The 267500-nt window shown below is 43.6% G+C and overlaps 6 protein-coding genes across 12 annotated transcripts; 4 read left to right on the top strand and 2 right to left on the bottom strand.

Annotated features, from left to right (window-relative positions):
- Positions 1-26091: 26091 nt before the first annotated feature.
- On the bottom strand, positions 26092-57113 carry aspg (asparaginase homolog; the record flags this gene model as incomplete). 4 transcript variants are annotated; one of them, XM_084310031.1, is made up of 18 exons in its annotated part: positions 26092-27997; positions 30132-30179; positions 30358-30423; positions 31263-31362; positions 32534-32620; positions 38147-38310; positions 42515-42610; positions 43232-43351; positions 43804-43917; positions 44223-44408; positions 48384-48496; positions 48650-48776; positions 49718-49801; positions 49916-50041; positions 50171-50282; positions 53445-53480; positions 54706-54835; positions 56810-57113. In XM_084310031.1, the coding sequence occupies 18 exons, from the start codon at positions 57111-57113 to the stop codon at positions 27947-27949; spliced, it is 2064 nt and encodes a 687-aa protein (XP_084166157.1). In that variant the 3' UTR covers positions 26092-27946. The 4 variants fall into 4 exon arrangements, with proteins under 4 accessions (XP_084166157.1, XP_084166159.1, XP_084166158.1 ...); XM_084310033.1 differs by lacking the exon at positions 30132-30179; XM_084310032.1 differs by lacking the exon at positions 53445-53480.
- A 39041-nt stretch (positions 57114-96154) lies between these two features.
- arf6b (ADP-ribosylation factor 6b) lies at positions 96155-98823 on the top strand. The gene is made up of 2 exons (XM_084311612.1): positions 96155-96281; positions 96534-98823. The coding sequence occupies exon 2, from the start codon at positions 97189-97191 to the stop codon at positions 97714-97716; it is 528 nt and encodes a 175-aa protein (XP_084167738.1). The 5' UTR covers positions 96155-96281; positions 96534-97188; the 3' UTR covers positions 97717-98823.
- Positions 98824-109457: 10634 nt separating this feature from the next.
- Positions 109458-117661, bottom strand: vcpkmt (valosin containing protein lysine (K) methyltransferase; the record flags this gene model as incomplete). 2 transcript variants are annotated; one of them, XM_084310166.1, is made up of 5 exons in its annotated part: positions 109458-111538; positions 114679-114798; positions 115801-115873; positions 116373-116486; positions 117402-117661. In XM_084310166.1, 5 exons carry the CDS (start codon positions 117659-117661, stop codon positions 111434-111436), a joined length of 672 nt encoding a protein of 223 aa, XP_084166292.1. In that variant the 3' UTR covers positions 109458-111433. The 2 variants fall into 2 exon arrangements, with proteins under 2 accessions (XP_084166292.1, XP_084166293.1); XM_084310167.1 differs by lacking the exon at positions 114679-114798.
- Positions 117662-119070: 1409 nt separating this feature from the next.
- On the top strand, positions 119071-143352 carry msh4 (mutS homolog 4). Its single transcript, XM_084310430.1, has 20 exons — positions 119071-119166; positions 119987-120166; positions 123030-123205; positions 123327-123440; positions 124678-124793; positions 126363-126536; positions 132534-132706; positions 132820-132887; positions 133308-133382; positions 133901-133965; positions 138269-138438; positions 138566-138702; positions 138922-139025; positions 139903-140027; positions 140966-141166; positions 142055-142173; positions 142266-142394; positions 142589-142763; positions 142846-142934; positions 143053-143352. The coding sequence occupies exons 1-20, from the start codon at positions 119157-119159 to the stop codon at positions 143239-143241; spliced, it is 2589 nt and encodes an 862-aa protein (XP_084166556.1). The 5' UTR covers positions 119071-119156; the 3' UTR covers positions 143242-143352.
- Positions 143353-143693: 341 nt separating this feature from the next.
- ktn1 (kinectin 1) lies at positions 143694-207911 on the top strand. 3 transcript variants are annotated; one of them, XM_084309984.1, is made up of 35 exons: positions 143694-143826; positions 165673-166304; positions 166670-166828; positions 166938-167054; positions 167548-167678; positions 167886-167990; positions 168093-168233; positions 169657-169763; positions 170507-170651; positions 175718-175814; positions 176585-176769; positions 176965-177075; positions 177172-177209; positions 177327-177417; positions 177773-177841; positions 177949-177986; positions 180216-180306; positions 182160-182228; positions 182338-182375; positions 182475-182532; positions 182724-182854; positions 185393-185465; positions 185577-185617; positions 185755-185845; positions 191049-191138; positions 191281-191373; positions 191826-191915; positions 192004-192096; positions 194698-194766; positions 196590-196673; positions 197551-197634; positions 199371-199454; positions 199589-199681; positions 206048-206158; positions 206810-207911. In XM_084309984.1, the coding sequence occupies exons 2-35, from the start codon at positions 165674-165676 to the stop codon at positions 206837-206839; spliced, it is 3678 nt and encodes a 1225-aa protein (XP_084166110.1). In that variant the 5' UTR covers positions 143694-143826; position 165673; the 3' UTR covers positions 206840-207911. The 3 variants fall into 3 exon arrangements, with proteins under 3 accessions (XP_084166110.1, XP_084166109.1, XP_084166111.1); XM_084309983.1 differs by having other exon boundaries at positions 182475-182565; XM_084309985.1 differs by lacking the exon at positions 197551-197634 and having other exon boundaries at positions 182475-182565.
- Positions 207912-212236: 4325 nt separating this feature from the next.
- Positions 212237-257222, top strand: peli2 (pellino E3 ubiquitin protein ligase family member 2). Its single transcript, XM_084310972.1, has 6 exons — positions 212237-212548; positions 230547-230676; positions 239148-239249; positions 246780-246977; positions 252772-252960; positions 253684-257222. The coding sequence occupies exons 1-6, from the start codon at positions 212469-212471 to the stop codon at positions 254260-254262; spliced, it is 1278 nt and encodes a 425-aa protein (XP_084167098.1). The 5' UTR covers positions 212237-212468; the 3' UTR covers positions 254263-257222.
- The last annotated feature ends 10278 nt before the right edge of the window (positions 257223-267500 follow it).

Genomic DNA, 267500 nt, shown 5'->3' with positions numbered 1-267500 from the left:
CCGGAGTATTTATAAGCTCTGACGTCCTCGGTACTGCTATCGATACTCTAGAGAAATTATTATTATTATTATTATTATTATTATTATTATTATTTAAAAGTTGCGAACGATCCTCTCTGTCTCTGCACGAGAAGCGAGCCGCAGCCAGCGAGTCAATTATTACACACACTCCTCGCGAGTCGCTCGCTAGTGCTACACATAGACATCCGGGTACTACATACGGGTACTCCTTAATGAAAGTCCCCGACGCCCCGTGCTATACCGCTCTGCACACAGACAGCAGCTCTGCATGCACTGAGTCGTGATCATAGCGGATAGAGCGAAGCGTTCTAAAGTATGGATATACTTTACAAGGGTCAATGCCGACAATGCACGTTGCCACAAGTGCAACAAAACATTTGCCAGTAAGGGTGGCAATACGAGCAAATCAATTTATCAAAACATCTGTTGGCAAAACATGATATTAGTGTGCAGAAATGCGCGTATTCGACTGCCTTGCGCGCAGTGTTCCATCTGCATCCACTGCAGCCGTAACCGTAAGCCAAGATACGGAGTTGCCTAGGCTAATAACGAATTATTACAAATAGGCTAATAAACAAAACAATTGTTTAGCTACAAATACTACAATCTAAACTTTTTATAGATCGTCAAGCTGAGGCGTCAGCCACTATGTCCCAGGCCAGTGAGCCCAGGGCCACCACACATCCTTCCCTCTACCTCCCTCCACCACCCAAAGTCCTTTATCCCTAGCAGCTAGAGGAAGGATGACAGAGGATAGGGTGAACCAGTGTCACAGTTCTGTTAGCCTTTTGCATTTGTTGTTTATTATAAAAAGTCTATAATTCAGAGTCAGACACATTTAAAACATTGTTGCTGCTGTTGCTGAAGAAATTATATTAATTTATTATATTTATTTATAAAGTTATATAAAAGAACATTGCTGCTGCTGTTGCTGAAGAAATTATATTTATTTATAATACTTATTTATCAAGTTGTATTTATAAATAATAAAGCAATGTTGATTCTGTTCTTAATTAATTGTCTTTTTTTCTTGCAAAAAAAGAACCAAAAAGAACCGATAAGAGTATCGATAAAGTACCGAACCGTTAAGCAGTATCGATAAGAGTAGTAGTATCGATAAAATCCTAACGATACCCATCCCTAATTGTCAGTGAGTTTCTTCCGGTCAACATGCAAAAAACAGATAATTTTTTCATACATATATTTTTCTCAAGAAACTCCAGCAAACCGCGCTTCAATGCATTTCCTTAGAAATCGTGCCATTTCTCGCTTGATTTATGAATCATTCTGAAATAAACGCTAGATTATCGGTATTATGTTTCATCATGCATGCACGAAAGGGTGGGGGGGGGGGGGTATATGGGATAGAACAAAGGCTGACCACATTAAAAGAATATGCAATTAAAAAGCTCATGGTACGGGGTGTCCTGGTGACTCACCACGATGGGACACCTACCACATGATCGCAGTGTCCCCATGGGTTCAAATTAGGGATGTCCGATATTACCGGCCTACCGATATTATCGGCCGATATTGGCATTAAAATGTGATATCGTAAAATATCGATATCGGTTTAAAAAAAATAATAATAATAATCACACACCAACACAGAGCAGTGACTGACAGGTAACTCACACACCAGCCTCGAGACAAAACATCACTGCATCATCTACTTTGGGATGAAGCCATTTTTGGACACATGGGAATATATGTGACATACTGTAACATGCAATGAATGAATGTTAAGATGGTGCCTACCTACGACCAGTGGCCTACACATATTCAAGGGTAGGGGTAATTATTCATATCTTAACACTTGTCGCCATCAGAACTGGATTGCAGATCTTTGGAGATAATCCACCTTTTCAACTGACTCCCTGCTAAACCAGAAAATGTCACCTCTAATTGCGCACGTACCAAACGCCTAGAGAAAGCGCGTCTTAATTCATCATCATGAGTTATTATTATGAGTCAAATTCATTATATTTCCCTCAGCTCTTGCCCCTGTACCGTACCTGTGCAGTCCGCCAAATGAGAAGCACTCTGGATAGTTTATGTTATCTTCATGTGAGCATTCCCTCCACTCGCTCCAACCACATTCATTGTATTTAATTTTATTTACACAAAGGGGGAGTTTGGATAAGCCTACAATGTATGAAGCAGTACAAGCAGTGTTTCTTGGGGAGAGAGGAACAATGTTAGAACGTTTACAATCAGACGTCTAGGGATTGTTTCGCAAGTTGCATCCGGTCTCGGGTGGTATTTTGGCGGCTTTTGTTTGGTTCAGTGTAAAAAGCAAAGCCAGCATATTGAGCGGTCTTTTTATGGCAATGTTGCAGGATCTCTGTTTAAAGGGGGCTTTTGAGTGAGTGAGAAAAGTATGTGAAAGGACAGAGAAAGAGAGATTGGGAGAAAGGAGAGAGAGAGAGAGAGAGAGAGAGAGAGAGAGAGAGAGAGAGAGAGAGAGAGAGAGAGAGAGAGAGAGAGAGAGAGAGAGAGAAAGCCTGTGAGAAATAGATGCCTATAAGTGTGAAAGAGACAGAAACACATGTTGACAGATCATCAGGTAGTCCACACAGTTCAAATCCAGTTCAAATGTGGTCTCCAGTCTGCGGTGACCTGAGCTCTTTTATTGGGAGTTCAAGTGTGCCCCAGTCTGACCCCCCACCATGGGACGCTGGGGCCAAAACAGCCTCTCTGGAACAAAGACATGAAGGGGGGGGGGGGGGGGGGGGGGCATGGGGGCCCAGTGTGGTACAAAAGGGAGATGGGGGTGGGGGTTGAGTGGAGGTCAGCGGACGGACAGAGAAGTGGACTAAAGCACCTCAACTTCAGGATGTTGTAATATCTGAGTGGCTGCGTTGAATTGATGGTAGTAAAGTAATTCCAGACTAGGAAGGTTAGGAGGAGTAAATATATTTATGGGGCCCAGTGGAGAGGACATGGAGGACAGGTCAGGAGCAGGACATGGAAAGGTAACAGAGAAAACGTAGTAGTCAGTACGGAGAAACTTAGCCTATGAATTTAAAACCTTAAATGAATCGTGTGATTGAAGAAACAACCGTTATTGTAAATCATTTCACCTGAGAGGCTTTTGAACTCGAGCCAAAAGTTCAGCATTGCCAAGTATGACTAAGGCCTTCCTAGGAAACCAGAGTGCGGTGCTTGAATGTCAAACCTAAAAGCTCACTCACAACCAGTAAAACACTGCGCGCGTAAATAAAACCACACATTTAAGTTTGAGCACATAGTCGTTTTATGGCCCCGCTGGCTGTCTGGACTTGCAGTGGACATTAGCCCCGTGGTTTTGTATGGACTGACTCCTATTAGTTCTAGAGAGCTCCATGTCCCCAGGACAGAGAGGGGAGGGGGGGGGGGGGGGGTGATAGGGACAGGACCCAGGGGTCAGGGTCTACGGCCAGGCAGGACTGGAGCTGTGCGAGACCTTACCACCATGTCCTCCTGACTCCCGACAGTAAAGTTATGCAGGAATTCGCCAAGGCCACAGGCGCAGGTGTGCTCACTATGAGCCTTCCTCCTTCTCATCGGGCATCTGACGAGAGGCAAAGGATTTCCGCGTTGCACAGACACGTTCAAAGGCATTCCAGCTAAGTTTTGTTTGTCGCATAAATTTTGAGGCGGTAAACAATAGGGGTGGGTCATAAAAACGGAATAACCTTTTCTAACGTGGTTGTTTATTTTTTTTTAAATGTATGCTATTTTTACTGCCTCCAATAAGGTCCCAAACCGTGTTGACTGAAAAGCTATTTTAAATTTCAGCCACTAGGATGGAGTGTTCCTGCCTGACCTCTGGCCTGCATGCGCTTTTGTTATTATTCCTTGGCTCAGCAGCTGCCTGCAACGTAGCGTTGGAAAAACGTCAAAAGAATTGAATGAAACTCTTGTCTAATGTGAGATATGTGGACCAGAGTTGTTCTACCATGGCACCATGTCCACAAAAGCATCTGTTTATACAACAAGGAAAGACGATGGACCTAGCTAGTCCAATTAGCCTAGTATGATGAGCGTAAGTTCCATGGAAGAGTGCCAGATCCCTCTGTGAGTATTATATCATTTGACCTGTTATCAGTCTATTCTAGCCTTTGTGAATGTGGGGGCACACGCCAACTATTCGGTTATACGTTCAGACCACCCACCAACTAACCGACCGCGAAAACGGAAAGTTGTGCACATCCCTAGTAAACAACATCGTTATCTATTGGAGTGATTTGGGGAGCATTAGAAGAAGAAGAAAAAGGGGGGGGGGGACTACTTTCAAAACAGCCCATGGCAAAGAAACTTCAGTAGCAGCAATCTAGTAATTAAAACATGACGTGTTAATGATGGGATAATTCTAGAAAGTAGTAACAAAACGCCTACTGGTGCCAGCTCCAAAGTAAACACCGATAACAATCTCCAGGCCTATTAATGATATCCCATTAGGCCAGAGAGCAGTACAGTAATTAGGGGGGGGGGGGGGCAGCAGTGGAGGGATAAGTGTAGTGAGTAACCAGAGAGTGATGATGGTGATGATGAAGTCCATCAACACCCACGAGAACCAGAACGTCATCACACATACGTACTAGGAATTAGCAAAGTACAACAGAGTAAAGCCAAGAGCACACTTTGAAAACACACACACACACACACACTTACTCACATGCACTAACTGGCATGGGTGTGTGTCAGCACTTAGCTGGAGGTCTGAAGACGTGGCCTCAGAGTCAGTCTGCATGAGAACTAACTGACTGACTGACTGGCGAGCGGTGGCTTTTATAGTGGCTGCTCAATTGATACTGAGCAACAAACACTGCGGACAGAGACTGGCAGATTGGGACTCATAAACAGAGAGGTGTGAGTTTAAGTGCCCAACACACACACACACACACATACATACACATACACACACACACACACACACACACACACACACACACATACATAACACACACACACACACACACACACACACACACACACACACACACACACAGAGAGAGGATAAAATGGAGCAGCGCAGGGCTCTTCAGCTGGAGAGTGACATCATAAAACAGGGCCACAGTAACAGAAGGATACATAAAGGACCCCTCTATTAAGCGTGAATACCAAACCCAGCCGCATTTCTCGGAGACGCTCTCTGATTGGCCGACGCCTGTTTCTACACTGGTTAAGCTTAGGCACTCTTCGAAGTTGGTTAAGGTTAGAGTTTGTCTTAGAGCGTGACGGCAAGTTCTTTCGCCGGTTAAGCTTAGGCACTCTTTCGAAGTTGGTTAAGGTTAGAGTTTGTCTTAGAGCATGGCGATAGAACGCCAGGTAGTTTGCAGGCTGTTTGACGTGGAAATGGGCAAAGACACAGCTCGTCACGGATTGGGCAAACGCGTCAGTGGCCAATCAGAGAGCGTCAGTCAGTGCCAATCAGAGAGCGTCTCCGAGAAATGCGGCTGGGTTTGGTATACACGCCTCTATTAAAGGGAATCCGTTGACTGGAGGCGGTTTAATCTGCGGGCCGCCCCTGGCAGTGGGGACCCGCCGGCTGGGTCCTAACATTAGCGGGCAATCCTCGAGACGATCCCATCACCCGTCCGTGAATTGAAACCAATTCTAAATGTCCACAACGTGTCTGGACTATTTGCTGGAGGATCCCAAATGTGGACAAACACACGCTACTAATCCTTATCCTCTAATCTCTTCTTCCCACTCTCTGCTAGGCTATGATAGCCCCCCCCCCCTTCAGTACCAGGCTCCACAGCAGCCAGACCATGAGTTCATCCGAGGACTCGAGCGCGGCACAAAGACGAGAGGAGCCGGTGCAAAGAGAAGACAACCAGCTGATAAAGACAGATAGGAGAATTCACATTGACCACAGTTCGAGACACATCGAGACACCTTTATCAACCGTAAGAGGTCATTAGTAGCCTAATGATTGTACGATAGCTTGTTATTCATTAACAGTAATGATTAAAAGTATATTAACTTGAGCGAGCGGTTGATCGTCAAGTGATTTTGTTTGTAGTGGAAGATGTTTGATGATTTTGTTTGAAGGTGTACTTGGTTGTGGATATCAGGACCAACGACGCAGTGGTTGATATTATCGAAAGATGAAAGACCGAAAAAATATTTAGTTGTGGGTAAATGGCTGCATTTGTATATTGTATATAATGTATATATTGTAATAAGGGGTGGGACCCGATATGCATCTTGCTTCTTCCTATTCCTTTTCGGACAAGAGACCAAAATCATGAGATGACATAGAATCAGTACTTCAAAGAACGCTTCAGTTGCTAAGGAGGCAATCAAACTTTTTATCCCAGTCATAATCCATTGTTTATGTGAGCAATGAAATACACACTGTGGGCTCTCTCAGTTTGACTGTGATAAGGCCGACCTAGATTGTTTTGGAAGCGGTCCAAACACGCACTAGGGCAATGTTCGAGTCTGAGAGAGAAGGCTCATCAGCCTTCCAATCAGAGAGATATACAGGACAGCTAATGTGCAATAGACTGTTTCTGAAGACATCGCTTAACATTACAGTCAAGGCTGACCATCTTCTCTCCATTGCAGAAATCAGCTACAGATTTTCCATGGGAATAGGCAACCTTGCTGTCATTGTGTGGAGTGCAATGCTATGCTAATTCAGTTTAAATGTCTGCAGGCAAATTGAAATATCTAGTCACTCACACACATTACAGATACAGAACAGGTTGTACAGGCTGTGGTAGGGAGTTTCTTGGAAATGATTTGACACATGGGACACTATTTGACCTGAGTGTGTTACCTGACTGGTAATTTAGTTTGGCAATGTGAGCTGTGGTGTGTTAGAAGGAATGGCTAACCAAGCTAGACCCATGGACCCACAATCCTTATCCTACTCCCAAAACGCAGCAGAAGACACATTGTATTCTAATCACATCCATTACACAGCCTTGTCCTGCTAGTGTTGAAGTAAGGGAATTGGACTGTCACCTTCTATGTCACCTTCACCGTTAGGAAAACCATATTAGAAGTCTATTGATGTGTTGCAACTCGAGCTGGGCTATATGGAAGGAATAAATATCATGATAATTGTACGTTTAGCTCTGGTGGAACCACGCCTGAGACGGAACCACCACACTCCCTCTGCCCAGTCTTCCGAACATTGATTGATTGATTGATCGATTGATTGAATTGATTGATTGATTGATTGATTGATTGATTGATTGATTGAAAACTTTATTAACAGATTGCAGAATGGGTACAATACAGTACAGCTCAATACACACAATTGTTAAGGGGATGCAGACCAGAGAAAGACTTTCATCTTGTTTACATCAGGGTCCCCCATTTTCAATTAATCAGGACATATATGACATACATGACATACAGATAGACAGTACTGCTACATCTATACATTCATGACATACCAGATTTGCATCTTCTCAGACCAGCCTAATCAATGACCCCCCCCTTTTACATTCATCCATCCATCCTCAACATCCAATACCTCCTGATTTTCCATTCCTTTCCATTCCATTCCACCGTTAAATGACATGCTGTTGAGGAGTGATCCTTGTAGGGCTGACCCCTATTAGTCGAATAGTCGACTAATCGATCAAAAGGAGCCGTAGTCGACTGCCAACCTCTTAGTCGAATGCAAAAAAATAAATATATATATATATTTAGAATGATATATAAGAATATAAGAATATAATATAATATATATAATATAATATAAGAATATAAGAATGATATATAAAAAAATATATAATAATTATTATAATATATATATATATTATAATAATTATTATATATTTTTTTATATATCATTCTTTCCAAAAGAAAAGAGGCCTAGAAGCGTGGCTAACGCTAATGGCACGCATACCAGAGGCTAACTGCCTAAGAAAACAGGCACAGAGGCACTGAAAGAGGATTTCACCCATCTAATGAACACACTAGACTAGACAAATATCAAGATGTAATAATAATAATAATAATGACTTGGATTTATATAGCGCTCTTCATGAGACCCAGAGCGCTTCACAGAGTCCATTATTCGTTCATACCGGTGTATCCATCAGTGGACCAATTGCATGCTTTTGCAGAGGACAAGAAGCCTTCCGTCAACTCCTTCAGACATTAAGCACCCCCCACAGCCCAAATGGAATGATTTAAATGAATTATATAAAAAAAAAAAATCCATAGTCGACTATCGGCTAATTTCGGCCAATCAAAGTCAACTATCCAAATCCTTAGTCGGGGACAGCCCTAGATCCTTGCTAGTGAATCACATGTTAAATAATCCACTTGATTCTCATCGGGATGGAGGGTCTTTGGCACATCTTCATCTCTGCTTCATCTCCCTCTTTCTCTTCTGGAACACGGCGCACGATGTCACATGTTTACACCACATCAGCACTCAGACTCGTCCTCCTCGCGGAGCGGGAGACTCAACCGTGACTTGAACCACGAGGTGAACGTTAACTGGCATTTTCACAAAGTCAGCATTTATGGGGCTCAGTACGTCAGAATGAACTCTGCAACAATACAAAATAAGCCTGGTGCATGCCAAAGATACACTATGAGACATGCATTGCCAACCCATCCCACCTGAGCACGGGCTGAAATACAGTACACAACACATACAAGCACACACTGGTACCAAAACACAACTACACACACAAACACCTATCCATACATCTACACACAAACACCCATCTACACATCTACACACAAACACCCATCTATACATCTACACACAAACACCCATCTATACATCTACACACAAACACCCAGCTATACATCTACACACAAACACCCATCTGCACATCTACACACAAACACCCATCCACACATCAACACATAAACACCCATCCACACATCAACACACAAACTTCATACATCTATGCACACACACACACACACACACACACACACACACACACACACACACACACACACACACACACACACACACACACACACATACAGTACCTACATGTGTGCATGTGCGCACATACACACACACACACACAACTACACACACTCACAAACACGTATCCACACACTTCAGACACAGACAAACACACACTAGCAGACGCACTCCCAGGGGGTAACCGTTGCCAAACAGACCAAACATGGCCAACCATGTGAATTGGCAGGTGAGCCAATGACACAAAGAGAGGCTCCATAAACAGCTGCCTGATGGAGCAGGGGGGAGGGGGGGGGGGGGGCAAACAAGCCAATGTCAAGTCCAGCTTAGCCATCGTCCTCCACAGCTCCACTGTTTGCTCTGGGGAGAGGAGCCGCGCCCAGAGAGGAGATCCATCTTGGCCAGGATACACAGCGCTGCCGTCCTCTTTCAGCGCATCGCTATGAGGCGGGTGATTTGTCTGCTACCACAAGGCCTGTTGTCAATTGACTGCATTTTATGGAGCCAGCAGGGTGATTACCTTCAACTCAGTCCTGTTCTCTCAGCGTGTGAGTATGCGCCTCGGAAATGTATCTCAACAACTATGTTTTTTCCAATAATCTGAATCTGCCCTCAATGATGGGCAGCAGGTTTTTTTTTTATTTCTCAGTTCATCTTGAGAACGCCCGACCACCCAAACACACACACACACACACACACACACACACACACACACACACACACACACACACACACACACACACACACACACACGCGCAAACACAGACACAGACACACACGGGCAACTCCCTCTAAATTAACAAGTCAAACTGATAAATTTTCAGAGCGGTTACACATTCAACTTCTTTGCTCACTGACATTTCTCCTCTTGTTCCTTCGCTCTGCCTGTCGGCCTGCACCACACAGATGGATTCCTTCTCTTCAGTCTGGCTCATTGTTACGCTTGATCCTTCACCAAACAGGAGCAAACACATTCAGACAAGTACTATTATATATGATGTTGGCCATTCAAACAGAGCAACACTAAGGAACAACAAAAGAACATAGGTGTTGCCCCGGGTTCCTGGTATTATGTCTCCCTTCAGAGACGTTCTGTCAAAACAACCTTCGTCCTGATCAGCTGATGAGTCGTCAGGCAGTAACCTTGTATGTTGACATGGTTCTCTAAGTGGTGACCAATTGACCAATTGGCTGCCGTGTGAATATGGCCAGTGGCCCAAGGAGCCCACTGAAAGATAGGGATGCACTGGTACCAATAGGTCTGGTGTGGGATATTGGTCCGATACCCGGTTAGAATAGGGTGCCAGTATCTGATACCAAGAAAACTGATTCAAAGCAAAGTGATTTGATTTGCTGAATGTTTGACACACAGAAGCAAACTAATTGTCTTAAATCCATACGTGTCAGTAAAAGCAACAAATCGGATCCATACTCGGTATTGGTCGATACTGGGAGAGTTTAGGACTATGAATTGGTATCGACAGAGAAATGTGGCATCGCTGCGGAAAACCAAATGTAGAAATTCAAAATACATGGCTATCAATGTTGAAATTACGTTGTTTTTCTTAATTCCATGAAAAGTTGACTCTTGGAGATATGAGGTTTTCTCCCAACCGCAGTGACAAGGAAATTGTGTTGTGTTGTGTGTGCATACATTTATTTATATGTGTATGTGTCTCTGCTGTGTGTTTGCTCTGTGCTATGGGTGTGTGTGTGTGTGTGTTTGTTTGTGTACACGTGCATGTGTGTATTTTTCTCTGTGTGTGTATGCATGTGTGTTTGAAAGAGTTCAATAGGAGTGTGTGTGTGTGTGTGTGTGTGTGTGTGTGTGTGTGTGTGTGTGTGTGTGTGTGTGTGTGTGTGTGTGTGTGTGTGTGTGTGTGTGTGTGTGTGTGTGTCTATGTCTATGTGCAAGACTGCAAGGGAGCTCCAATCAGCCTCCTCCTGTTTCATCTTGCAGTGCAGGGTCTGCTCCAGAGCAGCGAGGAGCTCAGCACAGGGGGGAAAGGAATGGCAGCTATTCCAGGTGGAGCCTTCCTCCGCCTCCTCAGAGAGACTCCCCCCCTCCACCCCCCTCCATCCCTCTTGATGACAGGTGATGAGCATCGTCCTCCATGCAGGCACCCCCCCACCCCCAGCCTCCTCCCCAAAGCCTGTTTCCTGTGCCCCGCCTTACAGCAGAGACAATCCAGAGGGTTGTGTGTGTGTGTGTGTGTGTGTGTGTGCGTGCGTGCGTGCGTGCGTGCGTGCGTGCGTGCGTGTGTGTGTGTGTGTGGGGCGGGGTTCTACACCGTGTCCACTGTACTGTGTATGACGAAGAATTAGCGAGCATAACGAATAATGACAACACCAAACACACACACAACCCACATGATGACGCAACTCAAACGCTGCAGAACAATGTATGAGCGAATGGATGGACGAGCGTATATGGACGTATGAGGCAGGGTGTGACTGCGCGGCTCTACAGTGCTGAGGGACACAATAGAGTAGAGGAGGGCTGTGATTGATGCCTGTGGCCTTGCTCTCCACCGCTTGACATCAGATTATTGCTCTCCGGTTATTGCGACACACATGTCATAAAGCACCGTGACCAGACCCGCGGCATGCAGGGACACGGTGAAGGAGACGGCACAGCGCAGGATCTGCTCTCCTCTCTGTCCCCTATCTGTTCGGTAGAGCTCCCAGAGCATGTACGCACACACATGCGCAGCTGCCGCACACGCAACACCCAAACAACACGACAGACAGCGGACCTCGGGGGTTCAGATGCTGAATGGAATGATGTGGTCACGCTCTGTTTTAACTCCATACCCGAATCCAGTTTCATGACCGGAGGAGACTTTCACAGAGTCTCCCTCCGTCTCTCATTCTCCCCAGTCATCCGACCGCCAGCCACTCCATCCTCTGTACTCCCCCCCCCCCCATAGTGAGCCTGGCAGGGGACACCTGTTCCAGCCCAGGTCAGCCCCCCTGAAACCCAAACCCACCATAAAGGCAGGGAGAGCTTGACAGCAAGGTCAGGAGCCAGTCAACAAAGGTAGAGGTGACACCCCACTCCGTCTACCCCCCCCCCCCCTCCTCCCCTCCTACCCCCACACCTGAGAAACAGTAGCTAACCAGGTAGATCTGTATCCTCCTCCATACCTCTTTCTTCCACCTCTCTCTCTCCTTCTTTCCCTCTCTCTCCCACTCACTTGTAAATGCACACTATATCTACACAGGTTTCTTATTTACCAGCCAGGGGCAATGAAACAGTTTTTTATAAATAATATTTATATTTATAATGTACTATATATACTAACAGCATAGTATATAATATACTATATATACTAACATCATATACTAACAATGTGTTTGTGATTCTTGTTAGTATATGATATTTATATCCTTGTGAAAGGTTTTTCAAAGGTTTTGACCTATACTAATGTCCACCATAGCTCTCTGTCCCCGGATTGTGCACACACCTCCGCCATGACATTGCGGAGAAACCCGTCTATATACCAATGGCCCTGCGGAGCCGTCGTCATGGCAACTAAGAACTCTGACCTCGCCACCTCTGTGGAGCAGCTATATAAATCTATAGGTGGACAGAGAATAGTAGACCTGCACAAGGCCAAGGATATGGATTGAAAGCAAGCAGCAAAAAGGCCAGTGCATAGATTGGAAGACTACAGTGAAAGAGACTCATGGTTATTACATATTATAGTTTTGTATTTTAAATTGGTTTTTTTATGTTTATTTCGTTTTTTTAATTGTTTGTTTTCAATTCAGTTTAGTTTCAATTACTTTCTAGAGTGGGTTTGTTAGTTCCAGGTTAGTTTATATTGTTTAAAATGGTTTAGTTTTTATTAGTTTCAGTGTTAGTGTTAGTTTTGTTTTGTTTATTACACTGGGTATTGTCATGGCTTCAAGATTTGAGAAGTTTGAAGACATTACTTTGTGAAGACAACTGACTCACAGTCCCAGTCTCCTCATGCTCGCTGTATTGATAGATTTGACCAAATTGACAAAAACAAAAACTAGACATCTTTTTTATATTCTTATTTTATTTTAGTTTAGTTTGTTTTGTAACACGATACAGTTTCAGTTTTTTTCCTAAAGTCTAGTTTTTATTTTTTTTATAACCTTGCTACTTGCACACACACATACACACACACACACACACGTGCATACACACACATGCATGCACACACACACACACACACACGCATGCACGCGCACACACACACACACGTGCATACACACACATGCACACACACACACACGCATGCACGCACGCACACACACACACACACACACACACACACACACACACACACACACACACACACACGCACATCCAAACCTGCTGTAGTACAAGTAAACAAAGACATACATTCAAAGAGATAAACAAATACAAGGACCAATACAAACACATCCTGTTCTGGCCAGGAAACATTAGTTGAATGATGCAGGGTTAAGTAATTTCCTCTCTCCATAACCTCAGGAAACAAGAGACATTTCTAACACTTAGATGGGTTCAAAATAGAATCCAAACGATCCAACAAAAGCAACTTCACGTAACATTCCAAATGGTAACTGAAATTCCTGCAAGCACATTTCCCAGCAACACATAACACACATAACTATCACTGTAATCCATTATCAGCTGGCAGGCCTGCTGCTTAGTCACTAAGCCCCAATAAAACACCTCCTCCACCTTCAACAATGTGCCGTTCTACCTCGCTCTCCACAGTGACTCGCTCAGCCTGCGGCCCTACCCAGGTCTCCCTGTGGCACGAGAGGGCAGAGGGTAAAGGTCATCAGAAAGGTGAGGTCTAGCTGCGGCTGACCTCTACCTCCCACGGCTAAACTTAATCCAAATCTCCAAGCCCACAAAGCCCTGTAGGACATTCTCTGTTAATCATTCAGTGTGCCACTCTGCTTCCTAAGAAGGACACGTACTGTTGTATTATCTATACGGCCTTAGTATGTATGGAGGGGTTTAGCTATGCTGGTCATATCACTGACGTGTGCTTTCTGCTACAATTCCAACACGCGGGACATCAGACCAGAATCAGGACTTGCAGCTTATATATCTCTAAACCCCATGAACACTGGCTGCCTATACCCTACTACACCAATAATAATACAAATTGAGCGCAATCGCAGGCGTTCCAAGGCCAGGCACATGAATTAATCGGCGAGAACACATATTGACTTGGTGGAAAGCGAGCACAGAGTATTCTCATGGGCGGTCTTTGTCCGTGATGTATTTTTTCAAATTGTTGTCAGAGTGATGCAGCTTCAGGGATGCATGGAAAGCGAGGAAACATGCAAACCCCCCCCCCCTTGCATATTTCATCAACAAAAGCCTATATTTCTAGCTCCTTTTTTCACGACATGGTTGATAGAGAGAGAAAGAGAGAGAATGTTAGTTGTTTCAAAGGAGATATCAGGTGACGGTGCCCCTGTCCAAACTGTGACTGAGGGCTTCAGATGCTTGAGCCTGGCCATGGGTGAGGAATTATAGTCCTCACAGGTCACAATAACTCCAGGCTGGAGGGCCTCTATACAGATCTAATAGCCTATTGTTGTCACTGACAGTCTCTTAACTATTTCATGAGATGGCCAACGGTGCTGACAAAGGGGAAAAAACTAAAAAAAGGAAAAAAAGAACTTGACCGAAATATTAAGTAACCCCTTCAGGTTAAGAGGCCTGTAAAAGTGAAGGAGAGAGGTATCATTTATGAGCTGAGGCTGGATCTAAGCCAGGTGTATGTAAGGTCTTATCGCTCTGTGGCGGCTGACTGTTGACAGACCCTCTGATTACGGTACAGGGGGGGTAATTGGTTGCTTTGAAGCTGAGGTTAGACTTTAAGCGATCATCTTTCCTCATATCATAACTAAGCCAGCCTTCATGTCCAGCCACATAAAGCACACGGTGTAATTGTTGAATCCAGACTGTCTGCCATTCCACTATTGAAGTCACTTGATACTGTAGGTTTTAATTATGGGAGTAAAATGCATTAACTGGGCGAGTGCCTTTGATTAGGGGATGAGAATCAAGTCTGGAGATTGTTAGTGTCTCCACTGCTACTGTCTGCCCTTTGACCCAGGGGAAATTTCCCAGGGCTCCTTATGAATGTCTGCCATCTGAACACCATTAATATTGCCATCTGAACACCATTAATATATGTCAATCTGACTGAAGGATAGCTCAAGAACATAACACAGTCACAGACAAAAGTGACCTTACTTTGTGGTAATCTCAAAAGTTTGGGGCCTGCGATATATTTGTCGACTATAATATTTACGATAAGCGATGTGCTTTGTCGATTGCAGTAAACATACTGCATTGAGAGCAGTAAGGTATCAGTGATGATGTCACACATAGCACATAAATATTAATATGAATAAATATAATAATATAAAGATAAATATTCAAACTAAAGACAAGGACACGGAGGAGCGGCTCTTCTGAAAATGAGTTGAGCACTTGAGGGCGGCGAGTGTGGAAAGAAAAGACTAATTGCTGTTCTGGAAGCAGCCGACCATAAAGAAATCATCTGTCATCTTCATTGCTCTAGTGCTGACCCAGCGGTTCCCCTCTTGACAAAAGTCACTGAAATCCTGTCCACCGACTGTCCCCTAAAGTAGCTATACTGTCCTCTTAACCACTGTCTGTCACGGCTTTGCACTGGCTCAGCGTGGAACAATGAAATGTAATTACATGGTAATGTGGTATTCTAGTGTGTGAGCCATACTAGTGTGTGAGCCATACTAGTATATTCTAGTCAATCTAGTGTGTGAGCCGTACTAGTATATTCTAGTGTGTGAGCCGTACTAGTTTAATCTAGTGTGTGAGCCGTACTAGTATATTCTAGTGTGTGAGCCGTACTAGTATATTCTAGTGTGTGAGCCGTACTAGTATATTCTAGTGTGTGAGCCGTACTAGTATATTCTAGTGTGATCCGTACTAGTATATTCTAGTGTGTGAGCCATACTAGTATATTCTAGTGTGTGAGCCGTACTAGTATATTCTAGTGTGATCCGTACTAGTATATTCTAGTGTGTGAGCCATACTAGTATATTCTAGTGTGTGAGCCGTGCTAGTTTAATCTAGTATGTGAGCCGTGCTAGTTTATTCTAGTATGTGAGCCGTGCTAGTTTAATCTAGTATGTGAGCCGTGCTAGTTTAATCTAGTGTGTGAGCCGTGCTAGTATATTCTAGTGCAGGGGTGGCCAACCTTTTTTGAACCAAGATCTACTTTTTTATTTACCACCTAGCCCGAGAGCTACCAGCCAAAATTGTATATTGTAAGCCGTCATTTGAGGCTTTATAAAAGCAGCATAATGAACACAAATCTGTCAGTGCCGAGTCCGACCTCATCTTAAATAACAAACAGCATTGCTTGTTGTAGTTAACAAGGAGAGGAAGAGTTGATTTAACAAAAAAAAAATTATAATCAAATTTTATTAATCAAGATCTACTTGAAATAAGCCCGCGATCTACCTGTCGATCGCGATCGACTGGTTGGGCACCACTGTTCTAGTGTGTGAGCCATGCTAGTTTAATCTAGTATGTGAGCCGTGCTAGTTTATTCTAGTATGTGAGCCGTGCTAGTTTATTCTAGTATGTGAGCCGTGCTAGTTTAATCTAGTATATTCTAGTGTGTGAGCCGTGCTGGTATATTCTAGTATGTACTATGTGAGCCATGCTAGTATATTCTAGTGTGTGAGCCGTGCTCGTTTAATCTAGTATGTGAGCCGTGCTAGTTTATTCTAGTGTGTACTATGTGAGCCGTGCTAGTTTATTCTAGTATACTATGTGAGCCGTGCTAGTATATTCTAGTATGTACTATGTGAGCCGTGCTAGTATATTCTAGTATGTACTATGTGAGCCGTGCTAGTTTAATCTAGTGTGTGAGCCGTGCTAGTTTAATCTAGTATGTACTATGTGAGCCGTGCTAGTTTAATCTAGTATGTACTATGTGAGCCGTGCTAGTATATTCTAGTATGTACTATGTGAGCCGTGCTAGTATATTCTAGTGTGTGAGCTGTGCTAGTTTAATCTAGTATGTGAGCCGTGCTAGTTTATTCTAGTATACTATGTGAGCCGTGCTAGTATATTCTAGTGTGTGAGCCGTGCTAGTTTAATCTAGTATGTACTATGTGAGCCGTGCTAGTTTAATCTAGTATGTACTATGTGAGCCGTGCTAGTTTAATCTAGTATGTACTATGTGAGCCGTGCTAGTATATTCTAGTGTGTGAGCCGTGCCACCGCACTGGTCTCCTTTACTTTCCTTCCTTTTCTTCAGGGAACTCTGGGACCTTTTAAACAGGTTCTTTAGGGACAAACAGGAAAACACCAGCAGCCGTGTGGGAGGCTTCGCTCTGTCTGTACTTCCCCCGTCAACTTTCCCTCCCATGGGCTTCGTGCAGAAAAGCACACGCTCTCGACCCCCAAACACTCTTCCTTCAATGTATCTGCTAGCTACTACTGTATTCAAACAATACGTCTACTGGCAGCGTGAAGGGGGAGATGTCTGGGGACCGAGCTGACTTCCTCTTCGCAAAAAAATAAAAAATAAAATAAAGAAACGCAGGCGGATGGGGGGGGGGGGGGTGGTGCTCACATAAACAGTCTCCGCTCTCGCTTTCCCAGGACAATTGTAGACGCAACACTGACCAGAAGCTCCGTCCACCACGCCAACAGGTACTGTGGAGCTCCGACGCCCTGAGGCCAGATGGACCAGCAGGCTGAATTAGTCAACCTACTGACCCCTTTTTCTCCCTATGGAGAAACGCTGGAGGAAGCGCTGTGGAAGCAATCATCCATGACCACATCCAGCCGGGGCCCTACAGGTGAGCAGCGCCGCACGCGCACGGACCCCGAGAAGACAATGAGCTCTTTCTTCTACAGCTGGAGAAATCCATAATATGACCCTGGTACAATAACAGCACCCTGCCATCACTGTTTACCACCCCAAAATTAGGGCCCAATTTAGCCATCAACAAGTGCATAATAGGAAAAAGGGGGCAGCTCTCATCCCTCCCCTCCATACTTCCACACCTGGGGGGACCACACAGAGCACCTGGTGAGGGGCTGAGCTACCGCTGGGGGGCCCAAGAAGGGGGAGGTCAGTTCCCATGGTCAGATAATGGTAGAGGAAGTGTATCTGGGAAGGTGCACTTACCTGATACCTTCATATAGATCTGATATGGCCTCCTAGCATCTCCCACACAGATTAGACCACACATACAGAAACCACAGAACCACAGGTGGTGCAGAGATGGCTCCTTGTCCACTGTCCTATACCTGTTCCTATTATGAACATAAGGTGCTGTGGGATTTAGGGAAGAGGCTGGAGGGGGCTGTAATCCAACCTGGCTGAGTCTATGAGACCTTTCCTCAAACAGGACAACAAAGGAGGGCAGGCCCTGGGGCAAGCTCTGCCCGGCACAACAACAGAGGTCTGAGAGGGGGACTATATTTAACAGCGGTGGGAATTGTGGGACCAGCCGATACAGGAACACTTTCAATGCACGGCGAAGGTCAACTGGGACTTAACTTCCTCCTCAGACTCCGCAGCAACTCACTTATTCTCCCTCTTCAGCCCTCTCACCACCCCCCCCCCCCCCCCCCCCCCCCGCCCCCAACAGCAAAATAAAGAGATAAGCATTGTTTTGCTAAACAATGGCCCACTTCCAAAGTCTAAAAAACCTTCCAATTTCACATCCAAGAACAGTATATTTTGAAGTCAAGCACAGAAATGAAGGTTTGTTAGGGGAAATGTATGGGCTTTGAAATGAAAACAATTAACCTTTCATTTGGTCCTAATTTCGCAGTACAATGTTAAGGTAACGTGTGCATTAGGTCATCATGTGCGCCCAAAAGACAACTGCAGCTCTATATAAGATGAGGTGGTATCACTGCCACTGGTATGTGTTGTCAGAGCAGCTCAGACTGAATGGCTGCACGCCAAGCTAAGACCACAGACCCTATTCCATTCTCACAGGGATGTGCATGTTTCATTCTACTATGGCAAGGCAAATGGGTCAAACTATGGATGCACTACTATCAAACGTGCACTCTATAGACCGATTTATAGTGATGGATACCATGCATGATGGCACAACTTTGAAATCCTGACTGCTGGTTGGCATTATTGGTACATATAAGAATTTATATGAATAAAAGAAGAGAGCAGATTGGAGCAATGCTATTTCCATATACAAAACAAATATCCAACTGAATTCTGAAGTTCTATATGTGCCACACAAACCTTGAGGGAACTTGGATCTGCCAAAACGTGTGCTTGCTTCTTCAGTTCTGAAACCTTCATCTGACAATGTTGGCAAAGACTTCCTTTCCCGTCCCTTCTCTCCGACTCCGACATGGTGACAGACCCTGCGCCCTCGGGAGCGGGCCGGCTGCTGCATCGTGCGTCGTCCGCCGAGTGAAGTCTTTTCCTGGGGTTTAGATCTAGAGCAAACGGCGACTCGCCACTTGGACATCCCTCCACCTTAAGCATGAAAGAAACCACGTTAGCTACAATTGTTCAAGATAAGAATAACTGCAAGGCGACATCCAGGTCAGTTTGGCAATAGAGTTGTAATAGAGTTGTTTCTCAGTACGTGCCTTGACAACCTGTTTGAATACAAGAGAGCAGGTACCTGTCCACTCCAAATGCGCACCACAAAAAGTAGTGTACAGTATGTGAAATATGACATGTATGTAAATCTTCATATAGGCCCAGAGAAAACAACGTTATTATATCTAAACACTTACAGTAAGCCTGCGGTTGTCAAAGTCCTTTCCATCATGAGTTGAATTGTCCCAAAATGTGTTCATTCTCTCAGGTCTAGGTATCCTTCCTGGAGAACCTCAGCATGGACTAAACTCAAAAGTTTCGCCGTTGTAAATTGCAAGGTAAAGCCATAGGCTACGCGATTGTTGTCACTTTGCACGCTAAGCTTAAATGTACCAGTCATCTGTCAGTTTGTACTTGACCAGTAAGCTGCTCATGGTGTGGAACTGGATCAGTCCCATGACTTTACAAGCCGCAGAGAAGTTTTGCTCCAACGAGGTGCACATTGGAGTTGTACGGGGGGCGGTCATGCTCGTGAAATGGGAGGGGTTCGGAAAGTTTCTGGCGTAGGGTAGGGAGGGGAACTACACAAGCTTTTTTTTAAAGACACATTTAGTGTTTATTGACAGGAATAACCATCAACAATCAAAGCATCAAGTTCAATTCAAATATTATTCCAGTTGAATAGATAATATAATAGATTGACAATTAATCGAATTTAGGTGACTCATTATTTGCTGCGAATTCTTCGTTTGAGGTTGTAAGTATGTATGTACCTTGCACTGTTCACTCTGTTGAGTTCATACTGTATCACAACTGTTTCCGAGCTTTGCAGGCGCTGTTGAACGCTTTGTGCCTTTCTTATTACTTTGGCGCCATCCTCTGGCAAATACAGAGAACACACTTCCCCTAAATTTGGAGGGGTGGACTTAAATATTTAATTGGTCAACTTTAAATATTTCATGTGGATGATGTAAGCGACGGTGGCCACAGCTTTGACTTATTCGCCATCTAAAACGTTTTCCATTTTTCCTTCCCTCACATGACCCATGGAGCCTTTTGTCTGTTGTATTAGACCGGCTTCACGCTTGGCAGCGCAACTGGTAGCAAATTATGAGCGGCCTGACGGGGTTAATATATCAACAGAATGAGGCAAAAAAGTATTTAGCAAATCTATCAAAATGTTGGTTTTCGAGTTAAATTACAAACTCATTTAGGCGTAAATTGAATTGTCCCAATAATTAGCTAAACATAAATAAATATGTAAAAAGATAACTGTGATTATTACTATAATTATGATTTGCCCATAAATCATTGCATATTGGAGTAAATTCATAAATGATCAATTTTATCAATCTGGGATACTGTTTTGTATTGTTTATTTTTTGGGATACATTGAGCATGGCTTTGTTTCCCTTTATGGCTCAAACTTTCCTAAATGATCATGACTCCGCATAATTAGCTCACATAGTTTCTGGGGAATAAATAAATACAAATAAATATATATATATAAGATATATAAGACAGTTGGTGAAAGGAAAAATAAGGCTGTCACTGTGGTCACTATAACCTGTCCTTCCAGTCTGCATTTTGACCAATCAGCACTCCGTGGAGCCATCATCACACTACTTGATAATATCGAGTGACAGGGCTTTAAGCTAATATATTCTCCTAAATTACTATGAATATTTGAATATGACAAATTCGTTATATACCAGAAATCCATCTGTGAAGTTGGCACCAATGAGGCGCGTGCCAGCGGGAACGCACTGAGGTGCGCTGTTCGTGGTCCTGAAAAGCGGACCGCTATAGGCACGGTGCGGGGCAAAACGCTTGTCTTTATATCGTCAGTAGGTCCTATTTGAACTATGCAGGTGGCTGTAAGGCATCATATCATTTTTTGTGTGTGTGTTTCAAATATAGCACTTGGGTAGGATCTTACCTTTGCTTTTCGTCTTAGCAAGTGGCTTGTAAATCCAAATATCATATCTGAGTCAACGAAGAATGTTCCCAGATCTATAAGACTGGGGTTGGGCTTGCCAGCTCCAGGAGAGCCCGATGAGTTTGGTAAAGCCATGTGGGCAATCTATAGCCGAATATTCCACGCCTTGGAAACCTATTTGATTTGTGGGGCCATTTAATTTAATGTTTCATACCCCCCCAAACATCCAAAAGGTAATCCGGACATCCAGTGACTCAGAGAGAGCTGACAGTTACTCCACGCATAGACTCCGCGCGATGCCCAACATTTGTAGTCCGTGCGTAAAATAATCTCTCCGATTTCCAGTGAGCCAATGAAACAATAAATTGATACAATCCATCCGGAATCCAAGCGATTTAAATCCACTGAAGTACTTTTTTACCCATCTTCATTCACGCCTGGTCTTTTACGTTGCAGGTCTCGTAACGGAATCACACGCGCAAAAGGAGGACCACCTTTCGCCGTTGGTCCCCCCCTTTCCTCCCCTCCCTCTATCTCGCTCGCTCATTCACTCACTCACTCACTCCCTAGTCCAACCTCTCAATTCCCCCGTCAATCAGTCGTTGGCTGCATGCGCTCTCCCCCTCTCATAGCCTGCAGCCCCCAACATCTTCAGCCGATGTAATATTCACGACTTATCATCATCACTGAGGTCCTGGCCAACAATAACCTTAAGAAACTTGAGTCCTTAGTCTAACTTCAGTTAGTTAGCCATATGTCAAAACTATATGTTTATGACGTGAAAATATTGTATTCGATTTACACTTATATTTGCCTATCAATAATGATATGATTATAGAATGGCGTTAACACCGTATAGGTCGTATACCTGTATAGCCCTGCTTTGAAACAAGAGCACATACTTGTTTGATGAAGAAAAAGAAGCTGCAGCCATTACTGACGTATAAAACTAGTTAATGATAATACATGATAAACTGCCACCTGTCAACCACGTTTGCTGTTACTCTGGACTTTTTGTATCCATTTTATTACTTATAGTCTCTTTTTATATTGCACCTTGCTCTTGTTTCTTAGTGTACTATACTTATTTACTGTAATTTAGTGTATTTTATTTGTTACTGTACGTGTTTTTTATTGTGTTCTATACCTGTAAAGCACTTTGGGTGACTTTTAGTCATTGTAAACGTGCTATATAAATAAAGCTGACTTGACTTGATAACAAGCCTATAGCTATAAGATGTGTCTCATACACTGTAAAAACTGAGCGTCATCTGGTCACTTTTAAACTATCAGCACATTTTATTCAACCAAAACTGTGTAAAATGCAATTCATAAATGGTTCAAATTCATTGAATTCAGCTCAATTCGATCTCAAATGGCACATAGTATTTTTTTTATTATGTATAGGTTACTAATTATTTAATAAACATGAATTAACCCCAATCCCAGTTTTTACAGTGTACGTGGTGAATTTGATAATTCACGAATACATCAATGCAAATAGGATACGCCTATAGTTGTCCAATATAGGTTGACTTGGTCAGTGGGTGGTGAAGGTATAGCCTATACACTGTGACCTCACGATCTATATGTGGTAATTAGGCTGATTGGACGCTACTCCACTATGTCCAGAGCAAGATTTGCGTCTACTTTGCAAAGAACACTTTCAGCTAGAATTGCCTGCTATAGGATAACCATTAAAGACTCACCTGTCGACAGAGATGCTTTGACAACTAAATGGGTGTTGTGAGTTGTGAATAATCAAATGATGAATAAAACATGATTCCCCCTACAAACCATCTCTGTCTCTCTCTCTCTCTCTCTCTCTCTCTCTCTCTATCTCTCCCTCTCTCTCTCTCTCTCTCTCTCTCTCTCTCTCTCTCTCTCTCTCTCTCTCTCTCTCTCTCTCTCTCTCTCTCTCTCTCTCTCTCTCACACACATCTTACACACACACTTACTTTTTAGGGTGGGAACGGGGGTGTCAGTGGGCCGATAATTACAATCAGTAGTGAGGATGATTTACCACGACCGCCACCCGGTTCTCCCACCCACCACACGAGCTTGGGTCATCCCCCCCCACCCACCACCACCCGACCCGATTCGACCGTTGATGAAATTCCAAGGATCTGATCCCATGGGATAAAGCTACATCTGCTGCCCTTGCGCACGTGGGGGGGTCGCTCTGGGCGTGTCATTAATGCAGCCTCGCTATCTCATCCTCGCCCGTAACCTCTGCAGCTTCTCCGCGTCACGCAAGTCGCTTTGTGAGAAACGTTTTGGATATATTGATAATGTTCTTGCCCCCCCCCCCCCCCCCCCCGCTGAGATCAAAGGAATGAAAGGGGCATATTGGATGGAAATAATAATCGGTGCATAGTGCCTCCGCCATGAATGATTTATGCACCATACAACAAAGCAATGCAATTTCCTGGAGAGCATTTGGATTATCAACCCAAGTGATGGTGTCAGATTTTAATTCTTTAGGCGAAAGCTTCTCGATCAGACAAATCCTCTTGACTGTCTAGGAAATCAACTCAAACGTTATTATTTTAATCATCTTCACATCTAGACAGACTTCAGCACCTTGGACAGCAACAGTGCCACAGCAGGCTTGCGGCGGTGCACTATGAACCGAGGCGATTCTTTATTGACTTATTTTAATTACTGGTGAAGATAATGAACAGTCTCAACGATAAAACAGTGATAACAACAGTGTCTATATAACAGCACAGTAGTCAACATTTGTATGTCTGCCAACAAAATTATATGACTGCTGGAATTTGGAAACATGACTGCAAGCCCGATCTCCAGGACTTGCAAGTGGCATTTTAACACAAGGGGGCACATTGAGCGCGCGCGCGAGAGAGAGAGAGAGAGAGAGAGAGAGAGAGAGAGAGAGAGAGAGAGAGAGAGAGAGAGAGAGAGAGAGAGAGAGAGAGAGAGAGAGAGAGAGAGAGAGAGAAACGTTCAAAAACATGTTGTCCTCTTGGTCTTTGGATACGTCAGTCCAAATCCACATCCTCGGCATATTCCCAAATTGGCAGCATTTGTCCACCTGGTCAAGTGGTCCTAAACATTTCACAATTTTGGCAAAGAACTGTTGAACTGTTAAGAACCACTTCATCAGAGAGACCACGTTTCTTCCTCGCGCGTCGTCGTCCACATTGTTGCTTGAACTATTAAAGGAAAAACAGTTAATTCAGAGAATCGTTGTAGTGTTTTAGTAAATAGTAGCCTATACACAAACCACCCGTAGGCCTATAGACACGTGGCCGATGAGGCCTATTTGCAGAAAAAGGTGAACAACCTTACAACCGAACCAAAAAGAGGCCATGCCCTTTATAGGCTATAAAATACTACGCTAAAAGTGCCTACCTTATGAGGTTGATGTTTCCTCGTGGCGTCCGTTTTCTACGCTGACTAAACGAGGAGTGCTACACAGCTCTTTATAGTGTTTTGGGGGTAGGTTCATACAAGCCTCTCATTCAGTGAGGAATGAGGACCATGCTGGTCTGACCGGCTGAGCTGGGTTCCACCTGCAACGAGCTCTGCTGCCCGCCAGCCGCCTTGACAAGCAGGATGGAAATACCTGTACTGGGTTGCACCAGCTAAATCCACTCCTAAATTGAAGTGTATAAAGTCGACACTAGAGGCGTAGAAACTACTAGTTAGTTTGTAACTAAACCAGCTACTAAAATGGGCTGCACCATGATTATTTAGGACATATATTAACTAGTTTTAACTAAGTCATAACTAATGCAAGTGGCCAATCAAAGATCGAGTTCCATCGTCATGGTTACAGTGTGCATTAGCCACTTGGTGTCTTCTTAGCACAATTGTAGTAAGTAAGCTTGATCAACGATATTGTAATATCATATCAATAATAATAATACATTTTATTTGGTGGCGCCTTTCACGACACGTCGACACCCAAGGTCGCCTTATACCATTAGTGAGTATAAGTATGTGACATTGTATGATGTACACCGATCCTGGAGCATGTGTAACTATTTAGTTGTTACTTAAGAGTTATACTTTGCAACTTATCTATGTGGTGCACCCGCTATTATTTTAGTAATATGCATGGTGTAAATCACAACTTATTAGGAATTTGTGTTAGAACTAAGCTAAGTTTGAATTTACACAGAGCTAGTATGCACTCTCCTACCTACTATAATATGCACTCAAGTCTGTAGCATTCAAGTTTGAGTTTGACGAACAATGTGACTAACAGTATCCTTTAGCCGTCTGGTAGGCTGAGCACATTCACATAGGCCTCTATGTAATGTAAAACTATTAGGCTACTTACATTTATGTATCCAAATTCTTAAGTTAGCAGAGTTTGAGGTGGTGTAACACTGGCAGGCAGGCACATACACCCATCCAGGGTAATAGTATTATAATTGACTGGTTGTCTTCATAAAGGGACATGCATCATTTTCCACTCTGACCATATTTCTTTAGGGAATATAGCAATGGATCTTGGCACACTATTGAATATAACCTTCCAACAATCAGAGATAAGTGCTCTAATTCATATGGAAGGCAATACATAGTCCTGCTTCATGTTCTTTTCAGGCTCATATTGCAAGACACAAGTTGTATTAACCATGCATATCGATTACAGGAGACAGATCGTTGAAACAAGTGATTTATTGAAATGACTTTTTGCAATAGTGCATTGATTAAGTGCTTCTCTCGCCATCAACAATACAGCAGTGCGGTTATAGGCTAGACACAGCAGGACATCAAAGAAATAAATGTATCTCAGTGTAAAATGAATAAAACACACAAAACAAACACACCATATACTTTGATAGAGCAGAAATACACTACCAGTACAGCATTGGAAAAAACAGGAAATATGATTTACTGTACAACTGAGATGACCAAATATATATCTGATCTTTACAGTCATATGTAATCGCAGAATTAACTATGTTTTGATAATAGTAGGCCTATCATATCAGTAATAACAAAAATTGATGAACGACCTGGATTGGTTACACCATTACATTAAAACAAACATCACCTACAGTGTAGTGACTGACAGAGATGCAGCGTTCACCAGAACAATACAACATCAATCCAGCAACAACATGCAATTTGTTTTGCAGCCATGGCGCTCGAAATGGAGGCAGGTTCCAAACATACTCCAGCTGATAGGAGGTAGAAACCATGGCTGTCTTTCAAGCCTCACACATACATGAATGACCCGAGTAAAGTATGCTGGTTTTCAAGCTAGGAGTATTGTAGAAAAGAGGCTAGATGAGTGGTGCTGGGGAGGGGAAGACTACTGTTAAGTGTTTGAACAGGGAACTACTAAAGCATGTAAGAGTAGGGCTTCTTAAAGGGGCAGTACACAACATAAACAATGCAGATTTATTTTGCATAGCCTCACACGTCCAAAAACTCGGAACAACTTTGCACACTTTAATTTAGTTTGACAGTTATCAAGAGTAAAGACATTTGAATATGGCCACCAGTGATATCATCAAAGACATTGGATCCTTGTGTTGCATTAGTTACAGCTCAATGAAATTATGTAGATGAAATACTTATCTTAAAGGAACTGTTATACCTTATTTAACTGAGCAAAAGTAAATCAGCATTGTTTTTTGGTGAAGTGCCCCTTTAAAGTTCGGGACTCAAAATGGATGGTTGTCATATTGTCTCTAATGGGTCCCCATTTAATAACAGTACCAGTATGTTTTAATGTATGTCCCTGAGTGAGATAAATTATTCATACTGGGACCTATGGAAAGCTTTGAGAACCCCTGCCATAGGGACATGTACATCTGGACACTTGTGGACAAATGCTAGACGGTTAGATGTAGGCTGCATTAATTCAAGGATCACCACACTATCGACCCCATAAATATCACTTTAAAATAGTGAACACAAGATGGTAATCAACCCTGTAACTTTAGTTATCATGGATATATTGCTATAAACAAACAAAGTTATCAGACACAATAAAATATTTGAGTTGAAACACCTCTACAATACCCTGTAGGTCACAATTACTGAGTCGTATCTTTTCATACGTCTTTCATACTGTCCAATAATAATAGCATGAAATATTTATATAAAAACATTCAGCAGCAGGACAACATGTTTTCAGTATACAGTGGTAAAATCATAACATAAACATACGCAATATAACTAGTGCTGCCTATTCTAGGCCCTGTGCATCCAACATCACTGTAGTGGCCGCTTGTCCCACATCACTGTGCATCCAACATCACTGTGCATCCAACATCACTGGACATTCAACATTGTGCTTGTGGTTCGGAGGGACGGTTTTCAGTACAGTTCTAAAACAGTGACCGGCAAAACAGACACATAAACTTTATATGGCTTTAACTCTATGTGCAACGTGGAATTCAGTCATTGGAAGTTCAACGAACTTGAGTTACATTTATGAAACAATGTGTGTGATGGGGGCACGTTTTGGGAGGGTGAACTGGGGACGGATAAAAAAATATTGCTTGACCAGCATCAGTTCAGGTTCCTGGTGGGGGCGGCGGTGAACTCAATCACTCCACCATTCTGAAACACACAGAGAAAGAGACCAGGTTTGTCTAGAGCAATGGTGACTGAGGGATGCTTTCACCCGTCTTCCCTACCAGCAGACTTGACACACACACACACACACCACACACACACACACACACCACACACACACACGGTTTTCAGGGTCAGCTGGTTGCACAGGTTAGGTTAGGATTCACAGCCATTACAATGGAAGCATCACAAAGAGGTAGAATTCAATCTGAACTTTCAAAGCATTTTCAAATAAAAGTAGAGCACTGAAGGTTTTGGAGCATGGTTAGGTCCAATCCAGGAAGGGGGTTAAAGCCTCAATCTGTAATTAATTTGAAACAAATCAATGTGAGGTATATATTCACATATATTATTAGATCTGTAGATGGAGAATCCGCCATTTGTGACTTTTTTTAAGCCATTGTAAATCAGAACAGAGGTCTGTTTGATTCCAGTATTTACAAACATCACTTGCATAAACAAACGTGTCAACAGACACAAAGTACAGCAAATACAATTTAAAACTCATATTTAGTCGTTGTCTATCGTTAGTTCTTGTTTTAAGAGCTCAGTCAATCGAATAGAGAAGGAAAACGTGACTCCATTCTTTACTTCTTGTTTTTGTTTTGATCACTGATTGGGCTTTAAAAAAAGGGGGACTTAACTGTATTTCAGTTCCTGAAATGACACAAAGTCGTGCACCACTCTAAGAGGAAGCAAGGCGAGTAAAGCAAATTCATCTACTTCTTCCCTGCTGGTGTTAAGCCAAGAATAGTGTCCAAAAATGTCACAAAAACAGTTTGTGACCTTGTTTGTGACCTTGTTTGTGACCTTTCGGGGTACTATTCTTGGCATGACACAGGCAAGAAAACAGATAATAAAGGGGAAAATATTATAAACACAATGCGATACAAATTAGAACCCGACCGATATAGCGGTTGAGCGATATCATCGGCCGATATTGGCTTTACCAGCAATGTGTCTGCGGACGGAGACATCTCTATAACGAGGAGACGGGAGCACTGTGGCGGTTTTTAAATGGGGAAAATCAGTAACACTAAAGATGGCGGCATTATCAAAACTATTTGCTACAGAACAAACATCAAAATCAGAGATAATAATTCAATTTGATGTGATTTTATGTTCGACTGCATTTTGAGGTGAAATGTGAGTTTAAAAAGAGGTTTTGAATGAATCAGGAATTGCGCAGTGAGTGCTTGGCGCTTGCCATGGCAACTAAGGACTCTGGCCAAAACCACTGGATGGTGCATGTGTAGAAGAATTAAAACAGCATTTTTATATAAATCTTTATACAATTTCAGGCATATTCCTTTTTGACTAAATTAACCATTCTGTGTTAATTTGAAATATAAACAATGATATTTATGACCGATTCAAAGAGATAGGGGTCAGGTTAGTCCCTGTTATCAAGACGGTGACAGAAAGTGGACAGACTTCTCTTTAGACAGACTTTGATATTGGTATTGGCGTGTATGTTACCGAATTTGACTGATATTGTTAGCGGTAGATTAGCTGTCCTTTACGGACTCGAGTGGGCTCATCTTTTAAGCTAGTGTGAAAATAGTGGTATCATATGAAACATTACATTTAGTCATTTAGCTGACACTTTTATCCAAAGTGAAGTTGTGTACAAGTCAACAGGAAGGGTACAACTCTGGCAGCTAAGGGTAAGTCACATTGTTCGTCAAACAGTGTCGAACTTGAATGCTACAGACTAGAGTGCATATAGCATAGTAGGTAAGAGTGCATACTAGTGAAAGAAAGAAAGTATTTATTTCTAGTATTATCTTGAGATATCCATAGATGCCATGTCATGCTAGCGCACTGGTAAGGGGGGTCGATATTGTTCCAAGCTCAATTTTGATAGGGGGAAATGGGAAGTCTCCTCTTTACAGCCCAATTGTTTTACTGCCACATGTCAGTATCGGCCCCAAGGATCCAGTATCGGTCAGGCTCCATGTGGGGGAGTCAAAGCAGTATGTAGTCGCCATGCCCAGAGGATCTCATTCTCCATGTGGGGGAGTCAAAGCAGTATGCAGTCGCCATGCCCAGAGGATCTCATTCTCAATATGGGACAAAAAACAACCCAAAAAAAAACGAACTGTATATCGGAATTTACCTCCTCATCATCATCATCATCATACTCATCAATTCCACCATATAAACTCTGGAATCAAACATAACACAGTTGTGTAAATTATGACAGTGAAAATTACACCGAAAAAATGACACCAATTTCAGTGATTGATTTGGCGAGCAGCATGCTTCAGTGTGAGGGCTGAGGGGGTGGGGGGTTTAGAGTCAAACTTGTCAAGGATGCTTCTGGACTGGAAGTGTGTAGTTACCTGGGTCTTGGTGTTTAAAAGGTGGCGTATACCTGCCACCACGTCCTTGTTACCAACAGCCTGGGCCTGACAGAGCAAGAACAGGAGAGTGTAGCAGAGAGCACAAGCGAAACAAACAAACAAACAAACGGGTCCAATTAACCTCATGACATTCGTTTTGGTGGCATTGATGCAGAGAGGCAACACCTTAATGAGTTTCATAGTACATACCGACACATATGGTACGAGGACAATAGGACCATACAGGACCGTTCAAGGCATATAGTAGACCTTAGACTAGACATACTGTATCACTATATTTCAACATTATGACTTCAAGCCCAACCGGTTGGTATCAGCATTTATGTTACCAATGTCCTGCCTTTTGATTAGCTGTATTTAAAAGGGCTCTAGCTCATTTCTTTAAGCTAGTGCGAAGATAACGGTATCATATGAAACCAGAGATCTCGAAGAATCCAAAAAGGTACCAGCCCTGTCATGCTAGCTCACTGGCAAAATTGATAGATTTTGATCCAAACTTAAGCTCCCTTGACTTCTCACCTCAAGATATCTGAATAAAATAAAACCACACAAGACCCCTCTTTACAGCCAGGGTAATTTATGCCCAGAGGATCTCATTGTGGGGCAGTCAAAGCAGTATGCAGTAGCCATGCCAAGAGGATCTCATTCTCAATATGGGACAAAAAACAACCCAAAAACAAACTGTAATTTATCATTTATGCTAGTCACATGCAGAATTAGGCCCAAACCAGGCAGACATCTGTACATCTCTTTTTTCTCTCTTTCTTTAGATAGTATCAACCTCAAAAATCCAGTACCAGTCGGGCTCTACTATTTTAGAAGCTATTTACATTAAGAGTCTAGTACTACATTACTATTACAAAGGTGTTTTCCACACAACTCACCACTCCTAGGGCTGTCTGTCCATCATATCCTGGTTTATTCAGGTCCGCTCCAGCCAGACTCCAGATCTCAAGACCCTCCAGGTCACTGTTGGCTGCCAGGCTATAACACAGCAAACCACGACACAGATGGTTACATGTTACGGCACGTGTTGATCCATTAGAGAACCGTGGTTACATCCATAAGCCTTGCTCTGTTCCCTGTGAAACTGCGACCACACAGTATATAGTAAGAGCACGGAACCCTTGCGATTTGGGTGCCGCACATGATTTAGTCCAGGTAGTACTGCCAGTGCCCCGTGACCATGTTGGAAGCACTGCCACTCAGTACCCAACCCTAAATGTCACCCTAGTTCCATTACAAGCAAAAGGACAATGTTCCTTTACATTTAAAATTTAGGCACTTATTCAGACTTACAAGAATTTCAATTTCAACACGGCGAGTAACCACATTGAGGACCGAGGGCAGATCAACAAGGCCAGGTTAGTGGCCAGAGAATATGTTTTTTACTTATTTTTTTCTAACAATCAAAAGGTGACGACAAAGGAGATGTTAATGCTACCGGTAAGCTGAATCTGGCAAAGTAAAAGTACGGTCAAGACGGCTGTGACTCCAAAGAGGGGCCGGTGTAATTCACAAGGTTTTTAATGCAAGAGACACAGAAATACAGGTAGAGAAAAATAAACAAAAAGAACACACACCCAAAAAGGAGGTGCAGGTCATCGGTTTGTAAGAACAGAATAAAAAGATACAAAGACCACTCTCTTACAGTTAGAAATGATTTATTGGGACTATATTGACATTGACAACCGACATGTTTCAGCCGTTGCCTTCATCAGGGTGTGTTGACAGACAAACACAAGCCAAGCCTATGGTGCCTATTCATGATCAACTATCTCAGGCAGACATAGTAGGCTGCAGAGATGCTATGCTATGCCGTCAGGGAGCATTCCTCCTCTGTACTGAGGACTGGGCCAACTGGTAGTACCTGAGACAACTATGTAGGATGGGTCACTGGGGAAGGCAGGGACAATTTGTGTGTGTGTGTGTGTGTGTGTGTGTGTGTGTGTGTGTGTGTGTGTGTGTGTGTGTGTGTGTGTGTGTGTGTGTGTGTGTGTGTGTGTGTGTGTGTGTGTGTGTGTGTGTGTGTGTGTGTGTGTGTGTGTGTGTGTGTAGGTGTGTGTGTGTGTGTGTGTGTGTGTGTGTGTGTGTGTGTGTGTGTGTGTGTGTGTGTGTGTGTGTGTGTGTGTGTGTGTGTGTGAGAGAGAGTCACCTGCACAGATCTACGCCTGCCTCCTCTATCTCTTCCCTGGAGAAGTGGGCTCCTGTCTGTCTCAGCAGCCTCACTACTTCCTTGTGTCTAGTGGTGGAACAGAGACAAAAGACAAACACTGTCTAGGTATAATCTATAATGTGTGTGCGATAACTAAATCAACCACATCTCTCACCGAAATGGGTACAACACGTAGCACATTCTCAATCTCTCAGACATTACCCCCCCCCCCTGATTTAAAGGGCAAGTTCTGAATTCTTTACCACTGGCCCCATTTCCAACATATCAATGATGTTGTCGATCAGAGGAGTCCTTTCTCAGCACAATACATGCTGTTCTTCATACTGGATACCTGCTAGTTAGCCACAAAACTAATGTAGTTAATGGGGCCACGCTCCAGTCTGTACAAGCCCTGGAATAAGCGCTGAACGCTTCTTTGGGTGCTCGGTGGAGTAGGTTTCAGCGCTCATCTCAGGCCTTGTAGAGACCCACATCTGATTTATCATGTCATCGTTGAGACTGCATTTTAGGGCTGTCCCAATTACCATTATTTGGGCTTCAAAGCTTCAGTAGTAATCACCAGCAAATAACCAAGGATTCATTGTTCTCGCGTGGCAACTTTCAATGTGACAGGTAGGGGGCTATTCTTTGTGCTGATGTAGGACACATTTTTGGAATGGTGAAAAAGAAGAAATCAACAACCAAAAGTAAAGAAAATTAAGCATTCGCATTGATTCGCCAAACTAGAGGTTGTGGCAGTGTGACTTGTTGCCAGACAAGTAAGGACAAGTTCCCTTCGCCCACAGTCAATCACCCACACGTCACTATCCACAGGGATTTAGCTCCGGGGTGCAAACAGTGAAAGGAGAGGGCAAAGTTCAAGGCAGGTAGAGCACTCAGCGCTGAATGGCTTGATTTATGAGTATAAATCAGTGCTGAGAAATATGAGGGCGGCCGGGTAGCGCAGCGGACTAAGCATCTGCCTACCACCGCAAGAGACACTGGTATCGAATCCGGCTGTCAGCGGTACCTCCGGCTTGGCCGGTCGTCCATACTGATACAATTGGCAGTGTCAGTGGGTGAGAAGCCGGTGGGGTGTATCCTGATCGTTGTAAACAGCGACTCCTACAGGTCGGTCAGGGCAGCTGCACAGTGAGGGAGGGAACTGGGGGAGGTAGTGTGATCCTCCCACGCATTACACTCCCCCAGTGAGAGTCCTCTCTGTCAGGTGAAAAAAGAAGCGGCTGGCTGACTCCACATGTATCGGAGGAAGCATGTGATAGTCTTCAGGGCTCCCTAGACCGGCAGGTGGGGGGCAAATACGCGCAACGACCAGGAAGGGGAGGGGGGAATTGGCATAACGACTAAATTGGGATGGGAGAAAAATACAGAAAAAAGGAGAAAAGGTAGATAAAAAAAAGATACAAATATGAGGTGGATATGGTAAGGTGAGGATATGGAACCTACCATATACCTATACCTTCTACCTCCTTTTTGTATTTCTTTTTTTGCATTTTGTACATTTTAGCTTTGTATGTTGTATATTTTGTATAGTGTTTGGTAGGGGTGTAACGGTACACAGAAGCCACGGTTCAGTACGTACCTCGGTATCGGTACAACAGGAAAAAAATATTTATAATTATTATATATTTATAATAATTATTGTTATTAAATAGAATAATTTTCTATAGGCTTGCCGTGGTAGTCAGTGATACTGGTGTCATTCTGTGTTCAGGCATCGACTGAGTAAATTAATTGCCTACTGCCCCCTTAACTAATTCCGTGCCAACCACGAGTATAGTCGGGTTTTAATCGTTATTTCTTTTATTAGCGATATCCATTCATTTTTCATCCATCCAGCCTGACGTTATCATTGGGAATGGGTCTGAGCTCGCAAAGGGCAAATACCGCCGCCTATCGTCTCTCGGATGGTATTGCACATCATTGGATTGGATTGGATGGGACTGTGCATCAGAGAAAAAACTCCGGTCCGGGGTTTCCCTTCTCGGGCAAGAAGTATCGTGTTACCACATTCACTGGGGAGGATAGGAGCAGCGTCGATTATGTGTTTTGGACTATAACGTTGGATCAATAAACGCGATCAATATTTGGAATGGCGATCAGGAATTGGATTAATCTTTTTGCAGAACATCTGATGTGAGGTAAGGACTCTATTTTACCAGTCTTGGGTTAATCAGATGTTCCTTTCTCCGCCATCGGAGCGCGTGTGTGTGTGTGTGTGTGCGTGCCGTTAGCACCGACCAAGGCACGGATAATAAATTTTTCAGCCCACTTCTCTAGCGTGCATAATGATACATATACTATCGTTAATCTAGCGTTTATTTGAAAACTATTCATAAATCAGCCGTGTTTTGTGTATTCCACTAAAGGGCTATTATCACGGATTTCTCTGGAATTACTAGAAATCTCCAAAACTATACTCAGATTCAAAACGGTATAAAATGGAAATATACAGATGAAAAAACAATCCGTTTTGTACATATTGACTGCAAGCAAGTCATTGATAAGCGACGGGTGTATTAGACCCATAGCCATAATTTAAGTTATAGTTTAAGCGTTCGCAAATATCCCTGTCCTCCCATTGACTTCAGTGCTGGCACGCTAGACCTAATTTGGTCATATGGGCGTGGCTCTGAATGAGTTAACAACTTAATGCTTGTTAAGTTTCACTTGTAGAGAGGATTTAACTTCACATGAAGCCGAGACTGAAGACTAGAGAACAGATGATATGTTACACAACAATGGCAGAGGATCTATCAATATTTTTTATTTAAACACCGTAGCAGCTCAACTGGAGAGGAGCTCAGATGATCAGTCTGGAAAAGTAGTGCTTCCTTTTTCCCCCTCCGATCAGCTGTGAGAGAAAGTCAGCGGGAGAAAGTTGACGTGTGTTGGTGTGTGTGTGTCTTTCCATAGGTTAAAGGTCCCCTATCTTATAAATCGCCTTTTCAAGTGGTTTGCATTGTTTTCTAGCAACGTGGGGTTGTACCAACACTGACTAGATGTAAAATCTCTACCCAGTCCCGTTTGACCTCTTAAGCTGCAACGTCCCTCATATGGGACGTTTTTTGGATTTTTTGCAGCCGGCACTTTGGCGACCCCTAGTGGCTCGGGTGTGCATATTTTGTAATACAATATATATATCGAATTGAAGGCTTATTTGTTGCCTGTCGATAGTGACAAAATCCATTCAGCGGTTCTCGAGTTACATGCCGGTATTTGAGGCTTGTGCAAAGTACACGGTATTGCGCAAAATACCACTCCCGACTCAGGCTGCAGTAGTTCCGTCAATCTAGATCCGATCTCGAAAATGATTGTGGATCGCCGTAGCCAATGAGTGTGGCTTTCCAATGATACCCCACATGGGGATCTAAATATAAAAAAAAAACACACGAAAGAACACGAAAACAGGAAGAGCAAAACAGCCGAATTAATTGAAGTCTATGAGAAAACTGAGTTTTTCTTTGTACACGGTTTACCAAAATCACTCATAATCACTCATTTCTGAATGGATCTTTATGAAATTTGGATTTGTACTACATAAGGCTTCAGGCTATGGCTCTGTCTGGATTTGTAAGCCATACCACCTTCTGGGGAAATACTACCTCTGGACTACTAACTACTACAGAAAAACTTGAGTAACAAGTTTTTTTACAACTCAAGTTCAGACCTATGTTACTCTATTACGTTAGCACTAAAAGTGATTTTTTTTTCTGGAATCAGAAACTTCAGAATGTCATCTTTCAAAAGAGACCAGGCTCATGCAACAACACGGCGCGGCCGACGTTTAACTTTTAGCTCCGCAGGATGACTTAAATGAGGCATAATGATTTTACTGCAACTAATGTTATAATAAAACAAAGCCTTTCTATACATGTGTCTGATTGAAAACGTTATTAACAGATTGCAGAATGGGTAAAACTCAGGGCTCTGTGAGCAACGGAAGGAACTGAGCTAGTATGAACGCTTGCTACGTTCGGGTAAATAATATGCTGATGTTATTGAACGTGTAACACTAACTATATAACGTTAATGCCACAAAACGAATGCCTTGTTAATCATAAGTAGTAACTTTGATGCAGTAGCTTGTGTGTGTGTGTGTGTGTGGGGGGGGGGACTGGGGACGGCGTTGTGCAGGTCGCGAGTGAACTTTTTTTTGTCTTGACGCTACACAAATTGATGGATATTTATCGGCTACTGCCATCGGCACATTTGAGCTTATCGGCCGATAGGCCGATTGCAGTCAACAAGGCACTTATCGGCCGATACCGATACCCGACCGATACATTGGTGCACCCCTAGTAAAGATATTGAGTATAGATTTGTAAAATGTGCTGCACGTACCGCACCGTGACACCCGTACCGTAGATTCGCGGGACGAATACACGTACCGTTACACCCCTAGTGTTTGGTCTTTATTATTTTACCTTTTTACTGTATGAAGCACAATCTCAGGAGGGTCATACAGAACCATGCACCTTATATGTGACAAATAAAACAAAACTTGAACTTGAAACAGATGAGCTGGTTAGGGGTAAGATATGTGGTCCTGTGTAGACCATGGTGCCTAGTGAAAAGGATACATATTCCCAGCCCGGGTCACCCATATACTTTGTATTTGTATTTCATAGTACTTTGGATAAAAGTGTCAAACAAATGGGCACAGGGTTAGCTTGATGATCCACTTCCTGCAGAGTTTCAGCCAAGCCAGTATCTCTCATCTGTGAAACAGGGAGCTGGCTGGTAAGACTGGTTCAGAGAACACGCCCCTTCTTTGTCCTCTATCTGCTCCTAGTCGCTGCACCCTGCCTATCCTTATATGGGCAGCAGGATAAAGTGCCCTGCCAAACACGGAAGACACTGATAGGACAAGAAATGTTGTCATTCTGAAGGAAGGGGAAAAAACATTTAAAATTCCAGCTTTGAAAATGTTTTTCATCTAAATGTTTTTAGAAAAGACATGGAAAGCCATGGTGTGTCAGACAGGCAGTGAGACTGCAGGGGAAGTGCTACTGTGCTTCTCTCAAAAGACAACAAGACTACACATGCTGTGCCAACCATGACAACAGTCACTTCGTTGCCACAGCTCTGCCAGCTCTTCTCCCTGAGGCTTCATAACAGAACACAAAAAAAATAATACTTGAGGGTGATGTCATTTACAGCAATGTCGTTGAATAATAATAACAACTTAGATAAAAATAAAACACAGCCTAAAACTGTCAGATGACAATTAGCCTAATTAGCTCATAATTATAGCTTGGCCTCTAAACTCCATTAAGAGTTAGTTTCAACCCCCATCTGACAGTCAGTGCTTCATAAAGATGATTGTCACTTAGCAGAGCCAGATCCCCTAGCAGGCCAGTTGATTAATGACCCCCCCCCTCTATGGAGGCTATTAGCAACATATATCCACTGAAGACTGGGAGAAAAATAAAAGGTGGAAAAGCTGTTGTGTGAACGGCCAAACGGGGATTCTAAATGCCCCACTTAAAGTCTTCACAAATTACATCATTAATGCAGTGCACACACACACACACACACACAGAGAGACAAATCACCCTCTTTGTTTTAAACCGAGTTGACTCTTTTTACCTAAACTTTACAGCGTTGCGTAGGGGCGTGTCCCTATAGCGGTCTTTGGCGTAGACGGTGGCCCCGTGACTCAGCAGGTACTGCGCCACCTTCAGGTGGCCCTCGCAGGCGGCTATGTGCAGGGGCGTGCGGCCGTCATAGTCGCCCAGACTGAGGTTACTGCCCTGGTCGACGGGGGAGAAGACATGACAACCTTGACATTGTACCACGTGACTTTACAGTTTCAGAGAACAAGTGGGGGTTGTCTGATGATCTTGTATCCTTTCTCTAACCATTGGAATCCCTCCTCTGGTGTTACTCTATTCAGTTCAACTGAAGCACTGTGTGAAATCAGGTCGTTTCTGATTATTTAAGTGGATTATGGAGAGAAGCAAATTGACTGGAAAGGCTAGTAGGTGTATTCTTCAGGTCACCGGTTGAGCACAAAGGAGGGGTAAATCGTGTGATAACAACCTACACATCCAGAACAATAGGATTGTGAGCCTGCTCAATGGCCCTATCTCAAGCCCCGCCCTCTTTTCTTGATCCTCCAATCCCAACTAGGGGTGGGAATCATCAGTTTCATCACGATACGATACGATATCGATTCTTTGGACAACGATACGATATTTGCCGATATCACAAAGTCTGCCACGATACGATACGATACGATTCAATTCAGGTGCCTGCGATCGATATGAGGCGATATTATGTGCCCATTTAACACAATCAGTCACATTTAGATCAACTAAAAAAAGGCTACGGAAATATCAATTGATGTATTTATTTTTGAGCTCTTCCAGACATTTAAATGAAAAACAATCTATTGTTTTTAATACAAATAGACCTCCTGTTCACTTTTGTTTTTATATATTGAGCTTTAACACACACACAGACACACACAGACACAGACACACACACACACACACACACACAGTCCCCCACAGCCCCCACCCCTCCTCCTTCCAAGTCCCCTCTTCACTCTCCTGTTCTCTCTCACGGTTAGCTGCTTAGCTTTTAAGCAGCCAAATGCATATAACATTTAGATATTTAACGCGACGTTGGCATAAAGGAATGGCGACGATGCAACGCCTGTTATATGCATTTGACCCGTTGCGGGGAAAAAACTGCACAGACTTATATCGGCTCGCAAAATAGACGCTCTGTAGTGCTTTACAGCAGACGCAAACACTGCTGTAATGTCTACACGGAGTTTCACAATACTGGGCGCCGGCGGATATGACTCGCGGGGATTTTCAAAATAAGAGTATCGCAATATGAATCGATCTTTTTACGTTGCGTCGATCCTATTTGATTATTGATAATAGATCGATATATCGATCTGGATCGATGTATTGTCCCACCCCTAATCCCAACTGTTGCTTCCCCGATTCAAAAGTATGCCCACAGGAAGGAAGCAACAGTTCAGAATTAGAATCAGAAAGGTCTTTATTGCCAAGTAGTTTACACATACAAGGAATTTGATTTGGTGATTTTTGGTGCGACATTAACGGACAGACAATTACGGAAGAATAGAATAAAGGCCAGGGCTGTACAATTGTGCACAATGTGGTCAGTATATACACTAATTAGAATAAAAATGTAAATACAGTGGGATGGAATATTTTGCAGGGCTGTGCAAAAAGTATGAACAGTGAAGTATGAACAATTGGAGGATGAGATTGGAAGTTGCGATTGGAGGATCAAGATAAGAGGGCAGGGGCGGTCAGGTGGCGTAACGGAGATTGCGTTCGTCACCAACCCCGGAGCGGCTGGATTCGCCTGTTCGAATCCAGCTCACAGCTCCGGGGTTGTCACCAGCTTGGCTGGCCGTTCACACTAATACAATTGGCAGTATTAGAGGGTGGGAGAAGCTGGCGGGGTGGGTCCGGGTCGTTGTAAACAGCGACTCCTACAGTTCGGTCGGGGCGCCTGCTAAGCGCGGATAGGATCTAAGTGGGATAGTGTGATCCTTCCACACGCTACGCCCTCTCAGTGAGAATCCGTGCTGCCAGGTGAAAAGAAGCGGTTGATTGGCTGGACGTGTGTCGGAGGAAGCACGTGGTAGCCTCCACTCTCCCAGACCGACTGTGGGGGGTAAGTGCGCAGCGACCAGGAAGGGGATTGGGAATTGGCATAGCGACTAACATTGGGATGGGAGAAAATCGGAGGAAAAAGGAGGGGGAAAAAGATTAAAAATAAAAAATCTCCTTATGTACAAATGGGGACGAGGGGACATTTATGCACATGTACTGGGACTGCCCACCAGTTAAGATATTCTGGAAAGAAGTGACCCAGCAATTATCAAATCTCTTAACTCTGAATATACCTGTACACCCCTCTGTATTACTGCTGAATGATGTTTTTGAGTGTGCAGTACACCCACAGCTAAAGAGATTGGTTTTATCGGGTATCACAGTGGCTAAAAAGCTGATAGCATCACGATGGTTTCAACCGAAAAAAAATTGCCGGAAGGTCTGGATTATTACATATCTCGATGTGATTTATCAAGAAATATCTACAGCAAGAATTTTGGGTCTCAATGAATCCAAAATGACAATGTGGTTAGAAGTGGTGGAGAGAATAAAAGCTAGCATATAATGGTAGTGTCTGGTTAGGAGCGAGGGATAATGGATGGATTATCCAATGGGGGGTCCGGGAGGGGGGGGTACGAGCTAGAGCATATGTGTGTAGGGTATTAGATAGCAGGTTTTAGGGGTATATCCTGTATAAGACATTTAACTAATAGTGATTTCATTGGATGTGCACTGTTAATTAATGCTTGTATATCTTATTGTGTGTTGTCATGTTTGTTTATATGTTTGTTTAAAAAATAATAATAAAAAAAAAATACAAAAAAAAAAAGATAAGAGGGCAGGGCTTGAGGTAGGTACGCCCAGTAGTTTAGCAGGGATCGATGGTACGTGCTGCGTGGACCGGTTCAGCCAGCAACGCTGGAATGTCAAGAATGTGACGCAATCACAGCTGCTTTTATTTGAACTCTCATGGAGGGTAAAATGTGACTGAAAACATTGTCCTCCTCTTGCCAGATGGGCCAGGTGAACAACATCTAGCGTAACTAAATCAGGTCAGATTGATCAGATTGTTCATACCTTTGAGACTATAAAAGGCATCGAATGTGCAATCAGCCAACGGACTGTGGAAAAGGCACAAACCCACGTGTGACATTCCTGAGGCAAAGGCTGCATCTTACATCATCAGTCTGGACTCGCATATGCGAACACAATGTGGTCTGTATGAACTCTGTCCTGCATACAGTGAACATAGCTGCGCTCAGGGTTTCCGTTAGAAAAAATTGTTGCCGGTCTCCGTGACCTGCAAGATTTCAATCTACCGGACAAATGAGATTAATTCCGGTCATAGTTTATTGAGCTTTAAAACAATTTATAGGCAGACTATATAAAGAATGTCATCCTCAAGGCATGTAGATTTATAATATTATTATTTAAAACTAGGCTACTTTTGCGTATACAGTCATTAATATATTCCAAATAAAATAAGTCCCTCGATACTCCGTGCTGCTGCTGACTTGAAATAAAATAGACCGCGTATGTGGGCAGTCGGTCCGACACTAAACAGCAGTCTGTTATAATCACATTTTTATGAGCTAACGAATTCCGTTATATTGGACATTTGTATTAATTATATCAAGCGAAGAACTGAGAAATTTTGCAGAGAGAGACGGCAACGTTATCGTGGCCGGGTTTGCGTGATGTATTTCTCCACCTCCCAACGACTTGGTGCTGGTCATAATGTCCGGTGAAAACAACTCCCTCCAAGCACAACTTGATCACCCGAACCGTACCAAAACAGGCCAAAATTAAATAGCCCATGCGACGAACGATTCATTACATTCGTTTCATCGTTGCTCCACCAAGCAGCCGGTCCAACAATGAAAGCTGTTATCAGCGCGAGCCGGCAGCAGTTAGTTTGCAAGAAGCATCCAGCTGCAGACCCGCAGAGCAGCTTTCCAGGTCTGGGGACCGCACTGTGCCAGCAAAGCTGGTGGGTTATGTGGGTCTGCAGCTGCATGCCTTCCGCAAATCCAGCAGCAAGCTCTCGCTGAGCGAAGCAACGACAACAAACGCAATGATTGTTTCGTTCACCCAACTCCAGCCCATCCAAATACAATTCAAATAATCAAACTGTGCCCAGAGGGAACTATTTTCACCGGACACTATGACCGGAGAGATTAAATATGTCGGACTTCAACAGATTTTGCCGGCCAAATACCGGTAATTACCGGCTAACGGAAACGCTGGCTGCGCTATCAGTGCAACAAGCATGTCGTCTTTGGTCGTTGGCTTTTCCATGCATTTACTAAGCAACGACCATCTGTGCACCACGACGGATTTCACCGTTCCTCACCATTTCCCTGATGGCCTCCAAGGCTTCCACATCTCCGATCTTAGCGGCGGCACACGCCAAGGGAGGCGTGAGGGCGTCGCGGATGGCTTCCAGCTCCTGTGGGCATACTTTTTAATCAATGTGTGTGTACTGAGAAAGCAGCACTGGGATATGAACTGGATGAGGTGCATGTTAAACACGTTTCTGATGTGTACATTTGATGCTCTCTCATTGACACCTGGCAGCAAGCCTGTGGTCACAGCAATAACTTGTTCAGCCATCTACATTCATTGCACACACATCCACACACTCACTTTAAACAAACACTTAGCTTTAACATTCACTTTAGACACTACACCATATTTTATCTATTTATTACAAAAGATTTGCACTACATCCACACCTCATTTTTGCGGTTTGCATTTTGTACATTAGGTTTATTCTTTTAACTTGTTTTACTGTATGAAGCACATTCTCAGGGGGCTCATACAGAACCAACCATCTCACTGTAATGTACATGTACTTTATTTGTGACAAATAAAACAAAACTTGAATTTCCTAAACTATTTTACACTACTGTATTTTCACTACTGTGGTAGCCGGGTGTCATGCCAGATAAGGCAGAACCTGACGGAAACCTGTTTGTCAGGAAAAACCCCGGTGGCTGGGCGAGGGTGACAGAAGGCCTTGCGTGTGTATGTGTGTACGTGCGTGCTTATTGGCGGCTGGTGAGCTCACTTCCTTGCAGCTGATGCTGAGGGACTTGGCGATGACCTGGATGAAGCGGCTGTCGCTCAGGGAGAGCTTGGCTCCCTCCAGGTCAGTGATCATCTCTCCTCGTAGGCTCTGGCCCATCATCTGCACATCATACACACACACATACAGGATTACACTTTTCACCACTTTTCTAGCATGTTTCTTTACTCAGGCTAACGTTGTAGTAACAGTACTCAGTAGGGCAGTAGGGCTGAACGATTAATCGATTTTTAAATCGAAATTTGAAATTATGCAATTAGCAAATCGCAAAAAAAAAAAAATACCAGGAACTCCCATTGAGATACAAGATCTCCTTTGCAAGTTGTTGTTATTGTTGTAGGAACGGTTTGGGAGAGGGAGGTAAGGGGTTTTAGATTGTGTGTTGTGAAGTTTAGACTTCAGAGAGGGAGAGTAAAGTACAGAAAAAAAGGTACCGTTGGGTACCGGTATCGATTCCCAGGTAAAAAGAAACATTTTCAGGCTCGGTGTCCCGAACAGACCCACCGCGTAGGCCAGATTAGAGGTCACAGCCGAATGTGAACGTGAAGTCCCACCTTCTTTTTGGCCTGCAGGTTGAGTTCCGTCCTGGCCAGCACATAGGACAGCTTGGACAAGGCAGACTCTGGGGTCATGTCACCGCCCGCTATGAGCCCCGCCACCATCAGGACCTGGGGACCAATTGGAGTCATAGTTTAAACGATTCCTTGTAGCATCTCTAATCATAACTTAGAAGTAACTACTAAGTTTAATTACCTCAGCTACGCTGGATTGGGCAAAACTGGACTGACTACAAGTCTTTGTACCATGTATGTCAGTATGTTACGTTTTGACAATACTGTACGTCTCTGCACCAATACCACCGACACCAATTCATATACATTTTATAAATTGATTCTGATTCCAAGTCAACGACAAAAACCCCAAGTAACGTAGGAATCTTTACTTTGACTACAGACTGAGTGCTGCAGTCTACCTTTCCGGTGGCGTAGGACATGGACACCGTTCCCCTCAGACACTGCGTACAGTTGACGATAATGACTCCGCGGTCAGTGGCCTTCTTCAGCTCCTCCAGCAGGTCGGCGCGGTTATCGGGGGCGTTGCCGCTGCCGTACGTCTCCAGGACCACGCCCTCCATGGGCGGTTGCAGGAAAGCTCTCACCTTCATGCAAAACGACAACACGCACGCTTTCAGGCCACAAACATATTCTGAAGAGAAGGGCCTTCCTGAACACCTACTCTCCTCCCCACACACACCCTTCCCCCAACCTGCCCTCTAAAGCCCCATCTGGCGCCATCTATTCAACCAGGTTCTCAGCCACTGGCTGAGTGGCACTGGGAGACGCTACGCCGCACCACTAGGCCTGGCATCTGGAGAGGAGGCCGTCGAAATGGCAGGAAGGAAGAAAACCCATTAACTTTAAACTGTCAGGAGGAACAATATCACCAGGCAAGACGTGGGAGAGAACGGGCGTCGCCACGCATGCCAGGCTCGCACAATATTTGGTATTGGACGCAATAAAAGTCACAGGATTTTGGACCAAGCCTTAGGTTGGCTGGAGACATTATTTTCCCTCCTAGGCCTGTTCCGGTCGTCTCCATCAGAGATGGTAGGCGCACGACAGCCGGGTGTCTCGTCAAAACTATGGCCCTGGGCTGTAAAAAGCGGTTAGGAATGTGTGATGGCCGACCTGGGCGGTGGGAGCAGATTGAGACAGTAAAAGCCTCTGTGGGGGAGCAGCAGGTAAGCGTGTGGTGCCAGGCCCACATCTTTAGTGGGCGATTGGTCACGGCCCATAACCCAGTCTAATTTTTCAGTGGGCTAAGCACTGCTGACAACTTGGAACCCAAAGTGGGGGAATGCACCATAGTTACTGAGAACATACAGTATCCACGTCCCGATCCCTCTTATCTTTGCTCCCATGCAATACATACTCAGTCCAGAATGTCTTTAAGCTTTCCTCAGACATTCACTCCTATTCCCCACTCTAAGGACTTTCATCTTCCATATTGTCTGACTTCCCTTAAGCAATACACATTCAAATACAGAGGACCATCTCTTTGGACCAATCTACTTCCATCACTACAGACAACATCTACTTAGCATCAATCATATATAGTCATTATTCAAAAAACATATAAAAATGACCTTAATTAGCAAATATCCACAACACTTTATGAATAAATTGTAATGCATCTTATTTTCCAACCAATGTCCATGCAAACTGTAGTGTGTTTTCCTTTGTTTGGATTTGAAGCATTGACAAGGTCATCATCATTGTTCTTATTTGTCCTGTATGAATATTGATATTAAGGGGCGGTATCTTCATAAGACATTTCTGGCTTCTAACCTCTCCTGCACAATGTTTTAACTTATTTTTATTGTATTCTTATTCATACAGTATGTGCAAATAAACTTAAACTAAACACAACTCATAAGCAGCCATGCATAAGTGCACAGCACAGTATTGGCCTGTCAAATTTAATTAACCAAGGGGTCGAAATGAAAAATACTGATTATTTTGCTGGCCGGACACATAATAATACAAAGGTGGATTGTCCTGAGGTTAATATCTCAATTGGTCATTTTGTTTATCCATTTAATTTGTGCATACCAGCTCAATATGTTATTGTAAATGCACATGAATGCTGTTCATTATCTGGTGCCTCGATGAATACAAGGAAGGCTATATGTTGAAAAGATGGGTATGATTGGGTTATCATATACAGTATATATTTATTTATTTTTACAGATTTAAATGACATATTGGAGAACAAAATAGAATACACATGCAGGCACACATCTCTCACCTCTTTCACTGGTCTCACGCAAAACCAATTATTTCCACGGCTTTGATTTCAGAGTAGGTATGTGAAATTAATTAAAATAATGATGAATTTGTAAGAGTTTGTAAGATTTGCAATTCTATGTTAATCGGGTCCTGGACTCTGAAGACACACACACAGACAATACACACACAAAAAATATCTCTCACCTCGGTCTCTCTTTCTACCGCCAGCTTTCACTTATCATGCGCAAAACCAATTATTTAAACGGTTTTGATTTCAGAGTAGGTTTGCTGAATTAGCAAGAAGTGAAACAGTGGTGACTGGCAGTGATGGGAATAACGGCACTATAAGTAACTTCGTTACTAACGGCGTTCGTTTTTTCAGTAACGAGTAATCTAACGGATTACTCTTCCAATCTTAATAACGTCGTTACCGTTACTACAAAAAAATGCGGCGCGTTACTATGAATGAACCTGTTTCTTTCATCAGACATATCTCTGCGCCGAGAGGCAATAATAATGTTCTTCCTTGTTTAGTGGACAGTGCGCGAGCCAAGCATACATGCTGACGATTGGCTGAGGTTGAATACAATGTCATGGTAAGCCAATCAGAGGTGGAGGTGGGCGGGTGTCTAAAGCATCCAGAGTCTGACACACAGCGCGACAAGACAAGCGATCAGTGATCAGTCAGCATGAGAGCGCGGTCCGTGTAGTGTACGTTTTGAGCTCAAAAACGAATCCAACGAACAACACAAGCGACTCAGTCAACATGAGACCGCGGGTCCATGAGTGTTTTGTGTTCACTCTTTGCAGCGCAGGGCACTGAGTGGCCCTACTGCAGTGCTGACAGCCTTATCAACAGTGCTGCACTTCCTGGTTTAATAGGCTTCAGGTGCTCAGCGATATAATATATCTGTATGTCATGCATGTCTTAAATGTAATGATTAGATTAGTTTAGATGATTCGATTAGATTCTTATATCTGTATGTTGTGTATGTCATTGATTGATTGATTGAAAAGTTTATTAACAGATTGCAGAATGGGTACAGTACAGTACAGCTCAATACATACAATTGTTAAGGGGATGCAGACCAGAGAAAGACTTTCGTCATAAATGTCATGAATTGAAAATGGGGGACCCTGATGTAAACAAGACGAAACTCTTTCTCTGGTCTGCATCCCCTTAACAATTGTGTGTATTGAGCCGTACTGTATTGTACCCATTCTGAAATCTGTTAATTAAAATGTTCAATCAATCAGTATATATTTGTTATTTATTTTTGGTATAGTGCTTAACAAGCATAATTTAATGTTGCCCAGTTGTGGCCTGTTGAGGGGCAATACATATCAAAAGTTCCAAAACATCTATTCTGTTTGTATTTGTATGATCCACTATATAAACATAGTAATTATAATATCTACATAGCCTACATGGCATTTGATTGGAGGCTAGTCTCACTTTGTCCCACAGCAACATTAAAATAGTTTAGATTTGTGTATGTTGTTTATGTAAAAAAAATCTTGAAAGTAACGCAATAGTTATAATTTGTAACTGAGTAAGTAATTTAGTTACTTTTTGGAAGAAGTAACTAGTAACTGTAACTAGTTACTTTTTTAAAGTAACTTGCCCAACACTGGTGACTGGTGAGCTTTTAAAAGTGAAAGTAAATAAACAAGGTACAACTGAAGGCTAAATACTGGGTCCTCTTCCAATGGCCCAATAAGGCAGTGTCAGGCTATTGACTAAAAAGTTAAAAACACAATGCAGGTGCTCTGTGCGTTCGCTTGAAAAGTCAAGACATTGGGCGGTCAGGTGGCGTAGCGGAGATTGCGTTCGTCACCAACGCCGGAGACGCTGGATTCGCCTGTTCGAATCCAGCTCCCGGCGTTGTCACCAGCTTGGCTGGCCGTTCACACTAATACAATTGGCAGTATTAGAGGGTGGGAAAGCTGGCGGGGTGGGTCTGGGTCGTTGTAAACAGCGACTCCTACAGTTCGGTCGGGGCGCCTGCTCAGCGCGGATAGGATCTAAGGGGGGTAGTGTGATCCTTCCACACGTTACACCCTCTCAGTGAGAGTCCGCGCTGCCAGGTGAAAAGAAGCAGTTGATTGGCTAGACGTGTGTCGGAGGAAGCACGTGATAGCCTCCACTCTCCCAGGCCATCCCACTATACCACCCCTCTGTACCATCCCACTATACCATCCCACCGTACCATCCCACCCCTCTGTACCATCCCACCGTACCATCCCACTATAGTATACCACTGCACCATCTCACTATAGTATACCACTGTACCATCTCACAGTACCATCCCACTGTACCATCCCCAGAAATGTGAGAGACTTACGGTAGCAGCAGTGATGCCGGGGAACAATCGAAGCAGACCCACGTTCCGGTTCAACTCGGTGCTCACGTGAAACTTAGCGGTGGTGTTGGCTCTCCACACTGTGTCCCAGTTGACTGTGGGGTGGGGTGGGGTGGGGGGGGGGAAGAGGACACATCAACAAAAAGGTTCCTCCCACCTAGTGGACAGCTAAAAAAGACTGACCAAAAATTATTTGCATTTGGCACCTAAACGGCAAGACAAACCCGTCCATCACACCCCTCGATTACTTGTAATATCCACTTCGGCGTTGGCCAGGGGAGCCAGGTTAGGAGAGCAGAAGGCATTGAAACTTCCAGCATCCACCTTGGTCACACGATTCCCCCTGTAGAGTTTGTTGTGGAAATACAGGCACACCTGAGGAGAGAGAGAGAGAGCACATTTTACTGAGCATTCAGAACCTCGCTGGAGAGTAGGGCAGACAAAAACAATGCTGATTTATTTTGCACATAATCTCACACACATCCACGGTTATTGAGAATAAATTTGGTTTAATATGGCCACCAGTGAGGTCATCTGGGACATTGAATCATTGTGTTAATTACAGCTCAAAGAAATTATAAGGTAGCGGTTCCTATAAAACAAGGTATTGTAGATAATGCTCGTCTGCTGTAATTGACACAAGACAAGGATTCAATATCTCCGGTGACATCACTGGCCATATTCAAGCACATTTACTCTCAATAACTGTCAAGATTATGCTAATTAAATCAGCATTGTTCTTTGGTGAAGACACTACGTGAAAGCTTGGAAATCTTCAACAAATTAATATATACATGTTTTAAACATTTATCAGGCACTTACTGTCAGTGTTGTGAAACTGATCTCGCGGCCGTTTACTAAACATTCTCATTGGACAAGTAGTTTAAGACGGCCTTTTGTACTCAAACAATCACACAAACCTAAATCAAGATTCTCTACAATTTTAGTAAATGTATCAATATTTAGAATAACATTGCAGCTCCATCATCTGCAAACCTTAAAAAGATATAGATTTTTATTCATTTGTCACATTTTCTCTTCCTGTCCACAATTTCACACATGGTGTGGTTTTGTTTTTTCACCTACAGAACTTAAATGGTTGTTTTCGATTCATTCAAATTGGCAGAATGCATTGTCATGGGCGTCCATACTTCCATACACCCAAATATCCATACCATATGCAACCCCCCCCCCCCCCCCCCCATTACAGATCATAGCCTTGAGGATGAGCTGAGAATTCCCCTTCCTTTTGAGATCAACCCAGCACAATGCAATCCAACAAAGCAGCATTCCAAGTCCCATCCCTGCTCACTCACCTCAGGAATGACAAACTGACCGGCAATCAACAGCGCCCCCAGCAGGTTGTCTCGCCCATCGTTCCTCATCTCATAAATTGGCACCTACAAGGAGCTTTATCTTATCAGGGGGCTTTTATCTTTATACGTATATATGAGTGCAGTAAATAGTTATAGAGCCAGTGCAGTGTTTGTTATACTCTTCCAAGCAGCTCGTACCTGTGACCCGGTCAGGATGACCGGCTTACCCAGGTGCTCGCACATGAAGGACAGCGCCGATGCAGTGTAGGCCATGGTGTCCGTGCCGTGGAGGATCACAAAGCCATCGTAGTTCTCGTAGTTTTTCTGCCAAATCAAATGAAAGACAGCGTTGTGTAATATATTTTAAAAGCCAAATAGAGCACAATCAAGAACCTCAGACAGTGAGGCTTGCATAGTTTGTGTTTTTGCATATCAAAAGACAAGAACAAGTACCTCAATGTCCTTCCCAATTGTACCCCAGTCGTCCGTAGTCATATTACAAGAGTCCAACAAAGGACAGTACTCTAGAATAGTGTAGACTATCCTCTTGTTGTCTTTGTGGAGCCTGGAAACAAGAAACAAGTTCACTATGAGTTTCACTTCACGTCGTATACAAAAAGAAAACTCAACAAGCAGCACAAATAGCTGAAAATCATTTGATGTACTCATAATGCAGTTATTATGAAGTTCAGACACTTCACTCCAAGGCACATAAACAACACAGGGTTAAGCAAATCACAGAGAGGAAAAAATAAATAAATAAAAGGAAAGAAAAATCACTTTTAAGATATTCCTTTACTGATCCCCTTGGGGAAATTCAGGCATCATAGCAGCATGGCGGAGGGGGTGATGGGAGGTACCGGCATGGTAATAGTAGAAGACACAATATAGGCAATACAATTATATTAGGTGTTTATTGTGTTCTTCTGTGTGGGTTGTTTTCTACTTCAAGAGACTTGGATCAGGTTATGTTTAAACAAAGAGGAATACACAGAGAGCCTAACGAAGGAGAAGGGAAGGGGTAAGCTAAACGCTGAGCTGACTTTATGAAGCGAGACGTATTTAGCTGAGCCTTGTTTTAGCAGCAGGGTGCCGGAACCTGTTTCACAAGCATACAATGAGAATTATGAAGGTGTGATGAGGGACAGGGACGGGGTTATGCTTAGCTCAAATTAAGGAGTTAGAGAAGTGCTTTGAAGTTCAGTATTTATCTTTTCCTCACTGTATACTGTAGAAGCATAGCTGTGGGACTGAGAGGGTGGTTTGTTTCATCCTTGAGGACCGGCTAGGGGCTGTTTGACCTATACAGTAGACCTCTATGTCCCAATAAAACAGGGGTAAGTCAGGTTAAGGCAAGAACCCATGTCCCTGATCCATTCCAATTATGTGGGTGAAACCCCCTGCTAGCATCACATGTATACATATTTATGCCCCTCCCAAGTGGAGTTTAAGGTACGCGCATCCCATCCCGCCTGTGACAGTCCTAATAAGGAAGTGTGGCCGGCTAAGCAGCTGTGAAAAGATTTTCCCTGTTAATCTCTCTTTTTAAAAAGGGCATGGGCTGTGACCCCCACCCCCCATATTACCATAGGGGTAGCCTCCAAACACGGAGAAGGGCGCTGAATGGAACAGCAGGGGGAATAGCTGACAAGCCCCAGTCCACCTAACCACTCGTCTAATTAGCCCTCTACTCCACACACAACCCTACAACATATGTTGTTGATAATCTTAAACCCAAAAGTGCCACAAGAAACAATATTCAAATAACCAATTAGTCATCTATCTGCCGGGTGTAGCCTACGGTATTGCAAGGCAGAAGAACATTAGCATATCACTGCTAAGATGTCTCATAAGCCTGCTGGGCATGAAAGGATGACTGGTGAAGTGGTGGGGGGGTGGACTGGGAGAAATGGGGAATGAAGGATGGAGGGTGGGGAAGGATGGAGGGTGGTGAAGGATGGAGTGGGGGCAAACAGCCTTGCTGCCTAAACATGAATAAGGCTTTTCAATAAATCAATAAACTATTTCCCTCCTCAGTCAGAAGAAGTATTCTCAACAAAGGCAGTTTTGCCTAATAATATCAACAGTAGACCTATTAGACTTGCAAATTAGCCTATTTGAGTCGATGATAATAACACTGACTGTATCAACAAAATGCTGAGCAAATATTAAATAGGCAAATCATGCTGAACACACATTATCAGAAATCAAACACGGCGGCGCATGTTAATAAAAAAGAAAATGCATGCGTACACTCTGAAAATAAAGTAGCATTAGTGACGTTAGCAATATCAGGCTTGAGCTTAGGACAGATTGCCCAAAAATGTATGCAGGAGATTTAGCTTGAAGCCAAACATTAAAGGATGGGTTCACTTTTCTTTTTTTAAACCCAGGCCCCATCTAAACATTGTCTGGCATGATGTTGACTTGTACAGGCCCTAATTTCACTGATCGTTTTAGAGAACCATAGCACTGTGCTGCATCTTCTCACCAGGCCCCAATGCAATCCAGTTGGGTAATGATACATGCCCTTGTCCTTGATGTGTCTTCATATGTTCTACTGAGGAAGACATCAACCATTATGAGTTTCATAGACACTGTGCTACAGTATCCAAGTTGCCCGGTCAAATGAAACTCACTATAACCTTTGATATGATGTACAGCTTGCAACCATTTCCTCGGTGGAAGAGGTTCTCACTCTGTGTCTAAATTCTAAAGCGATGGGTGAAATCATGGCCTGTGCCCTGTACGCCAGACATCGTTTACATAGGGCCTGGGGTAAAGTGACCCCCTTTTAACAAGCGCAGAAATCAACACAAAAGCGGGTTATCTTGGGATAAGCTGGGAGAGTAGACATCCTGAAGCTGTAACGAAGGGTGAAGCTGGTAACATATGGCAGTCCTCCAAAAGAAGCTCCATTATGAGCCAAGCGAGAACTGTACCCCCAGGCCCCCCTACTCACATAATCACCCATGGTCTTGTTTAAACTAGACTAGCTGTGTGTTATGGAGACCTTATCTGTACCCCATAACCCATCTCCCAAGGCTTTCACAGTGAGTGTGTATCAAGGTTGAGGGGCTGGGGGGGGCCGGGCTCTGTAGTTCTATGGAGATTAGGCTCCAGGAAAGCACCGTCACCGACACCAAAGGCCTAGGCTGGAGACTGCGGAGAGGAGATTTGACCTGGGTAGTCTTGGCCTGGCCCCTCCATCTCCATCTGGAGTGGCGATAGCAGCCACATCTTGAGCCTGACTGGTCAGGATTCCCATTCAAAAGAGGGGCCCCCTCACTGCTCCTGAAAACATGCACCTGGCCTCACACTACAGGGATCAAACAAGTCAAAGATGGGTCAGCCTCGCTCTGTCAGCGGGACACCAGACAAGAGGCAACACCAAGCAACATCTAACAAACCAAACATCTGCGGAACAAAGGACACTGATGCATTTGAAACATTATCTACTAGGACTGGTTCCTTATGTGATAAGCTACTCGCCCTGAGGCCCCAGAGGAGAGGCGTCTACCAAAACAGAGCAGGGGGCACATTAAGCACAAAACCATTCTGGACATCCAGCAGCTGTGCGCTCCTCAGACTCCCTCCCTGGCACTTTTTCACCTGGACGAAGGCCACAGTAGCCAAGCACTTCTTCACGTTAGGTGGGACAGAGACACTGAACATCAAAACCACTCAAGCAGTGCAGGCACACAGTATGCTACCAGTACTACAGGACCCGTGAAATAGCCTGTCAGCGTGGAGAGTTGGCATCCTGTTGAAGCAACAGAGATTTTAGGGTCATAAGTACTACAGTAAGGCACAGAGAAAATGCATAGCATTTGATACAATTGCTGATGCATTTGATACAAGTGTGGCTTCTGTTGTGTGTCATAAACAACCATCATATTAATTGTGTCATAATGACCATAATATAGATTTCACTGTAAGCTAACATTTGTGAAAATTAGACTCATAACTGAAAGAAGAAAAGAAAATAGCCTACACATCATATTTTTCTCACACGCAAATTTGTCTGTTTTTGTCTGTTATTCTGATATAGAATGCATGGTACTCTCCCATATAATAATATAACACACTATAGTAATGTGTACCAATATGAATATGATGTAGAGCTATTGAATCCATCCAAACACTGAACCACCCACCTGTAAAACGTGGCATAGCATCAATTATAAAGTGTTGGACACACAGAAGGAGTAGTAAATCTGGTGGAATGTAATATTACATCCATAATGAAAACAAATGAATCTCCGAAATCCAGTTTTGGCAGATTATTTCAATTTGAAGCAATATTTCACTTTCGCATAGAATTAATACAAATAAAATAGTTTTCAGTACTGTGAGAACTTGGGTGTCCTTTTACATGTTCCTGAGTGGTTGAACGCTGGAGGTGATTACAGGCTCCTATTATGTGTATTGAAGGCATACTATGTGTACTTAAGGTAAACTATGTGTATTGAAGGTATACTATGTGTACTGAAGGTGCATTGAAGGTATACTATGTATATTGAAGGTGTACCGTGTGTACTATATGTACTGAAGGTGTACCATGTGTACTGAACGTGTACTATGTGTACTAGAGGTGTACTATGTGTACTGAAAAATGGAAATTGGGTAAAAGTGGAATATTGCTTTAAAAGTAAAAAGATTACAATACAATTTTTTTTAATCTTTTTATAATAGAATTATAATAATAAAACATTTCAAACATGCTGATAAAATGTCATGACCTTAAAGGCTCATGACTCTCATTCAAAACAAGTTGTATAATTCTTCCATGGCATGTCTTCCATGGCATGTGTCAGTCTGGAATTCAAATGATTCGTCTTAATTACTGTACATATAACTTTTTTGGGGGGGATATGAATCCATATGATGGCTTTAAAACTCAGAAAAGAGATCAAATGTGATATAAGACAGATATGACAGCACTAAATAAAAGAGCTGGATGAAAGTGGATGAACACAGTAACGTACGGCAGCACCAGGGTGTTTCCAGTTGGGTCGTAGTAGTCGTAGAGGCAGGTCTGCTGGGCATACTGCTCATCGTGTAGGATGGGCAATTTACGAAGGTTATTCACAAAAGCGTTGGGTTCTGGCGCCAAGACTGTTGGGGGGGGGGGGGTGACAGAAAAAGTTATTTCAGCCCCTTTCCTTATACAGAAGATACAGAATTGAGACCATTATACAATTACCCCATACCCCAGTGTCACACTGAGCCCTAGTGGTGAACCTAAGGATGGCACTGTGGCTGGCTACTTGGGAAATGGGAACCCCATTCAAGTTGGTATTATTCCGTCAGGCCCCATCTTCATTCCTCTTTTTCAGCATTGGTTTTACAAAACTAGCCTCTGGATGCCCAGGTCCACACGGAAAATACTACCCCCCACTACTGGACGACATGACCACAATAGTTTGTTTTCAACAGTAAATGGAGCAGCGCATGTGACTCTGGCACATTTGAATGGGATCCACACAGGAGAGTTCCTCATGACTCTACACTGTAGTTTGAACGAGATGAGACGTGGCAGCTGAGAGAAATACGAGCGCTGCGGTCATGGAAGAGAAAATATCGAATGGTCTAAATTTAGGACTGTTGGTGTTGGAGGACCGAGAGGCCGTGTAGTAAATAGAAAAAGGAAAACAATGACCCTTCAAACTGAACCTTACCAGCACAGCCCAAGTCTAGCAAGTATGGAGTGAATAGTTATAATGAATAGGCCTACATTGATAGCCTGATTGTGATATCGTGTGACATTGACTCGTGACATCTCCAAGTGAAATGTCTTGGAAAGAGTTTTATTCCCTTTACTGCACGGCAACAACAATAATCCCACCTCACCACTATTTTCAACTTCCATGCCCGTCAAAACAGGTGCTATTACAATATTTGGTATTCATCATATTCCTTGTTTTTGCAATTGATGCAAATATGTATGTGTCCCGAGTTGTTTTTGATGAGAGCTTGGGAATATAATGGTGATACTGACTTCCGGAAACGTGACAGATGATAAATATAGGAAAATTATATTAAAGAGATATTTCACTTTAGTAGAACTTACCAAGTATGACATTTAGACTAGGTCCCCAAAATTAAGTGACTTTTAAGTGACTGACACCTGGGAGGAATGGTGGTGTTGACAGTGGACGACAGGGACAGTAGTGGTTACTAGCTTATGTATATGACTTTAAACTTGAAGTCCTACTAAAGTGAAATATGCCTTTAAGTCCACACAACAGTTTAGACTAGGTCCAGTGTTAACCCTTTAAAAACAAGAGTGCATGGTGTGTTAAATTTTTTTAATTATGTGTCTGCACTGCAGGTAACAGTTTTAGGCCTAGTATCCAGTTCTAATAGACAAAAAAAGTAAAAATACGTTATATACGTTTATAACCCAAGGTATCAGTGCAGATGTCAAAGATGGACCTTCCTGGATGACCTTGGGGGAACTGTTGTTTATTATGTATATCTAGTGACCTGAAACTGTAAAGACCATTGGATGTTATTGTTGCACAAGCTCTCACGTCATCACCTGCTAGTAATTCATTGATAGTGAAATGGACACACACTTCTTGTGTTGTTATAGCAAGGCTGTTTTGTTATGCAAACAGTACTATGATGACAACCGACGACATCGAATCCAGCACTATACTAGGCTGCCTGCCATCCTTGATTGTCGAAAGTGTGTGTTACTCACCTTCCTCCCAAATTATTTTGTAATTCAGTGAAGTTTATAGAATGGTCTGGAGTAATCAGATCCTATTGTAACTAACGTTAGCCATGTAATGTGTCTGTAGCTAATATATTTAGCGCCTTTTCGTAGCTAAAACGTTAGGTTAACCTAGAGTTATGATGACAAGTTGTTATTTTTACAATACTGTGTGCACACAGACAACACGCCCCATCTTCCCATGCGACTCATATCTCTATGATGAAAACCGTGCGCCCGTCCATCACTCACATCACATAACCCGACAGTTAGCGTAGCTGATGCTAGGCTAATAGGCATGATTAATCCCCCACTTTCTGCTCAACGGGACATGGAGAATAAATAAATTAAAGGCAGTTTGCAATAGTTACCGTTATCCTGCAGTGTCATTCCGATAGTTCCCCCTGTGTTGATGACCAGGACTCGTGCCTCGGCACATGGAGAAATGATGGTATCTACGGATTCAGACACAGCAGCGTTACAGTTCGATAACTTTCTTCTCCGGCCAACAAGTGTCACATTTCCACGGAGGAGGTTCGTTTGTGAATGAAAAACATCCGACTGATCAAAATTGCTCAACTTTGGTTGCGACAAAGCTCGGGCGAGGGATGTCATATTTGTATCTGATGCCGAGGACGAGGAGGGACTCGAGACAGACCTCTTCCATTCCGCCATGATGTAGTAGTGCGTGCGTGCAGGCTCGAGATTTGGAAAGCGTTCAAAACAAGGCACTGTTAAAGGGGCAGTAGTGTAGTTTTCACAACATGTATGATACAATTTTGTTTTGTTGTCAAGCCAAAAAATAACATGGTACGTTGTTTCAAGGGATTCTATCAAAGGCATTGAAGCTACAATTTACAAACACTTCTAAAAATCCTTATCTTGAGTAGGTTACACTGATAAAGGTTTAATAAACACCCAATCCGTGATCCAAACGGAAACAAATGAGTAGCCCAGCCCCACCACCAAAAATAAAAAGTAGGAATTGGAGACATATGTTTATTCTAGTTGATTTCATTCTACTGAACTCTTGATACAGGGAACAGATACAAATTTGTGTTTATATTTGACAACAAACTGAACGGGTCAAAACATGCAGAAGCACAAGAAGGGCCAGAGCCGACTCTACTTCCTCAGAAGGCTGAGATCCTTCAATGTCTGTACAAGGATGTTGAGGATGTTCTATGAGTCGGTGGTGGCGGGCGCCTTCTTGTACGCTGTGACCTGCTGGGGCAGCGGACTGAGAGCAGTGGACACAACCAGGCTGGATAAGCTGGTCAGGAAGGCCAGCAGCGTGGTTGGGGTGGAGCTGGACTCTCTAGCGAGGGTGGCGGAGAGGAGGAGCCTCGCTAAGCTCCAGGCCATTAGGGAAAACCCCACCCACCCACTATACACAGACTTGGCTGACAGGAGGAGCATGTTCAGTGCTAGGCTCACACTACCCAAATGCAGCACTGAACGGCACAGGAAGTCCTTCATTCCAACAGCCATCAGACTATATAATGCATCACTGTGCCTCACTGCATCACTGAGCACAGAGCGGCAGCTCAATAGTGGCAGGAGGCAGGCTCCACAACAGGGGGCAGCGACGGCTGCCAGACATTGATCTAGGACTTATAGGAACCCAAGGAGGACAATACACTACCTGAAGCATACTGCACCTTGTGACACTGTGAATACTGGAATATATATTTCATATTTCATTTAGTTAGATTTAAATTATAATTATATTGACCAAATTGTTTACCCCATGCTCAGTATGCTCAGTATATTCTTACTGTATTTATTTCTGTATATTTTATTTCATTTCATTTTATCCTATTTTACTCTACTCTTATCCTAGGCAACTTGATTTGATTTGTGTTATTATTCTAATTTGTGACCTGTCCTGTCTAAATGTTTAAATGTTGAGCGATTTGCAGTGTCAAATTTCCCACGGGATAATAAAAGTATTTCTATTCTATTCTATGTAGACATAGTACTTTGGGACTGTTGTTGGGGACAGGGGTGATGATGCTGTCTCTGGCGACATGATTGGTTCCCAAGAGTTAATGTCTGTACACACTAGACTAAAACAGACCTATTCTGATTTATGGTTGGTGGTTAAGAAGGTTCCACAATGCATCCTCTGATCATTATGCTGTTTTATTACATGGCGTTTTCACATTCGCCGAAATGCTTGCTTGTGATTGGTCAATAGCCCCCGACAGCGGTGAATTATTTTTCGTTATTACATGGCGTTTTCACATTCGCCGAAATGCTTGCTTGTGATTGGTCAATAGCCCGCGTCAGAGGTCCGTTATCACACATTATTACATGGCGTTTTCACATTCGCCGAAATGCTTGCTTGTGATTGGTCAATAGCCCCCCGACAGCGGTCATTATTTTTCAATAATGACCGCTGTTTTTTCAATAATGACCGCAGTGCGCAGCTGTTGGCAATCAAGCCCACATCAGTGCAGCAAATCAGACACACCTGCCGCGCTGCACTGACAGCGGAGTGTCAGCGGAGCCAGAACAGCCCGCGATAATAATAATCACTTTATTTGGGCTGACAGAGCCACAGAACAACTGCGATTTTGTCAAATGAATTAGGTATATTGTTAGTAAGTTAGCCATGTAATAAGCGGGATAATGTATAGCCTACTCGGTCATTGTCGCAAAATAATTGACCTTCACTGACGTTTAAAACACCTCGGCGCGGCGCCTCTGTATTTTAAACTACGTGTCGGTCAATTATTTTGCGACAATGACCTCGTAGCCATACATTATCCCTTACATAATGACCGCTGTGGGACAATAATGACCGCTGTGCGCAGCTGTTCGCAATCAAGCCCACTACAACACTGTATCAGTGCAGCTCAGCATATGCACAGCTGCACTCAGTCATGCAATCAGACCACAGACCTGCCGACTGCCGATAATAATAATCACTTTATTTGGGCTGACAGAGCCACAGAACAACTGCGTCTTCATTTGATCTAGTCTTGTCGATGAATTAGGTATATTGTTAGTAAGTTAGCCATGTAATAAGCGGGATAATGTATAGCTATACTCGATCATTGTCGCAAAATAATTGACCTTCACTGACGTTTAAAACACCTCGGCGCTGCGCCTCGGTATATTAACTCCGTGTCGGTCAATTATTTTGCGACAATGACCTTGTAGCTATACATTATCCCTTACATGTTCACCTCCTCTCTCTCTCTCCCTCCAGCCAGACCCCCCTTCACAAGTAAGTGAATAGGAAGTGAACAGGGATTCGTTTTGGAGTCTTGCAGATAGACGTTAAGGTAGGCATGGAAATCCTACACTTGACTAGTGGTGATGATGGATTTTTCAAGGAAGAATCGGTTACTATACTGCTCAGTCTGGTTGATCCGTCTTTTATTGGAAATGGAGCAGACACTGATGTCAGCACAGTCTAATATGCACTGTGCTGCTTCCTATGGAGCAGACACTGCTGTGATGTCAGCACAGTCTCATCTGTACTGTGCTGCTTCCTATGGAGCAGACACTGCTATGATGTCAGCACAGTCTCATCTGTACTGTGCTGCTTCCTATGGAGCAGACACTGCTATGTGATGTCAGCACAGTCTCCTCTGTACTGTGCTGCTTCCTATGGAGCAGACACTGCTATGTGATGTCAGCACAGTCTCATCTGTACTGTGCTGCTTCCTATGGAGCTGATAGTTTTTTAGTTCATTGATGTCGAATATCTTAAGTTGATAGGTTTATCAGTTCATAATGTCTGGTAATATCTTATATATATCTAAAGGCCATAATGTATAATATGCCTAATGGGGCCTGGCGTCTGTGTGTCTGCCTTCTCCCTCCCTGCATGTGGCGTGACCTGCTGACCTCGTGGCTCCTTCCACACACACACCCATTAACGCACACACAGGGCCCCCTGTACATCCTGACTGGGTTATCGTCTGTGGCTCCCTCCTCACACACACACGCCTAACACACACACACCCTCCTCTTCCGACGCGCACACGCACACACACTCACGTACACACACATCGCTCACCCACACTTACAAACACATACACACAGTTACACACCAACTGTTATGAGAACTGTCATGAATATCACGAACCATTAGATGGATGTTAACCAGATGGCCCCCTTAGAAAACATCCATTAACTTTTGCACTTAGACACACACACCACACAGACTAGCACACACACACCACACACACACACATACATACACACACAGATACATACACACACACCCCTCCCCTTCTCTCTCTGTGCAAGAGGGTATAAAATGTCATGTAATGTGATGTATTCTATCTTCTACTGGTGTGCGAGAGGATGAGCCCATGGGCTGCAGGAGGAGGGTGGCTGTTCTCTTCCCTGTGAAATAAAGACTCAGTTTGGAAACAACTTGGTCGTTCTGTGAATCTTTGGTCGACTGGTCCATAACCATATCAATTCAAGAACTCACGAGGGACAGGTTATCCCTTTCAAATGGAGGTTCCAAAGTGAGAATTGATGTGGGCCAGCCGCAACCAAGGACGGAACGAGGAATGAAGACACGGAGGAGAAGACGGTGCGGGAGATCCAGACACTCACACCAGCTGTCTGCAGCGTGTCTGAACCAGGGGTGAGAGCAGCAGCCCCTCAGACGTCCGTGACGAGACCACCAGACGACCAGGTGACAGGCAGGAGGAGACGAAGGACAGACGGGCCAGGATGAAGAGAGGCAGACTGGAGGAGATGGCAGCTGAGCAGCAGAGGCCGGAGATGAACACCGCAGCCAGGCACCGCAAATCATCGACAGCAGCCAGGCACCGCAAATCATCGACAGCAGCCAGGCACCGCAGATCATCGACGACAGGCAGATCATCCACGACGAGAACGGGGGAAGCGGCAGCAGGAGAGACACTGAGCTGAGCTGGAGATACGGTGGGCTAGCTGGCGAGAGGTGGAGGGGACAGTCCAGAGACACTGAGGAGGCAGCAGACCAGAGGAGACACTTTTGTCTAGGGGGCCGCACCCTGGAACGGGGACCAGCTCAGGAAGAGGCCCTTGCCCTCTAGAAGACGGGGCCGACCCAAGGTGGGCGGTGTACTGTAACAGAGGGAAGGTAGCGCCCTGATGGACGTTGCGTGTGCCTGAGTAAGGGGGGTCCCACAGGGGTTACGTGTATCGTCTGAAAAAGTTGCAAAATCTGTGTTTCTCTCTTTCTTCTCTCTCTCTCTCCCGCTCCCCCCCCTCCCTCTATCTCTCTCTCTCCTCTCCTGGTGTTGTTATCCCATCTGGTATTAGATGTGATGCATGTAATGGTTGACAATCGACGGGTACAGATCCATCAATGAACTGTTGTGTTTGACATATTGATTTAATGTCAAAAAGGGGGATTGATAGTTTTTTAGTTCATTGATGTCGAATATCTTAAGTTGATAGGTTTATCAGTTCATAATGTCTGGTAATATCTTATATATATCTAAAGGCCATAATGTATAATATGCCTAATGGGGCCTGGCGTCTGTGTGTCTGCCTTCTCCCTCCCTGCATGTGGCGTGACCTGCTGACCTCGTGGCTTCTTCCACACACACACCCATTAACGCACACACAGGGCCCCCTGTACATCCTGACTGGGTTATCGTCTGTGGCTCCCTCCTCACACACACACGCGCGCCTCACACATACACATCCTCCTCTTCCGACGCGCACACGCACACACACTCACGTACACACATCGCTCACCCACACTTACAAACACATACACACAGTTACACACCAACTGTTATGAGAACTGTCATGAATATCACGAACCATTAGATGGATGTTAACCAGATGGCCCCCTTAGAAAACATCCATTAACTTTTGCACTTAGACACACACACCACACAGACTAGCACACACACACCACACACACACACATACATACACACACAGATACATACACACACACACCCCTCCCCTTCTCTCTCTGTGCAAGAGGGTATAAAATGTCATGTAATGTGATATATTCTCTCTTCTACTGGTGTGCGAGAGGATGAGCCCATGGGCTGCAGGAGGAGGGTGGCTGTTCTCTTCTCTGTGAAATAAAGACTCCGTTTGGAAACAACTTGGTCGTTCTGTGAATCTTTGGTCGACTGGTCCATAACCATATCAATTCAAGAACTCACGAGGGAACTGTACTGTGCTGCTTCCTATGGAGCAGACACTGCTATGTGATGTCAGCACAGTCTAATATGCACTGTGCTGCTTCCTATGGAGCAGACACTGCTATGCTATGTGATGTCAGCACAGTCTCCTCTGTACTCATGCTGCTTCCTATGCATTGTGTTTGAAAATGCCACTGTTACCATGTTGGCAGGTTCCTTTCATCTATTGTTTTATTATTTATGTTCTCTAAATTAATTTGGATATAGTCTTTATGTGAATTGATGCAAAGTTGCAAAGGAGAGTAAAGGAGAGAGAGGATGATTAAGAGGTAAAGTGCCGGTGACAGCACAGGAAAACACACCCAAAGATTGTGCATGTGCGCTGTGCCCGTGGATATGATAGCACCCCCTGATTGTGCCCTTTCAGAATTTTTGAGGTATAATAATAATAATAATAATAATAATAATAATAATAATAATAATAATAATAATAATAATAATAATAATAATAATAATAATAATAATAATAATAATAATAATAATAATAATAATAATAATAATAATAATAATAATAATAATAATAATAATAATAATAATAATAATAATAATAATAATAATAATAATAATAATAATAATAATAATAATAATAATAATATAATAATAATAATAATAAACTTTATTTGTATAGCAAATAAAGTTATCGTCCACCCAACCAAAACCATTTCTATGAGCTACTAGAAGATATATTGTGAGGGCTGGAGGAATCCTGCATGCAGCCCAACGAGGGGGCGTGCCGTTTTTCTCCTTCACGCACCTGATGGGAGATTGCGATCAGCTCGGGAGAGTACTAGTATTGCAGACTCCCCTCCACTCCTTGTCGGGTCGTTCTTGTTACCACCATCTACTGCCGCATCTCCGGTGTGAGACGTCGAGCCACCCATCACCACCTGTCGCCGTTTTCCCGGAGTGGGACACCGTCTTCGCTCTCTATTACTCCACGGGAGGATCCCAGTGTTCCCACTCCAGACGTCGTGCCGGCTACTTCCCTACTCCCTCTTCATGGTCCTCGTTCCTGGGGTGAGGCTCGCCATCGCTCTCTATTACTCCATGGGAGGATGCCCGTGTTCTCACCCCGTTCCCCTCGGACCCCCTGTGTGCTGCGTTGCCCGTCTGCAGCGTCTGGTCGGGAGGAAGAAGATTCCTTGGCAGAGCTGCAGAGCCGCAGAGCCCTACTCGGTGTAGGGATGAAGAAGATTCCTGTTACTTTTTTCCCAGCCTGTTCGCCCGTTAAAGGCACAGTGCCGTAGGGCAGGCTGGCATTGACCTGTGGTTCGCAGCAGCTGAGAAGGTAAAGACCGCCGTGTGCGGCTGAGCGGGGTTGGGGCGCTTGATCGGGGGGGTCCGGCGGTCTCTGGGGAGGGGGAGGAGGAAATGTCTTGTCTGTCTTGGTTTTTGTCTTGTCCTTCTTAACTTTGACTGGGGGGATTTTAGGGGGGGTAGGTATTTAGCTATTCTGCGCTATATGTCAATTCACATGCCATCTCCCCAAGGGACTAATATTGGCAGACTGATTGACCTGTTAACCAACTTGGAGGAAGAATTTCTTTCTTCTTACACTTTACCTTCTGCGAGTTTGGCAGTCTTGAACATGTGTAAGGGACCTAGGCTATCTACAATAAATCTGCGGCAACACTCTCATAAACAATCTTTTAAGTCACTCCACTTTGTAAAGGTGGGGAAAGGTTGGCATGTTTGAAGACATTTTTGTTATTGAAATTGCCATCTGTAATTGATAGGTTGGACGCTGTTCTTTTTCTTTTGTCTTTATAATTTATTATTCTGTATTATTATTGTTTGTTATTCTCCTGTGAAGTTATGTTTTTTGTTACTGTGGTTATTGTGTTGTCCTGTTTCGTGTAATTAATAATAAAAAATTTGATCAAAAAAAAAAAAAAGGCACAGTGCCGCCTTTTTTGTGTTCATGGACGTTGATGTTTTTACCCCCTTAAAGGCTGAGTGCCGCTTTTTTTGTATATAATAAATCATGCCTTTGCTTTGGCTAACTCTGATTACCTGTCTGTGTCGTGCAATTGGGGTCGCTATACAAACCATAACAGTACGACCCGACCAGTCGACGACCCCAGCCGGCACAGACAGTGTATGTGAGACCGCCCCTGCAAGCTAACCCCATGTGTAGCCTCCCCACAGCTAGGACTGTCTTTTCAGCTAGCTTGTTAGATTTTTTCCCCCTGCATTCCCGCCCCTGCGGGCCTGGCTGGTCGCCGGGTGGCTCCCGTGGAGGGGGGGGTACTGTGAGGGCTGGAGGAATCCTGCATGCAGCCCAACGAGGGGGCGTGCCGTTTTTCTCCTTCACACACCTGATGGGAGTTTGCGATCAGCTCGGGAGAGTACTAGTATTGCAGACTCCCCTCCACTCCTTGTCGGGTCGTTCTTGTTACCACCATCTACTGCCGCATCTCCGGCGTGAGACGTCGAGCAACCTGTCGCCGTTTTCCTGGAGTGGGACACTGTCTTCGCTCTCTATTACTCCACGGGAGGATCCCAGTGTTCCCACTCCAGACGTCGTGCCGGCTACTTCCCTACTCCCTCTTCATGGTCCTCGTTCCTGGGATGAGGCTCGCCATCGCTCTCTATTACTCCACGGGAGGATGCCAGTGTTCTCACCCCGTTCCCCTCGGACCCCCTGTGTGCTGCGTTGCCCGTCGGCAGCGTCTGGTCGGGAGGAAGGAGATTCCTTGGCAGAGCTGCAGAGCCGCAGAGCCCAACTCGGTGTAGGGACGAAGAAGATTCCTGTTACTTTTTTCCCAGCCTGTTCGCCCGTTAAAGGCACAGTGCCGCCTTTTTTTGTGTTCATGGACGTTGATGTTTTTACCCCCTTAAAGGCTGAGTGCCGCTTTTTTTGTATATAATAAATCATGCCCTTGCTTTGGCTAACTCTGATTACCTGTCTGTGTCGTGCAATTGGGGTCGCTATACAAACCATAACATATATGTTCAAACGGTGAAGGTTTTGCTAAGGCAGAAGTTATCATTCTAGGATATCTGAACACTGACATTATCAAGAAAGACACTGCAATCTTTAAAGCCTTTGTTCATTTCTGCAGAATGTTTGATCTTCTTCAGATAATAAGTGATCCCACGAGAGTCACAACCACAACCCAAACTATTATAGACCTTATTCTGGTGTCCGACAGGAGTAGGATTATCAACGGTGGTTGATTATAGCCTCAGTGACCACTCTATGATTTTCGCCACCAGAACGATCCAGAAAAATTGGTCTAATGTTCTGAATTGTGTTGTCAACAAGGCATGGGTCAACTTCAAATCAGCATTATTTTTTTTAAATAGTAGATAGTTTGGCCCCATTTAAGAGTTTGAATCAAACAACGTACAGAGCCTTGGGTAACTGATGAGATTTTAAAGTTGATTAAGTTAAGGAATTTAAGTTTTCATTTTAAGAACTAGGGATGAGACAACTTTTAATGAGTTTTAAAAAATTGAAATTAAGTGAACAGGACAAAAAAACTGGCTAAGAAATCCTTTGTGTGAAAAGCTAGTAGAACATAAAAATTATTCACGCAAGCTGTGGAAATCCCTTAAAGAGTTGGGTTACAGCAAAATAATTCAAACAAAACCCAGCAGCTTTAGTCTGGATATAAAAGGTTCTACTATATCTGATAAGGTGGAAGTGGCAGAATGCTTAAATGACTATTTTACTTCTGTGGCAAGTGTAGTAAAATCCCACAGACTTTCTACAATAATTTGAGGTTATTGTAGTACAATACAATGAGATTGATTATCTGGACGGAGGAGGAAAGATTCATACTTGATAGAATGGTTGGTCTCCACATCTGGCTTAATGCAGATGAAGAATAAAACGTGTACGCCAGACAAACCAGAATTGTAGTTCAACTCAGCTGATTTATTTGATCAGAGCCAGGGGTGAATAAAAGGTTGACTTCTACATACAAAAGATGATCAGAGAATATCAACAGCTGTCTGCTGTACAGAAATATCACAATCAGGTTTGCATCTCAAACCTAAATACTGCACATCAAACAGTCACTTGGTTAACATAATCTGAACATACATGGTTTACTGTACACATTATACATGAGTAAATCTGGTCTACAGATCAGGGATCTGTACATTACTCTAATCTATAAACAATCATTGGTGTTTCCCATGATTTTACTCACGTAAAATGCAATCAGCTCACAGTTGTTTCTGGGTGGTTTCGAAGCGGTGGGGGAGCCCCCAGACCCCCTTTGGTTCCGGCCTGAGAGCTCCCGAATTATCATTTAGGGCCCTCCTATATACTATAATTTCTAGCCAATAATAGATATGGCTGGTCCAATCCAGCGTCTTCTTGTGGGGGTTGATCTCTTGTGGGGGGTGTCCTTGTGGGCGCTGGCAGCCCCCCCCTTGGGGTTGTGGCGACGTTGATGGGACAGAGACAGAAGGGGCCCATCGGTGGCCCACGTCCGTGTGATCTTTTGCTGAGATGAAGGGACCTGGCTTGTCTCACGAGGGGGGGTGTGACATGATCGCTTTAACCCTTTGGTATGGCTATAGATGTCTAATATCATCCAAGTACAGTCAGTGCTTTCCAAGACTGATACCAGACATCATATGAGACCTTTTGATACTAAACAGTTGATTAATCGATTACTTTGTTTGTGAGTTAGTGTCCATGCTTCAACAAGTCTAAACTGGTCTGCCCTGTGGTCAACCCAGCTGTCTCTGATCAGCATTTACATACAGTCAGTTCGAGAAGGTGTCGTTTGTTCTCTAATTTAGTCATTGCTTGAGTGGGGGTTGAAATAACTGTTGCAGCTGTTATCTGATGCAGCTGTCTCAACTGACAGTTGAGACTGTTTAGCCACTGAGTCCACTCTGCTATTGAAAGGTACATCTGGCTTTACATTTATGGTTCTCTAATTTATTCACACATATTAATTATGAAATTCAACGTCAATATTTACCACATTTCCCCACTTTGACAATTCTCATTGTCACATACTGTATATTGACTTGATTTTCTATACATACCAACCATACAATATAATAATAAAAATCATTCTTTTTCAAATTTCTCAATTTTTTCTTTTTTCTCACATTTCTTTTTCCATTATTCTTTGGTACATATCATCAATGAGTTTTTTCTTGTCTTCTTCTTTTCTCCCCCACATTCCCCTGACTATGGCCCCCTCCCGGGGAATCCTGGTGACCCATTCATCCAGCTCCCCAATTAACCTATTCTGCCTTAATGAAACAGTGTTTACCACCTACTATCATCAGGCTTTGTTCCTCTGGGCTCACAGCCAGAGGCTTATTTGTTGAAAACAATTAAAACAATGTAATCTAAACATTACACATTAAAGTAAAACACAATTTTTTTTTAAATTATGGTATCCGTTGACATGATCTGTGGAGACACAGAGATTATTCTTCATTCTTTCATACATTTTGCTTCTCCTCTCCTGTTAATTCTTTTTCCAAGTCAGCCCAATCACATCTTGCACAATCAACTCAGTTGGTCTTCTCACCTCTCCCCCCTTTTATGAACATCCCTATGGACATAAACCTTACCACCTCTGCGCACAGACGGACAGGGAGGGCGGAGCACCACGCAAGGGGAAAAAAAAATTGTCACCATGTCGGCCATAACCTACACCTTACTTTTTACTCTACCTATGTGTATGTGTTTAGTTTAGTACTCTTGCGTTGTGTCATAATCTATACCAGTTGTTACCGTTCAGTCACTTTCCGTCCAACACACCAATCAATCACACAGAGGCCCTTGTTCAACGCTTTGGTTGCACAGTCCCCGACCGTTTTCGCCCCCCCCCCCCCCCTCCACCCCATGTCGGCCAGCCTCAGCTGAAGCCACTGTTTTTAGGCCTGGACCTCGTCATATTCTGTCCCATGACTGTATTTCCATGGATCTACAGACGAACGACTCCGTCAGTCTGGAGGTATGTCTCAACCTCCGGCCTTTGTATTTGGGGCTATATTGAAGGAGGGGTAGAGTCCCAAGCGACCTCTCTTCATAATCCAACAATCTCCCACAGGAACTGACTGAACGGGTCACACCATCGTGTCATAATCTAATGAAATGTATTCCTACACATTTTCCCCATGATCCCCCCACTTGTGATGGTCCATCCTCCCTCTCCGACTGAACTGCAAGGGAACAAAAACACAGAACAAATTTTCCTTATACAATATGTCAAATATTTCTCAAGAGACGCCAAATGGTTAATCATTATGCAAAACGTAACGGGACCACTTAACTGCCATTGATCTGATCCAATGTATCTCACGCTCCAACCGTCCTCTCCCCAGATCATGACAGAGAAACAACAAACAAAAGGCAAATAATCAAAAAAACATTCCAACAGATCTCACATGTAGACCACCTCAATGGTTATTAAAAAAGAAAAGAAAAGAAATCTAAAACCCTACATCCAAACCTCATCACATCTGTCATTGTGATTTTGACACCTTTCAAGCCAGCACAGTCACCCTCTACAGGCTCCATTCACACCCATTCAGGCCACACAATCATAGATAAAAATAGAAAAGAAATCTAAAAATTTAAATTCAATACCTCATCCCTACAAAACATTCAACAGAAATCAAATCAAATGCAGTAAAACAAATGATATGAAACAAATGATAATGGTATAACCCAAGTGGTTCGATACACTCCTTACCTAAACACATTTTGTTATTTTTAAGACTAGTCTCACCTTAAGTGAAAGCTAAGTTGCGTGTGTGCATGCATGTGTGACCAAATTGTGTGAATGTGTGTCTGTGTGTGTCTGTGTGTGTGTGTGTGTGTCTGTGTGTGTGTGTGTGTGTGTGCGTGTCTGTGTGTGTGTGTGTGTGTGTGTGTGTGAATGTGAATGGGTGTGTGTGTGTGTGCCTGTGTGTGAATGGGTAGACAAAGCCTCCTTGCCCCCATCCCCCGCTCAATCATTCACTAAAGGACATCTCAATCTCACACATACATACAAAAATTAAATTTAAATAAAAAATACCATCTGTACCAGCTCAACCAAAATTACGAGCTCCAGTAATCATTCATATTATAAACATATATCTCTCTCATACACTCGTTAATCAACCACAGACCGACAATGGGTTAGTTCCCCTGCGCTCATCTCTTCTACTCTCTCATCCGGCTACACTCATCCCTGGCTAATACAATTCACACTTAATTTCTACACTCCTACCTACTGCCAGAGAGAGTCTAGGAACTCTCCCTCAACGACAGAACCTCAAAGCAGTCCTAGTACCCTGAGAGTCTACCGCTATTCCCCCTAACCAAAAAGCTAGCCCTCCAAAAGTCATAATCCCATTGAACGACTACCTCCCTGATTGTCTCACTCACTCACCCAGCTGTGTTCTGTATTAGCACGCTTCCTGTCTCAACATTTCCCCCGTCATAAAAATAACTGCCAACTGTTCTCTCACTCTACAACTGTCTCCTGCATCTTCCGCTTTGACCCTTTTAACCTCCTTCCAGTTAAGAGTACCCTCCTCCCGTTCGGATGCACTCCTTGCCCTACTTAGATGCACCTCTCCCCTCCAGGATCAGGAGATACCACGTGTGGGGAAACCGGCTTTTTCAGGGCCGCATTGCCGCCTACACTGGACCCCCTCTCACCCAACCAAGGATACAGGCCTCCACTTCCAGGCTAAGGTCTCCTCACATGAACAGAAGAAGTCCCCTTATTTTACCTTCAGGTGCAGTTTAAGGCTGGGTCCCTTTCCAATCTTAGGAGAGACAATTCAGATTCCTCTGAATTGACACCCCTCATCCCTCTGCTTCCCAGCATTTTCTTTTCAAAAACACTGATCACAGAAGCACAGCTCGCCTACTAACCCTGTATCGGCTAGTAAAGTTACCGTGGCCTGACTGTACATTGAGCCAAGTGCATTTATGCCCATACTGTCCAGTCACTCACGGTCCCCGTCCCGCTATCTGTGACTATAAGCAGGGGTCATAACGCTCTCCTGACCGGCTGGCGACCCAGTCGATAGCGACCTCATAGTCCGTCATCAAGTCAGGACCCCAAGCAGCTGACTGTCCGTAGTACCTATCAGCCACTCAGTTTAGAAACCGACGGTCTTGTCCCCACCCCGCTTGCTCTGGGCATGGAAATATTGACCGTTTTCGCCAGCCTTGCCTGTTCATGGCAGGAGCTGTGCCCCCTACGGTGCACCGCCCTGCTCCTAGGTGTGGACTGTCGCCCACGTACCACCCAGTGCCCACACCAACTTATGTGCGACGTTTCCTGGGCCGACTAGGCGGTGCCACAGTGGTATGTTATTTCATACCTCGTTACGCACGAGGGCCTTCAGTTTCTCCCCAGCACTATAGAATGTGTTTAACGTGCGCCCAGACTCTTGCGAGCCCACTGCCGCCTGTTGAAGGCTAGAGGTTTGGGGTGCCTAATCCCCTCCCTAACCTCTCTCATCCTGTTGCATCTAATCTCTCCCATCCTGTCATAAAAGAACAAACAGCCATTGTAAACAACCGCTGTATGCACGACCCCCCTTGGGCCCTCCTGTAAACACCAAAAAGGGTAACACTCACACATTTCATTCCCCAGGGGCAGCTGTCCCCTGGTTTTTGAATTAATCACAGATTCCCAGGGAGAAGTCCAACCCCCTCCCCAGCGTATAAAATTATTAAGGATTAATAAAAACAATCATGTCAAAATGTGTCATCTTCAGCAAGCCTTCATCAATAAATTATCCTACAAGTCGGAGGCTTGTGCCAACATTTCAACAGTGTATTAAAGATTTAATAATCTAAAACAAGCATCAACACATGTCTCAACCATATTAACAGTGTATTAAAAAATTTAACAACCTAAAACAAGCATAAATTATCCTGCTTCACAACCGGGCTTGTATCAAATTTCACTATAAAACATTTAGCAACTAATATAAACATTATCCTATTTAAATCAATGGTGTCATTAAAACTATATCAAGTATCAACATCTGACATTTCAACATCACTGCATTCTATACAAGCATCTTAATTCAAGCTACATAAAACACAACATTATTATTCCAAGCTTACAATTGTACACATTACACAAATTAAAAAACTGGAAATGTCCATCAACTCTAATTATTATACATGTAGGCATCCTCCATCTCAGCATAACTTTTGTAGTGGTTAGTCCTAAATGCTCCTTTCTTCATACACATGTGATAAATTGATTTTACTGCAAGCATTGTGTAACTCTAGTGTAGAGCCATTTTCCAAATTCAGCCCATAGCCACTCTCAATTTTAACACGGGTGACTGAATTTGCAAATCTGGTATGTAGTTGTAGCAGTACTGACTGACTATCTGATGAATTGAAACTGGGGGACCCTGATGTAAACAAGACAAAAGTCTTCCTCTGGTCTGCATCCCCTCAACATTTGTGTGTATTGAGCTGTACATATTTCTAATCAATCCCTATACATGTTACCGCTTCCCCTGCTTACACAAAAATACAATGCACAATATACAAACACCGCCATATTACATAATGCAGAACATCCTCTTACCCGTCTCTATCCCCTGAGCGAACTACTTCGAATAGACCCAATCCACGTTGTACCGCGCATGCGCAGTGGCAACCGATGCGGCTGTTATAACGTTGCTATGACAACCAAGGTCTGCCACGACATTCATAATAACATGCCCCGATATTCATAAACTGTCACGACATTTATCACGTTTCTTTACCCCTTCCCCAACATCTTTCTCAAAACTCGAAACGTAACATATGCCGCGCCCCAAACGCCACAAAACAACGGCATGCAAGCTAACTAGCTTTAGCCAGCTCTAATGCGACGTTCAAGGCCCTCACGGGAGCCGTGCCTTTCAAGATCCGTTCACCCACGCAATTCGCTCAGTACCATCCAAAGCATAAACAATTCACACAAGCTTCAAATAACCAACCACTCTAACAGAAAATAATTTTTAACACACTCACACCAACCAACGCCGCACATATAGTTCAACACGAATCCTTTCTCCTACCTTCCCCGCCTCACTTCATAGCACCGCGAACGTTACATACTCTCCACAACACCATGACGTCACCAAGCAGCGAATCCTTAATATCATTTACCACGTTACCGCATTAATAATACGCTTTGACCCTTTTAACCTCCTTCCAGTTAAGAGTACCCTCCTCCCGTTCGGATGCACTCCTTGCCCTACTTAGATGCACCTCTCCCCTCCAGGATCAGGAGATACCACGTGTGGGGAAACCGGCTTTTTCAGGGCCGCATTGCCGCCTACACTGGACCCCCTCTCACCCAACCAAGGATACAGGCCTCCACTTCCAGGCTAAGGTCTCCTCACATGAACAGAAGAAGTCCCCTTATTTTACCTTCAGGTGCAGTTTAAGGCTGGGTCCCTTTCCAATCTTAGGAGAGACAATTCAGATTCCTCTGAATTGACACCCCTCATCCCTCTGCTTCCCAGCATTTTCTTTTCAAAAACACTGATCACAGAAGCACAGCTCGCCTACTAACCCTGTATCGGCTAGTAAGGTTACCGTGGCCTGACTGTACATTGAGCCAAGTGCATTTATGCCCATACTGTCCAGTCACTCACGGTCCCCGTCCCGCTATCTGTGACTATAAGCAGGGGTCATAACGCTCTCCTGACCGGCTGGCGACCCAGTCGATAGCGACCTCATAGTCCGTCATCAAGTCAGGACCCCAAGCAGCTGACTGTCCGTAGTACCTATCAGCCACTCAGTTTAGAAACCGACGGTCTTGTCCCCACCCCGCTTGCTCTGGGCATGGAAATATTGACCGTTTTCGCCAGCCTTGCCTGTTCATGGCAGGAGCTGTGCCCCCTACGGTGCACCGCCCTGCTCCTAGGTGTGGACTGTCGCCCACGTACCACCCAGTGCCCACACCAACTTACGTGCGACGTTTCCTGGGCCGACTAGGCGGTGCCACAGTGGTATGTTATTTCATACCTCGTTACGCACGAGGGCCTTCAGTTTCTCCCCAGCACTATAGATTTGTGTTTAACGTGCGCCCAGACTCTTGCGAGCCCACTGCCGCCTGTTGAAGGCTAGAGGTTCGGGGTGCCTAATCCCCTCCCTAACCCTCAAAACGGCCACAATTTTGCCACCCTGCGTCTCAACCGCCTCTTACTTGTAATCGCCGCCACAGTGTTTAATCAATCCTCTCATAACGCCATCGTAACGTCCCCAGCTTCACAGCGGACTTTTCCACAGAGCTAGCCAGCTAGCCCCAACCAACAGCAGGGACTCGCCTCAAACATAATATGTCCGTTGGTCATTAAAATATCATAACAAAACCATTAAGTACTTATCAGTCAGTTCGACCGAATCGTTTTTGTATCACAGCGAACGTAATTAATCAACAGGCCGGTTTCGCTCAAGCTTAAAAAGGATACTATGCCTAAGGACGGCAAATATATCTACATTTAATTTGTGCTATAATCCTACCATAGAACGTACAACGCACCCTGAACACGCCGGCACCCTACACTTCCATTAATTACTACGTTTTAATCCTGCAATCGCACAGACCCCTGCGCTGATCATGCCAGGGCCTAACAATCTTTCACCATACTTGACTTTACATGTTCTAAAATAGTAACAGAACCCTTAGCCCGATGCATTTATGCCCATACTGACCCACTCACGGTCCCCGTCCCGCCTATTCTGTGGCTACAAGCAGGGACACAATGCACCTTGGACCCAGCTCCCCTTCCATTTCAGAACAGTCAAATCTCCTCGTCTTACCTGCGCCCTCTTCCTGAGAATAATTTTAGGGCAATTACATACTCAGAACGCGCTCCTGTCGTATACAACAGAATAACCGTGCTTCCTAGCAAGAAAAGCCTTTTACCTGCCGTCATGCGACGCTATCTTCCTTTACAACATGACCAGATAGTCTGTGCGCCACCACCCTTCTTGGTGCAACTCCCCCGTATAGTTCATAAAGTATATTCCATACGAGTTAACTAACCCCCGTGGCCCGCTGGGCCGAGACCGGCCTCCTGTGTCTGAATGAACATACAAACATAAAAAGCCTACGTCTGCATGTTCACTGCACAACAAGCGCGATCGTCATACCTCCGGACACACAAGCTAAGACACCGCAACCCCCAACCCTGCATGCAGACGCCATATTCACCGCGGGCCCCAAACAGTGGCGTACACAACCAACCTCCATCCTGCTCCTCTCCCTCCTCCATTCAGACAACAAGCCCATCGTTAATCACTTCAAACGCAGCAACACCCCAGCTCTTCGCCCCGTGTCCCCAACACACAGCAAGATCCAGATATGATACATATTACAAGACCCTACCGCACCTTTCCAGGGGGAGACACAAAGGGTAGGGCAGCACGGCACCATTTCTGTAGTAAAATCCCACAGACTTTCTACAATAATTTGAGGTTATTGTAGTACAATACAATGAGATTGATTATCTGGACGGAGGAGGAAAGATTCATACTTGATAGAATGGTTGGTCTCCACATCTGGCTTAATGCAGATGAAGAATAAAACGTGTACGCCAGACAAACCAGAATTGTAGTTCAACTCAGCTGATTTATTTGATCAGAGCCAGGGGTGAATAAAAGGTTGACTTCTACATACAAAAGATGATCAGAGAATATCAACAGCTGTCTGCTGTACAGAAATATCACAATCAGGTTTGCATCTCAAACCTAAATACTGCACATCAAACAGTCACTTGGTTAACATAATCTGAACATACATGGTTTACTGTACACATTATACATGAGTAAATCTGGTCTACAGATCAGGGATCTGTACATTACTCTAATCTATAAACAATCATTGGTGTTTCCCATGATTTTACTCACGTAAAATGCAATCAGCTCACAGTTGTTTCTGGGTGGTTTCGAAGCGGTGGGGGAGCCCCCAGACCCCCTTTGGTTCCGGCCTGAGAGCTCCCGAATTATCATTTAGGGCCCTCCTATATACTATAATTTCTAGCCAATAATAGATATGGCTGGTCCAATCCAGCGTCTTCTTGTGGGGGTTGATCTCTTGTGGGGGGTGTCCTTGTGGGCGCTGGCAGCCCCCCCCTTGGGGTTGTGGCGACGTTGATGGGACAGAGACAGAAGGGGCCCATCGGTGGCCCACGTCCGTGTGATCTTTTGCTGAGATGAAGGGACCTGGCTTGTCTCACGAGGGGGGGTGTGACATGATCGCTTTAACCCTTTGGTATGGCTATAGATGTCTAATATCATCCAAGTACAGTCAGTGCTTTCCAAGACTGATACCAGACATCATATGAGACCTTTTGATACTAAACAGTTGATTAATCGATTACTTTGTTTGTGAGTTAGTGTCCATGCTTCAACAAGTCTAAACTGGTCTGCCCTGTGGTCAACCCAGCTGTCTCTGATCAGCATTTACATACAGTCAGTTCGAGAAGGTGTCGTTTGTTCTCTAATTTAGTCATTGCTTGAGTGGGGGTTGAAATAACTGTTGCAGCTGTTATCTGATGCAGCTGTCTCAACTGACAGTTGAGACTGTTTAGCCACTGAGTCCACTCTGCTATTGAAAGGTACATCTGGCTTTACATTTATGGTTCTCTAATTTATTCACACATATTAATTATGAAATTCAACGTCAATATTTACCACACAAGCAACCTGGTTAAGGATCTCCCGTGCCACTCTGGCACATATGGTGCATCACATGTTCAGAGTTTTTATCGTCAACAAGGGCTTCAAGCCAACTCCTTTCATTTTAGCAGGGTAATGGAGAGTACTGTTCTCAAGAGGCTAAATGAACTAAAAGACAACAAAGCCACAGGTCTCGATAATATACCGGCCAGGTTCTTAAGGGATGCAGCTGAGTGCATTTCACCTGCGGTAACTCATAATCATTAATCTTTCCATAGAACAGGGCAAGGTACCATCTGATTTTAAAAGTGCTAGTCATATCCCTCCATAAGAAGGGAAAAACATCTGAAAAGGGTAACTACATACCAATTTCAGTTTTAAGTGTTCTATCCAAGGTCTAGAGACCTCAAAACCTACTCTAGCGAGGCCTTCAACCTTGAACTGGAGAGTCTGGACTGGTCAGATGAACTCAATGGTACACTGGTTGACGAAACATGGCTAGGTTTCAAAACCAAATTCTCAGCAATACTAAACAACATGGCCCCCCTAAGAACCACCAGGGTAAAAAATCGCGCTGAGCCGTGGATGCACTCCGAAATACTGGCCGCTATGAAAACCAGAGACAAAAAATACTCTGAGTTTCGTAAAAGTCAGTCAAAGCTTACTAAAAGCACGAGCAGTGAACTCCAAGCCCACGTGACTGAACTCAAACTAGAAAGAAACAGACTAAGAAACGACGTAAACTCCATGATCAAAACTGCAAAAAAGAATTTCATCAATGACAAAACTGAGGAAAACAAAAACAAACCACGTGAACTTTGGAAATTACTCAATAATCAACTAGGATGCAGTAAAAAACTTAAAACCAGATTCTCAAACATAAACATAAAAACGGACAACACGCTCATCACAGACAAGCTGGATGTAGCCAATTACTTAAACATTTTCTTCACAAACATAGCCACAACACTGGTAAACAAACTACCCTCCCACTCAGGGCTTTATGGGGTAGAACACATAGTAGCTTACTACAAAAACCTAGGGGTCCGCAAGGACGACTTCAAGCTGGAAATGGTAACAACAGATGAGGTACTCAATAAACTGAGCGCCCTCCAACCTAACAAGGCCACTGGCCATGACAACATCCCCTCCAAATTCCTCAGAGACTCAGCAGCCGCCATCACACCAATCATCACACACATAATAAACCTCTCCATAAAACAGGGACACGTCCCCAAGGACTTCAAAATTGCGAGGGTGACCCCTCTGCACAAAAAGGGCAGCAAATTAGACCCAGGCAACTACCGCCCTGTTTCTATTCTCACCTCCATCTCGAAAGTCATGGAAAAAATAGTCTACGAACAGGTCGAAAAGTACCTAGCGGAAAAAAATCTAATCTACGAATTCCAATCTGGCTTCAGAACATCCCACTCCACTGACACATGCCTTCTCTATTTGAATGACCACATCAAACAAGAGGTGGACGCAGGCAAATACTGCGGCATGGTCATGCTGGACCTACAAAAGGCCTTTGACACGGTCAATCACTCCATTCTGATTGACAAGCTAAAAGCAATTGGTTTTGATAGTCTATCAGTGAGCTGGATGCAATCCTACCTTGAGGGGAGGGAACAGATGGTGGAGGTAAACGGTACTCTATCCCCCCCCCCTCACAGTGAGCTGTGGTGTTCCACAAAGAAGCATACTAGGACCGCTACTGTTCCTAATTTATGCAAATGACATGTCGTCAGCTTGTGACTGCAACTTGTTCCTGTTTGCGGACGACTCAGCCCTGCTGGTCTCTGACAAGAACAAGTTACAGGTTGAAAAAACCCTCAGCTCGGAACTAGGCAGAATCTGCATATGGCTCGCTGATAACAAACTATCATTACACATGGGCAAAACAGAGTCCATTCTCTTCGGTTCAAATAACAAACTCAGCAAGACCGACGGCTTCTCAGTTACAGTGGGTGACAATATTGTCACAAGGAAAGATGAAATTACCTACCTGGGTTCCATCCTAGAGGCTAATCTCTCCTGTGACAAAATGGCATCCAATGTAATAAAAAAAGTCAACCAACGAACTCGATTCTTGTACCGGATCTCCTCTCTGGTAAACAAGAACACCCTGAAGACTCTGGCAGGAGCACTCATTCAGGGGTACTACGACTATGCCTGCACCTCATGGTACCAAAGCACCTCAAAGGCGCTAAAAATAAAATTACAAACATCTCAAAACAAACTGGTCAGACTACTGCTTGACCTTACTCCTAGAACCCACCTCACCCCTGCCCACTTTGACAACCTAGGATGGCTTAGAGTAGACGACAGAGTACAACAACTTGCAATGGGCCTGGTCTACAAGATACACTACACGACCAAGGTACCCATGTACATGTCAAAATACTTCCCAAAGGTCAGTGAATACCACGATCACAACACCAGAGGGAGCTCCACAAATCATGTTAAACCCAGATTCGGCTCAAATAAGGGACTAAACACGTTTCGCAATTATGCCACATCAATGTGGAACGCCCTACCCAAAGCTGTAAAGGAATGTGGATCACTACCCACTTTCAAAACCTCTCTCAAGGGACACCTACGGGAGACTGCAATTCAACACTGGCCCCTGTAAATATCCTAACCCAACCCCCTCCAATGTACAGTCATTTACCTAGTATGGTTTTGTCAATAGTTCAATGTACAATTGTGTTTGTTTGTACAGTGTCTCCCCCCCCCCCCCTCAATGTACAGTGTTACTTGTTTATACAGTGTGCCCCCCGCCCCCCCCCCCCCCCCCAACCACCTCTAATGTAAATTACCCAGTATGGTTGTCAATATCCCAATGTACCCAACCCCCCCCCACCCAACCTCCTCCAATGTACAGTTTCTACGTCAAATGTATATACTCCCTTTTCTTGACTCCTTCTGTATCACAAAAAGTACTGTATTTGCAAATCTGGTATGTCATAAATGTATAGATGTAGCAGTACTGACTATCTGTATGTCATGTATGTCATATATGTCTATATGAATTGAAAATGGGGGACCCTGATGGAAACAAGACAAACGTCTTTCTCAGGTCTGCATCCCCTTAACAATTGTATGTATTGAGCCGTACTGTATTGTACCCATTCTGCAATCTGTTAAATAAAGTTTTCATTCATTCATTCATTCATTCATGGAAAAGATTATTCACGAGCAGATTAATGCATTTTTTACGGGTCACAATATTTTATTCGAACTTCAGTCAGTTTTTAGACAATCCCACTTTACGGAAACATGCCTCCTTTATTTAACGGACTGCATCAGAAAAGAGGTTGACACAGGCCACTTTTGTGTTATGGCCTTGCTCGACCTCCAAAAGGCCTTTGATACGGTCAACCATGGCATCCTGCTAATGAAATTAAAGGCCATAGGCTTCAGTAGGTTGTCAATTGAATGGGTAAACTCCTACCTTTCTATATAGGGAAAAACTAAAGTAGGGGAAATAACTTACTGGTACAAGACTTACTAGATGGGGTGAACAAACATGGCATGGCAGGCGGAGTGAATGAACAAGGCATAGCAGGAACAACGACCAGGATACAGCAAACAGGAGACATAGAACAGGTACCGAAGAGTAAACAGAAGAGTATGAACGCGCACGGAAGACAGGGGCAGACTGACATATACACACTAGGGCTGTCCCCGACTAAGGATTTGTATAGTCGATTTGTAGTCGCCAAAATTAGCCGATAGTTGACTATTAGTCGACTATGCATTTTTCTTTTTAAAGTATAATATTTTTTTTGTTTTTATTATTCTTTTTTTTGTATCATTCCATTTGGGCTGTGGGGGTGCTTAATGTCTGAAGGAGTCGACGGAAGGCTTCTTTTCCTCTGCAAAAGCATGCAATTGGTCCACTGATGGATACATCTTGATATTTGTCTCTAGTGTGTTCATTAGATGGGTGAAATCCTCTTTCAGTGCCTCTGTGCCTGTTTTCTGTTCTTCTTCTTCTTCTTCTTCTTCTTCTTCTTCTTCTTCTTCTTCTTCTTCTTCTTCTTCTTCTTCTTCTTCTTCTTCTTTATTTTTTCCGGCAGTGTAAACGCAACATGGCGTATTACTGCCCTCCTCAGCAGCATCACACCTGGACAGGAGGCAGGGGAACTATGTGAGAATGCTGTTCATCGACTACAGCTCAGCATTCAATACCATAGTCCACTCCAAACTCATAGCCAAGCTCAGGGACCTGGGCTTGAACTATGACCTCTGCCAGTGGGTCTTGGACTTCCTGACGGGCAGACCCCAGGTGGTAAGAGCAGGCAACTGCACCTCCTCATCCATCACGCTCAACATAGGGGCCCCCCAGGGCTGTGTTCTGAGCCCCCTCCTCTACTCCCTGTACACACATGACTGCGTGGCACAGCGGAACAACAACACAATCATCAAATTTGCTGATGACACAGTAGTGGTGGGCCTGATCTCTGCCAACGATGAGAGGGCCTACCTGGAAGAGGTAGAGAATCTGTCACAGTGGTGTCAGGAGAACTGCCTCTCCCTGAACGTCAGCAAAACAAAAGAGATGATTGTGGACTTCAGGAGGTCGGGGGTCAAGGACTACAGCCCCCTCAGCATCGACGGGGCACCGGTTGAGAGAGTGAACAGTTTCAAGTACCTCGGAGCACACATATCCGAGGACTTGACATGGACCACACACATTGACAGTGTTGTGAAGAAGGCACGACAACGCCTCTACTTCCTCAGGCGCCTAAGGAAGTTCCAAGTCAGTCAGAAGATCCTTAGGAACTTCTACTCATGTACAATAGAGAGCATCCTGACTGGCAACATCACCTCCTGGTTTGGGAATAGCACTGCACAAGACCGTAGCAGACTACAAAGAGTGACACGTTCAGCCGAACGCACAATTGGAGGGGGGCTTCCCACCCTCCAGAACATTTACAACAAGCGGTGCAGGGGGAAGGCTAAGAGAATCATCAAGGACTCCAGCCACCCGAACAACTGCCTCTTTGAACTGCTGCGGTCAGGCAAGCGATACCGGAGTCTTAAGGCGAGCACAGAAAGACTCAGAAGAAGCTTCTATCCCCAGGCCATCAGGCTGCTAAACGAACAATAAACACTATGCAACAACCATCAAATGCACACAGCACACACACCCACACGCACACACTCACTTAAACAAACAACACACTGCAGCACCCACTCTCCACACTTTAGATCACACAAACACACTTTATATTTATTGATAAAGGATTTGCACTACAACTCGTACACCTACTGTAAATTGTACCTAAATTGCACCTCATCCCATTTCTGCCTTGCACTATATAGTATTGTATATTAGTACACTGCATAGTATTGTATATTATATGGTAACTCAGTTACGTCTATTCTGCATCGAACATTGTACATATGTCTATACTGAACACTGTGACCTCATTTTTTTACTTCTAATTTACATGCCATACTATGTTATTTTATTCATACTTATCTTGTCTTGCACAGTCTCTGGAGTGTAACAGTAAGAAGCAATTTGTATAAAAGTATTCTGTACTTCTGTATGACAACTATTAAAGAAACTTGAAACTTGAACTTGAGTTCTATCCTATGCCCACAATTGAGAAAAACTTAAATACGCATAGGCCTACACATTTTTTTTTAAATAATAATAATAATAAATAAAATAACATTATATCCTCTGGTACAACTAACTCTGCCTCGTGCAGAAATGTCAGCACTGCCTCTGTGATCAGCTGGTGGTTCTCATTATTCAGGCCAAAGAAAGATTTTAGAGAGAAAGAAGAAACTCCCAATTCTGATAACCTTTTAAAAGATCGCTATCGCTCCTAGACCCATATCCAGCCACGTTGATTTTGACCCGAGGCTGCAGAGAGAAATAGTTCCCACTCAGCCTGCCACTCAGCCTCAACTCCTTTCTTAATATTCTCTCTGAGTTCAACGCTTCCCATTGAAATTCTTATCTCTTCTTCCCTTCCCAGGCTCTGTTTGGCAAGGGAATCAGCTGTCTCATTTCCCTCAATCCCAGCATGCCCCGGAACCCAGCAAAACTCCACTGAACAGCCTGCCTTCTCAATCCTATATAAAACTAATATTATTTCCTGAATGAGATCAGGGCGAGCTTTAGACTTACCTGCACGCACAGCCATCAGTGCAGCAGCCGAGCCAGAACATATAATCACCTGACCTTTCTGTTTTTTTACCATACATATTATTTATATTATTCAAATAGAACATGTTCCGTTGTGATGTCACAGTATGATGTCATAATATAACATTCTAGAACAGTGGTTCTCAAACTTTTTACACCAACTACCACCTGAGAACGTAGCTGGCTCTCCAAGTACCACCATATGACCGACGTTAAAATACAGTCTATTCAGCTATGCACAGTTCACGCAGGAGGCAAATGTATTCCTAATACCATTATTTATTGTTAACTTTTGTCAGACACAGCCACAATGTACAAAGGGGTAGCACTAGAACTAGCAAACTCTTCCACACAACTCATACAATGCAAGGGGCATTGAGAACATAATAACTAACATTCTCAGAAAATTAAGAACAACTGTATTTCAGCAAATGTACTTAATTCTCTCTCACACACACACAGCAAGCAATTTTCCTTCATTCTCTCTCACACTCACACACACACACACACCATGTTGTTGTCCATTGACAACTCACATAAGCAGGGCCGGACTGGGGAAATAATTCAGGCTGGGAAATATAGTGTGAAATATAGCCCCAGTCAGGCCACTTTCTAAGTGGGGGTCCCCCACCAGGAATTATTTTGTTACAAAGACTTAATTTCCTGCATTCTGGTGCAGGAATTTTTTTAAATGTACCCTTTAAATGCCAGTGTTTGTGATGGGCATCATACATTATTGTAAAAAAGAAAAGAAAACACATATTCAATACATTTTCGAATTGTAACCCTTTAAATGCCAGTTTGTGTGATGGCATCACAAATTATTGTTAAAAAACACAAGTAAAATGTTTTCAATATATCAAATGCAAAGTAAATTTGTCTGGGGGGGGGTTGTTACTGGCTAGGCATGTGTCAATGATTAGCAACAACACAGATTTGGATTGATTTTTAGTTTTTTGTAATGTCAGATGTAACAACAACTCTTCAGAAAAGTGGGTGTATTTCATTTTTTTCTGACATTACAAAAAAATCTAAAAATTAAAATGGTTATGATCAGGGCTGAAGTTGAATAAAAGATTTATGACTGTTTAGACTGTATTACTCTGTCACAGTGATCTCCTGGTTGTTCCCCACTTAGGTTATCTAACTATCTGCAACTAGAAACACTGGCCTGGCCTGCTTCTAAGTTCAGTGGCCTGACTGCACACAAAAAAAGAATACAAAAAAAATATATATATATTTCTTTTTTTTTCAAGTACCACTAGTGGTACGCGTACCACAGTTTGAGAACCAGTTCTAGAACATTTGTGATGTCACAGTATGATGTCATAAAAATCAGGGATGCGTTCTTCATGGGACGAGGCTGCACTCTGTGCAGCCAAAGATTTTAGCAGAAGCACGTGCACGCACATGCGCGTGCACACAGGAATGCGCTGCACTCGCCAACTCGCTATAAGTACCCACCTGGGCTACTTTGCGTATCAATAGCGCCGGTCGTCAGGTGTGTTAAATACGTTCTCAGAAACATTCACACCTAACTTGTGAATGATATGTGTTCCATTCGTAGAGGCAATTAGGCACTGTCTTTAGTCTGTGCTCAAGCAAGGGGACATTTATGCGCATGCGCGTGCACGTGGAGTCATTAGCGTGCGTGCAATCAGAGTTGATATCAGGAACGCACCGCTGGTCATAATAGCACATTCTAGAACATTTGTGTCACAGTATGATGTCATAATAGAATAGGCAGTTAGCCTCTGGTATGCGTGCCATTAGCGTTAGCCACGCTTCTAGGCCTATTTTCTTTTGGAAAGAATGATAAAATAAAAAATAAAGATTTATAATATCTTTTTTTTGTTTTGTTGTTTTTGCATTCGACTAAGGTTGGCAGTTGACTATGGCTCCTTTCGATCGATTAGTCGACTATTCGACTAATAGGGGTCAGCCCTAACATACTAATTGGTACCTCTGGTTTCAGAATCACCCGTGGATTGATTGATTGATTGATTGAAAACTTTATTAACAGATTGCAGAATGGGTACAATACAGTACAGCTCAATACACACAATTGTTAAGGGGATGCAGACCAGAGAAAGACTTTCGTCTTGTTTACATCAGGGTCCCCCATTTTCAATTCATCAGGACATGGACCTGGAAAGGGAGTGGAACTGCTGGCTCCTGCGTAGGGAGGAGGATCTCCTGAAGCTAGACGAGTCTGTGGTCTCCTTCAGGTCCCTATTATAAAAACACAAAATACATGCTCTATGCAACTGGTAAACAACATTGTGTACAGCTGTGGAGGAATCCCTTTGTTTGTCCTAACAATAGCTTGAATCTCACACCTAGAGAACCAATGTCCCCAAACCCCCACCCTATTCTATCCATAAGAGAGCTGGATCCCCTTCTCCACCTCAGTGTTCTCCCAGGTGGCCAGTGGAAGCACTCCTCTAACTGTTGAGCCTTCCCGAGGTGTCATGGGCCTAACTTAACGAAACACCAGTGAGTGAAGGGAGGTGCCCACTTGATAACCCTGGTGATATGCTGGCTCTCGCTATCTATCTATATCTATCTATACGTTGGGTTGTGGTGGTCATTGGGGGCCATGTGGTAGGGTATGTAGAATCGGCATTGACACACACGCACACACACAATACACTATATTTCTCTCTCTTTCTCGCTCTCACTCACACACACACACACACATTATCTATATTTCTCTCTTTCATACAAGACCCACATGCATGCGCAGTACACACAGGATGAGGGCTGATTGCAAATGAGACATACCTGGAGGGGGAACAGACAGACATACTGTGACACTAAATACAAGACAGACTGACAAATACACTGACTAACACACTAGAGACATAACACTAAACAAGACAAGACAACAAGACCAGACAAGGAAACACAAATGAACATGGAAGACTAGACAAGATTACAATACATAAATTAATCAGGATTCCAGGATGTAATAAAGGAGATTGTCCAGCAGGTGGAGGCAGAGGGAAGTGTCCATGAGTGAATGGAAGATGATGAGAGGGGAACTGGTCCATAAGAAGGCGGAGGGAAGTGAGCAAAGTCAGGCGGAATGTGACATGTACAAAGGGAAAACACAGGTCATAGCCCTGGGAGATAAGTTCGGAAAACAAAGTAAAAGTATTTTTTTGCATCAACAGAGTGGAGGATATCTGTCCATGGATACTCACCGACCACTAGTCCAAACCTGGTCAAATTAGCTTCATTAAAGTTTCTCCTATATTTAAGATAGAGTATAGATGGAGACTTCTCATGTTGCCTATATAATATGAGAAAGATTGGACAATGATCAGCAATATCCATACACAGAACTCTTGATTTCATGCTCTTATCCAAGTAGAAAAAGGGGGTAACCACTGCGCTCAGACAGGTGCGTAGTCCAACATCAATTAAGTTGCAAAAAAAGGAGGTAGGGACCGCACTCGGAATATCGTTGTTTTTATTTTCAAGTTGTTAAAGGGCACACAAATTTTTCAGCCATCCGGCCTTCATCAGTGTGCAAATGACAAATGTGACAAACACAACTTAAATAGGCTGTACTTGACAACAGGTGGGAACAATCGGCAATCAGTTAACAGGCTAGGTTGACGTCATGATTAGTAGCAGGGCTAGATTGACAAGTAGATATCACAATATCACAATATCACATAAATGTGTATGATGGCAATGTATGAAAACAACAAATTGATACATATTACAATATTTTCAGACCTGTATGGAATAAAAAAGACAGTACATTGGGGTGCATCAGGTTGTTAAACCGTTCATTAAACAGTGTACTCGTTTTTTTCTCTCATACAGTAGATAACTTTGGATAGTACCTAAATAAATGGAGCTCATATAGTAGATAACTTAGGATAGCATCTACAGGAATGGAGCCAAACTGGACTCTTCATTCATCCCAGATGGAATACATCGATTTGAGCCGATGTCAATACAATATACAATATATAATTTACAACTCTGTATGGAAGAAAAACACAGTACATTGGGGGTATCAGGTTGTAAGACCGTTCATTAATCAGTGTACTAGTTTTTGTTTATACAGTAGATAACTTATGATAGCTAAAGGAATGGAGTCAAATTGAACTCTTCATTCGTCCCAACTGGATACATAGATTTGAGCCGATGAATCCATACACATTCCCGTTGCAAAAGCAGTTGTTCATGGTTGCCACCCCTTCTATTAAGAAAAACCATCTCTAGACCTATGCACTTGAGGTCATTAATTTTATGATCCATTTCGTTAAAATGTCGTGCCACAGGGGAATTAATGTCAGTCCGCTTTATATTGCTTCTGTGTTCGTTCAATCTGATTTTTAATTTGCGGGATGTCTGTCCAATATAGTATTTTTTACATGGGCAGAATAATAGATAAATTATGTGTGTGGAATTGCATGTTATTAGCGATCTGATCTTGTAATTCTTCCCGGTGTGGGAGTCGTGAACTGTGTTTGTTTTGATCATGTGGCTGCAAGATGTGCATGATCTACATGGGAAGCTTCCTGTTCAGGTTCTGGCTTTGAATACGAGTCCGCTCTGACAAGGCGGTCCTTCAGGTTTGTAGCCCTTTTATGTGTAAAGCGTGGAGGGTGTTGGAAGCGATCATTTAAAGTTCTATCCGATGATAGAATGTGCCAGTGTTTCATGACTGTGGACTTGATAACGTAACTAAATGGATCATAAGTAAGGACATAATTAATGGTGCCTGGTGTTCTGTTTCTTTCTTTCTTCCGGAATAGTTATTTTCTTTCAATTTGGTTTACAGTGGCCATGGCAGAGTTAAGACACTGCTTTGGGAGAGGTTAGGGATACACCACCTGTCAGACCAAGGAAAGTTTGATTGATTGTAGCCACGCCCCTTTTGAGATATCCGGGACATCCGGTTTCGAGGGGAGGGACATCCGGTTTAGGAGGGGAGGGACATCTGGTTACGGAAGGGGAGGAGTTTTCAGATTTTTTTTCAAAATAAAAGTTCTTCAAAATAAAATATTCAAAAATACGTTTTTTTTATTGTCAGAAATAAAAGATTCAAACGGTTTTTTTTTTCAGATTGTATGTATTCCAAGGTTTTCAGATTAAACATTTCACAATATGTATTTGTGTATCTTCACAATATGTATTTGTGTATTCCAAGGTCTTAAGAAAAATACAATATCTTCACAATTTGTATTTGTGTGGACATAAACATTTCAAGTGTGTATATCTTCAGAATAAATGTGTGTGTGTATGTGTGTGAGTGTGTTCAGACACTTGTGTGTGAGAATTAAGAATAATACAATGTGTCTGTTTAAGTAGAGAATGCTTTCTTCCAAATGGTATGGTTTGAGCAGAAAGCATTCTCCCCTCTGTTTCTGTATACCTCTCAGTAGACTGAATATCTCTCCCTCTCAGTAGACGGTCTCCACTCCGTAGGCTGAAATTACATACAGAAACACTAGAGTGGTTCTGACACTCCTCCAACGCTATGACATCCCCCTGCGTTGTCGTGAAGGAGGGGTGTATGGATAGCGAATGGGATGGCTCAAAAGTGCCGTATGCAGCTTCTGTCATTTCAAAAGATTTACGACATGTCTTACTTCTCCTTTCTGCAGAAAAAAACGTGCGGCCCCCAAGGTGTCTGTGTATGTGTGCATTTATGACTCTCTTACTTCTCCTTTCTGCAAAAAAAACTCGCTGCCCCCAAGGTGTCTGTGTATGTGTGCGTGTATGTGTCTGTTTTCATGGATAAAGCCCAATGCATGTTAGGTTTTTTTTTTTTTTAAGACAATTTAAAAAATGTCACAATCTTTTAGACATTTGGGTTCAGAAAATTACAAATGTAGTGTGCCTATATTTTTTTGTTTCATATGGAAGAGTGTGTTTAAGCAAATGTGTAAATAAAAGAAAATACAATGTAAATGAATAATAGGCTGATGTTGTTTGAAAAGGAGTGATAACTTGTAACCAGACTATGTATGTATGTATGTATGTATGTATGTATGTATGTATGTATGTATGTATGTATGTATGTATGTATGTATGTATGTATGTATGTATGTATGTATGTATGTATGTATGTATGTATGTATGTATGTATGTATGTATGTATGTATGTATGGATGGATGTATGTATGGATGTATGTATGGATGTATGTATGTCAGCGGTGCTGACCAGGGGGTTAGTCATTGAGGGCAAGGGTAATGTTTAAGTTATATGCATGGAGGCTAAGTTATGTTCTGCTAGATGGGTGCATCTCAGGGGATGGGGTGAGGGGCTGATTACAACCACCCCTCTAGGTGTCATAGTAATTAGGTTTCGGTGAAACGTTTTACTTAAAATAGATTCTTTAAAAAAAAAGTTGCATTACCGTGTTATGTATTATTGCAGGGGTTCCCAAACTTTTCAGGCCGGGGCCCAGAAAATAAGGCGTCAGAGAGCCGCGGCCCAATGCACATCGTCGCACTTTTTTTTTTTTGCCATGCGACCGATTTTTTAAGCCAAATATCACTTCAATCCTATTAAGTTAGTTCAAGTTAGTTATTCATTTATATGTGCTATTTATGAGAGGGCTAACTTGTTGCAAAATAATAATGATAATAATAATAGCCTCATTAAAATACTATTGTTGCTTCGGTTGTTTTCAGCGTTTTATGTGCATAATCTGTTATTTAGTTTGAAATGTTCGTTGAAATAAGTAGATTTTTCGTTTTTGTTTATTTATTAAGTTAATATAAAACCATATAGTCACATTTTAGAATACAATAGAATAGAATTTTAGAATACAACTAGAAACACTGTCCTGGCCTGCTTCTAAGTTCAGTGGCCTGACAAAAAAAATTAAAATAAAAAAAATAAAAAATAAAAAAAATATATTTTTTTAATTTTTTTTTAATCATCTCGCGGCCCACCCGTGGCTGCTCGCGGCCCACCTTTGGGTCGCGACCCCGACTTTGGGAACCACTGTATTATTGTATACATTAATTATTACAGTTAAAGATAAAAATAGATATAAAAAGTTATACGTGATAGTGTCCTGAAAATATAATGTTCAGAAAATATCTGTCTGTGAGGATCTCAGTGTGTGTAAGGGGTGTGAACAGGGGCCCTGGTAGGTGTCAAAACACTGCATGGGGCGTGAAGTTTAGGGGACAGGCATGCACACGGCCCTGTAGAGTTACAGCAGAAATCTGACATATTTTACAGGCATTGTTCAAATACATATGGTTTATATTTTTTGTAACATGTACATGTACAAGTATTGTATTGTAGAACCATATACTCATAGCATATTTTTAGTTCACACAATGGAAGGGGTCGCTGTAACATAATCTGACCATTGCCTAACTAACCTTACAGTTCAAGTTCAAGTTCAAGTTCAAGTTCTTTAATAGTTGTCATACAGAAGTACAGAATACTTTCATACAAAATGCTTCTTACTGTTACGCTCCAGAGACTGTGCTAGACAAGATAGTATCAAATAACATAATAACATAATATAGCATGAATTTAGAAGAAGAAAATGAGGTCACAGTGTTCGGTATAGACATATGTACAATGTTCTGAGTTACCATATAATATACAATACACAATACTATGCAGTGTACTAATGTACAGTACTATCTAGTGCAAAGCAGAAATGGGATGAGGTACAATTTTAGGTACAATTTACAGTAAGGTGTACGAGTTGTAGTGCAATCCTTCATCCATAAATATAAAGTGTGGGGAGTGGGTGCTACAGTGTGTTTGTTTAAAGTGGGTGTGTGCTATAAGTGTGTGGAGTGGGTGCTACAGTGTGTTTGTTTAAAGTGAGTGTGTGCGTGTGGATGTGTGTGCTATGTGCGTTTGGTGGTTGTTGTTGTGTAGTGTTCATTCATTGTTCGTTTAGCAGCCTGATGGCCTGGGGATAGAAGCTTCTTCTGAGTCTTTCTGTGCTCGCCTTGAGACTCCTGTATCGCTTGCCTGACCGCAGCAGTTCAAAGAGGCAGTTGTTCGGGTGACTGGAGTCTTTAATGATTCTCTTAGCCTTGCCCTTGCAACGCTTGTAGTAAATGTTCTGGAGGGTGGGGAGCCCCCCTCCAATTGTGCGTTCGGCTGAACGTGTCACTCTTTGTAGTCTGCTTTGGTCTTGTGCAGTGCTATTCCCAAACCAGGAGGTGATGTTGCCGGTCAAGATGCTCTCTATTGTACATGAGTAGAAGTTCTTAAGGATCTTCTGGCTGACTTGGAACTTCCTTAGGCGCCTGAGGAAGTAGAGGCGTTGTCGTGCCTTCTTCACAACACTGTTAATGTGTGTGGTCCATGTCAAGTCCTCGGATATGTAGGCTCCGAGGTACTTAAAGCTGTTGACTCTCTCAACCGGTGCCCCGTCGATGCTGAGGGGGCTGTAGTCCTTGACCCCCGACCTCCTGAAGTCCACAATCATCTCCTTTGTTTTGCTGACGTTCAGGGAGAGGCTGTTTTCCTGGCACCATCCCGCCAGGACCTTGACCTCTTCCAGGTAGGCCCTCTCGTCGTTGGCAGAGATCAGGCCCACCACCACTGTGTCGTCAGCAAATTTGACGATTGTATTGCTACTCCGCTGAGCCACACAGTCGTGTGTGTACAGGGAGTAGAGGAGGGGACTCAGAACACAGCCCTGGGGGGCCCCTATGTTGAGGGTGATGGATGAGGAGGTGCAGTTGCCTGCTCTCACCACCTGGGGTCTGCCAGTCAGGAAGTCCAAGACCCACTGGCAGAGGTCATAGCCCAAGCCCAGGTCCCTGAGCTTGGCTATGAGTATGGAGGGGACTATGGTATTGAATGCCGAGCTGTAGTCGATGAATAGCATTCTCACATAGTTCCCCTGCCTCTTGTCCAGGTGTGATGCTGCTGTGTGCAGCACATGGGATATGGCGTCCTCCGTGGACCTGTTGGGGCGGTATGCAAATTGCAGGGGGTCCATGTTGATGGAGAGGGAGGAGCAGTCATGCATTTGTCCTAATAAACTAACCTACACTATAACAGGCAACACTTTGATGAATATTGTTACACAGGTGACAGAGTTGTATTCCCCCTGAACACCTGTCGTACAGAACTTGTAAGTAGTTTTGGATAAAAACGTCAGCTAAACAACTAAATGTAAATGTAAATGTTGTAATACCAACTATTTGACAGTTTGGGACACGGTGCATACAGAGAAGTTGTAGTTATTATTTCTTATTTCGTAAAACTAAGACTAAAACTAAAATTAAGAGGTAACAGATCAGAGAAAGACTCTAGTCTTGTTTACATCAGAGTCCTCCATTTTCAATACATCAGGGCCTATATGACATACAGACATTTTAGGACATAGCAGATTACAAATACAGCACTGTTTGTGAAAACAGTCCTGAAAATATGTGTCTGTCCAAGCTGTTTCAATAGGGTATTTCATCTGTCTTTAATTAAGACTTATTTTATGGATATAGATCACCTCAAGGCCTGAATGGCCATCTACTGTATCAATGCTAAGCCTACATTTTTAGGTCAACTTCCCCTTTTTAGCACGATTGAAACCTTACCAACATAACATCAAACCTATTTTTATGTCACAGTACCACTGAAAATAGCACAGAGTATGGGGAAAAGGCCTTCATGTGATAGCTAGACCTTCTATGTTAGCTATGTCTGTAAAGGACTTTCAAAAACTTTGAAACTGTAGGCCATCAATACCTTCCATCTTTTTTACCCCCGAAAAACCCATTCAATATAGTTTGCTCCACCTCAAATGTAATGTTCAGAAAATGTGTATTTTAAGGTGATTGTTGTTGCTGTCAATTGGGACCAGGTCTAGCTAAAAGAGGGGTAGATGATCTCAAATGACTACTTGGTAAAAAAGGTTTAGCATCTTTCATGCATGAATTTCAACTCTAACGTGTTACACACTAGTAATTCAGCCATAATATTTGCAAATAGTATTGTTCTAAACAGTGTATTACAAATACAGTGTATTTGTATTTATATCATTGTCACCTGAATACATATTGCAGGATATTTAGCAGAAACTATGGTAAATGTACTTTGATGCATGTAAAAACGTCATACTTAACTTCATACAGAAGTACAGAATACTTTTATACAAAATGCTTCTATCTGCTACGCTTTCTGTTATTTTATGAAATAAAATAGTATACCATGTAAAATAGAAGTAAAAATAGAGCTCACAGTGTTCAGTATAGACATATGTACAATGTTTGATGCAGAATAGAAGTAACTGAGTTACCATACAATATACTATGTGCAATGTACTAATATACAATACTATATAGTGCAAAGCAGAAATGGGATGAGGTACAATTTAGGTACAATTTACAGTAAGGTCTACAAAGGTATGGGGTGCATTGCAAATCCAATACCAATAAATATAAAGTGTCTTTAGGTGTTCTAAAATGTGGAGAATGGGTGCTGCAATGTGTTGTTTGTTTAAAGTGAATGTGTGCGTTTGGATGTGTGTGTTGTGAGTGCATTTGATGTTTGTTGTATAGTGTTATTGCTCGTAAACACTCTTACTTACCCTTTGGAAATTACTCAATAATCAACTAGGCTGCAGTAAAAAACTTAAAACCAGATTCTCAAACATAAACATAAAGACGGACAACACGCTCATCACAGACAAGCTGGATGTAGCCCATTACTTAAACATTTTCTTCACAAACATAGCCACAACACTGGTAAACAAACTACCCTCCCACTCAGGGCATTATGGGGTAGAACACATAGTAGCTTACTACAAAGACCTAGGGGTCCGCAAAGACGACTTCAAGCTGGAAATGGTAACAACAGATGAGGTACTCAAAAAACTGAGCGCCCTCCAACCTAACAAGGCCACTGGCCATGACAACATCCCCTCCAAATTCCTCAGAGACTCAGCAGCCGCCATCACCCCAGTCATCACACACATAATAAACCTCTCCATAAAACAGGGACACGTCCCCAAGGACTTCAAAATTGCAAGGGTGACCCCTCTGCACAAAAAGGGCAGCAAATTAGACCCAGGCAACTACCGCCCTGTTTATATTCTTACCTCCATCTCGAAAGTCATGGAAATAAAATTCTACGAACAGGTCGAAAAGTACCTTGCGGGAAAAAATCGAATCTACGAATTCCAATCTGGCTTCAGAACATCCCACTCCACTGACACATGCCTTCTCTATTTGAACGACCACATCAAACAAGAGGTGGATGCGCGCAAATACTGCGGCATGGTCATGCTGGAACTACAAAAGGCCTTCGACACTGTCAATCACTCCATTCTGATTGACAAGCTAAAAGCAATTGGTTTTGATAGTCTATCAGTGAGCTGGATGCAATCCTACCTTGATGGGAGGGAACAGATGGTGGAGGTAAACGGTACCCTATCCCCCCCCCCCTCCCAGTGAGCTGTGGTGTTCCACAAGGAAGCATACTAGGACCGCTACTGTTCCTAATTTATGCAAATGACATGTCGTCAGCTTGTGACTGCAACTTGTTTCTGTTTGCGGACGACTCAGCCCTGCTGGTCTCTGACAAGAACAAGTTACAGGTTGAAAAAAACCTCAGCTCGGAACTAGGCAAAATCTGCATATGGCTCGCTGATAACAAACTATCATTACACATGGGCAAAACAGAGTCCATTCTCTTCGGTTCAAATAACAAACTCAACAAGACCGATGGCTTCTCAGTTACAGTGGGTGACAATATTGTCACAAGGAAAGATGAAATTACCTACCTGGGTTAACTTCCATCCTAGAGGCTAATCTTTCCTGTGACAAAATGGCATCCAATGTAATAAAAAAAAATCAACCAACGAACTCGATTCTTGTACCGGATCTCCTCTCTGGTAAACAAGAATACCCTGAAGACTCTGGCAGGAGCACTCATTCAAGGGTACTACGACTATGCTTGCACCTCATGGTACCAAAGCACCTCAAAGGCGCTAAAAACAAAATTACAAACATCTCAAAACAAACTGGTCAGACTACTGCTTGACCTTACTCCTAGAACCCACCTCACCCCTGCCCACTTTGACAACCTAGGATGGCTTAGAGTAGATGACAGAGTACAGCAACTTGCAATGGGCCTGGTCTACAAGATACACTACACGACCAAGGTACCCATGTACATGTCAAAATACTTCCCAAAGGTCAGTGAATACCACGATCACAACACCAGAGGGAGCTCCACAAATTATGTTAAACCCAGATTTGTCTCAAACAAGGGACTAAACAAGTTTCGCAATTATGCCACATCAATGTGGAACGCCCTACCCAAAGCTGTAAAGGAATGTGAATCACTACCCACTTTCAAAACCACTCTCAAAGAACACCTACGGGAGACTGCAATTCGAAACTGGCCCCTGTAAATGTCCTAACCCAACCCCCTCCAATGTACAGTAAATTACCAAGTATGGTTTTGTCAATATTCCAATGTACAGTTTTGCTTGTACAGTTGTACAGTGTTCCCCACCCAGCAGTGTACATAAAGACCCAGTGCCTCATCCGTAGCTAATAGTGTATTGCACTATCACAGGACCTAGCATGTCCTACCATGCTCTGTAAAAACTCATGTACATATACCGATATGCCCTACTTTGATTACTTGTATTATTGCACAATGTCGTTCTATTGGATTCTTATTATATTATTATTATTGTATTATGCACAATCGTTGCGGGCAAGACCCCCCGCATTTCATTGTATACTTGTATGCCGTGACAAATAAAACTCTTGACTTGACTGTACAGCCCCCCCCCCCCCCCCCCCTCCTCCAATGTACAGTTTTTTTTACGTCAAATGTATATAGGCCTACTCTCTTTTCTGGACTCGTTTAGTATCACAAGCAGCACTGTATTTGCAAATCTGGTATGTCATAAATGTATAGATGTAGCAGTACTGTCTATCTGTATGTCATGTATGTCATATATGTCCTGATGAATTGAAAATGGGGGACTCTGATGTAAACAAGACGAAAGTCTTTCTCTGGTCTGCATCCCCTTAACAATTGTGTGTATTGAGCTGTACTGTATTGTACCCATTCTGCAATATGTTAATAAAGTTTTCAATCAATCAATCAAACCCTTAGCACCCAGAGTTGTACTTGTACCCTTCCTGTTGACTTGTTCTACAATATAACTTGTAACTATATTTGGATACAAGCGTCCGCAAAATGGCTAAATGTAATAGATTGACAAAACAGACATACATAAAAGAGGTTGACATTACAGTGGAGAGGAAATAGGTACTAGGCCTAAAGTCAAGGACAATAGCACCACCTTGTGGTTTTATGTATTACACGAGTTTCTTTAGCCTAAATAAACTTGTGTAATACATAAAACCACAAGGTGGTGCTATTGTCCTTTACATATGATACCATCAGCGTTGGAATGAGCCATCACCATGCATCAACATAATAGCTACTACACTGTGATTATTTTAGGAAATCGCTACGTTTGGAATTTGTAACGTTGTTTTTGATAACTCAGTTATCTAGCTACAATCAAACAAGAAGAATGCACTAAATAACAGCGTCACGAATAATTACTGCATTTTGAAACAGTTCACTTCTTTGCCAAACAATACAGAGATACTTGAAGTAACACCGTTTTTATTTCATGACATATTATTTTATTTGGACTCATTTCCACTTCCAGTCCCTCGTGGATGCTCCAGAGAGTCCTGTGAACGCTGCGCGCGCAGCAGCAGCTGGATGAAGGAGACAGGAAGTGGTGGTGATGCAGCTCCACACCTTTCCGGTGGAGCAGCTCTGCGACCAACTCGGATGAAAGGAGAAAGACGAAAACTGAGTGGAATTACCGAGCGAGGAGGGGGGGAAATTGAAGGTAAATGACTTGTATTTCAGTTCGGAGATTGCCCGTGTCAGTGTGGAGACACATGTTCTTACTTACGAACGTTTTAATTTCACCAGTATCAACATATTTGAGTTTGTAATAGCTAGCTAGCTAACGTTAGCTACGTAGCTAATGCTGGCTCGCTAGCTAGCAGCCTGGCTAATGTTAGCTAGCTTCTTAGCAACCGTTAGCGTTAGCCAAATTGAGATGCCCCTGACACTCCTCCCAAATCTCTCTTTTCAGGGGGATAAGAAGTGGCCTTTCGTGGGTGAATAAATGTGTTGCTGAGTCACTGAGGGTTTTCCCCCCGAAGAGCCCCCACCCAGAACGACTGAGTTGCCCGGCGCGACGTTTGATGGAATAGCTTCAGAAAATTGCTTTTCTCCGCCGGTGGTGCTGAAAGGAACAAGGGCGCTCCCGGTGAAGAGGACCGCGAGACACAACTACCCAGAGGAATCCACGAGTACCGCAGGCTTCTGTAGGGCCTACTGTGGTCTCTGGCCAGACACGCCGCTTCCCTACTCCAATTGTAATCACGTCAACAGCTCTCCTGTATGCAAATACCTATTGAATTGGACACCAGTATGGACTTTCTGCAACAGCCTTTGCGAAGTTCATAGTTTATTCGTGCCATGTTCTATCTAGGTACGTTTAACATGTATGGTATTCTCCTGACCTTTAATGCTCCTGCATAGTACACAATTTAAGTATTGATAGTGCCACATCACAGTGCAAGTTACACCAAACATTAATGTGCATTTTTACCATTTTCATAATCTAGCCAGTGAAACATGCTTTCACGGCTAAGCTTATAATCAAACCGAAACAACCTTCAAGAGAAGAAAGGCATCCGACATTTTTCTCATTTGGAACAGATTATTTATGCACAGAGTCCAAGATGGGGAAAATGCTCTCAAAAATCTTTGGCAACAAGGAGATGAGAATATTGATGCTTGGACTTGATGCTGCTGGCAAGACTACAATCCTGTACAAACTGAAACTTGGACAGTCTGTCACCACAATTCCCACCGTTGGTTTCAACGTCGAGACTGTCACCTACAAAAATGTCAAATTCAACGTCTGGGATGTCGGAGGCCAAGACAAGATACGTCCTTTGTGGCGACACTACTACACGGGCACCCAAGGGTTAATTTTCGTTGTGGATTGCGCGGACAGAGATCGCATCGATGAGGCGAGGCAGGAACTTCACCGCATCATCAATGACCGAGAAATGAGGGATGCCATCATCTTGATCTTCGCCAATAAGCAAGACCTTCCGGATGCCATGAAGCCACACGAGATCCAAGAGAAACTCGGGCTGACCCGCATCAGAGATAGGAATTGGTATGTTCAACCCTCCTGTGCCACCACTGGCGACGGACTCTACGAGGGGTTGACATGGCTAACCTCAAATTACAAATCTTAATGATTGAGTGATGGCTGTTTTAGGTCAAAACTATAATAAAGTTAAGTTGTTGCAAGTAACAAATAACTTCTCAAATGAGTATGGTAAAAGAAAAGGTTGATTATCTTCCATTTATTTTTAATACTATGTTTACCCCATAACTAATTTATCTTAAACTGGGTTTGCTGGCTTAAAAGTTTGCTTGTACTCCTTAGCAGGCCTATATCACTCATTAGTTTTGGGGCTCGCTTGTCATGAAAATCAAATTAATCTGTCCTAATGCTAAAGCCACAGAGATCACCGCCTTTGCCTCTTTCTTTATCCTGTTTTATATATTTTTTTTCTAATGAAGCTAGAGTTTTTCCTCTTTTTTTCATTTGGGACTAAAGCTTGTTTCATGGTTCTAAGATGGTTTGGATTTGCAATTGAACAAGGGTCTGTTTTGGTTTTCTTTTTGTTTTAATGTCACATAGACTGACATTAACTGAGGGACTACAAAACCTGTTTCAAATACAGAACTGTGATGCAAAAGTATTCCTCCTTGATGGTATTTACAACTGAAAGAAAATGAGTCGTCTTCACCATTGCTTACATTTCATTACATTCTGGACATTTGAGGGGAAGACTTCAGACATATTTTGTCACCCACCCCCATGGGTCTCCTAAGCAAAGGTGACCCCTCACATCTGGGGCTATATAGTTAAATCCATTGACCTTTCTGCACCATGTCTTGATGCAGATACCTTAATTGTGCTCAAGTATTCAACAAAATAGGCGTCCAGTATCTTCCCATGCTTGTCGGGATGCAACTTTAATTAGGGGTAACATCAGTAGTCCTATAGTCAATTGGCTCCATCTCTCAAAAGGAATGTCATTCAGCTCTGAGCTCTCAACCTGCTACCACAATTGATGCGTCTCAGAATTGGGACATTATATGATAGCCTATATCTGTAGCATGAGTACAGAAGTACAGTAACCCAGAGTTGACCCGTCACGTAGTCGGAGGGAGCCACTCACTGGTGAAATGTTGAAGACACCTTTTGGTGCAGCTCTTACTCCTATTTTGACTGGGGGGAACCATGTACAGGACAATGTCATTGTAATGTCTTATTAAAAAAAAAAAGTGATTTTAAATCTGTCAATTTTTTCCTTTCCCCGAAGTATCAAAGTAATGATTCATGGTTGAATAGGCCTCTGTCTATGTAGTCTATTTAAATCGGGACAAATTGGGTTGGAGAGAGATTTCTTTTTATGTGTGTTGAGAGGCTATAACCTCCATGAACAATACAATTTTATAGTCATTCTGGAAGGAATGTGTTAACGGAATGCCCAAAGAGCCAAGAGAAAGTTGTGTTGGTTTATTCCCAACGTTTGAATCCTAGCTTTATGGTTCTATTATGCTGACTTGATGAAAAGCAAGGTGGTATGTCAATCCTCAAACATAGTCTCTGGCCTCACTGGCACTCTGCTGTCATTTAACAGGGAAAATGTCCAAAACAGGAAGCCAAACGGGTCCATCTGGAACAACGGCATAGCCACATGATTTGTCGGGGGGGTGGGGGGGCACGGCACAAATGCCGAGATATACAGTACAGCTGTTAACTGAAGTTTTTATTTGCTTGGTTGAGAGCCATGTTTTAGTTGATGCTGAGCCGTCAACTGGCGCTTCCTGCCTTTGCTTTTGAATGAGAGGCAGTACAAGCGCCACAAGTCCGTTCACATAATCTGAATTATTGGTTGAAGACCAAATGATGATTCAGCACATTATTGTCTTCTACAAGGAAACCAGATTCAGAGACAAGTTTATTGGTAGGAGGATAGTGTTTGCACCCTCTCAGCCATGTGTGTGTGTATAACACACGTCTGTAGTGAGTCAGTGTGATCATCTACTGTATGGTGAAGGACGGATGACTTTAACACCCCATACTGTCAATACTTGGCAGCAGCACAAGATGGGGGGGGGGGGGGGGGGGCTTCATCCCTTGGGGATCTCTATTGATTTGTATTCTAAACTGCTGTGGAGAGGAGAGTTGTGCAGAGCACATGCAGTAGAATTGAATGGGAATGCTACCCAATTCACTTAAGCTCTTCCTCTGCCCTCGGACAGTTCAGTCAGTATTTGTGAACATGCACTACTCTCCTAAAGATAGAAAACCCTCCAATCGGTGATGTCACTGCGGTGTAGAATCTGGGGCTGCACCATAGACAATGAATGGGACTCTGACTATGAGGCCATAACATGTTTGTGTGAGCTCGTACACCCAAATTAGATTTTGATAGAGCTCATACAAACATTGTATGGCCTCTTACAAACATTGTATGGCCTCTTAAAGTCAGCCCAATTCAACATCTATGGAGCAGGCCCAGATTTTACATCCCAGTGACATCACCAATTAGAGACTTCTCTTTTTCTGATTTCTAGCTTTAGGAGAGAGTGGTGCATGTTCACAAATTAATGTTCACTGTACTGTCCTGTGGCACAAGAAGAACATATGTGAATTCTTAAAATGGGTGGCAATCCCTTTTAACCAAGTGAACATGCTTGTTACAGGCTGAAAGACAAGTAGAACATTATGTGCACCTTGACCCTGAATCTCAAACTACTATGTTGAAGCCACTTAACACAGTATTCTTCAAAATCAGCACGACTGACTGCGTCACATTTTCATTGCAGTAGCCAAGTCAAAAGGTTCACACTAGTAACAGGCATTGAAATTTGTTTGTGTACGTGTGAAATATTAACTTTCAAAACGCTAACACCACTATTCACCTGTAATAAGTCTCCATTAGAGATGGACACAAATGAGGCACAGTGGAGGAAAGCCTTAGTTCCCACTAAAGCTGATGGAACAATAGAGAGCATTTACAGTCCTGACAAAGACAGGTTTGATGCCGATAGATGTGGGCAGACCCTGGTGTTTTGGGCAACAGAAGATTGGTTTTATACAACAGATATAGTATCTGATGGTATTTCCTCCTGTCCTTACTGGAAGATGCTGTGTCCTTTGTACCATATTTGATACATTGCATATCAAAACTGGCAATTTGTAAGCCGTAAGAAAATTTGAAATTTATGGTGCACTGCCTTTGCATGATTCCAGCACGCACACACACACCCTCTCTCTGTGTCCTACGTCAGACAGACAAGTAGAGATGTGTCGTATCCGAAGCCAAATAGACTGTTATCCCGAGAGCACGTGTCCACATCCACGCAGGCATTTGTCCACATAACCGAGGAGCCATTCACCCTGTGGAATAGCTGGTGCTCCTGCTGCCGAGGCCTCAGGATGTTTGCTTTAGCACTACACAGGTTTCCACCACACAGGTCCGGTGACACAGACACAAATATGATACAGAGGCTTGAGACACAAACCACATACAGCACTGATTTGAAGCCTTGACACAAGGGGTAAGACTTGTTAGTATTTTTTTTATTTTCTATAAGTGGTCTACATGTTAAAATAATAGCTCTACACTCCCGACAGCCATCACTGATATGGAGTGTTTGGTCAGTAACGTGGGTCTCCCAGTCCCTCCATTCTGCAGTAAACACAAAATACATGTTCTGGTATGTGTCCTTGGAACAAGTCAAATAATCTACCAGTGCAGTAAGCAAATTTGGCTTGGCAAGATTCCTTGAAATAAGTAAATACAAATATAATATATATATCTAGGGTTCTCTCTCCTGATTGGATAAAGAGGGAAGGGATACCAGGAAATGTATTTTCTGTTTACTCTAGAGCAGAGGGACGGAGAGACCCATGTTACTGACCAAACACTCCATATCAGTGATGGCTGTTGGAATGTAGAGCTATTTCACACTAATTTTAACAAAGAAATACCACTTAATTTAATTATTTGATCAACCTACAGACACACAAAAACAAACAAACATGCATTCTTGCACTTCTTATTGGACAAGCTAGTATCTGAGCTTGAGATGGTGTCTGTGAGTGTGAACACGTGCTTTCAGAGGAGGCTTGGTCAAGAGCCTCCATTAGACACAGGCCCTGTCCACACGAGCGCTGGATTTAATGTAACCGAAGTTTGAAAAAAAGAGATTGCAGTTGAATTGGACTGTAACACTGTGGTTGCCCTCACTTCATCACAACCAGATGATCCTCGCAGCCTTGATGGGAGACACACGTTGCCCCCAGGGTGAGGACAGAGACTGTAAGCTACGTTTTATGACCTACCCTGCCTCTGTCCACTCCCCCTGTGGCTTGGCTGGAATTCCTCAGACTTCCTGAGAGGAAAGGTTAGGAATGAATGGATTTCATGTTGTGGAAGGGAGAATGGCATTTGATCTTTAGCTAAACTCCACTGATATTTCAACAAAGTCACATTTTTCTCGCTTATGGGAGTGTCCTGACAGGTTTACCTGCACATTTGACTGCTATTGCGAAGGGAGGCATAACATCATTGTTCACCCAGGCTCAGTCCTGGTATACAACTACTTGGATCTCAGCCACTGCCCTATCTCATGAAACCAGCAGAGAGAGCACTTGACTCTGGGCATTATAATTCGTAAAGTGGGACAATAATGACTTTATGCATAATAAGGCACAGCACATCCTTTCACCGGTCTGCCGAAGAATGTCTTAAGACAGATTCATCTCAAGCTCCCTGTTTGTTGGGACAGTTCCTATGGCAACGGCCTAATGGGGCCTATGCCAGAATGGCGTGGTGGTTTCGGTATCACTGAGGTAGCTCAGTCATTGCCTCACTTTCCAGAAGCAGAGTTTCCCTAGTACATGAAAAGAGGAAGAAAACGAAAAAGACTACACATCTGTGAGCAACTGGCACTGCATGGTTGAGCTCTTCACCTGTTTCTCTGCCAAGAAGGCACCCTTGCCCTCTGTTTGCCGATGTTTAAGAAAGTTAAAAACCAGCCCAGTATGATGAGTGGTATAGCAGCTGTATCCCTGACAAGCATACAAACCTCGCCTAAATTATGTCTGCGTGGTTTACAGAGCTGAGGTTTGGAGTGGTGCTCGTGCGAAGTTCCTCCTCTCCCAACTGCAGAATTGAGAGGGTAACACTTCACATGCAACTGTGACTGTAATGGGTGAATAATAGTCAAGGAGATGGCCCAGTGTTGCCCTGCTACAGCGACCACACCCAGGGGGATAATCAGTGTGTGTGTGGTTTATGATACATGTACAGACAGACAGACACACTTACAAACACACTGTTATTAAGTGAGATCATTTTACATCTGCCAAATGGTAGGCGGGGATACCCACTCTAAACCACATTTCACAAAGCTCTGTTCAGTAGCTGCTTATCCTCAAGGACAGTAAAACATCTATTACCCCCCCTTGGGTGAGTGAAGCACTCTCCTCTGGAAATCCCTGCTCTGTTAGTACCTGCTGGTACACTCGCTATCAATAACGAACACACGCAGAGCCGAGTTTAAAGCACGGTCAGGAAGTGGTTGAAAGTTAGTTTTTAGGTTTCCTGCCGAGCCTGAGACCTTTTTTATTTTATTTTTTACTGTAGTTGTATGAGCAACCCCTTGGCTGCCTTGTAAACATGCACAGGCCTCGTCTACACAGACCTGGCCCTCTTTGCTGTTTGAGTTTAGAGTTTTAAGATTTAGGGTTGACTCATCTACAAAAAATAAATAGTCTGAAGGGTTTTGTAGTGGCCTAAGTAAGACTGGACTGTAGACCAGCTGAATACGTTTGAGGCTCAAAAGTCCTAGGTGCTCTCCGGGCGCTGGTCCACATTCCATTCCATTCATATCTGCAGCCCAAGGTTATGTTCTACGAAGGCAAGAGCAGGAATGCAGAGGATGTCATTATATTTAAATGATTAGAGAGTTGGAAGTTCACTTGAAACACGCTATTTTGCCCATTAGTGGACTGACAGACATTGACGGGTAGAAACCGCAACGTGAAATGTGCCATTAACTGCAGTCTTGTTGGTCGCTGTGGAATTACTGGGCATTGGCCCCACAGTTGTCATTTTTCCATTCGAACAGTCATCCGGTTCTGAGACTCTTCTCCACGGAACCCTGGGGCTTCTATTTATATCCCATTATGTGAACGTCTGAAGTTTGTCCTCGCGGCTCCTCTGGAGTATTGCAGTATGTCTATCACAGCTGTGTGAAAGTGTGAAACAAAAAGAAAAAAGCTGATTTTCTATTTGTCCCTGCCTGGGCCTCATATGCAGTGTTTGACCAGCTGCAGACAACAGGGGAGTGGAGCGGATCATCGCTGAGACTCTCCCATCGTGCCTCGAGACGTGGGCTATTGTTACAGTCTTGGACCCGGCACTGAAGATGATGCTGGCTGCTTGTGAACTCTAGGAGAGTCTGTTGGCTCTAGACTAGAGGGAACGGTGGTATTATGGGATACATTTGCTGACGCAAAATGGAACTCGTGTGGAGGGTTTATGATTGCTGCACTTCCACTTTCGGTGCTATGAATTAGTCAGGGGGCCTTTTATTTGCTCTATATATTTGTCAAGGGTTCGGTCAGACAAAGAGCAACCTCTCCAAACTGCACTCTTTTGGTTTTGTCTATTGTTCCATACACACCTCACCATAACCTAATTTTAATATTCCTTCTATAGCTCTCCTCCCCTATTTTTGCATGTTCGGCAAATACACAAGTCTAATTTCTGCTTTCTCTAGTGTTCTGTCCTCTATAAAAAGTAAGCTAAAACATAATCAGTGTAGCGGTCAGGTGGCGTAGCGGAGATTGCGCTCGTCACCAATGCAAGAGACTGCAATCTCGACTCCCGGAGTCAGCATTGCCTTGGCTTGGGCTGATCGCTATACTAACTCGTTTGGCTGGGTTAGGGGGAGGGAAGCCATGGGTGGGAATCTGGCGTTGTGGACAGCGACGCCTACAGGTCGGGTCTGGGCGCCCAGTGCTCAGCGGAGGCAGGACTTGAGGAAGGCAGCGTTACACTTCACACAGGCAGCGTTACACTTCACACAGGCAGCGTTACACTTCACACAGGCAGCGTTACACTTCACCAATGAGAGCCCTCGCTGCCAGGTGAGAAGAGAGCCACTGGCTGTCGCCGCACGTGTCGGAGGAAGAGAGATACAAAAAAAAGAAAAAAAAAACATAATCAGTGTTTCTGTGTGGAGGTTGCATGTTCTCCCCGTGCTCGCAAGGGTTTCCCACTCCCCCCCCCCCCCCCCAAAAGAGATAAACCGGAAAAACATGCAGAACAGATCGCTAACACTGTCATGTCCCTGACGAAGACGGACAGGAGCACTTGGATTGGTCCCGATTTCTTTACCTTTTAAATGATTTTATTGAAAAAATAAGAATCGTGAGAGAATCGTGATCTCAATTCTTAGAGAGAAAAATCGTGATTCACATTTTAGCAAGAATCGCCCAGCCCTACAGTACGTGTGTGTTCCTGTGTCGCCCATCTCGCATGTGTGTGTTCACTGCATGACAATGTAGCAATGTATGAGAGAGGGAGAGAGAGAGAGAGACTTCTTCAAGTCAAGTACAGTTTCTTTTTTTTTTACTTAAATTTTTATTAACATTTATAGACAAACAATACTTACAATGACATCCATAACATAACAATGCACTAACATGGGCCCCTTGAATATGGCTGCCTTCAGCCTCCCAGACCCCCATAAGAGGGACCCCCCCCTCCCACCATCCACCCCCAGAAATAGGGCTCCCCCACATCCCAGGTCCGTCCCACGCGGGGGCGAGCACTCAGCGACACAGGTCCCCTGAATTTAATTGGGCCAGGCTCAGTAGAGGAGAGAGGGAAGGTACTCCCTCCCCCACCGAGCCAAGCCCGCTACCTCCCATGTCACCAACGACCCCACAACATACAAGACCCCACTCTCCCGGGCCAAACCGCAGAAACGATGACTCCCCCCCCCCCCCCCTCCCGAGTTAAGCCCGTAGAACTCCCCTATATCCCAGGCCGATGCGTGCGGAGCCGGGCCCCCAGCGGCACGGGTCCCTTGAATTAATTGGGCCAGGCCCAGTAGAGGGGAGGGACCGAGACTCCCCCCCACCGAGCCAAGCCCGCTACCTCCCATGTCACAGAGAGCCCCACTCCACGCACACCGACCCCGCAACACACAAGACCCCACCGGGCAAAGCTCAGCCGCTCTGACCCCCATAAGAGAGACCCCTCCCTCCCGCCCTCCTCCCCGAGAAACAGAGCACCCCCATATTCTGGTCCACCATGCGCGGAGCCGAGCACCCAGAGCCCCTACCCGACCCCCAGGTCCCCGCCCCACGAGAACCCCAAGCCCAGGCCAGCAGAAGGCCAAAGCCCCACGCCTCAATGGCCCCGCGACCCCCCGCGACCCCAAGCCCGGTGTCCCCCCGGCCCGGCGACAGACCGCCCAGGCCACGGCGGCCGAGGGCCCCAGGAAACCCCACCCTACCCATGTCAAGTACAGTTTCATAATAATAATAATGGGAAAAGTTTAATTCAATCACAGTACCAATAATGGTAGATGGGAATACTAAAATAAAATACAAATTTATAACAAGAATAAAAACAGAGGACATAAACATGGACGTTATGAAAACAGGACACTTTGTCAGTATCAGTTTTTGCAATGGCAGCATTGAAAGGTGATTTTACATATCAAGGTGTATTGTAGTGCAAACAGATACTACTGGCTTACTGGTTTCCACCTGCCAGCGACATTTCACCCCCCCCCCCCCCCCCCCTCTCTCTCTCTCTCTTGGCCAAAGACATTTTCACTTATTGGCATCCATCAGTGACAGGATGATGGATATCCAGCAAGGCCAACTCAAAGGCTTCCTTCAGCAGAGCAGCTCCCCACCACACTGTCGCACACCATGACTGACTGCGTCTGTGGGTGTCTGACAAGATCCGTATAATTACAGCGGAGGCACTGTTTGGAGTGACATCCACATCAGACAACAGGCCGTGCCTGGAGGAACCTCAGATCCGTACCAAGTCAGTCAGGCGCTGTTGCTGCTTACACACACACACAACCCAGTCTCCAACTACCGAGAGATAATGACTCAACACAATACAACACACTCACACTTCAGTCCCTCCCATTCCCATGTCTTCCATGGGTGTAGGCAGACGCATGCCTTATTGATGACAAATACACCAGCACTTCACTAGAGCGCCAGAACACCAGTCAGAGGCATCCAGCATGTCCACACCCTTTGGCACTTCACGTATTTAATCTATAAAAGACGTCTTCATTTTAATAGCTCCGATGTTTGAATCAATAGTATTCTGTATGTATATATCCACGTTATGAGACGCAGTGTTTCATGATGACCTCGCCAACACAACGGATGTAGACACGCCAGGGAACTCAATAGTATTGGTAGCAATGCATTAAAGGGGAACAAATGAACGAGGCAAGTGTACACAATATTCTCATGGTACTGGATTCATGTCCTCGCTCAGCTGCACCACAGCTGTCCTAACAGCACCCTGTCACCCCCCTCCTGTTTCCCTGCAGCGGGGAGGGGGGGTCAACGTTGTGGCTGTTGTGGTTTGCTCCACTGGCACTGTACCACTCATTCTGCAGAGTTGGATGATATTCCAATTGCGTTCCACTACAGGCTGCAACGTACACACGTAGAGACAGGAGTGTAAATTGTACCACTTCTGCTCTCAACGCCGTGGAAAATAGTGCTGCAAATCCTCAACATCGTTTTATCTCATTATTGGAAGACGGGGACCAGAACGCTGAGTAACATCACTTTTAGTCACATGCTCTATTTAGAACACAGGGTCTGATGTCACACCTTTCTTTTGGTAGGCCAGTTTACCAGTCGCACTTTGTTGTGTGAATGAGTGCAGGCGGCACTTTTACAAGATCAGAAGAGTGACACCTTTACACTACCTTGTCTATTTTTAATCACCCCAGTTTGATGTCTATTCTTGAGCTTCTGCCTAATAGTTGAGGCGTGAAAATGGGTCTTCTTTTCTGGAGCAGTGTCTCCTGTCTCCTGGCAGCGTGATGGTGGTGATGATGTCACAAAGGCTCCTCTGTGTCACTTGGCCGTGATGCGGCAGAGTAGAGGCACAGCACACAGGCTCTCTCTCTCTCCATCACCCATCTGGCTTGGGTGGTGCTGTGCCACTCTTCCACGTTAGTGTTACCACATTATTTTGGAGGGACTAAGGAAAGGAATGCGGACATGTGTCATTCATGCAGGTGTTCGATGCTTTGCTTCGATGCATAGGTCGAATGATCCTGTACACCTACTGAGCACTGGACAAAGACTAGCTGTGGGTGAATAGATAAGATGCCAATAACTAGGCCCACTCACACAAAAGAGGACAATCACAATCGCCAATGTCCACGTAATTGTTATTACAAAGATGTTAGGCTATGCTGCCGTTTATAAGAATTTAAATAAATAACTTTAATAACCATTTATTTGTACATTATTGCAGCCTTATCACACAGGTGAGAGCGTTGTTTCCACTAATAGCACCATCTGTTGGCAGAAAATAGCCCCATTATGTCTTAATGCATGCAGCATACTCCATATGTTCAGTAATGAATGTTTATGCTCATCAGATCTGACAAGACACGGGCCTATACAGAATAATGTGCACATGATCACAAGCCAGAGACACCAGAGCTTCATCACGCGCTGTCCTCATTTACTGCGAGACTTCCTCTATTCCCCAGTAGTGTTAGCCTAATTAACCAACTATAACAAGATACGGTAACCACACCATAGCTCACCTGCGGGGGGGGGGGGGGGGGGGGATAGATCTCTGAACTAAGACCAACTGTAAGTGGGGATCAACAGAGAAACAGTGAAATGCCGATGCTTTGTAGAGGAGCTGCCGTACCTGTGGTCCCGTTTCAACCACTCAGGGGGGCAGGGACACAAAACCAGCTCTGTGTCAAAGTCATTAGGCTAAAGATATCCTGGCCAGGGAGAACGGAATAAGGCGTGAGTCCCGTTGCACTATAGTGATAGTGAGAGGACAAAAGAGGGCTTCTGGGAGTAATTATCTCAAATGATGTTGCGGTTATTTATAGCGTCTGCAAACAAAATGGCAATTCATCTCACTGAGGAGTATTTACATCCCTCCCCACCACCTTTTCCTGTTGCGATAGGGACTTCCAGGTCATATCGTGAGCCAAAGCCTTGGGGGATTCGGGGGGTGGGACCACAACTCAACTTAAATACATCCCTCTTTCACACACATACATTTAATTACATTGCTCTCCCTTTTAGAATAAACATACAGTACTCTGGAGTTTTCCCCCCAACATGTAAGAGCATCCGAGTAGTTAACATACTCAACACACAAAAAGCTCAAGGGTCATACTAGTATTTACAAGAAACCTAATAAGACATGTAGTGTTTAATGATATCATATCTTTCACCAACAAATGGCCAAACTCAGGAATGCTAATGAGTCGGAGGCATTATGTCATCACAGATGGTCCTTTTAAGCAGATCCAAGCAGGTAATTAGCTCCAGCCCTCTTTAGAATCCCTGTCAAGTGCTATGCTTGCCTAAACATTTAGTGAAAACCTACTCAGCATCAGCGTTATTACATAATTAATCAAATCAGATTGCTATTGTACTCGTCTACAAAGTGATCTATTGGAGTGTTCAACTCATACCTCCAATGTTAATAAACACCCCCCCCCCCCCCCCCCGTCAACCTCAGCATGATCATTTTCATTTGCCCCCCCCCTGCCATTAAAGAGAAAGCGTTGGGAGGCTGCCCTGCTCACGGCACTACAGCCCGCTATGTAAACAGAGAGCAGCATGAAAGGCTGCGAGGGGGCCCACTGCATGCCTGTGGGAGTAAGGGGCGTGCTTCATGGTTTATGCTTGAAAAAGGGCCATAATCTTCCAACTAATCTGGGGCTTGGGGTGGAATTCCCCTTGCATGGAGGGCAGCACCGTTCAGAAGAGCTGGCATGTGCTACATCGGCTACAGTGTTGAAAACCATAAACAAAAATAATCATGGTATGGCTGGCATGGTGATATTTGGTGACACTTTATTTTAGATAGCGCTTAACATTTCTGGCCTTTCCTCGCAATCAGTAATTGCTGTAGTTACAGGTGTATCCAGAAATTACAATAATATTGCATTACATTCTGACATAAGTAGGCACTCTCATTACTAGGGGCTCATTACAGTATCATTACATGGTTCTACAGATATGAGCTCTTGTTGCAACTCACTCTGCTTTTTGGGACACTGAACGTCTGTTGCCCTCTAGTGCCGAAAAACGAAATGGCTGTATTTATTTCCATGCAAGTAAAAAAAACGGGAGAACAGAGGATCCGTGTCAGTGTCACTGTGTGTGCGTGTGTGTGTGTGAACCCATCTGGTAGTGACATATGCCAGGTACTGGGTGCTAATCCTGGAAGCAGATCACAGGAGATGACATGGTTTGAACAATTCCCTTCTACCAGGTAACAATATCAGCCTGAGCTACTAATCTCCTGTATATCTAATCACGCACAACTGAGCGAGCGGTGCAGTGCACAGGAGCCGAGAAGCAGTTAGTTCCATGCTCATCGCGCCATGCAGTTAATTTACATGTACTGGGACTCTCACACGTGCTTAATGAACTGCTCAGTGCTTTGCATGGAGAGGAAAACGATAGGGAAGCCTTGGCTGTGCATCAGGCCGTGTTGTTTAATCGATCCATCTTCTTTACAATAATTCTGCTTCAATAAAGGCAAAAAAGACACCACCAGCTTAAAGGAGCACTTCACCCAAACACTATAATTTGTATATCAATTAGTCACCCCATGATGCCTTGAATTCATGAAGATTTATTTGTCTTCTCGCATGTCTTCATGTTGAATGTAGAATAAAAAATTTAAAAAAGCAGAAATACTTGATGAATTGAAGTTAATGGAGATTTGGTTTAACAACAGAACAACTATATCAAAACATCAGTTTACAAACTCTCAGTATAATCCAAGTCTCATTTATCCAGTCGTATGCTCAGTACTTCACAAACGTGCATTTTCTCTAAAACTTTGCTAACAAAAACCTTTCCGGTTAAGTGCTGCCTTCAAATGGAACTCGTGTTTTCCGTGTTCTCGAGAAGACTCCATATGAACGACTCACTGTTGTGGTATTCACAACATTGTATGTGGAAAGTTGTGAGCCTCAGTGGCTTCAAGATGCATTGCCCATTGTCACTACTTCAATCAACCTCCCGAGTTTCATTTGAAGGCAGCATTGAATCGGAAATGTTTTCGTTAGCAATGTTTTAATGAAAATGCATGCGTTTGTGAAGTACTGAGCATACGACTGGATAAACGAGACTTGGATTATACTGCACACGTTTTGCTGTTAAAACAATCTCCATTAATTTAAATGTATTAAGTATTTTTACCATTCTTTTCTACGTTCACCGTGGAGACAACCAAGAAGAAAAAATCATCATGAATTCAAGGTACCACAGGGTGAGTAATTGATATGCAATTTTAATTTTTTAGGTGAAGTGCTCCTTTAATATTCTTAGCAATGATCATGAGACAACTGAAAATAATTGTCAGTGATTTCTTATGATATAAAATATGTATTCGGTTCAAGGATGTGCATGATTTCTGGTCATCTGTATTTTTTTATAAAATGTAATACACATTATTAATAGACAGTCCGTCACAGGCTCATAGAACTGCGTTTTCATAGAATCTTGTTCTCATGTGGTGAATGAGGTGAACACAAGATAAATCTGATCCCTCCCTTGAGTGCGCATGCACATACACACAAATACACACACACACACACTCAGACTTTTCGTCGCATATGAAGGATGCGAATATCTGGACTGCTGAACTCCGGGTCTTGTTTGTCCAAAGGAACCGCCTCACATTTGAAGTGTTGTTGCAACAACTGAAGAAAGAAAGAACACACAGAAGAGTAATTCACTGAAGACTTGGAGGCACCTTTCCACTGATCCAGAAGGGATTCACACTTGTCTTTTTGACATGATGTAGGTTCCAAGTCATTCTTGCCTTTGATACAAAAGTCAAGGCGCCCTTCTTTTTTCATAATGTTTAATACATTACTGAAGAAATGTTGACGTTTATTTTCTGCCGATTCACCACTGCCATACATAGGCTTCCATTGTATCTGAAAATGTGTCTTAAACGCCACATAAACCCATGAAGGTCATCATATCTGGCTAAAATGCTGTGCCAATGGCTGAGGTGCATTTATTTTCCTGAAAAGTTGCTCTTCATACGGTGTCTAATAAGAAAAAGGAGGAATTCTTCCCATACCGTATTCTATCACAATGGCAAAACTTGTTAACGTGGAATTTTTGTCAAATGGTGACTTTTTCCAGTTCCCACAGACATTGCAAAATGAAATTCAAGGACTGTTAAATACTTTTCCAAGCACTATTTTTTATTTTCAAGGATGCCACTCGAAGGATACAATTCACTTTTAAATGCTGTCTTTTAAGCATCTTCTTGGCCTGCTTGCCAGCTAGAGCAAGCTAAAGCACCACACATGAAGAAATGAGGAAAAGCAGTTGTAGTGCGCAAGACGGCGACTTGTCAGATTTTTTTTTTATCAACTTTTTCTCCCATTTTCTATTTTTCTCCCATCCCAATTTTTTTTCTCGTATCGTCCAATTCTACCCTCCCCTGTCTCGAACGCTGTTAGGCCATGCCTCCCACAAGCCGGCTGCAATGTGGACTAAGCCTTACATCACGTGTCCCCTCCGGTACTCGAGGAAGCAGCAGTCGTATCTTTTCACCTGCACAGCGCGATCTCTTAGCGTCGGGGGTCTGCGTTTGGAGGGCACGCCGCCCCCGTCGCTTCCTGATTCTGCTGCACAGGCGCACCAACCGACCTGTAGGAGTCGCTGTCCACAACGTCCGATCCCCACCCATCAGCTTCCCACCCCCTAATACTGCCAATTGTATTAGTATGAACGACCAGCCAAGCTGATAGCAATGCGGAGAGATGGGCTTGAACCCAGCGTCTCCTGCATTGGTGGTGAGTGCCTTGCCCACTGCACCACCTAGCCGCCCTACTTGTCAGATTTATTAAAACAGAACAAAAAAATTTGATTTCTTATTTTCTTGATTCAGAAACATTTTGTCATAATGTGATCATGGATGAACAAAACATTCAATGCGAAGGTTGATTTTAATTTCAAGGACTTTTTAAGCACCTTGTTAAAAAATTGGCTGTTTTCAAGGAATTCCAGGCTTTGACTTTTTTTTGTAAAAAGAATCAAGCACTTTAACACTATGATCGCCGGGGACGAGTTAAGACGTCATTCCTAGCCATGCTCATTCTGCCGAAGACGCCGTAACTTGTCTTTGATGTCAATATTTAAAAAATCTGTCATCGAAATCATATTTCCTTTCCGGAGCCCTGAGATGTACTGGTGAGCTCCACTCAACTGTCTAACGGTTCGAGAGCGCCATCTGGTGGCCGATCGGCAGATCGGCCAAGAGGGAGGGGCGCGCCAAACAGGAAGTGCTCATCCATATGTGCTCCGGGCACTCGCGATCGGTAGCCGGACTCCATCTCAACACACTGGATGATCAATCGCTCGCCCTAACTCAATAAACAACGTTATTTGGACGTATATAGTATTATACAACCTGGAAATGGTTCATCAGGATCAACATCCCATAATCGAAAACGGTCTACTCCACGCTGATCGTCCAACGGCGCGAGGAACATACGGTAAGATTCAGCGTTATTTTCTAACGTATTCCATATAAACTGCTATGATGAACATATGACCCATTCTGGATGAATCATCTAACGCTGCCCACGGAATTATAAACGATCCCCCGCCCATCCGGTCATCAGATCATACGTAGATCATTCTAGAAGTACGTCCAGTTGACATTTTTCATCTCGCACAGATTCCTACCAAACTGTATTTGATCATCAATATAATGCATTTAGGGCTATAAATCACGTTCTGAAGAAAGCTGCAGAAAACGATAAAAACATACTTATACTTTAGACCATATTTTAGTATGAATATGTGAATGAAAAAGTTTAACGTTGCTACTGAACAATACATATAGGACATTGAATGGGCCATAATAATGGCAATGTAGCAATATAATTTAAAAAGTTATAGCCCTGCAAAGAAGGGGAACTTCTCCATAGACAAATAGAGCTGGCGAGGGATGGTAAATTATGAATTTAACCCATGGCGATTAAAGTGTTAAGCACCTCAAGGACCTTGTGCGAACCCCGTGTGATGTTTAAGACACCATGTTGAGATACACCAGAAGCCAATGGAAGTGGTGAACTCTGCAGAAAAACATTTTTCAGTAACGGTAAAAGAGTATGAAAGAAGAAGGGCACCTTGAATTGTGTATCAAGGCAAGACTCGGAACCCACATGTCAAAAAGACTGGTATGGTCCTTTAAGTATTATCGGATACCACTTTTCCATTGATACAGATTCTGAGCACTAAGCTTTAAGTATGGACAGACACCATGTACCAATCTGATCCATTAGTTTAGACTTGGACCATTAGCTTGGGGCAATTATAGAGAAATTATTGAGTTATAATAAATGTTCTTCATTAAGAGACATTTAATATCTTTCTCCTAATAGATCTTTTCAGAAATATTCTATTGCTATTCCATTGCTAGGGGAACAGCTTTGGTCCCCGGCCATTTATTTCCCATCAGCATCAACTGTGTTAACAAACATTGCAACAGAAAATACAAGGGGGTCTATTTAGAATGTGTATGTTGTCAAGTTAGAAAAGGTATATACCATCAGGTATCATCAGGCCAACATCAGTATCAGTATCTGTGCATTGCTAATTTACCTATAGCTAGCCTTGCCCTCTTTTCTTGATCCTCCAATTACAACTCTCTGGAAGCGACAGTTGTGATTGGAGGATCAAGAAAAGAGGACAGGCTTGAGATAAGTCCACTGGAGAGAAAGAAAACTGCTGGTTCTAAATGCATCAAATCTCAACTCCATACCGTTTGTTTACTAGCGCACACTGATATCTGAAGAACAGTTAACAATCTCACCTCAAAGAACTGTCTCTCCACCTTGGGGTTGACACCCACGGTGCGTTGCTCATAGCAGCAGATGATGCAAGTCTCTGGTCCAGCCAGCAGTTTCAAGGTTTCCACCAGTGGTACAATAGACTATAAAAGTGGATAAATCACACTGAAAACCCCCATAGTCTGTACTGTTTTAAAGGAACATGACAACACTATGGGAAATGCACTTACCATCTTCTCCAGCGTCAGACAAGAGGATATATACCTATTTCCTCTCTGTGTATTCAGTAGAAAGCTATCCGCTGTATGCTAGCCTAGCTTAGGATAAATGGATGAATTAAATGAAATTGGTATCCATCTTCTTGAAGATGGTAAGCAAATTTCCCATAATGTTGGTGTGTTCCTTTAACAAGATGCTGATGCCGTTAATGGTCATACAGAAAAGGTAAAAGCCTTGTTCTGATTAAGGCCATGTTTAGACGGAGAGAGTCTGAACAGAAACCGCAAAAGTCGTCTTGCGGTCTCACTTTTAATGTTGCGTTTAGACTAGTGTTTTGGGATGGAATTCTGCGTGCAGACGAGGCTGTAACGACTCGAGACGACGGAGCCCCGCTGTCACACGATTGGCGCATATGTCACATGACGTGCTGTGAAGACCCGCCCTACTCTGCCTCTGATTCGCAGACTGTGGGTGGGGGAATGTGATTGGACCAAAGCAGAGTCACTCACAGACAGTGGCTCCAGTCACTAATAGTTGTGATAGCTGCGGGACAGATTCTTGTGTATTTAAAAGTACTGCCAATGTAGCCTTCAGGTGATCGCCATGGATAGAATCAGACATGCTTTGTTTACGCTTCTAGGCTACTGGCGCATGCCTGTGATGTAAGCAGTACGCGACGAGAGCCTTGAGAACCCTTTCGTCATAGTTTTATGCGGTTTGACTGTTCAGATGAGAGGGCGAAGGTTTATCGTTTCTAGGATTTCCACCCAGGAAGGTGGTCTCACTTTTTTGCGGATTCTCCCCGCAAAAACGCCGTTGCCGTATAAACAAAAGGCACATTCGAAGAAATATTTTGCCGGTTTCACCAGCGAGCGTTCCCGTCTAAACATGGCCTAAATGTGTACATAGAATAATAGGTACAACACCTGTTCATAATAGATGCAGTCTGCCATCAGGACATACTGTGGAGGTGGCAGGAACTCTGACACCTCTTCACCCCTTTAAAGAAAATATTAGGAAGAAACATTTAGCATTTGGGAAATGTCTTGTGATGATTTTGAGATAGTGCGGTAACAATAATTCTGGCATAATCAAATTGAAATGTGTACAATTTTAAGTAAAATAAAATCATCAGTTGGCATGGCAGCTTTAAATGTTTAAAAGGTGCATTACTGAGGAGAACCTCTACTTACCAGAGTCTAGTATTTATTTTCAGATGTGAGTGCTATGCTACATTTAGCAGAAGTACATATGTTTGGTGTGTTAGAGAATAGTCTAACAGCAGCGTAGCCATCAATGCGGGAAATTAATCTAATAAAATTATGATCTTAAATGAAGTTGTGTATTTCACAAATCGTCACCGCCATTTAGAAAAAAATTACTCAACATAAGTTAACACACTAGTACATTAGCTACAACATTGCCACAATTTATTGACAATACATTTGACTGTAATCAAAAGCAATGGATTAAGTAGGAAAACATATTAAATACAAACCATTTCAATACCTTGGCAGTTATGGATCCATTACTGACAAGTCCCTGGTTTTCTTGGATATTCACTTTCAGGAGGCTCTGCAAATCCTCCAAGTCTGTCACAGTGACGCGAGCACTGTGAAATATAAAAGACGGTTACAATGTTATGTTACCTTGTACTAGCTATATGGAGTAAATGACAATTGTCCAACTGCCATATAGCTGACTGTAAACAAAAACTCAGGTAGACAAGCCATTCTTATAGCTAACCTCTGAATACTGGTAATGTGATGGGTTTGTGATGCTGTTTACTAGCTACCCAACTAACTTAACATTATCCAACTCACATCAAGCCATCCGTTATCTCTGTTACCTATTTAATTACAATGACATAAATATGAATACCACCTTGGACAGCTGATGTTCAACCCCCCCCCCCAATGTACAGTAAATGACCAAGTATGGTCTTGTCAATATTCCAATGTACAGTTTTGCTTGTTCAGTTGTACAGTGTCCCCCACCCACTCCTCCTACCCAACCTCCCCCCCCCCCCAACCTCCTCCAATGTACAGTTTCTATGTCAAATGTATATACTCTCTTTTCTGGACTCTTTTCGTATCACAAACAGTACTGTATTTGCAAATCTGGTATGTCATAAATGTATAGATGCAAATGTATAGAAGCAAAACTGTACATTGGAATATTGACAAGACCATACTTGGTCATTTACTGTACATTGGAGGGGGTTGTGTTAGGACATTTACAGGGGGACCCTGATGTAAAGACGAAAGTCTTTCTCTGGTCTGCATCCCCTTAACAATTGTATGTATTGAGCTGTACTGTACCCATTCTGCAATCTGTTAATACAATTTTCAATCAATCAATCAATCAATCAATCAATCAATCACATGCTAGACACCTTACAAGCAGCTAGGTAGCTAGCTAACCTGGGCCAGCCAAGATTGCCTGTTTCTAGATGTCTAGGTTCTGAACATGGTAAACTAACGTTTTATAGTTAAATGTCAATCAAAGGCCAATGATCAGTCCTCACCCCAATGTTGCTGCCATGAGACCAACCACACCTGTACCAGCGCCTAGCTCCAAAACATCCCTGTGAGCCCATGTGTTCACTTCTGATGAAGGATCAAAAAACTGTTTGGTTTCTAAATATTTTGCGAGCACGATTGCTGCATCCCAAACCACACACCCAACGTCTCCCTTGTAGCACTGCTTAATCTTCAAAATACATCCATCGTTTTTCTCAATATCTCGTACAAAGTAGTTTTGTTTGTCTTCTGCTTCCGCCGCCATATTGCTCCGTCCCCAAACATCATCCCTTTCCTAGTATTAGATGGTTCCGCCACTCCGAGTTTATTTAAATACAATTATTATATTTACATTTAGTCATTTAGCTGACGCTTTTATCCAAAGCGACTTACAAGTTCTGTACGACAAGTCAGCAGGAAGGGTACAACTCTTTCAGCTGAGTAACAATGTTCATCAAAGTGTTGAAACTTGAGTAGGGGTACTTTGAAAAGCAGGTTATGGTTTGATCCCATTTTTTAAATTGCACTTTTAACCATATATGAACTGAGGAGCATTAAACACATGTTATAAGCTTTCTGAATTAACTAGTTATTCACTCTGCATAATAATAGCCTATACTGACTGTTATGTAATGTATAATCATTACTATAATCTAATGAGATTTCTAAATTTAAATTGTTTATTGTATCACGTGTTTCCTCCTACCTTCAGTTTTACTGCATTATTTACTAACAGCATCTTCCTCATACTACTAAATTATTAGTATGTTCTTCCCAATCCTTCCTTCAAGCACAGACTTCATGCATACTCTCTTATTTATGTATTTATTTTATTAGCTAAGTTGCTCAAAGTAAAAGGAACTAATGAATGGCCGAATCATGAATGGATAAATTGATATCATACATCCGTCTGACTGGTTGAACTGAACACTGTCTGGGACCCATAGATATGCTGGGACCCATTTGCAGATCTTGCACCATTAATATTTGTCTCTGCTTTGAAATGGTTCGTTCCCACCCAAAGCAGCCAAGTCTAGCGGCGCTTTGTAATGTTCGATGTAGAGGAGCGCGTGCAGCCACAAGGTACACGCGGCGTAGTGCACGCGCCGCGCGGCTAGACTTGGCTGGAGGAGGTCGGAACGGCCCTTGATGTTTCACGCGGTCGGCGGTCACAGTTGTTGCCAGGTGTTGAGTGTTTTTTTGTTGGACGAAAAGTCAGCTTTAGAATCGCCATTATTAATTAGTTACAACATTTGACAGTCAGACATTTATGGCACGGGTATATGCTATTTTTTTTAACTAAGTTTGTTAAACTTTTTTGGTGAATTAGTTCGCTTTACCAGTGCCACCACCAGTTATCTGAAATGTTGCGAAGCAGCACCGATGAGCTAACACCAGGTGGTGGTGATGATACCCCGGACTCTGGACACAGCTCCATTATATCACCTTTGGATCATAAGGGCAGACACAACAATTCAACTTTACCTGCCGGTTCAACATCCTCGGTTTCATCATGTCACAGTTCAACTTCAGAGGATGTCACTACTAGCACTAGCTCAAATAATGCTCCATTACATTCCCGGATGACTGCAGGTGACCGAACGTTAGCTAGATGGCTACAGGCTGGCTGTCCCCCATCCAGACACAACAATTCAACTTTACCTGCCGGTTCAACATCCTCGGTTTCATCATGTCACAGTTCAACTTCAGAGGATGTCACTACTAGCACTAGCTCAAATAATGCTCCATTACATTCCCGGATGACTGCAGGTGACCGAACGTTAGCTTTGATTGATTGATTGATTGAAAAGTTTATTAACAGATTGCAGAATGGGTACAGTACAGTACAGCTCAATACATACAATTGTTAAGGGGATGCAGACCAGAGAAAGACTTTCGACTTGTTTACATCAGGGTCCCCCATTTTCAATTCATCATAACATATATGACATACATGACATACAGATAGACAGTACTGCTACATCTATACATTTATGACATATCAGATTTGCAAATACAGTACTGTTTGTGATACAAAAGTGTCCAGAAAAGGAGTGTATATACATTTGGCATAGAAACTGTACATTGGAGGAGGTTGGTTGGGTGGGGTGGGGTTGGGTGGGTTGGGTGAGGGCTGTACATTGGAGGTGGGGGGGGGGGGGGGGGGGGAGGTTGGGAAGGGGACACACACACATTTTAAAAAATGTAGCTACGTCGGAAAGGATTAAAGGTGCAATCTGTAAATAAATGGGCAGCCCCACCAAATTTGGAAGCCAAATCATGGAATTAGAGTTTTTTTTTTTTCATTTTCAAAGTGAGAGTTTGATACAAGGATAGTATTAAATCTGAGTTTTTAATGCATTTAGATGCTGTAAATGTTTTGTTTACATTTGTAAATATTGGCATACCACAATTTTATTGTATGATGATTGATATAAAAATAAGAAATAGCCTCTTAGGCCTATTTCCCATTACAAGTCAAACTCTTGAAGAATATCCAGTATATGCATACAGACAAAAATATATACCAATTAAATTACAGTTTGGGTCAGAGACAGAAAATGACCGTGATCTCGTTGTTGTCATATAGGTCAGTTCAACCACGGTTTGGGACTGAGCAGGACAAGTTCATCTGTTCCTCTGTCCAGCAGCTCCTCACTCTACAGCCGGACCCCAGGCTCTGCTAGGGCTGCAGGCATGAAGCAGCCCGCATGGCCACGGACACCACGGCTGCCACGGCCGCCACGGACACCACTCACTGAACAAACTGGTATAGTAGGCCAAACCCCTGCTCTAAAGAGGCCTTTCAGACATTAAACTCGATTTCATCTTTTTCAAGATGGATTATTGCTATGGTTGGTTTAATTCACAAAATATTTAGGTGTAATGCTTTGTATTGATTTGAATGTATTAGCTGCACTATGCAGGCCTATAGACAGGTTTTTTTTTTTGGCTTGTAAACACAATGGGTCTCATTCCCGAACGGATTTACGACAACAAATTTCCTCTTAGGCAGACTTCTGCCCATTTAAGACATATTAGCGCTAGTAGCGCGATTCCCCAAATTTTCCTGAGATCGGATTTGGCCGTGGCTGAGAGCAGATTTTTTTTGATCCACTTTTTCTCCCATTTTCTATATTTTCTCCCATCCCATTTTCGTATCATCCAATTCAACCCTCCCCTGTCACGGACGCTGTTTCTTGCCTCCCACAAGCCGGCTGCAATGTGGACTAAGTCATACATAGCACAAGTCCCCTCCGGTACTTGAGGTAACAGCAGTCGCATCTTTTCACCTGCGCAGCTCGATCTCTCAGTGGCGAGGAGTAACGTGTGGGAGGCTCATGCTGCCCCCGACACTTCCTGATTCTACTGCGCAGGCGCACCAACCGACCTGTAGGAGTCGCTGTCCACAACGCCCGATCCCCACCCATCAGTTTCCCACCCCCTAATACGGCCAATGTGTATTAGTACGGACGACCAGCTAAACTGAAAGCAAATGTGGAGCGCTGGGCTCGAACTGACGAGCCCAGCGTCTCCAGCATTTTGTGGCGAGCGCCTTACCCACTACGCCACGTAGCCGCCCGGCTGAGAGCAGATTTAAGAGTGCTGAGGAGCACACTTATTATTGATTGACTAATTGAAAATTGTATTAACTTGACGGACTGTGTTCTCATAGTGATTCCTTCATGTCAACGCTACAGGCCTCCTTGGAATTAATTACTTAATCATAATTAAAATAAATATGACAATATTTGTACGATAAGAAATTACGCATTTGATGTCGGAAAAATAAATAATATGGATTCATCTGATCACAGGGCAGCTGGATTAACCATATCTGAACCAGCTATTTTGGACAAATGTATAATTACTTTAATTACTCAGATATTAAAACACAATTATGCAATTATTGTGAAATGATTGAAAATAATAATTATTTAATGCCTTCTGTGGAATTTGTATTTCTTATTTGTTACATATCTGTTTTAATGATTAATTATACATTTGAAAGAATGCAGGTCAACATGCAATATATCCCATTGTATACAATGGGACATACCTTTGTTTGATATAGCTATAAACCTGCATTCCTTCGAATATATCATTAATCAATTAAACTGGTATTGAAATACACTATATAGCCTATACACCAACACTGAAATGACAGTGGATAAATAAATAAGAACTAAAGCTAATCGTGTGGAAATAGACTGCATTAATATTCCATAAGTCTTGTGTGCGCCAGTATAGCCTACGTGTCTAATGAATGAACAGTATATAGGCTTATATTATTCTAGTTACTTGTTTCATTAGGATTTAGTAGATACTATATATATGCTCTGCCCTACGTACAGTATAAGTACAGACTGTACTTATACTGTACGTAGGACAGAGCATATATATAGTATCTACTAAATCCTAATGAAACAAGTAACTAGAATAATATAAGCCTACTGTTCATTCATTAGACACGTAGGCCATACTGGCGTACACAAGACTCTGGCGGCCTTAATATGTGTATACTGTACTGTACAGTACTGTACACATATTAAGGCCGGCAGAGTCGGGCGTACCATGAGCGGACTGCATGGTTGACACAGTCTACCGGGCGGGCAGCGCAGTGTGTCTTTGCTGCTCTCCTAATGAAACAAGTAATTAATGGAATAATAAGCCTATACTGCGTTCATTCATTACGCGCGTAGGCTATACAGGACTGCGTGTGTGTGTGTGTGTGTGTGTGTGTGTGTGTGTGCGCGCTGCGGCAGGTGCCCGAGCTGTACTATATATGATGACAATACAATTAATCTAATCTAATTTCGATGGGTCGCAAAACGCTTCTGCGTCCATTTTCACATGGCTGCATCATTAGTTGCCTGGAGGCTTTGTTTTGTATGCAAATGACCTAGACGGGAACGCGCGTTCATGTTTCAAACTGGTGCCATTCCAGAATGCAGATTATCTCAGCTCAGATAGTTTGAGCCACTTAAGACATATTCCCAGCACGTTGGGGACTCCGAGTGAACTTGTCATTGATTCTGTCTCAGTCGGTTCGAAGATAAGTCTTCCAAGAGAACTCTTTGGAAAATATTCGGGAATGAGACCCAATGTATTCAAGCCAATCATAAATACCAGCTGAATCATGTGACTGAGTTGCCCCCGGCCTGCTGTGATGCAAAAAAGGTACAAGGGAGCTCTATGGAGAAACCATGGCACCTGACTAAAAGTAATTTCAAACAAAAACATACATTTTCCAAATGAGCCTGGCTGCGAGTGTGAGTCCTTCCACCTTTTACATGGCTAGCGTTGGCATGGATTGATTGTTCACTAGCATCAGCATGTCTAACAAATGCAATTATCTTGTAGTCTGTTTGATGTTTGTCTGACGTGGACGAGAAACCCTTCTATACAGTATACAACTTTTGAAAACAGTTTTTTACCAACATTAGCAGGCTATGCTGTTTTTTCCACATCATTTCATTTTAATTCAATCTTTTATACACAATCAGCATTGTTTTTTTGGGTGTTTTTCTTGCTAAGCCCCTTAAATGATTTAAAGTCACACACAGCTTCTGATAGCAACTGTCGGATTAGACTGGTCTGAGATTCTCATTTTGCTTTTCGTATTTCTGCAGGGAGCACCTCTGCGACCTCTGCAACCTCTGCAACCTCAAGCTCTGCCGCCTCAGTGGTTGTGGCTGTGGTGGAAGGGCGTGGCTTGGCCAGGGGAGAGATCGGCATGGCCAGTATTAACCTGAAATGCCCAGAGCTTGTCCTTTCTCAGTTTGCAGACACAGGGACCTATGCCAAGGTTACAGACGCATGTGTATAAGACTGGTTTAATACAAAATAAAAAAAATCTTTACACTCAAGGGATTGTGAAAGAGAGTTCATTGAAACTGTACTGAAGCGTCTCGTTGCACTCTTGTCAGGTAATCACCAAGCTTCACATCTTGGTGCCACTGGAAATACTGATGGCAGACACAGCCACCAGCGAGAAGGGGAAAGGCACCAAACTGTCCAACCTCATCACAGAGAACTTTCAGGTGCCAACATTTACATTTACATTTAGTCATTTAGCTGACTCTTTTATCCAAAGCGACTTACAACATGTCAGCAGGAAGGGTACAACTCTTTCAGCTGAATAACTATGTTTGTCAAAGTCTTGAGTGCATAGTAGCAAATACATATTAGCATAGTAGATAGTAATATAGGCAAGGAAGATTATTTATACTTGACTGTAATCTACGTAAAGGAACAATTGGACATGTTCTTTTTTTTTTTTTTTTTTTTAACGTTTATTTTAAACGTGGGGTAGGGATGTTCGATATTGGCTTTTTTACCGATACCGATATACCGATATTGTCCAACTCTTAATTTCCGATACCGATATCAACCGATATCAGCCGATACCGATATATGCAGGGTTTCCCCCCCCAAAAAACGGAATCATTTCAGGTAATTAACATTACATATCTCTTGTCGTGGAATTAACACAACATTATGCATACTTGGGGGCGGCTAGGTGGTGTAGTGGGCAAGGCGCTCGCCACCAATGCGGGAGACGCTGGGTTCGAGCCCAGCTCTCCGCATTGCTATCAGCTTGGCTGGTCGTTCATACTAACACAATTGGCAGTGTTAGGGGTGGGAAAGCTGATGGGTGGGGATCGGACGTTGTGGACAGCGACTCCTACAGGTCGGTTGGTGCGCCTGCGCAGCAGAATCAGGAAGTGACGGGGGCGGCGTGTCCCTCCCACGCAGACCCCCGCCGCTGAGAGATCGCGCTGTACAGGTGAAAAGATGCGACGGCTGCTTCCTTGAGTACCGGAGGGGACACGTGATGTAAGGCTTCGTCCACATTGCAGCCGGCTTGTGGGAGGCATGGCCTAACAGCGTTCGAGACAGGGGAGGGTAGAATAGACCTATCTCAAACCCTGCCCCTTTTCTTGATCCTCCAATCACAACTGTCGCTTACCTCGGACGAACTTTGTTTGTCCAAGGTAAGCGACAGTTGTGATTGGAGGATCAAGAAAAGAGGGCAGGGTTTGAGATAGGTCTATTGGACGATACGAAATTGGGATGGGAGAAAAATTGAAAATGGGAGAAAAAGGTAGATAAAAAAAAACATTATGCATACTTTTGACAATAAATAAAATCAGAATTTGTTCTTACTTGCTTGCCTGGGTAAATAAAGGTTAAATAAATGTAAAAAAAATCATTCTTTTAACGATACCAATAATCCATAGTAATTAGTTTACACAGATCCTTTTTTTGTTATCCCAGGCAGTGGCTTTCACTCCAATTCAAAGGAAGTACTTCAATGAGAAGAAGGGTCTGGACTACATCCAGCAGCTCTGCGCTCCAGAGTTTGGCACCGTCCTCATGGAGGTGCAGGCTAAGTATGTCATTGGGTTACACGTTTGGAATATCTGTGGAATAAAACACTGACGTTGGCCTATAAAAAAATCTCCCCTCGAACAAATATTAATATTTTGATTAAAGATCCTTAACTCATTGGACGCCGACAACGTTTATATACGTGTTTTTCCGACAACCGTTGAACACCAACCACGTATCGTATATATACGTTATTTGATAGTTATTTCTTTTATTCGATATTTCTATTCATTACAGGCCCACTGACTCTGCGTTAACATTGGGAATCGCATTGATAATGCCTAGGTGCAATACCGGCCGCATCACGCTAGACGGCGGTATCGAGCACCCTTTCTACCCTTGTATTTTTCTATGTGGGACGGCCCCAGGTCTCGGGTTACATTTTTCCTTGTCGGGCAATACGAACGGTTCTGCCGGTTACATTGAAGCGCGTCAGATATCTCCGATCCATATGTTGTGGTGAATTATGCCGTCGAGCAAATGGACATTGGATATACCGGATGGCGATCAAACAATTGGAATATTCTTTTTGGATTACTCCCGGGTACAGGTAAGGGCGATTTGACGTACATTTTAGCTTGATCCTGCAATGCTTTCATACTGATCGGGCTGATAACCGTTTTTAGTGTTCAATGCGAATGCCGTTACTGACAATCAAATCATCAGAAACGACCCCCCCCCCCCCCTTTCATGCATTCATGATGGAACATAATACCTAAAATGTGGATTTGATTCCGGAACAATAACGGGTTCAGGAAGGAAACAGCAACGTCTACAATGTAATCGACGTATACTGCCATAACTCAGCATTTCATGAATTACCCTAGACCGCTCTAAAACCATACTTATATTCACCACGGTATAACACGGGAATGTATGGATGAAAAAATTATCTCTTTTTTGCATCTTGACCGGAAGAAACTCAATGTCAAATGACTATAGTATTGTATCCATGGCTATAATATAGAATATAGATTTAGCTCTACAAACAAGGTGACTAACTCCCATCGTTTACAGCTTGGCAGTAGCTACCACAGGATAAGGATAATAGCTGGCAGCCAATGAGTTAAAGGTTGACTCCTCTTGGAGGGATGACATTGACTATACAGATTGTCATTTGTGCAGAACTTGTCACCAGAACACCTTTTTTCACATTCTTCCCCTGGAGAGGGAGAGCTTCTCTGTACTTCCCTGAAATTAGTTCCATGAATTGCATGTGTGATGTCACTCATCAGTCGAACCAATCATAGTCCAATATGTGTTAACTTGAGACCTTTAGTTTCAGCGTACACAGAAAGTTGAGTAGGTATTTACACGTCCAGAAAGAATATAAGCTGTCGACTTGGAATTCCTGTGCTTGTTGCCAATTTGCATATTCATAGGTTCTTGCATTATGAATGAAGATAAAGGTGTAGAGATGCTGCTAAGCCATTTTCAGTAGTTTACTGAACAATAATGTGTAAAAGCCATATTTATACAACTTGTTATACAATATAGAAATGTTTTTTTTAAGGGTTTAAAATCCACCTGGAGGGGATATTTAAATGTCACATGTTTCCTGATTGGTTCAGGTACTATTGCCTGGCGGCTGCAGCTGCTCTACTGAAATATTTAGAGTTCATTCAGAACTCTATCTATGCTCCAAAATCGCTCCACGTGAGCTTCACAGGCAGCGAACAGACGGCCATGATTGACTCTGCGTCTGCCGCCAACCTGGAGCTGGTGGTCAACAGCAGAGATCACAGGTGAGGAGAAGACACAGGTGAAGTGTGTTTGCAGCATGATCTTCCTGTAGATATGGTGTTGTATAATTATAGATGTGGTGGGGTGTGTGTGTGTGTAAAGATTAAAACCTTTATTGTTTCCGTGGGCAAATTGTAGGGCTGGGCGATAAACCGAGTTTCAATTTCAATTATGATTTTGTCTTCCCACGGTCATGAAAACAAGATAATCGAGATAAAAAGATTATTGTGCCGCATGCCACGTTGCTCTCATTTAGTCTTGTGTTATAAATGCAGCGCGCCTTTCCTTCACAGCATTGTGCTTTGCCCCTCCCCTATAGCCCAAACAGTAATTTCAACTTGTGTTGAGAGGGAGGAGGGAGCCACGTGCGTTTCTCCAGTTATTTTGTCTTTGGTAACTTGTAGAAGATGACAGAAGGGCAGCCTTTGGTCGAGAAGAAAGGGAAAACTAATTCTGTCTCAAATCAATGAGTAATCGTGTTTAATAATCCTGATTTCAATATCAATAAAAATAATCGTGACTGATTTTTGGCGTCATCTAGCAGCCCTAGGAAAGTGTGTCATTGTCGACAGCATTACCACACAGCAATAATAAGAGCAGGGAATATAGCATTTCTTTTTATAATAATTTACCGACTATTGTCTTTTTGCTAGTTTCTAAGCTTCCCCTCTCACTTTCTTACAGCTATATTAGCATTTGAGCATATTGACTATGGCCCGCTGCGGAAAAGCTACATTTCTTCTAACACAAAATATATATACGGTAGTATAGGCCTATATAGGCATATAAAAGGTGATGTTCATTTAAATAATATTTAATCATTGTATGAATTTTAACATAAATCATTGCATTGGTCTGTTGTGATTCTGAAACGACTACGCTTTGTTTTTATATATACTGTATATAATACTTTACAGTACTCCCTTGTACCCCTAGGGCAGGGGTGGCCAACCAGTCGGAGACTAAGAGCCACAAAAATTACTGTGGTACCACAAAGAGCCACACCATATACCAGCGTTTCTCAACCTTTTTTTCAGTCATGGCACCCTTCATGTGTTTATAGGTCTCACCCTCTGGCCTCTGAAGTTGCTAATGTCTTTTTTATTTGGGTCTCACAGGGTTAAAAGTACCCTGTGAGACCCACGGTTGCAAAATTACAAAATCACTTTTAGCCATTTAAAAAAAAAAAGTCTGTAATGTTTGTTTAAAAAATGTTAAGCACATGTATCGTCAATTGGTCCTGTTGTTCAGCCTCACAATGCTATTGGATAGTAAATGTGTTTATATGTCCCACCCGCGTGAATATTTTCCCTAATGGAGTTGCACTTCCGCGTTCGGTTTGCGCGATCTGATTGGCCACTGACGTTTCTGGTCATGTGACATGTGCGCCAATCGCGTGACGCCTGTTTCTGCGCCTATTTCCGCCTCTAACAGCCTGCAAACTACCTAACGCCTAGTTTATCACTGGTTAAGCTTAGGCGACTCTTTCGAAGTTGGTTAAGGTTAGAGTTTGGAATCAGGGCTGGTGTTCTATCGCCCTGCTCTAAGACAAACTCTAACCTTAACCAACTTCGAAAGAGTGCCTAAGCTTAACCGGTGATAGAAACAGGCGTCACACGATTGGCGCACATGTCACATGACCAGAAACGTCAGTGGTCAATCAGATCGCACAAACCGAACGCGGAAGTACAACTCCATTAGGGGAAATATTCACGCGTCCCACCCTTTGGCCTCTGAAGTTGCTAATATCTTTTTTATTTGGGCCTCACAGGGTTAACCTCCCCGAGATATACAGTAAAAGTGTATATTTTCAGCATTACGTTTGTTTACCAATGATTTGAACTGTTATTAGTGAAATATAAGATTATAGAAATCTCAGGGCATTGAGTCGGTGTGAGAACTGGAGTCTGGAGCACAGCCCAATTGCTGAATACACGAGAAGAGAAAGGAGCGGTTTCAAGGGTGTTTAATGGAAATTGAGCAACACAGGAATTGGGGGGAAATAGAACGGGGTTAATGTTCTGTCCTGTGGCTGCCACGGCGGCAGTGAGCGAGCAAGCGGTCCTGGTGCTTGTCGGGGGAGCTGCTGGGTGGCAGCGGGTGAATAGGTGTTCCTCTTCGGGAACAGGTGACGTCCAGACAGGGACGCTGGAGCTGCTGGGTGGCAGCGGGAGAATAGATGTTCCTCTTCGGGAACAGGTGACGTCCAGACAGGGACGGCGGTCCTTTGGGGCACAGGAGAGAAACGGGTTAGAGTAAGCCAATACATGGAGGGTATCTAGCAGTAGAGCTTGTGGCAGAGACGTCGTACCTGGGCAGTGGTAATTAATACCACGACAGCTTCTGGTCAGCATCGAGGTGTAGATATAGTCCCCTCATCAAGGGAGGATAGGGTGCAGCTGGGGAGAGTGGGGTGCTTGCACGTGTGTGAATTAGGGGGATGGAATACAGCTGGGTGAATGAGGGTGAAGGAAGGGGTGACTGAAGAAAGAGAGGATGATGAGGAGTGCGCAGTGGACAGAGAGGGGGATGAAGAGGAGCGTGTGGAGGACGTGAGGGGAAAAGGAGGGGGAGTGAAGTAGGCCCGTGCTGTGATTATGACAGTCGGAAACCGCCACATATTGACAGGAGGAAGTGGAGCAGCCAAAAGTGAGTGTAGTCTTTTGAAGGAAGAGACCCAGGGCTTTCGAATTTCGAAAAACTACCCTACCCAGCTCACGCCAGCCCCTGTCAATCATCAGACTTCTGGATTAACTTTTTTTATTTATCTTATTTTTTGGGATTATCTCCCACAAACCTGAACGTTATTGCCATAAAACAGAACGCAGTTAGTTTCTCTCTACCTTTTTGTGAACATCTAGCAAAAAACGGTGTTGCAATATGATGAAAAATGGTGGAGAAATTTACATTATAAAAAAGATGGCAGAATTCAGTACTGTATCTACAAAACCTTCTGTTTAATCATCTTCCCTTTATTCATTTGCTTAGATTTTTCAGGTCTGGTACATTTTAGCATGGTGTTATTCACAGTCAAAGATAAAAAAATTTTTTTTAAATAGAATTGAAATTCTCCTTTGGTTCATTACAATTTACTCAAGCCTAGTAACAGACACAATATTTCTGACACTGGGAATACAATCCCTGAGATCGATAGATGTCCCTAGATTCAGATACCCTGCCCTAGGGGTACACTTACCCTCATTTGAGAAACACTGATTTAGAATATTGTTAGATTATAGTGTTTTCAGCCTGTCGTTGATCGTTATCAGCCTTCATCACCTCCGTCTTATCGATCCTCTGCGTTGTGTTTGTTATGGTTCATGGCAGCTATCGTTCGGTGGAATTCTCACTCCCACGTGCTTACTGGCTGAAACTATCTCTTCTCCCCTTGCATTTGAAAACAAACGTTGAAAGTCCATTGTATCTTTAACTCTTTGGACGCCAGACCCGATGATAGTAGGGTTATCTCGAGTCTCGCAGTCACACAAGTCACACAAGTTTCCAAGTCACACAAGTCTCCCAGTCACACAAGTATCCCAGTCACACAAGTCTCCAAGTCCCACAAGTCACACGAGTCTCCCAGTCACACAAGTCTCCCAGTCACAGTCTCCAAGTCACACAATTAATTGGTCATTGGACTATTGGACATTTTCGTCGATAAGTAGATTTTTTGTTTTTGTTTATTTATTAAGTTAATATAAAACAGTGTTTAGAACATTGTTGAGTTTGTTAAATACATGCTTTTGATTTCTTTAACTTCTTAACGTTCCTACGGCCTGCCCTTGTTTAACGATGTCCCGCTGTTGGCTTCGTTAGTACAGTTGGTTGTTTTCAGCGTTTTATGCACGTAATATGTTATTTAGTTAGGCCTATATTGGACATAAGTAGATTTTTCTTTTTTGTTTATTTATTAAGTTAATATACAACCGTGTTTAGAATTTATTTTAATTAGTTAAGTGGCGAGTGACGTTTTTTTGCCACATATGCAGCTCGCCCGCTTAACACTTTATCCGCCAATAACGTCATACAACGGGTTTCAAGTTCATGCTAATTCTGCCAAATCACGGCGTACAACGTTATTCTGATCATATTTCATATTTTCGCCATGGTATTCATATTTCACTCGCAGAGCCTTGTGGGATGCTGTGGGACTCGGCACAACTCTGCAACACTTCAATACTGCCACCTGGTGGATGATCGGCGAGTTGCCAAACCAGAAGTGGACGGTTGGGTCTCGGTGCGTCTCCGAAATCCGTCCGGCCACTCGCTTATCGTTGCGGGACTCAAGACACACGTCCATGTGTAGTGATCGCTGCCATAACTCAATAATCGACATGATTTGGGCGTGTATTAGTATTATACAAACCGGAAATGGATTGCCTCGATCCCCATCACATAACTGGGATCTGTTTGCTCCAGTATCATCGCCCAATGGTAAGAGGAGGCTGCCGTGAGTTTCAGCATTTTTGTTTATTATTATCGATGCAAACTGCTCTGATCTATATATCACCCATACTACATAAATCATTTAACGACGATCACGGAATTATAAACGACCCCCCCCCCCCCCTCCGTTCACCCGCGCATGATCAGTCATAACGTTTAGGACCATGTACAGTTGAAATTTTTAATATAGCGTGTATCGGCAACAAATGGCATTTGATAATGTATATATGCATTTATGCCTATATCTCACGTTCTAGGATTTACTGCAGAAAACGATAAAAACATATTTATATTCCAGACGGTATTTTTGTATGAATGTGTGAATGAAAAAGTAAAACGTTCCTACATCCTGAACGATAGATAATCGATGTTGAATGGGCCATAGTAATGTCAATTTAGCAATACAATTTAAAAAGTTATAGCCCTGCAAAGAAGGTAAACATCTCCATAGGCTTAGACTGGTGGCAGTGATCAAACATTGATGGATATAAGCGTGGCAGAGAAAGTGTTAAAGTCGACACAAATGTGTTTTAATATGTCTAGGCCTCTAAATTTTCATATGCCATGCAATGTTGCGAGAATGCAATATGTCGCTGCTGCAGAAATCAACCTTTTTGATTGAGGAAACAAATACATTTGTTATTGTTTGGTAAATTGGGTATCTTTAGTTACAATTAATCGATTAATTGATCGTTAACGCTATCAATGATCGAGTAAGGAACGTGCTTACAATTTGCAACCTAATACAGACTGTGTGTGATTGTGTGCATGCATGAATGCATCTCTATACTGTATATGTGATGTTGAGTGACCATACTCTCTTGGGGGTGCTGTATGTGTGATGTTGACTGCTGGTGTGTGTAGGAGTGACCATACTCTCTTAGGGATGCTGTATGTGTGTGTAGGAGTGGCCATACTCTCTTAGGGGTGCTGTATGTGTGTGTAGGAGTGGCCATACTCTCTTAGGGGTGCTGTATGTGTGACGTTGACTGCTGGTGTGTGTAGGAATGACCATACTCTCTTGGGGGTGCTGTATGTGTGTAGGAGTGACCATACTCTCTTGGGGGTGCTGTATGTGTGTAAGAGTGACCATATCTCTTGGGGGTGCTGTATGTGTGTAAGAGTGACCATACTCTCTTGGGGGTGCTGTAGGTGTGTAGGAGTGACCATATCTCTTGGGGGTGCTGTATGTGTGTAAGAGTGACCATACTCTCTTGGGGGTGCTGTATGTGTGTAAGAGTGACCATACTCTCTTGGGGGTGCTGTATGTATGTAAGAGTGACCATACTCTCTTGGGGGCGCTGTATGTGTGTATGAGTGTCGTGACCATACTCTCTTGGGGGTGCTGTATGTGTGTAGGAGTGACCATATCTCTTGGGGGTGCTGTATGTGTGTAAGAGTGACCATACTCTCTTGGGGGTGCTGTATGTGTGTAAGAGTGACCATACTCTCTTGGGGGCGCTGTATGTGTGTAAGAGTGACCATACTCTCTTGGGGGCGCTGTATGTGTGTAAGAGTGACCATACTCTCTTGGGGGTGCTGTATGTGTGTAGGAGTGACCATACTCTCTTCGGGGTACTGAACTACACCAAAACACCTGGCGGTGGCAGGCGACTGCGTTCCAACATCCTGGAGCCCCTGCTTGACGTGGACACCATCGACATCCGCCTGGACACTATACAAGAGCTGCTGCAGGACGAGGACCTCTTCTACGGTCTGAACAACGGTCAGGACGGACCAGTCACAGTACTTTTATATGACGTTGAATAGTTTCTATGCGATCACTGATAGTATTGACGTGTTATGTGAGTTTGTTTTTTCTCTCATCACTCCCCACAGCCATAAGTCACTTCCTGGATATCGACCAACTGCTCTCAAATATTATCCAGATTCCAAACCAGGAAACGGTACATTCTTCACTTTTAGATCACAGCAGAATCTTGCTCATCTGAATCTCCTGGTAAGAGAGGGTCCATTGGTCAAGGGAAATGTTCGGATGAGCAAAATACACTGGAATATGGTGTCAAAGTTGATTGAAAATATGAAACATGCATGCATTATTTCTAAAACACCATGAGCAGTTGAATCACTTTTGGGCCTAACGGCTATTAACTAACAAATTCCAACAATTTAGCTAACTTAAAAAAAATTATATACAAGCCACTATATGTTTATTTATCCACCTGTTCAGTTAACTGGCCAGGAAATCTGAGATTCAGATAACTGAGGTTGTATTAAACTATTATTCATTAGATACCTTTGAACATTCACTTATTCTGCTGCTGTCTTTATTTAATTAAATTTACCATTTATTTCGCTATGTGCAGGTTCAAGTTGCTGAATCGAAGATTATGCACGTTATTCAGCTGAAACACACACTGGATTTGGTGCCAGCAATGAGGGTACGTGCCTGTTGGTACATTTAGTTTAGAAACTCCATTGCAGTGTATATTCAGGGTTGCTACCTAAGTCCGGAAATCTAGAAAAGTATCAGAAATTAACTTGATGATTTCCAAGGCTTGAGACTTTTTGGAATTAAAAGTATTTGGGTTGGGGGGTTGTTACATGTGGACTTGCTAACATATTTATCTTAGTTAATTGGAGTGTTGTGAAGAATAATGTTAAATATAAATGATCTGACCTAGTCCACTGTCTTATTACCCTGCCATTGCCAACATCAATCATATTGACCACCACTGACTTCAAATCCAAACAAGAAATTAAGTTCAGAAAAAGCTTATGACATTTTGCAATGTAGGAACCTTGTATATTCTACCACTATGGACAGAGTGTGTAGTGTACAGATGCAGCGGTTTACTCTACAAAAGAAAAGTGTCTGGCAGCTCATTTTAGCATTCGTACTTGAGGTTTTTCAAATCCTTTTATTAACTTTACATATAACATTATCTTTTGTGAATAGATGGCGTTGAAGAACTGCAACACTGCTCTGCTGAAGGCGTACAGCACGTCTCTGGAAGATGATAGGTACATGCTGCTGTCTGACAGTGTAGATCAGTGATACTCATTTCCAAACATTTCCAAAATTCCATATATTTGATTTGAACCCCCTGAAGATGAGCGTATCACCGTCTTTCTGAGACTCTCGCAAGCTCAGTTTTAAGGTTAGAGCGAAGATACAGGTATCGTATGATACTAGAGACCTTGAGGAATCCGTTTCCATTCCATGCCAAGTTACTGGGAAAGGAACATTAATGGAACATTAACTAAACATAAAATCATTTGGTGAAACGTTTTCCAAAGACAATTAAGACTTATTTTCTTTGTATCTTTAAAGCTGGGATTGCCATGTAAATTCCCTTGTTTATATGATCCACAGAATCACCATAAAATCACAATTTGGATCTAAAAAGATATGTATCACAGCAACAGGCATGCATACAGACCCCGGTGTGACTGTGCTCTGGCCCTCGACATACAATACATTTTTCAAAGTGGCCCTTGTCGTGGATGCCGGAGGAAATCATTTACTGTTCAATAGTTGGTTGTTACAGATTTATTAAGGTAATAACAGGAGTTGGCTTCAGAAGACCCCAACCGGAAGTCTTGGCCCGGAGAATCCGGAACTGGCTCCTAGTTCATCATTGTGTGTCGATCTTTATACATGATAAAAGGGTGGGGTTAACCAGGTGAGAGGGAGGATAGGAGGATGAGACATGGGGGGGATGCAAAAGATGGGACCGGAAGGGGGATGGTAAAGGTAGACAGGATGTCGCTGTGGGAAATTGTATTGGAGGGACAGACAGAGTCTCCCACACCCTCATGTGAATAAAGTGAGTATTCCTGGTGTAGATTGAATGTCTGTCTGTATGTGCTAAGGCTGCAATGCTTTTAGTCAGTTAGTTGACCAATCGGTTGTTGGGGTTAGTGGCCATAACACACACAAAAAAAGAAGGTCATCTTCATTAATTTGGTTCCTTTTTCATACTGAGAGTTCTTTACTGGGTAAACAATACTTTTTGGCATCACAGTATATTTGTAAATACTCTGGTCTTTAACATTTTTAAAGAGGCCCCTCTAAAGGTTTGCATTCATTTGCTGCATAATAATGTGAAAACAAAGCTCCCTTACCGGAGCTCAATGCATCTATTGGTCTCTTTATTGTTGACCCTCAGCCTTCTCCTACAGACCTGTCATCCTGGACTCAGGCATGCAAAAGCTCTACTGTACTATAATAATGTGAGAAATGCAATTTTACAGATTTGTCAATTAAATTAACTATTTTATTAAATGTTCTGTAAGTGGTATGCTTTTCTCTGTTAAAATAAGTGTTAAATAGCTCTATGTTCCGACAGCCATCTGTTATGGGAACAGAGGAACGGGACCCGAATAAGAGAATGCAAACCAGTTCAACAGGGAAACGCTAAATGCAGCGTGTATTTATAATACAAAACAGCGGTGGCCTCCAACTATGTTCCAAACAGAACGAACTTGTGTAGTCCACTGGGCTGGATCAAAAGTTTATAGTCCCATCGATTACTGGGGAAGCGACAGCAGCCCCTGATTGTAGAGTTGAATCAGCTGTGGGGCAACAGCGTCTAGGAAGACCTGCGCCTCGGGGCTGAGTAACAGCGCCACGCAACCTCTGGGGGGAGCTGTCAGGCGCAGTCCTCACAACACCATCACTAATATAGAGTGTTTGGTCAGTGACATAGGTCTTCCAGTCCCTCTACTCTGCAGTAAACAGTAAATACATTTAGTTTATCCTGTTCCCACTTTATCCAATCAGGAGAGAGAACCCTAGATATTTTTGTCAAATTTTCATACTGCACTGGCAGATTATTTGACTTGTTTCAAGCACACATTTGTTGAAAAACTAGTTTTTATTTCTTATTTTTGTCAGAACATTTTTGCACTGTGGAGTTCCTTCTCCTGATTGTATAAAGTGGGAACGGGATGCCAGACAAATCATTTTGTGTTTACTGCAAAGCGGAAGAACTGGGACACCCATGTTACTGACCAAACACTCTTTATCAGTGATGGCTGACCACTTACAGCACCTTTAACTAACCAAATCCTATGACTATTGGTTGACTAAGAATGTCTTTAGTGGAGGACAGATATATGTACCTGAGAGTTATGTTTTTCTGTCTCTACCAAGCCAGACTAAGATTAAGGAGGGGCACCGCCACCTACACAATTTGTGCAGACACATAGACACATAAAGTACACAGTCATAATATACACACCACATGGTTTCCCCTTTCCTAGAGGTTGACCGTTAGTTTCAGTTTAGGAGTGACCTTTACTAAACTGCATGTGCCAAGTAGAGTGCACGACACACCAAAAGCATTCTTAAAAGCTCCTTGGGTTTTTAAGGTGAGGATCGACAATGTACGGAGATTCTGTTTTTGTGAGACTCCCTGGTACCAGTTGATGTTTTGTTTGAAGAGAGCTGTCAAATCTTTTGTACCATTGTATTATTGATATTGCAATCCTTTCAGTAAAACTTGGGAAAGAAACATTTAGTTTGATCTTCATTGAACCAGTGTTTTCTATCAAAGTTACGTGGTAAATTCCTCCACAACTGTCGAGAGATTGCCCTAGAGCAGGGGTGGCCAACCCGCGGCTCGCGAGCCGCATGCGGCTCTTTGCCCGTCAATGTGCGGCTCTTCCATCCATAAAAAAAAAAAAAAAATTTTTTTTTTTTTTTTACTTTTTTTTTTTTTATGTCACTCATTCCATAAGGACGTAGAATAAACATTTACATTTTTTTTTAAATGGTCCATTTGCATGTTCTTGGTATCTGAATCTAGGGACATATATTGATCAGTGTCAGAAATAGTGTGTCTGTTACTAGGCTTGAGTAAATTGTAATGAACCAAAGGAGAATATCAATTCTATTTAAAAAAAAATTATCTTTGACTGTAAATAACACCATGCTAAAATTGACCAGACCTGAAAAATCTAAGCAAATGAATAAAGGGAAGATGATTAAACAGAAGGTTTTGTAGATACAGTACTGAATTCTGCCATCTTTTTTATAATGTAAATTTCTCCACCATTCTTCATCATATTGCAACACCGTTTTTTGCAAGACGTTCACAGAAAGGTAGAGAAACTAACTGCGTTCTGTTTTATGGCAATAACGTTCAGGTTTGTGGGAGATAATCCCAAAAAATAAGAGAAATTAAAAAGTAAATCCAGAAGTCAGATGATTGACAGGGGCTGGTGTGAGCTGGGTAGGGTAGTTTTTCGAAATTTGAAAGCCCTGAGTCTCTTCCTTCAAAAGACTACACTCACTTTTGGCTGTGCCACTTCCTCCTGTCAATATGCGCCGGTTTCCGACTCAATGCCCTGAGATTTCTATAATCTTATATTTCACTAATAACAGTTAAAATAATTGGTAAACAAACATAATGCTGAAAATATACACTTTTACTGTATATCTCGGGCTTAAGAGGTTAACCCTGTGAGGCCCAAATTAAAAAGAAATTAGCAACTTCAGAGGCCAGAGGGTGGGACATATAAACACATTTACTATCAAATAGCATTGTGAGGCTGAACAACAGGACCAATTGACTATACATGTGCTTAAAGGGGAACTATCTTATAAATGGCTTTTTTCAGTGTTTACCATTGTTTCTTAGCTATGTGGACTTATATTAATAGGATATATGTCTCTAATTCTCATATTGACGAATTCTTCCAATTCTCCTCTCACAATATTCACCCTCACTGAACTGAGTCATCTGAAAATGTGCATATCTGTGATGTCAGAGATTTCTCAGCTGCATAATAATGTGGCAGTTGATGTGGCAGTTGGCACCAGGCCACACAGTGGTTGGAGCCCAGCCTCAAAACGGCTTAAGATCTTGAGGTAGAAAAATGCGGTTTTTAGTACTTGATTAGAAATACAAAACAATGCATTTTTTTTGAAAAAAACCTAGGTGTTCCATAGACTCACAGGAATTGTGTAAAAGTGCCCAAATAGTGAAAGAAATAGTAAAATAGTTCCCCTTTAACATTTTTTAAATAAACATTATTTTTTTAAATGGCTAAAAGTGATTTTGTAATTTTGCAACCGTGGGTCTCACAGGGTACTTTTAACCCTGTGAGGCCCAAATAAAAAAGACATTAGCAACTTCAGAGGCCAGAGGGTGAGACCTATAAACACATGAAGGGTGCCGTGACTGAAAAAAAAGGTTGAGAAACGCTGGTATATGGTGTGGCTCTTTGTGGTACCACAGTAATTTTTTTGTGGCTCTTAGTCTCTGACTGGTTGGCCACCCCTGCCCTAGAGCATTTCTTGTATTTCCTCTGCCCTCAGGTTTGACTTGATCTTAAAGCAGATCAAGACGGTCATTCAAGACGACGCCAGCTACATGAAGGGCAGCCTCAACATGCGCACTCAGAAGTGTTTTGCCGTGCGCCACGACATCAACCAGCTCCTAGACATCGCTCGGCGAGCCTACACAGAGATAGTGGATGACATTGCAGGTGTTGGCACTGGATATTCAATATATTCTGGAATCATATGCCGTTATCCTCGACCCCCCCCCCCCCCCCCCCCCAATGTGTGAGAATAGATTCCAAAACACACAATGAACCCTGTTGTGATTCACAGCGATGGTTGAGCGGCTGGGAGAGAGGCACGCCATGCCGATGCGTACGAGCTACAGCGCGGCTCGAGGTTTCTTCGTTCAAATGAAGCTGCAAGTCGGAGCCTTACCTGGTGGGAAACTCCCTGCAGAGTTCATCAAGGTAGGGGGCCAATAAAGAGAGGGTAGACTGATGAACAGAAGAAGAGAGAAGGAACTCCATTTAACATTGTTTATTGTTGTTTCATTCTCTCAATGGCTAATTTTTCTTGTAGGATCCTAACTTTTATTTTGGACAGGTGCTAATTTTACACCGACTTTTGGGCACATCTTTTTTTTTTTTATCTTGAAACGGCTGTGTTTTGAATGCCTGTTCCTGCAGGTAACCAAGCAAAAGAGCAACTACAGCTTCACCACGGCAGACCTGATGAAGATTAATGATCGCTGTGAAGAGGCCCTGAGGGAGATCTTCCACTTGTCCTATGTGTGAGGAGAATATAGCTATAACAAGCCTGTATTTAAAGGGCCACTTCATCCAAAAACTCTAAACCGTTTTGCACACATTAATTTAGTTTTTAGTCCGTTTTTGAGAGTAAATTAGTTTGAATATGGCCACCGGTGATGTCATCGGGGACATTGAATCATTGTGTTGTGTTAATTACAGCTCAATTCAATTATAAGGTAGCAGTCCCTATAAGACAAGGTATTGCTATTTCTTCATCTACATCATTTCACGGAGCTGTAATTAACAACGCAAGGATTCAATGTCCCCGTTGACATAACTGGTGTGACCATATTCAAACTCAAATACGCTCTGTTTGGAAAACTGTTTGGAGTTTTGTGAGATTATGTGCTAAATAAATCTGCATTGTTTGTTGGTGAAGTGTCCCTTTAACTCTAACCTGTCTAGTGGAGAAACCTTTTTCTCAGTGACTATATTTACATGCACATAGTATTCCAGATATTAGCTCATATCCTGGTTACTGTTTTAGACAGGATATGGTCCCTGTATATATGTGTATTTAAAATATTACGAGTATTGCAATTAGGTGTATTATCCTATTGATTATCCACAGTATCCTGGATAGTATTGGCATGTCCCAGGTATCTTATCCAGGTTTCTCATAACTGGGAGCTTGTTTGAGTTATTGCATAAGGGCTATGATGTTTCCATGTGCCGACACAAGTGGAATACTCAAATATTCCAAATAGTTATGGGATATCGGTGTGCTTGTAAATGCAGAATGCAGTCAGTGAAAGATTGAATTTATTATTTTCCTGTCCAGTAGAGGGTGCTGTTTGTTATACATCCATGTGCTAGAGTACTGGTCCTCCAGCTCTAATGAACCCGTCACTCTTATAGGGTGGTATGCCAGCTGCTTGGCACCGTTCATGAGCATATCCACTGTCTCTACAAGCTGTCTGATGCTGTGTCCATGCTGGACATGATGCTGTCACTCGCCCACGCATGCACTATCTCAGAATATGGTGAGTAAGTCCAGAAAGACGGTGGAATCATTGTGCCGCCGTGTGTTTATTTTTGTCCTCGAGTCAAACCGTCAAACTAGTCTAGAAGTAGTCTGACCTGTTGCCCGAGGAAGTATCGTCAGCATAACGCAGCAGCGGCCACCCAGTCATCCATCACGCGTGGTAGATGAAGGCAGCTGTGCTATGTTGGCAGCTCGGCGGGCCTCACTTCTCTCTTTTGTGTGGGTAGTGGGCCGCAGCAGAGCAGCCCTCTTCAGCCACGTGGGTGGTGAGCAACGGCCCCTCAGCTGTCTAAAAGCATCTCTCCTGAAAGACACGTCCTGATCGCCTACCCCCCTCTATCTCAGTCGGCTCGCACTCAGATTACCCTTGTTACATAACCGTGAACTGTATTTAACAAGACAAATCTCCCCACCGGAGGAAATAGTTGGTTTGTTGCATACACCTCACTCCAGACACCATTATTGCAGCATGCCTCTAACCCCTCAGTAATGACGTGATTACTGCTTAACATTGCACATATTCTTAATTTTGTTAAGAATATAGGACAGGCATATATAAGCATTATGCTTCAGTCTGTACCTTTTCAGTCACTGTAAAATCAAATATTGTTAAATGATGGTGTATATTGTATTGTGTGAGATGACTGAATAAACTACTACTACTACTTCTACATATGATCGCATACGGATGTAATTAACTGTAGGAAGTCAAAACATTGTCATTGCGTATTTAATTACCGTTTATTTACAGCCTTATTATGTAAGCCTAAATGTATATGTGACAAGGTTATCTCATTTGACCAAATTACATTAAACCATCCCATGAAAATACATAAACCAGAGTATATTATAGAAGCAAACTGTGTTATAAGGAAAAACTGGCTTATTTGTGTGTGTGTGATTTTCTTTTTATCCTCATCTGTTGTGTCCTGGCAGTGCGTCCAGAGTTCACGGACACTCTGGCCATCAAACAAGGCCATCACCCCATCCTGGAGCACATCGCTGGGCAACAGCCAGTGTCCAACAACAGCTACATCTCTCAGGGCAGCAACCTAGTCATCATCACTGGACCCAACATGAGTGGCAAGTCCACCTACCTCAAACAGGTGGCACTGTGCCAGGTCATGGCTCAGATAGGTGGGCAGAAAAGTCTTTACAGTCTTACACAGTGATTTTAATTGACCTATCTCAAGCCTCTTTTCTTGATCCTCCAATCAGAGGATGCCTTCCCTCGGACAAGCAACAGTTGTGATTGGAGGATCAAGAAAAAGAGGGCGTGGTTTGAGATAGTCCCAGTCCTTGTAACCATTGAATTTTAAGGGGTAAATTCTCAGTGCATTGATTGATTGATTGAAAATGTTATTAACAGATTGCAGAATGGGTACAATACAGTACAGCTCAATACACACAATTGTTAAGGGGATGCAGACCAGAGAAAGACTTTCGTCTTGTTTACATCAGGGTCCCCCATTTTCAATTGATCAATGAAATTGAACAATGGATCATGTTTTTATTTTTATTTACTCCCATCCGTTGTGATATAAATAGTTTTTCCACCAATTCACTGAATAATACAGTATCTCTAAGACCATAATTGTTAAACGTATTGAACCTCATTTATCAAATAAAATACACAAAAATGTGTATGGAGAGCTTTATACACTCAAACTTAATTCCACTTAAAATTGTATTGTAACGAATCCTTGGAAACAGATGGCTTTTGTGTTTTACGTAAATTGTGGCTCAGTATTTGATCAACTTTCAACCTGTTTAACACATTAAACACTGAGTCAATAAACTTTGCTTCTATTACTTCCCTTTGTATAAAGTTGTAAATGGAAACAACACTCGTCAGGTTTCCATTGTAAAAAAAGAAAAAACTTTCAAAACCCAGAAAACTGGACTAACACAAACAACTAGTAAATTTTGCACATTAAAACGCAAAAGGTAGAATGGCGATAAATACATGAATCGGTTGTTTCTCTGTCCCTGTTGAAGAGGCTGTGGTCTCCTGTGTTCCCCTAGGCTGCTTTGTCCCTGCTGAGTACGCCTCTTTCCGCATCGCTGATCAGATATTCACCAGAATCGGGGTAGATGACGACTTTGAGACCAACTCCTCCACCTTTATGGTGGAAATGAAGGAGGTGCATTTTGTTCTATACTCTGGCTGTTTATCACTAGAATATTTCAAGACGTGAGCGCAATCATTGGTATTAATTAATTTTGTATTCCTAAGGTCTCCTATATAATCCACAATGTAAGCGACAGGTCCCTCATCATCGTAGACGAGCTGGGACGTGGCACCAGTGCCGAGGAGGGCGTCGGCATCTGCCACGCGGTGTGCGAGTTCCTGCTTAGCCTGAAGGTACTGTGTCCTTCATGGTGGCTATTTTCTTCTTAACAGGAGATGATGATTCATGTGGATGTCTCCATTAATCATTTAAACCATTCTTTCCTTTTACCTTCTACACCTCCTAAGAAGTCAAGTGTTTGACTTGACTCTTATTGTGTGTGTGCGTGTGTGTGTGTGTGTGTGTGCCGTTTCCCTGCCGCTTTCAGGCATTCACTCTGTTTGCCACACACTTCCTGGAGCTCTGCCAGCTAGGAACACTCTATCCCAATGTGGAACTCAAGCACATGGAGGTTCAGCACACGCGCACCAGTGACGCTGCCACAGAGAGCGTGGTCTACACCTACCTGCTGAGTCGAGGGTGTTCTGAAGAAAGAAATTATGGTAAATTATAGTAATAGAAATCGAATTGCTACTCCATTTAATTTATATCATCGAAGATCTTATTTGAATCTCCCTATTGTAGGTTTGAGGGCAGCAGAGATGACGGCACTTCCTCCAAGCATAGTGCAAGAGGCAAAGGCTGTTGCCTCCCGAGTCAGCCAACAGCTACTGGTATGCTTTTCCTGATATGTCACGCCTTTCTTTGTTTAGATAAGATTTTGCTTCCTCCTGCCCCCTTCACCGTTGTTGCCTCAACCTGCTTTGCATGCGTCCTACTACCGTGTTCCAGGCCAAGCACCACAGTGATCCGGAGATACAAAGGCAGAGAGCTGTGCACCACCTGGCCACTCGCCTCCTGCAGACGGCCAGGAACTCCAGGCTGGACCCTGACAGCCTGCGTCTCTACCTCAAGGGCCTGAGGAAACATTACGAGGCAGAACTGCAGGCCGCAGGACATCCTTTGCCCACGGAAGAATGACTGAATTACAGTTGGGGATGGGAGGGTAGTGAAATGTCTGTTGGAAGTAAAAGAAGTTTGAGTTTGGACGTTTATTGCCTACTGAAGTAAAAGAGAATCTTGAGATTAGAAGTTTATTTATTTATTGGTGCAGTTTATAGTTAGGGGTATTTGACATTAAACCCCCTCTTATTAAACTCCTGTGGTCCTGCCTTTTTTTTGTCACCAATTCATAATTTCCCATACAAATATCTGTCTAATGGGTAATGGGGCTGTGATTGGGGAAGTTGTAAAGACCACTCCCATCTTTGCTTTTTCACACGTACGATTTGCACGCAAGGGTTCCCTTTGAGAGGCGGAGTTCTCATTTAAAATGTGAAAAGTGCCCGCCTCGGTCTACCCCGAGTAGCAAAACACGCGCTTCCCATCAGCGTGAATCTGACTCCGCCCCCGCGAAACCGAAACAGAAGACAGACGGAGCGCGCAGAAGGCTCGAGTAGGAGCTGCTGTCCTGGGAAGTCAAGGGTCCGCTGGCGTCCACGGAGCACAGCGCCATTTCAACATTTAACGTTTGTTAAAAGAGATCTGCGCGTTAAAAAAACCCAGGTAACGTTCTTCTACTAGCAGACTGCTTTTACCTCAAATTAATCTTGCTTTCTTTTACGATAGTAGCCACTCCTTGACTGCATAGCTAAGTAATTCACCCAGCAGGCCTGGGAACGGCCCTGAAGATTATGCCGGAAAACTGGGTCTCTCATCCTGAGAGCTGAGAGGAGGAGGAGGCTGGTCGCTGCTCGCCGCGTCCGAGGCTCCGAGGCCCGGCCTCAGGGGAGGCGCGCTGACTGTCAATGAAAATAAACCTGGTTCCCCATTAGAAGAAGCAAGCGAGTTGGCTATAAGTTATTATTGTCTACTTGATCGTTATCCTCGGTAATAACGTTAATACAATTGGATTAGCTAGCCAATAACTTGCTAGCTAGTGCTTAGCTCTGCTGGATCACCTACTCGCTCATTCATCTGAATCCACGCGTTGCTTGACAGCAGCACTGGACCCGACTCTGTCTTGTGTTTTACTGTCGAACTTGAGCGATGAGGAGGATCCATCCTCCCCGTCTTGACATAATAATGTTGCCGGTAGCTCAGTCTTCTTGTTAGCCATGACACTTAACGTGAGTTGGGCTTTAGATAGCTAATGTTAGATGGCCTATTTTCTTCGGTCGCCATGGTCGTGTGACTCCGTCCAGTCAGGCTGAGAGCCTGGCCGTCGACATGTGCGCCCCTCGGCCCCTCCTCGCCTTTTCAAGGGTCATCTGCTGCTAAACGAGTGACACGGCAGCTAGCTGGTGTATCGTTAGCATTCCCTGTGCTTGCTGGCTGTTATGTCTTCGTTTTCTATCTTGCTGTACGATGGTTTGACTTGCTGGGTTATATCTGCACAAGGCAGACGGCTAGACATGCGCCTGGAACACTGAGTCCTCGGCCTCAGATTGAACATGGCCTTGTTGACAGTGGCTAGCCGGCCATCATCACCCCATCCCTCCCAATGAATGGAATGCGAGGCTTTTGTGTTGTTAACCATCTCTGTCCCTGACTGTTAAATTGAACTTTCATTCTTAGTGGCGAGGTTGTGCCCATGAACAGAGGTTTTCAAACTCATGCTGACTTCGAGGCACAATTTGTACAAAGAACCCGTCGCTGACATTTGTGTAAATTGACTCATGTTCTAAAGAATTATAGCAAAAGCTAACTTATTTTTCCCCCTTTCTGGTGGTCCCTGCCTGGGATCACATCAAGGACCTTTGAATGTCCCCCGACCCCAGTTTGAGAACCACTGATGCAGAGATTACAGAGGCTCTCTTGAGGTTCTCTTTTACCTTGAGGCTCTGTGTCTTGTCTTTTGGGATAGACATAGACTCATTGCAAACCCAGTATATGTTTTAATTTATTTAAACATTTTAGGTTGTGGTAGTGCTTAAGGTTAGGGATAGGTTTATAAACAACTTATTCATTAGTAGTCCCGATGGTTGTTTTTAGTCTCTTGTCTTTTCTTCTTGTTGGCATCTGTAACTCATTGACACATTTGAGCTGCCCCTTAAGTGTTCCATTATCTAGCTTTCAATCTTTCACATTCCATGTGTGACAGCCATACCGCGAAGCATGGCTCATTCAATTTAGGTTGTCACCTATGACTATATTTTGTACTATTCATAGATACCCAGTCTTATACTGTCTGTGGTACGTGTATAGTAGTTTGTGCAATAATTAGCATAGTAATGAAAGGATATGACTGCTTAATTGTACAGACGGGGTCCTCTTCCATAGATCTTCTGTATGTACTGTATGTCACTTTATCCTGTTCAATAATTTAGATGGGGACGTTGAGCTAGCTAATGTATAATGATTGTCAGTGTTGTTATTTTTTAGTGCAATGAGTAAACTGTTGTTCTTGCATGACTTTTACCTCGGATGGTTACTGGCTTTTCCTTAGATAAGATACCATATCAGTCTCTGACTCCAGGCAGGAGGTGCTTTGTGGGGTACTGAACTCACCCACGCTGCTCATGGCTTAACCTGGGTATGGGCAGATGTAATGGCTGATGCTTATCAAGTATCATCAGTATCTGTCCTGTTTGCATCCATTTGTAAGTCGTAAATTATACGCTACTTCTGGAATGGGTCACGTTGTTGAACAGTGTTCTTCTTTACTTGCCATGCCAAACAGGCTGGAGTGTGCCCTGTTTGCATGGCCTTTTTTTTTTTTTTCAAGTCCCGTCTACTCTTTTGTTTTATGGGACTGATAGTTATCAGGGGTTCCCGCGGTGTCTGTCCCTGCCAAAGCAGTAGGTCTGGACAGCCAAGTGGTTAGATTCCGGGGAGCCAATGGCCCGAGAGGGCTTTGTCCACGAGGCTCATTTCCATGCTGGGACATGGCTCTGGCTGCATAGGGTAACTCTTGCACCCTCCGCACTAAAGGCATGGCGCTACGTAACCCCACCCCATCCACATCCTGTCCACGCAGAGAGGAGAAGTACTATTACTTCACATTCCTGAGCACTGAGCGGGGAGTTCACCTTACAGTGCTTGTGAAGTAGTAGGCCTAACTTTCAGGGTTGTATGTCCTGATATGGTGTTGGGGGGGGGGGGGGGGGGGGGGGGTTTAGCAGTTGTCCTACAGGCTAACCCCTTGTATTTCTTATGCGCCCTGCATATGTGATGTGTACGTTTCCTTTGTGTCCGTGTGAGTGACCTTGTCTTCACAATATGAATGAATGCACCTGCTTGTAGCCTAGCCGCTGCTTGTCCAGGCTTCACACCAATCATTTACTCCCACTCTCCCCGAGCCGCCGCCAGCGCTCATTGCACGTCGTATGGGTCGTTCCTCTCGACCATTATCCTTTCTACTGTCCCAACGTTGACTACTCGAGGCAATTTTGAAATGAGGCCAAGAATAAGATGACTTATAAAACAAGACTCTTGCTTAACAGAGAAATATGTTGTAGCACAGAACAACTTAAAAGTGAAACGTTGACCAATCCGAACGCCTCGTTTTTCCACTCATGTCATGGGGTCTTTGTGTCGCGGCCATTTACAATGGGAGCATTTAGTTGTTATGAGTACTGAGTCCTCCCTGTAGTGTAGCCTGTGTAGTGCTTAGGAATGTATACATACACATGAAGCCTCACGAAGGCCCCAGTGGTGTTAGAGTGGGTAGAGGTCAAATGTACTGCGCTCCCAAGGTTAATCTATGTTGACCATAACTATATGATACAAGTGTAGTTTGACTTTGAGAGCTCAAACAATGTTGCATAATAAGGGGAAGTTATTTCATGTGCGGCTGAGACCAGACACGCTAGGGGCTTTGAATAGGGTCTGTGTTCCTCCAGAATGAGAAAAAAGCAAATTATGAAGCAACATTATTTTAGGCTTACTTGATTTTGTGTGTGTGTTTCTCAGACGAGAAGTAATGAGAGTTTTAGAGGCCCTGATGAAACCGTGGGACCTAAAGCCTTCAGGCCCAAAGAGGCACTGCAGCGGAAAGTTATTCTTAAATGTATTATCATGGGTAATCTGCTTAATCCAAATTACTTAAGAGGCCCAGTAAGGGAGATCTACACACAGAGCTGTCTCCTATTCTATATCTGTTCAGATCAACCACAAGAGTCGGACTCGGCACTACTTTATATTGTTGACAAACACAGCTTGGATTGGCCACATCACTCATTTACATCGGGTTTGTTTATTTATGTAGCTGGTAATGCACAGAAGGTATTGCTGTTTGTTGTCATATTAGCGGTATGTGGATTGAACAGAGTCCAGAATCGACTCAGTCCTGACGAGTACAATGGTTGAGCTTGCATGTGTAAATAAATGTAATGCATATTAATATAACAAGTGACCTTAGCATTCATAAGCCAAATAATCATCACAAGCATTTCTTCAGTGCTATTTTGCCAAGAAACAATACACAAGAGACCACTTGATTTGATAGTTTCTCCCATCGCTGCTTCTGGTGACTAATAAAGCTTCTTCTGTTTCCAGTAATCATTGCTACTTTGTTTCCATTACAATGATTACTAGCACCACACACTACATGCTCTCAGGGGACTGTCTGCAGGTGCATGGATGTGCATAACTGTTATTTTGAAGGCTGACTATCTACTCATTAATCGGTTGAAAACTGGTTAGCTGTGTTTTTATTTAATTTATATATATATATAACGGTTACCATAAGGTTCAACAGGTAGCCTACAACAGTGGTTTCCAAAGTGGTCTGCCATGATGACTGTCCAGGGATGCCTTGTGCCACGCATATTCTGCCCATTTCTAATTATTTCTCTCAACACGACGATACAAATCCATGTAATGTTACAACTTACCAGACACCAGCACATGGGCTCCACACAGCCATCATCCATGAGTTAACACTGCTGCTCCTCATCACAACAATGCCTGCTAGTGCATAATATATTGTTATCTAACTACAGAAATACAGCCTGCCTCCATGACGACTCTACTTTACTCACCATTGGTAGCTACTAGCTAGCAACACTTTCGTCACTCTCAATGCGTGAGGTTGGTTGGCGCTAGTGAAGCGTTTGAGTCGGAACGAGATCAAATAAATGAACCAAGCTTCTCATTCTTTTTCTTTAGCCTCAGCTGTTTCTCGGCACTGGCAGCAACTCTACTGGTCTAGACCTCGCTCTTCACTTATTACTATCTCCTGTTCATTTTATAAGGTGAATGTCTAAAGTGATACAAAATAATGTAAATTTTTTAATTAACCTTCAACTGTTAATATCCAGTTAATTTAAAATGATTGGTTAACCGACCGTATATCCTTGTACTAGGGCTGTCGCCGACTAAGGATTTGGATGGTCGACTAGGATTGGCCAAAATTTGCCGTTAGTCGACTATTGGTCGACTTACAAAAAAAAATAAAAACGTATAATTTATATATTTTTTTATTTATCATTCCATTTGGACTGTGGGGGGTGCTTAATGTCTGAAGGAGTCGACTGAAGGCTTCTTGTCCTCTGCAAAAGCATGCAATTGGTCCACTGATGGATACATCTTGATATTTGTCTAGTCTAGTCTGTTCATTAGATGGGTGAAATCCTCTTTCAGTGCCTCTGTGCCTGTTTTCGAAGGCAGTTAGCCTCTGGTATGCGTGCCATTAGCGTTAGCCACGCTTCTAGGCCTCTTCTATTGGAAAAAATTATACTTTTTTTTTTTTATTATATTCGACTAAGAGGTTGGCCAGTCGACTACGGCTCCTTTCGACCGATTAGTCGACTAATCTATTAATAGGGGTCAGCCCTACCTTGTACATTGGGTTTTTTTCTATTCATGAATCAAGATAGTTTTTTTGCCTAAATGAATGATCAAATATACATTTGGATTTCTCTAAATGATTCCTGAAATAAGTGCCAGTTGAAAATACACCTATAATAATTCATTACATTTTATATAGCGCTTTTCTCAGACTCAAAAGCATTTTACAACGTAGGGTGGATATAGTCGAGTTAGACCGCGCTCACAAGTTCTCACACTGGGTGCTGTAATCCCATAAAGTTCAGTATATCAAAGCAGGGTAGCCGGACCAGCACTCACAGGTTCAATGTTTTTTATTGGCAGCCTGAATCAAAAGCAGACATGTTTCGGACAATGTCCTTCATCAGTGGTATGGCTAGCTACAACGTAGGGTGGAAAAATTGCCTCCTTCACCACCACTGGTAGCACCCAACCTTGGGCTATGCATGCTCAATGGCTGCCATACACTGGCACCCGGCACACATCACACTACACAATGACTGAACGGTTCAGGAGACTGGGATTGATGCCAGCCAATAAGGGGAAGGGATGATTAGGTCGCCTTAACACAATCTGCGCCGGAAACGAGTTAACTCGTTGTTGAGCGCCAGAAACTCGTTTTTGGGATCGTTATTTCGTTTATTCGCTATATCTACTCATAATTCATAGCTGCAGCCTCTGGTATACCCTTCAGCGCCCCGCTACGACGGTCATTTCATGTATGGACGAGGAGACATAATAATGATGATCTAGCGTTGATTTCAGGATGATTAGATAATCAGTTGAAAAATTACAACGTGATTACTGGATTACAGCAAAATGCCTTTCTCGTCTTTTTCATGGAATTACTGAAAAACACCCAAACCACTCTATTCAAAACGGAAATGTACGGATGAAAAAACTGTCTTGCGCATGTTGACTAGAAGCAACTCACTGAGACTCTACGGCGTTATTAGACCCATATAATATAAAATATATTTTAAGCACTCGCAAATGTCAGTCTAAAACTATATCCATTGAATAAAGACCTAGCGGGTATCGGCGCCCCCTGCTGCTGGCGGTCAATGTGTTGATGTCAGAGACCTGATTGGGAATTTTTCCAGGAACATCGAGGAACCCCCTACTCATTACGACCGAATTCAGTCAGGACCTCGGTTTAGCATCTCATCCGAAGGACTGCACGCGCAGCTGTACAGTGTCCAGCTGTACGGTGTCCCGATCACCGTAATAGGGGCATTGTTACTGACTAGTCCAGAGGACAGAGTGCCCCTTGCTGGACAACACCACTTTCCAACAGCAGCCTTGACCGGGGCTCGAACCGGTGATCTTCCGATCATGAGTCCGGAGCTCTACCCATGTAGCCACACTGCCGGACACTAGGGCTGGGCGATACGGCCTCTAAATGATTTTTTGGCTCACGATACACTATATATATCGCGATATTATTTCCTCTAAAGCACTTAAGTGTTTGATTTAACCCTTTGATGCATACAGTCACGCCAATATGATGATTATACTAGTCCCTGCAACATATGTTTGCATTAAACCATGATAGCACACTTAATGATTTTAGAATGTTTTAGTGATATTAAATGTTTATCATCAACTATCCAGTTAGTATTTATAGTGTAACGTTTGGCTACTTTAAATATTTGGCTACTTTAAATAATTGAACGTAGAGCGAGAGCGTGATGTTTGAGCGTCCTAAGTTGCTGACCCATAGTTGATAATGTCACACCAGGATGTCATTGTCAACACACTGAGTTGGAACCTGGAGCAGCCCGATGGATAAAGAAACGAATAGCCTGTGAAGTTATCTTTGAACCTCTGTCCAGCCTCGTCAATATAACCCCCCCCCCTTTCCTCACTAATGGAACTGGTGCCGTGGAGTCACGTTAGAACGTTAGTTAGCTTAGCGGCTAACGTTAGCCCGTTGGTGCGCTAAAGCAAGCAAGTCAGTCTCATCTCAGCCATGGCGACTTAGAAACTGACGTGGTAACATATACTCGATGTTCACGATATAGTAATTTACTACATCATGTAGAACAAGCCGCGACACATCCGAGTATACTCGATATATCGCCCAGCCCTACGGAACACACGTCGTTTGTCGTTTCCCATTCCAAGTACCATCGTTGATATGATATGATACATTTATTTATATTGCGCCCCTCAACCAATAGTTACATCGGCCCGGGGCGCATCCCGGGAGAAAGAGAAACGAACAAAAGACGCGAACGAAAAACAGAAAAAATACAGGCAGTCGAACCAATCGGATAGAGAACAGACTGACATAATACACCACACATACAACAATACAAAAAAAATAACTAGCTCATGGATTGTTTATGGCGAATAGGTGGGTTTTGAGCATGGCCTTAACACTTTGAAGAGATAATCAGCCCGCGGGTTGAATGCCCATCATGAGAATTCTCGTTTTAGTGATCTGAATTTACATTTCATCAACAGAGTCTTAAAGTGTTAAAGGTCCGTAGGGTGCTTGCAGATTTCAGGTTGAGTGGGAGCTTGTTCCAGAGGGTCGGTGCTGCGACTGCGAAAGCCCGGTTTCCCTTTGTCACCAGTCTTGTGTGGGGGATTTTTAGGCAGATTTGGTTGTTTGAACGGAGGGATCTGGAGCTGGTTGATTGGACCAGGAGTTCTTTTATGTAGGCTGGGGTGAGAGTCCAGGGACCGAAACTAAAGCCCGCCGCCCGCCAGGGGCGGGCTGTTTTTACCTTTGGCGCATGACACTTAGAGGGCTGCCCGCCGTGTGGCGTGTAGACGTGTAGTTCATAACTTCATAACGATACTCTTGTGCGAGTACAGATTATAGCCGCTCGTCTTTTTTTTCTCCGCCGCGAGATCGTTAAAAAACTACAAGTCCCACATCGCACTAGGTCCAATCACAGTAGAGTGACGTGACTGGTTTCATGAGAAAAAAAGCAAATGACCAATCAGAAGCTATCATTTGGCTTGTTTACTTCCATCTGCTCTAGTCTATATCGGACCTCCAAGAGCTAACGTTACTGTTTAAACAATGACCCAGTCAACTATTCACTTTTAGTTTAATACATGACGAGGCATTGTCTAACGGTATCTAGCTGGCTAGCTACTGATAGCTGCTGATATCAACAAATGCTCCAGCAATAGTCTACTCGAGTGCATAATACCTCCGGTTAGAGCTGCCGCGGTATCGGTATTACCGCGGTATCGCTGTTACATCATGCCCACCGCAGCGTTGGGCTGAATACCGGCATCACCGCTGTTTTTTATTATATTATTATTATTATTATTACGCTCTCGTTGGGCTTGCGGCTCTGCAGATATACCCTACTTCTCTGTCGAGATTCCAAGCGACCCTATTGGGTACCAGAAAAGTCACATGAAACACTGCAGACCACTGATTGGTCAGAAGAGATACGCGAAGTGCTTTTACTTCCTGAATCTCAGCCATGAGCCATTGATCAGAGCTCATAGTCACAACACGGCTAATAGTACGTTAGCTCCCACCGGAGACCGGAGTGGATTACCGACGCCGTCGCTCCTCAGGGAACGAGGCATAATGATTTTACTGCAACGAAATGTTATAATAAAAGCCCTTCGTTCTATACACTTGTCTGATTGAAAACTTTATTAACAGACCGCAGAATGGGTACAACTCGGCACGCTCTGAGCAAAGAAAGGAACTTAGATATTAATTGAGTAACGCTTGCCTTGCTATGGTCCGGTAAATACGAACGTGTAACTATACTAACGTTAATGCCACAAATCGAATGCCTTTGTAATCATAAGTAGTAACGTTATAATAATAAGAAGAAGAAAGGGTCGGGGGGGTAACCGGCGGGCGCGCCGCTACCACCCCTGCTCGCGACACCGAGGGGAGACTTCGAATCAGTGTTTCACTTTTAATAACAAATGCGTGCATGCCGAATCCCAAACAATATTCATGCTGCAAAGTCATCCTCTAAAGATAGACATTTAGACTAGAGGCAGGCTATATGCTATAAAGAGTAGACTACAAAAAAAATGCATTCAAACTTTTTTTTTGTGTGTGTGTGTGCAATAACCGCGGCGGTAGGACATTTTTTGAAAATTTGTGCGGTAAGGAAAACATCAATACCGCGGCAGCTCTACCTCCGGTCCCTCGTTAGCTCGCGTTAGCTAGCTCACGATAGATAGATCTGTCCCAGTAAACTAAATTGTCTTAACGTTATCTACCGGGCTAGCAGTAGCTACAGATAGCTCCTGATATCAATGTCTTATAACATTGATTGAATGCGTATTCTAGCTGAGGGCATGTTGAATGTGATTTGACAAAAGAACGGTAACGTTATAAATAGGTCCAGCTGCATCGCCGGAGAATCCTTGCATGCTGAATGTAGGGTCTAGCTGAATATAGGGTCTAGCTGCAGGGCCGGAGAATCCTTGCTGGAGCTGGAGGCTACTCAAGTATACACACAGACAGTGGAGCTGTTTGCAGATAGCAAGCATTTTGACTTATTGCGTGGTGGCGATGTCTCGCAGATAATACAACTACAAGTATGATTATATAATATATATTTTATTTAATTTTTTTTTTTTATATAAAATATATATATATTTTTTTTTAATAAAAAAAAATTTGGCAGGTAAGAAATATGCTTGGCGGGTAGACTCTTCCCATCTACCCGCCACTGGCCGGTGAATCAAAAAGTTAATTTCGCTCCCTGGGTGAGACCGTTTATGGCTTTGTATGTGAACATGAGGATTTTGAAATGTATTCGCTGTTTTACCGGGAGCCAGTGTAGGGATACAAGGACTGGGGAGATGTGGTCCCTCATCTTGGTGCCCGTCACGAGCCTGGCGGCTGCGTTCTGGACGAGTTGGAGGCGGTTTATGTATTTGTCTGCGCCAACACCAGAGTAGAGGGCGTTGCAGTAGTCCAGTCGTGAGAATATGAGGGTGAGGATGACTCTTTGAAGGTCGCTGGGGGAGAGGAATGTTTTTATTTTTGCAATGGTGCGCAGCTGGAGGAAGCAGGACTGAGGCACTGGTCTGTCGAGTTTCAGCTCGGAGTCAAAAAAGACCCCCAGGTTTTATCAGGGTGGACAGAGTGCCCATGTTGTTGGTTATCTGGGTGACAGAGGTGGGTGTGCCAAACAGAATTATTTCAGTTTTGCTCTCATTTAACTGCATTAAGTTTTGTGACATCCACTCTTTGATATCTCCCAGACAGTTTTCTTTAGTCGGGTTAATCCAGAGGGGTCATCTGTGGTGAGTGGTAAGTAGATCTGTGTATCATCGGCATAGCAGTGGAAGGAGATGTTGTGTCGGGTGATTATTTGGCTGAGGGGGAGCATGTAGAGGTTGAAGAGAATGGGAGCCAGGATCGAACCCTGTGGGACTCCGTGGGTGGTTTGCTTTCTGGGAGGAGCAGTTTGTTAGGTTCACTGAGAAGGTTCTGTTTTCCAGGTAGGACCTGAACCAAGCCAGGGCGGTGTTTGTGATGCCCGCCCCCTGCTGGAGGCGGTTGATGAGGATGGTGTGGTCGATCCTTGTCGAAGGCTGCACCTAGGTCGAGGAGGACCAGTGCAGCACATTTCCCAGAGTCGGTGATGAGGAGTAGGTCATTCAGTACCTTTACGAGGGCGGACTCAGTGCTGTGGCCAGCCCAGAAGCCGGACTGGAATTTCTCCAGAATGTTGTTTTGGTGGAGGTAGGGGAGCAGTTGAGTGAGGACAGCTTTTTCCAGTAGTTTGGACAGGAATGGTAATTTGGATATTGGTCTATAGTTGCTGAGGGTGGGGTCAAAGCTATGTTTTTTTAAAGAGGGGCTGGACTACTGCATGTTTAAAGGTGGATGGAACTGTAGCAGTAGCCAGTGAGCTGTTGATGATAGAGAGGATGTGTGGACCGACTGTGTGGAACACCTCCTTGAAGAGGTGGGCGGGGACAGGGTCCAAGGGGGATGACGCAGGCTTCAGTGAGGAGGCCAGCTCGGGAGAGGGAGGACATTGGGATAGGGTTGAAATTGGGGAGATTTGATGTGCATCCCAGCGTGGTGGCTAGGTCCTGAGTGTTTCTTCTGATATTATTCACTTTCTCACAGAAAAAGGACAGAAATTCCTCACATTTGGCAGGGGATGGATCCTGGATAGTGTTGGAAGAGGGGTAGACAACAGAGTTTATGGTCTGGAATAATACTCTGGGGTTTTGTGCATTTTTGGCAATTACGCTGGAGAAGTATAGCTCTCTCACTTTTCACCACTCTCTGGTAGGTCTGCTGGCTGTCCCTGAGTATCTCCAGTGAGATCCGTAGATGGGCTGTTTTCCACCTGCGCTCAGCCTGCCTCCAGATCCTCCTCTGTGCTCTGGTGGTGTCATTGAGCCAGGGGTGTAGCCGCAGGTCTTGAATATTGTTTCTATATGTCAGAAATAAATTCTGCTTTACTCCTGCAGTTTATAGGGGTGTTGTACACATTATCTTCACATTCCAGGTGTGGCTGACGATGAGCTCCTCTCCTCTTGTTTTTAAGTATCCTGGTGCCCAACTGCAGCTGTAACGGACCTCAACGCGTGACATTTACACTTGGTTTTTTTTGCCCCTTGCAGAGCTCTCTGTTTGAGTTTAGAATGTCATCTTGTCATCTTATTGAGTTGGGGCTGAAAAGGGAAGTGACTACTACTCGGGTCAAAGTAGGATTTCCTTTAGCCTAGTTACCTCTCTTTATACTGTAGACCTGTGCTCATTTGTTTTCTTTGAAGTTAATTGGTGATGTCGGCAGCCTTTGTTGGCTTATGGGCCTACCTGTCTCCATGCTGCATTCTTCAGTAGGTTCGATGGACAATGACTTTGTGGATCGACAATGTTCAAAGAGCTGTTGCACATGTCAAGACGATTTTGGGGTAGTTTGAGTCCAACCAGCTGACTGGCATTTAAGCACCGACTTGTGCCATGACATGGCCTTTGTGTTTAATGTTGTTGTGAAATATAGGACTAATGTAATTGGCAGTACATGATAAAATTGTTTCGGTGTCAGGACAAATTCTCACTTGTTAACACTGTTTTTTAGCCATTTTACAGTGTCTGTTAATGCTGTATAAAGCCAAGCATCTGCTAATGCTTAATTCACATACATTCTGACATAAGTATTTGAAAGACTTGCCAGCTTTCACCCTACAAATATAATTGACTTATAATAATTAGTTTGTCATTGTGAAAATGCATTGTATTTGTCTTTGCAATAGTTTAACAATATCAACGTAAAATAACCCAATATGTTGAGTTGACGGACTCATAACTTGTAAAAAGGTAAATCACTAGAAGCATATAGACCTAGTCTTAAAGGCACATGCCAACATTTTGAGAAATTAGCTTATCGTCTTTTCCAGAGAGAGACAAGAAGATGGATACCACCAGTTTCCTCTCTGTGTGCGTTCAGTAGAAAGCTATCTGGCTGCATGTTAGCTTAGCACAATGAATGGAGAAGACTATAAGCAAATGTCCCAAAATGTTGGCGTGTTCTTTGAATAGGATAATAACACTGAGGAGAGTAAGGGCCTGCCCTACTGACGTTCTAACCCCTCCCCTTTCATATCACACATCATACTGACCTGACCTGTCGGTGAAGCAATGAGCTGACTAGTGCTCCATGGCCACGTGTACACAGAGAAGGTGTGGGCACAAGGCTGTTATCTGGGTACATGGAGAGAGAAGGTGTGGGCACAAGGCTGGTATCTGGGTACAGAGAGAGGTGTGGGCACAAGGCTGGTATCTGGGTACAGAGAGAGAAGGTGTGGGCACAAGGCTGGTATCTGGGTACACAGAGAGGTGTGGCGTGTGGGCACAAGGCTACTATCTGGGTACACAGAGAAGGTGTGGGCACGAAGCTGGTATCTGGGTACACGTAGAGAAGGTGTGGGCACAAGGCTGGTATCTGGGTACACGGAGAGAAGGTGTGGGCACCAGGCCATGTGAGCGGATCGGAGCGTGAGCGGCGCGGGGAGCGGAGCAGGCGGTTTTGACGTGAGCGAGGAGTGGGTTTTAAAATGAGTCGGCGCGACGTCCGGAGCGAGAGTTCTCCTCCGCTCCAATCCACTCCAGGACGCTCACAGTGGTTTAACACTGTTGATGTAATATATACATGCAGTACAATGCCAAAGCAACAGATGGCGATGTACAAACATGAAGGCCATTTTCAACCAATGAGAAGGGTAGGGCTGACCTTCGAAGCTTTTTTTGGCAATCGAAGCTTCGGGGCCGAGCTGATTTTAATATTTTTTTTTTTTTTTTTATCTTATGTTGTGGGACTTGTACAGCACTTTCGTAAACGTTGTTGTTTTTAAATGTGCTCTATAAATAAAGTGGGTTGGATTTAGGGCTGGGCGATATAACGATAACGATAAATATCGCGATATATTTTAATAATCGATATCGAATATCGGAATTTAAAAAAAAATCGAAAAATCTTTTTTTTCTTTTTTTTCTTTTTATTATTATTTTTGTTTTACCTGCAACAGGGCAGTTTTAAAACCAGAGACAGTGGACAGACTTGTCTTTCTTGCCTGCAACTTAAAGTAATGGCTTTGCTTGTCCAAATGACAATACTGACCAAATTCAGATTTCTTTTTCTCTTGTCCATTTATTTTGTTTGCTTTCTAATTTAAAATACATTTTGAAACCGTCTGTACACACAGTAGGCTATGTGTGCTAGCAGAACTAGACTCCAGTCACGAGTCACAGTGCACATGTGCAGTGGTTTGTCCACCAAAAAAGCGCCAAAAGATCGAAAATAAACTAGCAGAGCCAGAACTGTTCAACTCCTCTGGAGCCACAGCCAGCAGAGAAGCCGGTTTACTTTAGCTTTTAAACCAGCTGCAGCCTGAGAACTGGAGTGTGAGGGGATGTAACACTAAAGATGGCGGCAATGACAAAGAATTGCTGCAAAATAAACATACATCTGTTGTTAAAAAAAAAAAAAAAAAAAAATTATACTTATAACAATTAGATAATTATCGATATCGAGAAATAAAATAAAATTATCATATCGTTATCGCGATATGATTTTTTTCCATATCGCCCAGCCCTAGTTGGATTCATTAATTAAGTAGCCCCTTTCGTGACTGACTCATCCAACAAGGTTTCACTCGGCTGTGTGATTTAATTCAAGGTGGATCGCTGTTGTCGTTTGAACAACTTCAGATTTCATGGGAACTACCAATCCCCCAAATCAAGAATGTTTAAGATTAATGAAGTAAGATTTTGATTATTTGAAATATGGCCTGTGTAGACTAAACTATGCACAGAATTATGTCAGTCTACAAGGTCCAGATTCTACATGGTCCGGCAATGTAGACCTTGTAGACTCCACTACAGACCAATTATCAGTGAATGTTCATGCATTTTTAAGAAGGGCAACTTCCACAAAAAAACAAAGAACTCACCAAAACATCTCAGTAGCACCTTATCTAAATGTTATATTTCATATATGGAGATTCATATTTATTTATGTATTGCATGCATTTCTACATTTTATTTCCTATTTTGTTTATTCATCCCAGTATCTTTCTTTCTTATGTGTGGAATTCTACAAGGTGCGCGCACACACACACACACACCTACACACACCTACACACACACCCACACACACACACACACACACTTACATTTAGTCATTTAGCTGACGCTTTTATCCAAAGCGACTTACAAGTTCTGTACGACAAGACGGCAAGAAGGGTACAACTCTATCAGCTGAGTAACAATGTTCATCAAAGTGTTGCGTGTTACAGTGTAGGTTAGTTTATTAGGACAAGTGCATGACAGTAAGGTTAGTCACGGTTAGATTTTTTTTTTTTTTTTATCATTTCAGATAATGGTTGAAGAAGTGAGTCTTTAGTCGACGGCGAAAGATTGGACGGGATTCGGCTGTCCTAACTGGGATGTGTAGTTCACACACACACACACACACACACACACACACACACACACACACACACACACACACACACACACACAAATCGAAGTAAAAAAAAAAATCATTTTTTTTTTTTTTTATACTTCGATTTTTTTTTAATGTTCGAAGCGTGTGCCATCGAATCGAACGTTCGAAGCTTCGAAGCATTTAAGACAGCCCTAGAGAAGGGTGAACCTGTGATATCCTGTTCAGGCTTCGTCACTGTAGAGACGCCCACCATAGATATCTATGACGCCCACACTCACTCCTGTTAGAAAAAGTATCGACGCCATTGTTGTTGACGTTAGCTTACATGCTAACGTTAATGGCAGCGACCATAGCATTGTGGCTCGGCTAGCCTATCATCGCTTAATAGAGCTAGTGAATGGATAAACAACGTTATTTAACATTGCAGAATGGCTACAATTACAATGCGGCTCAATACAAACAATTGTTAAGGGGCCCAGGGGGTGTAGACTGTTGTAGTTTGAGCTAATTTACACCATGCTCCAAAAAAAAAAGAAAAAAAAACTGCCGAGCGATCTGGCGCGGGGAGCGCTCGATTCAAGGTGAGCGGGGAGCGAGCGGAGAGCGACTTGGGGGCGGGGTCAACATGAGCGATTAGCGGAGCGGACCAAGCTTTAAAGAGCGAAGAGCGGATTTCTCGGCCGCGCCGATCCGCTCACGTGGCCTGGTGGGCACAAGGCTGGTATCTGGGTACACGGAGAGAGAGAAGGTGTGGGCACAAGGCTGGTATCTGGGTACACAGAGAGAGAAGGTGTGGGCACAAGGCTGGTATCTGGGTACTAGGCTTGGGCGGTATGACGGTATACCAGGGTATTTAGAAATCCCGACGGTATTGAAAATCAATACCGTCACCGTCAAAATCACAGATGCGCTTCAGTTTCTATTACAGTGAAACGGAGTTTTGAGTGTAGTGCACACGCGTGCCAGCAGAGGGCGAGACCAGTCCTCACTAGTGGAGCGAGTGGGTCACAACGGTGTTCACGTTTTACGGTAATGTTTCGACAGTGCTGTGAAAATAACGTAAAGCGTTGTGTTAACTAGAGTTGGTTTGTGTTGTTGTGCACTAGTGGAGCAAGCAAATAATCAGTCTATTATATGTGAACTAAAGAGTACAAGGTTTACACAACAGCCCCCACCCGCCTTTTTATTGTATTTGTACCGTCCTGTACTATCCGCTGTCAGCTGTTTATCTCTCTCTGTGAGCTTGATTAACTAGCGTTAGCTCACGTTAACTAGCGTTAGCTCTGCGGCTAATCTTAGATTACCCTGAATTAAATCAATGACTAGGTTATAAAGAATTCGAGTAGTTTTCACTGCACATAGAAGTAGCCAAACAGCGGGAGCATTTCGGGAGGACCAAAACCCAGGCAATTTCAAGCCCTTAAGGAATCAAATAGTCTGCCATGGCTAGGCTACATGCTAACGCTAACGGTGCAGGCTTCTGACTACCATTCTGAGAGCTAACGATGATTTGTTTACTTGGTAACACGGGTTGAAAATGATGATGATGAAAATGAAAGTCATACCGTATACCGGGGTATTATGTCATCAAGGTATGATGGTGTGAAAAAAATACACAGAGAGAGAAGGTGTGGGCACAAGGCTGGTATCTGGGTACACTGAAGGTGTGGTGGGCACAAGGCTAGTATCTGAGTGGCACAAAGTAATAGAATGCCCTCTGGATCCGGAGGCCCAGTAATATCTCATCCCTGCCATGTCAACTCCCAAAGCTGGCTTTATTGTAAGCAAAACGAGTGTCGACATGTTGGTCTTTCTGTCACACAACCTAAAGTGGGTTGAGCACTCGTATCATACAAAGCTCCAGGTATATTAGTTTGTATTCAGGCTTGGACCACAGAAGCTATTTTCGTCAGGTGTAATTCATGTTTTTTATTTGATATGGTTGTTTATTTACTTTGATCAATGCCCACAAGTGAAGGCACAATTTGATTTATTGCTTTTTTGTCACTAAACGAACCTCTGCACCATTGGCGACCGGGCCGCCTGTATCAGTTCAGCAACCGTTCCTATTTCCGGGGTAGGCCTGATTGGCCCCGACAGGCACGTGACCCGCCGCGGCCACGCCCCGCGGCAGCCCCAGGACGCGGCAACGAGGCTGCTGTGGTTCACCGCTTAATATACAATACGGCTCACTTTTCCCACTTCAATGACCGAGCCGCTGTTTAATAATATTGTCGCGGCGGAGCTCCGTCGCGGCAGCATTATGTAGCAGTAATCCCCCCTTTTTTACCATTGACAACTAGCTCGACGCTGCTTGGCTGTCGATCCTATGGTCCGTTTGTGACAAGTTCGATTCCCTTAAAAAAAAAACGTGCATTTTTTAACGTGCATTGCACTATAGCGTATTGTATATATATATATTTTTTTTTTTATCAAATATTTTTATTTTCTTTTCTTTTTTCCAACATGAAACAAAACATATCACAATACAACAACAACAATACATAAAAAGACTTACTCAACACCACATGACAAGTAGGGGTGGGACGATACATCGATCCAGATCGATACATCGATGTAATTATCAACGATCGAATCGGATCGATGCGATGTAATAAGATCGATTCATATCGATACTCTTATTTTGAAAATCCTGTGGCGAGTCTCATAACTGATTGTGTTAAATGGGCATATGATATCATCTCATATCGATCCCAGGCACCTGAATCTAATCGTATCGTATTGTATCGTGAGAGACTTTGTGATATCGGCAAATATCGTATCGTTGTCCAAAGAATCGATATCGTATCGTATCATGATGAAACTGGTGATTCCCACCCCTAATGACAAGACAACCACTGATACAACTGTACAGTGATCATCCTAACATGGACACTCGCTCGTTCTCTTCCCCCCCCCCCCCCCCCCTCCCCCCGCTCACCCCAGGACCTCAACATGAGTCACACTCATAATACATCACAATACATCACTCAGCAAAAAAAAAAAAAAAAAAAAAAAACAAGAATCTAAACAAACATTTCCAAACTTATATGCGTTCCCTCAACTTTGCCACTGTAGCCAACCAAATTACGATATCAGATTCCCTAACCCCTATAACACGTGCCGTGGATATCTCCAAATAGATCACGTCAAGGTAGGTGAGAAACCATACCTTTGGACAGAGTCTATCTGGATGAAACCAACGTGAGGCAATCAATTTTTTTGCGGCTGTGAGGCCGGCCAAAATTAGTTTTTTCACCTGTATAGAGGTCGGTAATTTAGAGAGATCATTCAGTAATAGTACAGAAGGAGATACAGGTATGGTTAGAGAGAAAATGTCTGAGAGCTGATATGTAACATTTTCCCAAAAAATCACAACAGGAGGGCATTCCCAGTACATATGCATAAATGTACCTGTGGCGCCACTTGGACACAAGGTACACAGAGAGTCAGGTCTGAGACCCATTGAATTCAATCGTCTAGGGGTTAAATAAGTCCTGTGAATAAAATTCAGATGAATCTGTTGGTGATCTGGGTTGTGTGAGGATAACCGAACATTTTCCCAGACTGCATCCCAATCAAAATCTACATCCAACTCCGGAACATCCTTTCTCCAAATCGTATCCAGGGGGAGCTCTTTATACGAGGTCATGAGTAAATGGCGATAAAAGTCAGAGACAAAGCCTCTCGATGTCTCCTTGTCATAAAAGAACTTGTGAAAGCGGTGATGCACTAGTGGAGCATCCCATGGCACGCCATGAGCCTTCAGAGCTGCTCTTATTTGTAAATAAAAGAAAAAGGAGGTTCCGGGGAGATCATATCCGTTGGATATATCCTGGAAAGATCGGAGGCCAGAGTTATCAAAGATATCCCCCAATGTGTGGATACCTTTCTTTTCCCATCTAGGGTACCTAATAGGTTGTTGTTCAATAAGGAGAAGATTGTTATTAAATAGAGGGGAATGCGTGTGCCATTGATGGCGGTTTGTACCCACTTTCTGAGTGTCACGCCAAGTTTGGATCACATGTGTGATTAAAGGGCCAAATCTTAATTTACATTGTTTAATTGATATGTTGGTATACACAATATCCTGAAGTCTATATGGGGACACCAACTTCTCCTCCAATGGTCGCCAAGATACAGCTGCTTGAGCATCAAACCAAGTGATCAAAGGTCTCAGAGAGAAAGCCTGAAAATAATATTTAAAGTCTGGAAATGCTAAGCCCCCATCGAGTTTACTCCTTTGGGCAGTTGATCTCTTCAAGCGCGGGCGTTTATTGTTCCAAACGAATTTATACGAGGCAGAGTGCAATTTCTGCCAGTAACCAACAGGAGGAGGTAACGGGAGCATGGAGCTGATAAAGTTAATTCTGGGTAAAATATTCATTTTAATTATTGACGCACGGGCCTGTAATGAATTTTTTAATTTGGACCATCTGTTAAAGTCATTCGTAATCCTGTCACCCAAGCTGGAGTAATTATACCTTACCGTCTGGCCTATAGTGGGGAATATTTCAATCCAGAGACATTTAAAGTGCTCCACCATAAGCATGTTTGCCGGTAAGATGGTAGCCTTCGCAGGCTCATTAAGTGGAAGAAAAGCAGATTTTGGCCAGTTGATCTTAAAGCCGGACAGGCTGCCGAATTCATCTATCACGCCGAGCAGATGAGGTAGAGAGATGGAGGGATTTTGCATAAACAGGAGTACATCATCTGCGTATAAGCTAATATGATGATGTGTGCCCTGAATTGAAATAGGAGACATAATTTGGGATTGTCTTATGTATTGAGCTAGGGGTTCGAGGGATAAAGCGAAGAGTCCGGGACTAAGAGGACAACCCTGTCTAGAAGAACGCGAGACAGAGAAGAGTGGCGAACAGAACTTTCCCGTTAAGATCATGGCCGAAGGCTCAGTGTATAATACTTTGATCATATGAATGAAACCCTCACCCAACCCCATCCTTCTGAGAACTGCCCATAAGTAATTGTATATTGTATGGTACAGTAACGGTCTCTGGAGCGCAACAGTAAGAAGCATTTGCACTGCAACGCATACACCTTACTGTAAATTGTACCTCATCCTAGGGCTGGGCGATAAAACGATAACGATAACTAACTATCGCGATAAATTATTTCCTCGAAATAAACATGAAACGTGGTCGCAAAGTTTCGATATATCGATTTTCCAAGCTTGGCTCCGTTCAGCCTCGGCTCAACACACTCACTAACAACAACCAGCGTTACGTGATGACGTGCTTACGCACAACAGCTAACAACCAATCAGTGAAGGAGATGGCCGAGACCCGGAAGGAGGTAGGACTCACTCAACAACAAGGCTTGCTAGGCTAATTAGCTTGCACGGCATTGTTTTATATATTTACGTGCCGAGTATGTGTGTGTTTTGAATTCTGAGGCCACGTGTATGGTAGTGTGGGATATACAGTGGACGCCGTTTCAATATATTGTGGCGGAAGAGAGTATTTTAGTGTCATATTTAGCACATTGTCATGGAATACATCGCTTAGAACCAACAGGCTGGCTAGGATAACTAGCTTGCACGGCACTGTTTTATATATTTACGTGCCGAGTATGTGTGTTTTGAATTCTGAGGCCACGTTTATGGTAGTGTGGGATATACAGTGGACGTCGTTTCAATATATTGTGGCGGAAGAGAGTATTTTAGTGTCATATTTATTGTCATGAGATACTCCGCTTGTCGGCTAACGTGCGCAGACTGATGACGACATCAACTCGACTTGAGACATTCGCAGCAGCATAAGAAGTTAATTAAACTTGACGGACATTATATCGACGATAATTATCGATATCGAATTATATGAAAATAATTTTATAATTTTATCGCAATAACGTTTTTGGTCATATCGCCCAGCCCTACCTCATCCCATTTCTGCTTTGCACTATAGCGTATTGTATATTGTATGGTAACTCAGTTACTTCTATTCTGCATCGAACGCTGTACATATGTCTCTATACTATTTTATTTCATACAACAATGTATGCCTTTCAAATGTTAAATGATAAATGATTGCATGATACACACTGAAATAATCCTGCGCTCGCGCAAATTTGCTGCTGCGGACGGCGTTGAAGGCGGAAAGCGGCGGTGAACCACAGCAGCCTCATTGCCGCGTCCTGGGGCTGCCGCGGGGCGTGGCCGCCGCGGGTCACGTGCCTGTCGGGGCCAATCAGGCCTACCCCGGAAATAGGAACTGTTGCGGAACTGATACAGGCGACCGGGCCTTCTGCTCAGCTGCTCCTCGGCTGTGGAATGCCCTCCCCGACCATCTGAGAGCACCACAGTCTGTTGAGGCTTTCAAAAGGGGACTAAAAACATAACAAGGCATTTGTCTAAATGGCCTTGTGTGTTTAATTATATATATTTCTTTTCTTTTGTGATCTGAATGTTTCTTATGTTTCTTTCATTTCATTGGTTGTTTTATTCATTTAAATTCTTTTATCCATCTCCTTTCATGTAGCACTTTGAGATTGTTACAAATATAAAGTGCGTTACAAATAGATTTTCTTATATTTTGATCATGTGTATTTATTGTGCTTTTATTAAGTCTCAAATTAATTCAACCTTTTTGTTCATGTTAATCCTAAGGCAACGGAAGCAATTCATGTAAAGGTCTACACTGACGAGGGCCTCCCATAATTTCTATGACCTCATGGTTTCTCTCCATCTCTCTCTTCTGTGCAGAATGGCTGTGGATATTTATGACTCTCAGTACCTGCTCATCTTGGCGCCCTCCCTGGTCATCGCCCTCATGTTCCTCTTCTTCTGGCTGTTCATGAAGGAGACCTCTTACGATGAGGTTCTGGCCAGGCAGAAACGCGACCTCAAGCTGCCGGCCTCCAAGCCGGACGCCCGCAGGAAGAGTGATAAGAAGAAGAGCAAGAAGAAGGAGAACGCCAGCGTCGGAGGAGGTGGCGGGGGCGACGCGGACTCTGAGGAGGACCTGCGCGACTTTGACGTGGCCGACGCAGTCAGCAGCCCTACTCCAGAGCTGGAGGAGGAGGAGCCCGCTCCTGTGGCTCCGCCCACCCCTGTGCCTGTGCCTGCGCCAGCGGAGGCTCCTGCTGGTCTGAGGGAGAGGAAGAAGAGGGAGAAGAAGGCTGCCAAGGCCGCTGCTGCAGCCACTCCCCCTCCTGAGGAGCCAGAGGTGAACGGATCTAAGCCGTCCAGCCGGAAAGCCGAGCCGCCCCTGGCTGCGGGCAAACACCCCAGCCCACCCTCCCCCCAGCCGGACATCCAGGTCCAGACTCTGGCCCCGATGCCTCCCCAGCCCTCTGGGAAGAAGAAGGACAAGAAGAAGCAGAAGGCAGAGTCTGGTGAGTAGGATGTAGTGAACAGTAGCGACTCCTGGGTAGTGTCGAGCACACTGTCTCTCTCTGTTTGGGAATCGCGCTTAAATCAGGCTAACGTCGCCCCCTCAGGCTCCTCATTAGTTCCTATGTATTACACATCTTATCCTTCTGAACTAAATTAAGCTCTTCAAAATCACTGCTCAAGTGGACCAGGGGGGAGGGAAGCAGTTGGCCACGATAGCCACAACATCAGATTCACCACCACACAGATAATGGCACACGAGACGTGCCCTAATTGCTTTGCTGCTGTAAAGATGATCTTTTATTCATTCATCCTCTCAGTCTCAACTATTTGCTTCTTCCTCTCCCTCTCGTCTTTCCATGTGCAGTGGACGACCATCAGACGGAGGCTAAAGTGGAGCAGACTCGAGCCTCTGCTCCAGTCAAGAAGGAGGCTCCAGTGATGGCTGAACCCGCCCCTCCAGTGATGGCTGCCCCTACCAGCGGCAAGAAGAAGAACTCTGCCAAGAAGCAGAAGACTGAACCTGGTCAGGATCATAGAATAATAATCCTAGTTGTAGAATGTTTGAAGAGTTTCCTGAGAATGGGAAAAATATCAGGTTGAATGATGAAGTATATAATTTTTTCCCCCTTCAGCCCCAGTGGAGGAGTCCCATATTCTGGCTGACTGTGCTGCTCCGGCCAATCACCAAGCAGCTCATAACGACGAGGTGCCGTCCAAGGGCAAGAAACAGAAGAACGAGACGGACAAAGGTGAGAGATGGGTAGATTGTGCCGTCAGTGCTCCAGTAACTCCATAGATGTCCCTGCAAATCCAACGCAGTCTTCTACACACAGTCCGGTCACATTTCAGTTGTCCGATTGAATCCTTTTATATACAACTGTATTCCGTATCAAGTTTTCAGATGAGTGATTTCTTTCCCAAATGTCTTTTTATATGATTACTGGAAGTTCCAGTGATGTGTATACATTCATAGTTCAAAATGCTTGTTCTTCATCTGAAGGTTTTCAGAGGAACAATGTTTTCAAGCGCCTTTATCTACAGGTGGTTAGTTGAAATGTTTTTGTACATTCCTAGTTAAAGACGGTAGAGGTGCTTACTGGTGCTGTATCACATTCACACTACCATGTGACTTTTGGATTAACTTTAACGGGCAAAATACGTGTACCGGCGAACATTTCCAAACAGGAGTTCTATGGTCCTTCATCAGAAGGTTTCACTTTGTCCCCCTGTGTGTTACGACAGAGAACACCGAGGTGAAGCTGAAGGAGCTGCTGTCTGGCCTCGGCAGTCTGGCTCTGTCGGAGGCAGAGGCTGTGAGCGTGATCGCCCTCCTCAGAGAAAAGAGCCCCACCGCCCTGGATGCCTGGCACAAGGTGAGGGATGAAGCATAAAAGTTGTAATTGTATCGCAAGTAGTGAAACTAACTTCAAAGTTTGTCTTCTCTCCTGCCAAAGGTATCGTTGACACGAGATGGAATTTTTGTTTCGCTACTCAAGCAGTTACAGCTGTTTTGTCTTTTGTAGGACAGTGTGCTCTCTCTGCCCACACACTGAATGTTATCTGTGCCCCCCCCCCTTCAGTCTGCAGCCAAGGTTGACCCATCTGCCCTGGAGAGAGAGAGACTCCTCACCACGCTGCAGGAGGAGGCCTCCATCGCCAAGGACAAGGTCAAGCAGCTCAGCCAGGTACAGCTCCCCCACCTGTTGGGATGAGATGGTCTGATCCATTTAATACATAACTGACTTTTGGACTCTATTACATGTTTTCCGTACCTACACCTGTCGTAGGAGCTTCATGTTGAGAAGCAGAAGACGGGCCGCGCAGAGGCCATGGTGAGGGAGCAACGTGGAGCCATGGAGAAGGAGGTGGCAGGGATGCAGGCTAAAGCCCAGGGCAGTTACCAGGAGCTCCAGGGCATGCAGATGAAGGTACGCCTTTTTTACTTCCTCTTTTAACGCATGGCTGGGTATTTCACAGGGTATTTCGCACTCCAGCTAACCCAAACATGTATATATCATTGAATAACTATACAATATGTGATTGAATCACATTCCAGCACCTAACTGACCTATCTCAAACCCCGCCCTGTCTTCTTGACCATCCAATCACACAACTGTTGCTTGCCAAGTTTGTCTGAGGCAAACAATATTTTTGATTGGAGCATCAAGAAAAGAGGACAGTGTTTGAGATTTTCACGTTTAGGCTTGCAGATTCAAACCTAAAACATCAAGATGGGAGTTAAATCTTTTTTTGAAGTTATCGGGCTAAACTTGCTAAATCCTGTTTTTGTGAAATTGCCTACAGATGGCGAAAGTCTATGTTGAATTGACTGACTGAGGCTTGACTCCCGTGTTGGTGGTGTATGTTGACTTGACTGAGGCTTGACTCCCGCGTTGGTGGTGTATGTTGATTTGACTGACTGAGGCTTGACTCCCGTGTTGGTGGTGTATGTTGATTTGACTGAGGCTTGACTCCCGCGTTGGTGGTGTATGTTGACTTGACTGAGGCTTGACTCCCGTGTTGGTGGTGTATGTTGATTTGACTGACTGAGGCTTGACTCCCGTGTTGGTGGTGTATGTTGACTTGACTGACTGAGGCTTGACTCCCGTGTTGGTGGTGTATGTTGATTTGACTGACTGAGGCTTGACTCCCGTGTTGGTGGTGTATGTTGACTTGACTGAGGCTTGACTCCCGTGTTGGTGGTGTATGTTGACTTGACTGAGGCTTGACTCCCGTGTTGGGTGGTGTATGTTGACTTGACTGAGGCTTGACTCCCGTGTTGGTGGTGTATGTTGATTTGACTGACTGAGGCTTGACTCCCGTGTTGGTGGTGTATGTTGACTTGACTGAGGCTTGACTCCCGTGTTGGTGGTGTATGTTGATTTGACTGACTGAGGCTTGACTCCCGTGTTGGTGGTGTATGTTGACTTGACTGAGGCTTGACTCCCGTGTTGGTGGTGTATGTTGATTTGACTTGACTGAGGCTTGACTCCCGTGTTGGTGGTGTATGTTGACTTGACTGAGGCTTGACTCCCGTGTTGGTGGTGTATGTTGACTTGACTGAGGCTTGACTCCCGTGTTGGGTGGTGTATGTTGACTTGACTGAGGCTTGACTCCCGTGTTGGTGGTGTATGTTGATTTGACTGACTGAGGCTTGACTCCCGTGTTGGTGGTGTATGTTGACTTGACTGAGGCTTGACTCCCGTGTTGGTGGTGTATGTTGATTTGACTGACTGAGGCTTGACTCCCGTGTTGGTGGTGTATGTTGACTTGACTGAGGCTTGACTCCCGTGTTGGTGGTGTATGTTGATTTGACTTGACTGAGGCTTGACTCCCATGTTGGTGGTGTAGTTCCAGCAGGTCAGGGAGCAGCTGGAGAGCCAGATCACCCGTCTGCAGCAGGAGAACGGCATTCTGAGGGACGCCGTCAGCTCTGCCACCAACCAGATGGAGAGCAAGTCAGTACAACTACAAACCTGAACCACCCCTGTAGTCTATACTCTTTTAGGTTGTGGGGCCAAATTCTGTCCATGACATTATCTCTTCACTCTCCAAAGGGTTCCAGAGAGTGAAAAGATTTCAGATTTGACCTATATTGGTGCATTTTCTTTTGCATCTCGGAGTAATTTTGAAATAACTTTATAATTACCTAGGAACAAACGTGTTGAGACATTGTTATTTACTCGTTATAATTGTAAAGAATTATTTTTCAAATTTGTGTTTAAAATAGTTTAGCCCTCCATGTCAAGACTGTAGCAACAAGGCCGCTTGTATTCAGCCTAGAGACACCATTATAACTCATGTTACAAGGCTGTGCTACCTAACCATCACTTCTCCATCCATCTTCCTGCAAACGCCCCCCATAACTCCACTGAAGTTGTTGAAATGATCATTTGCATTATGAAACATTCATGATGTTGATTGATTCGTGATGTGGAGTTAAAGCTAGAATGAAACATTCATGATTACACAAAATGCCCTTTGCTGTTTCAATTTGTAGTTTAAATGTGTTTTTTTGTTGCATGTGTCAAATACCCACACTTGTACAATAACTATTTAAAAAAAATAAAAATAATAATAATAATAATACATTTCCTCATTATGGCCATTTGGTAGAACCAGTCCCCTTTTAGATATATGGCTGTGTAATCTCTGCGAGTTAGTTGTAATACATTTTTGTTCTGTGTGTGCTACATGGCAGGAATTCGGCAGAGTTGAACAAGTTGCGTTCGGATAACGCCGGCATGATGAGAGAGCTGGCAGAGAACGGCAGCCAGCTGCAACAGGAGGAGCACCAGAGGAAGTCCCTGGAGGTCGGCTACAAGCAGAATGTGTCCCAGCTGGAGGTACGCTGGCGGGGCCACCACTTGGGTCCGCTTCCACACTTGACTCTTTCTGCGCCAAACCTGACATTTCTCGGGTTTCCAATCCAACCGCTGAGCGCCAAAACCTGAGATTTCTCGGGTTTTGATCCTTTTTTCGATTTCCCCATTCTAAACACTCACGCGGACCTGCCTGTGTCTCTCTGGCACCGCTGCCTACGTTAAAATTGCAATGACGGATTGAATCCCGTTAGGTGGCGGTATCGCCTACCTTTTGAACTGGGTCTCAGTCTTTGGGTCTCTCTCTGTGCATCTGGCTGCAGGAACCCCTCCCCCTCAAAGTGAATCAGAACACAGCAATCTGGGGGCGCCAGGCTGGCGCACCACGTACAGCACGGCGGTGCAACGCGGCCGTTCCGCGTTCGACTCCCGGACCCGGCGACCTTTGAATGTTCCCCCATCTATCCTCCCATACTTCTTCTCTCTCTGCTGCACTGCCCGGAAAAAAAACTATAAAAATATCTACTAAAAAGTACACCGTAATCTGTCTGAGATTTGATCGCCTGAAACCATTGTTTCCCGTATGATAGCCATGCCCAATACACATGAGTAATTGCGATGGAACGACTGGGTTTATTCATTTTGGAGTACCTTCTGACTAAGGTAAGGTCTATTTGGCTAAACTAAAACATGCTTTTGTATTGATCAGTGTCGTATTTTACTGAACCTAAAACATGCTTTTGGTAACGATCGCAGCTTTGAGGTAAAACGACGGTTTCAGGCGAGCAACCTGAACAATTTTGGCATATGCATATCATCAACCCTTATTTATTCTTTTTATTCTTCTATTAAATGAGGTCACCCTCATTTTCAATGTAGTCGAGACTTTACAGACATTTCAATTAGGGATGTCCCGATCACGTTTTTTTGCTCCCGATCATGTGATTTTGAGTATCTAGCGATACCGATCTTTCCCGATCCGATAAAAAAAAAAAAAAAAAATTAGTTTTTTTTTACTTTTTTTTATTCAACAAACATGACCATGTTCACGTCTTAAACTCATACTGAGGCCTTAGTTTTGGTTTTAAATTGCATATCATCATTCATTTATTTATTGTCACACAGAGCAGAATAATTTTGCCAAAACAAACTAATAGTATCCAGCTGCAGAACGGCAGACCAGCCACACTCTCAGACCCAAACGCATTTCCTTTGATTTAATTATACATCAAATGATTTATGTCAAGGATTGCAATGCCTCGCTTGAATGAAGTTAACTTTTCACCTGGATAACGTCAACATTCAGGGTGAATGTAATGTGAGAAATTGGGATAAAATAAAAAAAAAATTATTTGGGTCTGAGAGTGTGGCTGGTCTGCCGTTCTGCAGCTGGATACTATTGGTTTGTTTTGGCAAAATTCTTCTGCTCTGTGTGAGAATAAATAAATGAATGATGATATGCAATTTAAAACAAACTAAGGCCTCAGTATGAGTTTAAGACGTGAACATGGTCATGTTTGTTGAATAAAATAAAAATAAAAATTTAAATCCTGATTTTTATTTGTATTTTTTTGCCGATCCCGATCTTCGGAAAATCACGTGATCGGATCGGGACATCCCTAATTTCAATGCACACATTTCTACAATATAACAATAATAAATATGAATAACTATATACATAGTACTCTCAGTCCAGAGTGCACCACAGCAATTAGTATAAAAATGAACACAGGCATAAAATCGGCACACAAATTGACAAAATAAAAAAATTGCATACATTTCAGTCATAAGAATAGGTATAAAAGACAATAAAAATAGTTCAATGTAAACATACAATGTACAATGTCGCTCTAAGGCATGTGAACCCCCCCGGAACAGACAGTCCCCCGAACACCTCACACATCAATCCCTACCACATCCCCATCCAAGACACACCCCCCCGATAAAGCATGCCATGACCGAAGGAAAACACAAACAGCCCGCGCGCCACTCACACCGCCATGCGTGGCAATGGGAATGCCAACCCTGTGGGCCGCTCCATCTACCCCGGCCCCCCCACGAGGAAAACCAGCTAACACCACGCCCCCACCCCCAAACTCCACAGAGGAATGACAGGCCACGCGCCCCAGGACCCGCAGCCACACCAAAGGAGATACGACTCCACACACACAAGCAGACAGACACAACGGCGGCCAAACGAGAAGACATGCAGGATCGGGACCAGCGTTTCCGTTAGCCGGTAATTACCGGTATTTGACTGGCAAAATCTGTTGAAGTCCGACATATTTAATCTCTCCGGTCTTAATGTCCGGTGAAAATAATTCCCTCTAAGCACTATTTGAATTGTATTAAAATAGGCTAAAATTAAATAGCCTATGCGATGAACGAAACAATCATTACATTTGTTTCATCGTTGCTTCTAATAATGACAACGACGTTGTCAGCGAGAGCTTAGTGCTAGATTTGCGACTGCATGCAGCTGCAGAGCCACAGAATCCACCATAACCCACCCATCTGTACCGGCACAGTGCAGTACTCTAATTCAGCCATTGGCAATTCAGCTGTTGGGTCGGGGGCGCTGTTGAGCGGTCCCCAGATGGAGCCTGAAAACCGCTGAATCTGCTGGTCTGCAGCGCCATACTCTCGCAAATAAGTCGTTGGGAGGTGGAGAGTCATCACGCAAACCCACGATAATGTTGCCGTCTCTCTCTGCCAAATTTCTCAGTTCTTCGCTTGATATAATTAATACAAATGTCCAATATAACGGAATTCGTTAGCTCATAAAAATGTGATTATAACAGACTGCTGTTTATTAATGTCGGGCGACTGCCCACAGACACCTATTTGATTTAAAGTCGGCAGCAGCACGGAGTCTCAGGACTTATTTTATTTGGAATATAATGACTGTATACGCAAAAGTAGCCTAGTTTTAAGTTAAAATATTATAAATCTACATGCCTTGAGGATGTCATTCTTTATATAGCCTACCTATCAATTGTTTTTAAGCTCAATAAACTCTGACCGGAATTTCTCTCATTTGACCGGTAGATTTAAATCTACCGGACCCTGAGACCGACAACAATTTTTTCTAGCAGAAAAAAAAAGTTTTCGGACTGTTCGTGACGACACCGGGACACCCAGGAACATGGCAGAAGCCACAGCGAGCCCCCCACGCAAGGAACCCCAAAACCATTCACCGAACCGAGGGAGCCCAACGATGTAGACCAACCAAAAATCCACCAAAGCACACGCAAGAGACCAATACCCAACTCCAGAAAAGGTCCAGTCGAAGCCACAGGCGCCATAGGCTCGAACCAAACCAAACCCTCCCCAGAGTCGAACACCAGCCCCCCGCATGCGCCCCAAAGGACTCCGGCCAGCTCCCATCGCATATAACACGTCATATCTCGCGATCTAGAAAAAAAATACTGGATTATTTTGAAAAGGGGTGATGTTTAGCGTGGAATAGTGCACAAACTAAAGTGTGTAGAAATGAACTGGGTTGTCAGTGTTGGACTATAAACGATGCCTGTCAAATGAGCCATACTATTGTCTCCATAGCGATAATACAGAACACACGATGGGTCTGCAAACATGCTAAAATGGTCTAACGCTGGCGCCATTGACTAAAGATGGGAAAACAGCATGGCAGTCAATGAGTTAAGATGGTAGCTAAATGGAGATAATCTGAGCTGAGAGGGGAGACCTGGGCAGGCTAAGTGGGGTTAAAGCTGGTTAGCAGGCGTGGTGATGTCAACAGGGAAACCATGGGAGATCCTAGAGGAGGGACTGTGGAGGTCCTAGAGTAGGGCCTGTGGAGGTCCTAGAGGAGGGCCTGTGGATGTCCTAGAGGAGGGGCTGTGGAGGTCCTAGACTATAGAATAGAACACGGAAGTGGAGGATTGTGTTGGTCCAGGAAACGGGGATGTTTGAGGCTTTGTTCTTAAACACCACTTCCCCCCCCCTTAGACACCCAGGGCAGCCTTTCCCCTCCTCCTTCATGACTATATCCAAGAATGGAGATTTGCATAGCAGAACATTTTTATTCAACACGTCATTAGCGTTACGTGTCGAGGGGCCAAACCTGACATACAGAATGCAATCGTTAAGTTTGTCTACCGGCTGATTCAGAAAACGAGTCATGGGTAGGAATGTTGTGACGCACAACATGCATCATACATCTCTCTGCTTGGTGCGGTGGAACTGCTGCGGACACACATTACAGGCAGTGAGATCCAGATTACAAGCAGTACTTGCTTATTAGTTTCCCTTGATTGTTTTCACAGCAGTGTGGCAATATTATTCCTCCAGAAGTAGCCACTGTAGTTAGTCAGGGAACCATAAATTCCGTGAGAGAGCGATTATTACGAGTAGGGATGTCCCGATCCGATCACGTGATCGGGATCGGGGCCGGTCACGTGATTTTTTTTTTCTTTTTTTTTATTCAACAAACATGACCATGTTCACGTCTTAAACTCATACTGAGGCCTTAGTTTTTGTTTTAAATTGCATATCATCATTTATTTATTGTCACACAGGGCAGAAGAATTTTGCCAAAACAAACCAATAGTATCCAGCTGCAGAACGGCAGACCAGCCACACTCTCAGACCCAAATAATTTTTTTTTTTTTTTTTTTTTTGTAATCCCAATTTCTCACATTACATTCACCCTGAATGTTGACGTTATCCAGGTGAAAAGTTAACTTCATAAATCACTTGATGTATAATTAAATCAAAGGAAATGCGTTTGGGTCTGAGAGTGTGGCTGGTCTGCCGTTCTGCAGCTGGATACTATTGGTTTGTTTTGGCAAAATTCTTCTGCTCTGTGTGACAATAAATAAATGAATGATGATATGCAATTTAAAACCAAAACTAAGGCCTCGGTATGAGTTTAAGACGTGAACATGGTCATGTTTGTTGAATAAAAATATATATATATTTTTTTTTTTTGATCGGATCGGGAAAAATCGGTATCGGTAGATACTCAATCACATGATCGGGATCGGATTGGGAGCAAAAAAACATGATCGGGACATCCCTAATTACGAGTAAAGAACATGTTAAATTATGTTTTGTCTCCTGGCCACTAGGCTCAGCTGCAGGATGCCAAGAGACGCTGGGAGGACCTCCAGACCTACCTGCACAGCATCAACACGGAGCGGGAGAAATTCCAAGCTGCGAACCAAGGTGAATTAAAAACCTGCAGACTTTCACCCTCAACAATACCAGCACGTGGGCGGCTAGGTGGTGCAGTGGGCAAGGTGCTCACCACCAATGCAGGAGACGCTGGGTTCGAGCCCAGCTCTCCGCATTGCTATCAGCTTGGCTGGTCGTTCATACTAATACAATTGGCAGTATTAGGGGGTGGGAAGCTGATGGGTGGGGATCGGACGTTGTGGACAGCGACTCCTACAGGTCGGTTGGTGTGCCTGCGCAGCAGAATCGGGAAGCGACGGGGGCGGCGTGCCCTCAAACGCAGACCCCCGACGCTGAGAGATCGCGTTGTGCAGGTGAAAAGATGCGACTGCTGCTTCCTCGAGTACCGGAGGGGACACGTAATGTAAGGCTTAGTCCACATTGCAGCCGGCTTGTGGGAGGCATGGTCTAACAGCGTTCGAGACAGGGGAGGGTAGAATTGGACGATACGAAATTGGGATGGGAGAAAAATAGAAAATGGGAGAAAAAGTAGATAAAAACAAATAAAACTACCAGCACGTTTCTGCGCAGTACCTTCTACAATGGGGCTCCTTAAACCTTTCCAGCACAGGATCAAAAATGTGCAAACTAGTTTTCCCCTGTCACTTTAAAACATACTGGTAATCTTATCAAGCGGGGAACCGCCCGAGAGATGACCGTGACCCACTTTGATTCCCGAATACATAGTTTTAAGAATCCCTGTTCTTACAACATGGAAATGTAATTCCAGCTTCTCTTCCTCATGCGTGTGTGTTGTGCAGAGATCCAGGGCCAGCTGCTGGCAATGGAGACCGAGATTAACAACAAGAACAAGGAGATCCAGACCCTCCACAGCAGCCTGACCGACACCATGGTGTCCAAGGAGCAGGTGGAGCAGAAGGTGATGCAGCTGCTGGAGGTGTCTCAGCACAGCCTGCCCGACGACTCAATGCAGCTCCAGGTCCAGGTAGGTCACGCTGGAGGGTCCTTGGTACGCTGCATGGAGCATCCTAATACTTGAGGTCATTGTTTTTGTGGCCCCCGTAACGGTGATCTGGTGTGTTCTGATGAGGGCCCCCGTAACGGTGATCTGGTGTGTACTGATGAGGGCCCCCGTAACGGTGATCTGGTGTGTACTGATAGGGCCTTTTATTGTTGACAGGAACTACTGAATGAAAACAAAGTCCTTCAGGTCCAGAATGAGACTCTGCAGGTCCAGAATGAGACTCTGCACGTCCAAAGTGAGAGCCTCCAGGCCCAGGTCTCTACACAGGTATGGCCCAACCGTGATTAGCCATGATTAATGAGCAATGTCAGTTTCCTACTGTGTGTGTAGGCTAATGGAACAATTCCTTTAATCCTTATCCAGGCCACCCATGTTTCTCACTTCGAGGAGCTGCAGAAGCTGTACGTGAGAATTTCCATCTACTTTGATCATAGCGTGTGTATCTATGATGAGCCATATTATTGTTCCTCCTGGATCTTCCCAATGCACCCTGCTGACTCTTCTTCTGTGGTGTCCAGGTTGGCCGAGAAGGAGCTGCAGAGGAAGAGTCTGGAGGACTCTCTGAATGCCGAGAGGAGCAGTGGTGCCAGTAGAGAAACTGACATGCAGGTACAGTCCCCCCAGCAGGCATTCTGGCCGTCGCCTCCGTCTTTGTACCAACACTCCACAGGTTCGTTAGTCGGCAGGAATGTGGCCCGAGTGCCTAGGGAGCGAGTGAGCGCCGGTCACGTTGGAACAAACTGCCAGGAAGATGTAATTTTGATGTGCAACTGTTTTGGATTGAAAGTGGCTCGACTGGTTGATCCCCTAGAATAGAAATCTTGAGTTTCATCGGAATGTCTTTGTTCCGACTATTACACAGGCAGTCTGGGTCAGGTCATTAAGCATTCTGTCATATCACATATTCTCTATTGCTCAAGAACGGATGTTTCTTTTCCCCCCACATGTCTTTCCCCTTTCCCAGGCCATTCACAATGAGAACATGTCGCTAAAGGCAGAGTTCCAGAATCTGCAGGCTCAGATTTCTGAACAGGTCAGCTGTGTAACTTGGTTGTTTTACTTATGCTAAAAAAAACCTGTGTGTGTTCTGCTGTTTTTATTGACACACCCCCTCTTTCTCTGTCTGATTCTCTCCTGTAGACTGCCTCCCAGTTGACTTTGGACCAGTTCCAAAAGAGGTGCGTGAGAACGGATGAATTCTTGAAAGAAACCTCAGATCACGTCGACATGTTGAGATTGTTGCGACTCGCCTGTTTTGACTATTCCTCTCGTTACATCGCTCGTATCGAGTAAGACCCCGTTGTGATTCCGTTCCCCCGCATTAGGGAAGTGGGCTTCCAAGTACCATCTAATTTCAACCATCTCACCGCTATAGCTGCGTTTTCGACCTAAAGTGCCCGGAACTTTTAGTCCCAGGAACTACTTTTCAAGGAACTAAAAGGTTTTTTCAGCCCATTGTTGTCTGCGTTCCCACTGCTGTTAAAGATCCATGAAGATTGGGCCAATTATTAGAAAATAAAAGATTTAAGTCTCAATCGTGCAGTGTCTCGATAAAATATCAGATCTTCGTGATCACGGTTAAATGCACAGATCAATGTTCCCTGCATATTCTCTTGTCATATATTGGTTGTCTCATTGAACAGGAACGTGCAACAGACCGCTCTATGCACTGGCAACTCGCACGAGTCCAGATGACTTATAGTATTTCCAAACGGGGCTTTGTAGATTGTTTGGAGTGTAAATCACTCTCTCTGCGCCGAGTCAGGTTCCAAACTCTGTCGTCATCGTCGTGCGGTTGTTGAATTATTATTGGCTCTCTTCATCTCCAGGAATAGGCTTGCATTTGATTTACAGTCCCGATGAAATTAAAGTGACGTCACTTCTGTCAATTAACAGGAGTCTAATTTTATCCCTATTGACGCTGCATTTTGGAAATACTTCACCTATAATCACAACCCTGCTTAGCTTACACAATGTTGTTGTAACTAGACATTCACATATCATCACAACCCTGCTTAGCTTACACAATGTATGTTGTAACTAGGGATGCATGATAATTATCGGGCCGATAATTATCGGGCCGATATCAGCAATTATGACGTCATCCCGATAAACTCAATAACGTTATTGATAGCTCCGATAACATATAATACATTTTTTGGTTAAAAGAAATCCGGTGTGGGTAGATTTGGATGAAGGGCGCTTGTTTTTATTATAGCCTCCTCCCGTTTTGCCAGTACTGTGGTAAAACTGATAGCGTGTGGTTTAGGAACAGGGAGTTTTTCACAAATCCAGCGCTCCCCTTCTTGGCTGTGACGTAGTCACGTTACATTCGGAGACAGACAGTCGATCTGCCAATTACGTCCCACGGCTTGCACCCACCTCTTCTTCTTACCACCAATCAGAAGCTCTCGTTCGTTTATTTACCTCCGGATTGTCAGCCATTACTCTACTCGGAGCTAACGTTATCTCCCCGCCAGCCACATTGACAAGTACCAGCGCTTATACATTACTGGCAAATGTCTTGTTGCACTTGTGGCAACGAGCGTTGTCAGCATCGACTTTAGTAAAATAGACCCAGACTTTTGAACATTTCGTTCTGTCCATTATGAGAGCAGAGCTGTCTGTGGCAGCGCAGCACCCGAGTGAGTGAGTGAGTGAGTGAGTGAGTGAGTGTGTGTGTGTGTGTGTGGGAGGGGAAGAGAGGAGAGCACAGCAGGCAGAGACACAGGCAGGAGAGATAATAGACAACTGCCAACAAGATTAGTTTGCGACGTTTAAATTCCTAAAAAAAAAACTCCATAATTTCTCGAGTACCGATAGCAGTACCGATGACGTCGGAGCTTATAAATACCCAAAAAAAAAAATTTGATAAAAAAAAAATATATATATATATATATATATATATATATATATATATATATACAGTTAAAAAAAATATTATAATACAATAAATATCGGCTTGAGGAGCATAAAGTTATCGGTGTCAAAAAATCAATATCGTGCATCCCTAGTTGTAACTAAGCCATTCACCTATTATGGTAGATACTTAACCTGCAAACATAAAGACCATCATATCAATGAACAAAAAATATACTGATTAGCACTGCAGATTTTTTTAATTGCCATTGGAGATTAAATGCTGAGACTACTCAACCATTATCGGGATGTTCAGTGCCGCAAGACCCACCCCCTTAGTTACTGTACTTTGAGAAAGTCCTTACTTCCCAGGCAGGGCCTTTTTTGGGGGTAAAATAATGTAGGGAGAGCTTAATTTAGACCCTGGTCCCTGTGATGTACTGAGTTCCTCAAAGGGTCCCCTAGTTCCTGGGGAAAGGAACTCTAAGAACTCCCCACATGCATTGGGAAGGTTTTCTTGTATTAAGTCTCTTGTCTTTGTCCCACAGCGTACAGGAGAGGGAGGACAAAATAAAGACTGTGGAGGATCTTCTGAAGACTGGACTGATCGAGGTGGCCAATAAGGAGGAGGAGCTCAGGGTACGTACAGGTCACTGAAGGGCCCTCACTGTAAGATGGCCACTTCAGAATCTGAATAATCTTACCATGGTCTGGGAATACAGTGATCAAAAGCACATTAATTTCATATGTAGTCAACAGGAAGAAGTCTCGTGGCAAAAAAAAAGATTGAGGAGGGAAAAAGCATTGGGTGCTTGTTGGAGAATGCTGCTGCTTAACACCTGGAAATCACAAGTTCACAATCCCTTTTTTCTTTTTTTCCCTAAATATACAAACTTCCTCTCCACGGTATCTGATTGTCTGCTTTGTTTTTTGGTCAGCCCCTTGACTTTCAAACAAGCGTACTTGCCTCAGGCTTTCCGGAATAGCATACATACTCTGCCAACTTTGCTATGCTTATGTTATGCATCTTTGCATAACCCCTACAGCGTGACAATTCCCTGTATCTGATGTTCTCGCTTCGCCACTGGAATGTTCAGTCAATTGATGCCGTGGAAAAACGTAACCTCATCTCGTGTCTCATGCAGCAAACCCAACGACATAACCTCGTCTTGAGTCTCATGCAGCAAACCCAACGACATAACCTCGTCTTGAGTCTCATGCAGCAAACCCAACGACATAACCTCGTCTTGAGTCTCATGCAGCAAACCCAATGCTCATTTCGACGTCAAATCATTCCATGGCAGCCATCTTAAAGGGTAAGTTCAAAACTTTGGACCCCACTCGCTTATTTCTTACTCTCCATTGATGTCATCGATCAGTGAGTCCTTTCTCAGCTATCCCGTATACTTGGAGAAGTCGGTATCCAGCATGAAACCAGCATGGATTGTGCTGAGAAAGGACTGGACTGATTCCAGGACCAAATGAACATCATTGGTAAGTAGGAAATGGTGCTAAGGGTCCAGAATTCTGAACTTACCCCATTAGGTGTACTAGTAGGTGTCTATCAGTTTAAGGTCTATGATGTCTAGGTGGTAGGGCCCCATCAGTTTATGGTGACTTAGGTGGTAGGGCCCCATCGGTTTAAGGTCTAGGTCAGTGGTCACCAACCCGTCGATCTTGATCGACTGGTCGATCTTTGAGACTGTCCCTGTAGATCTTTCCATGAAAAAAAAATAAAAATAGATCTTACCCTGAGAGTCCACATTACAGTTCTACCTTTGTTTTGATGTGAAAAGTGATGGTGCACTTAGCACTGACTGAGAAAGTACACATACATTTCTACTTTTGTTTTGATGTGAAAATGATGCTGCACTTAGCACTGACTGCACTTAGCACTGACTGAGAAAGTACACATTACAGTTCTACTTTTGTTTTGATGTGAAAAGTAATGCTGCACTTACAGTAGCACTGACTGAGAAAGTACACATTACAGTTCTACTTTATAAAATGCTAATTGTAAATATGTTTGTCAATGTTAATAATATGAGAGTCCACATTACAGTTCTACTTTTGTTTTGATGTGAAAAGTGATGCTGCATAAGATGACTGCACTTAGCACTGACTGAGAAAGTACATAATAGTTCTACTTTGACGTTTTAATGTTGGACCAAAGCATTGCATGTAATTAGAATACAGGCAAATAAAAGTAATTTAGTTTAAAGTACAATCTTGGCTGTCTTTTTCTCAACGCTTCATTAGGTAGATCTTGCCTTCACCACAAAAAAAAAAGTGATCTTGGGCTTAAAAAGGTTGGTGACCACTGGTCTAGGTGGTAGGGCCCTGAGGTCGGAGGAAGCGGCAGCATTAGAATATACAGTACATCTGTGTCATGCAGTGACGTCTAAATGACTCTGCAGTTCAACGACTTGCTTTGTAATCAGTATTGCTAATGGTAGGGGGAAAGCCTAAGTAATTACTTTTCTTTACTGCAGGCTGTGAGAGAAGAGAGGGAGACATTAAAACAAGAACTGGAGGCTTTGAACCTTCAGACTACAGAATGGGTAACACCAAGCTTGTTTCATATCTCTTGTCTTATTAAATACAGTCGCTATGTTTTGTTCTACTTATTAAGCTCCCCTTTGTCCCTGCCCCCCCCCCCCCCACTCGCAGACATCGTCAGAGTCGATAGTGGAAGAATTGCACAGCAAGTAAGATCAAGTTGGAACTACTTCACTAAATGGTCTTCATTGTTTGGATACATGAACGGTTGGTGTTTTAATTTCTCTTTTACGATGACTTCTTGCTAGGATCCAAGAGAAGGATGAGCAGATGAAATCAATGGAGGAGAGTCTACAGGCAGCGCAGGTCAGCACCTCCGCCAGAGAGCAGACCATTGAGGTGTGTGTGTGTGGGTGTGTCGCTTGCTGCCCATCGCTACCCTAGTCTTTTGCATATCTCAAAAGAATGTACTTTAATTCTAATCCATTGTTCCCGGTTTGGAGTGCGTTGGCCTAGTTTGAGCTGTGCATCTGAAGCCGTGTGCGTCGTCCCTCTAGGCTCTGGAGCAGCAGGTGGCCGCGCTGCAGGCGGAGACGGAGCAGCTGAGACAGAAGGAGGAGGCTGCGGCAGAGGAGCAGATCTCCACCAGCGCCGACGCCGGGGCCCAGCTCTACGAGCTGATGACGCTGTGAGTACCACTAACCAGCTGCAGGCGCTGTGAGTACCACTAACCAGCTCGAGCTGCAGGCGCTGTGGGGGGGGGGGGGTCTCACTAAATCCTGTGGGAAACACTGAGGATTCAAATTTTTGTATGGCTGTGGGTAGGGCGTTCCACATTGTTGTGGCATAATTGCGAAACGTGTTTAGTCCCTTGTAGGGCTGACCTTCGATTTTTTTTTTTTTTTTTGAATTCGAAGCTTCGGGGCCGATATTCGATTTTAATTCGAAGCTTCGAAATAAAATTTATAATTTTGTAATTTTTTTTTTTTTTTTTTACTGTTGTGCGACTTGTACAGCACTTTGTCAGTGCTGTAAAGTTTAAATCTTAGACAAACGAAACACTTTGCTTTCATGAAATATTGTAAGCCGTCATTTGAGGCTTTTATTGTAAGCCGTCATTTGAGGCTTTATAAAAGCAGCACAATGAACACATCTGTCAGTGCCGAGTCCGACCTCATCTTAAATAACAAACAGCATTGCTTGTTGTAGTTAACCCTTTGATCGCCGGGGTTAAATTCATAATTTACCGTCCCTCGCCAGTAGGGATGGGTACCGAATTCGGTACTTTTGAGGTACCGAACCAAAACACGTCGGTACTACAGAGTATCGAATCAAGTGAGATACCGATTTTTTTTTTTTGTCAACGTTCACACGCACAATATATGCTTACCTAGGATTTGACTTGATTCAACAAGTGCTAGCCATATCACTGAAGAAGGACATTGTCCGAAACATGTCTGCTATTTATTCAGGCTGCCATTAAAAAAACATTGAACCTGTGAGTGCTGGTCCAGCTACCCTGCTTTTTGATATACTTGATTCAACAACAAAGCTGTCGGAGCAATGACAAGCCGAAAACTGTCAATTGTAGTTATTTGAAGTTTGGATTTTTTTTCCCGACTGAGGTAGGTCAATTAAATTTCTTGAGACTAAAGTACAGAAAAAAGGTACCGTTGGGTACCGGTATCGATTCACAGGTACCGGTATCGGTTCAAATGTGAAAGGTACCCATCCCTACTCGCCAGCCCTATTTAACATGGAGAAGTTCCCCTTCTTTGCAGGGCTATAACTTTTTAAATTGTATTGCTAAATTGACATTACCATGGCCCATTCAAAGTCCTATATCTATTGTTCAGGGTGTAGCAACGTTATACTTTTTCATTCACATATTCATACTAAAATACGGTCTAAAGTATAAGTATGTTTTTTCGTTTTCTGCAGCTTTCTCCAGAACGTGATTTATAGCCCTAAATGCATTATATTGATGATTGTATACAGTTTGATAGCAATCTGCGCGAGATAAAATATTTCAAATGGACGTACTTCTAGAAGTTACTACGTATGATCTGATGTTGACCGGATGGGCGGGGGGTCGTTTATAATTCCGTGGGCAACGTTATATCATTCATCTAGTGTGGGTGATATGATCATTGGAGCAGTTAGTATAGAAGACATTACAAAATAACGCTGAAACTCACCGTAGCGTCCTCTCGCCGTTGGGAGATGAGCGTGGAACAGAATTTTTTCTATTATGGGAAGTTGAAATATCCGATCCATTTCCAGGTTGTATAATAGTATATACGTCCAAATCATGTTGTTTATCGAGTTATTGGCAACGGATCGATATCCATTGTGTCGAGCTCGAGTCCCGGGACCTATAGCGAGTGATCGGACCAAATTGAAATCAGCACCAGCTTCCACTTCCCTGTTTCTTCCCTGGGCGATCTGCCGATCGGCCACCAGATGGCGCTCTTGAACCGTTAAAGAGTTGACAGGGGCTCACCAGTACATATAATGTCTCCGGGGGTGAAATATGATTTCGATCACAGATTTTTGAAATATTGATATCAAAGACTCTGTCCAGCGTCATCGGCAGAATAAGCATGGCGGGGAATGACGTGTTTCAACGTCAACGGCGATTAAAGGGTTAACAAAGAGAGGCAGAGTTGAATTTGCAAAAAAGAAGAAAAAAAAACATATATACTTTTTTTTTTATAATCGAATTTTATTTTCATATTCGAATCCCATGCCCATCGAACGAAGCTTCGAAGTATTTAAGACAGCCCTAGTCCCTTGTTTGTATGATAATAAGCTTTTTAGTTCATGGTTCGAAGTAATGGGAAAAGGGTGCTAGCTCGCCATCAATCAGAAGCTAGCCACAAGACTTGCATTCACGCTCTCCAGCACACAGCCTCCCTGCCTGGCACAACAACCACAACAGTAGGGTCTATAGTCACAGTCGGGACAGTAGGCTCTACAAGTAGGCTCCCTTAAAACGCTAACGCTATAAAAAAAATACAGTGGAGGTTAAAATAAGAATATGACTTGGCCTGAAAAAAAGAGTCAGGATTTTTTTTTTTGCTTTAATCCCTGCACTAACCAGCTCCACGAGCTGCAGCCTCCGAGTACCACTAACCAACATTCACCCGCCGCCTCTATTCCGGTCTCCGTTGCATTGCCTCGGCAAAACAGAGAGTCATAATCTGCACTACCTCTGGCCCTACAGGCTGACTGCCAAGGACCAGGAGATCCAGTCGCTGGAGGCAAAGGCGAAGGAGGTGAACGAGACGGTGCAGCAGGTGAGGATGAACGCAGCTCGATAGGAGTCACTTTCCCATTTCTTCTAATTACTGTGGAGTGAGAAGAAGCAATTAGAAAAATATGTGTGTGTGTGTGTGTGTGTCCAACAGCAGTCCCAAACAGAAGAACCAAGCCCAGAGCTGCTGTCGGCGTGAGTGTGCTCCCAACATTCCATGATACCATTTGACACAATTACAAATAATCGTTTTCTTTTTTTTCCACACCATAAACCGCCCTGTACCATATTTACGTACAAGGGTGATAATGGTCGTGCCGTCTGCTCTCCAGGTTGTCGGAGAGGGAGAAGCAGGTGTGTGATCTGCAAGGGGAGCTGGCCGAGCTGAGGGACTCCCTGGAGCTCCACAGGAAGAAGAACAATGTAGGTGTTCCTGCAGTGATGGCCTACAGTCTAGAGAGGGAGCGAGAGCTCATCCACCCTGAACCGCTCCCCCTCCCATGGAGTCACACATCCCCCTTGCATCCACAGTCCTGCTTCATCCATGTCTCTCACTGCCTTGTTTCTAGGCTGCTGAGTGCCATTTTGTAAGCGAGGAACAAGTCAGCTGAAGGTTGTGTGTGTTTGCCAGATGATTATACACATCAGGACAGAAAATCTATTTTGAAATGGGATTGCTTCAGTTGGAGTGTTGCATAATAGGGTCTCCCAGCCTACTCTTATTGTGCTTCCTATTGCACAACTATTGGCCATGACCGTGTAGCAGCGAGCTTGCTTGTGGATGATTCAGAGCATTAACAACTCACCTACCTATTTAGGGAGAGAGGGGTATTGTGTTTTCTAGGCTATTCATGTTGGCCATTTGATTTTGTGTTCCCAACATTATGGGAAATGTGCTTAGTTTTCTCTGAGTCGGACAATAAGATGGATACCAATTTCCTCTCCGGCTGCAAGCTAGCCTAACTTGGATTAGCTAGCCTAGCTTAAAACTCGGGGAGAGGTATTTTTGGCCAACGCCTAGGCTAGCCACTCCATATCTGCTTAATTTGTGCTAAGCTAGGCTAGCTTGCAGCCAGATAGCTTTCTACTGAACGCACAGAGAGGAAATTGATATCCATCTTATCTGACTCTGGGGAAGATGATAAACACATTTCCCCTAATGTTGGCGCGTTCCTTTTTAAGCAGATAAGTCTTAATCAGAAATGGTGCATCCTGTATATATTTGCTATACAATGCTTTTTTTTTTTTTTCACAAGTGGTGAGTTATGAGGGGTTTCAGTGTCTGGGCTGTTTCTAATATTCACTTTTGATAGCGTGGTTAGTTACCTATCCAGTCACCGACTTGGAACACTTAACCTGAGCTCGTACCCGCACTCAGTCACGGGTGAAAGGGCAGTGGAGAGATCCCAATGTACCAGCTTCAAACCCGCCCTCTTTTCCCGATCCTCCGATCGCGACTGTCGCTGTCCCAGGGGAACGGTTGTGATTGGAGGATCGAGAAAAGAGGCGGGGAGTTTGAGATGTAGTTTTCCCCTCTTTGTCATCCCTCCCTACCAGCTGTTGTGTTTGAGGGTCTCTGAATGCTTTTCCCTGCGGCTGAAATGAAAGCGGTTATCTCTCTGAAACTGACAAACAGGAGCTCCGGGAGAAAAACTGGAGCGCTATGGAGGCTCTGTCAGCCACCGAGTCCATGCTTCAGGGGAAGCTCAGCAAGGCCGTCAAGGTTCGACAACCCCCACTTCCAAGTCTGCTTCACTCTAGATTCAAATCTGATGCATCCCACCCTCCAAAACGCTGTTGTTGTCATAATAGAGCCAGTGAGATTTTCTCTTCCATCATCCATAAAGATGCTGCATACTCATTTTGCTCTTCCTCTCCCTCCTCATGCTGTTTGGCTTAAAAGTTTACAATTGGCTGCGTGATGAAAGCTGTCTCCCTCTGCTATTCCCTCTGGAATCTCAGAATTTGTATTTTCAGACGCTTCTTTGATTTTTCTTTTTTTTTAATGGATGTGCTTTTACTTGGATGCTCGATTTAATTTCAGATTCTGCCCCTTTCACCCCAAAGCTCAGAGGCTTCACATTTTGGAAATGAGTGTGCAGTGACTTCCAAATCACTAGATGTCATCATTAGTATCGACTCGAGGTTCATGGTATTCATTATGCCGTTTCCTTCTTCCCTGAAACTATGTCATGTGACTCACTTCCAGCATGTGTTCCATCCTGCTTTGTGAAGTCCATAGTGTCGCTTCATCAATCGGTCCACGCAAAACCATCTTGATTCAGTTTTGAATTTTTAAATTAAATTTGATCCTGAAACCTCTTGGGAATGTAATGTGTAGCGTTGCCAGTATTGATTTTGCGATGCGGCTCGACTCGATACTTGTATAACCCCACAATGTGTTTCTCATCCGTGAATATTGACACAACCAACCACGCCCCGTGGATTAGTCCAGTCTATATTTTATACAGTTCCAGACCCATTAGTCAAGTCTATATTTTATGCAGTTCCTGGCCTATTAGTTTGGATATATAGAGTAGGCAAACCATTGTGGAGGGGTGTGTATAGTTGTGCCCCTTCCCCATTTGCCATGCAGTAGGGGTTGGGTACATGCTGAACCGTCCCTGCAGCTGCTCTCTGCTATCGGAGTCCAGTCAATAGCACTGGAGTTGGAAGCAATGTCCTCCATATTCATGTCGACCTATCGTCGCCCCGTGATATTGCTAATAGCCGATGCTGTCGCCCCCACATTTCTCCCCTCCCTCCCTGCCACCCCCCCTCTCTCTCTCTCTCTCTCTCTCTCTCTCTCTCTCTCTCTCTCTCTCTCCCTTTCTCAGCAGAATGGACTGCTATCGAAGAGCAAACTAACATGGCCACCTTATACAAATATATAACAAATAGTCTTATTATTATATAGGCTATAGATCACGCATATGGCCAAAGCAGCACACGAGAATATTGGCTGTTATTCAAATGAAACATTGAAAATAAGTCTCCCTTGACAGTGGCACATTGGAAGATTGTTGAAATCGTGTGAAAACTAACCATGATTTATCCCGTGGATTGGGTCATCCCTTCATCGGATCGTTGCATTGTTAATTGTGGTTCAGCAAATACTTGTTGGCATGATCTGGCTGGATTGTACTGTATTCGCTGCAATTCCAAAAAAAGAGTATCAAAATAGACTAGGTCTATATGCTTGTATGGCATTATAAATACTCTAGTGTTTTATCTTATTGAAAATGGTGAGTCAACATACTGTATTAGGTTATTTTATGTTGAGATTGTTAAACTATTGCAAAGATCAGTGCAATATTGTCAGTGACATTTTGGCCATAGGCCAAACTATACATATTATAGGCCAATTATATTTGATGAAAGCTGAAAGTCTCTTTCAAATGCCTATGTCAAAATGTATGTGCAAATGGAATTAGCAGATGCTTGGCTATATACAGCATTAGCAGACGTACTGTATTCAGTGTTTATTTTACTGTCGACACCTAGTGGCTAAATAAAACTTAAGGGCAGCAAATTAACTGGCACATTATAGTCACTCACGCACTTTTTTTTTTTTTTTTTTATATATTTATGGGAAATATTTCCCAACAGAGTTGAACACAAAGGCCATTTAATATTAAATGCAGTCTGTTGGTCGGACTCAAAACTTCCCCAAAATCGTCTTGACATTGTGCAATTGGCAATGGCTCTGAACACCGTCAATCCCCAAGTCTGGACCCTAGAGAGCACCTTGTCGGAGCTGGTCGACTCGCGGGAGCTCCTGGGCACCTGTTGTGCACCGTCACAAAACTGCATGCTGGTTGTATACAATCCAAACACGTGTCGCAGAATCGCCCCCTTCTGTGATACTGTGTTAATGTGAATAGAGGTGAACTGGCTAATGCTCAGTTGGGGCTGTTACAGGGCCTCCAGTTACAGTAAGCCTACTTGATGTAGTCTGTGCCGAAATACCTGGTGGCAATTGGTTTGTCCTCCAGACAGCCTGTGCCGGAAAATGTTTAGGGTGCGTTTTGCATCTGCCTCTATCTCACACTCACTCCCTCTCTCACTTTCCTTTGCAACTTTACATAAATTCGCATTAAAAAGATAGAACATGGATAATAAAGCCACATAACTCTCCCTCTCTCTCTTCTGATGCAAGTATTGAATACCAGGCTAAAATGGGGCATTCGAGTTTCCCCTATACTGAAATCCCATACCAAGAAATGTCAAATATTTTACACATAGAAGCATGTTGGATCTCTCAAATGCAGAAACTTTTATTGTATCTCAAAGAAACTGTTGGTCTCTAGGTCATAAAAGTAGGTTGAGTAAAAGTAACTTAGGGGATTGGTGCTTAGTATCGACTGATACTGAAGTTTAGTGACCTGTTTCGCCAGTGAAAAGAGTTATCAGTGCATTCCTACTGGCTTATATGGATGCACCCATACCACTTTGATGCCAAGAGTACAGTGTAGAGTTACACCATAAACAAATATATAATCAATTTCTCAAGAGATTTAACATGCTTTTTGTGCAGAAAATAAAGTCAATGATTTCTGACGTAACGCATGGCTCTTGGTAGTGAATTTTAGCATTAGGTAAATTTCCCAGATACAGATATCTACACCAGTATATATGTGTTCATCCCCAGCTGTATATCTATTAGAGCTCACCCGATACTGGATTCTTGAGGCTATCAATATTTGAAATTCCGATATTCACAAAAAAAAATTATCAAGGATCCCTCTAACTTGGTTATCAAGGAATTGTGACAGAGATATGCACTGGAGGTGGGATATTTTAGTTAAACTAAATTGTGTGTATATTACTTGTATAGAAGGGCTACAGTAACCCATTTGTAGTGCATGCAAAATAAACTGCCTGGTTTGGGCCTAATTCTACATGTGACAATATAGCATGGGTTAGCCTGGCTGTAAAGAGGAGTCTTTTTATGGTTCCCTTGAGCCCATTTTCATTCCGATATCTTGAGCTGAGAAGTCAATGGACCCCGTTTAAAAATGGCCATGCCCATGGCATTTTCCTCCCCAATCAATCGCTTTTTTTTAAAGGCCGCCAATCAAACGGTGTGATATTAGTAACATAAACACTAATCCTGATATATCTGTGATGAACCAATATCAGTCGGGCTCGTAATATTTCTAAATGGGCCAGTATGTTGCCGGGCTTAATATGTGATTCTATGAGAGCTGAGGTGAGGTATGTGGTTCACCGAGTCTGTGTGAGCCGTGTGCTGCGTGAGGGCAGGAGGAGAAGCATGTAGGTGAGGCCTGTTGAGAGATGCTGGGGACAACATACATCCTGAAGTCTGAACGTTGTTATGTGATCGTCTGAACGTTGTTGTTATGTGATCGTACTGTCTGAGGGAGCCGTGGCCTGGTTTCACAGCGACCACGGACACGGGCTGTGGGGTGACTTAATGTGGTAAAATATGGGATGATCATTATTAGAGATTCTGGTCATGCCTGCTCCGATAACCACTGCACATGTGTCCAAGTGAGTGTGAATCATGGGTGCTGTTGGTGTTCAATCTCTTCTTCTTTCTCTCCCTTTTTCCTTTCCACTCCTTTTCCTCCTCCTTTTTCCTCATCCGCCCCCCCCGCTGTAGGAGAACCACGTGGCGCTGGAGTCGGTCCAGGCGGAGTGTCGAGATGTGCTGCACAGACTCCTGCCTGCTGTGCCTCTGCCTGCTCAGCAGGTATTGATGATATTTGTTTTTTGTGTAAACAAGTACTTTGAGTTTTATTTGTAATCCCCCCCCCCCATAGCCCTTTCCTCTGGGCCTCTTTTTGTCATTGTTCATGTCTTCAACTCTCTCTCTCTCTCTTTCTTTCTTCTAGAACCACCAGGAGTGGTTGCAGAGGTTTGAGAGTGCAGCAGCGGAGGCCTCAGCCCAGGAGCCTGTTTCCCCCCCTGCATCAGGGGCCTCCGAGGTAAACAGGATGACAACCAACCTTATTACAGAGTGCCAATCATCCACTTTTCAGCTCAACATTGTGTATACAGCACTGTTCCTTTGCTATTCAGCTTTAGGTAACGTCTGTTACCGAACACCATTCCTCTGCTATTCAGCTTTAGTTCTAAGGTAACTTTCAGGGGAAGTCACTGACTGAAGATAATCTTAGTTTAGTAATTGTAGGTCATCACCTAATCAAATGGTCTATTTAATTGACAAATCTGTAAAGATCTTAGATCTTAGTTTTTAAGACGGATGCATCATTTGTGGAAATTGTTGTCGTGTCAAAGAAATTCCTATGATTTTAACCGATGCCACAGCATCATTGACTTAATTCCTCAAGTCGAGATCCTAACAATTAAATCATTTAACTTATCAACTATGAAGGGGACAGCCCAAGTTGAAACGATTGCCTAACTTTGTCACCAGGGCCTGGCTGAGAAGCTGAAGGAGTCTGAGGAAGCTCAGAAGGTCATGCAGAAAGACTGCGAGACTTACAAGAAGGTGCTGGCTGAGACGGTGAGACGCGCTTCCCGTTTCAGATTTGCGCTATAATGTTTGTAATGTTTAGGGTGAGACTAAGCTGTTATACCTGCTCTGACCACAGGAGGGCATCCTGCAGCGCCTCCAGAACAGCGTGGAACAGGAGGAGTCTCGCTGGAGGGTGAAGCTCGACGCCTCCCAAGGAGAATTCAGAGAGGTGGGAATACCGGTCGGACCGGAATGGAAACCGGCCCCTGGCTTGGCGTTAAAGGGGAATGCCACCTATTATAAGTGAATTTACATGTTATCCCGTGCCCCGGCAAATATTGACCTGCGTTGTTTTAGTCAATATTTATGAAACACTGTCCTAAGGCGAGGAATGGGGGAGAGAGCCCATGAATTTGTCAATGTGACCTGGTTGTAAAATCGGTGTCTGCTACATTAGACACTGACGCAGAGACTGGAGCCATAAAATCTAAAGTTGTCTTCACATCCAAATTACGTTTATATTTTTAGTACTAACGGCTAACTGTTCTGAACAAGAATGTAAACCTCATGGAAATTCTCAGCTCTCACAAACATGATATGGGCCTCGCAAAGTCGATACCCGATTCATTGTCAATGAAACGAACACAGATTTTACATCCAGGTGACATCACATATCTTAGTGGTCCAGATGTTCACAAATATTGACTGAACTGTCCTGGGGCACAGGAATAGCACATGTGAATTCTTTACATGGATAGTGATAAGGAATAATCTAAACAGACTGACAACAGAGTCTTTTGATTGGGGATAGTTTCATGATGGCATATTGCAACATGGAGAGATCTAGAGTACAGCAATGAAGCCCTAGTCTAGATATCTGTAGAATGACGAGCTAACCGCACAGAGAAATAAAGCAGACGGTGGCATGGCAGTTCCAGATTTTTTGCAATATTTTAAGGCTTACACATTAAGACCATTGACAATATGGTTTGATCCCCAGGCTTTGGTATCTTGGAGAGAATTGGAAGAAAACATAGTAGCCCCACAGAGACTGAAGGACATAGCACACACTAAACTTCCAATCAAGCACTGTGAGCGGAAATTTGGCCCCATAATTACCCATGCAATCCGAACATGGCGGGAAACACACAAAAAATATCCTAACCCTCAAAAATGGCATAATCACACTCCCATATTCAATAACAATGCACTCTTAATGGAAAAACGTCCTATAAGATTCCCTATATGGGAAGAGCAAGGCATACACTCATTAGGGGATATTTTTAATAACCAGGGCTTCTGTAGTTATGGAGAAATATGCACAAAGTTTAACCTCACCGAGTCCACATGGCTTTTTTACATACAGTTACGCCTATGTTTGAAGTCTCACTGTGTTCCATTAGACATACCAGTTGAACACCACAGATGCCACAAATTCTTCTATGAAAGAGAAACATTGGGACGTTTTGTATCAGGTTTTTATTATCAATTACTAACGTCCTCGTATGAAACCCTTCAACTAGACACTGTCTGGAGGAGGGATATTCCAGACCTGGAAAGTGACTTTGATTGGCAAGAAGCATGGGCAAATGTCCGTCTTACATCAAGGAACCCGGACCATCAACAAATCAATCTTAACTATATTCACAGGACATACTTGACTCCTATAAGACTGAACAGAATGGGCCTGAAACAAGACTCAAAATGCTCCCAATGTACAAATGGAGACGAAGGGACATTTATGCACATGTATTGGGACTGCCCACTTGGTCTCTTACATATCTCGATGTGATATATCAAGAAATATCTACAGCAAGAATTCTGGGTCTCAACGAATCCAAAATGTCAATGTGGGTAGAAGTGGTGGAGAGAATAAAAGCTAGCTTATAATGGTAGTGTCTGGTTAGGAGTGAGGGATAATGGAGGTACTATCCAAGGAGGGGTCCGGGAGGGGGGGGTTCGAGCTGGAGCATATGTGTGTAGGGTTTTAGAAAATAGGTATTAGGGGTATGTCCTATATAAGCATTTGTATAATTGTTAATTTCGCTGGATATACACTGTATACGGTAAAATATTATTATAGACTTTTTTTTTTGTCTTGTTTCTGTACTTGCATGTAATTTTAACCACCTTGACTGTTAGTTTCATTATGCATTATGTGTTGAGTACTGACTTTCAATAATTTCTGTTTTGCAAAAAAAATAAAAATAATGACGAGCTAACAACATATTTACACATGATGGTAGATAAGAATAAGGGAAGCACTGACATACATGATGTGATGTAATGATGTAGATGGATAGGAATAGTACGAGAGATGTGGGGTAATGACGTAGTTGGGACACATTGAAGGCTGTGTGTGAGAGTGAATTCCCTTCTAGATCACTGACTGACTAGATCACTACTGACTAAATCTAATGATGTTGCATCAAGTACTGACTAAATCTAATTATGTTTCATCATGTACTGACTAAATCTAATGATGTTGCATCAAGTACTGACTAAATCTAATGATGTTGCATCAAGTACTGACTAAATCTAATGATGTTGCATCATGTACTGACTAAATCTAATGATGTTGCATCAAGTACTGACTAAATCTAATGATGTTGCATCATGTACTGACTAAATCTAATGATGTTGCATCAAGTACCGACTAAATCTAATGATGTTGCATCATGTACTAACTAAATCTAATGATCATGTACTGTGCTCATGAAGTACTGACTAAATCTAATGTTTCATGTACTCTGCTCATGCAGTACTGACTAAATCTAATGTTGTTGCATCATGTACTCTGCTCATGACATCCTCTTGTCTCCTTCCCCAGATGAGCATGAAAGTCACAGCACTGGAGCAGGAGATTGAGAGACTAAGTGACGGAGCAGAGCTGGAAAATGTCAGTCCTCTTAAAACACACCTCAGCACACTTCCTAGTATTGTTATGGCTGCTTAACCCTTTCACTGCCACCCTACAAAGAGTTAACCTCTTAAGCCCTAGCCATATTTTCAGAAAATTTGCCTAAAAATACATACCTAAGTAAATGGAAGATTGCGCCACTTCTACAAGGTCCATTTGCATGTCATTGGTATCTAGGGACATTTATGGATATCTGGGAATGTATTCCCAGTGTCAGACAGAAATATTGTGTCCGATACTAGGCTTGAGTAAATTGTAATGAACCAAAGGAGAATATGAATTTTCTTTGTTTTTCTTTTTTCATCTTTGACGGTGAAAGAACCTCTAAAAGCGTGTTTGTTGATTGCTGCAACAGTTGGGACAAGGCGTAGAAGATGACACAACAGTATAATTATTGAGACGAAGTCAGATTTCAGAATATACCAAAAGATGAGTTTATTCTAGTCACACAAGTAAACTTAGGTTTACAGGCCTGTGATCCAACAACATAAAATCTCTCGCAGGAGGAATGCAGAAGGAATGATTAATCGTGAGTGACATTTTATACACGTACACTCCTAGTTTCACTTTCGATACGTACTGCTTGGTGACTGGTCAATAAAAGTGATAAGGTATGGTAGTTTACACCCTAAGAAGGTGGTGCCGTAGCGTTTGAGTATATTACAGAGTACAGATTACAAAAGTACTAGAGTATAAGAGTACTAGTCCTTGACCTTTTTGTTAGTTCAGGTACAACGCTACATTTAAGATTTCTCTCATGCCTTATGAACAATGGAGTATTATAGGATTTTAGCTTATCTGTGATAAGAACGCAGATGTTCTGACTCCTAGCTATGAGTTCCGTACACTGAGGCCTTTACTCTTTTATCAGACTGGACAAGGAGTGTCTCTTCATTAAATCCCCTCTGGGTGAGGATTCACTCAAGAATGATACACTCCTTACATTATAAGGCCTGCAGGGCCGCTTCCAGACTGAGGAAGAGTAAATCAGATTAATATGATTTTATACCAATACTTACAATAACACCATGCTAACATTGACCAGACATGAACAATTGCCACTGAGCTCATTCAGCACCTTCTTGAGATCAAGTGTACAAAATATCTAAGCAAATTAATAAAGGACAGATGATTTACAGGGGGTTTTGTAGATGCAGTACTGAATTTTGCCATCCGGACATTTGCCATCCACGCAATTTGAAATATGAATATAGAATATCGGGCCTATAAATGACCTTATTATGCCCAAGTCACGCATCTATGGATTGGGCCAAATCTCTTACCAATGGCAGAGTTCAATCTGGATTTAGTACCACCAGGCGCCCCTGACGGGGCAGCAAAGACCGTGATTGAAATCTACTGTAAGTACAGTTACTTTTTTGTAATGTAAATGGGTCCGCCATTTTTTTTTATGAGATTGAGATGCAGTTTTTTTCTAGACATTCACAGAAAGGTAAACAAACTATTCGATCTCGGCCCGATACCAGGCATGTCGGGCTTAAGCGGTTAAAGCTTTCGCTACCACACTACAGAAGGTTAAAGCTTTCGCTACCACACTACAGAAGGTTAAAGCTTTCGCTACCACACTACAGAAGGTTAAAGCTTTCGCTACCACACTACAGAAGGTTAACCTTTCACTACCAAACTACAGACTACATTTAGCTCATGTCATTCCAGAAAGGAATCCTAACCTGAGCATCATGACATGAGAGCAAAATGGCCTCTGTGTGATTCGGGTCAATTGGGGGGTGGAGGGTGTTATCTGATTGATTTACACGTAACTCTACTTCTGTGCCCTTCAGGCGAGAAGAGACAAGCAGCACTTGGAGTCCGAGCTCGAGAGGGCAGAGCGCGAGAGCGCCATCTACGTGACTGAGGTCAGAGAGGTAAGCTGACAGGATGTCCCGACTGCTCCGTGTTGTTACCCGTGACCCCCCCCCCAGTCATGTCGTAGTGTTTACCCATCATGTCATAGTGTTGATCTATCTGGCAGGGTGACCCTGCTCTGTGTTGTGTTTTGGGTCTTTTTTTCTTATGGTGCGTGTTTCCGTGTTTATGGTTGTGACATCCACTACATTGTTTATACGCTGAAGAATTGGAGCATATATCCATTTACAACACAAACACTGAACATCATAATACTATTACATTGATAGTAGTGGTGTACCGGTACACACACCTTCAGATTCAATGTGCATTTAAATTTTGAGCTTTAGATTAGATTGTCAATTCTTTATGCATTAAAATGTATTCATACTACAGAGCTCTGATTATATATATATGACACCGCTTGGTTTGGTTCAGACAAATACAAGTTTTCTGTGTGTGCATAGTGCACCCTTGCCTCGATCAGTTATATTATGGCAATGCATTACAATACATTTAGCAATACTATGCATTATATTATGCAATACAATAAAATCCTTGACATAGTTAGCGGTGCTAACATACCGGTATATGTAGCGCTTTCTATACGTACCACAATAGACTTCCCGACACTAGTCATGCAGTCATACAGAACAACGGGATCATTCACAGTGAAGTGTTACATTGACGCCATCATCGTCGCATGATTCTGCAGAATAGCGAAAGCATTCACTTTGTGTTGATGCCCTTATGGCATGCTGGGGGCTATAGACCATCTCTCCCACTTAGATGGCATTAGGCACTTTAGGCTCCTCTCACACCCCTAGCTTCCCATCAGTTCCGCCCTGGTTCCAGTCCCACAGACGCCCATTAAAAACATGTCCAACTTCATTTCAGCTCAAAGATCTGTTGACTGAATTGCAGAGCAAACTTGATGGCTCATATACAGAGGCTGTCAGGCAGAATGAGGAGCTGAATTTGGTAAGCCTTGCCACACCCTTTAGCTGTAGTAGATGCTGTGTAACCCAACCCCCACCACACCCAGCAGCGACGTCTTTGCGCTTCACTGCCACAACACGGGGGTTCTCACAGTTCCACGAGACTGGAGGTCGCCATCCACAACCTCTTAGCCTGATGCGCCCAGACGTCGTGGAACACCACACAAGCTAGCTGTCCTTTTTGTGTTTGAAACGGGACACATTGATAAATAAACAAAAAGCTCTCCGAGGTTGTGGATGATGGCGTGTCCTTTTTATAGCAAGTGACTCTGCTAAGACTAACATTCACTACTACTTCACCTACCTTATGGGTTGACTTCACCTATCTTATGGGTTGACTTCACCTACCTCATGGGTTGACTTCACCTATCTTATGGGTTGACTTCACCTATCTTATGGGTTGACTTCACCTATCTTATGGGTTGACTTCACCTACCTCATGGGTTGACTTCACCTATCTTATGGGTTGACTTCACCTATCTTATGGGTTGACTTCACCTATCTTATGGGTTGACTTCACCTACCTCATGGGTTGACTTCACCTATCTTATGGGTTGACTTCACCTACCTCATGGGTTGACTTCACCTACCTTATGGGTTGACTTCACCTATCTTATGGGTTGACTTCACCTATCTTATGGGTTGACTTCACCTACCTTATGGGTTGACTTCACCTACCTTATGGGTTGACTTCACCTACCTTTTGGGTTGACTTCACCTTGCCACCATGAAGCTTCTAACAAACAGCTGGCAGGAGACTCACTGCTTCTCACTCAACAGCTCATAAGCTGCTCACCGCTGGCCGCCCCCTGGGATACGGTTTACTCTGCACACTTTTATCATTCCATCATCACCATTTTCAACCTTCATACGTACCCCATCTGTCTGTCTCTGACGGTCTGTCTTTGTCACCCTTTTTGTCTATATAAACCTCATTAATGATCTTCATGAACATTTTTCTGTATAATCTTTTTAATGTGTGGTGATGACTTTAATAATCATTAATCAAACTAATTGTGATTTCAATTCATAGCATCTTGTATTAAAAGAATAGTTCAGATTTTTGGAACTCTCGCCAATGATTATGTTGATCAGTATAGATCGAGTCCTTTCTCTGTACAATACATGCTGTTGCTCATACTAGGTAGTCCGACTAAAGCAAAGTCAATGGGGTCAAGATCTTCTACAATCTACTTTATGTGCACTGTGGAGTAAATTTAACTTGAGCCTTGGGTCAACTTGTACAGACGGGAGCTTGACCCCATTGACTTTGCAAGAGTTTGTGGCTAACTAGCCAGAGCTAGTATGAGGAACGGCATGGATTGTACTGAGAAAGGACTCCATGTCCTTACCAGTTGAATCATTGGTAAGCAGGAAATGGCTAGCGTTAGGGTTCCTTTTTAATAAAGATGTTGTCATTGAGTGAGACGTTGATGCATTTTCACAGTCCATCCTATGCTTATAGCTTTGATAGAGAAAAGCGAGACAGTCTTAATTGTAGGATTTTTACATGGCGGCATAAGGGACTGTATTCACTCGGTGCATCACAGTCCCGAAAGGGGCTATGCAAATAGTGGGATCCCATTAAATGTCTCTGTTTTGAATAAACGTTATTATGGATGTGTATGCAAATGCAGTGGTAAAATGAGTCCCAACAAGTCTACAGGGAGTCAACAGTGTGTCCCAGCTTGTGTGCTGATTGGATGTTTTTGATTCCAGCTGAAAACCCAGCTGACTGAGACTCTGTCCAAGCTGGAGTCTGAGGAGAGCGAGAGACAGAAAGTGGCTGGTGACCTCTATAAGGTAAGACTGCCCCCATAGGCCCAGCTCAGCAGAGGCTCACATATACTCTACATTGTAGACGATGGCGCCGCTCCCGGGCCAGATTGATTTGGTAATACACCTGATGATGTTGTTGTCCTTCGTGACCCCCACAGGCCCAGCAGTCTCTGGATCTAATCCAGGAGGAGCTGTCCAAAGAGACCGGCAACGCTGACCTGATAGAGAACAGCAGCCTCTCGTCACAGTCGGTAAGGTTCTTGGATGGTTGGAAAGTTGTTTTGAAGTTGGAGCTTTAGATCATTGCAAAGTGGTATTATTACAATACCAAGTACCAGTCCAATCCACTACTTTTACTACAATACCGAGTACCAATCCACTACTTTTACTACAATACCAAGTACCAATCCGCTACCCTGTCTCCTGAGCCATTCAGCCATTGTGTAGTGTGATGTGTGCCTGGTGCCAGTGTATGGCAGCCATTGAGCCTGCGTAGCCCAAGGTTGGGTGCTACCAGTGGTGGTGAAGGAGGCAATTACCACCTTACATTGTGGAGAGCGCTTTTAGTGTCTAGAAAAGCCCTATAAAAAATTTAATTAATTATTATTATTATTATTACTACTTTTACTACAATACCAAGTACCAATCCACTACTTTTTCTACAATAACCAAGTACCAGTCCAATCCACTACTTTTACTACAATACCAAGTACCAGTCCAATCCACTACTTTTACTACAATACCAAGTACCAGTCCAATCCACTACTTTAACTACAATACCAAGTACCAATCCACTACTTTTACTACAATACCAAGTACCAATCCACTACTTTTACTACAATACCAAGTACCAATCCACTACTTTTACTACAATACCGAGTACCAATCCACTACTTTTACTACAATACCAAGTACCAATCCACTACTTTTACTACAATACCGAGTACCAATCCACTACTTTTACTACAATACCGAGTACCACTTTTACTACAATACCAAGTACCAATCCACTACTTTTACTACAATACCGAGTACCAATCCACTTGTAACTGAGGGGTACAATTCCCTGACTGTATTGATAAGTATGGTATCATTAAACCACTACCGATTATGTACTTTAACTACTGGCCACACAGTACATGATATAGATATGATGAACACTTTCCCACCATGAAACGAAGTCCACACAAATGTATAAATCGAATATTTTATATAGCAAAGGGTATATACAACGTTCACTTAATGACATTTATGATTTGAATGCACTTGTAAGGCAAATGAGTATTCGTAGGCAAATCAACATTGAATGTCCAATCTCTGGTTACGCAGGGAGCAAGTATGCAACCTGGTTCTTTAGGGAACTATAGCGATGGTACTTAAATGATTATAGCTGGATATACTAAAAGGGGGTCCCGCTGGTTGTAAGTCAGTAGGGGGGGGGGTTAGGAGAGCCGCTGGCGATATCCCATCTGGCCAACGATTTCTTGGGAGAATTCAGAGTGCTGAACACGGTGCCCACAGAACCTCGGTCCACAGATGAATACAGCTGGGCCCTCTTGTAGACGGTAGCTGCCGGTCCACAACGAAGAGACGTGAGGCGACCTCACTCGGGGTAGAGCGCCGTCTCACCTGGACTCCTCTCGGGGGGTAGTTCCAACACTCAGCAGTGTTGGCTGTTATCCATGGCATAAATCAAAGCACCCAAAGCAAGTAGATAATCCAAGCCGTGTAGGGCTCGCCGTCGTCCGGGTAAAGTAATCCAATGTGCAGGTCCACTCGTCCTGGCCCAGAACTCCTCGGATGAAAGCACCACACGTGGTCTGCCCAGCCTGGTTGAGACTCTAGATAACGCGAGGAACGATGGGGGTACTGCTCACTTTATAACTCTAACCGAACGATGCACCATACATAATAGACTATTATTAACTTAATAGAAATACGTCCCACTCGACGGTATAGTGCCAAACTATGACAATTCAACTATTAATCCACACGATGTCTCAATGCCATTCTGAGGCCAAATTGACCATACTGCACCACACGTGTATCGTGGGTGAGGCTTAACGTCTTGCCACTAGGTTGGAGGGTAAAGAACTAATGGACTAAAGGACTAAAAGAAAGTTCTACTTTACTTGCGCCATATATATATGCGCTGTGAACAAATAGTACCATTCGTATTTCGGCAGACGTATTCCTACGCGGAACCGGGCTAGTAACGACATGTTCGTCGGCACGATTGAACTTGAACCAAGGGGCTTGGCTGCTGGCGCCAGGTTCTTGTCCAATGAGAGAATGAAACTATTATGGGCTGTTAGTAGACTAAAGGGATATTCAGTGTATATGTACAAGGAATATACAAGGGATATCAAACGATATACAAATACTATTAAATATATATCCATAAATAAATATATATATTCGGTTTAATCTGATCCTTCACAACACCACTACTTTTACTACAATACCGAGTACCAATCCACTACTTTTACTACAATACAGAGTGTATACAGAGTACCAATCCACTACTTTTACTACAATACCGAGTACCAATCCACTACTTTTACTACCATACAGAGTACCAATCCACTACCTTTACTACAATACCAAGTACCAATCCACTACTTTTACTAAGCGGTAGGGACCATTTGTTTGTGGTCACTGGAGAAGAACAATTGTGATGAAATCCATTTGTCATGTGTCATAATAAATCCGTCTTAATATCAGATTGTCAGATTTTAGTTTGGGGTAAATTCTCCCGCTTCCCTATTTTATAATCTCTTTTTATTAGTATTGTCACATTACACATTACAACAGGTTGCAGTATGAGGGTCGACATTGTAAGGTATGCTCCCACTCTACAACATGTTGTCCATGATTGGACTATTCCCATTTATTTCCCACCCCTTGCTATCCCTTATAAAGTTAGTGTTAAGTTTGTTTAAAGCATACACCCACCCGCCCCGACAAACAATAATAATAACAACCGATGTATACACGGTACATACATGCATACACGCATGCAAAAAAAATTTAATTAAAAGAAATGATAATAAAATGTTTAAAGAACAGTAATAATAATATATAAGTAGTACTAGGGGTGGGACGATATATCGATCTATAATCAAATGGGATCGATGCAACGTAAAAAGATCGGTTCATATTGCGATACTCTTATTTTGAAAATCCGGCGAAGTCTTATCCACCCAGTAGTGTGAAACGCTGTGTAGCTCTGTACAGAAGAGCAGGGCTACAGAGCGCCTAATTTGCGACCCGATATAAGTCTGTGCAGTTTTTTTCCCCGCAACGGTTCAAATGCTTTGCATCGTCGCCATTCCTTTATGCCCACGTCGCGTTAAAGACTTAAATTAACGTTACGTTAGCTGCTTACGCTAACTAAGCTAAGCAGCTAACCCTGAGAGGGAACAGGAGAGGGGACTGAGGAAGGGGGGGGGGGGGGCAATTCTCCCTTTCTGTGTGGGGACTGGGGGAGGGGCTTTCTGTGTGTGCGCGTTTGAAGAGACCAGATGAAGTCGGGAGTATTATTATATTGATAGTATTTACTGAGGATGGACAGATGATGTTGATATTTAAACATAAAAAATACAATACATAATAAATGTATTCATGATCATCATGCAACATAAAACAATTGTAGGAACAGTTTGGGAGAGGGAGGGGTTTTAGGTTGCGTGTTGTGAGTTCCAAAAAAAATTACTTAAAGTTCAATATATAAAAACGTGGCACTTTACAGTGAACAGGAGGTCTATTTGTATTCAAAACAATATATTGTTTTTCATTTAAATGTCTGGAAGAGCTCAAAAATAATAACATTAATTGATATTTCCGTTGCCTTTTTTTAGTTGATCTAAATGTGACTGTTAAATGGGCACATAATATCGTCTTATATCGATTGCAGGCACCTGAATCGAATCGTATCGTGGCAGACTTTGTGATATCGGCAAATATCGTATTGTTGTCCAAAGAATCGATATTGTATCATATCGTGATGAAACTGGTGATTCCCATCCCTAAGTAGTACTCTCTATTCTGGTAGCATGTTTTCCAGATAGTTATCAAATTAAGAATAGAAAGTGAATTTAACACCCTCAGCGGTAGTAAGACCACCACAATGCCATCTCCCCAGCCATGCGTGGTCCAGCAGTGTCAGAATGATAGGTGGGGGAAGGAAGGGGGTCATGGGGTCCGGGTGTTGGAAGGAGAAGGGACTTAAGTCATATGGGTTTCGAAATTAAGTAGGAAGGGCTGCCATGTTTTGTAAAAAGTATCTGTGTGGCCTTGTTTTGTGAATCTAATTTTCTCTATGTATGAGAGACATAACATCCCTCATCCAATGCAAATGTGAAGGGGGAGTGGCTGCCTTCCAATTGAGTAGGATGAGGCGTCTGGCAATAAGTGAGGCAAAGGCCATAGCATTAGGCCATGTCCAGACGAAACCAATTTCGGTCGTATCAGTCAAAGTATTTGATCGTATGCACCTTTCATCCACACGGAACTGCGTTTCTTGGAGCATGAAGACTCTATATATATATATATATATATATATATATATATATATTTTATCTACTTTTTCTCCCATCCCAATTTCGTATTGTCCAATTCTACCCTCCCCTGTCTCGAACGCTGTTAGGCCATGCCTCCCACAGGCTGGCTGCAATGTGGACGAAGCCTTGCATCACGTGTCCCCTCCGGTACACGAGGAGGCAGCCGTCGCATCTTTTCACCTGCACAGCGCGATCTCTCAGCGGCGAGGGTCTGCGTGGGAGGGACACGCCGCCCCCGTTGCTTCCTGATTCTGCTGCGCAGGCGCACCAACCGACCTGTAGGAGTCGCTTCTCCACAACGTCCGATCCCCACCCACCAGCTTCCCACCCCTAACACTGCCAATTGCGTTAGTATGTACTACCACCGTCGACAACAGATTGACATCTCCCTTAATCCACATTCAAACCCAGCCAACAAAAAAAGAAACATGATACATATGTCTTATATGTCCTGGCTAGAAGTGGTTATTAAACACCGGGAGGCTACTGTGATGAAATACACGTTACTAGCTAGAGATTAGCGTCACATAGTGGGCCTTTTTCTGAAAACCCAAGTAGTAGCCAAGCACATACTGTTCCATAGCATACGCCTTCAGTTGATCATGACAAATCCTCTCTTACCTTGATGATTAAAAAGCCTCCATAATTTAGTAAATAGTATCCCCATGGCTGGTGTTGAGCTGTAGCCAGCCAGCTAGCGTTGATGCTATTCAATGCTATCAACATTAGCTAAATAGCCAACCAACTAAATACAATAGACAGTGGTATCCTGAGGTAACGTTAAATACAGACAACTTTTGCTACAATAAGACGGTGGTATCCTGAGGTAACGCAACGTTTGCTAGTCGAAACGACTGGACACAGGGACAAGTTAAACATCAATCAATTAATTTAATACAACGGGTAGTTTGAGCTGCACGCACCATATTATATACGGCTTTGAAACGTTCTCTCTCCTGCCGATTAAAATCCTCATCGATTGCTGTAGCTGCATTTTGTGCATGTGAGCCGCGGTCTCTCTCTCCACTCCTTTGGAAACTTCAAGTCAAGAGTTTTATTTGTCACGGCATACGAGTATACAATGAAATGCGGGTGGTCTTGCCCGCAACGATGTGCATAATACAATAGTAATATATAATAGAATCCAATAGAACGACATTGTGCAATAAAACAAGTAAACAGAGTAGGGCATATCGGTATATGTACACGAGTTATTTACAGAGCATTGTAAGACATGCTAGATCCTGTGGTAGTGCAATACACTGTTAGCTACGGATGAGGCACTGGGGGAAGGAAGGGGGTCACATGCTATATTATACAATCTGAGATAAAACTAGCGTTACGTTAGCTCAAAAGCACAGAACCGGTTAAAGTTATTTTACTGGCAACAAAACAACGATAACACTTCCGATCGGAGGGTTTCAAAATAAAAGAGCGATGTCTAAAACAGGAAAGACATTTATTTTGTAAATTTGTGGCACACACTTATTTTTCGAGACGATTTCGTTCTTACGGAAACCTTTAAAAAAAAATATAAACTAAATTAAAAACGAAAAAGATCTAAATAGTTTTTGTCTGGTCATGGCCTTAGATTGCCCAATAGATATAGCGACGTTCTCCGGGTCAGGTCAAATAATGCAATGAGAGGACATGGGTCAACATTCACAGCAAAAATATCTGAGTAACTCCAGAAAGGGGCCAGTGCTTGACAATGCCAAAACATGTTGATAAGCGAGCCAGGGGCTTGGTGGCACCGGTCGCATGTGGGATCCATGCCAGGGTTTATCTTCGCAAGTCTGGTCTTTGACCAATATAGACGGTGGAGGATCTTGAACTGTATCAATGAATGGAAGGCACATATTGAGGATGACTGTATTCGGGAAACAGCCTTTTCCCATTCTTCCGTCTGTAAATTGATGATTTGGATCGGTCTCCCAGTTCGGTCTTATGGCCAATACCGAAGAAGGTAGGGATAAGGATATGATATTATACCCTATTTTAGCCCAATATGGTACCACTACATCTCTAGTCTAAACCAGTATCCGTCTCTCGCAGGAGGAGATTGACAGGAAGGAGAAGATGACCGCAGGACTGAACCAAACAGTCAGAGAGCTGCAGCAGCTGCTACAGGCCGTCAACCGGCAACTCACCAAGGGACAGGAGGGGGTAAGGCCTTTTCACTTCCAATAAGATGTTCCTTTATTGATCCCTTTGGGGAAATTCGGTCATAGCAGCATGGGGGAGGGGAGATACAGGTATGGGCATGGTGATGGTAGAAAGATGGGCAATAGAATATAGAAATATAGGCAATAAAATTAGATATGAATAGATAGATATTAGATAGATATGAATAAATAATAAAAGTAACGAGTATATGAAGCGGTATAATCAAAGGTGCAGATGCCCTATCAGTTATATTATATGTTATAATAAATATGGGCAATAAAGAATTAGAATCTGGTGTGTGTATATATACTATGAGTACTGTATAGACAAGGTAACCTAACTGGCATATGTTATATTACATTATGGTAGCAGTACTGTCTATCTGTATGTCATGTATGTCATATGTTATGATGAATTGAAAATGGGGGACCCTGATGTAAACAAGACGAAAGTCTTTCTCTGGTCTGCATCCCCTTAACAATTGTATGTATTGAGCTGTACTGTACTGTACCCATTCTGCAATCTGTTAATAAACTTTTCAATCAATCATGGTCCAGGGTTGTCTATGCTGTGTGTGATTTGATAGAACTGGACTTTGTGCCGTCTTATTGGGGCAACACTCTTAAGACCCTTCATTACGCTCTTTTGCAGGAGGCAGACAAAGACCTGCCTGAAATATAGGAAGAGGAGCCACCCCCCGACCTCACTACAGAGACCACCCCCTGACCTCTGGTCCACCACTACCAACCTCTCCCCTGCTCCACTGTGCCCTCACCCCCCCCCCCCCCCCCCCCCCCCCCCACACGACCCCCTCCCTCCACCCTCACCTGTACTGTAGGCCTCCAGTTGACTCTGACCTGGGCCCCGGCACGACACTCCCCCCAAGACCCCACGCCGGCCACCGAGGGAACATGCAGGGGCTCCTGTCAACTCCAGACACCCATCCAGACCTTGACACCACGCGCTCCACACCCCACCCCTCTCCTACAGCAGCAGCCACCAGATCAAACCGGCATCCAGCGTACTACAGACTGAGACAAAGCCCCTTCCTTTGTTCAGTACAACCCCTCTTTTTCAACAGAGACCTTTTTTTAATACAGCAGTCATTTTCTTCTCTCCCTCTTAGTTTTCTTTGTCAAGAGGGCAGTGACATGGATTCCTCCTCCTTCACGTAATAAACTTTGGGTTCTAAGTCTTTTTTTTTTTTTAAAGTTAAAAGATATGTATTGTTGAAATGTACCCGTTAGGACCTGCTGAACTTTGAACTACTATGAACTACACTATGTTGTTGAAACTCTCACCTCCTGTTCCAGAAAAACTCTCCCCGAAAAGAAATACACAAACCTGTACTCATGATCGTGTATTCATGAAGTCCTGCTGTAGCTCAGTCACACCTGTCTGCTCAGTGCTGGATGGAGAGCAGCCGGGGACTCTGGGAGGACCAGAAGGGTCTCGGCACTTAACTGTAACCATGGAGATGCATGGAGGAAGTGTGTGTGTGTGCGTGTGTGTGTGTTCTGTTGTACTGCAACTCCAGTGAGAAGGAGACCGTCTGTGACCCTTGCTGTAAGAGGAGGGGTCAAAGTGGGCGGCGTGTAGAGGTTTTTAATCCTACTGTAACTACTATAGGAATAGGCGTCCCATATCAGCTGTAATCAACACTCGCTATATTGTTGCTAATTTCATTAACACTGAATATTTTGTTCTTTTTGTAACAGGTGACCGTTAATAAAAGGGATGCTTGATAAACCTGCTCCTTGTCCTTGTGTTGTGTTCCCCCTGAACGTGTGAGCTCTTAACGCCTGCATTTTCCATTATCTGCCACTGTGGGGCGCCACAGTTCCAGTTTGGCCCGAGTTTCTAAACGAAATGCTCGCCCTGTTCAAAATAAGCTTGTTTGTCTCCCGACAGTGTCGTTTTTAGGTGTGTATTTAGTATGGCAGACGACGAGCTGACGCGCCTCAATTATAGAACTTTTTTTAAGGGTGTGACCAGTTTCCCAGGATGGCAATATAATCCCTCACCAACGGGAGGTGATTTTCTCTCAACTCTGCTGTGAGGTTGCGCAACAGATTCCTCATTGGGAACTGGTGGTGAGTTAAGTCTGCAACTGGTTACTGTAATAACAAAAGCTTACCCAGGACAACTGCGGACTGCCCCCTCAGTTGTAATTATGGAAAGTTTCTCACACAAGAGACTTCCGTTCCATCTGGCTGTGATGGTGCTTTTTTAGTGCCGTTTACTCCTGAGTAAAAGGAGGCCTACTGTGGCACCAGTGTAGAGCACTGCAGCAGGACAAAGGGAGGGGGGGGGTGTTACCGAACTGTTGGGACTTGTCATTATATAACCTCTTATTAACATAATGTTAATTCAGCTTTACTTGGCACAACAATGAAAACTCGAGGTGCTTTGCCAACTCCCAACTTGTAAAAAAAAAAATCATGATGGAAAGGAGAAATACAGGTTCTACAATGACACAATAGAAGCTGGCATCAGGGCACGACGGCACGTACAGTTCCGCACACCGATAGGGGAATAACAACAGGCCGGGAGGGGAGGGTGGTCAGTCAGGTCAGGGTTGAGTGGAGCACGGGATCAGCACATTCTCCACATTCTCCCTCACTGTCATGCTGCAGTCAGCTGATTGGAGACCTGCTGGCCTCTACCTCCATGGAAACATCGCGACAAAACGGGCGTCACACTATCCCCAACATACCCCTCTTTAAATGGATCACACAGGAGGGTGAAGCCATTTCACAGCCTGCTGGTGGAGGCTGTTTATACTGAGTGCATACCCCCCCCCCCCCTTCTACAGTAGGTGGTGCCCGCAAGGCCGGTCACTGCTGCATAGATATGAACTCGTCGAGAACACATAAAGTTGGGTTTCCTACGTAACTTTATACAACTATGGCCATGATGCACTGCACCGGCTTCTACGAAAAGTAACCGATCATCTTTTATGGACAACTGCATTTCCCTATGAAACGTGTCTCACGGTGCTTCTGCAGTGACTCATGATGGTTCTTGGAAGCCTGTTATGTGAGCATCAGAGAGAAGACAAATGAGTCCCATGCGAGGTTTGCTAACTGCGGAAGAAACCAGCTAACGTAACATAAGACACGCTGGGGACACAGGAAGCACTTTCTCTCGAATACGCACAGATAGCCTCACGACTTCCACGGACGTTGGGGGGGGGGGGTGAAGCCCTGACTCATGAAGGTTGCAGGGTTAATGTTAATGGAAGCCTTGTGTTTCATGTCATCCTGTGTCATCTTAGTCACAATTGCACAATCCGACTTCTCGCACTGCTGGGCCTCTACTCTACTCCACATGCCTCTTGCCTGGTAACATCGGACTCCTCCTCCTAAACTTAGACTTGCTCACACAGAGTCACAGACACAGTGTGCCAGACCGACCTCAGCGAAGCTGAATCTGCTCTCTATCAGTGTGGTATGTGCTAGAGAGCCTTTGATCCCTCCAACTCCACAGTCTGTATGACGTGTGAGTGTGTGTGTGTGTGTGTGTGTGTGTGTGTGTGTAGTGAGTCAGAGAGAGAAGGTTATGGGACGGGGCCTGTTACACACTGTGCTCTTCTTTAGACAGACAATACCCTGTGGATGAAAGCAGGCGGAAAGAGACAGTGACACAAAAGAAGCAGTAAATACTCATTACAGCCCAGGCTGTAAAGGCTCTGTGGCCTCAGGGCCTGTTAGTGGCTTGATCCTTGTACACAACTGCTGAAGACGCTGAAGTTTACTCCTCTCTACTATTCACGGACAAGTATGTGGCAGGCTATGAACAGAACCAACAAACGTCATGGGTTTAATCTCAGTTGTATTACTTACAGATGGCAAGATAAGATTAGTACATCAGAGGAGAAAAAAAAAAGATCAAAGTCAGCAGTTATCTTTCTGACAATGTAGTGCATAATGGAAAAGGGGCTCCTCCGTGGGCCCCCAGTGGCCCCCTGCTACCTTTTGTTTTTGTGCTAAGTGTTATTGCACTTTGAAACCGAACACCAGTTCAAACAGTAGGCTGTAATAGCAGAAAGGGCACTCCTAACCACGCAGAACCCGGTCTGTGAAAACAGCGTGGACACAGCAACGTGTTGATGAGGAACCCAGACAGAAGTGTAGAAGTGGTACATTCATCGGAAAGGTGTTAGGACGACTGAACATATGGCGTATAGGAGGGAGGGGGCTGACATAGGGGTTGTAGAGGTTAGGGAGTTCTTGACATCCCTACATTCTCGCAGAAGGTGTGGAGTGGACATGGATAAGTCTTTGGATAAGTCTGTAGCTTTCACGTCTTACTTTAGGAGTTGCAGTGAGTCATTGGGTTTGGCCCGGGCTATGTGGATATCTTTCATGCAGCCAGGGGGCCATGTGACAAAATGTGATTCAATTTGATATGTTGTAGCATCGTATGCATATATAGGAATACAGGCCTATTAACCCAATAGATCAAAATGAAATATTAAGAGCCCCGGGGATGATTCAAGTTCAAGTTTCTTTATTAGTTGTCATACAAAAATACAGAGTACTTTTATATAAAATGCTTCTTTCTGTTTTGCTCCAGAGATTGTGCTAGATAAAAATAGATAAGTATAAAAAAAAGTATAATAAGTATAAAATAGGGGCGGCTGGGTGGCGCAGCGGACATTGCGCTTGTCGTCGTCACCAACGCACGAGACACCGGGTTCGAATCCGGCTGTCGGCGTTGCCTCCGGCTTGGGCCGGCCATCATACTAACTCAATTGACAGTTAGCGGGTGGAAGTCGATGGGTGGTAATCTGGACGTTGTGGACAGCGACTCCTACAGGTCGGTTGGGGGACGCCTGCACAGCAGAGACAGGAAATGGCGGGGGTAGTGTGAGCCTCCCACACGTTACACCTCGCCAATGAGAGTCCGCGCTGGCAGGTGAAAAGATGTGACAGGCTGCCTCCTCGTGTACCGGAGGGGACACGTGATGCAAGGCTTCTATCCTCCCTACAACCGGCCAGTGGGGGGCATATGCGAGCAACGTTCAAGACAGGGGAGGGGAGAATTGGCACAGCGAAATTGGGATGGGAGAAAAATAGAAAGAGGAGAAAAAGTGGATGAAAAAAAAATAAGTATAAAATAGAAATCAAGTACGTAGACAAAAGTGTTCAATGTACATATATACAATATACAATGCAGAGTATGGGATGAGGTACAATTTACAGTAAGGTGTGATGAGGTATGAGTTGTGCAAATTCTTTACCAATAAATATAAAGTGTGTTAGGTGTCTAAAGTGGGTGCTGCAGTGAGTTGTTTGTTTAAAGTGAGTGTGTGCATGTGGATGTGTGTGCTGTGAGTGTATTTGATGGTTTGTTAGTGTTATTGTCATTTAGCATCCTGATGGCCTGGGGATAGAAGCTTCTTGCCATGAGACTCCTGTATCGCTTGCTTGACCGCAGCAGTTCAAAGAGGCAGTTGTTTGGGTGGCTGGAGTGCAATTTGATTTCATATTTTGTTTAAAGAGCGAGAGGCTCTTTACTTCCATGCATGTAAATAATTTGCTGTGGCCTAATCATTTGGCTATAGTACAACAATTAATTAGGCACAGTCATAGCACAACTAAGCACATTAATTATAATAGTACACATTAATTAAGCTATATATATCATTGTAATAGAATCGCAATTATATTATTTAGGCTATTTACTATCTCTCTAAAAATGGACACCAATTTTTTATTGTAGACAGTGAAAGATATCCCTATAAGAATCCCCAGATAACACTCTTTGTTTACATAATAGAAGGTGCGAGCCATGGCCATGTGAGGCAGTCGACGAAGGGAGGTCTGTTCTTAAATTTTTTGTTTTAATTTTACAGACATGGATTGAGTGGAATATAGTTCTAAATAAAATGACAGTACAGGCTCTTAATCTCTTGTGGACTCTTGTTTTATTATAAACATCGGTCGAAGTATTATTTATTGTAGAATCCGTACAGCGGTGTCCCCCATACAAAGTAAAGAACGAGTGAATGGTAGCGCCCACCCCCTGCTCGGGGCTGTTTTTGTATCCGCTTCAGAACGGATTGAACCGCGAAGTTGCGTTTATAGCTAGTTTCGTTGTGCTATGTCTTCCAAAACAAGTTTGTATGCCATTAATTTAACAGATAGGCGGACCTGCGTGGTCACAAAGACGTATACGACTGGATATATAGTCTGAAATGACAGCTTCTCGTGTTTTTTTTAAGGGAATTCCTTGTGATTTTTACCCGTGCGAAGCGCGTTCAGAGTGAACGGCGCCCGCTGGACACCGTGAAGCCAGAAGCCTCATGTTTTCACCAAGTCAAGAGGAGCCCTGCAGCCCGCCGTCTAAAGACCCGGTGAAGTACGGGGAGCTGGTGGTACTCGGGTAAGTCAAGGACCCTATCGTGTCTTCATTGTATATTGCACTTTTATTACAACGTCGTTACTTTAAAAAAGGGTATTTTCCTGAACGTAACCCATCCTACTGTACACGTCTTAAGTTTCACACGAGAGAGGCCACCCATGGCTTAGCGTTTTAGTTCTCGTTGAGAAGACTAAATATGAATCTCGTTAGCGTTATGATTATGGCAACAAATGTTGTCTTACTGTTGTTGTGTCAATAAAGTATTCAATCAAAAACAAAATAAGACTTGTGTGTCTGTCAGCGATGGTCATGGCCACTAGTATACAGTTTGCTCGCTCGGAAAAAGGCCACTAGTCCAAAAAGAAAAGCAACATAAGCCTCACCGACATATTCATGCATCACGTTACTCAACACATCGGACACGTGATCAGAAATGTGTATGTTTCCATTTCCCCAGAGTTTGCCTCAGTATTAAACTCCCTCATATACCAGGGGGACGAGATGTAAGTTAACGGCCAGTTGCTCAACTTACTGAACTGAATAAACAAGTATTGCCTTTTGACGTTTTATATATAAGTTGGCTGAAGTGAATGCCTTCGTAAAGTCCACACAACACAACCACTGCGCACTTTCAATTCCTACCTAAAGTTGGGTTCATGGAGGTTTAGGAATTCGGAAGTGGTGATCATGGCCCCCTCCCCCAACCTATCTGTGGAGAGAGAGACCCAGATGAGCGTTGCTGCATCTGAAGGCCTACAGGTTTGAGTTTCCTTTGCATAACTTACACAATGAGACACGCACTCTGTAAAAAAAAAAAAAGGCCACAGAATGCATGCCTATTTTAGAATGGGTGGAAATGTTGTATTTGACACATTTTGAACAATATACACTAACTTAAGATTAACCTCGTACATTTAGCTTGGAGCCTTTGATTTTGTCTCCCAATATAGACTTTGTGATTTTCATTTAGCTTTGCCTTTACAGAAAACAATGTGAGGTGTGATGATTTCTTAACATTTTAAACACATATATACTCCCCAACTTCCATATGAGTAAATGTCAGAGTGGGTCTGTTCCTTCATAGGTCTACCCATGTGGATACAAAAAAAGAAATCGCCTGATACAATTTGTTTAAAAAAATATATATAATAATCAATTAGCCAAATGTTTCCATGTTATTTCATCACACCTCAGACAAAACAAGTATATTTCGCTGGGCTTTATCTGAAGGGACAGCCTCCTCTTGACTTCAGTAAAGGTGTGTGGCAATTAATTAATAATGGTGTGGGTATGAAATAATGCATCGAGTCATTCTCATGTGTTTGAAGTTTGTGAACTTCATCTATAGAGCATCTGTTAAAAGCATTTTGTATTAGGTGCTCATTAAAGATTTATCCAAGGCCTCCTGCCCTGGAAGAATGGGGGTCTGTCCCTTACCCCCACCCCCCACCTACACACACACACACACTCACATACCCACTGCTAATTACAAGGGAACAAAAGTGCTGACTGCTTATTACCCAATACATAAAGTGTTACAAGTTGCTACATTTGTGCCTTTCTCACACACAAGATAAGAGTATTTTGAATCTAAAGTCTGGAATGCAAAATGTTTCTGTGAGATGAGAGATCACCTCCTAGTCTGGATACGACTGATGATGATGATGGCAGACAATAACGCCTGTGGCATGGAACAAAGCTTGTTTTGAGTAGTCATTCTCCCCACTGGTTTGTTTTCATGACCAACGGTGGCTTTTGTGCTTGCATGGCTGCCTCCCTGGCTCTGCCTGGCATCACTGGCACTGGGCAGTGGGCAGGCCGGGCGAGTGGGCACCCTGCGAATGAAAGGACGGATTGATCGGGGGCCCAGTCGGCGCCTCTTCCTAGCATCCTCTGTCCATTGTACCCAGGAGACTGATCCTATTGATTGCACAATGTACATCCCTCCCTCAAGAACCATTTGGTGAAGGAAGTGTCCAAAACGTAGATGGAGACATCTCTGGTCTGGCCTGCACGCCACTGATCAGACCTCCTGGGAATCTGTGACCTCACGATGACATCCTGCCAGCAGGAACCACACATTTATCGACACAGTCAAGCTATTTATTTAGATTGTCCTAGCTGGAAACGCTACGTGTCCTAGCTGGAAACGCTACGTTGTTGTAGCCTATCAAAAAAGGTAACATTACATGAGCCTATGTTCTGGCCCTGTGTATACCGTTACAGCATGTAGCCTAACTTAGTGGAGAACATTTTGGAAAGATGTCGGCAGACTCCTGGGATGTGACCTCACGATGACATCCTGCCAGCAGGAACCACACATTTATCAACACAGTCAAGCTATTATTTAGATTGTCCTCACTGGAAACGCTAACAGCCCCAGCCTGGTCCTTCTTGAACTCGTGCTAATCAGGGTTATCACTTAAACGAATCTGCATACCTGCCTCTTCACTCGGCTAACTCTATCCTATCCGTTCAAGTCGGCATGGCTAGGGGGAGGCGCTGCAGTGTAGCTGAGGCCTGGAGGACAGGTGATACTCCCCCAGTCTCTAATCCCTGCTGCTAAGTATTGGAAGGTAAATCCACCGTCTTGTCTGGTGCAGGTCAAAAGGGGAAAGGATTACAATTAGCTGGAGCACCGCTTTAAAGAGCCCATCCTCGCTGGTGTGGTGACGGGAGGCATCCAGGTGATAACGGCACTCTTCCTGTCTAATGATGAGTAATGCAATTGTGTCATGTCTAGCTGCCAACGCAAGGCTTTGTTATGGTTGTAGAAACTCATGGCCTAAATGTTTGGCTAGAGATAAAGAGGTATCAATCAGTCATTCTCATCGCAAAAAAGACAAATAATGCAAGGCATTTGTGTCATGTCTAGCCAACGCAAGGCTTTGTTATGGTAGTAGAAACTCGTGCCCCCCCAGTAGATATAAATGTGGCAATTGAGCTAACTAGTAAATTGGATTGTGGATATTCGGCTAAAACAGGGTAGCGGTATTAGGCTTGGGTGATATGACAATGTTATCGTTTATGTATCGTGCACATAGCCATGATAATGGCCCTTGTGTGTCCCCAATAACGGAACGATATTAAATTACGCAACACTAGGCCTGCCACGATAACACATTTTGCTGGGCGATTAATTGCCCCCGAAAATATCGCGATAAGCGATATTATTGCGACCGGTTAGAGAATTTTTTTGAGAAATTTATTTCCCAAAACCTTTATTTTGAAGCCCACCGCTCCGTCTTTTCCGGTGTTTAAGACTTTTATTTTGAAGCCCACCGACCGGACCGGAAGTATTGTTGTGATTATCCTAGCCGACAACTTGTCTCGTCCGGTTGTGTTTTTTAGTTTTAACGTTAGCTACTAACGTTAGATGCAGCTACTACAGGCAATCAACGATGAGGAGGAAGCGTCAAAGCAGTATTATAATAGAATAGCTGTGGTGCGTAGGCACTGCAGCACGACTCGAAAACGACCTGTTATAATAAATTAATTCATGTTTAACTTGTCCCCGTCTCCAGTCCTTTGACTAGCCCCACCCGTTCATTGTAAACAATGATGCATGTAATTGTATTAACGTTATTCTGTGTTATTCTAACGTTACACTACAAATAACGCTACTTGGTTAAAAGGAGCAACACTATTGAGAAATGTAGTTAAGCTATGTGGTGTTGCCCCACGGAGCTCCTGTGCTGTGCTGTAGTAAGGCCAGCGGCCCGCCTCCCAACACGGACAGTGACTGACAAGGGGCACTGGTTCCGCCTCATTAAAACAAACGCGCAAATAGCAATTAATCGCGCCCGTCAAAATCATTGCATTCATTTAAATTATCGCGGCAATTAATCGATTTATTGCTTATCGCGGCAGGCCTAACACCTGTTATTATGAATCTTGCACTATAGTCAGTCTCTCTCTTTACTTTTCTCTCTTGCTTTCGCCATGCTTCACTGCGTTGTTGTAGCCTCTCAAAAAAGGTAACATTACGTGAGCCTACATTCTGCATGTAGCCTAACTTAGTGGAGAACATTTTGGAACGATGTTGGCTCTTGTTAGCAAAAAAAAATTGCCTAACGTGACAGTCAATGGTGGCGAGACTGTACATACAAGGTCAGTTACTAACGTTGGGTACATTGGGAATTTTTTTTCTCTATAATACAGTTGAAAAAGCCAGTTTCAAGGAAATGGTAAATACATTGTGTTGTGTCTAGAGCAGGGGTCTCAAACTCGCGGGCCAATTGCGGCCCGCTGGATGATATTTTTTTGCGGCCCCCTACTATCAAAGTTTAGTGTTAGTGCGGCCCGCGCGCAACTTTTTCCCACGTCGTTGCGCGAGTTGGAAGTTTTATTTATTTTATCACTTGTAGGCTACCATAGCGCAGGCTCATGACAGCAACGTTACGTTAGTGACTTGGTTGAAACGTGATTCCGGAGTGATACCAGTAAAGTGGAAGGAAAATGCATCCTCAAAATTCTCCTCTATCTCCTCTGCAAGCAGTGCTCTGCATGTCCGGCTGCTCCACTGTCTGTGTCTGTGTACTCGAGTACTCTGCTCTGGTCCAATCACATTCAGCGTCCCGTCAGCATTTCTTCCCCCCACCCACAGTCTGCGAATCAGAGGCAGAGTAGGGCGGGTCTTCACGGAATGCGTGTCGTCTCTTTCAACGGGTCCCAGTCAGAGCGAGTTGACAGCGCATCTACAGGTAGTCTAATCTGCAGGTACTGTAGCTAGTAACCTCGTTCCCAGTTTTATCTCCATGAGATAGATGTAGCTAGTAGTAGAGCCATATGAAATCCGCGTTCACGGAATCGCGGACGGAATCGCGGAATTAACCAATAAAAATGGAATCAACTGCAAAACGTGGAATATTGCAGAATTTGGCCTAATCTGGACTGAAATTTCGTTTTTGGGTGGAACGTTTGGTGCACACGCGACCGGGGAGGCGGGGACGCTATAGCGCGTTACACACAACACAGCGGTGCTCAAGCGTCTCGCTGCTTCAGTGTTAACATCGTCAAGAAGCTAAACAATTCCACAATAAGCCCTCAATTCAGAGCAGAACAGTATCCTAATGACTTTTATGCCTCCGGTGATAAGGTGTTTTGCTAATTCTGTCAACGTTCCGTGGACTGGACCCGCAAAAACACTTGCGACACTATTGTGATTAAATAGCTATAACGTTAGGACGTTTAGCTTCTAGCTAAATCTATTTGTTTAATGCAAACGATTGTCATTATACACTGCCCTTTCAGGGCTGTACGCTAAGCTTTTTCACTAGGGGCACACAAAAAATATTTTTTAGGGGCACATTTTTAAATAACAATTTTACCATTATTAAAAAAATATGTTCCTCCTGCCTCATTACTGTGGTCCTTTTATTTAACATTTAAGTGCGTTTGTTTTCAGGTTTGTATCTTTTATAATGAACCAACCGAGAAAATGTGTAAATCACTAATAGAACAAAAACAACAAACCGTGTGTGTGTGCGCGCGCTTGTGTAGTGCTCCTTGAATGAGATCACCACAACACACACACACCATTGCATTAATCAGGAGGACAAGAAACTCTGCATACATTTGTTTCACAATGAAAAGTGCTTTAGAAATCAAATGAATTATTATTGTAAATAACCCCATGAAAGGTTTATTATTTGTATGGGTAATTACCTGCTTCATATTTGTGATGTTACTGGTTTCAGGGTGTGCCTAAAGTGATCAATGTGTTGGGCCGTTTATAGAGATCTATGCCAATTAATGTTTATGTATATCCGGGACTTTTTTTAGTAAGAATTGAGAGGTATTTGTATATGTGACCTTTATTTTGAAAACCGTGTTGCGACGCAACCTTATTTACATTTGCGCTTTTGACAGTGAAATGTTCAGTCCAACTTAGCTCGAAGGAAAGACTAATCAAAAAGGTTTAATTGACCCGTATGAGGCTCTTACGGTAGGACTTTGATTGTTTATAGAAGTGGAATGTAATACTATGCTAAACGAGAAATAAACAGTTTGTGACAGCCAGTAAAGTTGCAAGCCACTTTCATTTCATATACGGGGACACCGTGACAATTATTAGTATTATCTTATTTGCATATTGTCTCATTATTAGATAGATAGATAGGTTGATATTTTATAAATTTAAGTAGACAGTATTTCACGTCCTAATAGTGGGCTACTACTACTCACCTAATGCATGGCTGAACCTGAACGTTAGAAGTGTCCCCGTCAATCAATCATCACATCATCACGTCAATCATCATCATCTTATCATCTCTCCACATCGGATGTGGTTGTCATAAGATGGACTGATATCCACTCCGTTGTTCTTGCAGAGCAAAATTTGTATCTTAAATGTATTGAAATGAGGTGCTTCTTTGGCGATGCAATAGTCCATATTGAAAGGAAGAGAGGCCACATTCAGTTTCGTTTTGCTAGGAATTATGGGATTTGGTGTTGGATGTATAGACTACGCAGATAGGGACGGTTGCCGCGCCTGCCGCGGGGCATGGCGCAGCCAATCAGGGAAAACGCGGAAGCAAAAGCAGCACTCATGACATGTCATTAAGCAATAGGCGATAGGGACATGGTCTTTAATCGCACGATAGACTACAAGTACCAAGTATATAGCGTGACCTAGATTCACTCCACACGCAAATCTTTTTTTTCACTCAGGCTATCTGTGATCGCAGTAAGTTCATTCATTGCCGACAGATTCTTTCATAGCACCACGACATTGTGTCGCACTGACAGCTCGCGTGAGTGGCGTCATCACACGCCTTGGATAATTTAGGAGTGAAATGCGAATGCAAGGCTTGAAAGCACTACTCGCAAGCCCGCCCCCAGATAATATTTACCAATCGCAACGGCCAATTAAAGGGGCAATTCGCGATCATATCATCGCAGTGTACAGGCCTGGTCTAATGGCGCTTTTCCACTGCATAGTACCTACTTGACTCGACCCGCTTTAGGTACCTGGTACTTCGTTCCTTTTCCACTGCAGGTACTACTCCGTTTGTCTCCGTGTGGGGACGCTTGTGTACACTGAAAGCTCCGTGAGCATAGCTATGTCCGAGGGCTTGCAGCAAGCCAGAGTTTAACACAGTTTCAATCAATCAATCAATCAATCAATAACAACATTAACCAGACTCTCGCTTTGTCTATTCTGCTAAAGCTAACGTTACCTCTCATTGTGTCTATTCTACCAAGCAACCCGGGTTTAACATTACCTCTCGTGTCTATCTGCTGACGTTAGCGTTAGCATTAGGCTAACAACAACAACAAGCTTAACACATCAGCGATCTTTTTGACACTAAACTCTCCGATCGGTGGTAAATTGGGTTGATGTCGGTTTTGTTTCATCAATAAATGAGGCAGAATACACAGTGAATCCATCCTTTTTTGTTTATTGCACTTGGTCCTGTTGCAAACAAATCCTGAATGAAATGAATCCTTAGCGAGCCAGTAAAGAGGGCGGCTTTCTGCTTTTGTGCAGGACGCTCCAACGTGTGACGCGTCTCTCTTCTGACCAATCAGCGGTCTGCAGTGTTTCACGTGACTTTTCTGGTACCACTTCTACCCAATAGGGTCGCTTGGAACTAGGGGTGCACTAGGCTTGGGCGGTATGACGGTATTAATGTATACCGGGGTATTTAGAAATACCGACTATTGATTTTCAATACCGTCCGTCACCGTCAAAATCACAGATGCGCTTCAGTTTCTATAACAGTGAAACAGAGTTTTGAGTGTAGTGCACACACTGAGTGTAGTGCACACACGCGCCAGCAGAGGGCGAGACCGCTCTAGTGGAGCGAGTGGGTCACAACGGTGTTCACGTTTTACGGTAATGTTGCGACAGTGCTGTGAAAATACCGTAAAGCGTTGTGACGAGAGCAGTGTTGTTGTGGAGCAAGCAAATAATCCGTCTCTTATTATATGTGAACTAAAGAGTACAAGGTTTACACAACAGCCCCCACCCGCCTTTTTATTGTATTTGTACCGTCCTGTACTATCCGCTGTCAGCTGTTTATCTCTCTCTGTGAGCTACTGAGCTTTAATAACTAGCGTTAGCTCACGTTAAGTAGCGTTAGCTCTGCGGCTAATCTTAGATTACCCTGAACTAGGGATGCCCCGATCGATCGGCCACCGATCGTTATCGGCCGATACTCAGTATAAATATGCAATCTGTGAATTCCGATAATTAGTCATATTCGCCGATAGCGGAAACCGATCAAGCGAAGCTCTCACTCGCTGTCTGTCTCAGACACACACGACCTGCAAACTGCCGCTGCTCCTCCTCCCTAGCCCCGCCCGCCCCCGTGTAGAGTTTGTAAACAAAGAGGTGCGGCTCCTCTGCTCGAGTCTGTAGTGCACTGCATTCGACCTGCGCTAACGTTAGCTACCTAGCTATCGTTACTGTTTAAACAAAATTACCCAGTCAACTATTCACGTTTAGTAGGCATTGTCTAACGGTATTTAGCCGGCTAGCTACCGATAGCTCCTGATATCAACAAATGATCCAGAAAGTCTAGTAGTTCATGTTCATACCTCAGTTAGCTTGCGTTAGCTGACGTTCGTTTACTGTTCAAAACTAAATGTCCCATTGAACTAAAGTTCTGTCTTAACGTCATCTAGCCGGCTAGCAGTAGCTACAGATAGCTCTTGATATCAATGTCTTATAACATTGATTTAATGCGTATTCGAGCTGAGGGCTTGCTGAATGTGAAATGACCAAAGCACTTAACGTTACCAATGGGGTCCCGCTGCAGCGCCGGAGAATCCTTTTTGGAGCTGGGCTACTAGAGTACACACAGACAGTGGAGCTGTTTGCAGATAGTGAGCATTTTGACGTGTTGCATGGTGGCGATGTCTCGCAGTCGCAGATAATACAAGTACAAGTCTAATTATATAATATATATATTTTATAAAAAAAAAAAAAAAAAAAGTTTTATATAAAATAATTTTTAATTTCTTTTTAATCAAAAACAATCGGTATCGGATCGGTATCGGCCGATATGGCTCACGACGATCGGTGATCGGTATCGGTGGCAAAAAACGTGATCGGGGCATCCCTACCCTGAACTAAATCAATGACTAGGTTATAAAGCATTCGAGTAGTTTTCACTGCACATAGAAGTAGCCAAACAACGGGAGCATTTCGGGAGCATATCACCAAAACCCAGGCAATTTCTAGCCATTAAGGAATCAAATAGTCTGCCATGGCTATAGGCTAGATGCTAACGCTAAAACGGTGCAGGCTTCTACCGGTGCGGGACTACCATTTTGAGAGCTGACGATGATTTGTTTACTTGGTAACACGTAACCCCCCCCCCCGCTGATGAAAATGAAAGTCATACCGTCAAATACCGTGCACCGGGGTATTATAACATAAAGGTTTGCCGGTGTGAAAAAAAGGATACCGCCCAAGCCTAGGGTGCACCGATGTATCGGTCGGGTATCGGTATCGGCCGATAAGTGCCTTGTTGACTGCAATCGGCCTATCGGCCGATAAGCTCGAATGTGCCGATGGCAGTAGCCGATAAATATCCATCAATTTGTGTAGCGTCAAGACAAAAAAAAAGTTCACTCGCGACCTACCTGCACAACGCTGCCCCCGGCCCACACACACACACACAAGCTACTGCATCAAAGTTACTACTTATGATTAACAAGGCATTCGTTTTGTGGCATTAACATTATATAGTTAGTGTTACACGTTCATAACATCAGCATATTATTTACCCGAACGTAGCAAGCGTTCATACTAGCTCAGTTCCTTCCGTTGCTCACAGAGCCCTGAGTTTTACCCATTCTGCAATCTGTTAATAACGTTTTCAATCAGACACATGTATAGAAAGGCTTTGTTTTATTATAACATTAGTTGCAGTAAAATCATTATGCCTCATTTAAGTCATCCTGCGGAGCTAAAAGCTAAACGTCGGCCGCGCCGTGTTGTTGTTCTAGAAAACCTCTGTCGTCAAAATCAATGGCGGACAAAAGCAGGAGTAAAAAATGCAACACGCTTGCCGATTGGTGGTAACAGCAGAGGCGGGTGCAAGCGGTGTGTGACGTAATTGGCAGAATCGACTGTCAATCAAAATGTCATTGGTTGAGACAATAGTATCTCGCTGCAGCCCAGCAGGTAGACCATGCTGGGAGAACTAGTATCTAGCTGCAGCCCTGCAGAACATACTGGGAGAGAGATAGTGCTATTTCTTGACGTTTCCTTTTTTTAAGTAAAGAGGCCTATTTTCATATCGGTGAGCACAATTTGTAAGACAAATATACAGTAGTTAAAAAAAAAAAAAAAATTACAAAAAAGATTAATATTTAAAAAATATTTAAAAAAAATATTTTGCCACAAATATCGGTATCGGCCGATTGTGTTAGTTGAACAATCGTATCGGTATCTGTGGAAAATTTTCATATCGGTGCATCCCTACTTGGAACCTCCGGGGTGGGTCTTGGACTTCCTGACGGGCAGACCCCAGGTGGTGAGAGCAGGCAACTGCACCTCCTCATCCATCACCCTCAACATAGGGGCCCCCCAGGGCTGTGTTCTGAGTCCCCTCCTCTACTCCCTGTACACACACGACTAGAGCTGCCGCGATTACCGCATTACCGCGGTATCGCTGTTACATCACGGCCACCGCAGAGTAGGCTGAATACCGCATCACAGCTGTTTTTTATAATAATAATAATAAAGTACCCTCCTCTCGTTGGGCTTGCGGCTCTGCAGATATACCCTACTCCTCTATCGAGGTTCCAAGCGACCCTATTGGGTACCAGAAAAGTCACGTGAAACATTGCAGACCACTGATTGGTCAGAAGAGAGACACGTCACACGTTGTTGGAGCGTCCTGCAGTTTTTTACATCCTGAATGTCAGCCATTGATCAGAGCTCATCACAATACGACTAATAATGTTAGCTTTAGCTCCCCGCCGGAGTGGACTACCATCGCTCCTCAGGAGTACTAAACGAGAAATAATGATTTTACTGTCTGCAACGAATGTTATAATAAAAGCCCTTCGTTCTATACACTTGTCTGATTGAAAACTTTATTAACAGACCGCAGAATGGGACAACTCAGCACGCTCTGAGCAAAGAAAGGAACTGAGATATGCCTTGCTATGGTCTGGTATATACGCTGATGTTATTGAATGTATAACTATATAATGTTAATGCCACAAAACGAATGCCTTTATTATAAAGTAGTAATTTTTTTTTTTATTTTATCCACTTTTTCTCCCATTTTTCTATATTTTCTCCCATCCCAATTTCGTATCATCCAATTCAACCCTCCCCTGTCACGAACGCTGTTTCTTGCCTCCCACAAGCCGGCTGCAATGTGGACTAAGTCATACATAGCACAAGTCCCCTCCGGTACTTGAGGTAACGGCAGTCGCATCTTTTCACCTGCACAGCTCGATCTCTCAGTGGCGAGGAGTAACGCGTGGGAGGCTCACGCTGCCCCCGACACTTCCTGATTCTACTGCGCAGGCGCACCAACCGACCTGTAGGAGTCGCTGTCCACAACGCCCGATCCCCACCCATCAGTTTCCCACCCTCTAATACTGCCAATTGTATTAGTACGGACGACCAGCCAAACTGAAAACAATGTGGAGAGCTGGATTCGAACACGTGAACCCAGCGTCTCCACATTGGTGGCGAGTGCCTTGCCCACTACACCACCTAGCCGCCTATAAAGTAGTAACTTTATAGTAATAATAATAAGAAAGGGTCGGGGGGGTAACCACCCCTGCCCGCGACACCGAGTGAGCGGCGCACGACCAGAGGGGAAACTTCTAATCCGTGTTTCACTTTCAATAACTAATGCGTGCTTGCCGAATCCCAAACAATATTCATGCTGCAAAGTCATCCTCTAAAGATAGACATTTAGACTAGAGGCAGGCTATATGCTATAAACAGGGACCGAAACTAGAGAGCGCCGCCCGCCATTTGCGGGCAGTTTTTACGCTTGGCGCCTCCCACTTAGAGGACTGACCGCCGTGTGGCGGCCAATCAAATGGTCATGTGAAAACCGAAAATCATGATCCAATTCTGAGCGGAGTTCTCACTCGCTGTCTGAGCGCATTGCTGCTCCTAAACCTCCCCTACCTGTTTCTGTATGCTGCATGTAAACACACAGTCACCGTGACTGATGTTAGTCTACTCTAGTCAGAGAGACCTCCGTGAGCTGATGTTAGCTACTGTTATAAAATGACCCAGTCAACTATTCACTTTTAGTTTAATACATGAGGCATTGTGTAACGTTATCCAGCTGGCTAGCTTCTGATAGCTCCCGACATAAACAACTGCAAGTGTCCAGTTACATCGCATGAGGGCTGCAGCGCTGCTGACTAGGGTCCAGGTGCAGGGTAGGAGAATCCTTTCATGCTGAATGTAAGAGTTTAGGGTCCAGCTGTAGCGCCGGAGAATCCTTGCTGGAGCTGGAGGCCACTAGAGTATACACACAGACAGTGGAGCTGTTTGCAGACAGCGAGGTGGCGATGTCTCGCAGATAATACAACTACAAGTATGATTATATAATATATATATTTTATTAAAAAAAAAATTATATAAAATAATAAAAAAAAAAAATTTATCAAAAAAAAGTTGGCAGGTAAGAAATCTGCTTGGCGGGTAGATTCTTCCCATCTACCCGCCACTGGCCGGTGAGTCAAAGTTAATTTCGCTCCCTGGCTATAAAGAGTAGACTACTACTAAAAAAAAAAATGCATTCAAACTTATTTTTTTTTGTGCCTGCGGTAATAACCGTGGCGGTAGGAAATATTTTGCAAATTTGTGCGGTAAGGAAAACATCAATACCGCGGCAGCTCTACACACGACTGTGTGGCACAGCGGAGCAACAACACAATCATCAAATTGGCTGACGACACAGTAGTGGTGGGCCTGATCTCTGCAAACGACGAGAGGGCCTACCTGGAAGAGGTCAAGGTCCTGGCGGGATGGTGTCAGGAGAACAGCCTCTCCCTGAACGTCAGCAAAACAAAGGAGATGATTGTGGACTTCAGGAGGTCGGGGGTCAAGGACTACAGCCCCCTCAGCATCGACGGGGCACCGGTTGAGAGAGTGAACAGCTTTAAGTACCTCGGAGCCCACATATCCGAGGACTTGACATGGACCACACACATTGACAGTGTTGTGAAGAAGGCACGACAACGCCTCTACTTCCTCAGGCGCCTAAGGAAGTTCCAAGTCAGTCAGAAGATCCTTAAGAACTTCTACTCATGTACAATAGAGAGCATACTGACTGGCAACATCACCTCCTGGTTTGGGAATAGCACTGCACAAGACCAAAGCAGACTACAAAGAGTGACACGTTCAGCCGAACGCACAATTGGAGGGGGGCTCCCCACCCTCCAGAACATTTACAACAAGCGGTGCAGGGGTAAGGCTAAGAGAATCATCAAGGACTCCAGCCACCCGAACAACTGCCTCTTTGAACTGCTGCGGTCAGGCAAGCGATACCGGAGTCTCAAGGCGAGCACAGAAAGACTCAGAAGAAGCTTCTATCCCCAGGCCATCAGGCTGCTCAACGAACAATAAACACTATACAACAACCATCAAATGCACACAGCACACACATCCACACGCACACACTCACTTTAAACAAACAAACAAACACACTGCAGCACCCACTCTCCACACTTTAGATCACCTAAACACACTTTATATTTATATTTATTTATATTTATATTTATATTATATATTATATTATATATATATAAAGGATTTGCACTACAACTCGTACACCTTACTGTAAATTGTACCTAAATTGTACCTCATCCCATTTCTGCTTTGCACTATATAGTATTGTATATTAGTACACTGCATAGTATATTGTATATTATATGGTAACTCAGTTACGTCTATTCTGCATCGAACATTGTACATATGTCTATACTGAACACTGACCTAATTTTTTACTTCTAATTTACATGCTATACTATGTTATTTCATACTTATCTTGTCTAGCACAGTCTCTGGAGCGTAACAGTAAGAAGCATTTTGTATAAAAGTATTCTGTACTTCTGTATGACAACTATTAAAGAAACTTGAAACTTGAACTTGAACCTTGACAGAGGAGTAGGGTATATCTGCAGAGCCGCAAGCCCAACGAGAGCAGGGTACTTTATTATTATTATAAAAAACAGCAGTGATGCGGTATTCAGCCTAACTCTGCGGTGGGCGTGATGTAACAGCGATACCGCGGTAATGCGGTTATCGCGGCAGCTCTAGTCTGGAGCCCTGCTAATATGCCAAGAAACGGTAGCTCTTGTGAGTGGCAATTTGAAATGCCACTACGAAACAAAACGCAGTTATTTTGATGCAACCTTTCCTCAAAATTCTGTGCTAAGAACCACAAAAATAAATGGAATTCGAAGCTTCGGGGCCGAGATTCGATTTTTAATTCGAAGCTTCGAGATAAAAAAGAAAACGATCATAACACTTTCAGTGCCACTCACGAGTTTTCTCGGATTTATTAATATCTCGTTGAAAGCCACTCACGAGATTTATCTTTTTATTTTATTTTTATCGATCTGAAATCATATTGCATCACGCGAGCCTACCCGAGCGCCGCCGGCGATCAGATGTGGAAAAAGCGCCCCCTATCGTCTCCCAGATGACATAAGGGATTTTGGAATGGACTCAATGAAAATGGATGGGGAAAAAAATCCTGTACCGGTAATCAGAGTTCATTCTGGAGCCTGTGAGCCCCGCGGAATCATGTGTTCTACTGTATCACGTTGGATCTATACACTTATCGATTTTTTCGAATGGTGATCAGGAATTGGAATATACCAGTTGGATACCATCTGATGTCGGGTAAGGAATCTATGTTATCAGTGTTAGGATAATCAGACTCATTTTGATGAAGATATAAGCTGTTTTGTGAAATGGGCTCTATCGGTTTCACTGTAAAAATCCAAGAGGAAATGAACACGGCGATTATCTGTGCGCGGCTCGAATGGGCGTGCGTGTACGTATAATATTGATCATCTAGCGTTTATTTGAAAACTATTCATAAATAGGCCGACAAATATCAACGTTCTGGAATATTCCAGTAAAAGACGATTATCATAGAATGGCCCAGAATGGACTGTTTTTTTACCTCAAAACGGGTGCTTTTCAAAATGCTCTCAAACGGAAATGAAGCGATAAAAAACCAATCTGCCTTGCCAGCACTGACTGGAAAAGGATTCTTTGATAAGCGACGGGCAGAAGACACATAGCCATAATTTAAAACATAGATTAGGCGATATTAACGATAACATTGGCACCGATGGTGGCATTCAAGCGCTAACTCTGGCGCCACCTCGTGGCACTGAAAGTGTTAATATTATATATTTTTTTTTATGTTGTGGGACTTGTACAGCACTTTGTTCAACTTTGTCAGTGCTGTAAAGTTTAATTAAACCTTTTAAAATCTTAGACAAACAAAACACTTGGCTTTCATGAAATATTGTAAGGCGTCATTTGAGGCTTTATAAAAGCAGCACAATGAACACAAATCTGTCCGTGCCGAGTCCGACCTCATCTTAAATAACAAACGGCATTGCTTGTTGTAATTAACACTTTAATCGCCGTTGACGCTGAAACGTCTTTCCCCGCCATGCTCATTCTGCCGAAGACGCTGGACAGCGTCTTTGATATCAATATTTCAAAAATCTGTGATCTAAATCATATTTCTCCCCCAGAGACATGAGATGTACTGTTGAGCCCCTCTCAATTCTACAACGGTTCAAGAGCGCCATCTGGTGGCCGATCGGCGGATCGCCCAGGGCATAAACAGGAAGTGGAAGCTGGTGCTCATTTCAATTCGGTCCGATCACTCGCTAATAGTCCCAGGACTCGAGCTGATCACAACGGATAGTGATCCGTTACCAATAACTCGATAAACAACATGATTTGGACGTATATACTATTATACAACCTGGAAATGGATCGGATATTTCGACATCCCATAATAGAAAAAATTCTGTTCCACGCTCATCTCCCAACGGCGAGAGGAAGCTACGGTGAGTTTCAGCGTTATTTTTTAATGTCTTCGATACTAACTGCTCTAATGATCATATCACCCACACTAGATGAATGATATAACGTTGCCCACGGAATTATAAACGACCCCCCCCCCCCCCCCCCAATCCGGTCATCATCAGATCATACGTAGTAACTTCTAGAAGTACGTCCATTTTAAATTTTTTATCTCGCACAGATTCCTACCAAACTGTATTTGATCATCAATATAATGTATTTAGGGCTATAAATCAAGTTCTGGAGAAAGCTGCAGAAAACAATAAAACATACTTATACTTTAGACCGTATTTTATTATGAATATGTGAATGAAAAAGTATAACGTTGCTACACCCTGAACAATAGATATAGGATGTTGAATGGGCCATAGTAATGTCAATTTAGCAATACAATTTAAAAAGTTATAGCCCTGCAAAGAAGGGGAACTTCTCCATGTTAAATAGGGCTGGCGAGGGATGGTAAATTATGAATTTAACCCCGGCGATCAAAGTGTTAACAAAGAGAGGCAAAGTTGATTTTGCAAAAAATTAAATAAAAATCATATTTATTTTTATTTTTTAATAATCGAATTTTATTTTCATATTCGAATCCCATGCCCATCGAACGAAGCTTCGAAGTATTTAAGACAGCCCTAGTTTGATCAGTACAGTACTCTGTTTAGTAGAGTATTTATGGATTGCATCAGTACACTACTCTGTAGAGTATTTATGGATTGATCAGTAAAGTACTGTTTTAAGGACGATTAAGAATCTGTACTGGCAGTGAAAATGCAGCATTGGTGCATTGCTTCCCTATTAGATAATAACATAACTTCTCTTTATATTTGTCGGGACTTAGGGACCCGTCCACGGTCCCAGTTGAGTGTCCTGGCCCCGAACCTGCTCAATATCGCAGCATATCGGTTCTAGTCTTGTTCACGGTGTCATCTCTCTGCAGGTGGGTTGTCCTCCAGGCCAGCTATGTGCTCTACTCTCTGACTGAGACCTTGTGTAGCCCCTGCCCAGCCAGCCGTGTGGAGACGGGGGGAGGACAGGTGGCCCAGCTTGGGAGGGAGGCAGAGAGGAGCAGGAGGCTCTCTGCTGGTGCATTTATGTTGAAACATACATTGTGGATGTAGTGGTTGTTTTTAAGTTCACGCGTGATTGGAAATTATATTGGCGTATAATAAGGCCCACTGCGTCATAGACTGTTTTGATACAGAATGAACCATCATAAGGCGTGTCCCTCCCCCGTCTACATGCCAGGGTCAAGTGTGGGAGTGACAGAAGGCCTGTGTGTTGGATGGGAGTAGAGCATGGGGTGTCCCAGCTGTAGGAACCAGCTGGTGGATGGAGAGCGGAGGGGTCCCTCCGGAAGAAGCCTAGGCTGCTGCCCTCCCAGCAGACCGGGAAGGAGACCAACAACCCAGGAGCGAAGGGAGAGAACGTACTGAGACACTCTTTCCTGCTCGTCCAGGTTTACGCTGAGAGAGCCGTTGGGAGCTTCTCACATCCGTGTGGAAATGCTACGAGTGTGTGTGAGTGTGAGAGAGAGAGTCAAAAGCTCCACCCAGACCTGGCAATCCCCAAGCCGGTAGCGGACCTGAGTTACGTCATCCTAAAACCTGCTTCAGACCCAGGAGGACACAACGCTGAGGAACAGCTGGAGTGTTAATACAGAGCCTGCTCAGTGAGATCACAACAAGCATGAAAGTGCATGATATAATAGGCATAATCCAAGGTGACGCGTTAGCCTGCTAATTATGCTAGGGATAATTAAATCTCTGGTGATGCAATGAGTATCCTTATTAAAATGCTGGAATGTGTTTTCTGATCCACAGTGTTTACTTGTTTTGATCACAAGTGTGTTCTCCGAAGCAAATCCTTAAGCAGCCACAAAGCAACCCTTTCTCTGCACTCTCACAAAAATCATTCATCATGTGTTTTTTCTCTTTTTCCCCCTCATTCTTTGTGTCTCGACAGGTACAATGGCTCTCTGCCCAACGGTGATCGGGGTAGAAGAAAAAGCAGATTCGCCCTCTACAGGAGGACCAAAGCCAACGGTGTTAAGCCAAGCACCGTGCACATCCTCAGCACACCGCAGGCCAGCAAGGTAAAGAGACCAGGGGGCAATGAATTAATCAACAGAAGCCCAATTATCGACGAAGACTCGACTAACTGGCTCACTGATTATGTGCTAATGTTCTTGGTAAAGTGGGTCGCTATGTATGCAAATTAAGGATAATCAATAGCCGACACAGGGCTCTATGCTAACCTTTTTCCCACATGTGCTCCTAAATGAAAAAATTTAGGAGCACACAAAGAAATTTAGGAGCACACAAAAATCTTTAGGAGCACAGTGAAAATATTTCAAGTAACAGAGTTAAAAACAATTTTTCAAAAATAAATGTGTGTGCAAACGGGAACGGGACACACATCTGTGCAATAGCACATACCACCAAAGTCACTGGCCTACTGTGTGTGTGTATCTGCGTGTGCAAATGGGAATGGGACACAGACATTTGAACTATTAACACTTTGCCGCCCGACCACGAGTTTATACGGGTTTCGAATCCATGTGTTGTGGACAGAATCACGTATATAGCCGTGGCAAGTTGTTATTGCTTTTATTCCATTTTAATAACTGGGTCATGGTCGTGGAGCGGCACTGCATATATTCCCTAGTCTGTGAATTCAAGAAGATGCAATAGCGGCCAGATCCTCTTAGGGGCGCCATCGCGCTACTGCAATGTGCCCCATGACTTTTTTTTCCCCTTTCAATGGAGATTTTTAGTACCCGGATTCTGAATCGGCATCCTCTACCGTGGATTACGTTTCGAATCACAGATTTCACCATGGAATAAGGGGATTTATCATCAGCCAATGTACATATCGATCTACCAGATGCCGATCGATAACGGGGAAATGCTCTGGGGTATCCCACCGGCTCATGGTAAGATCGTCCCCCGCCCCCCGACGTCCCCTGCCCCCCCCCCCCCCCCCCCCCTTTGATGCATACATGCTTTGGGACAGTTCCGATGATATGCAGTTTGAGTTATTTCTTTAGCATCTATAAAACGGAAATGCCGTTGGATATAACGTTAGCAGCTATTAGCTCTATAACTAGCCTTCCAGAAAATATACGAGACAAAATACGCTATAATGCTTATATTCACGGCGCTATAAAATGACAACCTATTGATGCATTTTTTTTTCTTTAAGCCATTTTGAAGGGACGGTTTATTAACTCAATTGACAATGAGAATGGAAAGATAGCAATACTATAAAGCAGGGGTCAGCAACCTTTTTGACATGGAGTGCCTGTTTGAAATATAGTTGTAACTAGTGTGCCTCAACAATATGCCATGCATCGTAAATTTTCTTTCTCATAATCAGGTCTTTTTAATGATCATTTTTACATTATTACATCATTATTGTTATTATTAACAATATTATTATGATGGTTGTATCAACCCTAAATCTGAGTTGGGGGGGAGGGGGAATGCAATGCAGACAAACGGCTGCATACAGTGCGACCATTTCACTCACATTTGCCCATTCATTTTTGGACACATCACACACCATCGGTGTGTGTACTGTACGTGTGCTGTCATAGCTCCACCTACAGGCCTAATGGAGAACACCAGGATGTGAATGGAGGGTGAATGTGAGGTATATCGTGTCAATACGTTTTGATTGATCTCAAGACTACACTGTAAAAAAAAAAAAAAAAAAAATTACCAGAACTTAAAAATATTGAGTTCAGTTACTGTGCATTAAGGTTTTCAGTTTTCAATCCATAATAGGTTAACAGAAAAATAAGTACACAACCACATTATTTCATCCTAATAAAACTATGTTTATTGTCATTGTTTTAAGAACACAAGTTGACTTGGTAATACTCACATTTTGAGTAAAAAAAATTGCTTTTAACATGTGCAATGTTCAATGAAATATAAAAATAAATAATACAATTTGTTGATTAATCCCACTGGTCACAATGGTGACCGTAATAATGTTTTTGTTATAAGGCTCTGCAAATGTTACTGAATGATGTAGCAATGTATTTCCAGCTAAATTGAAATAATAAACAAATAAAGGGTCTCAATTAAATATGTGGTAGTAAAAAGAACCTGTGGGAAGATTTCAACAAGATAAATGCGACAACAGTGCAAAATATTTCACTATAATATTTCAAAGCAAAAAAAAAAAAATGTATACTGCTGCCCCCTGTGCCCATGAAAATGCCCCCAAAAGGACCAGCTTTTGTCAACAGACCTGTGTCTTTTTGTAGAGCTAAATCTATACTTTATAGCAGGGGTAGGCAACCCTAGGCACGCGTGCCTAGGGTTGCCTACCCCTGCTATAAAGTATAGATTTAGCTCTACAAAAAGACACAGGTCTGTTGACAAAAGCTGGTCCTCAACCACTATGTTAGACGGGTCCCAGCGGTCGCCAATGTGTTAAGTGATTAATGCCTACTGTGGCAAAGTTGTAGCCAACAACTAGGCCTAATAAAAAAGGCAGTGACATTGAACAAAAAGGAGACACTGGCATTACCACCAGGGCCATCAGTAGAGGGGACTGTAAGGTGCCTTTTCGGTATACTACCTTTGCTAAAACTGTGTTCTCTGTTAAAGGTGGTAACTACTGGAATAGCCTACCAGTTGTGATTAGAGAGTGCCCCACATACTCTATGTTCAAGACCCATCTTAAACGGCATCTTAAGGCAAACCAGAACTGTGAATTTTTTTTATCTGATTTAGTTTATGTAACTTGTTTCTTGTTTTTATTGTTGTTTTTATCATTGATTGTCACAATGCTTTTACCCTAAGCAGGCTATTTATTTATTGAAAGAGTTTTGCTGTCCTGTTTATGGACTACGGGTGTAAATTAGCTCTTGCTACAACCCTGCATGTTTACATTTTGTATTTTGTACTTGATGTTCATTAACATGTGCTGTCCATATCAAATAAACTATCAAATCAAACTACTGCTACAAAAGTAACAGTCACTTAACTTTAGCTTTTGCCCCTTTTATGCATACAATGCCTATGTTTTGGCTAGTGTTGCTCTTCTAGAAAAATAATCCTTTCAGGGTTGCCTATTGAAATACTGTACACCTCCAGTACAGAAACATTGTTTATGAGTTTGCGTGTCAGGTAGACCATTGCTGCTGTTGATAACGCTAGCCAAGTTAGCACACACACACACATACACACATGCACAGTGGGCCAGTGACTTTGGTGTAGGGGTGTAACAATGCATCGCAATGCATCGATCCTAAGGGGAAAATTCAACTGCATCGATTTGAAAATGTTAGAATTGATTATCGCAATTTTAATGTGTACAGTGTTATGTTATTCTCATGTCCGTTACAGCCAACACAACGACATACGCTACTGCATCAACGTTATGATTAACAAAGCAAGGCATTCGTTTTGTTGCAGTAACACTTTAATCGCCGGAAACGCTGTAACTCGTCATTGCCCGCCATGCTCATTCTGCCGAAGACGCCGTAACACGTCTTTGATATCAATATTTCAAAAATCTGTGATCGAAATCATATTTCTCCTCCGGGGACCTGAGATATACTGCTGATCTCAACTCTCTAACGGTTCAACAGCGCCATCTGGTGGCCGATCGGCAGATCGGCCAACAGGAAGTGACGCGCCAAACAGGAAGTGCTCATCCATATTTCGTCCGGGCACTCGCTATCGTTAGCCGGACTCCATCTCGACACACTGGATAATCAATCGCTCGCCCTAACTCAATAAACAACGTTATTTGGACGTATATAGTATTATACAACCTGGAAATGGTTCATCTAGATCAACATCCCATAATCGAAAACTGTCTACTCCAAGCTGATCGTCCAACGGCGCGAGGAAGATACGGTAAGATCCAGCGTTATTTTCGAACGTGTTCCATATAAACTGCTCTGATGATCATATGACCCACACTAGGTGAATGATATAACGTTGCTCACGGAATTATAAACGACCCCCCGTCCATCCGGTCATCATCGGATGATAGGTAGTAACTTCTAGAAGTACCTCCAGTTTACATTTTTTATCTGCCACCGATCGCTACCAAACTGTATTTGATCATCAATATAATGCATTTGGGGCTATAAATCAAGTTCTGGAGAAAGCTGCAGAAAACGATAAAAACATACTTATACTTTAGACCATATTTTAGTATGAATATGTGAATGAAAAAGTATAACGTTGCTACACCCTGAACAATGGATATAGGACATTGAATGGGCCATAATAATGTCAATTTAGTAATAGAATTAAAAAAAGTTATAGCCCTGCAAAGAAGGGGAACTTCTCCATAGACAAATAGAGCTGGCTAGGGATGGTAAATTATGAATTTAACCATGGCGATCAAAGTGTTAACGTTATATTACTATTGCTATCGATAAATCTAGGTGTTCTAAAATCTATTGCCATTGGTAAGACTAGAATAAGTTACATTAATTTAATGTTACTGTCTCGGAAAACTCTCGCATAGCGCAATGGTGGACTTTCCGGAAGTAAAAAAGCAAATGATAGCTTCTGATTGGTCATTTCCTTTATTTCCCTTGAAACCAGTCACGTCACTCTACTGTGATTGGACCGTTGGCTTGAGTGCAATGTGGGACTTGTAGTTTTTGAACGATTAGCAGCGGAGAGAAAAAAGCACGACTGAGGTTGTAATCTTCACTCGCACACTGTGCGAGTAATTGATTTTTCCGGTTTGCACACACATATTCTTAGGGGCAAATGCGAGCAAAATGGTCGCACTGTAGAGCCCTGCGACATAAAACGAACGCATTTACATGCACATTCATATTCAGAATATTAGCTGAGGTCTCAGATGGGAGACTGTTTAAATTCATCTTCATATCCCAATTATCTGTATGCCCTGGTATGTGAGGAACTATAAAATTGTGACTATTACAATAGAAATGTAACTCACAGACCACAAAACCCAATAGTACAAGGATCAGGTGTTTGCATGCCTCAGTATCTCTAATATCTGCGTATGCCCGCAATATAACTCAGGTTTCTCATAGTTTGTATACGAGTTTAGAAAAAAGAAATAACGCACATCCTCCGTTTGTTGGTGCTGAGCCAAACTGTAAAAACAGTAACACATAAGAACAAAGCGGGGCTCGCAACTCACTTGTAGTTCCAAGGTGTTTTAATAGACAAAAAAAGGCAGTAGATGCGACGTTTCGACCTTACCGGTCTTCCTCAAGCAAGACCACAGCTGTTGTAAACATGAAATTGTTTCCAGAATAATATGGGATATACCAATGTGCATGCAAATGCATCCAAGCGTTGCGTTGAATTACGTAGCAACCTGATAGCAGCCAATATAGCGAGGCAGAGTTTTGTCAAGTAGTGTTTTCTTTGTGGGCCTGTGTTGACATTTCCAGCACAATAACTGCAGGTCACAGACAGCCCTGTTAGCTTTTCTCTGTGTCTCTGCTCCTTCCAGAAACCACCCAGTCCAGTATAACATGACTGTTGTCTTACATTCCACCCTTTGGTTTCTTAGCAAAGGAAAGGGCCTGCTTGCGTCTGCATCTCTCCAAGGCCAACATTTCAGACGCTTCTCCTTGTTGGGAGTTTTGTCTGCTGGCCCAAGGCCCTTTTGGTTCAGGTTGCTCTCACACGCAGTAACTTGACTTTGATATCTGCTGATATGATGGTTTCGCCATGACAGACATCAATTGGCGTGAATCTCCTACATTATGCCGGTCCAGCACAGTCGAGGCTGCGGTAGTAGTCTGCAGCATATGGCTAATATTGGCTAGTTGCTTGCACTCACTTCTCTGAAGGGATGGCCTGTGGGCCGTGTTGCTTCACAGCATGGCCCATCGGAATGAAGAGGACAGTATATACAAGGGGTCATCACAGAGTGTTTTACAGATGGCAGCTCCTTTCCCATTTTCTCCCCAATTTAGTCATTATTCCAATTGCATGTGTATGTCCATAATGTATCGCGGTCCTGGTTGCTGCGCTACCCTCCGTCAGTCTGGGGAGGGTGTAGACTACCACATTTTTTCACCTAACAGCTAGGAGTGTTACTGGGAGAGCGTAACATGCACATAGGTTCACTCTAATCTCCCCCAGATCCCCTCCCCGCTGAACAGGTTTTGTACCAACCAGTAGGAGTAGCTAATGCAACGACCAGGACTCATACCCCGCCGGCTTCCCACCTGTGAACACCGCCAAGCACGTTTGTAGCAATGTCTGACCAAGCTGGAGGTGCCGATGCCCAGGGATTGAACCTGGGTCTCTGCGACGGCAGGAGAGTGCTTTTTCCTCTACACCACCCAGGCACCCGACGGGAGCCACTCGGACCCTTCCTCTCCTCGTACCTCTGCTCCCCTCTGCCAGGCTGTTCCTGGACCCTTCCTCTCCTCGTACCTCTGCTCCCCTCTGCCAGGCTGTTCCTGGACCCTTCCTCTCTTCATACCTCTGCTCCCCTCTGCCAGGCTGTTCCTGGACCCTTCCTCTCCTCGTACCTCTGCTCCCCTCTGCCAGGCTGTTCCTGGACCCTTCCTCTCCTCGTACCTCTGCTCCCCTCTGCCAGGCTGTTCCTGGACCCTTCCTCTCCTCGTACCTCTGCTCCCCTCTGCCAGGCTGTTCCTGGACCCTTCCTCTCCTCGTACCTCTGCTCCCCTCTGCCAGGCTGTTCCTGGACCCTTCCTCTCCTCGTACCTCTGCTCCCCTCTGCCAGGCTGTTCCTGGACCCTTCCTCTCCTCGTACCTCTGCTCCCCTCTGCCAGGCTGTTCCTGGACCCTTCCTCTCCTCGTACCTCTGCTCCCCTCTGCCAGGCTGTTCCTGGACCCTTCCTCTCCTCGTACCTCTGCTCCCCTCTGCCAGGCTGTTCCTGGACCCTTCCTCTCCTCGTACCTCTGCTCCCCTCTGCCAGGCTGTTCCTGGACCCTTCCTCTCCTCGTACCTCTGCTCCCCTCTGCCAGGCTGTTCCTGGACCCTTCCTCCCCTCTGCCAGGCTGTTCCAGGACCCTGGACCCACAGCCTGGGTGTGGAGGAAGTTGTTGCAGTCGGCTGACCTGCTGCTCCCAGCTGTACACACATGGTCAAAAATAGCCAATGTTCCTCTGGAGGCAGAACACACAGCAGCCTGTTCTGAGACCTGCCTCCCCATAAGCAGCTTACCATGACTGTCTTTATAGAAACTCCAAGAGGGAATTCCATGCCGTGTCTCTTTTCTCTCATATTTCTCTCACCTTCTGTCATGTCTGTCCCCCCCCCCCCCCCCCCCACACACACACACACACACACACACACACACACACACACACACACAGAGCTCACGTGTCCGAGCACACTCTGGTGCTCATGGCAGATAATGAGGAGCTCCCATGATCGCTGTCACTGCCAGACTCCTATTCAAATCCTGCCTCTGCACTCTAATCTCCCTACTTGATCTCAATTACCAGAGAGAGAGAGAGAGAGAGAGAGAGAGTGAGTATGTGTGTGACACTGTGTGTGTGTCTGTCTTTGGGGGACGCCCTAGCAAGGCCTCTGGGGCTCATCTGTTCTTTCATAGTTTCTCTTTTTCTCTCTTCCAGACATCATCTGGGGTTTGTTTGACATTTTGTTAGGTGTGACAGTTTGCACACTTCATAACGACAACAACAACAATAGCCTCTTTCACCAAATCAGTGAAGCACTTGAACTTCATCTGACCCTACGGAGAGACAGGTGGCGCGGTGGAGTCTCTTGGCTCATATTCAATGCAATCAAGACAAGCATCTCTCTCTCTCTCTCTCTCTCTCTCTCTCTCTCTCCCTCTCTCCACGTGCATCGTCTGACATCCCTCCCCAATCTGCCTCTGACAGTACTACCGCATACAGTATGGCAGCCATGACCCACTTTTACCTCCCTCTCCCCTACGCACGTGATAGAGGGGGAGAGAGCGAGAGAGATGTTTGGGGAAATGGAAATGACAGATTAGAGTGGAGTGGTGGTGGCTGGCATGAGAAAAGTGTTTACATGAGCCCAGGCTTGAGTGGCTCCGACCCTCCACCCCCCCACACACGCATTTCTGAGCTCAGCTGAGCTGGTCTGGCCGCAGTGGCCGGTGTTGACTGTGAGACTGTGGACCAGTTTACGGTCACTGTCACGAGAGTGTTACTGAACAGAATGCTGCCCTCGCTTCCAATTCCAGGAATTCCTGAGCCCGGGACATTTGAGTTAATAATACAACTGGACGTTTGTTTGTTTTTTTGGTTGCTTCAATCTTTGATTTCACCTCCCCCTTAACGACAGAGTCACTGCGGAAAGGCATTAGGCCGGTTCAGTTCCCAATCGCGGCCCCGTTGGCAGTGTTTCCTCTTGTGATCCGATGTTCTTTAATAAAAAAGGAACAAACAAGGTCACATGGCTTCCTCCTGATTACACCACCTCTCTCACAATAAGAAGCAGAACCCCCTCGTTGTTGATGTTTCCAGCACTCTGGGCCCTAAACGGTCTGACGAGGCATATTATGTTTCATTGTGTCATGTGCGATAGCGACTCATCATGTCCTCTGTGGGCTGTTTGTTGTGGTTTCAGGCGGTGAACTGCAAAGGCCAACACAGTATCTCCTACACGCTGTCCAGGAACCAGACTGTGGTGGTGGAATACTGCCATGACAAAGACACAGACATGTTTCAGGTGACGTACCAGTGGGATGGGAGTGGGACAGTGTTGTTGTTGTTTGTTGTCGCCCCCTGCCCCCCCCCCCCCCCCCGCCCTCGACAAATGGAAAAGGGAGACAACATAATACCTTACAGATATACCTAGGCTATACAAGATGAAAAACAAGACTAAAAAAGAGTAGAAATATGAAATAACACAAAAAACAGAGGGATTATGTGTAGCTTAGTGGGATGAGGGTCTAGAGCATGGGTCTCAAACTCGCGGGCCAATTGCGGCCCGCTGGATGATATTTTGCGGCCCCCTACTTGACATCAAAGTACATTTAAATTTTTTTAATTTTTTTTTTATATTGTGGGATTTGTACAGCACTTTGTTCAACTTTGTCAGTGCTGTAAAGTTTAAACCTTTTAAAATCTTAGACAAACAAAACACTTTGCTTTCATGAAATATTGTAAGCCGTCATTTGAGGCTTTATAAAAGCAGCACAATGAACACAAATCTGTCAGTGCAGAGTCCGACCTCATCTTAAATAACAAACAGCATTGCTTGTTGTAGTTAACAAAGAGAGGCAGAGTTGATTTTGCAATAAAAAATCATATATATATACCGTACTTTTCGGACTATAAGCCGCGGCTTTTTCCCCAATTTTTCGACCCTGCGGCTTATATAACGGTGCGGCTTATATGTGACTCGACGTGACCAAACCCAAAAATGTAAAAATCTAAATATTGCTTTTTTGACTGCATTGAAATGTTATTTATCTGTTCCCTTATTTGCTAAACTTAATACAACTTGTAAATGAGTTAATTCTTGTTATTTGTCCAACAGTATTGTGTCCCAATGGTATGGTAATTAAACATTAAAACACCTGCACCTCCAGTGCGGCTTATATATGTACACATCATTCAATTTAGCTGCTGCGGCTTATAGTCAGGTGCGGCTTATAGTGCGAAAAGTACGGTATATAAATATTTGATGCGACCCAGACTCTACCTCCAGCGGCCCCCAGGTAAATTGAGTTTGAGACCCCTGGTCTAGAGGATACATTAAACAAAATAAACTATAGTTCAAGCCATCCATACAATAGAATAATAAGAAAACATGGAGCATTTTTATTTGACAAAAGCATGAGTCATGAAAAACAACTTGCATTCAGTGTCAACTTGTCATGGATAACATGATAAAGTCCAGGGCCCTCATTTATCAATTTTTCTTAGAAAGTATTCTACTTCCGTTCGTAAGCACATAATTTAGAATGTGTGCACGCACAAAAAAAACGGGATTTATCAACCGTGCGTACACAGGTCCTACGCTCCTCCGTGTTGATAAATACCTCTTGGTTCTACCGTCAATGCTCGTGCATGATTATCCATATATGGTCATGAAAGTGATGAAACACCCCCCATGGGATGTGAAATAATGGACTGACCTGAGCGGAACTCTGAGAAACTTCATGGGAGATTGTTCACTGAGGCGCTGCCGAACCAAGAAGACACAACGCGTGTTATGGGATAAATAAAAGGCTGACTTGTAAACGGTGATGTCAGATATCAACGGCTCCCTAAGACCATTGCTGCAATTCTGCCTGGACAGCTCAAAATACTAATAAAGACCGTTCGTTGACCACTGTTTGGCGTTGGTGGTTTGATTGATTGATTGATTGAAAAGTTTATTAACAGATTGCAGAATGGGTACAGTACAGTACAGCTCAATACATACAATTGTTAAGGGGATGCAGACCAGAGAAAGACTTTCGTCTTGTTTACATCAGGGTCCCCCATTTTCAATTCATGTGTGTGTCATTATAACCGTGCTGTAATATGAATGCCTTTATTAGTTGTGTTCGATTGGCTATAATATGATTTTTAGAGGCATCTATTTTGAATGAATGAAAACTTTATTTAACAGATTGCAGAATGGGTACAATACAGTACGGCTCAATACACACAATTGTTAAAGGAAAACTCCAACATTTTGGGAAATTAGCTTATTTAACATCTTCCCTGGAGTTAGACAAGAAGATACATACCTTTTTTGTCTCTGTGCGTGCATTTAGCTTTGGGAACAGTCGCTCCGTTAGCGTAGCTTAGCTTCATCACTGGAAGTGGGGGAGATCCGGAGCTTCATCACTGGAAGTGGGGTAGATCCGGAGCCTGACGTTCCCTTACACTGTATACAGTCACGAAATACACTCCAAATACAACTCTAAAACGTTCATGTAAACATGTTGTGACCCGTGTATTCACCACGTGGAGAAATAAAAAATAATTGAATTCGACAATTACGTTTTATAAGCAAATATACTCTGAACAATTTTTTGCCTAACCACTCCTCTGGGCGCAGTGATTTCAGTGCTACCTGCTAACGTCGAGAGGGGCGGTCGGCCAGTGTTTACCAATGTGACTAGTAGCTTAGCGACATACTTACTTGACTGCTGCTAATCATGTCCGACTTTGAAAGAGAAGAATCCTCAGAGGATGATGAATTATTTCAATCGGTGTGTTGAGATCCATGTTCAGAGCAAGTAGCCATGTCTTCATCCTTTCCGGATCTGTTGGAATTCTATGAAAAGAAAAGGGATCACCTGGCCTACCTTGTAGATTATCACAACCATTTACAAAACAGTAATGTACCATGATTATAAAGTTGAGATATCAGAGCGAGCAGGTAGCGATAGCTTCAATTCAATCGGTTCGGATGCTTTGAATGAAATGAAAATGTAAACACTGGCCAGACACCGGCAGTCTCAGTGCCCGCCCCCTCGACATTAGCAGGTAGCACTGAAATCACTGCGCCCAGAGGAGTGGTTAGGCAAAAAATAGTTCAGAGTATATTTGCTTATAAAACGTAATTGTCTAATTCAATTATTTTTAATTTCTCCACGTGGTGAATACACGGGTCACAACATGTTTACATGAACGTTTTGGAGTTGTATTTGGAGTGTATTTCGTGACTCTATACAGTGTAAGGGAACGTCGTCCCCCACTTCCAGTGATGAAGCTCCGGATCTCCCCCACTTCCAGTGCTGAAGCTAAGCTACGCTAACGGAGCGACTGTTCCCAAAGCTAAATGCACGCACAGAGACAAAAAAGGTATGTATCTTCTTGTCTAACTCCAGGGAAGATGTTAAATAAACTAATTTCCCAAAATGTTGGAGTTTTCCTTTAAGGGGATGCAGACCAGAGAAAGACTTTCGTCTTGTTTACATCAGGGTCCCCCCCATGTTGTTGTCGGTATTAGCCTAATACCGACAACAAAATAGATGCCTCTAAAAATCATATACTATTAGGTAGCCTATATGAATTACATATAATAGCAGCCATAGCCTACCTACATTATGCAACAGTAACTTGCGCATACCAGTGTATGCGACGGACCAGTGTATACCTTATATCATATCATATTCATATAATAGTTTACTCTATCAGCATACCAGCATGTTCTGAGTGTGTATATACCTCAACTCCTTATTATTTTGCGCATAGATTGCATAAATACGGGAACGTTTTGATTTATATTAAAAGGCTTTGACATTGTAAAACTAAATATGTGGAATTCTGTAAGCATAATACAAGTCATATCACCCACACGATATATGCTCTGTGTCCAGAGCATGTATGCTTTTCATTCATTTAAGACTAAGGCTGTCAAATATATCGCGTTAATATCGCGTTAACTCCCGATTCTATTAATGCCACTAATTTTTTTAACTCAAGATTAACTAAAAAAAGATTTTTTTTTTTTTTTTACTAGACTTCACTCAGGTGTATTATTGATGCTCTCATTGATACTATGTTTGTTTCTGAAGTGTGTGTGTGTGTGTGTGTGTGTGTGTGTGTGTGTGTGTGTGTGTGTGTGTGTGTGTGTGTGTGTGTGAGATATAGAGAGAGAGGGGGGTGAGAGAGATGAGGAAGGGGCAAAAGAGAAAAAGAGCTGGGAGAGTGTGTGTGTGAGGGAGAGAGGGGGGTGTGTGATTAATCAGCCCTTGTGTGGGTGAATGTAACAAGTTCCTAACGTTTTCTTTCCCCTATTATTTCATGCACACTTTATTAATTGTTTTAAATTATTATTTTCTTTTAAGTTATTTTGTGCATCACTCTGTTTTGAATTTGATGCAAATTTGCAATGCATGAGGGTCATCCTTTTGTGTTAAATGGCTGCACAAAGCAAGCATTTGTTGACTCGCATGTTGATAAGAGTATTAAAACTTGGAACTTGAAAAAGATCTGTTTAAGGTAAAAAAAAAAATGCGATTAATTTGCGATTAATCGCGAGTTAACTATGGACAATCATGCGATTAATCGAGTTAAATATTTTAATCGTTTGACAGCACTATTTAAGACGCATTATTGCAAGGGTTTTGTAATACACATACACCCTGGTCTCATTGCAATGTGTTTTTTATTCTTTCTTATACAGTAGGAAGGGGGAAGAACACTATATCGTGGGTGTTCATATGACTTGTATTCTGCTATTCAAAACGTTCCCGTGTTTCTGCGGTCTGTGCACAAAATAATAACGAGTTGAGTTACAGTAAGCGGAGCTCAGTCAGTCAGTACACCCCGTATATGCCGATAACGCTATATAAACCATGCTGCATTCATTCTGAGAGAAAATACCTATTATTCCAAATGCTATTTATAGGGTTTTGACCACTACTGTTGCTATTTTACAATGAACTATAATGAATTACGGTTCATACAGAACATGCCAGTGTTGAAACTAATGCACAGAAGCTTATTTCCTTGTTGTAATAATATATTCTACCAACGGGCGCCAGCTACGCATGGTCCGACCTGTGCTTAAATATACGCACAAAGTCAAGCACAAGTTCAAATTGATAAATCCCACACTTTGCTTAGAAATGATCGTACGCACGGGTTATGCACATATCTGTGCGTGCGCCACGTTGGTAAATGAGGGCCCAGGACTTATTTCCATCATGGTCCTTGCTGTTACTAGGACAATACAATACACACACAGATATTTACATGAAAACATCTTAAAGAAAAGACATAGTCATCTATGACAATACTACCTGCATTTCAGATACATAAAAAAGACTAGGCCTACTAAAACTGACGTTTCGCTACTGCCGAGCTACTGCTTCTATGTTTCGACATTTATGTCAAGATTCTGGGGAGGATAGGTAATTTATGTGTCCATTATGACCTTCCATGTTGTTCATCGTTATAAACCTCAGAGATTCAATGCAGCTCCTCCATGTGACGCCTTTATTCTACTCTTATCTTAGGCAATTTGATTTGATTTGTTTTGTTATTCTTATTCGTGACCTGTTCTGTCTAAATGTTTAAATGTTGAGCGATTTGCAGTGTCAAATTTCCTGCGGGATAATAAAAGTATTTCTATTCTATTCTCTAGGAACGTCTGAAGCCATATTCCCTCTTTCAGCCGATCTGCGTCCTTCCAATTCGTTGCCATCAGTCAGTTTGGCCGGCTGTTACAATTAGTTTGTTGTGTTTGGACCAGGTCCCTTCAACAATGTTAATTCAAAAGGCACATTGCTGGATCACATTGAACAGAATATCCACCGAACTTTCCAGGGATTGCGTAACATTTCCCCAGGAGGTTTGTACTGTAGTGCAAGTCCATGCCATAGAATAAAAAGTACCTTTTATCCTGATTGCAGCGCCAACAAAGATCAGGCTGATACGTCCGTCCTATGCAATTGAACATGAGTGAAATATGTTCTATGTACAAAAGTATAATTGATAATTCTGTTCTTCAAGTGTTTTTCAGACGTGATCCTATTCTTCTGTTTAAAGGACCTACTTTATGTCACTTCTTTTTTTATTTCAATTTATTTTTTATAATGTTTTGTTATCAATTTGTATAATTTCTATGCAATGTTGTCCTGTCTTACCATTCATTCTTCTAGTTATGTCTAGGATGGGAAAGTGTTCCGTTATGATCACGATGATGCATTGCATTGTCTCCATGTAGGGCCGTCCTCCTGCTGTCAGTCCATTTGTTGTCTCCTTGGTCGTCATGGTGTTAGTGGAGTAAGACTTAGTTAGTTGATTAGTTCTGTTATTAGTGTGCTCTGTTTTCATGCTCAAGGAATTATTTCCTGGAAAACTATAAGCACACGTCTGGTAAACAATAGACATCCCATGTAGCCCCTCATTAGATCCTCAGCGTTGATCCTACAGAATGTGATTATTTGCCATACAGCCGGAGAACCACCCCCCAACCCCCCAGCAGTCTTATTCCATGTACACGTCTTCCTCCAGCGAGTGCATGTGCTCAGTGTGTCTGTAGACTGTTAATGTGAATGTGCAGCAGAGACACGGCTCCTCACTCCCAGCAGTAGCCAACACAGCTTTAGTTCCGTATTTGGCTGCCTGGTGCGCCTGCGCTGTGATCACGGCGCATGCGCATCATGCACCCAACGCCGGAAATAATGCAGTGTTGACCAGTTTATAAAAAATATTTAAAATGTTTATTACCAACGGCAAGCTTTCAAACCATCACATATTTTTGTCCGAAACCCTTGTGCAACTGTGAGGACCGTTCTAAATTTCTCTGTGATACTTGCATAACGAACCATGGTCAACATAGGTTGGTTTGCTATGGGCTAGGAAGTGACTGTGGTTCCACTCGGTGCATCACAGTCACGAGAGGGGCTATCCCAGCAGCAGCTCCTCACTCCCAGCAGAGAGACGGCTCCTCAAGCAGAGAGTCGTCAGCGCTGCAGACACGTGCTTTGCATTCAACTCTTTATTGTGTCCACGTGTCTGTGAACGGCACTAAGTAAACGGAAACACCAGACACAGCAGAGGGGGGGGGGGAATAGACTCAGGGACAAAGGTTGAGACTAAAGGAATGAGGAAATGAAAGTGGGAAATGCTGATTTTTACCTCTTGTTTGTTCAGCTTGAAGTTGATAGGGAATATTTCTGTTTGTTCAGCTTGAAGTTGAATATTTCTGTGGGTTTTGCTGCAATTCATGCTCTAGAAAAGCAGGCCATGGCCTTGTTTGAAAACAGTAAAAATTTGATTTTTTCTTTTTTCTTTCGGCAATGGCCACTTAATGTAACAAAGTGTTTTTCATTCCCTATAGTGGCTAGACTGTTTCCCTGCTTGCTCATGTGCACTTCACATTATTATATTTTATGGCTTATTTCTGCAAAGTGTAACAAAGTACATATACAGTCAGGGTGGGAAAATACCACTAGCAAATGCTGGTAATTGACCATATTCACACGGCAGCCATTTTGCTCTTATGTCATGCTTACTTTGGGATTTCCACCCTGTTCCCACCCAAGGTGAAATCCCAACCCGAGCATGTCATAAGAGCAAAATGGCCACCATGTGAATATGGTCAATTGTCTTCTGTGACTGCTGGTACGTTTGGCCACTCAACTAGACACGCAAGCAGACTAAGAACAAAACTATTTTCTATTGTAAACTTCAATTCGCCAGGTAGAACGACGAAAGTGTGAATTGATGAATGTAAAAAGCCACGTCTCCCGTTCCTTGTTCACTCTGACTAACAAGGTCATTTTCTCTCATCGTTGTGCAGATTGGGCGTTCCACCGAGAGTCCCATAGACTTTGTGGTGACAGACACAGTGTCGGGGGGCCAGGAGGGAGAGGAGACCCCCATCACGCAGAGCACCATCTCCCGCTTCGCCTGCCGGGTGGTCTGTGAGCGCACGCCACCCTTCACCGCCCGCATCTATGCCGCCGGCTTTGACTCCTCCAAAAACATCTTCCTCGGGGTAATTACTAGTGAACATACCAGAAGTGCACCGGCAGTATATGTAGGGGTTGGCGCTGGGACGGGCGGATGAAGCCGCGCAGATAGAGACAAGGGCCGCCACGCGGCACACGTCGTGTAATGTGGTAGGGCTTCGGATGAACGCAAGCGTCTGTGTTACCTATTGGAAATGGTAGCGCTGCCAGGATATTTCCAGTTTCCGATATCTGGACTTCAGGATTCACTGCGTCAAAGAAGCAATTCATAGATGGACCACCGCAACACTTCCGGTATTCTGAAAGTGGGGGGAGAAAATTTATGAATGTGGATGAGAGCCTTGACATTAAGTGGTTGTAGCTACGGCTGTGGGGGTGCTGGAGACATGATCCAATATACTTTTTTTTTTACGCCTGAGTCTCCTGAACATGGAGCGACCAATCCCAAGTCGATCGGCACTTTCTCTGCCCGAGCTATGGTCACTTCCGCACCTACTCCCGAACTCGGCATGCACAGATTGCCCATGGAGTCTCTCTGGATTGTCCAGAGATCTAGGTTCATCGATCTGCGCATGTGTAGTTCAGGAGTAGGTGCGGAAAAGTGACCACCAATTCATTCATCCCCCCCCTGCTCGCTCCTCCATGAGCTCAATGTAATGCGGAAGTGCAGTGGTCTATAGAAGCTAGGAGCCATCCATCCCTCAATTATCTTCAGATTTTACAAAGAACAATGAAATTTGTACCTGCTGAATCCTGAAATCCAGACATGGAAAACTGGGAATACCCACGCAGTGTTTTTACTTCCAGTAACCATCTGCTACTGACGCATCCTACATGCTGGCCTAAGGATCTACTAAATTACATGTATGTTGTTTAAGGGGTCATCCGATTATGAATAATCGGCTTCAATATTCAGCATTTCTTTTTTTGATCCACTTTTTCTCCTTATTTTTAAATTTTTCTCCCATCCCAATTTCGTATTGCCAATTCTCCCCTCCCCTGTCTTGAACGTTGTTAGACTATGCCTCCCACTGGTCGGCTGTAGTGAGGATAGAAACCTTTCATCACGTGTCCCCTCCGGTACACGAGGAGGCAGCCTGTCGCATCTTTTCACCAGACAGCGCGGACTCTCAGTGGCAAGGAGTAATGCGTGGGAGGCTCACGCTGCCCCCGATACTTCCTGTTTCTGCTGTGCAGGCATCACCCAACCGACCTGTAGGAGTCGCTGTCCACAACGTCCAATCCCCACCCATTGACTTCCACCCGCTACCTCTGTCAATTGAGATAGTATGACGACTGGCCCAAGCCGCAGGCAATGCTGACACCGGGATTCGAGACCGGAATATATTCAGCATTTTTTATATTTTCTGCATATTTTCATCAGCTGGCCGATAAAGTCCTTTTTCTTATGTCATGCGCTCCGCCAACGCAGCCACCACTCTCTGTAAGTCTGAATCTATGCCCCGCCCACAGCGTTATCGGATTCGTTGAAACATGGAGAATGATTGATTTAACATCTCAGCGATAATTTTTTCCAAAGAAAAGAGGAGCCAACGTTGCAGAACTCACTCTGTAGTTGGTCAGAAGAGCTGAACTCAACTCACTGTAACGTCACGTTAGTTTCTCGGTCTTCCTCATTTCTCTCCCCCTCGCTCATACACACACACATCCTAAATACAGCAGTCTGTAGATTTATTTAACAATATCCTACGTGTACCGGTATATTTCACAACGTACCAACACACAATAACTGACTGACAACCTAACGTTAGCGGCACACTAAACTCTGTCTGTCTTACATGAACTCAACAGGCAATTCAAATAGAAAATACTATTTCCACTGCTTGCAATGGCCTTCAAATGTAGACAGGCTAAAAACATCACTTCCCTCATTTCAGTGTTTCACCCCTCTCTTTAATCCTCTCCCCCCTCTGTGCTCCGTTGTCGCGTCTCCCGTTCATGTTTCATAACGTATCTGAGAGCAATTTGCATTGCTAGTGTCTGCACCAGTCATCTGGACTCAGTTGACATCGCATTGAGCGGTCTGTTGCACGTTCCTGTTCAATGCGACAGCCAATATATGACGCAGGGAACACTGGTCTGTTCATTTAACCATGAAGATCTGATCAGAGAAAGTTGTCCTTCTAGTGTAGTTAATTTAGTGAGACACTGGAATGCCTGATTGAGACTGTGTCTCATTGTGGCCTCCGTTTGCATTTCTAACAATACATTTTTTAAATGTAGGCATTTGCCAATTCATTTAGGATGCAAACCAACGTAGGCATTACCATAAACTATGGAACCAGACTGTTCCACACATAAATAAACCAACCACCACAAATGATAGTAGTCCTAAGTAGCGCTGTAAAATAGATTCTCAGTGGGATGTTGTGTGTTGTCAGTGAAGGAAAACAGAAAGATGTATAGAAGTATTGTGAAAAAGTGGGCGGCTAGGTGGTGTAGTGGGCAAGGCACTCGCCACCAGTGTGGAGACGCTAGGATTTGCGTGTTCGAATCCAGCTCTCCACATTGTTTTCAGTTTAGCTGGTCGTCCGCAGTAATACACATTGGCCGTATTACGGGGAGGGAAACTGAAGGGTGGGGATCGGGCGTTGTGAACAAGCGACTCCTACAAGTCGGTTGGTGCGCCTGCGCAGTAGAATCAGGAAGTGTCGGGGGCAGCGTGAGCCTCCCACGCGTTACTCCTCGACACTGAGAGATCGAGCTGCGCAGGTGAAAAGATGCGACTGCTGTTACCTCAAGTACCGGAGGGGACTTGTGCTATGTATGACTTAGTCCACATTGCAGCCGGCTTGTGGGAGGCAAGAAACAGCGTTCGTGACAGGGGAGGGTTGAATTGGATGATACGAAATTGGGATGGGAGAAAATATAGAAAAATGGGAGAAAAAGTGGATCAAAAAAAAAGAAGTATTGTGAAAAAGTAACTAAGGAAAGTGAGAGGAAAAATAAATACTGGAGCAGAAATAGGAGACAGAAATATGAAGAGAAAAGAAAAGTGACTAGTAGTGACACTAATGAACATGCAATTTTATTTCATCATCCGGTCAAAGGTCGGTGCCTCCAGGGATCCTCATGCAACTGAATATCAGCCCCAAATATCGCCCTTCGGCCTCCTAGATTACTAATAATCGTCATCGGCCCTGAAAGAAAAACATATTGGTTGTTGTTTTGTGGTGTTTGCTTCCTTCGGTGACGTGTGCTTTAGAGTATGAAACAGTTCAGCTGGGGAGCAACATGTCTGCAGTGTCATGGTTCTCTTTAGAGTATGAAACAGTTCAGCTGGGGAGCAACATGTCTGCAGTGTCATGGTTCTCTTTAGAGTATGAAACAGTTCAGCTGGGGAGCAACATGTCTGCAGTGTCATGGTTCTCTTTAGAGTATGAAACAGTTCAGCTGGGGAGCAACATGTCTGCAGTGGCATGGTTCTCTGAGGTCAATGAAGATCACACCAAACATGGGAAACTCACAGCTAACCTTAGCTAAGCTAAGGTGCTTTTTGGAGACTCATTTTGAAAACTGAACAACACAAACAAATGAATAGCTATAAATTGGGAAATACTTGTATCGGCTAATCAACCACCAAGTATTTGGTACGGTTAAAAATGTATATGGGTGCAAATAACAAATAAACAATAAAAAAATATATAAACAATAAAAAGTACATTTATTGTAAATAGCTGCAGGTTCTTAGGCATCCAGATCTCTGACTCTCTCTCTCCTATGGTCACTGAACATCAGTTCAGAGACTTTATTTTCTGAAGAAGCTTGGCATGTCCAAGAAAAAACTACGGTAACTTCTACCGGTCCATAATAGAAAGCATCTGGAAGGCATTTTGACTGGATGCATACTGGTTGGGATTGTGTACCGTTCACATTTGAACCCATACTGTTTTTCAGTTCCTGGAATTCTGTATCGTACCCTTTTTTCAATACTTAACTCTCTCTGTAGTCTGTACTAACAAAACATGTTATTTCAGTTGTAAAAAGAAAAAAAGATTCTCAACTTGAAAATGTGTATTTATTTAGAACATTTTATTATTTATTGTTGTAACACACCACACAAAATAAATAGCATGTATTGTGTTTGTAAATATTTAAATATCAACATTATCTGGCCATCCTCAGTAAATATGATCAAACCCTTCCAAAGACCCAAGAGATGGGACAGTAATATATATATTTGTGGAAAAGGCTCCCTCTTGTCTAATAATAATAATTCATTGTATTTGTAAAGCGCTTCTCAGGAACCCGAAGTCGCTGACATTAGGTGGGGAAAACGGAGAAAGCTAAGAAACAAAAGGAACATAAGACCACAGGGAAAACAGCATGATACACAGAAAACATAAGGCCACAGTAACAAAGGGTGGGGGGGGTTAAGGTTGGGGAGGGTTGAAGGCTAGGGCGAACAGGTGGGTTTTGAGGTGGGATTTGAAGGTGTGGGGGAGTCTCTGACCGTCTGACGGAGGAAGTTCCAAAGTTGAGGTGCAGTGTGTGAGAAGGCCCGATCACCAAAGTTTTTGAGCTTGGATGACGGGACAGTGAAGGAAGCAGTGGAGGAGGACCGGAGGGAACGGGTGGGGCGGTAAGGAAGAAGGAGATCGGGGGGCCAGGCTATGGAGGGCTTTGAAGGTGAGGAGTAGTGTTTTGAAGTTGATGCGTTCCTTGATCGGGAGCCAGTGGAGGACAGGAGTGATGTGTTCACGGGACCGGGTGTTAGTGAGGAGGCGGGCGGCTGAGTTTTGGACCATCTGCAGTTTGGGGAGCGGGAGGTGATGCCAGTGAGGAGGGAGTTGCAATAGTCGAGGCGGGAGGAGATGAATGCATGTATGAGGGATTCAGCGGGAGGGGGGGGAAGAGGCAGTGACGAATTTTGGCAATGTTGCGGAGGTGGAAGTATGAGGTTTTAACAATGGAGTGGACATGGGGGTCAAATGAGAGGGTGGGGTCAAGGATGACACTGAGGCTGCGGACTAGGGGGGAGGTGGTGATGGTAGAATCATTGATGGTGAGTGTGATGGGTCCGGATCTACTGAGGGTGGTTTTGGTGCCGATGATGAAGAGTTCCGTCTTGTCACTGTTTAATTTGAGGAGGTTATGAGTCATCCAGGTTTGAAGTTCGGTAATGCATGACTCAATGTTTGTTTTGTTTTTTTGTTTTCTGTTTCTTTGCTTGCATGTAATTTTAGCCATCTTAATTGTTAGTCTCATTGTGTATTGTGTGTTGAGTACTGACTTTTAATAATTCAGTTTTGTAATAATTGTTTTTGTATGTTTTTTTTTTGTGTGACCCCAGGAAGACTAGCTGGTTGCCATGGCACCAGCTAATAAAATCAAATGTGACTGAGGGGTGGGTTGTGAGGGGATTGTGTGCTGGTGTCGTCAGCGTAGCAGTGGAAGTTGAGGTTGATGATCTAGCACATTCCACTCTTATACTAAACATTTAAAGGTACCGAAATTTGGTACCAATTGATCTAGCATGAATCGGTACTCGGTAGTACTGAGGTAATTTGGTCGGTACCCTTAAAAGTACAGAGAACCCTGATACTGGTATGGGTTGGCAACATCACAGCGCAGGATCATAAAGGAGGGTGAAAACGGCATCAATCATAGGCTCACCGTTACCACGGTTACTGATCATTTACACTCTGCACTCATCACACAGCCTTGTCTCTCATCTCCCCTAGATTGGCAAACACAATGTATTGTGCAATGGCGGCATTACTGTATGTGAAACGAACGCTGCCGCACGTAGCAGCGTGTCAGATTCTGGGATTGACTTTGTTTCCATCTCACCCGCAGGAAAAAGCTGCCAAGTGGAAGAACCCAGACGGTCACATGGACGGCCTGACGACCAACGGCGTGCTGGTGATGCACCCCAGGGGCGGCTTCACGGAGGAGTCCAAGCCCGGCGTGTGGAGGGAGATCTCGGTGTGTGGGGACGTGTACACTCTGAGGGAGACCCGCTCCGCACAGACCCGCGGGAAACTGGTCAGTAGCTGCTCCACACCGGTGGTTCTCTACCCCTGAAAACGGACCTACAAAGACAGAATGATGAACTTTGACTGATAATAATTTATTTTATTTAACTTGATTCATGATTGGAGGAGGAGCTTTAGACTTCAAATATTCATTATTTCACAAAAAAAAACTGTTTTTTTCATGACCCCCAAAATCATCTTGTGGCCCCCTTAGGGGTTCTGACCCCCGAGTTGAAAACCACTTCTCTACACATACAGTATACACGCATAACAGATCATTATCATCATCATCAGATCAGGTTACACCAGAATAACGGACCCTGTAAGCTGTTGTTACCCAAACCATAAACACAATGCAGTGTTCTGGTCTAGTAGACAACTCTACACAGAGATAGATTCTGCATGCACAGTGTCGGCATTCTTCTCGGGGGCGACGGGCTCAGGAGTTAGAGCCGTCGTCTGGTAATCGGAAGGTTCCCGGTTCGATTCCCGCTCCACCCGGGCAGCATGTCAAAGTGTCCTTGAGCAAGACACTTAAACCCCTAATTGCTCCCGATGAGTAGGTTGGCACCTTGCATGGTTGCCTCCTCCGTCAGTGTATGAATGGGTAAAATGTGAGGAACAAATAACTTTGGATAAAAGCGCTGTATCAATTTACCATTCTCATTAATTTAGTTGGTTTCTCCAAGTGGAACTAAATGTGTGTGTGTCTGTGCTCCATGGCCTCCTGCAGGTGGAGAACGAGAGCAACGTGCTGCAGGACGGCTCCCTGGTGGACCTGTGCGGGGCCACCCTGCTGTGGCGCACGGCGGACGGCCTCTTCCACACCCCCACGCAGAAGCACCTGGAGGCCCTGCGGCAGGAGATCAACGCGGCGCGGCCCCAGTGCCCTGTGGGGCTCAACACGCTGGCCTTCCCCAGCATGCAGCGCACGCGCGCCCTCTCCTCCCTGGAGGACAAGCAGCCCTGGGTCTACCTGGCCTGCGGCCACGTGCACGGCTACCACAACTGGGGCCACCGCTCGGAGCAGGAGCCCAACGCCCAGCGGGAGTGCCCCATGTGCCGCGCCGTGGGGCCCTACGTGCCGCTGTGGCTGGGCTGCGAGCCCGCCTTCTACGTGGACACGGGCGCGCCCACGCACGCCTTCGTGCCATGCGGACACGTGTGCTCGGAGAAGTCGGCCAAATACTGGGCGGAGATCCCCCTGCCGCACGGCACCCACGCCTTCCACGCCGCCTGCCCCTTCTGTGCCTCGCAGCTCAGCCTCACCCAGGGCTTCGCCAAGCTCATCTTCCAGGGGCCCATCGACTGAAACTGGTCCCGCTCTGGGGGGGGAAGATATTAGGCCAGGATGCCAACATGCTGTGAAACTGTTCAGAATATTTACTGCTTTTCTTTCATGTTCTTTTTCTTTTAATTTTTGTTACCCGACTCTGGAGAGGAGTAAAGGCCCGGCGAGGCCTCTCATGGACTGGGTTCTGCACAACGCGTGCGTCAGGTTTCTGTGGCGAGGAAGTGTTCTGAGGCAGAGGCCCCACGCGGTGATCACGCAGTGATTAATGGAGGTGTCCCTTGGCTCTTGGGGAAGGGCCACTGTGGAGCACACTGGACCATAAAGGCAGGAGGGCCGCAAACGCCAAAACTCCTCCGAAAGGAAATGCTGTTGTTCCCAACCGTCGCACCAAAACCAACCGACCGAGCGCTTTTCAGCTGAGCTCTGGCGCTGAGCCGTTCTCGCTACAATGGCTGCTCGTTTTCATTTGGAAGGGCTACGAGACTGGACGGGGGGTCGAGAGAGAGAGCGAGGAGGGAGTTGTTTTCACTCTGTGTCATAAATCCTTCGTCTGAACCAGATAATGGTGAGCAGGTGTAGTTGGGAGGGGGGGTTTATAGTGCGAGTCCTGGTGCTTCTGGGACACATGTTTCGTTTTTCTTTTTTTTCTTTTTCTCAGAGCTAGACAGCTGGACTGTTGGCAGGGCGCAGGAGGTTCATGGCTAACTAGTTAAGTGCTCCCTCCCCCCTCCCCCCACCAGCCCTAATGACATCCAGCTCACGTAGGCTACCCAGAGGTCGACTGCCCCAATTCCACTTGGAAACAAAAAAAACGCAACCCTTTTTTTTCTCTCCGTTGTACAGAGACGTATTCCAGTGCCTCGAAAAATCCCATTAAAACGGTGGGACTTATTTTTACTAGACTGAGAGAAGCTATTTTGTTGAAGGCGAAGGCAGGGAGAGAGAGAGAAGAGCTAAGTTTTGCATAAGGAACGTATAAAAGAAATGTTAACCCACATGGATTTTTTTTTCTTCTTCAGCTTTGTACCTGTCCAAGGAGGTTATTTTACTACACTGAGGCCGTTGTACTGTTTTATAATGAGAATGATAATATATATATTTTTTCCTCTTGCGTAACTATTGTGTGTATGTGCGCGTGTGTGTATGCGTGGGTTGGATTGTGTGTGTGGGGTGGATTGTGTGTGTGTGTGTGTGTGTGTGTGCGCGTGCTTGAACTTCACGGTGTTCTGCTCCCACTGAGAGACGTTCACCGCCAGGCCCCTCCTGTACGATCCCACCTCCACTCCAAGAAAAGAGGCTACGTGAGAAGAACACAAGAAGCGCGACTCGACAATGAATGTATTCAGATACATCCACTCTCCTCCACCATCGGTGCTTTAGCCTGAAAACCATGCTGTTCGCTTTCCAGAATGACTTAAGAAATCTCCTTCGGAAATGTACTGTTAAATAACATGTCTCTTGATTATCAGTAAGGCCTTTATTATTGTTATTTTTCATCCACAGCGAGAGACACAGTGAACATTGGATGTGTGCTGTACACGCATACACACACACACATGCAGACACACGCACACACTCGCATCCATCCATCCATCCACATGGGCAGAACTAGTTGGTCTCATGTACTGCGTTCAGTCTGCACTGTCCATCCCACGCTGGTGTCTGAACCTGGGCACAGTCCAGCCACGGATTATACCAAATATATCAGGAAGAGGTGTTTCCTCTCCTCCAAGCCTAAGATATAACTGCCAAGGAATACACCTGTACCAATGCTAGCACTGGACATCATGCCAATACCAGGCTAAAAGGATATCTGTATGGTTTTTAAAATCTGATATCAAAACAAAGATAACTGGTTTTTGGCTTGCTTTCTTCTTTTTCTTTGGTCACATAGAATCGGTGTCAGCAGTGAACACGTTGCACCGTGCTTCTTCCTTAGTAACGATCTCCTTTTAATCCAAAGTGTTCCTCCACATCATCATGAAGCCATAACTGCTGCTGTGGCAATTGACCATAGTCACACTGGGGCCATTTTGCTCCTATGTCCTACCCAGGGTGGGATTCCTTGTCCTGCCCAGGGTGGGATTCCTTTCCCATAAGAGCAAAATGGCTGTGTGAATATAGTCAGTGGTGACAGCTTTCGAGGCTGATAATGATATTATATTGCACACAATACCAAACTAGTTTAATTCTGTTGATAAACCCAAGTTAGCCAAAAAGCTGAAGTTATAAAAAAATAAACGTATATAATGAAACTAAAGAATTTGGGACAAATGTGTGCATTATTTTCTTTTCTTTTTACGATGCTGGCTTGCTGGACTGTGCCCATTTGTAGTGTAGCTGGAAGACATCCAATCCACCACTAGTTTATTGGATAGCGTAGTGAGCATTATAGTTATTGGATATTGAGAGCAGTGTTCCTATTATAGCTTTTAAGCTTTGTCCCCCAAGTTATATTATCAATGAATTAGGTTGAAGAGGAAGGTTATTGCTGAATGCAAATTACATATTGCTGCAAGGGCGTATTAACCCCAAACCACAACCAGTTGGTCTGGTCATGTAGTGAACTTCAGGTGATGTATTTACCAGTCTTATCAACAGAAACGTACCTGACGATGTGAAGCCATCGCCACCTCACTATGTTGCCGGCTTGGTTTCCTTTCCTTTAAGAAAACAAACAACTGCAATGCAGAGTCAAGGGCTTAGCCTTATCCTACACAGTAGCATTCCTTATTACACTTTCAGCTAAACAACACTGTGCCCATTGCTCTGTAAGACCGTCGCTGTAACAGCTGCAGAGTAGCTGCCACAAACATTCCTTGGTAAACATGGGTGGGGCCCACAGACCTCGGGTCACACGAGGGCTCCTTCTACCGCATTTGTCTCCCTGACAGGAACTCTGTACACAGGTCATAGAATGCACTGATGCTCCCCATGCCCACAGTACTTTGCAAAGAATAAACCATTTTTAAAAACAATGAGAACAGCGAGTGTGTTCTTGAGGTTGATATCGACGGGTGGTTACTTCTGCCTACTGCCCTGCTGAGCCTCTGTGTAAACAAGTCATTTGGAATATCTCCAGCATACTGTACTCGCTAATCAGATTATCACAAGTATGCATCTTGTTTATTCAAATGCCCAGCACTGTTGTCAAGGAGTGTTGCTATTTAAGTTAAGGCTCTTGGACCTTGGGGCTATGTGAAAATAGTATGTCTAACATGGGATATATGATGCCGATGTATTTTTGTATAATGGTGGATATGGTTCTCTTCCTATGCAGTAATCTAATTCTAGAGAACAGCCTGTGCAGGCACAGCATAACACACATGCTGTAATGGTAATCGCTCAGTTGCGAACATGTTTCATCATTCTTCAGTATAAGCATTTATTCGCCCAATTGCCGTCAAAAGTTGATTGCTCTAATCAAATACTATTTGCCTGAGATAAGGAATATTTTTTTTAAGTCTCTTTTGTTCTTTATTCTCCGTCCATATCTTACCAACCTAATTTTAATATTCACTATACAATATGATATGAAATACTGTATCATACTATCAGCAACATTCCATGCCCTGGCATTCAGTGCTGGGTGTAGTTTTCCCACCAAGCCACAGGAGGGCACTACTTCCTCAATGATGGAGACATTGGCACTATTCCCACTGAAGTACTTGGCCTATACAGCATCCAGCCAGTGACATGGAAAGCAAATAATTGGAAAATGTATGTTTAATATAGACAAGAGACCTACTACAAATACATTGTATCCAAGACTGGGTCAGTAATCAAATTAACATCCCGATAAATGCCGCAAAATATAATTTCTGGAAGAGACAAATGAGCATGTTATTGTTGCATGACGTGGCCACCCGAACCAGCAGATCAATGCAAACTGCTCCTTGCATCCAAAGTGCCAAACCGTGAATGGTGCATTTTGTCTGTGTATGTGTGCTAGTAAACAAAATAAAAAAGGTTTATTTTTGCGTGAGAAGATGTAACAGACATTTGTAAAACAGTACATTTGAAAAATCTGATTTATGTGGTCAAATAAAGAGATTATTTCTAAACACTAATACAGACATTTTTAAACGTGTCTGTTATTTGCTTAAATAGAAAACTAGAAGAGAACATGATGTAGTTAAAAGGTTCGCATTAATAACCTATAGGACAGGATCACGAAACCATATATCCTATAGAACAGCATTTTCAAACCATATATCCTATAGAACAGCCTTATCAAACCATATATCCTATAGAACAGCCTTATCAAACCATATATCCTATAGAACAGCATTTTCAAACCATATATCCTATAGAACAGCATTTTCAAACCATATATCCTATAGAACAGCCTTATCAAACCATATATCCTATAGAACAGCTTTATCAAACCATATATCCTATAGAACAGCTTTATCAAACCATATATCCTATAGAAATTTATAAAACCCTCCTCCAATCATCAAGTTAAATAGCCTGAAATGGGGAAATAAAAATAATTTGTGTAAACGTTTTGTTTATGCTTGCCTATCTATGTAGCGTGGTCACAGGCATCTCTCTGTCGTTAGGGGTCACGAAACAAAAAGGTTTAGAACCACTGCAGTATAGAACATGATGAATTTGAAATGACAGTGTTGCAGACATATCATTTTATTAGACTTTTCCATGTGGACATCTGGCCTGTTAGTCTGCTCTGCCAAGAAAACTTATGTGGTGAGACAGGCTCTTCAATGATTACCAAAATAATATGAATAATAGCTACTACTACTACTACAGATTAGTCTATGTTTTAAATTCACTCTTAAAGGAACACTCAACATTTTGGGAAATATACTATCTTCCCCAGAGTCAGATGAGAAGATTGATATACATTTCATCTCTGCGTCAGTTTTGGAGTGCTTGGAAGTTATATTTCTTCACTTTTGACGGAGCTAGGCTAGTTGCTCCCTACTGCTTCCAGTCCTTGTGCTAAGCTAGGCTAGCATGCACCTGGACTTCCTTCTTGGGCTACTGGACACACAGAAATTAAACTTCTTTGCTGACTTTAATTTGATGTAGCATAATTAATTAATGTTATATTAATTATTGACGGTTGAATTATTGTTGAAGATTCTATCATACCGATTCATTCAGCGATAGTGTTGATAAGTGGGTAAGTATGTAACCTACAGTGCTAGAGTTCTAGAACAATAGTAGAAAGCGTTCCTACAAGAGACGTACAGGGGCATAGCAAGAACTTCTGGGCCCTGTGTACATACATTGTCTTGGGGCCCCTCAGCCGCAACTCATATACACATAAATTGTAGTAAAAACCTTTACAAATGTTTTTGTTCAGCCCCTGTGAGGGCCCTCTCCTGCCTGGGTAATCAGTTTCACTGTTCTGGTAGGCCTGGGTAACCCACAGGTGTTCTGGTAGGCCTGGGTAACCCACAGGTGTTCTGGTAGACCTGGGTAACCCACAGGTGTTCTGGTAGACCTGGGTAACCCACGGGTGTTCTGGTAGGCCTGGGTAACCCACGGGTGTTCTGGTAGGCCTGGGTAACCCACGGGTGTTCTGGTAGGCCTGGGTAACCCACGGGTGTTCTGGTAGACCTGGGTAACCCACGGGTGTTCTGGTAGGCCTGGGTAACCCACGGGTGTTCTGGTAGGCCTGGGTAACCCACGGGTGTTCTGGTAGACCTGGGTAACCCACGGGTGTTCTGGTAGGCCTGGGTAACCCACGGGTGTTCTGGTAGGCCTGGGTAACCCACGGGTGTTCTGGTAGGCCTGGGTAACCCACGGGTGTTCTGGTAGGCCTGGGTAATATAAGCCACGAGTGCTCTGGTCGGCCTGGGTAACCCACGGGTGTTCTGGTAGGCCTGGGTAACCCACGGGTGTTCTGGTAGGCCTGGGTAACCCACAGGTGTTCTGGTAGGCCTGGGTAACCCATGGGTGTTCTGGTAGGCCTGGGTAACCCACGGGTGTTCTGGTAGGCCTGGGTAATATAAGCCACGAGTGCTCTGGTAGGCTCCAGCTGACAGGAAGAGACACAGTGAGTCCACAACATTCAGAGAGAAACTATAGATACTAGACTATAGATAGAGACTCTAGAAAGAGTCTAAGATAAAACTGCTGACCTAAATTAATCTATGAATACATTAGGGGCACAGTAGTTATACTAGTACAACACATGTCTGGAAACTTCCAAGTCCTAAGAAGTACTACAAATCATTACACCCCAGTTATGTACTGTACACATACTTGGATGGCATGCAAACTTTGCTCTGCATTAAATGGAGCCATATGCCCTTGCATATCTATATGGATGAAGTCTAGTTTAATATTGACTCTGCCTTCCTGGCTGACAACATGTGAGAGATGAGTCAGGAAGAAGCAGGTTGCTTTAGGAAACTAGTGTTCATGCAAATATAAAATAGGCAGTTCCAGGACTCCCTGGAAGAAGAGATCTTGTATCTCAATGGGACATTCCTGGATAAATAAAGGATAAATAAAAATAAAACACACAGATCAGATTGGTCACCAAGAGGATGCCATCGTTCTTGTAAATCTTTGATATATCGAAGGAAGGTAATCAGTAAGGTAAGTAGGCTGTTGATCTTTTCAGTTTTTTACATGCAAACCTCTTTAACTGGCAATGTCCCTAATTCACTCACTCACTCACTCACTTACTCACTCACTCACTCACTCACTCACTCACTCACTCACTCACTCACTCACTCACTCATGCAGTCATTCACTCACACGTAGCCACTCTGCCCCTAGTGGTGGCTCACATGCATGGCACTTTGTGTAAGACTATTAGTTCAATCTATGCAAGAGAAAGCTTTGCATCTATGGCACTGTGTGGCCTTGTTTAATGTAGAACGTTGGGGCAGAGTTGACATGTGGTTTGTTTGAATCAGGGTTAATAAAACAGGACAGTATAGTATACTGTGTGTGTTGAGCTAATAAAACAAGACAGTAGTATACTGTGTGTTTGAGCTAATAAAACAAGACAGTAGTATACTGTGTGTTTGAGCTAATAAAACAGGACAGTAGTATACGTTTGAGCTAATAAAACAAGACAGTAGTATACTGTGTGTTTGAGCTAATAAAACAGGACAGTACATACTGTGTGTTTGAGCTAATAAAACAGGACAGTAGTATGTTTGAGCTAATAAAACAGGACAGTAGTATACTGTGTGTTTGAGCTAATAAAACAAGACAGTAAGTGTGTGGACATTACCTTTCTTTACGTTCATACTGAATGTAACCCTAAAAAAGATTTCTCAAGACGCCTTCAATGTGCAAAAAGTATTTTTGGCATTCTGTTTGATTAAACATTTCTTGTTTTGGGGAAATATAGTTTAGTCTTAGTCAACACTGTGAATTGACTATACCATTTTAAGATCTATGAACAGTTTATAAAATTGGCAGACCAATTGAGCCTCAATATGCAAAATGAAAATCACATAACATCAAGCCAGTTCTAAAAAAATTAAAAAGGTTAAGCAGTGTGCAATTTTAGTATTTAAATTATTTTTATATACATGCAGAAACATCATACAATGATTGTGACATTTTCCATCATTGGCATCATGTGACTTCATCTCTCCTATAATAAGGGCATAGGAAAGGGATTTAAATATGTCAGTTAGGCGTCTGGAGAGGATAGGAGCAGTGGGACGCCATGCTTCCTAATTAACATTAACCGTGGATGTGAGGGGAGTTCACACGCCAGCCTGCTCCTCTGAATGACAGGAGAGACACTGAAGGTGACAGCATGCTAATTTGGAGATCACTGGTTGGCTCCCCTGCTTTAAGCAGGGCAGGGTTATGCAAAGCAAAATGGGTTGATACAATGACTTCTTCTCCAGTTTCCAGTATGAGAAAGTAAAGCCTCCTTTGCTACACTGGGGCTACTGGTAAGAGATTGACAGAAACCCACACAACTATTTTTCAACCTCCACTCTCTTCATTCTAATTTGCCTGAAATAGAATACATTTTTTCAGCACTGGCCAGACATCCTCATTTCACCAATTCACATCTCTCTCTTTAGTGCCCTCTTCATAGGCTAGTAGTCATAATATAGAATTCCTTATTTCTTTTAACAGTTTCCAGTATGAGAAAGTAGGCCTCCTGTGCTACACTGATTATAATGCTAAGAAACTGACACAAACCACAATGCTAATGTCCTCCTCAACTCTCCTGATTATAATTAACTTCCACATTGTGCTTTTCAGCATAGACCCAAACATCTACAATTCACTAAGTCAGATTTTTTACGATGTACCATCTTCACAGTCGTCATAATATAGACTTCCTGTCAAGATAAGTGCCATACAGTACATTCACAACTGCTTTGGTCTCTGTGTGTGGGGTTTAGTGCCACACTGTTGACGCTCCCCTGTCTGACGGTTTTTAGGTGTCCATCAAGGCTGCACTACAAGCAGAGACAACATTCTCAGCCCCCCGACAGCTTCACTCACACTGGATCAAAGCTATGGAGGACGTCACTTGACACCATTCAAAGGTAAAAAAGAATAAACATTATGAAACCAAAATGAGTGGAATATCCAGAACTATCCATCCTTAAAAAAGAAAATGGCTACAGGAAAGCCCTGTTTTAGCTGTACTTGCTTGATATGCTTCAACCTGAGCAATGTGTTATCTTTATGTAGTTATCTAGTGCCAAGATTGTAGACCAAGGATAGCTGGAAATGTGTATGACATCTCTAATCAACCAGACATATGGTTTACAATTGAAATCTTATCAAAGTTGTGCATTTAGAAATGTGATTATAGCACCACCATCTGGCTGATACATATATGTACATTAATACCTATCTGTGGCAAATTCCATGCCTCTATCGTGTGATTTCTGTGAATAGCACCACGCTTCTTCTCTATCATGGAGCAAACTTGGTGTCAGGTTTGGTGCAAATAGGACAATGTGTTCATGAGTAACACATCACTTCCATTCTCTCTTTTTTTTAACAACTGACAGACTGACTAGTATAGAGCTAAAAAGTCAATTGACCAATGGCAATCTCAAGCTAAGCCCTCTTCTTGACATAGGAAAGCAACAGTTGTGATTGGAGGGTCAAGAAAAGCGTGTGATAGGTTGGTTGGTTAAGTTGAACCTACCCAAAATGCCACTTCCTGTCTTGCTCCAGGGGTCATGTGTGTTCACAGCAAAATTTGTAACTGACAAACAGGCCAGGAGATGGGGCCATTTGAAAATGTTGGGCACTAGAGGAAAGGTCACAGGCAGGCATGCGTTGTTCATGGCACGGGGTACCACTCAGTGGTACCTCACTGAGTATTAAAGATTTGAGCAGAAGCGTGCACGCGCTCGCGAGAACGCGCTGCGCTCGGCTCGGCTCGTGTTTACCTGCCGAGTCCCGGCGCTACCTCGCATTATCATAACAATAGCCGCTATAGGCTGGTGTCTTCAACCAGTCTGGGACTCTTTGTGATGTAAATATGGAACGTCCCAAGTTGCCGCTGCCCACAGAGTGCACCGCCGTCCAAAGGTGAACGACGGCGAACGAAGGGCCAAATCAAAACAGCCGTCAATTCCGAATTGACAACTGTTTTGATTCAACCCCCCACCCACCACCACTCACCCCCGGACAACAACACACTCTGCAAACAGCAGCAACCCGGGACATTCCATATCTACATCACAAACTTCGGGACTGAGTAGATAATTAATTAATCTTCTCTTTATTTTTATTATTTATATTAAAACTGAATCAAACCATAAACAAGGTTGCCTGTTGGGATGTTAGATCCTAATGTGAAAAACTGATTTTATATGTCTGCACTTTATGTGCTCATTTTATGCCTGTCTTAATTCTGTTGTGAAGCACTTTGAGCTGCAGTTTCTGTATGAAAGGCTATACAAACAAAGTGTATTATTGTGCGCGAGGGAACATATGCGCATGCGCGCGGGGCCGCGCGTGCGTGTGCGCGCGCGCGTGCGCGCGGCGTCATTATCCTGCGTGGCGGCTCAGCCCATAATAACAACGCAACACTGGTCACAGGGTTACCAAAATCAATTTGTTTCTTTCTCTTGGGCTCATGAATGTGCACAGGGAAATTCACGACAATCCGACCAAACAGGCACACACGCACGCACACACACAGACACACACGCACACACACACACACACACACACACACACACACACACGCACACACACACACACAGACACACATACACAGACACACATACACACACACGCACGCACGCACGCACGCACGCACGCACGCACACACGCACGCACGCACACACACACACACACACACACACACACACACACACACACACACACACACACACACACACACACACACACACACACACAGTGACAGAGGTACACATTAAGAAAACAAACACAAATTGGCTGCAGGAAACGCCCAATTTCTACTGCTCCTTGAATTGGGTGGACAAGGAGTACTAGGAGGAAAGGTTATTTTAAGTTGTTATAAGTTATATTAAAAAATATGGCGGATATGGGTGGCCCTATTGGCAAAGATTCAAATAAAAAAAGAATTTGCTGCATATGTATACAACATTTTCAATCAGACTTGAAATGTAGGGGTTATGGCTTTACAAAGTATGACATTTTGACCTTTGAATGTAGCGCCACCGTCAGGTCGATTGGTGTGATGTATTGGCAAACATTTTTCTTGTTTGTAATACATTTTTGGGGACAGACCAACCGACAGGCAGACTGACAGAGCGACTTACCAGCCGCATGGTCGCAGCTAAAAACACCACACCTCATTTAATTAGAAGTGATCATGGTGCATGTGAGCTGTGGGTATGTGAGAGGTTTGGTTAGACTGTATGGTTTCAAATGTTTAAAGGAACATGGCCAACATTGTGGGAAATGCGCTTATCGTCTTCTCCAGAGTCGGACAAGAAGATAAATATTAATGTCATTTCCGTGTGTTCAGTAGAAAACTATCCGGCTGCAAGCTAGCCTAGCTTAGTACAGGTGAATGGAGAAGTTATTAACACGTGTAGTAAGACACGTGCAGGACACTGGACAGGGGAGTGAATGAATGTAAAAGGCATTTTAATTCATGCAGTTGGATCTTGTTCTATAAAGAATACCCCCCCCCCCCCCCCCTCCTCCAACCACCCTTTTCTGCTTTAGCTGTCACCAGCATATTGTATCAGTAAACACAATATGAGCTTTTACACTGTGGCGTTTGAAAAGGATTATGATTATATCGGGCCTATATTTACCCATTTCATATGGCTCTTGATGACACTTTGTACCTGGAATATTCAACTCATTACTCTTTCAATGAATAATAAATAAATTGTCAAAGAAAATGCAAATAAACGCAGAGACTGAAGTGCGGCTGATGTTAGTGTATTTCTGCAAAGACACAATAGGATGGACATTTAAAACCAGGCACATAGCCGTCTGTCCCCACACCGTCCCCCCTGTGCCCTGTGTCTCCCGTCTCCTACAGAGGAGGACGTGGTGTACTGCCTACTCATCCAAACAAGGGGACAAATTACTTCAATTACAGAGTAATTGCGGAGTCTTGTGTTAATTAAATCTTTATCAGTTGAAGTAAGTGGATTGCTCCCACATGGTGTGGCGTGCTGTCTCCCTCTCCCTCCTCCTGCTTCGTCTAAACGAGACCATCATCTTCCTCCTTTATTCTCTCAGTCTCACCCTACTCTCTCTCTCTCTCTCTCTCTCTCTCTCTCTCTCTCTCTCTCTCTCTCTCTCTCTCTCTCTCTCTCTCTCTCTCTCTCTCTCTCTCTCTCTCTCTCTCTCTCTCTCTCTCGGTCTCAGTGAAATGTTTGGGGATTAGCATGGTGGTGGAGGGGGTTGTTTTTGTACCAACTCTGTCAGTAGCCAGCTGTTCCTTGAAAAAAATAAAATGTCATAACAGACTTGATAGAACTAACGCGCGAGGGAGTGGCCTTCACTGGAAAATGAGATACAAGATTTATCTTCAGATTCCTGGTGTTTTGGCCAAATTGAATCGTCTCATTTTAATTGGTCTCAACTAGCCGTATCGCTCGGGGCGACGGAGACGAGGTCTCTCGGTGTGCATCGACCCCCGGTTCTCCTCAACCCATTATTGTGCCATTGTGCAAAACATTGATTATGATTTGCTTCAGCCGTGCCATCTATCTCGTTTAGGATCACTCGACTGACCACATGCTGCCAGGGAATAGCGGTCAGTTCAGTTGTAGTAATTAACCATATTCACACAGCAGCCATTTAGCTATTTGCTCTGTGAGAGTGGCAAGGAATCCCAACCTGAGCATGACATAAGAGCAAACGCTCTGACGACGTTTGAATATGGTAAATAACAGCATACACAGGAGCAATGTGTAATTGTATCCCTTGTATGTTTTATTTATTTCTTAATAAGAATGGGATAAAATACGAGCATTCGCGTAGAATGGAGATGATGTTTACCTCATTTCTGGATGTTTCCCTCGATGGAAGGTAAGCACAGGAGCATGAATAATACACACCACCAACACTAGGTGTTGAGGCCCACTGGAGTAGAGTGGAGCATGAATAATCCACCAACACTAGGTGTTGAGGCCCACTGGAGTAGAGGGGGAATATGTTGTCCTGCTTTTCCTTTTCCTCCAATAAGTCAAGTGATTATACTTTATTATGGTTCTGTGCAACAACCACTGACTATCATTTCATTTAATACAACAATCTAGCAATCATTCGACCCAGGCCCGCTACGTGTCTCGCTTGTGACTGGGACAAGACCCAGGGCCCGGGACAGCTGACCCAGTGTTCTCCCCTTGTCCCCCTGATTCAACCTAATAATCCATCTAATAGTTTGTACAAAATGTTGGACTTCTCACGATCACCCTCCGTCTGTCCCTGCAGTGTCACCTCGTCGTGGCTACTGCGAGGCGCTTCAGTGAAACCACGCCGAGTGCACGTATGATGCAGACGCAGACTTTCTGCCTATTTGTATTTGATCTCTGAGGGTCTGCTATGGTATGTGAATCCCCGCTTGTGGACAGTGTCAGTGAGCGACTGTTTGGTAGGGAGCATGTTTAGGGAGGATGTAATGTGGCTGTGAAGCAGATTCAAAGGGGCTTAACTGGATTACACCTCATTTCAAGGATGCTTAAGGTAAGATTAAAACAGATATGTTGGGTAAGTGAGGAAAATACAAAATCAAATAGATCAAATCTGGCTGAGTGGCCTCATAAGCCACCCGTTCATGCATGGCTGTGTGTGTGTGTGTGTGTGTGTGTGTG

This window comes from Notolepis coatsorum (genome assembly GCF_963971535.1).
Source record: "Notolepis coatsorum genome assembly, chromosome: 3".
In the NCBI taxonomy this organism is placed as follows: domain Eukaryota; kingdom Metazoa; phylum Chordata; class Actinopteri; order Aulopiformes; family Paralepididae; genus Notolepis; species Notolepis coatsorum.
This window is presented reverse-complemented; position numbering and strand designations above follow the sequence as displayed.

What these genes read in the sequence shown, in the direction of transcription:
- msh4 (XM_084310430.1), top strand. An exon ending in CTCATGGAGGTGCAGGCTAA is followed by an intron (nt 124,794 to 126,362) that starts GTATGTCATTGG and finishes TGATTGGTTCAG; the next exon opens with GTACTATTGCCTGGCGGCTG. An exon ending in ATTTGGTGCCAGCAATGAGG is followed by an intron (nt 133,383 to 133,900) that starts GTACGTGCCTGT and finishes TTTTGTGAATAG; the next exon opens with ATGGCGTTGAAGAACTGCAA.
- peli2 (XM_084310972.1), top strand. Translation starts at nt 212,469, where the DNA reads ATGTTTTCACCAAGTCAAGAGGAGCCCTGCAGCCCGCCGTCTAAAGAC. An exon ending in GCACACCGCAGGCCAGCAAG is followed by an intron (nt 230,677 to 239,147) that starts GTAAAGAGACCA and finishes TTGTGGTTTCAG; the next exon opens with GCGGTGAACTGCAAAGGCCA. An exon ending in AAGACACAGACATGTTTCAG is followed by an intron (nt 239,250 to 246,779) that starts GTGACGTACCAG and finishes ATCGTTGTGCAG; the next exon opens with ATTGGGCGTTCCACCGAGAG.
- arf6b (XM_084311612.1), top strand. Translation starts at nt 97,189, where the DNA reads ATGGGGAAAATGCTCTCAAAAATCTTTGGCAACAAGGAGATGAGAATA.
- ktn1 (XM_084309983.1), top strand. Translation starts at nt 165,674, where the DNA reads ATGGCTGTGGATATTTATGACTCTCAGTACCTGCTCATCTTGGCGCCC. An exon ending in AGGCTCAGATTTCTGAACAG is followed by an intron (nt 177,842 to 177,948) that starts GTCAGCTGTGTA and finishes TCTCTCCTGTAG; the next exon opens with ACTGCCTCCCAGTTGACTTT. An exon ending in GCAGCCTCTCGTCACAGTCG is followed by an intron (nt 199,682 to 206,047) that starts GTAAGGTTCTTG and finishes CGTCTCTCGCAG; the next exon opens with GAGGAGATTGACAGGAAGGA.